The sequence below is a fragment of the Heptranchias perlo genome, chromosome 8, assembly GCF_035084215.1.
Source record: "Heptranchias perlo isolate sHepPer1 chromosome 8, sHepPer1.hap1, whole genome shotgun sequence".
NCBI classification, from domain to species: Eukaryota; Metazoa; Chordata; class Chondrichthyes; order Hexanchiformes; family Hexanchidae; genus Heptranchias; species Heptranchias perlo.
The window spans coordinates 90,006,307-90,277,357 of NC_090332.1; the positions used below are offsets into that span (position 1 = coordinate 90,006,307).

The window sequence follows — 271,051 nt, forward strand, 5'->3', positions numbered from 1 at the left end:
AAGGAGCCGGCATAGGCACGATGGGCCGAATGGCCTCCTTCTGTGCCGGATCGTTCTACGATTCAATGATTTCATATTCCACGGCCGCCCCCACCCAGCAACAGAAACTATTGGGAGTCAAACCTGGTGAAAAAATGACTTCTAAAAATGACTTTCTCACCTGTTTCAAAATGACTGCAGGTTAATGAAATCCACCTGAAAGGATAGTCTGAACCTCGGTGTCACTTCATAGGCAGGTGGAGTTTGTCTGGTTTACACTGGCGGTCAGACTCCAGAACTGACGGCTTAGTGACCCCCCCACCCCACACTGTCGCATCCCACACTTCCTAGCAATACTCGGGTATTATGATGGAGACCCTGCAGCGACAGTGATGTGTGTTTGGTAGAGGCAGACACACCAGGAGAGTGGGCAGAACAATCTCACGTGGTTTGCCAGTGACATCCACCATAACAATGGACCAGACTTTGCTGTAGCAGGGCATCTAATGGCGTCTGCCGTTAGTTAGACTTGCCCCTGGCACCCTTCAGATCAAAACATTTTTGCCCACTAGGTTGCTGAAAGTGTGAGCTGATAACGGGGCAGTGAGGGAAACAGGGCATCCGGGACCTGAGTGAACAGGACAAGCGACTGGGTATCTCCTTAACCAATCAGATTGAAGGATTGTGAAATTAACAGCGCAAGGACTGAGAAGGAGGGTGAATTAGAGTGGGTGAATTCAATGTCAAATCAGGTACTGAAAGAGAAATAAAGAGAGGGAAAGAAAGATTGGATTAAGAGAGAGAAAAGAGACAGAAAGGAAAAGTAAGAAAAAAAATTTAAAATTTGACATTTTTAAAATCTCCTGAACAATTTGTAAGTGTGAAGGAATGAGAGACTACACTTGTAATAGTTAATTTTCAGTGCCAGAGAGTTTGGTTAGCAGTAATTAACAATGACCATGTCATTAAAAGGGGACTTACACTACTAATAACTAGTATAACTTTCTGTGGTGAGTTTAGTTTGTATCTACCAGGCAAATACAGCAACTTCACACCATTCAATGCATTTCAACGGTGAGTCGGACGGCAAGATGCCGTTTTCGCAAAGCTAATGGCGGAACAGCACATCTCGGACAGCAACTTCTGGATATTTGAATTTAGCCGCACATCTGCCCCTCGCCTGGAGTTGCTGTACCATTTACCCATAAATAACGGAGAGCACCATTATCTCCACTGTTATTTTGACAGCGAATTCTGACCCAATATAAACACATCTCTTCGGGGCGATGGAGGGGCAGAAATCACACGCTCGTGTTCACTGCATTGTAACAGGAAAGGGTGTTGAGCAACACATGTGTATGGTGTGTATAAGGTGCCTGAAAGGAAGGGGCACAGAGAAGGGGGGGATTCCATCTTTACCACAGCACTTGTGTATGAAAGACGAACATAAAGAAAGATGGCACAGTGTCAAAACTGCAAGAACATCCTGAGACCAAAAAAACCCCCTCTACAGTTGGTCTGAACTGAGGAAAGAGATTGTTCTGCGATACACCCGGGGAACCACTAAATTCTGTGTATAAAATAAAGGCAGAAACATCTACACACAGAAAGAGGCAAATGACCAGAAAGATTCATGAGTGATCGTTCCCACAAGTAATGCAAGGGGCCTTTGGCTGAAACCAGTGTTTTGTGCTCAGGTGAATTCTGTCTCCACCGAGACATCAGTGATTTTTATTTTCTAACTATTGGGGCAAAAGTCTCTGTAAATCATCCAGCCCTGGCCTGTGTCCTGTTTATTTTCATGTGGTTACGACACTGCCTGTTATCACAGGATTTTGCCGCTGAGCAGGAATGATTGAAGGTTCAAATCCAGCTGCACACTCATTCTGCGGTCTGAGCCGTGACAAGTAGGGGGCTGATGCCCAGAGAATTAGAAGGAGGTGGGTCAAGTCTCAGTGATCTCTGGCACCTCACAACATCTGGCTATAGGGTGTGTATTGATAGACATCTGGAGGCGAGGTGTGCACCCAACGACTCACCGTCCGGGGGCTGCACCGTCCGCAGTCCGAAAAGGGGATCGATATAAAAGATTTTTCAAAAATCGATTTGAGCTCTAAAGGGGTGAGGATCACAGAAATGACTGGGGTTGGGGCCACTATAACTGAGTCGTACCTGTGACGCTCCTAAATCAAGCAATTACCATCATTCGGTGAATAGCTACAATTGATAGTTTTGCTACTTGTGTACAATTTACTTTGAACACTGCAAAAAAAACATCAGGGTCGATCTTCCTCCCCTCCGCCAGTTCACGTGAGGCACAGAGGCCGAAATGTTCGCCTGATGTGCCCAAGCAGAGGGGACGGAGGGAGGGAGAGGTCCCCCTTGGCCAGGACTTGTGCCTGGAAATGGGGGAGGAAAGCTGCAGGCCTAAGAGGCTGGTGGCTTTGGGAACTCCTGGCTGCTGTCTGGAAATAGCACCCGGAGGCCTCCTGCTCCTGATCCTCGTCCTGCCGCCTCTGGCTGGCTCCACATCTGTGCAGCGGCCCCTCCTGAGATCCTCTGTTCTGAGCAGACTGGGCTCACAGAGTAAGGCCCACTCCCCTCTCAGTGATTGAGCAGACTGGGCTCACAGAGTAAGGCCCACTCCCCTCTCAGTGATTGAGCAGACTGGGCTCACAGAGTAAGGCCCGCTCCCCTCTCAGTGATTGAGCAGACTGGGCTCACAGAGTAAGGCCCACTCCCGCCTCAGTGATCTCCGGGGCAGTGGGATCAGGTAGACAGAGACTCGGATTGAAGAGTCTCTGCCCGTTTAATGCTGCTCTGGGGCGCAGAAGATGAGCAGGAAAGAAAGAAAGACTTGCATTTATATCGCGACTTTCACAACCTCAGGATGTCCCGAAGTGCTTCACAGCCAATTAAGTATTTTTGAAGTGTAGTCACTGTTGTGATGTAGGAAACGCAGCAGCCAATTTGCTCACAGCAAGATCCCACAAACAGTAATGAAATAAATGACCAGATAATCTGTTTTTGGTGTTGGTTGAGGGATAAATATTGGCCCCAGGACACCTGAAGGCCCCCATACTTTTCTTCGAAATAGTGGCCGTGGGATCTTTTATGTCCATTCAACAGGGCCTCGGTTTAATGTCTCATCCGAAAGATGGCACCTCTGACAGTGCAGCACTCCCTCAGTACTGCCCCTCCGAAAGTGCAGCACTCCCTCAGTACTGACCCTCCGACAGTGCAGCACTCCCTCAGTACTGACCCTCCGACAGTGCAGCGCTCCCTCAGTACCGACCCTCCAACAGTGCAGCGCTCCCTCAGTACCGACCCTCCGACAGTGCGGCCCTCCCTCAGTACTGACCCTCCAACAGTGCAGCGCTCCCTCAGTACTGACCCTCCGACAGTGCGGCCCTCCCTCAGTACTGACCCTCCAACAGTGCAGCGCTCCCTCAGTACTGACCCTCCGACAGTGCAGCGCTCCCTCAGTACTGACCCTCCGACAATGCAGCGCTCCCTCAGTACTGACCCTCCGACAGTGCGGCGCTCCCTCAGTACTAACCCTCCGACAATGCAGCGCTCCCTCAGTACTGACCCTCCGACAGTGCGGCGCTCCCTCAGTACTAACCCTCCGACAATGCGGCGCTCCCTCAGTACTGACCCTCCGACAGTGCGGCGCTCCCTCAGTACTAACCCTCCGACAATGCAGCGCTCCCTCAGTACTGACCCTCCGACAATGCGGCGCTCCCTCAGTACTAACCCTCCAACATTGCAGCGCTCCCTCAGTACTGACCCTCTGACAGTGCGGCCCTCCCTCAGTACTGACCCTCTGACAGTGCGGCCCTCCCTCAGTACTGACCCTCCGACAGTGCAGCGCTCCCTCAGTACTGACCCTCCGACAGTGCAGCGCTCCCTCAGTACTGACCCTCCGACAGTGCGGCCCTCCCTCAGTACTGACCCTCCGACAGTGCGGCGCTCCCTCAGTACTGACCCTCCGACAGTGCAGCGCTCCCTCAGTACTGCACTGAATTGTCGGCCTGGATTGTGTGCTGAAGTCCCACGAAGCCACAGTAAAACCTGATGCTACGGCCCTGATTATTGTCATTCTTTCATGTAAGAAAAGAAAATGATCTTCCTTTTTATTTCTTCATTCCTTCCTTTTTTCTCACATGATTTCATTGTTTTTTAATCCATTTCTATCTATTTATTTATCATCTTTATTCTTGTTTCTCTTTTTTATCGTCACTTTCTTTCTGCTTCACACTTTCTGTTCTTTCTCATTTCACTTCCATTTTATTGCTTGTTCTATAATCTCCCCGCTGTGTCTATGATCATCTTCCATGTTTAAGGGCCTTTGACACTTTTTGTCCAGTCGGAAACTAACAGGGCAGGATGAAGAGGTGAGGTATTTCAAAAATCACAGCCTACGCACGGATTGGGTCCCATTGTGTCGACGAGCAGCAGGAAAGGCGTCAGTTTCCCCTTCCTTGTTTACGTGTTGCTCGTTGTTGTCAGATTGCCCGTCCAATAACACGTGGTGGATGAGTTACACTTCCTCCAATTGAACACTTGGACCACCAAAGACATTGTTTTCAGTTCCTGTTCAGAGTTGAACACTGATTGGATGAAATGCGTAAAACCCACACCTATTATGTCATATCCTGTGGTTGCCAAAGCAAAATAATACTACTACTACAACAACTTGCATTTATATAGCGCCTTTAACGTGGTAAAACGTCCCAAGGCGCTTCACAGGAACGATTATCAAACAAAATTTGACATGGAGCCACATAAAGAGATATTAAGACGGGGCTTGGTCAAAGAGGTAGGTTTTAAGGAGGGTCTTAAAGGAAGAGAGAGAGGCGGAGATGGAGAGGTTTAGGGAGGGAACTTCAGAGCTAAGGACCCAGGCAGCTGAAGGCACGGCCGCCAATTGTGGAGCGAAGGAAATTGGGGATGCGCAAGAGGCCAGAATTGGAGGAGCGCAGAGATCTCGGAGGGTTGTAGGGCTGGAGGAGGTTACAGAGCTAGGGAGGGGGGAGGCCATGGAGAGAACTTGCAATCAAGGATGAGAATTTTAAAATCGAGGTGTTCCCGAACTGGGAACCAATGTAGGTCAGTGAGCACAGGGGCTGATGGGTGAACGGGACTTGGTGCGAGTTAGGATACGGGGCAGCAGAGTTTTGGATGAGCTCAGGTTTATGGAGGGTGGAAGGTGGGACGAGCATTGGAACGGTCGAGTCTGGAGGTAAGAAAGACACAGATCAACACACGAGATTAAACGAGTTCTTTCCCACACGGCAAGTTACGAATCAGTTTTACTCTATTGAGGCTGGAGTGTGGACACCAGCTATTTGTTAGTTTTGTTTACTTTTGACACAAAACCTGCATATCAAATAGTTTGGTTTCTAGAACAATCCTGGAGTGTCCAAGAGTCAGTTGCAAGTTTTGCATATATTTAAACATTTGAAAGGCATGAGGAATTGCTGATGGAATTCTGCTTTCATGACAGTAACTGGTGATGTAATGATTGTGTCTGCCACTAAATCCCAATTAACCTATTCGAAAAATCCTTCAAAATAAAGCAATAATTCAGATGTTTGCATTATGACGGGTATAGTGGTTTTTGTGATCAAAATAGCAAGGTTTCCAAGTACACTTGGTCAGGAACTGAGTTTACCTGAAAGTCCCCATTAGGTAAAAATTCCCTGGGAGCACTTCACAATGACATGTGGGACACGTATACATTAATATTCATATATTGATATATATTAATGACTTGGACTTGGACGTACAGGGCACAATTTCAAAATTTGCAGATGAGACAAAACTTGGAAGTGTAGTGAACAGTGAGGAGGATAGTGATAGACTTCAAGAGGATATAGACAGGCTGGTGGAATGGGCGGACACGTGGCAGATGAAATTTAACGCAGAAAAATACAAAGTGATACATTTCGGTAGGAAGAACGAGGAGAGGCAATATAAACTGGAGGGCACAACTCTAAAAGGGGTACAGGAACAGAAAGATCTGGGGGTATATGTGCACAAATCGTTAAAGATGGCAGGGCAGGTTGAGAAAGCGATTAAAAAAGCATACGGGATCCTGGGCTTTAAAAATAGAGGCACAGAGTACAAAAGTATGGAAGCCATGATGAATCTTTATAAAACACTGGTTCGGCCACAACTGGAGTATTGTGTCCAGTTCTGGGCACCGCACTTCAGGAAAGATGTGAAGGCCTTAGAGAGGGTGCAGAGGAGATTTACTAGAATGATTCCAGGGATGAGGAGCTTTAGTTACATGGATAGACTGGAGAAGCTGGGGTTGTTCTCCTTGGAACAGAGAAGGTTGAGAGGAGATTTGATCGAGGTATTCAAAATCATGAAGGGTCTAGGCAGAGTAGATAGAGAGAAACCATTCCCATTGGCGGAAGGGTCAAGGACCAGAGGACACAGATTTAAGGTGATTGGCAAAAGAACCAAAGGTGACATGAGGAAAAACTTTTTTACACAGCGAGTGGTTAGGATCTGGAATGCACTGCCCGAGGGGGTGGTGGAGGCAGATTCAATCATGGCCTTCAAAAGGGAACTGGATAAGTACTTGAAAGGAAAAAATTTGCAGGGCTATTGGGATAAGGCGGGGGAGTGGGACCAGCTGGATTGCTCTTGCATAGAGCCAGCACGGACTCGATGGGCCGAATGGCCTCCTTCCATGCTGTAACCTCTCTATGATTCTATGTATCATCAATTACTGGTGAAAACTGGAGGCCTTATATGAACTAGGAAAATGGAACAATAAAATCAAATCAGAGCTACTCACATGGACACTGTCCATATAATGTTCTGGGTCCTAATGATTTATGTAATAATTGCTTCTCCAACCCAAATGGCTAGCAAAGCTTGACTGACAGCTCCACTAGATTGGAAAGGTCTTTCATTTCCAGCAATGATATCTCTTGTAGTGCAACCAGAGAAATAGTCAGCAAAAAAACACATTAAAAGTCTTTGTAGTGATGCTGTGCAGGTGCCAATGGAGCCACAATAAAATAACGCAGCTTCCAAGGTGGCGTTGTAAAACACACCTGCCGATCTGCAAAGGAAACAGGACAGTATTATGAGAATATCAAAAGTGCAGTCTATTCGAGCCCTGGTGAAACTGTACGCAGACAGGAGGCTGGGCAACAAGCATCAGTAAGCTTTCAAGCAATAATTACTAATACTAGCTGGGACATTTAACAAAGAACACCCGAATCACACTTCCTTAACCAAGAAGAGAAACATAAATGAACATTTTTCGCTCCATCAGAACTCCCACACGAGAAATTAGCCATCGTTCCATCATTCGCTTTCACACACTGACCAGCCTGCTGTGGGCTCCCATCATTCTCGGCTTGTACTTCAGATTTCCGTCATTTGCGATTTTCTTTTACTTTTTACATCTGTACCCTGGTTTTATCAAACCATGATAATTAGTAAGAAAAGAGATAGTTATACTCACCCAACTGCCAGGCTTGTGGGTCTCAGAAGTGTTTGGAGAGGCAATTAACAAAACAGGATAACAATACTGTAAATCTATTGACAGAGCATGGGTTCCCAGACTGGGTTCAGGAACGGATTGCAATCTAACAACATACCGCTGCAGTCAATTACTCCCAAGGGATTCAGCAATAATATGAAAATCCAGCAAAATCTTTTGCTCCCAATCCATGCACCTGGAGAGAAATAACAATTGTGATCACTCACCCTAATCTGGTACAGTTACATGAATTACATAGAATTTACAGCACAGAAACAGGCCATTCGGCCCAACTGGTCTGTGCCGGTGTTTATGCTCCACACGAGCCTCCTCCCTCCCTACTTCATCTCACCCTATCAGCATATCCTTCTATTCCTTTCTCCCTCATGTGTTTATCCAGCTTCCCCCTAAATGCATCGATGCTATTCACCTCAACCACTCCTTGTGGTAGTGAGTCCCACATTCTCACCACTCTCTGGGTAAAGAGGTTTGCTCCCTAATTCCTTATTGGATGAGGGTCCGGAGTGACCGGAGAAGCTGTGAAGCTCGCTCACACTCAGGTCGCAGATTGATGAATCATCTCGGAGGTCGGTGTCTATGGGGTAAATGTGTCTGTTCAGTCACCAAATGTTCAGTGGGACCATTGGAGGACGATATTGTGTTTAATCTCCTCCCAGACCCTCTTTCTGTTTTTGTATTCGTCAATAGTAGTACATGATTTTCTGATCAGTAACTCTCTGTATCTAAGGATATAACCTGTGGATGATATATTGCCAGCCCATCCAATACAGTCCAGTAGTTTTTATATATCACTTCACACATCATTTCCTTCTGCTCCGCACAAATGAACAACAACCACAACTTTCATTTATATAGCGTCTTTAACACAGTAAAACGTCCCAAGGCGCTTCATAGGTGCGTCATCGAACAAAGTTTGACACCAAGCCATGTAAGGAGATATTAGGACAGGTGACCAAAAGCTTGGTTAAAGAGGTAGGTTTTAATGTGGTTCAATTCTACACGGTTTAAGATCGGGACAGAGCGGACGTTTGCTTTGCTGTTTGTTGGATTTTCGAACCCCTCCCCCATACGCCATACACAAGCCACTGACTGTCCACCAGTTCCTCCCTGTACACAGCCTGCAGCAAGTTGCATCAGTGCTGCCTCAAGTGTATTCCAGTCCTGGCTACTGAGGCAGCACTGCACCAAGAATGAAGCTGTGTACATGGATCTAGAGGCTGATTATGTGGTTAATCCCTTCTTCTTGCCACAAAGCACCACCAGCAGCAAAGACAAATGTCTATTGCAGGCGCCACTTACCACTAGGCCTGCAATTTTATTCTGAATCGCAGTCTGTCGGGACAAGCCAGCGAGGCCCGTGGGCAGGAATGCTAAAGTCACAATGTGATTTTTTTTTTCCCCAGCAAGTCCCTTGTTCGTGCAATTGTTCCATTGTTGCCCGTCAGTCTCCAAATCTGTGCAGAGAAAATTCATAACATGGGAAAGGGCTCCAGCAGCAGCCACAGCCATCTGGTACCAATGGGCTGTAATTTTCACTCACTCCCTGTAGGGAGCCACCTTGTCTATCTTTCTGACTCAGAGTGTGAGGAGTAACAGGTAGAAACCCATTCCCTGCCATTCCACTCAAGCAACATGTTCAAACATGGCGCTGCTCAGTTTAGGTGATTTTTTAACAATTCTTCAGCAATTTGCTTGAAAAGATAAAAAACAGCAGATGAAATTTAACGCAGAGAAGTGTGAAGTGATGTATTTTGGCAGGAAGAATGAGGAGAGGCAATGTAAACTAAATGGTACAATTTTAAAGGGGGTTCAGGAACAGAGAGATCTGGGGGTGTATGTACACAAATCTGTGAAGGTGGCAAGTTGAGAAGGCTGTTTAAAAAAGCATACAGGATCCTGGGCTTATAAACACAGGCATAGATTCCAAAAGCAAGGAAGTTATGGTTTTATAAATCACAGGTTAGGCCTAAGCTGGAGTATTGTGTCCAATTCTGGGCACCGCACTTTAGGAAGGATGTCAAGGCCTTGGAGAGGGTGCAGAGGAGATTTACTAGAATGGTGCCAGAGACGAGGGACTTCAATTACTTGGAGAGACTGGAGAAACTGGGGTTGTTCTCTTTAGACCAGAGAAGGTTAAGAGGAGATTTAATCGAGGTGTTCAAAATTTTAAGGGGTTTTGATAGAGTACACGGGGCAAAACTGTTTCCACTGGCAGGAGGGTCGGTAACCAGAGGACACAGATTTAAGATAATTGGCAAAAGAAGTAGAGGGGAGATGAGGAGAATTTTTTTACGCAGTGAGTTGTTATGATCTGGAATGCGCTGCCTGAAAAGGCGGTGGAAGCAGATTCAATAATAACTTTCAAAAGGGAATTGGATAAATACTTGAAAAGGTAACATTTGCAGGGCTATGGGGAAAGAGCAGGGGAGTGGGGCTAATTGGATAGGTTTTTCAAAGAGCCGGCACAGGCACGATGGGCTGAATGGCCTCCTTCTGTGCTGTATCATTCTATGATTACACACTTCACTGTTCTTTTTTCCAATGGTGTTACCTGGTTGTAGCAGTAATTACCAAAAAAACCAATTAGAACTGTACTATCACCTGTATAGGTGAAATTGAATAATCAGTGTGTTACTGGCAGAATTTCCTGCCTAATTTAAATTGTACAAGTCTTGGAATGAGTGACAGAAATAATATAATTACACATCAAATTTTAAAAAGTCTTTTTCCATGGAGTTATGTCTTCAGTGGAACAGAATTTAATTGATGCATTTACATCCTCATGAATCTATGCTGCAACTTTCCACTGTTTTTATATTCTTCCTATAATGGAGTGCCCAAAACTGCACATAATACTCGAACTGCAGCCTACGGTCTTGTACATCTTCAATATCAGCTCCTTGCTTTTGTACTCTGTGCCACTAGATACAAAGCTAAGGATTCAATGTGCCTTTTTATGGCCTTGTCAACTTGCGCAGCCACCTTTAATCGACCTGCGTCGTCCCCACACCAAGATCTCTCTGCTCCTCTGCTCCATTTAATATCTTGTCATTTAAAGTCTATTTCTTTTCTCTAGTCTTACCTCCCACTTCTCTACATTGAACGTTCCTCCCATCCTGCTAACCTATCTCTGTCCTCCGGCAGTCTTCACAATCCTCATCAGTATTTGTCACAGTTCACAGTTTATTTCAGTTGTTAAAGTGCCTTTAATTTTCATCTGTATGCACTCGTTCTGACAATTATCAATGTGTCCTCAGTACAACACCAGCAAGGCATCTCCCTTATTCGCACTGAAGGCACAAATCACCTACAAAATAAAAACAGGAAAAACGTTAAATTAACTTTAGCAACAAATGACTCAAAACGAGGAGTTATTCTTGTGTTTGTTTGTAGTAAATAGCTGTTGCAGACAGCTTCACTATTTTTTGACCACAGTAAACTCATCTATCTGTCCACTGCCATTTGTTGGCCTTAGAAGTTAGATGGTTCATTAGTTAATTGCACCTCCTGGTTACAAACTAAGTCAAACAGAGCCTTGGGGTCCGAGGAGGGAGCCCCTGATTTGTGCTGAGTTAGTGACTGTTCCTCATTGTTGGGGGTGTGGAGTTGGGGGCTACATCTTCAGTGCCCAGGCTCAGGAAAGGAGAAATCGCTCCAGGATCGTGCTGAAGATTGTTGGTCAGTGACCCCTGCTGGAAGGTGTGGATGGATTAGGGTGATCTTTAATGGTCGAATGTTGTAGCAGTGCTCACGGCCTGGGCGTCTAGAATGGCCAGAGAGTTGGTGGGTGCTCGTGGAAGCTGATCTCAGAAGAAACCAATACTTTGAGGGAAGGAAAGCGAGAGAAAAGATTTAAATTAAAATTTTAATCCACATGACATGCCACTATCCTACATTTCACAACCTAGCTACAAAAACAGAAGAAGCTGTTGATAAATCCTCGTCAGGTAGTAAACACACAGATCACATCCATCACTAGCCATTGGCACAAGTAACTCAAACTGAATTCTAGTCAACGGACGAGAAACAGCGTTAGGCTTTTAACTAACCACCATCAGTACATGCTTGTGTAATTGTAAGATACATTTACAGTGATCCACTCCTCTTTGATCTCCATTTGGTGTGGGGACAGTTACAATTAAAATCAGACAGCCTCACCCTGTCCCACCCAGCTCCTGGCTCCAGCTGTCTCTGTGCCTGCAGAGACCCTGCCTTTAATTCTCATTTGTATACGTTCATGGAGACAGTTGTCAACATACCAGCCAGTCATTTCCTTTATTAAACCAAAGAGCACAGATCACTTGCAAAATACAGACAGCGATGATATTAATTTAACTTCAGCAACAAACTGCAAGTAAACTACATTTACATTCACTATTGTGGAATCATGTAGAAATACATGAGTGTTACCATTAACGTCCAAAATCTCCCTCCGAGTGGGTAAAATTGTAATTCAAAAAGGGATTAGCACACGGCAACAGAAAAATAAAATTAAAATATTGGACCAGAACAATGTTCGGTGGCTGGGACAGATTAGTTGACAAATTTCCGTACAGTGGTTAAACCACAACACTCCCGATCTCTCTCCGAGAAATGCACACAGTCTGCACACAATTGTAAATAAAACTAAAAGTGGGAGAATTATTACAATCCTATGTCAGGGTGCACAGTGATTTAAGCGCAGGATTGCTTAATATTTATTGAAGAATTAAATTTGAGGTTCCTCTGACAGTTTTGTAGGGTGAGTGCAGCATTGGCCCCGGGCTCCGGAATTCCCTCCCTAAACCTCTCCACCTCTCCGCCTCTCTCCTCCTTTAAGACGCTCCTTAAAACCTCCCTCTTTGACCAAGCTTTTGGTCACCTGTCCTAATATCTCCTTATGTGGCTCGGTGTCAAATTTTGTCTGATAACGATCCTGTGAAACGCCTTGTATCGTTTTACTAGTTACAGGCACTATATAAATGCAAGTTATTATTGTTGGTGTGTTAATAAGCCATACAGACCAGGAGGAGCCCAGATTTATTCTTTGGTCTGTGCTGATCACTGACAGAGCTGCATTTGAGGGTGCTGCAATTAAGCTCAGTTACCCTGGGCTAGAGACAGAGCTCCCTTTCCCTGATTGTTGCCTAGTGACCCCCTGCTGTATGACAGCTGAGGATAACATCAACCTCAACTGTGATACCTTCCACAGTCAAATAGTCTGCTGACACTCGTGGGTGAATGCCTCCGTCAAAATAACAGGAACAGCACTTTGATACAAATGCATTTTTCCAATTGTGCACTGATATTCAAAGAGCCTAACTTCAAGGCGACTTGAACGAGGTGCCTGTGAACTGCACCCTGGTGAGAGAGACAGTGCTTTCAGGAGAGGAGGGGAGAAAAATGTGAGGCAAAAATAGGAAACAATGGAACAGGGGGAGGCCATTCAGCCCCTCGAGCCTGTTCCGCCATTCAATTAGATCATGCCTGATCTGTATCTTAACTCCATCCATTCGCCTTGGTTGCGTAGCCCTTAATAGAATGAAACTGCAGAATAGTTGGTCTCATGTAGAGTAACACTGGTAACAAATAGAGAGAGAGAGAGAGAGAGGCACCGATAGGGGAAATAAAGTCTTTCAACTATTCAAAACCTGTAGTCTCAGTTTTAACCACATTTGCCTGGGTGAAAGGGGACTAACACCTTTGAGTAACCAGTCTCTGTCCAGCAATTTAATTCCCTGCCTGGGCAGAATCCTCAGTGGATGAAGAGTGTCGCAATATTGGCACTGTTTATTTTATCAAGTTAAAGTGAACTAATCCTTTGAGATGATGGCTCAGATATTCAGCAAAAACGTACAATTATATAATACTTTTCACATAATAAACCAACCCAAGCACTTCACAGAGGCGGAATAGACACCATGCACAAAAAAGGAGTTCATAGAATCATAGGATCGTAGAATGATACAATACAGAAGGAGGCCATTTGGCCCATCGTGCCTGTGTCGGATCTTTGCAATTAGTCCCATTCCCCTGCAAATTTTTCCCTTCAATTATTTATCCAATTCCCTTTTGAAAGTTATTATTGAGTCTGCTTCCACTTCCGGGGATGAGGGGGCGGACATATGAGGAGAGGTTGAGTAGATTGGGACTCTACTCATTGGAGTTCAGAAGAATGAGAGGCGATCTTATTGAAACATATAAGATTGTGAAGGGGCTTGATCGGGTGGATGCGGTAAGGATGTTCCCAAGGATGGGTGAAACTAGAACTAGGGGGCATAATCTTAGAATAAGGGGCTGCTCCTTCAAAACTGAGATGAGGAGAAACTTCTTCACTCAGAGGGTAGTAGGTCTGTGGAATTTGCTGCCCCAGGAAGCTGTGGAAGCTCCATCATTAAATAAATTTAAAACAGAAATAGACAGTTTCCTTGAAGTAAAGGGAATTAGGGGTTACGGGGAGCGGGCAGGAAATTGGACATGAATTTAGATTTGAGGTTAGGATCAGATCAGCCATGATCTTATTGAATGGCGGAGCAGGCTCGAGGGGCCGATTGGCCTACTCCTGCTCCTATTTCTTATGTTCTTATGTTCTATGTTCACCGCCCTTTCAGGCAGCGCATTCCAGATCATAACAACTCGCTGCGTAAAAAAATGTCTTCTCATCTCCCCTCTGGTTCTTTTGCCAGTTACCTTAAATCTGTGTCCTCTGGTTACCGACCGTTCTGCCACAGGAAACAGTTTCTCCTTATTTACTCTATCAAAACCGTTCACGATTTTGAACACCTCGATCAAATCTCCCCTTAACCTTCTCTGTTCTAAGGAGAACAACCCCAGATTCTCCAGTCTCTCCACATAACTGAAGTCCCTCATCCCTGGAATCATTCTAGTAAATCTCCTCTGCATCCTCTCGAAGGCCTTGACATCCTTCCTAAAATGCGGTGCCCAGAATTGAACACAATACTCTGGCTGAGGCCTAACCAGTGTTTTATAAAGGTTTAGCATAAATTCCGTGCTTTTGTACTCCGTGCCTCTATTAATAAAGCCCAGGGTCCCGATTTAGATGAGATAATTGATGCATGGTTGACAAGATAGGTTTTTGAGGAGGCTTTTAACGACACAGGGAGCAGTGGCAGTGTGGAGGGGTTTGGGGAGGGAGCTGCAGAGTGTAGGGCTGAGATCTGCCACCAATGGTGGAATGAAGGGAGAATGCATTACACAGTAGGCCTCAGTCAGGGAATCGAGGGGCACAGATGGGAGTAAGGTTGGAGGAGGTTGAGGAGATAGGGAGGGGGCAAGACCTTGGAATAATTTCTAAACGAGGAAGAGTATTTCAATCAACATACAAAACATAAAAGGTTTATAAGAAAACATTCCCAGTTCTTTTCCTGTTCTGCAGCATTGTTTGCAAACCTGAAAGGCCATTTCTGCCCTGGTACAACCTCAACTCCAGCAAGACCATCACCCGTCCTCACAGTAGGCAGTAATGTGAAGCCAAAGTGAAGCTCCTAATATAGAACGTCAACAAAGGGAATTCCCATGTCCAACTAAATGACTAACAATCATTATATGGTCCAAAATTGACGTTAAAGACTCTCTTTTCTGCACAATGAAATAATGAAAAGACCGAATGATATGTTAACATTGAATTCATTTTATTCAGCGTTGCCGTGCTTTTGGTATACATGTTTTGCTGCTGTGTTTGCCCCTTACATCTCATGAGCGTCTCTGTGTTAACTACCCATGTGTTACTGATAAGTGCTCCCCTGGGTGAGGGAGTAGCACTGGTGAGCAGCTGTGTCACCAACTGACGAGCTGCAGGGGGTACAAAAGCCCACTACCTTCCTCTAACTCACTACAATAGACCTGCATCGGTGCTGAGATTTCCCTTTGCTGGAGTGGCTGTGGACCCATTGGGGGAGATTTTCATGGCCACCCACCAGGTGGGAACAGGGCGGTAATGCCCCAGAAATGGTGAGTGTGATTCGCTGCTCCGTTCCCACTGATGGTTTGGCCAACACAAGCTTCCCAAAGGCCTAGCGCTGGGCAGCAGGAGCACCGGCCTGAGTCAGGCATTGGCCCTTTTAATATGTGAATCGGGGTCCAAAGACGCACACAGGAACCCATTTCCCATTTTCGGGCAGAATGTGCACCATGGACACTCTCCGCCCACTCTCAGACAGCAGTCCAGACACAGCGGACACTCCGCCCACTCTCAGTCGGCAGTCTAGACACAGTGGACGCTCCGCCCACTCTCAGTCGGCAGTCCAGACACAGTGGACACTCTCCGCCCACTCTCAGACGGCAGTCCAGACACAGTGGACACTCTCCGCCTGCTCTCAGTCGGCAGTCCAGACACAGCGGACACTCCGCCCACTCTCAGTCGGCAGTCTAGACACAGTGGACGCTCCGCCCACTCTCAGTCGGCAGTCCAGACACAGTGGACACTCTCCGCCCGCTCTCAGTCGGCAGTCTAGACACAGTGGACACTCTCCGCCCACTCTCAGACAGCAGTCCAGACACAGTGGATGCGCCGCCCACTCTCAGACGGCAGTCCAGACACAGTGGAGCCCTGAAGGTAAGTTTTAATGTTTTTTGTGGGACCCGGGAGGTGCAGGACTGCACGGCCGGAGGCTCCAGCAAAACACCCTGGGCCACTGCCACACCAACCTCTACCGATGCTACTCCTCCTCTTCACTAGCACTCAGTACCAAACCTTGTTCTTCTTCATCAACTGCGCTGTGATCTTCTTCCTTGGTATATGCATCTGTTCTCATTCAATGGGGTGGTGAAGATTAAACATAGAAACATAGGAACACAAGTAGGCTATTCAGCCCCTCGAACCTGTTCTGCCATTCAATTATCTGTACCTCGACTCCATTTCCCCGCCTCTGTTCCATATCACTTGATGATAGAAACAGAGGCCTAGGATTGGTTCGCGCTGGCCTGCCGGCACGAGCTGGGTGTAGGGAGCAATCCCCGTGCCGGGACGGGTAGGCTGAAGGGCCCCCTGATATTGGGCCTCGTGCTGCAGATCCCTGCTGGCTGTCCCCAGGCAGCTCGTTGGTAGAGGTGACTTGAATTATGTGTCACCAGCACCTGGCCCCGGCTCGGTCTTGGGAGAAGGAGGGGAAAGGATCGGCAGAGTCATGGCATGTGTCATGTGATTTTGCATTCTCCCTTAACAACTTCGACTTTCTTTCATGTCCATTTATGTCCCGCTCTGCTCCTTTACAGGAATATTTATGTCTTGCTTTAAGTTGTGCAACATCTGCCAGACCCCCAGTTAGGTGTTCTCTCAGTCATTGACATCACTTTCACCTTTTACTCTGATGAAATCCCATCCTCGTTGCTCCCTTACATTTGAGAGTGAACCTCCCTCACCAAAAATCTGCTCTTTTTCTCCATTACAGAGATTGGCAATGGATCCAAGAGCTGATCGATACACTAACATACTTACCAACATGCGAATTAGGGCAGGAGTAGGCCATTCGGCCCCTCGAGCTTGCTCCGCCATTTGATAAGATCATGGCTGATCTGATTGTGACCTCAACCCTACTTTCCTGTCTACCTACTATAACCTTTGACTCCCTCGTTAATCAGGAATCTATCTAACTCAGCCTTAAAAATATTCAATGACCCTGCCTCCCCCGCTCTCTGGGGAAGGGAGTTCCACAGACTCACGACCCTCTGAGAGAAAAAATTCTCCACATCTCCGTCTTAAATGAGAGACCCCTTATTTTTAAACTGTGGCCCCGAGTTCTAGTCTCTCCCACAAGGGGAAACACCCTCTCAGCATCTACCCCTTCAAGTCCCCTCAGGATATTATATGTTTCAATAAGATCACCTCTCATTTTTCTAAACTCCAGTGTATACAGGCCCAACTTGTCCAACCTTTCTTCATAAGAAAACCCCCTCATCCCAGGAATCAGTCGAGTGAACCTTCTCTGAACCACCTCCAAAGCAATTATGTCCTTTCTTAAATAAGGAGACCAAAACTGCACACAGTATTCTAGATGTGGTCTCACCAATGCCCTGTACAACTGTAGCAAAACATCTCGACTTTTATATTCCATTCCCCTTGCAATAAATGACAACATTCCATTTGCTTTCCTCATCACTTGCTGTACCTTCATCCTAACTTTTTGTGATTCATGTACTAGGACACCCAGATCCCTCTGTACCTCAGAGTTCTGTAATCTCTCTCCATTTAAATAATATGCTGCTTTTCTATTCCTCCTGCCAAAGTGGACAAGTTCACATTTTCCTACATTGTACTCCATCTGCCAAATTTTTGCCCACTTACTTAACCTGTCTATTTCCCTTTGCAGACTCCCTGTGTCCTCTTCACAACTCACACTGTGCTTTCTCAATCTTTATTGATGATGTGGAGATGCCGGTGATGGACTGGGGTTGACAATTGTAAACAATTTTACAACACCAAGTTATAGTCCAGCAATTTTATTTTAAATTCACAAGCTTTCGGAGGCTACCTCCTTCCTCAGGTGAACGTTCACCTGAGGAAGGAGGTAGCCTCCGAAAGCTTGTGAATTTAAAATAAAATTGCTGGACTATAACTTGGTGTTGTAAAATTGTTTACAATCTTTATTGAGCCATTCTATACAAAGAAAGAAGAGTTTGTATTTACATAGCGCTTTTCACAAGCTCAGGACATCCCAAAGCGCTTTATAGCCAATGAAATACTTTGTGAAGTGTAGTCACGTGTTGTAATGTAGGAAACGCAGCAGCCAATTTGCGCACAGCAAGATCCCACAAACAGCGATGCAATAATTACCAGATAATCTGTTTTTTAGTGATGTTGGTTGAGAGATATATATTGGCCAGGACACCGGGGAAAACTCCCCCGCTCTTCTTCGAATAGTGGCCGTGGGATCTATTACGTCCACCAGAGAGGTCAGATGGGGCCTCATCCCAGAGACGGCACCTCCGACAGTGTAGCACTCCCTCAGAACTTCAGTGGAGAGTCAGCCTAGATTTTGTGCTTAAGTCTCTGGAGTGGGACTTGAACCCACAATCTTTTGACTCAGAGGCGAGAGAATTACCCACCGAGACACAGCTGGACTGACAAGGGTGCATTCTACAGCTGGACTGACAAGGGTGCATTCTACAGCTGGACTGACAAAGGTGCATTCTACAGCTGGACTGACAAAGGTACATTCTACAGCTGGACTGACAAAGGTGCATTCTGCAGCTGGACTGACAAACATTTTTGCATTGATACTGGAGTACATGATTTTTTAGTTGATTGAGAAGTGGGATATTTTACTATATTAAAGGCGCTATATAAATGCATGTTGTTGTTGCTGTTAAGAGTCACATTATTGCATTTATTGGCTGTTAAAATGAAATCACACCCTTTACTCATCATGGCATAATTTTGCATTCAGTTTTAATAACTATAACTTTCTTTCATGTCCATTTATGTCCTGCACTTTTCAAAACCACAAGTCCCTCTAATTCTATTAGGGGGTTCATTAATTACAGTGCAAACAAGCATTTCTCCCATATTTTGAAAAAAATAGAACAAGATATAATCGCCTGTCTTTTGTCGGGCATCTGAAGACTAGTTAGTGGGTCATTGAATCTCACTTAACTAATGAAATCTTAAAGGTGACAACTTCAAAGATGACGGATGACATCAACGACTTAATGAAAGGAGGCAACATGTTCGTGCACCTGAGTTGGGAAGATGTCACATTGCACTCCCTTCAGGCAAAACATCTGTTCGAGGCAGAGAAGCTGCGTAAAGAAACCATCTGTAGCACACTCCACTTGCGATAGGTAAGTAACAATCCTGTTTCAGAAATCCTCCCAATTTGCATTGATTCTTCTTATAGTAATTGGGACGGTAGGTTGCTGACAACAGGTCTAAATGTGGAGCGCGTGTGCTGATGTTGATAACATATGCCATTTAAGCACTAATACTTAACTATTCTTAGCGGAGGTGAGATGACCTCAGTTCTGTTACAGCGTAATGAAGAATCCTCCCAGTTCCCAGTGGGCATAATGCTGCAGTCTAAATCAACAATAACTGGCACAGAATTGGCAGTCTCACTCAGAGCAGCCAAAGACAATAACCGGTGTAAGGAACGGGAAAACTCCATATTTGTGCAGTATGAACGCAGTTCTGAGGCTGGGGTTAGGGATATTGTTGGGATAGAGTAGAATCATGAGAGCTTTACTCTGCATCAGCCATGTGCTGTACCTGATATACAAGCCTTTGATGCTGATAATAGATGTGGGGGTGTATGCACAGTCCTGCATGTACCTTTCACTCCCAGAGACCCCCCTCTGCACGACAAGACCATTCCCATTACCAGCTGCAGATGGTGACACCACTATTCCCGGTCAGAATGGAGATGATTGGGTAATTCCCCCCCTCAATCACGCCTGGAGACCGCACTGCTGTAAGTGACTGGGATTGATTTTATGCACATAATTTGTGTTATGTAACTATCCTCCACTCACTGCAATTTGCTGGAGAAATCACCCTGCTTTTATCAAGAGAAGTTGCTGTAGTTTCGGTCATGAGTTCTGTTTGCACTGGGTTTTTTTTATTCGTTCATGGGCTGTGGGTGTCGCTGGCAAGGCCAGCATTTATTGCCCATCCCTAATTGCCCTTGAGAAGGTGGCGGTGAGAACCTTCACCGCACGGACTGCAGCGGTTCAAGAAGGTGGCTCACCACCACCTTCTCAAGGGCAATTAGGAAAAAGGTAGATGCCAGTGTTGTAGCTGTACTGGAACAGCTTGGCTAGAGGCACGTTCTGGAGCACAAGTCTTCAGCACTACAGCTGGGATGTTGTCGGGGCCCATAGCCTTTGCTGTATCCAATGCACTCAGCCATTTCTTGATATCACGTGGAGTGAATCAAATTGGCTGAAGACTGGCTTCTGTGATGGTGGGGATATCGGGAGGAGGCCGAGATGGATCATCCACTCAGCACTTCTGGCTGAAGATGGTTGCAAACGCTTCAGCCTTGTCTTTTGCACTCACGTGCTGGACTCCGCCATCATTGAGGATGGGGATGTTTACAGAGCCTCCTCCTCCTGTTAGTTGTTTAATTGTCCACCACCATTCACGACTGGATGTGGCAGGACTGCAGAGCTTTGATCTGATCCGTTGGTTGTGGAATCACTTAGCTCTGTCTATAGCATGTTGCTTCCACTGTTTAGCATGCATGTAGTCCTGAGTTGTCCACGTTGGAACCTCATTTTTAGGTATGCCTGGTGCTGCTCCTGGCATGCTCTTCTACACTCCTCATTGAACCAGGGTTGATCCCCTGGCTTGTTGGTAATGGTAGAGTGAGGAATATGCCGGGCCATGAGGTTACAGATTGTGCTGGAATACAATTCTACTGCTGCTGATGGCCCACAGCGCCTCATGGATGCCCAGTTTTGAGCTGCTAGATCTGTTCTGAATCTATCCCATTTAGCACGGTGGTAGTGCCACACAACACGTTGGATGGTGTCCTCAGTGCAAAGATGGGACTTCATCTCCACGAGGACTGTGCGGTGGTCACTCCTACCAATACGGTCATGGACAGATGCATTTGCGACAGGTATATTGGTGAGGACGAGGTCAAGTAAGTTTTTCCCTCGTGTTGGTTCGCTCACCACCTGCCGCAGGCCCAGTCTGGCAGCTATGTCCTTCAGGACTCGGCCAGCTCGATCAGTAGTGGTGCTACCGAGCCACTCTTGGTGATGGACATTGAAGTCCCCTACCCAGAGTACATTCTGTGCCCTTGCTACCCTCAGTGCTTCCTCCAAGTGGTGCTCAACATGGAGGAGGACTGATTCATCAGCTGAGGGAGGGCGGTAGGTGGTAATCAGGAGGAGGTTTCCTTGCCCATGTTTGACCTGATGCCATGAGATTTCATGGGGTCCGGAGTCAATGTTGAGGACTCCCAGGGACACTCCCTCCTGACTGTATATCACTGTACCGCCACCTCTGGTGGGTCTGTCCTGCCGGTGGGACTGGACAGGACATACCCAGGGATGGTGATGGAAGAGTCTGGAATGTTGGACTGCCGCTAATAACAGTCTCACATCCACAAAGTTGCTATTCCCTGCTTGCCACAGGGCAAGTGTTCAGCTGGAGCTCAATCAAAAGATCGAGAGCCAGGTTTTGCTGGCTTGGGACATCTCGCGGCGGGCCCTGTTAGTTAGACTTGTTTGTGCACGTTTAGGTTTTAACATTTTTGCCCACGAGGTTGCTGGAAGTGCGAGCTGATAACGGCACGGCGAGGGAAACAGGACATCCGGGGACCTTAGTGAACGACGGGACAAACTGGGTATCTCCTTAATCGATGAGATGAAAGGATTGTAGCCCTGACTCTGAAACCGGCAGCACTCCCCAGAGCAATTCCTGAAGTCTTGAGCAATGTGGAAGGAGAAAAGCCCCTTAACCAATGAGGAAGAAACAAACTAAGATTGAAGGGAGAAAACCTACAGACACAGACACTGCAGGCACAGACTGGAGTTCTATTCCACCCCAGTGCCAAGATGAAATGGTGTGAAACCAACTCCTGGAGGCATTGAAAACCTCTTAGCTTCAATGCATTCTCCGGAGTCAGACTCCCAGATTATTTCAGAGTTATAGGAGGCACTCTGTGCTCACGAGCACCCAAAACTGCTTTGCTTCAACGCACAGTATAAGTGCAGCCTTGTATTCACCTTCCAGGTTTACTGCTCACTGCTCTTACTGTTTCTTGATGCTTTTAGTTCCCATTTCTTTCCTATTCTGTTGATTTTGGCTCTGGATTCTCAGTACTTTGTTTCTCACTTGTCTTTTCTTTCCCTCTTGCCTTCGCGATGACATAGGGAAAGGGACGAGTCAGGACCTCTGGGAAAAATATACAATCGAAGGGAATAGGAGGTGTCCACGCAGGTCAGGGATTAGCATGTCCACAGCAGAAGTCCCTAAAATATCAGGAGAGGAGAATTTTAATTCAGGAGAAAGAACAACTAGGGCTGTTTCAAATCTTCACTGCTCTGTAAAATTACTGTTTTCTTTTCTAAACACCAGCCACACGTGGATTGGTTCAATGTTACAGCACGGAGACAGGCCATTCAGCCCATCAAGACCAGGCTGATGTTTCTGTCTGCATGCACCACCTAGTCCAATTCCACACCCTTTAATATCCCTCTTTCTCAAGCCGCTATCTAATTCCCATTCAAAAGAATTTTCAGGGAGGGATTGTCCTCCCATGGGGCAGGACATCCATTCGCCCCCTCCTCATCCAACCCCAGCCCCGACCCATTTTTCTGGGCCAAAGCTCATTACATGTCCAGAGAGGGATTCCTGTAGCACCGGAAGAACTGGCCAGTGGAGCAATTGATCACTACTTGTCTTCTCATAAATGTTGTCAGCCTTGGCTCAAAGAAGCAGAATGGCCTCGAAGATCGCGTTCAAGAGCTCGAGCGGGTAAGTCTCTGGGTCCCACAGGAGGCAGAGGAGGTTGCTAAACTACTGGGAGAACACTAGGCCCTTATTGCCCCTTCCTGGAGCCCATCACCACTTTCCACACGGTGATCCCTGGAAGTGACCATAACTGGGGCAGAAAGGAGGGAAATCCACTGAGGACCTGGACCTCAAAACCCCACTGTGTGACAGGCCGGAAAGGAACTACCAGTGATGGTTTAAGGCAGGATTATGGGGGAGACTCAGCTTCAGCAATAGCTTGATGCTCAACATCCCATAATCTAACCACCCTCTGGTACAGATTTGTTTTCTATTATCCCCATTATTTTATTTTTATGATTATCTGAAATCTATGCCTCCTCGTTACCATCTCACTGGCCAGTGGAGCAATTGATCACTACTTGTCTTCTCATAAATGTTGTCAGCCTTGGCTCAGTAGTGTCACTGTGATAACACTCTCACCTCTGGGTCAGAAGGTCATGCGTTCAAACCCCTCTCCAGAGACTTCAGCACATAATCTAGGCTGACACTGCAGTGCAGTACTGAGGGAGAGCTGCACTGTCGGAGAGTCAGTACTGAGGGAGAGCTGTACTGTCGGAGGGTCAGTACTGAGGGAGAGCTGTACTGTCGGAGGGTCAGTACTGAGGGAGAGCTGCACTGTCGGAGGGTCAGTACTGAGGGAGAGCTGCACTGTCGGAGGGTCAGTACTGAGGGAGCGCCGCACTGTCGGAGGGTCAGTACTGGGGGAGAGCTGCACTGTCGGAGGGTCAGTACTGAGGGAGAGCTGCACTGTCGGAGGGTCAGTACTGAGGGAGAGCTGCACTGTCGGAGGGTCAGTACTGAGGGAGTGCTGCCCTGTTGGAGGGTCAGTACTGAGGGAGAGCTGCACTGTCGGAGGGTCAGTACTGAGGGAGTGCTGCCCTGTCGGAGGGTCAGTACTGAGGGAGCGCTGCACTGATGGAGGGTCAGTACTGAGGGAGCGCCGCACTGTCGGAGGGTCAGTACGGAGAGAGTGCTGCACTGTTGGGGGGTCAGTACTGAGGGAGTGCTGCACTGTCGGAGGGTCAGTACTGAGGGAGCGCTGCACTGTCGGAGGGTCGGTACTGAGGGAGCGCTGCACTGTCGGAGGGTCAGTACTGAGGGAGCGCCGCACTGTTGGAGGGTCAGTACTGAGGGAGCGCTGCACTGTCGGGGGGTCAGTACTGAGGGAGCGCTGCACTGTCGGGGGGTCAGTACTGAGGGAGCGCCGCACTGTCGGAGGGTCAGTACTGAGGGAGCGCCGCACTGTTGGAGGTGCTGTCTTTTGGATGAGACTTTAAATGTCTGCTCTCTCAGGTGGATGTAAAAGATCCCTTGGTATTATTTGAAGAAAAGCAGGGGAGTGTTTTCCAGTGTCATGACTAACAATTATACCTGAACCACTGTCATTAAAAAACAGATTATCTAGTAATTTATCTTGTTGCTGTTTGTGGGATCTTGCTGGGTGCAAATTAGCTGCTAGGTTTCCCTACATTACAATGGTGATTGGACTACAAAAGTATTTCATTGGCTGTAAAGCGCTTTGAGACATCCTGATGTGAAAGACGCTATAAAAATGCAACTTCTTTCTAATATCTTTCGTGTTTTTGAAGTCCTCTCTCAGGCCACCCATTAACCTCATCAGCTCCACTGAAAAAGCCCTAATTTCTGCAGTCTTTCCTCATTACTGTAAACCCTGATCCCTTGAGACGTCTTGAAGACAAGATCAGAAGATAGGTTTGACTGAAGAGGGCCCTTTAGCCCATCTGATCTCATCCTTCAAGAATACTAGCCCCGCCCATTATAGCCTCTAGCTGTTTCTTAAATGACTCCAGTGTCCTTGGCTTGTTCATTTTGCATTTGTGTCCTCTAAATTCTGAGTTTACAGTCCAAGTTAAATAGTTTGCATAAATTTACATTACCTATGCCTTTTTCAACATTTTTAGAGTTGGATTATGTTCACCGTTCTGCAAGTCCGTCGCATAACTTAGATCTTTAAATCTCAGAATCATCCCTGTTGCTCATTTCTAAACCCTCTTGAGCACATCAATGTCCTTGAGAAGGAAGGGTGCCCAGAACTTCAGAGAAGGTCTCAAATGTCTCACCAATGATCCATGTACAGTTAGCAAAAAATTGCTTTGGTTATTTGTCCTCAAGTTGCATCCAAATAGTCTGATTGGATATCAGCTCCTCGTTGACTGAAACTGTCAGTTAAACAAAAAAAGCACAACCTTAAAAAAGATCAATTGTCCCTGAAAATGACAGGGGGAAAATCTCACTGGAAAGGCATCAATGAGATGGAGAAACTGAAAGGAGAAGCAAAAAGCAAAATAGAGGCAGACATAAATTTTAAAAACACACGCGCAAAACCCAAACAGCATAAAGACAAGAAATGAGCGAATACTGAAAACTGCAAATAAACAGCCAACAAGAGAGAAAAGCTGGAGAGTTTCTTAAATGTAAGACACGCAGAACAGAAAAAAAAGGAATCTGATTAAATCTCAGGCCCTCGTGAAACACTGAAACAGATAACGATACAAGGGGAAGGTTACAACAACAGCAAGCAGCATTTATATAGCACCTTTAATGTAGTAAAACGTCCCAAGGTGCTTCACAGGAGTGATTATCAGACAAGATTTGACACTGAGCCACATAAGGAGATATTAGGACAGGTGATCAAAAGCTTGGTCAAAGAGGTAGGTTTTAAGGAGCATCTTAAAGGAGGAGAGAGAGGTGGAGAGGTTTAGGGAGGGAATTCCAGAGCTTAGGAACCAGGCAGCTGAAGGCACGGCCGCCAATGGTGGAGCGATTAAAATCGGGGACGTGCAAGAGGCCAGAATTGGAGGAGCGCAGAGATCTCGGAGGGTTGTAGGGCTGGAGGAGGTTACAGAGATAGGGAGAGAAAAAAAAATTGGGAGAAATGATTTACAAATAAAAGGAGCAGCAGGTGTAAAAAATCATTTACCCTTTCCCTGTCGCTCCAAAATCTTTCAGATTTCACTGTGCGCTGAAAGAGTTTTATGTACATTCTGGGTCTGCTTATCTCGTCCACTCACTGCATTCACAACAGTCCACTCCCCAACTCAAAACACCAACCCAATAAACAATTCAGACTTTTTTTTCTTTCACGTAATGAATTTATTTTTTAAAACATAATTTTCCACCTCTATTTCTCTTGGCCAGTGTGGGGGTGGCGGGACAGGGTGGGGGCAGGAGTGGGGGCAGGAGTAGGGGCTACCTATTGACAGGCCTCAGCTATTATTTAACTCAGATTAGATGTTAAACTGAGGCCCCCGTCTGCCCTGTCAGGTGGACGTAAAAGATCCCACGGTCACTATTTCGAAGAAGAGCAGGGGGAGTTCTCCCCGGTGTCCTGGCCAATATTTATTCCTCAATTATGTCATTATAAACAGATTATCTGGTTATTATCACATTGCTGTTTGTGGGATCTTGCTGTGCCCACATTGTCTGCCGTGTTTCCTACATTACAACAGTGACTGTACTTCAAAAAGTACTTAATTGGCTCTAAAGTGCTTTGGGACGTCCTGAGGTTGTGAAAGGCGAATTATAAATGCAAGTTCTTTCTTTCTTTCTAACTGACCACTGAGAAGGATACAAGAGTGATCCTGGATGATTACCTCCAATTATATTTCTCCTCTGCTCTGCTCTCTCAATCACTCAGTGAACATTTGCAATACGTGATGTGGTACACTGCCATAAAAACTGTTACGATCCCAGGCTCAGTCCTTGGTTTGTGCTTAGTCAAGTAATCTCAGCCAAGGCAAGATCAGGCATGTTGCAATTTGCCTCAATGTCTCTGGATTAGGGTGGGCAGAAAATGCCCAGAGTCCTGCTCCTGATCACCATCCAGTGATCCATGCAGGAAAGTGCACAGGTACAGACATCGGGCAAAGACAGGACCTGGCTTGGCCGTGATCCATACCCACCCCCTCCCCCGCCCACATCTGTCCAGACTGCCGACACTTATAGTCTAGGCTCACACATGACAAACAGCCATTTAGGCAAAGATCCTGGCGGGCAGCCAGGAACCGTACTTAGTGTGAGTCACTGCTTTCAGGAGAGGGGAAAAACTGAAAAAAAAGAAATTCTCAAATCACCTACACACTACATAAATCTAACAAGATGTGTCATAATAATGCGGAAAAGAGCCACGGTGCAGGTTTTAAACCTCGAGCAAACTGTAGAAAGACTGCAGCTGCCATCAGCCCTCATGCTCACTGCCCCAAACCATTTCTTGCTGAATAACCTGTGCCTCCTGTAACTATACGATAGATAATATGCTTACAAGCAAGAGGGTAAGATTACGTTTCAGTTTTCAGCGAGCATTTTTCTCCAAAAAAAAAATGTAACTTTCCAGTGGAAAGATTAAAATGCTCCACTTCCTGTTATGTTACAGGGCTGTAGCTTTTAACCAATGATTCTGCAGAGCACCAGGAGGGCTGGTTGCCAAGAACAATAGATCTATCTACCCAGGTGCCCCATGTAACATACACTCCAAACCACACTTTTAAAAGTCAGTAACTGTAATGTTGTACGTTCGAGTAGAAAACAGAGATAAATAGACAATTCATTTGAGTTTTGCATCAGAAAATGTTTTGTGAGTTTCCGAATCTGAATGTGAAAAGCTGAATTTCTTCATAAACTTTCCAAAGCACACATTCAGGATCGGCGTGGCTTTCTTCTTTAATTTTCTTTTGTAACTTTTTTTCTCCCTTTCTCTCCCCCCTTCCCAAAGGGAGGTGAGTTACATCGGGATAAAAAACATAATGCTGCAAATCGGAAGTAAAAAAACAGGAAATGCTGAATCAGTCAGGATCAGACAGAATATCGAGCTATGTACCCCAGGTGAGCCTCTGGCTGGGGTATAATTCTACAGCTGTTGGCAGCCCTCAGGTACCACTCCCAAGTGATCAATCTTCATACACGAGTCTAGGCAGCGAGTATCGGCAGCAAATTCAGCAGTGAGGAGCATTAAAGTTGTACCTGATGCTGCCCTTTGTCAGATACTCACATCGCGCGAGCATTCTTGCCTCTCAGTCAGAAGGTTGCGGATTTAAGTCCCACTCCAGCGACATGAGCAGGCTGAGGGAGTGCTGCACTTTGGGAGGTGCTGTCTTTTGGATGAGATGTTAAACCGAGGCTCCATCTGCCCCCTCAGGTGGGGATGTAAAAGATCCCATGGCACTATTCGAAGAAGAGCAGGGGAATTCTCCTGGTGTTCTATAAGCTCCCCCTCGGCGACATCATCCGAAAACACAATGTCAGGTTTCATGTGTACACGGACGATACCCGGCCCTACCTCCCGATCACCTCTCTCGACCCCACCACTGCCTCCATGTTGTCACACTGCTTGTCTGACATCCAGACCTGGACGAACCGAAATTTCCTCCGATTAAATATTGGGAAGACCGAAGGCGTTGCCTTTGGTCCCCGCAGCAAACTCCATTCCCTGACCACCGACTCCATCCCTCTCCCCGGCCACAGTCTGAGGCTGAACCAGACCGTTCACAATCTTGGCGTCCTATTTGACCCTGAGATGAGCTTCTGACCCCATATCCACTCCATCACCAAGACCGCCTACTCCCACCTCCATAACATCGCCCATCTCTGCCCCTGCCTCAGCTCATCTGCTGCTGAAACCCTCATCCATGCCTTTGTTACCTCCAGTCTTGACCAGTTCAGTGCTCTCCTGGCCGGCCTCCCATCTTCCATCCTCCATAAGTGTAAGCTCATCTTGCTGACCCGGCAAAACCTCCATTTTAAAATTCTGATCTTCAATTTCAAATCCTTCCATGGCCTCGCCCCTCCCTATCTCTGTAACCTCCTCCAGCCCCTACAACTCTCCGAGATCTCTGCGCTCCTCCAACTCTGGCCTCTTGTGCATCCGCCACTCCTTCCGCTTCACCATTGGCGGCCGTGCATTCAGCCATCTAGGCCCTAAGCTCTGGAATTCCTTCCCTAAACCTCTCTGCTTCTCTATCTCGCCCTCCTCCTTTACGATGCTCCTTAAAACCTACCTCTTTGACCAAGCTTTCGGTCACTCGTCCTAAAGTCGCCTTCTTTAGCTTAGTGTCAATTTCTGTCTGATTACGCATCTGTGAAGTGCCTTGGGTCGTTTTACTACGTTAAAGGTGCTACATAAATATAAATTGTTGTTGTTGGTGTCCTGGCCATTAGTTATCCCTCAACCAACATTACAAAAACAGATTATCTGGTCATGTATCTCACTGTTGTTTGTGGGATCTTGCTGTGCGCAAATTGGCTGCTGTGTTTCCCTACATTACAACAGTGACTATATTTCAAAAGTATTTAATTGGTTCTAAATCACTCTGGGACGTCCTGAGGTGGTGAAAGACCCTCTATAAATGCAAATTCTTTTATTCTTTCTTTCACACATGCTCACTTTCTGCCAAGGGTCACTGGATAGTGACGAGGAGCAGGAATGTTGGTAATTTCACCCTTCCTGGCCAAAGGATGCTGAGGCCAATTACACCACCAGGGACCGGGCTTGAGATCCTCCTGGGTTGTATCGTTCTGTACCACACTAGGCGTTGCTTTTACTCATGTCAGAATATGGTTTTCTCACTCCTTATTTTACTTTCTTTCGTCTAGTTAAAGAATATTATGGTGAATGGCAAGTGAAACTAATGTTATTTGGCCATAACAGTAATAGTCCCATATTATAATATTTAACAGTCTCATTTCTTTACCGTGTGTTCTGCTTGTTCAATATTCCAAATGTGAATTAGGCACTGTAGTGTTGCACTGTGAATCACCAACCCACAACACTAGGACCTGGGGGGGGGGGAACACATCATCACAGGTGTGCTGTTTGGGAGATATCCAGCAATAGGATTGGCATCTCCCTGCAATTGGGAGGGAAGGTCAGAGGGAATGTCTCTCCTGGGCCGCTCTCTCATGGCCACATGTGCGTCACTTGGATGGCATATTTGGGGGCCTGGGATTAGGGAGAGGGCTGTGAAAGCTGGTGGGGGGAGTCCAGAACAAAGGGGCATAGCCTTAAAATTAGAGCTAGGCCGTTCAGGGGTGATGTCAAGAAGCACTTCTTCACACAAAGGGTAGTGGAAATCTGGAACTCTCCCCCCACCAAAAAGCTGTTGAGGTTGAGATTGATAGATTTTTGTTGGGTAAGGGTATTAAAGGTCATGGAACCAAGGCGGGTAGATGGAGATAAGATACAGATCAGCCATAATCTAATTGAATGGCGGAACAGGCTCGAGGGGCTGAATGGCCTCCTCCCATTCCTTTGTTCCTATGTTGTAATTGAATGGCGGAACAGGGTTGAGGGGCTGAATGGCCTCCTCCTGTTCCTATGTTCCTAAACAGAAATGAGGGGAGAGGAAAGTGAGTGAAGTTGAAGGTAATGGACTTTCTCAAAAACAGAAGTGAATTCAAAGCTCTGGAATAAACAGTTGGGTACAAACTAGCTTTGTATTGAGACGATACCGTTAATTCTATGATTCTGTGATCCCAGCAGAGAATGGCACTCACAGGAAGCACAGGTCAATGAAACTAGGCTAGAGTGTTAGAGCCATATCTCAAACCCATGATCCCTTTGACCTGGGCTTCTGCTCGGGGTGTGAGGGATCGCAAAATTAACCTCCATATTTGGACCTGGAATAAGAACTGCAACAGGAAATGATATCACTCCTTGCCTTATTTACCTTTGTTTTTCTTGTATTTTCTCCAGTTGGTCAACAGGAAAAGCCTAAATTTGAAGAAAATAAAGAAAACAGGGAAAATAAGAGGGTGAAAGTTAAAGGAAGTTTCAAACTAGAAAAGGCCAGAACGGTTAATCAGAAGGCTACTGTAACAAACAGGTAGCAGGCTGTGGCACTCACTGCAGGTACAGGTGAGGGGTGGAGGGGAAGAAGCCAAAGAAAAGAGGAGAGAGAAGAGAAATGGGCATGAGGGAGATAATGGCCTTTGGGGATTCGTTGCTTAAGACAAGCAGGTGGTCATGTAGATGAAAAGTAAAAAACCATAGGACATGGAGCTGGAGATGTACGTATTAAGGAAAGGATAGAAGGACCACTGAAGGGAATCAGAACAGCAGTGGTGGTCTATGTGGGGTTTAACGTTATAGGGAGTAATCACACTGGGTACCCAATGACACATGTGAGGATCGCCTTGCAATTTAACAATGGAGAATGCAAAATGATGCTCTTAGGCACAGCTCTGGTGTTTGGGAAATGTTTGAACAAATGGTTTAACAATAATGGTGCCGTTTTCATAAGTAATTGGGGGGGTTTTTTCAGGATAAAAGGGAATGATTGACAAAAGATGGGCTGCACTGTAATAAAGTGCAAACCGTGCTCGCAATGAATGTAGAAGCAGATATCATAACCCATTTAAATTAGATGGGAAGTGAAGGCACGGAGGTAACTGGAAAAGAATAGGAATTCACTAACTCAGGGAGCGATATTGGATATAACTTTCAACAACAGTCAAACAGGAGGAAAATCTTTATTTGTTTATAAATGAATGCTAGAAGCATCCATAAAAAAATGTCCAAACAAGAGACTCGAGGAGCAGAGGTGAGCTATGATGTGACAGAAATAATCAAAACATGGCTTACCCACGAGTATAACATAGAAGGGTGCAGGATGTCCAGGAAGGATGAAATAGATAGGAAAGGAGGGGTGTAGCTGTCCATGTCAGAGAGGGCCCGGAGGTACAGGAAGTAGAGCCTGTGGGACGGGAACGATGACTGAATAACACATTCTGGTTGGAGGCTTGTGAGGCAAAGAAAACTAAAATAACACTGGGGTTTGTTACAGACCACCAGCTCAGATTAGATGGTAGATGTGAAAAGATGAAGGTTATAATAATGGAGACTTGCAGCTAACCAAATAAAAACTAACACCCTGGATTTTAACTCTAGGCAGGAGTCGTGTGGGCACGGACCGATCGGCAGAGAATATCGCGTCAGGGTCCTAATTGCATCATGGATCCCCGACGTTTGCATATTAATGAGGCCCCTGTCTGCCTGCGTTGGGATGCCCCGACGCTACTGGAAACCCAGCAGTTACACCAATAGCCTGCTCACCGATGCTCAGTTTGGGTTCCGCCAGGACCACTCGGCGCCAGACCTCATTACAGCCTTGGTCCAAACATGGACAAAAGAGCTGAATTCCAGAGGTGAGTTGAGAGTGACTGCCCTTGACATCAAGGCAGCATTTGACCGAGTGTGGCACCAAGGAGTCCTAGTAAAATTGAAGTCAATGGGAATCAGGGGGAAAACTCTCCAGTGGCTGGAGTCATACCTAGCACAAAGGAAGATGGTAGTGGTTGTTGGAGGCCAATCATCTCAGCCCCAGGGCATTGCTGCAGGAGTTCCTCAAGGCAGTGTCCTAGGCCCAACCATCTTCAGCTGTTTCATCAATGACCTTCCCTCCATCATAAGGTCAGAAATGGGGATGTTCGCTGATGATTGCACAGTGTTCAGTTCCATTCGCAACCCCTCAAATAATGAAGCAGTCCGAGCCCGCATGCAGCAAGACCTGGACAACATCCAGGCTTGGGCTGATAAGTGGCAAGTAACATTCGCGCCAGAAAAGTGCCAGGCAATGACCATCTCCAACAAGAGAGAGTCTAACCACCTCCCCTTGACATTCAACGGCATTACCATCGCCAAATCCCCCACCATCAACATCCTGGGGGTCACCATTGACCAGGAACTTAACTGGACCAGCCATATAAATACTATGGCTACGAGAGCAGGTCAGAGGCTGGGTATTCTGCAGCGAGTGACTCACCTCCTGACTCCCCAAAGCCTTTCCACCATCTACAAGGCACAAGTCAGGAGTGTGATGGAATACTCTCCACTTGCTTGGATGAGTGCAGCTCCAACAACACTCAAGAAGCTCGACACCATCCTCCATAAGTGGCACCCCATCCACCACCCTAAACATTCACTCCCTTCACCACTGGCGCACTGTGGCTGCAGTGTGTACCATCCACAGGATGCACTGCAGCAACTCGCCAAGGCTTCTTCGACAGCACCTCCCAAACCTGCGACCTCTACCACCTAGAAGGACAAGAGCAGCAGGCACATGGGAACAACACCACCTGCACATTCCCCTCCAAGTCACACACCATCCCTACTTGGAAATATATCGCCGTTCCTTCATCGTCGCTGGGTCAAAATCCTGGAACTCCCTTCCTAACAGCACTGTGGGAGAACCTTCACCACACGGACTGCAGCGGTTCAAGAAGGCGGCTCACCACCACCTTCTCGAGGGCAATTAGGGATGGGCAATAAATGCCGGCCTCGCCAGCGACGCCCACATCCCATGAACGAATTTTTTAAAAAGTTAAAATGGCAGCTGGCGAGGATGCATTGGGAACAGAGAGGGAATCGCGCAGATAATCTGTTTCTCAGTGCTGTTGGCTGAGGGATAAATATTGGCCAGGACAACAATCCTGCTCCTCTTCAAACAGTTCCATTGGATCATTTACGTCCACTGAGAGGGCATACGGGGCCTCAGTTTAACGTCTCATCCAAAAGAAGGCACCTCCGGCAGTGCAGCACTCCCTCAGTACTGCACTGGGAGTGTCAGCCTGGATTATGGGCTCAAGTCTCTGGAGTGGGACTTGAACCTATGGGGCTAGCTTACGATACAGGTGGAGGAAGGGGAAGCTCTGCTGTAGCTTTGTTGGCCAGGGGTGCTGGCCAAAGATATAATAAAATGATAAAAAAGATCCATCTCCCCTGGTGCTGGTGTATCTGGCCTCTTCCTGGTGGGACTCTCATCATTGTCCCTCCAGCATTATTGAAATTAGCTGACCCCAAGGTTTCTGATGGGGCTGGCCTCCTCCGATTTTGGTAGGCATAAGTCTGGCCCAATTTACACTGCCACATCAGGGACTTAGGAATCCTAGGCCAATGTATTTTTCCAAGGCCAATGTATAATTTAATGTTCTACGACAATAAATAGGACAGACTTCTGCTTTGTCATGAAAGATTACACATGGTCGGAGTGAAGTCCCACTTTTTAATAAATTTCAATTTAACCGTTAGTTGTCTCACTTGAAGTATAACTGGATCATTCTAAATTTCTCAAGTTCTGTAGTGTCTCCACTGGTGACCCATTAGCCCGATGAGGGAATTACAGAATTTCTCACACTAATCACACAATAGGACAGTCTACTTGGAGGTAGACGATTGCTGCAACTGTTATGTGGGTTTGGCGGTTCTCCTGCTTTCTCTTGTGTTCTTTTTTTTGGCAATGAAAATGAAAACTACAACAACTTGCATTTATACAGCGCCTTTAATGTAGCAAAATGCTCCAAGACGCTTCACAGGAACGTAAATCAGACATAAAATTGACACCAGATGAGGGAGTCGAGAAGGAGCACAGAGTGCAGAGGAGCTGCTCTAACATCCTGAAGGGTACGTTCTGTGAGAATTTGGTTGGAGGCAGGAGCTTCTGTGTTCTGTGGGTTTACCAGACAGATGTCAATAGTTAGGGCAGCAAGGGGCATCCCTGGCTTCCCAGCAACCGTTCTTCCTCTTCCTTCAAGGAGTTGTGGCACCATTGACTGTCGCAAGATAAAAGCATCGGGTCAGGTGTATTATAATATGCAAATGAGGGAAATAGGTCCACGTTTACTCCCTGGTGTCCAGTGTTGCGAACGGACTGAGGGGAATTCAAAATATAATGCATTAGGTCCCGTTAGCAGAACTGCTTGCCTCTGTCCCATCTACAATTGTCACTTCCTTCAGAAGCATACAGACCATTATGCTGAACTTGCAAACAGGCAGCCGTGCAACTATAAATAGCGGGGTCAGCTCATTTAAATGCAATGGTATGCAAGATGTGAAAATCCAATGCCTCAGATAGGCACCTACCCCCTCACCCACCCACATTGCATGACTTCTGCACCAAAAAGGTAGGAATTTTGGGGCTATTATCTCTGTCTGCACAGGAAATCAAGACGAGGAGACTTGGCCCCACACCAGCAATGGGGCCAAGCTCCAATTACACTCCATGGTGCACATCATGCCAGGCATTTTGGTTGCATATATTTATTTCTTTAATAAACAGGCTGAAAACTGCACTGACCTGTGTGCTGTTCCCCTGTCCTCCACTGTCACCAACTTCAACCACAGGGCCTGTTTCCTTATTGGACGGATTCCAGGTCTGAACTTGATCATTTCATGTATACTCTAAACCCACTAACACAAACGGGTTCACATCCAAATCCCAACCGTCCGTGGTTAGTGTCCAGGATATGTGATTGTTTGCAGTGATGAAAGTGATGACATTTTGATGATTTGAACCCACGGAGGTCTGAAAAAGAGACTGAAGATTTGGAATCGGACTGAGGGCCGTCATTCACATACATCAGCTCAAAGGTAAACTGTTTGTGTGTTTATTTACTGAGGCTTGACGTTTGTTACTGTGCATTAAAAATAAACATGCTCTTCTCATCACTTTAAAAAAAGTAAAACTTCAGTAACACACTTCCCTTTGGTCTCCTTTTCCCCATTTGCTCCCATGATGAGATTATATGTAACCAGTCACCTGAAGACATGCTTTAAGTGACTGTTTGATGTCCAGCACAACCCACTGATGATGTGTTCTAATGGGGGTGTCCACTGACCGAGGCTCTGCCTGTGTCACAGCATTGAAAATGAATGGGATTTTATTGCTGCAGCATGGCTCACAACATTTCTTTTCATTTTAAAGCACAGACAGTAAACTTCTGCCATAGTTGCAGGAAATACTTACGATTCATGCTTTGCAATGAAAATACCTCTGATTGAACCGGAAAAATCATAACCTACCAGCTTTAATGCTGACAGAGGGACACAATCTCTGTCCCATGTATCATGAAAGCACTCTGCTGTATATTAAATTGCTGTTACCAAGTGACCCTCAGGTCACTGAATTCCTTCTCTCCCTCAATTTTTTTTCCTTTCTCTCCCTTAAAGCAGGTTTAGTTCCGCAGGCACTGCCAGCTCTCTGATACCATGCCCAGACACTCATTCTTCACCTGTCACCCTAGACACTACTAGCAGTGTTAGGGTGTTAAACTGTGGTGCTATTACAGATGAGCTTGATTCTGTTCTTTCTCAATGTCCGCACTCGTCCACTTCCAGCAGAGCTCACTGGAGCCTGGCTGATTTTCCTCCTCACTAATCCAAAGGCAATGAGACCGATCGTACCACTTCGACTATTGCCCTGGTTGAGATCAGCAAACACAACGTAGTCCAGCGGTGAAACTTGGGCACACAGTAAGGTACCGTTCCATGCAGTGAATTTATCCATTGAATCATTGGCAAAATGGTGCCCTTAGAAGTTAGTTTCTTTCTTGAATAAAATATTGTTCCACAAAAATAACAATTTAGTTTAAAAATCTGCACTTTCATTTTTGGATTGCCTTCCTTTTCTCTGTTTAAATTATTTGTTAAGGAGAGACTTAATCAGGTTACTTTCTTTAGGAGGGCAGGAGGCAAATTTAATAAGAAGGAAGAGCTTGGATTTAATGCTTGTTAAGGTGCAGAAACTGTGACAATTCCTCTCTCTGTAATTGGTTCAGATCTGTTTGCTGCATGTGACAAATGGTGGCTGGTGTTGTATTACTGAGGGGCGATGCCAGCATCCCCACATGTTCATCTGACAAGTGTCCATTCAAGGCCCAAATTTCCGATACCGAATTTAACCTCATGTTTTTGGCTTAGAAATTAGATTGGATATCTTACAAGGGACATTGTAGTCATTTTCTAAATGCTTTTATGGAACTCCGATGTAATGTTTTGAATTGTTAAAAAAAAAATCACTTTATTTTTTCACACAGAATTTTTGTTATTACATAGAATGTACAGCACAGAAACAGGCCATTCGGCCCAACAGGTCTATGCCAGTGCTTATTCTCCACACGAGCCTCCTCCCTCCCTACTTCATCTCACCCTATCAGCATATCCTTCTATTCCTTTGTCCCTCATGTGTTTATCCAGCTTCCCCTTAAATGCATCGATTCTATTCGCCTCAACCACTCCTTGTGGTAGTGAGTTCCACATTCTCACCACTCTCTGGGTAAAGAAGTTTCTCCTGAATTCCCTCTTGGATTTATTAGTGTGGCCCCCAGCATTGCACTCCCCCGCAGGTGGAAACATCTTCTCTACATCTAAGTAATACAAGTAATTTTTGTTGCCCTTGTGTTTCAAAGCTTGGAATTAAGAATTGGGCATGACAAAAAACTGTTAAAATATTTCCATTCCAAAGGAATTGCAACATTAATAATCTCTTCATCTCTTCATTGCCTCCAGCAATGCCGAGATCTCTGCGCTCCTCCAAATTTGGTCTCTTGCACATCCCCGATTTTCATTGCTCCACCATTGGCGGCCGTGCCTTCAGCTGCCTGGGCCCTAAGCTCTGGAATTCCCTCCCTAAACCTCTCCTCCTCTCTCCTCCTTTAAGAAGCTCCTTAAAACCCCCTTCTTTGACCAAGCTTTTGGTCACCTGTCCTGATATCTCTTTATGTGGCTTGGTGTCAAATTTTTGTTTGATAATCGCTCCTGTGTAGCTCCCTGGGATGTTTTACTACGTTAAAGGTGCTTTATAAATGCAAGTTGTAGTAGTTGCATGTAGTAGTGGGGAGTTCTAGGACTTGGCCATTGCTGACAGTGGGGTGATGGTAGTGTCGAGGCGCTGCTCTGTGTAATGAGCGAGCTCTCAGCTCCTGTCGTCGCCTTTACTTGTCGGAAGCCCGAAAGATCAGTGAGGTTTGATTTACTCGGACCGAGCGGAAATCCCGCCTCTCAGCTCTCCGATCCGTAACATGACGCACCCTATTGGCATCTCCCTACTTCATCTTCTATTTATACATGCAAAATATCGGCCGAATCCGACTGGCTGTACAAAACCTACTCTCCATATCGTCTTTCAGCAAGTGTAGCTGCAGTTATTATTCACTCGCACTCTGCATTGGCCAGCAGCTTTTACACAGGTCTGTGAACAAACCCGAAATCTTACAGCAAGACTTTCCCCTGTAAGCAATTTATCCTTTATTATTTTACATTATTCAGAGTTTCCCCCCTCCCTCCCTTTTAATCCGGCAAACGACCCCACTTGTGTGTGTGTGTGTGGATGGTGGGTGCAGATAGGACAGACTGAGGGAGCACAGAGTGCCAGCGGGTCATGGGGGAGATGGGGGGTGAGGGTGAGGGATGGGGAGGGGGTGAGGGATGGGGTGAGGAGGGGGTGAGGGATGAGGAGGGGGTGAGGGATGAGGAGGGGGTGAGGGTGAGGGATGGGGTGAGGGATAGGGATGGGGTGAGGGTGAGGGAGGGGGTGAGGGATGGGGTGAGGGTGAGGGATGGGGAGGGGGTGAGGGTGAGGGAGGGGGTGAGGGTGAGGGATGGGGTCATACTGACCCTCTGATGGGGACGGTGTGGGGGATGGGGATGGTGTGGGGGATGGGGGTCACACTGACCCTCTGATGGGGACGGTGTGAGGGATGGGGGTCACACTGACCCTCTGATGGGGATGGTCTGGGGGATGGGGGTCACACTGACCCTCTGATGGGGATGGTGTGGGGGGATGGGGGTCACACTGACCCTCTGATGGGGATGGTCTGGGGGATGGGGGTCACACTGACCCTCTGATGGGGATGGTCTGGGGGATGGGGGTCACACTGACCCTCTGATGGGGATGGTGTGGGGGGATGGGGGTCACACTGACCCTCTGATGGGGATGGTCTGGGGGTCACACTGACCCTCTGATGGGGATGGTCTGGGGGGACGGGGGTCACACTGACCCTCTCCCTCTTGTAGCAATTTGTGCACCGCCACTGGGAGGGGGCGGGGGTCAGAGCGAATCATTTGCATATCCCGCCGCCATTGGTTGACAGGGCTGTCCGTTAAGCGGGCGGGAGGTGCGGATAGGCTGGGAGCGGGTGTGGGGCGGGACCTGGGCGCTGAGTCATGGCGCAGCCCATCAATCACAGGCGGCGGCCGCCGGGTGTCTGGGTGTCTAGTCTGTCTGTCTGGCTCCGTCTCGACTTGTTTCATTGTAACAATATGAAGAAGTTGGTCTGAAGCGGGACCCTGATAGTTTGCGGAGCGATGGCAGAGCGCGGCGCCGGCTCCGCTCCCTCTCCCTCTCCCAGCGGCTTATAGGAAGCGGGGACCGGATTTTGTTAAAATATTTTTTTTTATATTTATGTAGATTTTTTTTTTACAAAACCCCCCCCCCAAAAAAAAAAAATCAGCGTCTTTCGTTCGTTTGGCTTCCTTCTGGGACCGGACCGGGAGTTGGCAGTCAGGGTGAGTGCTGTGAATGTGGGGTCGGGGGTCCGGGAGATCAGCCGGTTGCTTGGGCCAGTTTGGGGAGAGTGGAGAAGGACAGGCAGCTGCTCGCTGAGGAGGGAGGGAGGGAGAGAGTGAGGGGGGGGAGGGAGAGGGGGAGGGAGTGAGGGGGGGGGGGAGGGAGAGAGAGGGGGAGGGAGTGAGGGGGGGAGAGAGGAGGAGGGGGGAGGGAGGGAGTGAGTGAGGGAGGGAGGGAGAGGAGGAGGGAGAGAGTGAGTGAGTGAGGGAGAGGAGGAGAGAGGGGGAGGGAGTGAGTGAGGGAGGGAGAGGAGGAGGGAGAGAGTGAGTGAGTGAGTGAGTGAGGAGGGGGAGAGACTGTCGGCGGCTACACACAGACACACATGTATTATTATTTTAAAGGTACCAGTAATTATTAATCCGGTGCTCTGGTTAATTGGGTGTTGAGAGGAGGTAAGTTTGGAAATGTATGGCGGGTTACAGAGTGCGAATGCCGCCGAGCCCTGGCGCCGGTCCCATTGAGTGATTGCGGGTCTGGTGTTGCAGGAGGGTCCGAGGCTCTGAATCCACATTTGCTGCACTTGTCGCACTTCCACCGGACCGGGATTGTTTGTGTTTCCAGAAAGCAAACTGTTCCCCTCAAACCGGCTAACTGCAGGGTATGACTGTGAGTGACTGATCTGGGGAGAGATTCTATTCTAATGTTTAACGTTTGCAGAAGCTGCTGGTTTGGCTGCTTTAAAAAAAAATACAACTTTCACGATTGTATAAACAGGCCAGTGAGCGGTGTGTTTTTATATTTATTGGGCAAATGTGTCTTTGCAAATCGTTGGGGGAAAGTTCAACGAGATTTGCACCGAATTGAAAGGGAAGCCTGTTTTATTCGGTAATAGTGAGGAGACTGAAGTGTAGTTGGATGTTTGGTGTTTGAAAAAGTCAGAGACTGGTCCAATGGCTGCGAACATTGGATCAGACAAGGTATGGTCACTCGAGAGATCAACTGTGATACGCTTATAAACTGAAGCCTCAAACAGTGATCTTAAAACAACTTCCAGTGGTTGTTCGTATATCTCCACCGTGTATCTCCACCGTGTATCGTGTATCTCCACCGTGTATCTCCACCGTGTATCTCCACCGTGTATCTCCACCGTGTATCTCCACCGTGTATCTCCACCGTGTATCGTGTATCTCCACCGTGTATCTACACCATGTATCGTGTATCTCCACCGTGTATCGTGTATCTCTATCGTGTATCTCCATCGTGTATCTCTATCGTGTATCTCTATCGTGTATCTCCACCGTGTATCTACACCGCGACATGTTGATTCGAGCACCAGGGCAGTGCAAACTAACATTTCCTAATGATTCACAATATCTGTGGATACACTTCCTGTGGATATGAGCCCTTAGCATCTTGCGTGCTAACACGTCATGTAGAATATGCACCAGTTTATTTTGAAGAACATTTTCACCCAAATTGAAATTCAAATAATAATTCAATAATAATAAACTCGACAAATTTAAATAATAAACTCGACGAAGAATTATTACTGCAGTAAAGTTACCAATCCTCTGTAAAAACAGCGTCTGAGTAGCAGAGATCAAGCATGGCCCTCAGTATTTTGTATACGGTAGTTTCAACAGTCCAGTGAGGTATGAGGTAACTTTCGTCTCATCACCATTTAGGATAATTGTTCACATCCAGTCTACTCCCTCTCTACTGTACTCAGACTATGTCCAACACTTGCTGCCTCTTTCCAGTTCCCATCCTATGCGAGTCCTCAGACTGATTCCTCTGCTCAAACAGCCATTGTGCATTTGAGGAGAAATGTAATCTTTTCTGATAAATAGATTGGAGATTCTGTACTTCATGGTGGGTGCCCCATTCGGCTGAGAAGGAGCTGCCTCACTGGCACTCCTGAGCCCTAGACGGTAAAAGAGCTCTTTAAATGTTTGCAGCAGTGGGCCCCGCGGGGGAGGTGAGTGCTATCTGCAGAGCAGCTCGTCCCAACTGGGAGATCCAGTGTGGAATTTCTCCTTCCGGATAGTAGAAATTGTAAACACTTTTTTTGACTCCATTAATCCCATCCCTCCAGTATATTGTCTGAAACATTGTGATCCAGTTAGTTGTGGGAATGAGTGTAACATTTACACAACTGGGTGTAATGCATCATGTGGTTCAAATGAATTTTGAAAATCATTTGCGCTACAGTTGTCATCTGAACCAAATCCCCTGTAATGCAGCTTTTTAATTCACTTTTAATATTGGACATCTACCACCTAGAATCAAGCGGCTTGATAATCTGATTACTTCTGTATTAAATGTTCTGTTGAACATTTTAAGGTGTGCGTGGATCATCACTCGATAAATGTGCAACAATCACAGCACAGTTGTCAGTCTTTTCCGTTGGGTACCATCGCACATGAATGGAAATGTGCTCTTGGTGTCTGTGTGACAATCGCCCCTATCAAAAAAAGGACCTGACATAGTTTGAAGCTGTGCTTTAAACTCTACATATTAATAGAATAATGGGTGCAGAGAAGTGAGTGGAAAGCAGCAATCTCATCTCGTGAGTTTAGAAGATGGTTAGACCCTCTTTGTTGTTTGATCTTCACTATTTTTGTTCTCTATGAAATCCCTCAATCAGATTACTGCCTTTTGATCATTGCTGGGTACCCATTATTCTTTAATTTATCACAACCATGCAGTGTTTTAACTTTTTCCACTAAAAAGGCGGTTCTATAAATATTACATTTTATTGATCTTTTTAGTTTTATGGTAGAGTTCAGATAAGCAAAAGCTTAAAGCAACAAATGCTCAGACCAAACGGCTGAAATTTGCAGTTGTTTATGGACCCGTTTTTAAAAAAAAATAACATTTCAGAATTCAGTTTTTTTGAGTATTGTCAAATATTATTTATAACTGATTTTTTTATTGCTTTTAAATTGCTCCAGGCAGGTTAATGCAGGTGATATTGTCTCTTTACAGCAATTGTACATAAAATATTTGTGCTTCACTAATGAATTTCTGTGATGTGTCTGTTTTCAGCCACAGAATGAGTAGGCTTTTAATATTCTATCAGATGTAAGGACTGGGTAGTTCATAGTCTGCCACTGTTGCCTTTTTATAAATTTAATTAACCCATTCGCTGTAAATTACATTTCAGTATTACCTTTTAGTGTTACTTTTTTCTGAGATTCATAAATGAAAAGTTGAATTTGACCGTTAATGTCCGATCTTCAGTCTGAATTATTTCCATACGGCCTGGAGATTGCATTCTGATCAGTACATGCTAATCCACGGTAACTTAAGAATGACCTATTTCAGCTAAATCCATTTTTTTTTGTGTTTGATTTGGTGTTGCTGCTTTTTTTCAATGCCTCTGTCTCCCTTCCCCCCCACTCAGCCTAAAAGAAAAAAAATCTACAGGTATTTGTGCCAGTAAGGTAGCAGTATATTTAAACTTTGATTATACTCCTCTACATTAATGTAGTTTGGAAGAATTTCTTGTGTTCTAGACGTCCCAGTCTTTTCAAATCATGTCACGTGCAAAGTTTTTGGCTTTTTGGCAACTAAGATTAAATATTTATTTGCACTTTTCCTTTTGAAATGCTTTGACAGAATGGGATTTCACAGCAAATCCATCAGTAGGTAAGCCAACATTTATGTAAAAGTATGTTCAGCTTTTGCCAGTGCTAATGGCGGATAAGGGGAGTACTGCATCTGAAATAGGAATCGGCACAGTTGAATTTAGTATTTTCTGTGCAGTGCCTTAGATACATTGAACAAAATTAATTCTGTTTTGCGGGGGTGGGTGGGGGGAGACATTTTAGTCCAATTTTTAACAAGAAGATATCAAAACTGTTTCTGTAATTAATCTAATTAAGTCTAGAAACATCTCGTTGCACACTATTAAGAGCTGGTTGAGCAAAGTTCTGGCTATTTCTTCGCTATATCGTCCAAACTTGAGAAGTGATATAACCCTTAAATGTTTTGACTGTGTACTTGAGGCGAATAATTGGTCTCATATGTAGGCTTTTTTCCACTGCGATCATGTTTTTTTTAAACAATGACCTTTTTGCAATGCTGCTAATGTATGTACTTGATAAATGATCTCAATTCTGCGATTTGACTTGTGCCTAGTGTACAGCACACAGATGATTAAAATAAATGTTTTAAATTTTTACACGTGGCGTAAGTGGTTGTTATAGGGTTCCAAAGAAAAAGTTTTTAAAATAAAATTTTAACTCTAGTTTGCCATGTGTTAAACTTTAGATATAGGGCTAGAAAATGATTTGGAAAGATAGCTGCCCTAACTTTTTCGGAAGTGTTTGCTTTCTGCTGCTAGTGACAACTGATGATTTTAATTGTGCCTATTCTTGTGTCGTAAAGTACATCTGATTTAGTGATCGTATCGTTACATTTTATCTGAGAGGACAAATAGCAGCAGAGAAAATTGTTGCTTGAGCAAGTGGATGCAATCATTTTTTAAATTAATGAATGGTTAGGTGTGTATAACATGTTTGGCAGTCTAATATTAGACATTCGAGAGGTTGAAAAGGGTAGAAGAGAAAATGATGAGTAAAGAAGCTTATGTTTTTTAAACAACGACAGTGTGCATTTATATAGCGCCTTTTAATATAGTAAAATGTCCCAAGGGGCTTCACAGGAGCGATTATCAAACAAAATTTGACACGGAACCACATAAGGAGATATTAGGACAGGTGACCAAAAGCTTGGTCAAAGAGGTAGGTTGTAAGGAGCGCCTTGGAGGAGAGAGAGGCGGAGAGGTTTAGGGAGGGAATTCCAGAGCTTAGGGCCCAGGCAGCTGAAGGCACGGCCGCCAATGGTGGAGCGATTTAAAAACGGGGATGCGCAAGAGGCAAGAATTGGAGGAGCGCAGAGATCTCGGAGGGTTGTGGGGCTGGTGGAGGTTAGAGATAATGAGGGGTGAGGCCATGATGGGATTTGAACACAATGATGAGAATTTTAAAATCGAGGTGTTCCCGGACCGGGAGCTAATGTAGGTCAGCGAGCACAGGGGCGATGGGTGAACGGGACTTGGTGCGAGTTAGGATACGGGCAGCAGAGTTTTGGATGAGCTCAAGTTTACAGAGGGTGGAAGATGGGAGGCCGGCCAAGAGAGCATTGGAATAGTCAAGTCTGGAGGTAACAAAGGCATGGATGAGGGTTTCAGCAGCAGATGTGCTGAGGTAGGGGCGGAAACAGGCGATGCTAAGGAGGTGGAAGTAGGTGGTCTTGGTGATGGAGCAGATATGTGGTCGGAAGCTCATCTTTGGGTCGAATAGGACGCCAAGGTTGCGAACGGTCTGGTGCAGCCTCAGACAGAGAGAGGGATGGAGTCGGTGGCTAGGGAACGGAGTTTGTGGCGGGGACTGAAGACAATGGCTTCAGTCTTCTCAATATTTAGTTGGAGGAAATTTTTGCTCATCCAGCACTGTCTGTCGGACATGCAGTGTGACAAATGAGAGACAGTCGTAAAATCAAGCAGAACAAATCCAAATGGGATAACAGTCAAACCTAAACATCTGAGTTCTGACGAAAGGTCTTCGACCTGAAACGTTAACTCTGTTTCTTTCTCCACAGATGCTGCCTGACTTGCTGAGCTTCTCCAGCATTTTCTGTGATTAAAGAAAATTGTAAGAGGAAAAATGGCACAGTGCATTATATGTGTAGTCATCGTACTTTTTCTTGACATGCTATTTACAGGAGGGTACATTGATGATATAGCTATGCATTTTTGTACGGTAGTTTCACAAGCTGTCAGACGTAGACAGCCATGGGGAGACAGGAGATGGTGTTGATATAGGGGTTCACGGGCGATCGCACCTTTACTTTAACTTGATTTTTGAACGTCTTTAGTAGCAAGAGGAGGTTGTGGGAAGTAAGCAGTTCCCTAGTTTTGAGAGCCTCGGAATGAACATGTTGAGTTCGTCATTTTCCACACCAATCAATCTCAGTGAGATTGCAAATCAGGGACAGTGTTGTGTTGTGAGCCCATGTCCACTAGGAACTGAAGGATTGAGACCACTCAAACTGTAATTAATGTAGAACTTTTGGAGCCATCAGACTAAGGAGACTAATCATGTCATCAGACTCGGTACGATTTGAACCTAGATTTCAGAAGTGGAAGGCCATTGTCCAATCCACCCACTGCCAGTAAGATTTCTAAAAGCAAAGTAAATTTTTTTAAGGTACAGTAAATTTGCTTTATATTGGATGCCTAAAAGACCTACATATTATATAAGCACATAAAAAGAACACTTGGAAACATAGAAGGACAGTTAACCCAAAGGTGAAATTTCTATTTTTCAAATTTCTGCTTGTTTCTTTGTATTCTAAGAGAGACTTAGGAGGCAGGTCGGAAGAGAGAGAGAGAGAGAGAGAGAGAGAAACATACACCAGACAAAACTCTCGAGGAAAAAGCAATTTTTGTATTTTTTTGAAAAAAATTGCAGTATAGCCTGCGTTAATGTAATGCCAGTGTGCACACATTAGCTGCAGTTTTCTTGTCAGGTTGTTTATATTGTGGCAGAAAGGAAACTGATTTATCTATGATTCGGTCAAAAGGGAATTGGATAAATACTTGAAGGGGAAACATTTTCAGGGCTATGGGGAAAGAGCAGGGGAGTGGGACTAATTGGTTAGCTCTTTCAAAGAGCCAGCACAGGCACAATGGGCTGATTGGCCTCCTTTTGCGCTGCATCATTCTATGATTTGTAGGTATTCATGTAGATGGTAGCAGCAGTGAGAATAAGTGCCAAAGGTCTTCAGTTAGATATAAATTCCTAGGTTCTATATGTTCATACACATATTTTGAGGTTTATGCACCACTTCTTCACTAAATAATTTGAGCATTAAGATTTGAGCCATCCCTGAAATTTTTATTTTTGAAAAGCAAATTTATTTAATCTTTTCTGTTGCTGCTCAAAAGTGATGCAGTCGTCAGATTCTGAAGATCTTGCGTTTCACTGGGAGGGAAATCTATGAAATTTAGTGTCAGGGTAACTGGCTGACAATTGAAGGGAAGTTGCTGAAAGATGAGAGCTTAAAGGATAGTTGATGAGAGTCCCGGCTATAAAGACGTTTAATGGTGAGCTGATTGCAGCAGCACATTGCAGTGCCAATGCCAAGTGTGTATTTGACTTGTGATCGACTGTCTGAGGAACCAGCTAAACTCCAGCCTTCAGCTATACTGTGTCCATCTTCTCCACTTTAGTATTCAGGACTCATTGGTGGGAGTAAAACAGTGTTTTCTTTATTATTTTAATGATTCTGAATTACACCATCTCTTCCCATTATTCACTATAGTATATGCAGTAGAGCCTTTGTTATCTGGGCTCATTGGGACTGGACAGGTGACCATAACTTTAAAATGTCTGTAACTTTGAATTGTCAGTATACTGCATTAAAAAAATGGTAAGAAGTGTGCCTTCAGTAAATGTCTAAACTTGTCAAAGAAACAAAAATGAACTACAACAAGTGCTAGAAATACATAATTGTACATTACTGTGAAAACATATGAAGAGGTTTCTTTTATATTTAAAAAAAAGCATGGTCTCTCTGAAACAATTGTCTCGTCCATTGTAACAGTTGCTGTATCTCTCTGGTTGTACTTGTAAGTATCCAAAGGGAGTTCAGTACCTTACAGTGTAAGCCAAAACGTGCGTATGTGTGTTTGGAGAGAAAGGGGTTTAACCTTTATACATTTAATAAACCAGCTCAGAATATCTTAAGAGCCTATTCACTTCTTGGCTGATGACTAACTTTATACTACAGCTGAATATTTTTGCCACATGGTGATCAAAGATAACAATTACTAGAAGAGTCATATCCATATATGAATATAAAGTATCCTCCTGGGCTTTTAACTGGTAGCACCCAAACAGTACACTGAAAGGCAGGGGCTCATTTCAATCCCTGAAAAGGATGTCCCTCATTTGAACCAGTGGTCAATTGTGACCTGAAGCTTCCTTTTGTGGAATATAATTTTGCTGAGGCATGGTTTAGGAAGGATTAGTAAAATCTAAACTTTGCTGCGTGACCTCCACAGTTAGTTATTTAAGAATGGAGTACACTTCAGGATACACCCAATGTTACCCCACTAAAGTCATCTTCAGGCATCAACCAGTTCTTTCCTTATCTGATATCTGAAGTAAAGTGTAGATTCACAATGTAGGCATATATTCATTTAGAGCTTTCTGTCAGTCAAAGATAGCAGCCCAAACATACTGTGTGAAATTTAGGATGCTTCTCTCCCTGTTCCCCCCTCAAAATCAGGCTTCATCAATTGTATCAAAATTAAACATCATGTGTGAAAGAGCAGTTAGCTTGTAGATCTGATAAGTCTTTGAATTTTAGTTTGATACTAAATTTCTCATCTAGCCCATCTGCCAGTAATCCTCATGTTTAGTTTGTCAGTTTAACTGGTGCTGTGACACTAAACTTTCTCACCCATTCATCACTGGCACCTTGAATCTAACACATTGACCGGCGTGTGTTTTGGACAATGAGTATTATGGGACTGCAGAAGTAAATTCTGTTTGAGGCTGCGTTACCGTGCTGTGTGAGAGAATCCAGTGTGGTGCAGTCCTCTTAGTGAGGGAGTGATCTAACAAACAAAGACACCTTCCTTTATGGACAGGATCTGAATAATTGACTCGAATAATGCTTATAGTTTTATAGTAAAAGGAAAATCTTAATTTCTTTGGCTGTTCAAGGTTTTAATTTAAACTCTTCCCATTCTGGCATGGGAGGGAAAATTTTATACTTGGGGACTTGTTTAAAAAAAATGACAGGAAAAAATACTTGATTCGACCTCCGGAATGAAATGGCTGCAGGTCTTTTTCTTGTTGGGTCGGTAATTTATGCTGCCCTTTTTATTTTTACTGCCTTTAAAGTGCACATGTTGTGATGGATGCTGTTCTTCTAAGCAGAAAGCACCCAAGTTGTTACACGAGTACATCAAGTGGTATCGGCACTTACCAGATATTCTCCTGTTTGTGTCTGTTGCAAACAGCACTGTAAGATCAGGTTTTAGATTTATTATATGCTAGATCTAAATCAGTATTGTCGCTAGATTTTAGCAAAGTGTAATGAGTATGTGACTTTGTTTAATATGTCCATATCAACTGTGAAACACCCACCGGTTTGTCTGGCGACAGTTTTTTGAGTGTAATATCAGCATGAAATACTGGTGTCTGGAAGGTTATTTTTAACTGGTGGTAGAAGTGGGAGCAATTTTAGCTGATGAATTTCAAGTATGTTACACAAAGCGTATTGGCACAACATTAAAGAGTATTTTTCCTACAGTGTATTATCAATATAACAAATAAGCTCAGTGACAACATTGCGAATGATTTGAATATGGAAGATTTATGAACAATTCCTACTTTGTAAATTCCGGATTAGTCGTCTTTAGAGAATGTTTTTATTTAGTATTACATGAACTTGCTGTATTAGTATAAAAGTATATGTTGTAGCAAGGAAAGTTATAGAACTAACCAGCATTATTTCTTCCTCATTTCTGCATGTATACTACCCTTAAAAAAAAAAATGGCTTAAATCCTGGTTAGGTTCCTGACATATGTTGAGTATTTCCTGCCTCTTCACTTTTAGTTTTTGTGTGTTGCTTTTTTGCTGCTATTTCAAGTACAACTCACTTTCTCTTCAATTGAATCACAAGAATATAATCACCCTTTTCCTATGTTAGAAGTTTGAAAGCTCCTGCACTTTACTACTCGACAAAAAGGCATTGGGGTTGATAAATCTTTTCCTTTTCGATGGGTCTTGCAGCGCTATTGCAGTTTTGGAAAGCAGAGTTGAGGAAACTGCAGTGACGACCCTTTTGTTCCGCAGTGTCCGTACTTAAATGGAAACTTAGAGTTTATATAAAGAATACATTAATGACCCTGTTTTGCAAATTAAGGCAATGTAATTGCAGAACTCCAATTGGTAGGGACTTGCCTTTGTGGAATCCTGCTCTGTGGTCTGTGATAGTTACTGTGTTCTGATCCGGGTGATGGCGCGGACACGATGGGCCGAAGGGCCTCTATCCGTGCTCTATGACTCTATGAGTTAGGCTCCTGGGCACATTATGAAACAGTAGGAAATAATAGCTGAAGTTTTTTTTTTGGTCATTCTGCACTAACTTTGTGACATATTGAAAATGTCAATCTGTGAGTTGGCACACCGTCCACTGTGAACCCTACAAATCAGGAAAGCCACTCGATGTGTGCTGAGTTAGTTGATCTTGGTCAGACTGGGGCTGGAGGTACTACAGTTCACCTTGGTGCCTTTAAGGCTAGAGAGGTGAAAAATATGCTAGGATTCCCACACCTGATAGCTCCGCAGTGACTCCTGCTGGAACGTGCATGGTTAAAATAACCTCCAGTAGCGACAGCTTTGGGCTATTATGACTGGCTTTGTTGAATCACATGCTAGTGGTCACAGTCTAGACTCAGAAATGCAGAATGACCATTTAAGTAAAGTATTGGAAGGCTGGTCGAGGGGATAGAAACTGAAACAAAGGCCCAGAATTTCCTGAAACGGTGTAACTGGCCAGTTATGCTGAAATTTCCACTGTGCGAGATACACCAAAATTCCCTGAGAATCTCAATAGAATGTAAAAACTGGCATAAAGCAAGTGGAAATCAGATTGAATATTCGGGGCCCGAGGAAAGCATCAAACTTACACTATATTCCTTCTTTAAGTCGCTCTTTTTGCATGAAAATTAAAGTTTAAAGCCACCACACCATAATTATGCACATTAGTCACAGAATGTTTAAGAAAATGCAACTGTGAAAGATTTTCAATTTTAGTGCAACTCATTCTGATGCCATAAAACATTCATTCAACAATACTGAAAATACATTTTAATTCTCTGTGTGGGGGAGATATAAAACACCCGAAATATGACCTTGGGTCATGTGCCTAAAATTTTAGGCGTAAATTTATAGCCTATTCGGGGGTACGTTTAGGAAATTCATGTGAGCTGTACTTTTCCACGGGCGCGGTGCAATGTTAATAAACGGCTGGAGATTTTGCCCAATCGGCTTAAAAGATCAAGAAAATTCGGGCATAGTGTAAAAATGAGCCTGTGACGTAGGCCTGAATTTCCTTGATCCTTTACGCCAAAAATTAGCATCACGCCATTGTTTCAGTGCAAGTTTTCAAGAAATTCCGAGTCAGATATTTTGCTCAGAAAGAGCTTCAGCCATGGGTCTGTAGGTAAATGCACATCATGGTATGGTATTGTGTCATACAGAGCAGGGAGGCCTCGATTTGATCCTTGGTCTGTGCCGTGTTAGCACCAATGTCAGCGAGGAGGCTGGTAGGAGGCACATCATTAGTCTCTCTCGCTAGATTAGAGAGGGGAAATATCGGACCGGGCTCTGCTCTGATCGCTATCTGGTGATCTCTTTCACAAAGTGTGTGCGCGTGGCGGCCGCATGAGGCCAGGAATGGGTTCGGCTTGAATTCCCTCTCCCACCACAGTCACAAAGTCTGCCAACACCCGCTCTCTATTGGCTCATGTAGAGGATCATCATTTGGACAAAGTCTACTAATGCCTGTAGAACATAGCGGAGTGGGGGGGGGTGAAAATATGGAATATAGTGCAGTGGGGGGGGTAGAAATATGGAATATAGTGCAGTGGGGGGGGTAGAAATATGGAATATAGTGCAGTGGGGGGGGTGAAAATATGGAATATAGTGCAGTGGGGGGGGTGAAAATATGGGATATAGTGCAGTGGGGGGGGTGAAAATATGGGATATAGTGCAGTGGGGGGGGTAGAAATATGGAATATAGTGCAGTGGGGGGGGTGAAAATATGGGATATAGTGCAGTGGGGGGGGGTGAAAATATGGGATATAGTGCAGTGGGGGGGGGGTAGAAATATGGAATATAGTGCAGTGGGGGGGGTGAAAATATGGAATATAGTGCAGTGGGGGGGTGAAAATATGGGATATAGTGCAGTGGGGGGGTGAAAATATGGAATATAGTGCAGTGGGGGGGTGAAAATATGGAATATAGTGCAGTGGGGGGGTGAAAATATGGGATATAGTGCAGTGGGGGGGGGTGAAAATATGGAATATAGTGCAGTGGGGGGGTGAAAATATGGAATATAGTGCAGTGGGGGGGGTGAAAATATGGGATATAGTGCAGTGGGGGGGGGTGAAAATATGGGATATAGTGCAGTGGGGGGGGTGAAAATATGGAATATAGTGCAGTGGGGGGGGTGAAAATGGTCTTTGGCGCTGGCGTTAATCGGCAGCTCGTTTTACGTTGAAGCCAACGGAAAAGAATAATCGCGCCGGTATAAATCGAGCTGCCGATTGATCACTGTCTGTTTTGTTCTCGACGGGGAATAATTCCAGCCCATAAACAGTCATTGGGGCCGACTTTTAATTTCTCACCGTGGGTGTAAAACCAGGGACGGTGATTGGCTGTTCATTATAGAAACCCACTGATTATCATTTCCATTGAAACCGGGAGGATTTTTTTTTAAGTACATTCTTTGAAATTGTTCTTGTTTCTGGGAGTTAGGCTTAAAACACATTTAGTTTAAGTTGGGACTTTTTGCGTTTTATTATGAGGCACGATTTTAAAAGTGAAAAACGGGTGGGTTGGGGACGGGGCTTTCAAAATCGCAACCGTTTCAGACGCTCCCCCAGCCCGCCCATTTCTGATTTTCACCGGGGCAGACGACCAACCCGCTCCCAGGAGGCAGGTCGGGCATTAAAATCTTTCAAAGAGGCGGCGGGCCTCCTTCCTCCCACAGTTTCCGATTTCAGCCCCGGGGGGGGGGGCCGGGATTCCTGGGCCTTCTCTCTCACGCCTCGTGAAAGGAGGCAAGAAGGCCCGAGGCTAACAGCGAGGTGCATTTCTAGCACGGCTTGTGGGCCCCGGAGGAGCAGGACTGCTGCCCCCAGGCCCAACAAGCCCACCTGCAGCGACCCCTCCCCCAATCATCGTGGACCCCCCATCTCCCCCCCCCCCCCCCAATGATTGCGGACCCCCGACCCCGATTCTGCCCCTCCCAATGATCACGGACCCCCACGATGCCCCCCCCCCCCATGACTGACCCCCCAATCCCTCCCCCTGTGCTTACCTGAAGACGTCCTCTCCCTGGCTGCTCTCCCGTTTGACAGGCTGGTCTCAGTCAATCAGGTCGGTCGGACGGCAAACCGACAAAAAAAATAAAAGATGTCCTTACGTCAAAATCGTAAACACGTCTGGGAAACCCGTACCTCCGGGTTTTCCGTCCGCAATTTGACCCCCCTCCTCTTCCCGGCTCGGAGTCAAAATCATGCCCATGGTGTCTGTAAAACCTGTTTGTGTTTTTATATCTCATTTACATTTAAATATGCCTTTTAGTTTTATTTTTCTTATGCTGGTAATATCGCAACAATTTTTTTTCTCTTTTTCTGACATTCAATCAAATATTCCAAATATTATTTAATATTTTCATCTGTTTTTGGTTGGACATATCCCCACTTCTTCGTGCCAGAATGCAACACAGTGTAAAGCTACCACATTTTCCTCTCTCCGCTGTGGACACCTGCATTTTTTTGAAAATCTGCTGTCTGTTGACATCGAATATGTGTAATTTTGGTGTTTTAAAATATCTGTCGTTGCTTTGTATTATTCCAGTTAGCAGAGAATATTCATGTTCAAAATAATCTTCCTGTCACGGGAGGTATGAAGAACGTTATTGAGGTAGAATCTATTCTGCAGGTTTAGAATTACCCGGCTGCTCGGCTGGAACTTGTAGGAATGGTGTCTGTTGCCCTTTTTATTTTCTTTGGGTTATTTTTAATGTCATCTGTTAAGTATTTGGATCATTGTTGGTGGTGGCACACCCCTCAAGTCCTCGGCCAGTTGCCTTGTATTTGTTGTGATTGTGTCAAGTTCTGTATCAGCGAGGTTGTTTGGTAGGGTTTGCTGGTTTTCAGCGCCCCATAGGATTTGTTGTGTGGTTTGAGTTGTACTCCCTGTTCTGAGCCTTGTCCGTCTGGAATTTGTAATTCACCAATGGCCTGCAGTTCTTGCTGTTTAAGAACTTTTTTTCTGTTCCTGCGAATAATATTTGTGCCGAGTCTTCTAATGACTTCCAAAGCGAACTCGATCACTGTCCAGGAGATCGCCAGTTAAGTACTGGGAATAATATACATTTCAGTAGTCTGCTTGCTGTTGTGTGAATTTCTGATGCACTTAGTTTTGCATTTTCTGTCTTCAGTGGTGGTTTCTGTCTTTTGGTTGTGCGGAGATTTGAAGTATTAAACTGTTTTTTGGTTAACGCTGGGTGCATCTCGTGACACTGGGAAGTTTGAGTGGTGTGATGCAGTGTATATTTTCAGCAAGGGATGGTAGTTTACGAGCCACTTTGCTTTACAGCGCTACCAGCAACAGTACTACAAGGTAAATGAGACAGTAGCAACCCGAGCGACCAAGATAAATATTGCCACAGTCTGACCATGCAGACAAGCAGTATTTCTCCCATCACTGGCCTGGGTGTCTTTTCCCCAGCCATTGGGCAAGCATCAGTGACCTAGAAATAAGCACAATTTGCTGCATATGTTGAGTGTGTTTGAAAGATGCGTCATGTAATTTTGAGAGTGTGTACTGAGTTTAAAAATCTGTGGGTGATAAACCACTGGTGTGATTTCAGTGAAATGGATTTTCCTCTTTTCCATTTTAATTTTACTTCACTTTGTGCACGGACAGGTGACTGACAACTGCATATGCATAGGTAGCCAGTTGGCAAACGTAATTGGTGGCACATTAACTTTAAAGGGCCGTACTTTAAAGGGTCTTTCTGAAATCGTAGGCATGAGTGAAAAGTTGACCAAAAGCGGTGACACATTGTTTAATGCTGCTGTGAGCATCTGTATCCCATCAAAAGTGAACTAATGGATCTTTAACAAAAAGGGAGGGAATGGACATTAATAATGAGCTCGGGCAGCATTCCATTGGTGCACAGTCACATTGAGAAATACCCAGGCCAGATTCGGAGCTCGTAGGCCTGAAATGTCTGGGGCAGGCGGGTGGGCCAGAATTTGAGGCGGCTCTTGGTTCCACCAGGTCTCCGCACCCTTTTTGTTTTAAACATTTCACTGGAAGTGGGGCTGGATGCTTTTTACTGCAACAACAACAACTTGCATTTATATAGCGCCTTTAACATAGTAAAACGTACCAAGGCGCTTCACAGGGACGATTATCAGGCAAAATTTGACAACAAGCCACGTAAGGTATTAGGACAGGTGACCAAAAGCTTGGTCAAAGAGGGAGGTTTTAAGGAGCATCTTAAAGGAGGAGAGAGAGGCGGAGAGGTTTAGGGAGGGAATTCCAGAGCTCAGGGCCCAGGCAGCTGAAGGCACGGCCGCCAAAGGTGGAGCGATGGAAATCAGGGATGCGCAAGAGGCCAGAATTGGAGGAGCGCAGAGATCTCGGAGGGTTGTAGGGCTGGAGGAGGTTACAGAGATAGGGAGGGGGGCGAGGCCATGGAGGGATTTGAAAACAAGGATGGAGAATTTTAAAATCGAGGAGTTGCAGGACCGGGAGCCAATGTAGGTCAGTGAGCACCGGGGTTATGGGTGAACGGGACTAGGTTACTGGACTGACTGGATGAGGCTACCTGTCAGAAATCCCACCAGTTCTGCCTTTAGTTCCCCCCCCACCCACCCAGGTGCACTTGCATGCCAGAACCAGATCGTATCAGAGGTTGCCCCGTAAAGCATTACGTGCCGTTACCTAACACAGTGATTAATTGTCACTGGGAAAGTAACAACTTAAAATTCTGATTTTTTTTTTTACAAATTTTAAGTCTCGATGGCCGGCACCAAAATGTAGAGGAAAGGTGGTGTCCTGAAATTCCTGACCTCCCTCAATCAGGCCAGAGGCCTCAGTAAGGCCGGAAATGGAGCACATCCCATTTCCCTTATGCCGATGACCTCAGCCCTGGGGCAGGGTCAGACCAGAAGTGCTGCCTTGCTGCACATCTGATGGTAGAATGGAGCCCCAGAAATTTTGGGTCCAGTGGGTTCAAGAAAGCAGATGTCATTCGTGTCGTTGGACAGTGCAAAATATGAATAAAGTAACACGCAAGTCTTCCACCCAAGGAGGTGGCAGGCACGGGTCCGATGGGCAGAATGGGCTCCTTCAGTGCTGCGTTATTCTGTGATTCTATATCGCAATGGAGCAGTAGAAGCGGAATGAAGAGGGGACAATGAGCCGGCATAAAGGTGCACAACATGCCTCCGGTACCAGTGAGGTTAGCGAGAGTGCAGCAACAGAATCGGCTACCTGGACAGGGCAACGGTTCAGTGAGTAAAGAAGCTGAGGCACCCCAGGGAGACTGCGACTGACGTGTGCCTCCTGGGTCATGAAGATCTGCAGGGAACAACCAACCATCTGCCAGACGCTTTGAGTGGTGATGAAATCACCAATGTTTATGCTACAGGGGGTGTTCCATTCATCCACGGACTTCATCGCACGATTCGGCCACTTTCTATCTTTGGCTTTTGGACATTTGATACTTTTCTGGGCAATGAAAGAATGACTGACTGACTGCAAGATATATTAACGGTGTATTAATTTAATTAGCTGTTTTAATGCTTGTGGTGTACCTGCTTAATGTGTTTTGCCTTTGCTTAATAAAACCATAGGGAGACACCGGGCTGCCCCAGTGTCATCTAACAAAAAAACTAATAAAAGTGCCCCCTTTTTAGAGGGGCAACACTAATGGAGAACTAAACCGTAAAACAAAGGAAACTTATAAAATTGAATAATGTTACATCTAGTTATCCAGTCTGCCCACCAGTGCCGGAGGTGCCCACCAGCCACAGAAGGCCTCAAGTCCTTAACGTGTTTTGCTGATTCACTCACCATTTGTGTCATGAATTTCTTTGTGTTGCTTGTGGATATTCACTATTCGTAATACTTCCCAACTGGCTGTAGCGCTGGTGAGTAGCTGCCAGCAGTAGGACACCTGTTTGAATCTGACTAATGGCGATGGATCTGCATCAGAGCAAGAAGTTTCCTTTGCTGGAGTCACTGTGGGCTTTTTGCTTTTCAAAGGCTCCATGCCAACAAACTGCTTGTGTGCTACTCCCTGCAGCCACTAGTGGAGACCAGCATGTTGCATCGAAACTACAGCACAGAAACAGGCCATTCGGCCCAACTGGTCTATGCCGGTGTTTATGCTCCACAGGAGCCTCCTCCCACTCTACTTCATCTAATCCTATCAGCATATCCTTCTATTCCTTTCTCCTTCATGTGTTTATCTAGCTTCCCCTTAAATGCGTCTATGCTATTTACCTCAACTACTCCTTGTGGGAGCAAGTTCCACATTCTAACCACTCTCTGGGTAAAGAAGTTTCTCCTGAATTCCCTGTTGGGATTTATTAGTAACTATCTTTTATATTTATGGCCCCTAGTTTTGGATTTCCCACAAGTTGAAACATTTTCTCTACATCTACCCTATTAAACCCCTTCATAATCTTAAAGACCTCTATCAGGTCACCCCACAGCCTTCTCTTTTCTAGGGAAAAGAGTCCCAGCCTGTTCAGCCTTTCCTGATAAGGATATCCTCTCAGTTCTAGTATCATCCTTATGAATCTTTTTTGCACCTTCTCCAATGCCTCTATATCCTTTCTATAATATGGAGACCAGAACTGTGCCCAGTGCTCCAAGTGCGGTCTAACCAAGGTTCTACATAAGTTTAACATAACTTCTTTGCTTTTCAATTCTATCCCTCTAGAAATGAACCCTCTTGCTTGCTTTGCCTTTTTTATGGCCTTATTAACCTGCATTGCTACTTTTAGTGATTTGTGTATCTGTGCCCCTAGATCCCTCTGCACCTTTATCTGTTTAGACTCTTATTATCCAAGTAGTAGGTGGCCTCATTATTCTTTCTACCAAAATGCACCACCTGACACTTATCGATATTGAAATCAATTTGCCAATTCTGTAAGTTTATTAATGTCTTCTTTATGTGAGCGTATAACAGTGGGTATCTGAGGCCCCCTGCATCTGCCTCGTATGTTGTCCGAGCGAGTTGAAATCAGACATGAGTGCATCGTAGTGTTGGGACCCAAAAGCCTCTCTGGCAGCAGTGGGAGCTCCTAATGTGCCGACGGCCTGTGCAGTTAAGATCACCACTGCTATGGTCACATGCTCAATGGCAGACTGAAGAGCAGAAGATAGTTGGTCCAAACTATCCATAGCATCTTCCAATGTTGTGTGTACAGAGGCAAGTGCTTTCTCAACATAGGCCTAGTGCTCTACCAGCCCCCACTGAAAAGCAAGCCCATTATGGCAGTGCCATCTTACAACTCGACAGGTTGGGCCACCTCGTACCAACTGATCCCTCATCAGCCCCACTTTATCACCAAGGTTCAGTGCCTCACCAAGAGCCCTCCCCAGAACTGCCTCCCTCTGCTCCCTCCCCGTCCACCACATGATGGGGGGCCACAGGAGGGTGAGACGTTTCTCCAGAGAAAACCTAGCCCCGAGTGCCAGCTTTAGAATTTGCAACATGTTTTGTATATGCTCTCTCGGTAAGAGATTTTAACCAAAAGAAAATGAGGAGGTTCTGTGCCATGTACTCGCACTGATAATACAGGAATGTGAGCACATGGGGAGGGCTTTTGACTGCCGCAAAACTTTGAGAGATGTTTATATATAGTAGCCGTAGTACTGTAGAGTAGGAGCCCGAATGGTCAGGCATGCATCCTGGCAGGCCAATCGATAAAGCAGCATTGATAGCATCTCTCAGAAATGTTTGTATTCTGGCTTGTACTATCTGCAGAGGGGGAACGAGTGAGTGTGCGGTAGTGTTATGAACTAGCGAGTGTGTGTGTGTGTGTGTGTGTTTTCTAACTGTTGCCATGTTTGTTTTAACAAAATGGTACTAATCCTAAAAATGAATAGAATGCACCTTTATTTGGTAACTGGAGGTGTTGGGAATTAATGGGACGATTCAGCAGAAAGCTGTTCAGCGGGGGAGGGGCAGAAGAGGATGGAGGTTAAAGAGGATCCATTATTCTACCCGTCCGTACACAAACTGTGCTCGAGTCACGTACTTGAATTTAACGGACAAGCTGCCTCACTACTGATCAGCTCGGTGACTATCTCTCGCCCAGTGCTGTGGATCTGACGACCCACCAGTCATTAATCACACTCGTGAAGGGTCCTATTAACCAGCTCCCATTGGCGTCCGTGTTGAGAATAACAGAAGAGGCTGCACCATCAAAATCTTGTACCAATCAATTACTACTTTGGCTGTGTTAATGAAAGCTGTAAATACGGGTGATTTATGGCGGGGAATGTTTGTGTTTCTAAGTGAATTGTCTGTGTGTTTGGGTGATGGGCTCACCTACGCACTTCAACTCCTTAAAGACTGGCGATTCCAGCTCTTTTAATCAAGCTCGATCCACTATGTGGTGATAATAATTATATTTTGAATGCAATATCTGCGTACAGAATGACCCAGAATTATTATTTTTTTTAGGTGGATGCACTGATTGATTTTTAAATCCCACCCCTACGTTTACTTTGATGAGCAGAGTATAGATCTGAATAGTATCTCCCACCATATGGCAATATATGTATTGCATTATTAGCCATTAACAGTGCAAAAATAATCAGTTTCTGATTTAAGTGCTTATAGAAGAAGCTGTACCCGTGTTCTGCTAATTATTCTGCTTGTTCTCCATTAAATAGATATAAGCTGTATACCTGAAGACAGAGGCAGGTGTCAGTCAATGACAAATGCCACTGGCCCACAGCAAAGGTCCAAGACTTGATTCATACCATCGCTGGTTGAAGGCAGTTTGCAAAATTTCTGCACAGGAAGCTTTCGGCATATGTGATCGCAGTGCAGTGAGTATGTGTGAACGTCTGGATATGTTCAATCCGAGGGGCTCGTTTCACTCTCGCTCTTTCCGTTTATTGCAAAATCCAGTGGCCTCGGTGCAGCGATTGACTTTAATTTTGAGCCTGTCGTGTTAACAATTACCTGTCCGCGGTCATGTGTGAAATGAGAGCCCCGATCATATTAATTATGCTCCTCTAATAAGACATTGTAAACTGCTAATTGCTAATTACCAGTTTGAGACAGCTGGGTTAGTAAGAAAAGCTAATCCACACTTTGGAGAGTATTGGGGACGTTGTGATGTGGAGGGGGGGGTAGGATATTGGAGAGAAGGGGTGGGGCAGGGAGGAGAAATCAAATGATGGAAAAACGGGCATTTCTGCTGTTTTGTCAAAATTGGTGACCTGTCAGGAAATTTCCTAATGCACCCACTGTTTACATTAGTACCTGGAGTAACTCTCATAGACTCTGTAAAATGATGAAATCTGCAGCATTCCAACTGTATGCGGACTTTGAATTCTTTTTCCTGTACTGAAACAGATTGGGAGTGAGGGGGGACGGTGAGCGGCCGAGTTACCGCGGTAACGTCCTTGCTTTCCTGGGGGAGGCTGACGCTTGTGACAGAGTAGGGTTGAGATGATCCTTCCATAATATTGCGATTATAAAACCTACAGACATGTTTTAAAACTGATACACTGCTAAGTTTGCCGTGGAATGGAATACAGAATTTACCGGTTTTAACAGACTTGGCAACGGTGTGCGATTCCGTTGCTCAATGATGAAAATGCAGTGGTTTGAAAAGCCTTGGTGTAAGTACAGTTGGTTATTTGGAAGTCAAAGTTAACCTCTTGCAGAGAAGGTAGCTCTTTTTTTAAAAGCTGTTTTTAGTGCTGCGAACTTTTTTTTTCTCTCCTTATCTTTGAGCAGCAGCAGCTGGACCGAGTCTTAACTTCCTTTCGCTGAACAACCCTCAGAGGCAGTAAGTAGCCTGCTGAGAGAGGGGGAAACCGAACGCACTGTGTGCTAGTTCGGCCAAGAACTTTAGCACAAGGGTCCGCGTTACTGCAGGGAAAGCAAACACTACGCACCTGCAGAACTCTCAAACTCTAGAGTTTTGGAAATCTCATCAACAAAAAGCATCTGGAGGGCATGGTCTCAGGATAAGGGGTCGGCCATTCAAGACTGAGATGAGGAGGAATTTCTTCACTCAGAGAGTTGTGAATCTTTGGAATTCTCTACCCCAGAGGGCTGTGGATGCTGAGTCGTTGAGTATATTCAAGGCTGAGATCGATAGATTTTTGGACTCCAGGCGAATGAAGGGATACGGGGGATCGGGCAGGAAAGTGGAGTTGAGGTTGAAGATCAGCAATGAACTGATTGAATGGCGGAGCAGACTCGATGGCCTACTCCTGCTCCTATTTCTTGTGTTCATCAGGGCACAGGGTGCTGATAAACAATTTTTGTCATAAAATGAATCATAAAAATAATACAGCACAGAAGAGGCCATTCGGTCCATTGTGCCTGTGCCGGCTCATTGAAAGAACTGTCCAATCAGTCCCACTCCCCTGTCCTTTCGCCATAGCCCCCTTCAAGTATTTATCCAATTCCCTTTTGAAAGTTATTATTGAATCTGCTTCCACTGCCCTTTCAGGCAGCGCATTCCAGATCAGAACAACTCGCTGTGTAAAAAACTTCTAAAAAATTGTCCTCGAGTTGCCTCTGGTTCTTTTGCCAATTACCTTAAATCTGTGTCCTCTGGTTACCGACCCTCCTGCCACTGGAAACAGTTTCTCTTTATTTACTCTACCAAAATCCTTCATGATTTTGAACACCTCGATTAAATCTCCCCTTAACCTTCTCTGCTCTAAGGAGAACAACCCCAGCTTCTCCAGTCTCTCATCTAATGATTGAGAGTCCTTTTCAAAAAGTATTTGACTTTTTGATATTATAATCTTGACTCTATCGTTTTTTCTGAAAGGTTTAAGTAGTTTTACTTTTTTTAATAGCTAACATTTGTCTGCACGGTGCTGCTGTGGTTAAATGATGGACCCAGAGAGATGCCAGCCGTCCTCACATTCTCCGCAGTGTTGTGAAATTACCTAGAAACAATTGAAGAAAAACTGTAACCAATAGCTTTATAAATGTGAGTGGGAGGAAGGGAAAGGCAAGTTAGAATGCCTTTGTTTTAGAAAAAAGTGTTTCTAAAGATTCTGCTGATGAACCAATTTAAATTATATGAAACATTTACAAAATCTTTGGAATTATAACTACAGTGAAAATGTCAGACTGAATCCATTCTCTGTGAACCTGCTTGCAACCACATTCACTCACCATTTTAGTATTGAACCCTGTCAGAACTGTTTCTGCTTTTGCCATCAACAACTAGTCCGTCCCCTTCACTAGCTAGTTGGCCAATGTTTCACCTGGTAGTGAATTACCACATTTATTGTCTGCCCGTGGCTCAGTGGGTAACTCTCTCGCCTCTGAGACAGAAGGTTGTGGGGTCCAGTCCCACTCCAGAGACTGGACACAGACTCTAGACTGACACTCCCAGTGCAGTACTGAGGGAGTGCTGCACTGTCAGAGGTGCTGTCTTTCAGATGAGACGTTAAACCCAGGCCCCCGTCTGCCCTCTCGGGTGGACGTAAAAGATCCCATGGCACTATTTTGAAGAAGAGCAGGGGAGTTCTCACTGGTGTCCTGGCCAATATTTATCTCTCAACCAGTGTCACTAAAACAGATGATCTGGTCATTATCACATTGTTTGTGGGGTCTTGCTGTGCGCAAAATTGGCTGCCTTGTTTTCTACATTACAACAGTGACTGCACTTCAAAAGTACGTCATTGGCTGTAAAGCGCTTTGGGGTGTCCTGAGGTTGTGAAAGGTGCCATATAAATAAAATCCTTCTTTCTTGGTAAAAGAGGTGAGTGAGTGAACTTGGAGCATAGTTTTGAATGAGCTGAAGTTTTCGGAGGGGGGAGGTTAGGAGGCCTGGCGAGCACTGGAATAGTCAAGTCTGGAGACTTTGGGGTGCCCCAGAGTAGGGTTAGTTTAAAATCAGCCGGGCTGTGTTGAGGGAATTCCACCATTAAACAGTTTGCTATGATTGTTTGTCAAAGTTTGATCAGCTCTTAACCTATTGATGTTGGTGCTCTCATTGTGGAGCAAGCTGGTTTAGTGAGATAGCTGAGCCCATTACTGTAGGCGGTTACAATAGAGACAGTGGTAGGCTGGCTTAATATCTACATTTCTCTTTGATTATTCAACTCTGATATTTTTAGCCATTCTAATTCCATTTATTTGAAATACATAAAAGTTTTAATACACATTCCAGGAAAATAAACCGTGTACAAAGTAACAGAACAAAACAAACAAGAGCCGAGATAATTGAACTGAAGGGCTTGTAGTTAATTGCATACCTCCATGACTGAACAAGCACTGAGTAAGCAAGTGATTCCTAGTAATGAGCATCACCACCAGCTCCTGAACAGTGTGTCGACTGACTGATACAAAACTGTGCAGTCGGGCTAAAATTTCAGATATTCAGAAAAAGAATGATAGAAAAGTTGGGAGTAAAGTGTGTGTGAGTGAGTGTGACAATCGAAATCTCTCTTAATAAGCTTTGATTGTTCACAATATATATAATTTGCATCTTTCACAAAGATAGTAGAGAGCTCCTAAAATCCAGTGCACTAGATTGAGAAATAACTTTTAAAAACATTTTGAAATGTGAATTTTTGGGTTCGGCTTTTCTGTATTTGCCTGACTGCCTGACTGGGTGGGTGGGGTTGGTTAATTATGTTAGTCCTTGCAAGGAGGGGAGGGGAATGGGGGGTGCGAGAGGAGAGGTATGGATGTGGGGGAGGTGTGCGGGAGTACACTGGTTAAAGGGGACATGCGAGGGGGAGGGGAGGGGTGCAGGTGGGAAGGGAGGGTGAGGGGGAGCGGAGTGTGGAGGGATGTGGGGGGGGGGGAAGAGAGGAGTGTGGAGGTGGGAGAGGGTGTGGGGGTGGGGAGTGAGGATGAGGGTGGGGAGGGGAGGGGAAGGTGTGGGGGTGGAGTGATGTGGAGGGGTGGGGAGGGGATTGTGCGGGTGAGGGGTGAGGAGGGGTGCGTGGGAGGGGTGAGGAGGGGAGCGGGGGAGGAGTGAGGAGGGGAGCGAGGGGGGAGGAGTGAGGAGGGGAGCGGGGGAGGGTGAGGAGGGGAGCAGGGGGAGGGGTGAGGAGGGGAGCGGGGAGGGGTGAGGAGGGGAGCGGGGGAGGGGTGAGGAGGGGAGCGGGGGAGGGGTGAGGAGGGGAGCGGGGGAGGGGTGAGGAGGGGAGCGGGGAGGGGTGAGGAGGGAGCGGGGGAGGAGTGAGGAGGGGAGCGGGGGAGGAGTGAGGAGGGGAGCGGGGAGGAGTGAGGAGGGGAGCGGGGGAGGGGAGCGGGTGCGGGGGGAGGGGTGCGGGGGAGGAGTGAGGAGGGGAGGGGAGCGGGGGAGGAGTGAGGAGGGGAGGGGAGCGGGGGAGGAGTGAGGAGTGAGGAGGGGAGCGGGGGAGGAGTGAGGAGGGGAGCGGGGGAGGAGTGAGGAGGGGAGCGGGGGAGGAGTGAGGAGGGGAGCGGGGGAGGAGTGAGGAGGGGAGCGGGGGAGGGGTGAGGAGGGGAGCGGGGGAGGGGTGAGGAGGGGAGCGGGGGAGGGGTGAGGAGGGGAGCGGGGGAGGAGTGAGGAGGGGAGCGGGGGAGGGGTGAGGAGGGGAGCGGGGGAGGGGTGAGGAGTGAGGAGGGGAGCGGGGGAGGGGTGAGGAGGGGAGCGGGGGAGGGGTGAGGAGGGGAGCGGGGGAGGGGTGAGGAGTGGAGCGGGGGAGGGGTGAGGAGTGGAGCGGGGAGGGGTGAGGAGGGGTGCGTGGGAGGAGTGAGGAGGGGTGCGTGGGAGGAGTGGGGAGGGGTGCGGGGGAGGAGGAGGAGGGCGCGGGGGAGGAGGGCGCGGGGGAGGCTGATGAACCTGGCGAGACTGGGAATACATAATCTTTTGAGAAGCAAAATCTCAATATTTGTGAAGACTCTTTTAGTCATCGAGTCTGTTTGTGGTTTTTCAGTCCAGTTTGAGCAGATTCCTACAGAGCAGCCCATTGAGCAGCAACAGGCCGTTAGTTACAAACCCTTATTATCTAAGTCCCACCCAGTGACCTTTTCTGACTAAAGATGAGCTGCACTTGTTGTCTGTTTTTCTGGCTAGTGTTTTTTGGAGGAGGGAGTGGGATTTTTCCCTTGCATCTGATTCACGAATATTTAACAATGTTTCTGTTGGGGAATTTCTTGTTCCAGGTTATGTATCATTTGAAGTATATTTTGATGGTACACTTTGTACTGTTAAAGTTGCTGCTAAATCGAAGATGGTGTTGCCCATGGGCCTACGGCTCATGTGAAAGCTGTAGGTGTTCACTCCCCTCGCCCAGATGCTTCAAATTTAGGCACTGTTTATAAATGCGGCATTAATTTCCTGCTTTACACAAGCATGATCTAGGTCATTGCTGAGATTTTTTTGTTAGTTATTTCAAATATATTCCATAAAATTGCAGTACATCTACTTATGGGGTGATCCAATTGAGGTGTTTAAGATATTTAAAGGAGTTGATAGGGTGGATAGAGAGAAACTATTTCCTCTGGTGGGGGGGACTAGCAGAGAGTCCAGATCAAGGGGGGCATAACCTTAAATTTAGAGCTCGGCCGTTCAGGGGTGATGTCAGGAAACATTTCGTCACACAAAGGGGAGTGGGAATCTGGAACTCTCTTCCCCTCCCACCCCCTGCAAATAGCTGTTGAGGCTGGGGGGGTCAATTGATAATTTCACAGCTGAGATTGACAGGTTTTTGTTGGGTGAGGGGATTAAGGGTTACGGAACCAAGACGGGTTTTCGGAGTTAAGGTACAGATCAGCCATGATCCATTGGAATGGCGGAACAGGCTCGAGGGGCTGAATGGCCTCCTCAGCTGTATTTAAATGTTATCAAAAACACCTATATAAATTTTGCCACTCCGTAATCTTCTGTGCAAGTTAATTTTGAGGATTTTTTCCCCCCCCCACCATTCCATGAAAATATAATTTTTAAGATCACCCAAATTTTCTTCAGCCACTTTGTCAGTCGTACGGTTGTAGCTTGCTAGGTGCAGTGTGCAATGTACAGCGCTGTAGAACATGCTAGGTGGTTGTCTAGAGGGGATTCAGCACTCATTGCTAATGATGGATACCGTTGGGGGGGCCTGACTGCTGATATTTGAGGGAACAAATCCGACTCGTCCTGAATAACGACCTCCGTCTGGGCACAGGAGATTTTATGAAGAGGGAAAATGTTGTAAAGTAACATCAACAGTGAGCAGACATTGGCCGTTGTCTTTTGTATTAAGAGAAAATAGACAGGACTGATATCACTGACCCACCCCCCATGTCCCATGTGCCCCCCCCCAGAGGGTCCCTAGTGGAAAGCCCTCTGCACCCACAACAGCTGAAGGCAATACAATGTTTTAAATGGTCTACTGATGGGGAAGGGGTGATTTAGAGAGTGGGCGGGGGTGGTGTAGGAGAGTTTTTCTGTCTAACATTCCCCCCCCCCTCCCGCCCCAATAATGCCGCCACTGTATGACATTGGACAAATTATAAAATAAATTGCTTCAGATTTCTGAACTGACTTGATTAGACAAAGGCTGGTGTGTTTCAGTAGTTGCTGAGAGCTGGGCGCTTGCTTTTGTACATTTGGAGGTAAATGTAGATGGCTGAAAGATAGATGAGTGCCAGATGCAGTTTGGCTGAGGTTCAAGCAGCTGGTGTGCTGCGTTTCATTAGCTGGGAGTTTAGCTGTTGACCAGCAGCGAGAAACTGCCACGCAGCTTTAGAAACTGTGCTGTGAGAGCATGAAATCTGCAACAATGTACAGTCGCCTCTTTCTGTGGAGGGACATTTTGCATTTGAAAAGGGCTGGACGTCAAAAACAATCTCCATTTCTCCTTTGTTTTCTCTTTTTCCCCCCCCCCCCCCCCCCCCCTTTCCCCTTTCCTCCTCCTCCTCCCTCCCCCCCCCCCCCCCCCTCCCGGGGGAGGACGGCTTAATAGCCACAAAGCAATGGAGGTTTTCATTCCACAATGAGAGCAGGGTTCACATTCCAGCCTTGACTGACATTTTGCTCCTCGGATTACCATTTGCTATCACTAGAATGGTACAGCACAGAAGGAGGCCATTCGGCCCATCGTGCCTGTGCTGGCTCTTTGAAAGAGCTATCCAATTAGTCCCACTCCCCCCCTGCTCTTTCCCCATAGCCCTGTAAATTTTTCCCCTTCAAGTATTTATCCAATTCTCCTTTTGAAAGTTATTATTGAATCTGCTTCCACCGCCCTTTCAGGCAGTGAATTCCAGATCGGAACAACTCGCTGGGTTAAAAAAAAAATGTCTCCTCATCTCCCCTCTGGTTCTTTTGCCAATCACCTTAAATCTGTGTCCTCTGGTCACCGACCCTCCTGCCACTGGAAACGGTTTCTCCTTATTCACTCTGCCAAAACCCCTCATGATTTTGAACACCTCGATCAAATCTCCCCTTAACCTTCTCTGCTTTGTTCTTAATGTTGCATCAGCTTTGCTTTTATAAACAGTCGGCCAATAAAACACACAAGCCGCAGAAATAGGATTACAGGTTATAAGAAATCTGCATAAATGTGTGACCTACACAACAGATTTTATACTAATTTTATTCCATGTTGCAGAAGGCCCCATAAAGAAAACATTTTCCCTCCTCTTCTCTCCCCCCCCCAATACAAGAAACTAGTGACATACTGAAGATTAAATGGATTTGAAATGTTTGTGAAAGTCCTCTTTTTACATTTGAGATTTTCTGTGGGACTCTGTGTGATACTCTGCTCTGACACTTTTTAAATACATGTTCAAGGATTTATTTTTATCCTGAATTCTGTCATTTGAAATACGAAATAAATGGTGAGTCTTTCTGGATGGTGCAGTGAATAAAGGCACTGCCTGGAGTGACATTGAGCCAGGCAGCAGGAAGATCCCAGCCCCAATCCTTACCCTGGACTGAGCTGATCTCAGAAGTTATGTTAAACTTGTATAGAACCTTGGTTAGACCACACTTGGAGCACTGTACACAGTTCTGGCCTCCATATTCTAAATAGGATATAGAGGCACTGGAGAAGGTGCAAAAAAGATTCACAAGGATGATACCCGAACTGAGAGATTATAACTATCAGGAAAGATTGAACAGGCTGGGGCTCTTTGCTCTAGAAAAGAGAAGACTGAGGGGTGACCCAATAGAGGTCTGTAAGATTATGAAGGGGTTTGATCGGAGATCAGAATAGGGGCCATAAATATAAGATAGTCACTAATAAATCCAATAGGGAATTCAGGAGAAACTTCTTTACCCAGAGAGTGGTGAGAATGTGGAACTCACTACCACAAGGAGTGGTTGAGGCGAATAGTGTAGATACATTTAAGGGGAAGCTGGATAAACACATGAGGGAGAAAGGAATAGAAGGATATGCTGATAGGGTGAGATGAAGTAGGGAGGGAGGAGGCTCGTGTGGAGCATAAACACTGGCATGGACCTGTTGGGCCGAATGGCCTGTCTCTCTGCAGTACGTAGTATAATTGGTAACTGCCTCCCGGAATCTCCGCTCGGAATCATTCAGTAACCGATTAGACTAAACTTTGGAATCTCCCTCCCCTCGGTCAAAGCCCACAGATGACGAATGCCCACTTCAGTGCTTGTGGAACTGTACTGCAACAAGAGTTAGCATCTTCAGGAGGGGGGGAAATAAAAAGTGAATCAGTTATCCACCAATAAATGTCATCAAAAGGACTATATGAATATTTGTCCAGGCCCTCACTACAGGAGTCGATGCTCACCAGCCTTTGCAGCTTTGGTAGGAGTTCACTCAGCTGCCACACAGACTCTCGGCTCAAACCGGCGCTCCCCCCGGAGAGGCTGCTCCCTCCTCCTTGGACAGATTGTTGGAGCAAATGGAGAGGGGCTTTCAAAGCATCACTCACTCTCCCGCAGAGTAGTGAAAGTGCTAAGTAGGGGAGGGGCAGTGAATGTCAGCACCTTAACCGATGCCAACCACAGGGAACGAGCTGGGCCTGAGTTTGTGCTGGAGTTTGAAACATAGAAAATAGGAGCAAGAGTCGGCCATTCGGCCCTTCGGGCCTGCTCCAACATTCAAAATGATCATGGCTGATCGTTTTTTCCCCATATCCCTTGATCCCTTTACCATTAAGAAATACATCTATTTCCTTCTTGAATACATCTAATGACTTGGCCTCCACTGCCTTCTGTGGTAGAGAATTCCACAGGTTCACCACCCTCTGAGTGAAGTAATTTCTCCTCATCTCGGTTCTAAATGGCATACCCCGTATCCTGAGACTGTGACCCCTGGTTCTGGACTCCCCAGCCATCGGGAACATCCTCCCTGTGTCTAGTCCTGTTAGAATTTTATATTTTTCAATGAGATCACCTCTCATTCTTCTAAACTGGAGTGAATATAGGCCTAGTCGACCCAATCTCTCCTCATACGTCAGTCCTGCCATCCCATTTGCAGCTGGCCCCCTCGGGCTCGAGATCCCAGCAGTCGCCGGCCGCCAGCATCTCCGTGGTCCCCCAGGTGAGCAACCACTGGGGAAGCACCAGGTCAGAGGGATCGAGCTAGTAGACCTTTTAAGGAAAGCACTGTGACTCGATCACTTGGGTTTCAGAAGAATTCACTACAATATCGTGTTTGGAATCAAATCAACACCTTTATTACATTTGCAACTTTGGTGCATAGTTTCTTTAAATTACACCTTCTTAGTCTGCGTTGTCAGAGCGACACTGATGTAGAGGTTGGCTGAATAGTTTCAATATTCTTCAATACAGAATTAAGGGAGTGGTGGAGGGGGGAACGAGGAGCTGTTTCCATCACTGGGAAAAGATTACCCAACTGGGACAGATGCCTTCACTCGCTCTGCAAACGGGAAGGCTTTCTACCAAGCAAATTGTGATCAAGTTTATTCATAAGCAAGTTTCTGTTACAAGTGCTTCTATGTCCAGGCTTATGGTCAAGTGAAGGCCTGAATTTAACCTAAGCTGCCTGGCAGGAGGGACAGGGCGGGGTTTGGGTCTGATACCTGTTGTCCACTCTGTCCAGTTTTACTCTCCCTCTCCATTGCTTTCAGTATAATTGACAGCCGAAGATAGCATGGCCAAAGATCATTCTAGCACATCTACAAAATATACTGCTTCCTTTTTCATCGGGGCTAAAAGGGTTAAATTACGAGGCGAGGTTGCAAAGACTGGGCTTGTATTCCCTCGAGTATAGAAGATTAAGGGGTGAACAAATTGACGGGTTTAAGATGATTAAAGGATTTGATCGGGTCGATAGAGAGAAACTATTTCCTCTGGTGGGGGGAGTCCAGAACAAGGGGGCATAACCCTAAAATTAGAGCCAGGCCGTTCAGGGGTGATGTCAGGAAGCACTTCTTCACACAAAGGGGAGTGGGAATCTGGAACTCTCTTCCCCCAAAAAGCTGTTGAGGCGGGGGGTCAATTGAAAATTTCAAAACTGAGATTGATAGATTTTTGTTAGTCGAGGGGATTAAGGGTTACAGAAACAAGGCGGGTAAATGGAGTTAAGATACAGATCAGCCATGATCTCATTGAATGACAGAACAGGCTCGAGGGGTTGAATGGCCTCCTCCTGTTCCTATATTCATCATGTCCTTCCGGAAACCAATCTACTGCAGTGGAAATGCCTATATTGGACATGCTCAGCAGCAATTGGTTCCAGCCACACACACGGACTGTCCATCATGAATTGGCTCAGACTGTGCCTGGACTCATTATCGAGACGCACTGCAATATCTGTGTAGAATATGCCTACTTTGTACGAGTTAAATTGCCATCAGTATCGAGTGTGTCGTTTCAGTGACCCGGCAATCTTACTGTGGGGCAGTGACAACCTCAGAGTGTAGCTTTCACACATTGGCCAAACGGTGGTGGTTTGTAGCTGCATCAGCCCTTCATACAGGGTAGCAGCGTCCTTCCAGAAAAGGCCGTACACCAGACTGGCAAAGTCACTTTACACGAGAGAGACAGACAGACACACACACACACACACACACACACACACACCACTGTAAGCTCCATTTGTAACTAAGGAGAAACTTCGCCTGTGAATATCGTGCATGTGTGATTCTGCATTGTAAAACCTGGCACACGGTCTAAATGGGATATCTGCATCAACAGAAACTGCCGCAATATAGAAGGGGTGTAAGATGTGACCTCTGTTTTACTGGCTGAAGAAAACTTGGTCCTTGGATCTCCCAGTTCTGATCGTCAGGTCTTCCTGGGTAATTCCCACATGGGTGTCTATTGAATTTGATGGATCAGATGCAACACTCAATTTGCAGGCATCTGTTTGGCTCTTTAAAGTGGGAGCTTTGCCAAACAGCATTTTCCCTCCTGCAGCAGTGGAAAGTATCCCAGGATTGTGTCCGGTGTCTACTCTGAGGACAGTGCTCCAGTCTGGCCTGCAGCCGCGAGAAGCTTGGAATCCCACTTCCAGATTCTGCCCTACTTTGACGTGCTTGGTTTCTACGGGCTGTTGAACAAATGAAGACAAGTGTTAGATGATCTCCCACTACCGTGGTAGAATCTGCCTCGTTCTACGATGGTAGTGCAGAGTTTTCACCTTTCCTGCCCTCTGTAGCTCGATGTTGTTTCTTAAACCAGATAAGCCCACGTAAATCTGTCTCTCCTGCCCCTGCTAGGGGAGCCGTCTCTGCCCCTGCCGGAGAAGAACAGAGGATGTAACTGGTTTTGGGGATTATACGGCAGCTGCACATCCCGCTGGTGAAGAGGCGGTTGGGGTTTTAAGCTGTTGTCCTCATTTACATCCAACAGGTGAGTTAGAGGGTGTAGTGTGCAATTCGCTGGATTAAGGCTGGCCAATATGGAGCCACCCCCAGCTGTCAGCGAGGGGTAAGTGAGGGGTTCCCCGGGGCAGCAATGCGGGGCCTGGAGGAGCTCTCCTGTACTTCCTGGTCCCATAAAAATCATTTCAAATAAACCTTGGTTTGACTCTCTCTTGCTTCAGCAGTTGAATGGAGAATGCACAACATGTAATCCTGACCAGTTCTTTGCTAAAATGGCAATCAGGGTCTTACTTACGTCATTGGACTCGGATTACTAAGGCTACGACCCAAACTTTACGCCCTTACTGCCCCGTTAATATCAATTTCCCCAAGTGAAAATCGTCCCCATTGAGGCCTTGACATATGGGGACAGAATAGCCCACCTTTTAATCTCACCAGCCGTGCTTTGAAGTCACTCGAGATCGAGCATTGTTGATCGTGGTGGTGCTGAATTCTGTTTTGATCTCAAACCTCATGAGAGTTGGGTTTTGCTGCGTGGGGAGGGGGCAGAGAGGGGTGGGGGTGGGGGAGGCAGGATGGGGGGTTGCAGAGGGCAGCGGGTCGGGGGGAGGGACTGGGGAGGAGGGAGGGAGGCAGCGGGGGGACACAGCGGGGGGAGGTTGGGTTGAAAGTCGGCAATGAAATGTGTATTTGCAAAAGTCTCTCTCGTTCCCGTCTCTCCTTTTTTGAATTTGGGGCAATGTTTCCTATTTAAAGCCAGTGTTAGACCCTATCCTGGAGTCCGTGTTCCTTTTAATCTTTCTCTGATCATCATTAGTGCCTCAGTCGTTACATTTAGTGATATCTGCCATTAGCATTTGAAAGAATTCATAAACAGAGATGGTCTGGATTATTGGTGCCTAGATTACCAACTTGAGATTTATTTGATTTATTGCTGCAGCTGAAATGGGTTTGAATGTTCGAGGAACAGTTCTGATCATCTAAACATGTAGTTTGGTAAATGTGTTTTAAATTCTAATTCAGTCACCATAATTATAGTTTACAAAATAGTTAGCATCTTATGAAAATGGCAGCGGGCTGCTCATATATCAGGAGAGTATCAATCTGTATGTTCTTTAACGAGTTAAAAATTTACACGGTGCCTGAAAAACTGCCAGGTTTTTTACTTTTGTAAACCTGTAAATAGTAAGTGAAAATAGTTTACCTTCTGGTTGCAAAGCACTTACAAAAATGGCTTTTATGAAAAATATCAAATGTCTGCAGGCTGTTCCAGTAATGAAGTTAACAGTGGTCGGCCATGCCTCAGTGGGTCCTACTCTCGACTTTTGAGTCAGAAGGTCATGGGCTCGAGCCCTAGTCCAGAGATTTGAGCCCTTAATCCAGGCCGACACTCCCAGTGCAGTCCTGAGGGAGCGCCGCGCTGTCGGAGGGTCAGTCCTGAGGGAGCGCCGCGCTGTCGGAGGGTCAGTCCTGAGGGAGCGCCGCGCTGTCGGAGGGTCAGTCCTGAGGGAGCGCCGCGCTGTCGGAGGGTCAGTCCTGAGGGAGCGCCGCGCTGTCGGAGGGTCAGTCCTGAGGGAGCGCCGCGCTGTCGGAGGGTCAGTCCTGAGGGAGCGCCGCGCTGTCGGAGGGTCAGTCCTGAGGGAGCGCCGCGCTGTCGGAGGGTCAGTCCTGAGGGAGCGCCGCGCTGTCGGAGGGTCAGTCCTGAGGGAGCGCTGCGCTGTCGGAGGGTCAGTCCTGAGGGAGCGCCACGCTGTCGGAGGGTCAGTCCTGAGGGAGCGCCGCACTTTCGGAGATGTCAAGCCCCCTCAGAATCTTATGTTTCAATGAGATCACCTCTCATTCTTCTAAACTCCAGAGAGTATAGGCCCATTCTACTCAACATCTCCTCATAGAACAACCCTCTCATCCCAGGAATTAATCTAGTGAACCTTCGTTGCACTGCCTCTAAGGCAAGTATATCCTTCCTTAGATAAGGAGACCAAAACTGTACGCAGTACTCCAGGTGAGGTCTCACCAAAGCTCTGTACAATTGCAGCAAGACTTCCTTACTCTTGTACTCCAACCCCTTGCATTAAAGGCCAACATGCCATTTGCCTCCCTGCTTGCTGTACCTGCATGCTAACTTTTTCTGTTTGTGCGAGGACACCCAAGTCTTTCTAAACACCAACATTTAATAGTTTTTCACCATTTAAAAAATATTCTGTTTTTCTATTCTTTCTACCAAAGTGAATAACCTCACATTTCCCCACATTATACTCCATCTGCCACCTTCTTGCCCACTCACTTAACCTGTCTATATCCCTTTCCAGACTCTTTGTGTCCTCCTCACAGCTTACTTTCCCACCTAGCTTTGTATCATCAGCAAACTTGGATACATTACACTCAGTCCCTTCATCTAAGTCATTATTATAGATTGTAAATAGCTGAGGCCCGAGCACCGATCCTTGCGGCCCCCACTCATTACATCTCTCCCCAATTTGACCTCAACGTAAAACGAGCTACTGATTCACAATCACCTGCTTTTCAACATCGTACAAAGTTAAGATCTACCCCAATGAGAGCAAAACACTCCAAACTTTCTTACTCTCAAGTGTACACTGAAATTATCACTTCATCTTAGTCTTGTTTTGAGCACTAACCTTCTTGCTTATGTTTCTACTGCTTGTTTATTTAGAAAACACTCTATTTAATCTTGAACTTGAATGCATGTAATTGGCTTATTTAAAGCTGGAAGGGGTACTGTATAGCGTCTGTAAAATGGATTTCAAGTTAGTTAAATCTGGAAACTCGGGACACATTGCACTTGCCAAGTAATCAGGATTTTGGTTCGAAGTAGGTATGGAACCAGCTTTAATCAGTCTGTTGGTTAGCAAGTTGCACTTTTTCTAAGCAGCTTTAAATATTTTTTAAAAGAGGAACCTATGGGAGAGGCAGTCTGAAAAGTGTTTGGAGCAAGATTGTTGTCAGCACTTTGAGAGATCGGCGAGTTTGCACAGTGCTCTTTTCGGTGTGGGAGTTATTTCCTGTTGTTGACTCGAGTTTTTATTTAGAGCCACCTAGTAATTGGGAGACTGTAGGTTTCATTTCTTATGGGAATCTTCCTCCCCCCTTCTCTCTTTCAATTCCCTTGTTTCTCTTCCCAAAGGAAACTTCAGAAGACCAGCATAAGAATGCTACCCCACCCCCACAAGGACAGCTTTTAGTCAACAAAGTTTCTTAGTTAAGAACCAAACACGGCAATGTTTCAGCTAACGGACTGCTCCAAAACCCCTAGAGAGGGGGAAATCTTTAAGTGAGCCTCTATGTTTGTGCTTGCTTCCCCCCTTTAATGGAGGATTACAGAGCCTTGTTGACAGACTTAAGGCTTGGGAAAGAAATGGGGACCCAAAGAAAGCTGATGTTTAGTTCTCTCCTCTTTGGAACCCGGCACATTAGACAAGCTGAGAAGAGAGCTAGCAACTCGGACTATCTCCAGCCTCCACCCGTTCTCCAGAGAAACGTATAGTCTAGGGAAAGAAGCCCAAGTTGGGCCTCCCAGTCTGTGCCTGGCCACCCAGTGACAAAATGTTGCATTGGACCATTCCAATGTTCCCTAACAAACACTTAATTTTCAAAGTTATAAGGATTGGTTACTACCCAACACCTTTTTGGGGGACTAAAGAGAGAAGCATCTATTTCACCAAGTAAAAATTGAGAACGCTAAGTGCCTCGGGACATTTTACTACGTTAAAGGTGCTATAGAAAAGCAAGTTGTTATTGCTTGGGAAGAAAAGCTAGGACTTTCGACTGTTTCGAAGTCCTCAAAGGGTTAAATAAGCGCAGTGTTCACACGCACAGCAATGCCATGCACTAAGTACTGATGTTACATCGACTGTTATCAGTTTTTCACCAGTAAAAGATGATGGTCTTGCAGAGCTTCAGATGGCTGTGATATAATTCCTTCTCGTTGTAATGTTTGAGTATTCCTATATCAATGTGCTTTAGTAGAAGTTGTTGAACGGTTTGAAGTTGTGTCCACTTTTTTTCTTAAATATCTGAAATTCTTTGCATGGTTTCTGTCTCTCCGCTCAGCTCCGTTTTCTGCTCTCTTTTTGAATTGGTTCCATATCGCCTTTTCTTGGCTACTTTCTGATTGTCCATTATTCCTTTCCCTTTTGCTGGGACATGATGCAGCAGCAGATTTACAATATATTAGCCCATGTTCTCCCCTGAGACATAAAGGCACATGGATCAGACATGAGAGACTGGAGCCCAGTAAGCATCCTACCTCTGATTGGACAGCGAGGCTGAGCCAGGGCATGTACGAGCTCACTCTTTGCTGCTTCCAAGGGATTGGAAAAGGGGCGGGATCTTTGTCGTCAGGAAAGCAGTACGAGTACTGTGTGGCTGTGTTTACGTCAGCTTTAGTGGGCTGTGCTTATGAATTAAGGCTGCTGTGTAAATCACTACGGGATTTACCCTTGCATAATACTTGGAGCTCCTCGGTGGTGAGGCTACAAACTTTGTGTAGAGCTTTGTCGACAGACTGGGCCACTGACAACATATGGAGCTGAAGTGATTTTGCGTGTGGCACTGATGCTTTACCTGACCTTGGGTGGTAGTTTATGTGGTAAGCTCAGGACTGCTTCAATACCAGAAGGTTTCTCGCTGATTGTTGTTAGTTAGGACAGGTTCTTTATTATAATCTTTCAAAAAGCAAAGATTATAATGTAGCTAATAAAGGAACACATTAAACTGAGAGTGGATCTAACATTTGTGAAAGTGCGGTGAAGAACGTATGTGTGCTTTAAGATTCTAGTAAGAAAGCCAACAGAACGTACTAGTACAGTGTGGTATAACCACCAGTGTCAAGAGACAGTTGTTGTACATTAAATGCTTGCAAGCAAGCAACTTTTTCCGGATTGAAGGTGCCGAGGTCTGTAGCTCCTTATCTTTCAAAGCCCACGTGTTGGGGGCTTTAAGTAATGTTCACAGCAGCAGATTTCTAGTATTGCACAAATGGACAAACTCCCAGCCCCGGGAGTGGAGGGCAGCTCTCCGGTTTCGTTTGGAGGCCCGGGGGCTGCGTCCCCCTCCCTTTGTCTTTTATATAACTTGTAATTTTTGGAGTGGTGTAAAAATGTGATTCATTTGAACGCTGTGGGTTTTTTTACTGCTGACTGGTGACATTGCTTTGCCAGGAAAATTTAAAATCACCGAGCCATTAGCTTGTCTGATCTTGAACCTGTGTTTTTTTTTAAAATGTTGGTGTTTTGGTTACTGTTGGTGGATAAATGGGCAACGTTAGTTAAATGTAACTTGCTAAGTAACATTTGTCACTGTTTCCATGTACAGTATACACAAAAGGGAGCAGTGTCTTGCCAAAAGAGTGATGTTACTCTCCGTTCAGGAGACTTTTTGGAGAGTGATAAATTTGGCACTCCGGAGTCATTCGGCTTCTACATCATGCATGAAAATATTATTAATAATTCCACTTAAAGGGGCACACTTTCATGGAAGTGTTTGGCAAACCTTACATTTGCAGTCAATACATGTAATGTCAGGATCGAAATGATTCTCTTCTCTCTCCAAAAACAAAAGTTTGACAAACACTTGTTCATGAAGATCGTGCTGCTTTGAAGATTTTAATGTTTTAGCTGTTCTTGGAGTTGGGGTGTTTTGCACTGTGATATAGTTCTGGAACAGCAATCTCAATAGTGGGTCTTGGTTACTGAATAAGGAGGACCTGGAATGAGGATTGAGTACAGCTGGGGGAAAATTGAAAGGCTGATTTGGAAAAAGTGGAATTCCTCTGGCAGAAAGGAAGGGGATTAAAGGAGAGTTTCCGACCGAGTGTGACTTGTAAGAGAATTACTGTATTGTTATCTACAAATGGACGTCATTACCCCCTCGGTGAGTTTTATATTAGGGTCAGTTCCTGGAATAACCTGCTTCAAACGCATCCGTGTGGATCTGGAGCAATTTGTACTGTAATGTGTGAGCTGCCTCAGTGTAAACCTTTGTGTATGACAATACTAATTTTTTTAAGTATATTTAAAACTGTACTTTCACAATTTTCAGTGATGCGAATGAGATGAATGTATTTTGGATGAAAAGATTCAAATCACAGAGACCAGAATCCCCGAAGAGCTTCGGAAGCATCACTTTTACATTGCAACAGTGTCCTTTTTATTGATTTATTGGTGAGACACTGGAATAGATGGATGACTCTGGTGTTCAGTAGCTGCGGGCTGAGAGGGAACGAAAGAGAGGTAGACGTACAAAACGGCCTGGATTTTGCTCTGAGCAAAATCCGGGCGAACGAACGGTGCCAGCCGCTCATTAGATTTTAAATTCGCCCACAAACTATCCAAGGGCTTTTGGGCACCAACCTGCTGTAATGGGGAGCGGAAAAAAACGTTGCAGCGTCCTCTCCTGGGCATCTGTGGGCTGTGTGAGCGGGGCAAGGAGCTGTTTATCCCCATAACCAATCAGATTGAAGAGTGAGAACCAGGCAGCGCAAACTCCAACAGTGAATTCAATATAAAATCAGTTAGAGAAAGCGAAATACAGACTGGGTAAGGAATATTGAATTAAAAGACTGATAAAAGAATCAAAGAAAAAGTAAAAAAACTAGAAATTGTAAAGTTTTTTTTAATGTCCAACAACAATAAAAATTGGAAAGAATGAAATTCCACATTTTTAAAAGTTAATTTTCAGTGTCAGAGAGGTTGATTGGCAGTCATTAAGACTTAACCAGGCCGTTAAAAAGTTAGCTTAGACCTAAAAAACCCAACCTGCCTTTTCCTGTGTAGATTAGTTGGTTTCCAGCTGGGCAGGAGAGCAACTTTGCGCTGGTCCATTCATTCCACCGGGGATCCAGCCGGTGAGCAGTCCTTCCCACGCAGCTTTAGGAGGAACCGAACATCTGGCAGAGCAACTTCTGGATTTGCGTGATTGACTGCGCAAGTGTGCTCGCTGGAAGCCGCTCTTCCGTTTGCCCTGGAATATCGGTGAGACCTGTTAGCTTCATCATTATTTAAAGAGCAAATTCTGGGCCATTAAATATAACGACTGTCTAGTGTGAGAACCACAACAAAAAGCACCCATTGAAAGATGCTGCAATCTCCATACATTTGGTATGAGCGACCTTACCAGGATACTAAACTTTGCACATGGTTGTCATGGTTTTTGATAAGATAAACCTTCAGGCATTTTTTTTTTAAAGTCTGCATCTTTTTCCCTATTTTTTTTGTTGGCCTCTCTATTGGAAAACATGGTTTCCTGCAGGAATTAATTTTCAGCATTATTGTCCAGTATTGAATTAGCCGGGAAATAATGTTCATGATAGCAGATGCAGGAAATGTAACCATTTTGACATAACATAATGATTTTATATTACAGCTCTGCAAATTTTTCATGGACTGACTTGTATGAAGTAATACACGGTGACTTTTGAGGCATATATTTGGTACCATTTTACTTAATTTTGACATGAGGGAGAAGTGAAGAATTGGATCCAATTTCTTAAAACAATGTTTAGTTGCTTTTCTTTTTGAGAATGTATGTCTGAGTGTATTTATAACATGTAGGTAAGTATATAATGTATATCTAGTCTGAGCTCGAGGCGATGGCTTGATTCGCAACATTGTTTTTTGGGAGAGAATGTAAGTCAGAAGCAGTAACTATGCTTTGAGTCTAAAGAGCAGTTGGTATGGAGGGGTTCGGAAGGAGCAATTCGACAGAGGAAGGAGCAAGGTCCAGTTTAAATACTGAGTAAGCCGGGGGTAGCTGTGAGTGCAGAGAAACATTCATCAAACAAGGTAAGCTACAGAGTGAAGGGTGGGGTACTTGGGATTGGCGGTCGGTGTACATTCTGTTTTAGGACTGTGTACGCGCTAGGGAGCAGGTTTGACCAGTTTTAGTTGCTATCGAGCAGTTGTCTTACAGGAATTGTCATGGTTGAAATTAGGCAGAGAGCAAGATGATCTTTCAAATAACAGTAATGCGAGGTTCACCTGTGAGATTGCTTGTACTGCCTTCTGTTCTGATTTGGGTTGTGTAGCAGTCAATATTAAACTCCCATGGCCCCCCTCTCTTTCTCCGCCCCCCCCCCCCCACCATGGCCCCCCTCTCTTTCTCCGCCCACCCCCCCACCACCATGGCCCCTCTCTTTCTTTCTCCTCCCCCCCCCCCCCATGCCCCCCCTCTCTTTCCCCTCCCTATGGCCCCCCTCTCTTTCTCCCCCCCCCCCCCCCCCCCCATGGCCCCCTCTCTTTCTTTTTCCCCCCACTACGGCCCCCCTCTCTTTCTTTCTCTCTCCCCCCCCCCCCCCCCCCCCAATGGCCCCCCTCTCTTCCCGCCCCCCCCCCCCCATGGCCCCCCTCTCTTCCCGCCCCCCCCCCCCCCCCCCCATGGCCCCCCTCTCATTCTTTGCTTCAAACTATCCATATGTTTATTATAGTGGTTACCAGAGTTACACAGAGTGTGGGATTATTTAAAGGGTCTTGTCTTCGGCTTTTTTTAAAGTTGCTTAAAAACCTCAGCAGTTTCTGCTGCCATCTTGGTTACATCCCTCGGCAACTTCTGCTTACAATTGAAAATGGGGGATGCGCCTGTAGCTTTAAATCCACCTCCTGGAGATTTTTAGAGCACTGTTTTATATTAGCACTTTTGGTGAGACTTAGCAGCAATGAATATGAAATTGCAGTTGTAGTGTAAATAGGACTTATGCTTATGTAATTAAAACAATTTTGTTCCTTTTTCGTTTTTTAATTTAAAGTTAAACATGACCCATTTAAAAACAGCAAAACCCTTTCGCAATGAAAAATCAAATTTTAGTTTTGATTTTATGATCTGAATTTGATTTCTCTCTCTCTCTCTCTCTCTCTCTTTATTTTATTTATTTATTTATACACACACTAGTTCTCCCTCCGGAGTTTGGGATATATTAAACTCCCCCTTTCCCCAGCCACAATCCACTCCATCGAACAGACTTGAATTCAGCTTTTATTGGCATGGGACAGTGTGTGCTGTAACTCCATGCGGTGGTGAGACACCGATTTAATCACCTACTCTGCTAAATTCAAGTTGTCAGTAACACCTCTGCTAATTGATACCAAGTAGAAGTGCCCCTTCTCAAGGGGAAGGGGAGATGAAGCTAGTTAAAAGAGAAATTGGGAGTGAGCCACTTGGTTACATAAGGTGGCTTGGCCCATGGAAGAGTCCAATATATTGGTGTCAGTTGGCACATTGAAGTTTGTGTGTAGTTTGATTTGGATTGAGGGACTCGGTGGCACTCTGAGAGGTCCTTTTGGCTTCCAGGACTTGGACTTGGATCTAACCCAGACAGATGAAATAAAATTGTCCAAACTCTGGTTTCATGGCTCCTACGTTAAATGAGCTAGGCTACACTCAACCCAGTCCCAGCTCAGTCTGGTCCAACCACACAAAGCAGTTCAGCGCAGTCTCAGTCGAGAGGTTCTAAGCATGACTGGTGTACGAAACAACAGTTCACGTTGGCGGAATAAAAAGTGAGGTTGAAGTTGAGGCATATTTTGGATATTTACTTCCATCCTGTGTCACACTTGCTCGATGTTGCGATTGGGTGCTTAAAGTAAAAAAGTGGCCCGTTCTTCCTCATTTATCCAACTCGCACGTATATAAATGAATTTTTATCCTGGAGATGCTTTCTATAAGACGTTCATACCAGACAGGATTGTCTTGGACTTCCTTTACGTGGCATAATCTGGTGTTAGTTTCCTTGACTAATGTTCAAAGGGGTCTTTGATATTATATCAGATTGGTTAGTTGCTTTGCATTACTGGAGATCTCTTTGATTTAAATAGCAGGGGTTTCCTATGGTTGAAAGTGCTGATGTGTTCCATTGTTTAAAAAAAATGATGTTGACTGCAGATGTGTGAAGTGTTCATATCTCCCTGTCAACCTCCTGTAAATGTATTTCATCTAATCTGTCCCGTCCTGATTAATTGAATTTATACACTAAGCATTTAATTTGGTGTAGCAATCTCCTACACTAGAAAGTTATGAGATGCTGTTTATTTAATCCAGGATTTCCCACAAGTGTTGGTTTTACAGTTAAAAGCAGGATCTTTGTGACAGCAAAGAAGTTGTCTGAAAGTTGGCAGTCTGGCGAGGTCGTGCATTACTGCTGTGCAAGAAGTTTGTGCTGCAGTGGAAACTGGTAAAAATTCAGCAAAATATCCAGAATCTTATTCATCAGATGGACAGAGATGTTCAAACTAAGTAGAACCACCTTTACTGAGGGCGATTAACCTGTTGGACATTATTCTCATTCTGTTTGTTATACACATATTGTACTTATAGTATCTGCTGTTTACTGTATACACAATAGTAAAATGAAGCACAGTTATTAGTGGGTTTAGTCTGTAAACCTTTATGTGGTAATATCTGCACTTTTTAAAAGAGAATTTTGGTAGTGTGGTGTGTCGCTACATTAAATGGAGCAGATTACTGCAAGTAATTGTTAACCCTGGGATCTATCTCTAAGAGTAGAATACGGAAAGGGGGATAAAGATTTGCTTATGGGAGCAGCTGTTCGATCCTGAGCAAGAAGATGTTATCGACAGCCTTAAAACTATAACATCTTGTGTATGTGGCCTTAATTCTGAGCCCCTCTTTAGTCTGACTGACAATGGCGCAGGCCCTTTTTCCCTGTCAGAATAAGTTTTTAGCTAATACTCTTGTTTCTGCAAAAGAAGTTTTTGTTTGCACAACTTCCGGTTTTCAGAAATTATTTTATCATCTAAGTAATTAACACTGCAATGCCAATATTTAATGTTTCATATTTTTTGTCAGTTGTTCAGTTCTGGTCAATGCTGGAACCAATTGAATGTTATATGTTCTCTGTCTAGATCCTTTTGTTGTTTAAATAGACTTCAGAAGGCACTTTGATAAAGTGCCACGGAGGAGAATCGTTAAAAAATCAAAGCACCTGGTATTAAAGGGAATCTCGCTAAGTGGTTATGGAACTGGGTGGAGTACAAGGAGCAAAAGAGTAGGGGTAAATGGATGTCTTTCTGGATTGATGGGATGTGGGTAGTGGTATAAATAATTTGGGCATTGGCAGAAGAGGAATGAGATTGAAGGAGTGGGATAGCCTCTTGATTTTATCTGTCCTGCTTTGATATAATCAAAAATTACCACTGTCCGACCAGATAATTTTCTTTGTTCATTTGAGATTAGTAAATTGGGTTGAATATCTTTTGTTACTGTCATGGATACTCTAGGGCAAATTAGGGCCTATTCTGCTCGTCTTGTTGTCTCCCCATGGGCCAATATACAGAGCAATTCACTATCTGCGTTGCAACAATTTGGAGTAACTTGCATTTGAAGACGACCAACATTTTGGTCCAGCTGTCATCCAAACTAGCCTTAACAATTAGGATGTAGAGTTGTCTGCAGTCTTGCAGTATTTTGGTACAATTCATATGTAGAGGATGAGTGGACGAGTGGAATTAATTGCACAATACTGGAGTGACAAAATGCTGGATGTGTTACAGTCACAAGTTGTATTAATGTGTCACACTGGAACTTGGGTGGTTTTCTATTTATACAGTAGATAACTTCAGTTCTTATAGTTTGTAAATAAAGTTTAAAGAATAGTTGGACTTTCTTTGTAGTTATGTGTGACATTTCAGAGGAATGCCGATTAGTTTTGGCTGGTGATTTGGTTGTTAAAAGGAACAGCAGCGAGTTTCCCCGCCAATATTTATCCCTCACCCAACACCTAAAAACATAATTATCTGGTCACTATCTCATTGCTGTTAGTGGGATCTTGCTGTGCGCAAATTGGCTGCCGTATTTCCTACATTACAACAGTGCCTACACTTCTAAAGTACTTCATGGGCTGTAAAATGCCATGGGATGTCCTGAGGTCATGAAAGGTGTTACAGAAATGTAAGATTTTCTTTCTTTAATGGCAGTTAAGATTGGGACTTTCTGATGGACCAGACCCAATCAGAGGCTGCAGTTCTTCTTCCTGCCAGATGTTTAACTCTATTGGCTGTTTCCTCGTTGGGATGTTGTATTTTGTACTTTTCTTCCCTCACTTTTTTTTTAGTAAAATTAGACTTGAGACCAGTGTGATTGCAGCAGTCTGAAACTTGATCACACAGATCACCATTGTATAATACCACATGAATTTGCATCCAGAACTCACTGCCACTTGCATCCAATCCTCTACAATATCCTGCTCACCTCTCCTCCTTTTAAGACGCTCCTTAAACTTTGTCATCTTTCCTAATGTCTCCTTCTTTGGCTCGGTGTCAGTTTTTGTCTGATTTACGCTCCTGTGAAGCATCTTGGGACATTTTCCTATGTTAAAGGCCTGGTATCAATACATGTTGTTGTTGTTGTTTTTGTAGCTTGAACTAGTTTGAAAAGAAAAGCCCATTCCTAAGTGAGGCATTCTAATAATCCCCTGAACTGGTATCAGTTCCCTGTTAAATACAAACAAATGAGCTGCTGTCAGCACTGCCCTAACCTCCTTCGCTTGTAGAGGGTCTTCAGTGAATGCAGAATCCCGTCCCAAGTAATCCATCCTTTGATTTTATTTTTGCCAGAATATAGTGAATACAATACTTGAAATGCTCTGTATTTTCTACTTCATTCCAATGCTCTGTCGGCACATTTATACAAGAATCCCTGGCACACTTAAACATCCTTTATTGTTTTCTACAAATATTTAACTTTCCTGGCTCTGAAATAAAATTAGTTCTTTATGGTGGACTCTTAAAATTGTACTCCTTTTTTAGAAAGGAGTTAAAATGACTTTCACTGGATCTAGTAAAAGTGTACAATGTTGGAACAGTGTCGTGACTCTGTGTTTGCCAGTGATGAAGGCATGTAAATGCGAACTGATACAAAGCAGCATGGTCCGAACATCATCTATTGCTCCAAGGATCATGTGTGTGTGTGTGTGTGTGTATCTGTCTGTCTGTTTGCGAGTTCTTCAAGGAATGATGCCATATTCTGTGTATTGTGCCAGAGAAGGATCATGAAATAAGAGCATTGTCTTCCCTTGTCACTCCCCTTCCAGTCAAGATTCACTCTTTTTAAAAATAAATTAGATCTTATCTTGGATTCCTGCCACAAGATTTTTTTTAAATAAAAAAAACACTCGACTATTCCAATGCTCCCTTGGCCGGCCTCCCATATTCCACTCTCCGTAAATTTCAGCTCATCCAAAACTCCATTGGCCTGATTCTATTCTGCACCAAGTCCTGCTTGCTCAACACCTCTGTCCACATTGACCTACTGTGGCTCCTGGTCCCTCAATGCCTCAAGTTTAAAATTTACATCCTCGTGTTTAAATCCCTTCATGGCCTCACCCCTTCCTATCTCTGTAGCCTCTTGCATGCCCCAAACACTCTCTTCCTCCAACTCTGGCCTCTTATGCACCCCCTCCCTTCACACCCCACCATTATCAGCCATACCTTCAGCCTCCCTAAACCTCTTCACCTCACTACCTCTCTCTCCTCCTTTAAGACCCACCTCTTTGACCAAGCTTTTGGTTGCCCCTCCTAATATATCTCCTTCTCTGGCTCAGCAGGCGTTTTTTGATTACACTTTCTATGAAGTGCTTTTGGTATTTTTTTACATTAAAGATACTGTATAAATATAATTAATAATAATTATATAAATACCTTTACACGGACCTGTGACCTTTACCACCTAGAAGGTCAAGGGCAGCGGACACATGGGAACAACACCACCTGCACGTTCCCCTCCAAGTCACACACCATCCCGACTTGGAAATATATCGCCGTTCCTTCATCGTCACTGGGTCAAAATCCTGGAACTCCCTTCCTAACAGCACTGTGGGAGAACCTTCACCACACGGCTCACCACCACCTTCTCGAGGGCAATTAGGGATGGGCAATAAATGCCAGCCTCGCCAGCGATGCCCACATCCCGTGAACGAATAAAAAAATAACTGCAAATCGTTGTTTTAAAAAAAACATTGCAACAAAAATATCTGCTAAACAACAACAACTTGCATTTATACAGCGCCTTAAACATAGTAAAACGTCCCAAGGCGCTTCACAGGAGCGATTATCAAACAAAGTTTGACACTGAGCTACGTAGAGATATTAGGACAAGTAACAAAAAGCTCGGTCAAAGAGATAGGAGGAGAGAGAGAGGTGGAGAGGTTTAGGGAGGGAATTCCAGAGCTCAGGGCCGAGGCAGCTGAAGGCACGGCCGCCAATGGTGGAGCGATAAAAATCGGGGATGTGCAAGAGGCCAGAATTGGAGGAGTGCAGAGATCTCGGAGGGTTATCTCTGGAGGAGGTTACAGAGACCGGGAAGGGCAAGGACATGGAGGGATTTGAAAACAATTCCAGATGCCTGACAAATAATAACTTCATGAAAAAAATGGAATCTATAGTGTGTATGTTCTTGTGGGTGTTACCTTCCAAACAAATCTGAATTTATTGGGTCTACAAACTTCAAAGTTCATAATCGGGACTGGGAACCAGAAACCTTGGCTGTTGTCACGTGTGAAACCTCTGACCTGTCACTTTAATAACCTTTGTTGACCTTAAAGGTTCGTTAATATTTACATTTTGTTGAAAGTTTCCCTGTGACATCGTTGATTTACTTTTCAGCAGAGGTCAGAAGCTTTACTGTTAGCAGGGAATTGGCTGTGAGGAAATACAATGTATGCACTTCTGTCAGGCTTTTAAAAATAGGAAAGGGCAAGCTAATCACATACTGTCCAGGAGAAAGCATCGTGCCATAAAGATATCATTCATTTGAACACAAGTCATCTGACATCAAAACTGTGTGTAGATTCTGGTATTGTTATAACACAATATACACAAATCACTAAAAGTAGAGAGGTTAATAAGGCCATAGAAAAAGCAAACCAAACACCGGGGTTCGTTTCTAGAGGGATAGAATTGAAAAGCAGAGAAGTTATGCTAAACTTGTATAGAACCTTGGTTAGACCACACTTGGAGCATTGTGCACAGTTCTGGTCTCCATATTATAAAAAGGATATAGAGGCACCGGAGAAGATTTACAAGGGTGATACCAGAACTGAGAGGTTATAACTATCAAGGAAGACTGAACAGGCTGGGGCTCTTTTCTCTAGAAAAGAGAAGGCTGAGGAGTGACCTGATAGAGGTCTTTAAGATTATGGAAGGGTTTGATAGGGTAGATGTAGAGAAGGTGTTTCCACTTGTGGGGGAGACCAGAACTAGGGGTCATAAATATAAGATAGACACTAATAAACCCAATAGGGAATTCAGGAGAAACTTCTTTACCCAGAGAGTGGTGAGAATGTGGAACTCGCTCCCACAAGGAGTAGTTGAGGCAAATAGAATAGATGCATTTAAGGGGAAGCTGGATAAACACATGAGGGAGAAAGGAATAGAAGGATATGCTGATAGGGTGAGATGAAGTAGGGAGGGAGGAGGCTCGTGTGGAGCATAAGCACTGGCATAGACCTGTTGGGCCGAATGGCCTGTTTCTGTGCTGTACATTCTATGTAATGTTCCGTCTCCCCTTCCAGAGTATGGTCTTAGTAACTGGAATGGTGTCTTTTCCTATTGAAGCTGCTTCAAATTTATACTTTGCAGAAATCCTGATGGCCTGATGTGTGGAAAATGTTTTCTATATCTTGATGATTATATTATAGAATCATAGAAAGGTTACAGCACGGAAGGAGGCCATTCGGCCCATCGAGTCCGTGCCGGCTCTCTAAGAGCAATCCAGCTAGTCCCACTCCCCCGCCCTATCCCCATAGCCCTGCAACTGTTTTCCTTTCAAGTACTTATCCAGTTCCCTTTTGAAGGCCATGATTGAATCTGCCTCCACCACCCCCTCGGGCAGTGCATTCCAGATCCTAACCACTCGCTGTGTAAAAAAGTTTTTCCTCATGTCACCTTTGGTTCTTTTGTCAATCACTGTAAATCTATGTCCTCTGGTCCTTGACCCTTCCGCCAATGGGAACAGTTTCTCTCTATCTACTCTGTCTAGACCCTTCATGATTTTGAATACCTCGATCAAATCTCCTCGCAACCTTCTCTGTTCCAGGGAGAACAACCCCAGCTTCTCCAGTCTATCCACCTAACTAAAGCCCCTCATCCCTGGAATCATTCTAGTAAATCTCTCTACACCCTCTCTAAGGCCTTCACATCTTTCCTAAAGTGCGGTGCCCAGAACTGGACACAATACTCCAGTTGTGGCCGAACCAATGTTTTATAATGGTTCATCAGGACTTCCTTGCTTTTGTACTCTGTGCCTCTATTTATAAAGCCCAGGATCCCGTATGCTTTTTTAACCACTTTCTCAACCTGCCCTGCCACCTTCAACGATTTGTGCGCATAAACCCCCAGATCTCTCTGTTCCTGTACCCCTTTTTGAGTTATGCCCTCCAGTTTATATTGCCTCTCCTCGTTCTTCCTACCGAAATGTATTACTTGGCATTTTTCTGCATTAAATTTCATCTGCCATGTGTCCGCCCATTCCACCAGCCTGTTTATATCCTCTTGAAGTTTATCACTATCCTCCTCACTGTTTACTACCCTTCCAAGTTTTGTGTCATCTGCATATTTTGAAATTGTGCCCTGTACACCCAAGTATAAGTCATTAATATATATCAAGAAAAGCAGTGGTCCCAGCACTGACCCCTGGGGAACACCACTGTACACCTCCCTCCAGTCCGTAAAACAACCGTTCATCACTACTCGCTGTTTCCTGTCCCTTAGCCATTTCTGTATCCATGTTGCTACTGCCCCCTTTATTACGTGAGCCGCAATCTTGATGATAAGCCTACTGTGCGGCACTTTATCAAACGCCTTTTGAAAGTCCACATACACCACATCAACTGCATTGCCCTCATCGACCCTCTCTGTTACCTCATCGGGTTAGTTAAACCCGATTTGCCTTTAACAAATCCGTGCTGGCTTTTCCTGATCAATCCACACTCGTCCGAGAGACTGTTAATTCTGTCCCGGATTATTGTTTCTAAAAGTTTCCCCACCACCTAGGCTAAACTGACTGGCCTGTAGTTGCTGGGTTTATCCTTTTTTTTAAACAAGGGTGTAACCTTTGCAATTCTCCAGTCCTCTGGCACTACCCCCGTATCTAAGGATGTTTGGGAGATTATGGCTGGTACTGCCGCAATTTCCACCCTTACTTCCCTCAACAACCTAGGATGCATCACATCTGGACCGGGTGACATATCTACTTTAAGTACAACTAGCCTTTCTAGTACCTCCTTTTTCTCAATTTTTAGCCCCTCCAATATCTCATCTAATATCTTCCTTTACTGAGACTCTGGCAGCATCTTCTTCCTTGGTAAAGACAGATGCAAAGTATTCATTTAGTACCTCAGCCATGCCCTCTGCCTCCTTGAGTAGCTCTCCTTTATGGTCCCTAATCGCCTCACCCCTCCTCTTACTACCTGTTTACTGTTTATATGCCAGTAGAAGACTTTTGGATTCCCTTTTGTTGGCCGCCAGTCTATTCTCGTACTCTCTCTTTGTCCCTCTTATTTCCTTTTTCACTTCCCCTCTGAACTTTCTATATTCAGCCTGGTTCTCACTTGTGTTATCAACTTGACATCTGTCATGTGCCCCTTTTTTCTGCTTCATCTTTTGTCATCCAGGGAGCTCTGGCTTTAGTTGCCCTCCTTTCCCCCTCGTGGGAATGTACCTAGACTGTACCCGAACCATCTCTTTAAAGGCTGCCCATTATTCAGTTACACTTTTGCCTGCCAATCTTTGATTCCAATTTACCCGGGCCAGATCTGTTCTCATCCCATTGAAATTGGCCCTCCTCCAATTGAGTATTTTTACTTTAGAGTGGTCAGAGTCCTTTTCCATAGCTATTCTAAACCTTACGATACTGTGATTGCATAGGTCATATGGGCATGAAAAACTCAACTTTTCATTAGAAAAAAGACAACTGAGAGGGGAAATGATCCAATTCTCTGAGCAGTCGTAGTTCTGCCCTGATAGTATGGTCCAGGCGGCCAGTGGCACCCATTAATACAAAGGCTATTCATTCTACATCTCCATTGGCCATCCAGGATCTGAATTAACAATCCGTAAGGGAGTCTAGGGATTGGAATTTTTTATTTTGTTTTCCGTACAGAATTGTAGCTTTGTGGGATAGACTTCCAGTAAAAGCAGTAGCTCCCTTTTTAAAAAAAAAACCAAAAACTGCCCGATAACTATCTGGTTAAAATATTTGGTCAGAATGGGATTGAAGGTTATAAGGACACGTACAGATATAAATGCTCTTCAGAACAAGATGGTTCTTGTGCTGCTGCAGTGGCGGATGAATTATCTGAATAATGCATGTTGTAAAACAGGATTAATATCTTGGAGATTCACTTGATTGTTATCGAGACAATTGCAGGTTTTTTTCTTGGTTCTACCTGTGCGTTGGATAAATTCCATGATGAGAAAAATGATGCCTTGTGGAGAGAATGGGCTTGAGGGATAAATTGCCTTGACCTCATTGCCTTTATGTTGCTAACTTTGAAATTTATCTTATTTGTAAGCTGAAATTTAACACGGTGTTGCTGGTTTGTAATGAAAATTTACATCATTTGAGCTATGGAAGAAAGTATATTTTGTAATCTTATGTAAATGAGATCTAATTTGTATAATTCATGCATCCTTCTAACAGGCTAAGTGTCATAAATGAAGTAATCAATTTTGTGCGTTAAACCATTTCACTTTTATGTCAATATTTAAAAACTGCACAAAGTTTATTGCTGTCTATTTAATTTCACAGGATTATGAGGGAAGTGTTTTTAACATTGTCGCCCATGTTTTAAACCCCCCTCCTCCATTACTTCCGTAACAGGAAATGTGTCCTCACTTTGAAAGCTGTAAAGAGAGAACCATAATCAGTCTGACTTCAGAATCTGACTAGTGAAGTAAACTTTCAGAAGTGAAACTGCTTAACAGTGTGTTTACATGCAACAGATGCATCAACCTACATTATCTTTTACAACACCGTAAATACTAATTTTTCTCCGATTTGGCTGCACGTAATACATTGCAACTCTCTCATTGTATGTACACCGATCACTTTACTATGCTGCAATGTTTAAAACCTCAAAGTGTATTTTGGAGGAGACCGTTCAAAGTTAGTTTTTGTTTCCTTCTTTCCACCCAACAAATAGGAAGAACTCGAGCTGATTTTTTTTTCTCCTTTTATTATTTATTTGTCAGCCTGGTCCAATTGGTAGCACGGTCACCTCTGAGTCAGGAGGCTGTGGGGTCCGTTCCTGCTATGGACCTGAGCACATAATCCAGGAAAGCACTTAACTTGCAGCACCGAGGGAGTGCTGCATTGTCAAGAGGTGCCATCCTTCAGATGAGGTGGATATAAAAGATCCCACATCACGATTTGAAGTAATGCAGGGAGTTCCCCAGGTGTCCTGGGATCACCCCCTTCCCCCACCAACAGATTATCTGGTTAATTATTTGCTTGTTGTTTGTAGGACATTGGTTTGTGCAAATTGGCTGCTGGCCTTTCCCTACATAAAAATCGGGACCGCCTGCAAAAAGTAATTCATTCATTGCAAAGCACTTGGAGATGGCGCAAGGATATGATACGGTGATATATAATTGTAATCTATCTTCCTTTTTCTTTCTTCAGAGCAACATAGAGGTCCACATAATGTGGACGGTTGGTAAAGGGTGGAGGCACACTGTCTCTGGAATATGTAATGAATTAGGTTTGTTTGTAATTTGAGGGTCACTGTGAAATTGTGAACTTGAATTCAGTTTAGCAATCTAAATTTGGAGATGTCGTTTCAATAAAGAATGTTGATTCAGATTTGAGGCAATTGGGATCCCCTTCTTGACCCCATGTTTTACAATTGTAAACAATTTTACAACACCAAGTTATAGTCCAGCAATTTTCTTTTAAATTCATATAACTTGGTGTTGTAAAATTGTTTACAATTGTCAACCCCAATCCATCACCGGCATCTCCACACCATGTTTTACAGTTTATCCTGTGGGGAGGGGGGGTTGTTAAAATACCCCCTCCCTCCCCACCTTGTTTCTTGTCAATGAGATTGATGACTGATGTGATATCTGGAACAGAGGAGATTTAATGGAGATTTTTCTAATTACAAAGGGTTTGATAAAGTGAAGAGATAAAAGATTAGGAGAAACTTCTTTACGTAGAGGCTTGTTGGAGCAGGGAATTCTTTGCCACAGGGTGTGGTTGAGGCAGAGGCCATTGTATCTTTTAAGAGAAAATTGGATAAATATTTGGAACAGAGGAAGATGCAGAGCTATGGGGCGAGTGCAAGGCAGGGGTTATTTTTAGATTGCTCCAGCAAAGAGCTAGGGCAGGCACAATGGGCTGTATAGCCTCCTTCTGTGCTTTTATGATCCTGTCTCACCCACATGAAAGACATTTAGTAAAATATGTTTGCTTACGCAGCATTTTGAATAACCTATTTCCTTTATTAACCCTGAAATAATCATACAAATGTGGTCACGCAGATACTGGTCTGTTGGTGTTTGTGTGAGCAGATATTTGTGTAAAATGGTGACATGAACGGGGATTTCCAGTAGGGAAAACTTCCTTCACAAAATGTCTGTGTACTGACCGGGAGCGACAGAATTGTCTTGCTGGATAGTACAAAACATGAGAATGAGGAGGACTGACAGATTGGGTGAAACCAATTTGATTTGCCTGTCCTGTTGCCTTGGGACTGTTGTTCAGCCTTTGTTGTTTCACTCTTGTATTCAGGGGTAGCAGGTGCAGAACTTAAAAAATGTAAACACACCTGAACCTGTTAATGGGGGGATTGCAACCTGTAATGAGCTATCTAAACACACCGTGTCTTACAAGACAGTTCACTGGATTGGTAAACAAGCTCGTCCTGGTACCAGTTTGATATTGCGTCCACTTTTAGAATTACAATTAAAAGGATTTTTTTTTAAAAAACTGCTTGGACAAATTCAGTTGCTGCCTGAAACTGCTTTGGTGGTCACGGCAACAGAATTTTCAGAACATGTTCCAGAAACCGTGTCTGCCCGAAAACTGGACTTCTAAGACTTCATTTAGCAGGCTGTAGGTTTTCTAGATTGAAAATCTTGAAGCAAAAGCTTAAGTTAAACTTTAACATTGAGAAATGTTCGGGAAATTCTGATCAACTTCTCCTTTTTAATAAAAACTGAGATTGTGCTTTGAATGTATTTAGTTTGTTCAGTTGTCAGAATTAATATAAATTGGGAGTTATTACGATATTGGTAACTTAACAAGAATTACTAACCTATTCTGGCTTTTGGAGTTCAGTCCACTCTATGGACTCCATTTAATACATCTGTAAGGATTGCTCTCTGAAGGCTGATATAAAGCTGCTACATACTTATTCCCACATCACCTACAGCTTTCAGCTCCTTGCCGAAAGTAAAATCCAACCAGCCCTGCTATTATTTGTTTATGTAAGACCAGTGTCTAACGCACTGCACCACCACCTAATCACCAAATCAGCCTTCCCCAGATGTGACTTGTTCAATGTGCAGCCATCTGGTTTTTTTTTTTGGAAACTGCAGCAGAGTGTCAAGTAAATTTTAATGTTCGCTACATTTTCACAAATTCAATCATTTAGCAGCAACTTAAAATCAAAATTTGAATTTCAGCACTTCGACAGGTTTGCAAATTATTGTTTTACACCACTTCCAAATAGAAACTGGTGAATCTTTGAGATAATCCCACCTTTGCTTGTTTTCATCTGAAAAAACCTATGGGCCTTGAAATTCTGTGGCCATCTTATGCCATTTTTCTGGGAGTTGCCAGAGTTACGACTGGACATCAGTAGAATCCCTGTGGAATTCCCCCCCCCTGCTGCCAACAGTATCCAATTGTCTCTTAAATGACTGGTTAGGCCTCAGCTGGAGTATTATGGCCAATTCTGGGCACCACACTTTAGGAAGGATGTCAAGGCCTTAGAGAGGGTGCAGAGGAGATTTACTAGAATGGTGCCAGGGATGAGGGACTTCAGTTATGCGGAGAGACTTAGAACAAAGAAAGTTTAAAGGGAGATTTGATCGAGGTGTTCAAAATCATGCTAGGGTTTGATAGAGTAAATAAGGAGAAATTGTTTCCAGTGGCAGACGGGTCGGTGACCAGAGGACACAGATTTAAGGTGATCGGCAAAAGAACCAGAGGTGAGATGAGGAAACATTTTTTTACGCAGCGAGTTATTATAATCTGGAATGCACTGCCGGAAAGGGCGGTGGAAGCAGATTCAATAGTAACTTTCAAAAGGGGAATTGGTCAAATACTAAGGGAGGAAATTTTCAGGGCTATGGGGAAAGAGCAGGGGAGTGGGACTAACTGGGCCAAATGGCCTCTTTCTGTGCTGTATCATTCCATGGATCCAGATTTTTGCCTCCTTGTATAAAACCTCTAGCTCAAAGTCTGATATTGTTTTGGATCATTGGAGTAAATTTTACCAGCTATGGTCCGCCCCTCGCCCCTCGCCCAAAGCCCAAAGCCCATTGCCCATTGCCCCTCGCCGAATTCATTGCCTGCACAATTTTCAAATGCTCAAATTCCCAGCATGCTCTCCCATCACGCAGAGCTCTACACTGGGAGGAGTCATTTTTTAAAAAGGAAATTTACATCACACACTTCAAGAAACTGACATTACATCCATGAACGATGGTATAAAAACAGTTTTACTCCACCTTCTGAATGCAAGGCGGTGTCTTCCCAACATGTCGTCTAACATGATAAATCTCGGCAAATTCTGACAGTATTGCAGTGAGCTAATAAAAATTCTGAACGTTTGCAATGTTGAATGATTAAATTTCTTTCCCTGTGTGGAATCGATGACTCGTTCAAGTGTTTTTTTTTCCTTTCCCTTTCACTAGTCTTAGAACAGCACACATGACGGTCAGACTCTCCCACCTCCGGATGATTGGGCTATTAAGGGTCCATATAATGTTTTTTTAAGGGTCTATATAATGTTTTTTTAAAATTTGTGTCCATTTTGATAACATTGCTGAGTGGCCTTGTGTGGATATCCTGCTGCAAGAACGTAGAGTGTAGCGACAGCTGTTACTGGATGGCACATACTCAGGCAGCTATCTAATGTGAGAGAGCTGCAAGGCTGAGGTCAGTTCAGATAACTGCGACAGACAACTTGATTTTGGTTTGCAATGGACTGAGCCCCTCAATTGGATTAGTCTTGTTACTTAACAACAACTTGCATTTATATAGTGCCTTTAACGTAGTAAAACGTCCCAAGGCGCCTCACAGGAGCGATTATCAAACAAAATTTGACACCAAGCCACGTAAGGAGATATTAGGACAGGTGACCAAAAGCTTGGTCAAAGAGGTAGGTTTTAAGGAGCGTCTTAAAGGAGGAGAGAGAGGTGGAGAGGTTTAGGGAGGGAATTCAAGAGCTTAGGGCCCAGGCAGCTGAAGGCATGGCCGCCAATGGTGGAGTGAATAAAATCGGGGATGCGCAAGAGGCCAGAATTGGAGGAGCGCAGAGATCTGAGAGGGTTGTAGGGCTGGAGGAGGTTACAGTGATAGGGAGGGGCGAGGCCATGGAAGGATTTGAAAACAAGGATGAGAATTTTAAAATCGAGGTGTTGCTGGACCAGGAGCCGATGTAGGTCAGCGAGCACAGGGGCGAAGAGAGAACGGGACTTGGTGCGAGTTGGGATACGGGCAGCAGAGTACTAGGGTACTAATTATTTCTTTCCTCAAATCAATTAACCAGTGCTAAATGAAGTGAGGTACAAAATGGGGAGGGAGGGGGAATAAATGACTAATTTTACATATGAATGATCCAATCTGACAGTTGATTTTGTGGCATCCACTGTTTACTGAAGCTTGTCTCTTCCAGCTAAGCTCAGTATTGGTGAAAGTATCTATCATGCAAGACACAAGGGGGTACTTCAATACCTGAGAGCTTCAGTTTGCTATTTTAATTGATATCTAATCACATGATCCTATATTAATTAGGCCTGTGGAGTAAATCTGCATCATTATTCCTTCAAATACTGATATTTGACTCCGTTGTTTACAGTAACGCGATAGTTGATTGTTTCTTTGTTAAAGTTTTTGTGTTTCCATATTGTTCAGTTCCTGACACTGACATGACAATGAGGCTCCTCCCAAATGATGTTTTCCTGGAAGACGCACTTAATAAGCTCTAGACACGACACCACAGCTAGTGAAACGCACAATTAAACTCTGTTTATCAGTGTAACTGGAATGTAATTGTTGGTGAATATCTTAAAAGGTTACACTGCGGTAATCCTGCACTATTATAGAATCATAGAAAGTTACGGCACAGAAGGAGGCCATTCGGCCCATCATGTCCGTGCCTATTTCACGGATACAAACCATGGAACATAAAAACTAAACTTGATTTAAAGCCTCCACCTGTAGCTACTTATCCACAGGTCCAGGATGCGTGGGATCCGTGGAGGGGGTCACTCCGACTGTCCGCCTCTTCCACAGTCCTGTGTGTATCCGGGTGGTTCTGGTGAGGGATCACAGGGTGTATCGGGATGGTCCGAGAGAGAGAGGGGGATCACAGGGTGTATCGGGATGGTCAGAGAGAGAGAGAGAGAGGAGATCACAGGGTGTATCGGGATGGTCAGAGAGAGAGAGAGAGAGGAGATCACAGGGTGTATCGGGATGGTCAGAGAGAGAGAGAGAGAGGAGATCACAGGGTGTATCGGGATGGTGAGAGAGAGAGAGAGAGGAGATCACAGGGTGTATCGGGATGGTCAGAGAGAGAGAGAGAGGAGATCACAGGGTGTATTGGGATGGTGAGAGAGAGAGAGAGAGGAGATCACAGGGTGTATCGGGATGGTCAGAGAGAGAGAGGAGATCACAGGGTGTATCGGGATGGTCAGAGAGAGAGAGGAGATCACAGGGTGTATCGGGATGGTCAGAGAGAGAGAGAGAGAGAGAGAGAGAGAGGAGATCACAGGGTGTATCGGGATGGTCAGAGAGAGAGAGAGAGGAGATCACAGGGTGTATCGGGATGGTCAGAGAGAGAGAGAGAGAGGAGATCACAGGGTGTATCGGGATGGTCAGAGAGAGAGAGAAGATCACAGGGTGTATCGGGATGGTCAGAGAGAGAGAGAGAGAGAGAGGAGATCACGGTGTATCGGGATGGTCAGAGAGAGAGAGAGAGGAGATCACAGGGTGTATCGGGATGGTCTCAGAGAGAGAGAGAGTGGGATCGCACTGTGCCCACTGATCCGCTCAGAACTCCAGTCACCACTGTAGGACAGACTGGCTGTTCATTGTATAATTGACTAGGCAAACCTCATGATTTAGCTTTACTTTTTATTCGTATACATCTCAGTTTGAGTAGACTTGATGTGAGAGTATGATATTGGTGGTGTCGCCATCTTAGTGTTATTTAGAAGGTGCTGGAAGTTCATCCTCAAAATAATCCTGCAGCATCCTCACTGGTGCAAATCTAGAGTGAAGCTCCTCGGGCTCTATTGATTTCATGGAAGAAATACCAGTCCCCTCTTTCCCCTTATCTCTCCCCTCCCCTGTAACAACATTTACTGTAGACACTGCTCAGATTGACATGGACTGACCACATTAGTTTGGACATTGGGCGGCCCTGTTGTCACCATCACTGCACCTTCTAAAATAACACGGCTTTGATTTGCAAAGTTATTGTAGCTGAAGCTGCGAAAGAAACGTCTGTATCCTGAACATTTATTGGTTGTTTGGTTACTTTTGGGAGAATCATTGTTAGTCAGACTTTTAAACTCTTTGAAAACTAAGTAGGCCCTTAAACCATTGTGCAATAAATCTAGTACAGAGAAACAAACAATTAATTTTAATACAAGCAGTTTCCACAGAAAATGTTAATGAGCCACACAAACATGTTTGCTGGGGGTAGTTTCAGTCCGTCTCAGGGAAGAATTGAACCGATATCTCTCATTTCAGAAAAACACATTCTGTTTGAAATGGGAGCTGCTGCAGTTTCCAGAATATGGTCTAAATGGGACACTAGTTTCTGGAAATCTTTCTTCTGCATTGAATTAAGAACGGCCCTGCTGCCTGATGTTTAGTGAATCAGACTCAGCACAGATTCTGCGACAGCCTGTACACTACCCCTCTCTCTCTCTCTCTCTCTCTGCTGTACAGCTGTGATGCATTTAATGGAACTGAGTGGCCGTGATGTAACTCTCCCCCATCGCGATAACTACCAGGCACTAGGCTCTGTCAATCAGGCCTTCTGGAGCAGTATTATTTTTGGGACAGTGATAATTTTCTGTTGAATGAACTGTGCAGGACAGATAGTGAGATGAATATAAGATATTGAAAGTTACTTCCTCTGTTGTTCTTTAGTTCTACATTTTGCAATAAATGTGAAATAATTGTAACTTTCTGTTCCTTTTGGGATTCACTCTTGTCTGTCAGTGTTGGAGATTTTACTGCCTATATTCACTGGTACAGACACCCTTCCATCTTTCCCCACATTCCTGCTTCCCATTTCAAGCACAGTTTGCTTCTCTCAAATACGACACAAATGATTCCCCGATGCAGTTTGAACAGATTTCTAGCAAATCTGTTTGGTTTTAGTCGTCTGCTGCCAGTTTCTGTGGAGATTGTATTGAAATTAATGGCTGGTTTCGCAATACTGCCTTTCACCAAACCATAGTGTAAGAGCCCAGGTACTTTTCAAAGAGTTTAGAAGTTTGATTAACAATGATTTTCACACACACACAATCACACACTCACACTCACTCAATCACACACACACACACACACAATCACACACTCACACTCACTCAATCACACACACACACACACACACACACACACTCACACTCACTCAATCACACACACACACACACACACACACACACACTCAATCACGCACTCAATCACACACACACACACTCAATCACACACATACACTCTCACACACACACACACACACACACACACACACACACACACACACACACACAGAGTTTGTATCACAAGGCCTGTACAATTTCAAACTGAGTTTATTTGGCTTTATTTTAAGTCTCCTCCTTTGCTACTCCTTGTATTTTTCCTCCACAGTAAACCCCCAGTGCGCAGGTGCCCCCTCCTTCTCTTCCCCCCCCCCAGTGTGTTGACCTGACTGCCGATAAACACTTTGAACTCTGTGTCTTTAGAGCCTGGGGGCAGCCCGGGAGCTTTAATGTGACGGTGACGATGACGATGGACTGAGCCGCGCTGGATTAGAGAATCGGGGGATGGGGCATGACAGCTCCATTCTGTCCAATTAAATGTACAGCTCGTTTGTGTATTTAAAGATTTTGTTTTGGTGTCTTGGTCCTTACTTAAAATGAAGGCAGTTGTTTGTCTTTCCAATCAGCTCACTTGTACAAAGAAAAGTCGTTTCTTTCAAACTCCTTGTTGAGGTTTGTGATTTAAGCAAAATATTAATTTGAAACCCACCTGTGAGGAGACGTGGGTAAGAAAGAGTTAACATTACACTGACTTCACACTGAGAATTCAGCACACAGACACATAGTTACAGGCGGAACAGATCTCTCTCTCTACCGAAGCACTGTAGCCCGAGAGAAACAGCCCTTCCTTGAAATAACTCCTGCATTTTTATCACCGTTTGAACATTGAGAGAACTGCAATGATAACACCTGGCACCGTCTTCGTTAAAATAGACCGGTGACCTGGGGAAGGAGAGAGAGAAGGTGCCTGAGAAAGTGGAAAGCAAGACGGTGGGAGTAATCTTCACCCTCGTCAATTAGTAGCAGTGTCGTAAAATTATCCATTATTCATGTATCCGTAGTTTAGAGAAGCAAAAGATGCACGTGATCAATTCGTGCTGAGACTGCTATATAAGGACATAGTTACACAGGAACAGGAGGAGGCCATTCAGCCCCTCGAGCCTGTTACACAGGAACAGGAGGAGGGCCATTCAGCCCCTCGAGCCTGTTCCAATGTTCAGTTAATTCATAACTGATCTGTACCTCAACTCCATTTCCCCTCCTTTGCTCCATAACCCTTGATCCCCCTCACCCAACAAATTCTATCAATCTCAGTCTTGAAAATTTCAACTGACCCCCAACATCCGTAGCCTTTTGTGGGAGAGAGTTCCTGATTTCCACTCCCCTTTGTTTGTAAAAATGCTTTGTAATTTCACTTCTAAACGGCCTGGCTCTAATTTTAAAATTGTGCCCCCTTGTTCTGGATTCCCCCACCAGGAGAAATAGTTTTTCTGTACTTACTTTATTGAATCCATTTAAACTCCGCTATCAGATCACCCCTCAACCTTCCAAACTCAACGGAATACGAGCCAAGTTTATGCAACCTGTCCTCATAATTTAACCCTTTTACTCCTGATCTCAATCTGATGAATCTGTGCTGTATCCCTTCCAAGTATCTTTCCTAGGATGGGGTTCCCAGAACTGCGTGCAATACTCCAGATGGGGTCTGACCAAGGCATTGTACGACTGATGCATCACTCCCTCCTCTTTGTGTTCCAACCCCCTCGAGATAAAGGCCAACATTCCATTAGCCTTTTTGATTAAAAGATACTGCACAGGTACATAAAGTAGTGATTTGTGTACATGACACCTCCGCTCCTCCACAGCTCCTAGTCTCTCACCATTAAGAAATTGTTCTGATTTGTGTTTCTTGGATTCAAAGTGGATGACCTCACACTTCCCCAAATTGAACTCTATCTGCCGTAGTTTTGTCCACTCACTTAGTCTGCCTGTGTCCCTTTGTAACTTCCTGCTCCCATCTACACAACTTACTGTGCCTCCTAACTTAGTATTATCTGCAAATTTGGATATAAAATTCTCTCTTCCTTCATCTAAGTCACTTATATATAAATATGGTGAAAAGCTGAGATCCCAGTACGGATCCCTGGAGAACACCACTTGCAACATCCCATCAATCAGAGAACGTTCCCGTTAACCCTACTCTCCGTCTCCTGCTCCCGGCCAATTGCCACCCCGTGTCACAAGGAATGTTTACAAAACACGGTGCTAAAGACGACCATTTGTGCTCATCTTTGGAGGACCGACATTTTGGGACTTTTGAGCTAATTAGTGTGTTTGTGTAAAACGAACCGTGGGTTTCATTGTAGGTAAATGTACTTAAGGTTAGACTGTGTGTCGTCCATTGCCAGCATGAGGCTTGATCCTTCCACATTGGGGTGTGGAGATCTTGTTGGAGTGTCTGCCAGTGCAGGGTAATCCGTGGCAGCTAACTACATCACCGTGTAAAGAGAGTTTGTTTGTGTGTTTCGGTCCCTTTTCAGAACAGGCTGACCAAGATGAAACTGCAACTTTCAGATCAACGACAAAACAACTACTTTTTCAACAGGTTAATGAATTGAGATTCTTGGATAAAACCACTTGTTGCTTTTTGGAATAGAATCCTTGGCCTAAATTTTAACCCCACGAACGGATGGGTTGCGGGCCGGTGGGAAGGTAAAAATTGTAAAAAAAAAAATAAACTAAAACCCGACCCCAACTTCCCTCCAACCTGCTCACTTGCGGTTTTAACGGAGTTGGGACGAGGGGCAGGCGACCAATCCGCTCTCAGGAGGCGGGTCGGTCACCACCCTCTTGAGTTCAGTAATTTCAAAAAATGTCCTTGCTCCATGGAGAGGCGAGCAGTGTGGAATTTCTGGCTTGTGAGGTAAGACTGTTTTTGTCTGGAGACGGCAGCTGTAAAGTCATAAGGTTTTCACTTGTTGGCCTCAGCCACTCTGCCGTGGGAATGTGTAAAGATATTTCCCCCACAGGGAGGAGAGGGGGTGGAATGGGGGTGAGTCACTTCCAGCTGCCATGGTGGCGGACTCCAGGGGGGGGCCTGCCAGCAGGTTGGTTGCAGTTAACACATAGTCTGTGAGACATGAATCCAGATGTTTGTGTTTGTTTGAGCACCAGGGTTGCTAACTTTGGGTGTATGTATTCCAGGAGATTTCACTGTGTGACCTCTGGCCTCTGACCGCTCCAACCCCACGCTCCCACCATTGGTCGCCTGACACATCTGTCCTCACCATGCCCCGCCCATGCACTCCCACCATTGGTCGCCTGACACATCTGTCCTCACCATGCCCCGCCCATGCACTCCCACCATTGGTCGCCTGACACATCTGTCCTCACCATGCCCCGCCCATGCACTCCCAACATTGGTCGCCTGACACATCTGTCCTCACCATGCCCCGCCCATGCACTCCCATCATTGGTCGCCTGACACATCTGTCCTCACCATGCCCCGCCCCCACACCAATTGGAAAGTAAAAACACTCTGTTCCTCAATTGGATGATTCTTGACTGTCAAACAGCCTGTTTTCCCATCACCAATATTTTTATAACTAATAAACAAATAAGTGTACAAAGAAAATGAAAAAAAACACTTTTATTGCCTCTATGATTTTACATAGAATGTACAGCACATAAACAGGCCATTCGGCCCAACAGGTCCATGCCGGTATTTATGCTCCACATGAGCCTCCTCCCTCCCTCATCTCACCCTATCTGCATATCCTTCTATTCCTTTCTCCCTCATGTGTTTACCGAGCTTCCCCTTAAATGTATCTACACTATTCCCCTCAACTACTCCTTGTGGGAGCGAGTTCCACATTCTCACCACTCTCTGGGTAAAGAAGTTTCTCCTGAATTCCCTATTGGGTTTATTAGTGACTATTTTATATTTATGACCTCTAGTTCTGGTCTCCCCCACAAGTGGAAACACCTTCTCTACATCTACCCTATCAAACCCTTCCATAATCTTAAATCTGGGTTGTTTGCAGCAGAGTCTGGGAGATTAATCTTCAATTCCTGGAGGCTCTACAGCAGTCCTGGAGTGTGTGTGACTGACTGAGAGTGTGTGTGTGTGACTGAGAGTGTGTGTGTGTGTGACTGAGAGTGTGTGTGTGTGTGACTGGGAGTGTGTGTGTGTGACTGGGAGTGTGTGTGTGTGTGACTGGGAGTGTGTGTGTGTGTGACTGGGAGTGTGTGTGTGTGTGACTGGGAGTGTGTGTGTGTGTGACTGGGAGTGTGTGTGTGTGTGACTGGGAGTGTGTGTGTGTGTGACTGGGAGTGTGTGTGTGTGTGACTGGGAGTGTGTGTGTGTGTGACTGGGAGTGTGTGTGTGTGTGACTGGGAGTGTGTGTGTGTGTGACTGGGAGTGTGTGTGTGTGTGACTGGGAGTGTGTGTGTGTGTGACTGGGAGTGTGTGTGTGTGTGACTGGGAGTGTGTGTGTGAGACTGGGAGTGTGTGTGTGAGACTGGGAGTGTGTGTGTGACTGACTGGGAGTGTGTGTGTGACTGACTGGGAGTGTGTGTGTGACTGACTGGGAGTGTGTGTGTGACTGACTGGGAGTGTGTGTGTGACTGACTGGGAGTGTGTGTGTGTGTGACTGGGAGTGTGTGTGTGTGTGACTGGGAGTGTGTGTGTGTGTGACTGGGAGTGTGTGTGTGTGACTGGGAGTGTGTGTGTGTGACTGGGAGTGTGTGTGTGTGACTGGGAGTGTGTGTGTGTGACTGGGAGTGTGTGTGTGTGACTGGGAGTGTGTGTGTGTGACTGGGAGTGTGTGTGTGTGACTGGGAGTGTGTGTGTGTGACTGGGAGTGTGTGTGTGTGACTGGGAGTGTGTGTGTGTGTGTGACTGGGAGTGTGTGTGTGTGTGTGACTGGGAGTGTGTGTGTGTGTGTGACTGGGAGTGCGTGTGTGTGTGTGACTGAGAGTGTGTGTGACTGACTGACTGACTGACTGAGAGTGTGTGTGTGTGTGACTGGGAGTGTGTGTGTGTGACTGGGAGTGTGTGTGTGTGACTGACTGGGAGTGTGTGTGTGTGTGTGACTGACTGGGAGTGTGTGTGTGTGTGTGTGACTGACTGGGAGTGTGTGTGTGTGTGTGACTGACTGGGAGTGTGTGTGTGTGTGTGACTGACTGGGAGTGTGTGTGTGTGTGTGTGACTGACTGGGAGTGTGTGTGTGTGTGTGACTGACTGGGAGTGTGTGTGTGTGTGTGACTGACTGGGAGTGTGTGTGTGTGTGTGACTGACTGGGAGTGTGTGTGTGTGTGTGACTGACTGGGAGTGTGTGTGTGTGTGTGACTGACTGGGAGTGTGTGTGTGTGTGTGACTGACTGGGAGTGTGTGTGTGTGTGTGTGACTGACTGACTGACTGGGAGTGTGTGTGTGTGTGTGACTGACTGACTGACTGGGAGTGTGTGTGTTTGTGTGTGACTGACTGACTGGGAGTGTGTGTGTGACTGTCACTGATATTGAGAGGCTGCTCTCTGTATCTGGGAGTTTCCCTTTAATGTGCTCTGGTGAGCAGATTTAGTCATCGAGGGCTGGGCCAGAAAGTGCAGTTCACGCTGTTGTATAGTAGTCGCACAGGATGTTGGCCAGGAGAGGTTCATAAAACAAAATGCTGCCCTGCTGCTCCACGACAGATTTGTAGCAGCCCCTCCTTAAATTCGTACAACCTTTGAACCTCAACAACCAATCATTGAGCTGTAGTTGCAACATGTGTGTGAATAACTTCTAAAAAATGCACAGCATGTGCCTACAGGGAGTGGTGGCAGAGTGTTTCTGCTACTGTACTGTATGACCAGTAGTAACCGGGGCAATTTAACTATGGGCTGAGCTTTACTTTAACGAGTTCTTGTAAAGGACAAGTTGAACTAAGAAGTTGGCTTTTGGCACAGTGAGTAGATATAGTTCTAGTTTTGTAACCACGTATTCTATCCGTTCTCTTGCTGCAGTAGGTGAATTCTCATATTGTTGGTAACGAAACCAGACCAACAGTTGCTTCTGAGCCAGTTAAAGTTTATGATGAAAAGTCCTTACTTAGAATTGTCTTTGTATTTCACTTTTTGAATGGATAGAGGCACAGGGTGTCAGTGAAACACTGCAAACATTGGCCCCAAATCTCCCCAGAGCCATTCCCACTGTAAATCCATCGGACGTATGGCAGAAACCCAATTAACCACATACACCGGGCTCCCAGGGAAGCTGCAGATCAGCGGCTCCAAGGAAATGTAGTTATTGTAGAAGGGGTTTGTCCTCGGAGCTGCTCCCTCTCCGCCAGCGTTACTTTCCCGGAAGTGCGGTGGGAATTCCACGTACGTGTGTAGCCGGGGTTTCTGCCGAAATAACGCCGGAGAAGCGGGAGCTCCCCGAGGAATCTCCCGGCCTTTATCAATTGTTTGAAAAGTTGTGCATTGACTTTTATAACGAGATGGCTGTAATCGGAGCTCAAAGTGTAAAATTGTGACTCCGCCATCTGTACTTGAATTTGCTGAGTCCTTCGGTTTTAATTCTATGCTCACCCTTCCGTTCTAGTAAGTAGTCACTAGATCTTGACAAAAGAGGCGGCAGTTAATTTATACACCGGAAATCTTACCTCACATTTAAATTGCAAGCAGCAACTTAAAATGTCCAGGAAACTGCTGTCAACTCCTTCACTAGCTGTGTCACGTTATGGGCCATGTTAACTTGTGTTCAGAGAGCTGATGTGTTTTTTTAAAAGAAAACATTTTCTGTCTGGTAATCGTTGGCTGCTTTACTGCCTTGCCTTGTGAAGATCAATTTGAAAATAGTCGACAATTTTGAGAAGTGTTACTGCATTGGAATGTGATCAGTCATTCACTGGTTTTTGGTTTGTTTAAAACTTGTATCATCGTCTACCTGTATAACTTAAATGAACATTTATTTAAAGGAGTAACGTGTTTTAATTGGTGTTAGCTGTAGAATTGCTGCGTTAATGATTGAACTTCTAATAAGCATTGTTTAGATTTATTTATTGATTCCCCAGTTGCTCCCAGGGATGGAAGGGAGAACTGGCTGGTTTCGGGATTGCTGGGACACCTGCTTTCACTTAAACGTTTTGGGGTTGAGTTTCCGCTTTGGATGCAGTCGGGAAATTGTGTCCAAAATGTGCTTGAAATTGTGCTATTGAGGTTCGGCTTCAAGTTTCCACTAAAATTCGTTCACATAATCGCAAACGTAAAATCTCCCGTGAACCGGTGCAATCGAGCAGTGTGTTAGAATGTAATCGTTACTTTCTGCTTTCCATTGAAAAGTATTCTTTGACGTATTTAAGAGTAATGACCTGGGGCAGTTTTATTAATACAACAGAAAATGGGTTTATCTGCAAAAATAAGCATTTTTAATAAGGTGTCCTGTCCTCCACCTGTGAGTAACCTGATTTAAAATCACTGTAAATGACTTAAATAAACTATACTGAACCATTTAAGAGTTTCATTGGTGTACACTGGTCAGTTTCGTAGTAAATTAAATGTTTTTTGATCTGAAAACTGCCGACTAGCGCCTGTGCCCCTAAGAGAATGAGCCCAGTTTGAAAAGCCTTCCCGAACCAGCGCAATCGGGGAAATCTCGCAATATCGACCTGGGGGGGGGGAGGGAGGGGGCGTGGCCAGTTCTGTGGGCGGGGCCTGATCCGGGGGCATTGAATCTTAAACCAGCGTAAAAGATCGCGGAAAACACGAACGTAAGTGATTTTGGACGTAACTCACCTACGTTTAAAATTCCCCCGATCTTTTGCACTGGTTCAGCTGATTCTGCTCAGATTGTGCCGATATTACTGGCAGAAACTCAACACTTTACTTTTTTTGTGAATAAATGATTTGTTTAAATATATTGGAAACTTCACCAAATAAATTGGGCGTGAGGATACACCGTTCCCCTCCACTGATCATAATCGTCACATACTTACGACATCTATAATCACGTTTACATCATCTCCAAAGAGAGATTGGGGTTACAAGTACTCTTGCACTGCAGTGCCCCCCCCAGTGCCCCCCCACTCCATCCCCTTTCCTTTTTGTTTAATAACTTCCTGCTTTTGGATCCCAAAAATCTTTGGTCTGTTGTAAATCTGATCAGCTTTAGCCTGGCCCACACTTCCAAATGTGAACTGCTGCAATTTGAGATTCTGGAAAACATTTTCTCACGATTGTGGTTCCCTCAATTTCACAATTGTCCTGGATGTTGCATTGCCCGTTGGGAGGAGAATCAGAACTGTTCTCCCTGAAGAAAGCGATTTACCGTAAATGACCCGGTATCATATGAAAGTGTCTTTCCCCCCCCCCCAAAAAAACAACATTTAGACATTTGTATTTAACAGATACTACAATGGAAACCCTTCGGCAGAGACCCTTGCAATGCTGAAACCAATCTTGGACTATTTAAAGTGCAACATCTGAATTAAATCAGCACGCCTACAATAAACAAAAAATAAACATTTTAAAAATTGAAAGTTAACAGTAATGCTGAAAGAGGTTTACAGAAACCCACAAATCCAGACTCCTCGGATCCATTGAACAGAGCAGGTGAGTTGGGATCGTCTCGTGCTCTGTGTCCACAATATAACTTTAGCTGGAGAGGCAGAGTCTGATTCCCTCTTCTGCAGAACATTCTCCAGAACAGTCCATGACATTGGAGATGCAGCATTCATTGATGCCGTTCACAATAATCAGTGGATCCACATGTCTACTATCCATTGGGCGGTTTCTTCCCGAGACTGAGCTCCCGTACGCCCTCCAGGAGTGACGGTGAGAGTCCCATTGATTCTCCAACTACTGGACTTGAATCACTCCATCAGTTTGCTCACTGATCGATTCAGTGGCTGCAACATGCACATCATTCCCTTAATAATCATCGCTAATTGAGTCTTTTATTTAACTCTTTCTTGAACAGAAAACATTTGGTGGCATCTGAATGAATTCCAGGATGAGTAAAGTATAGTTCTGTGCCCACACAGTCCTGATCCATTCTGGCATCAGCGTCTTTCTCCTCCGTCCCTTACAATACACTCTGGCTGGAGAACCCCTTGGGAATTTTATTTTTCAAATTCTGGAATCAGTTTGGTGCCTTTTGAGACCGTGATACATTTGTACAACACACAAACGTCAGCGGAGACTTTCAGCGTTACCTGATGAAGGTTCAAAACCACGTTTTATGAGGGGATGAGGAGGAATTTCTTCACTGAGTGTTGTGATTCTTTGGAATTCTCCAACCCAGAGGGCTGTGGATGCTGAGTCATTGAGTATATTCAAGGCTGAGATGGATAGATTTTTGGACTCCAGGGGAATCAAGGGATGTGGGGATCGGGCGGGAAAGTGGAGTTGAGGTCGAAGATCAGCCATGATTTGATTGAATGGCGGAGCAGGCTCGAGGGGCCATATGGCCGACTCCTGCTCCTATTTCCTCTGTTCTTATGTGCTGCTTTAAGTGCTGAAACTGGACACGTTTCTCTCTGAACAATCTCATAGATTCGCTGTATTGCTGCAAGAATCTCTTTCCTCCCATCTCTCCCCTCTCCCATCCCCTGGTGCCCTAAAGGGCCTGGCCTGTGCTTTCAGACACATATAGGTGTGATTCTGTAGTAGATTATGCTAATGCCAACTCCTTGCCGCTCTCTAACTCATGCCAGCAACTGCTGGCCATTCACGTTCACACACTCCTTTTGCAGAATGCTCTCCAGTGACTGTATCCATGAGCCTCAAACACTGTCTTAGGCTTCACAGTGCTGCTAATTCAGGTTACTATTTCAAAAGCCGGAAGTAGTGGTGTGTGATTTATATCCAGATGTACATTTGCTAAAATTTGTGGCCAGTAGTCGAGAGTGACAGTACATGCTGGGGTGTACAGAATTTGTTCAATGCCCTGATCTGTGTTGGACGTCCCACAATGAAGTGATATGTTCCTCGTGCCTGTGTGTGGGACCACATGAGCATTGCAGAAAGTGGATCCGGCCAGCTCTGATGAGACTCTGTTAAGGGTCATTCTTAATATCATTATTGAATAGAATCTGGCTAAATTTAGATATTCGTTAGGGTTGGGAGTCGAAGTGATGGGACATATTTAAGGGAGGAAGGAATGTTCTTTCCTCATTCCAGCCGGACACCAGGATTTTTGTTGTCTAGAAAACCATTTTATCAACTTCTGAGAAATGTTAAAACACAACTTTCAAATTAGATTTTTTTTAAAAAAAGACGCTTTCTGGAAAACTTAAATTATAAAAGCTCACTGCTCCTTTTCAAATAACAGATGCAAACTGCGACAGTGTTGTACAGTATTTACCAACAGAGGCATTTAAAAAAAAAAAAAATTCCAGTTTAAAAAGTAGATGTTGGACCTGTGTCTGGGCTGGATACTCTTCATTGTCAATAGACCAGCAGCTTTCTGTATAAAATTACATGTTTGGGAGGATTTCTCTCAACCATATCGAGTTACATCGAGTCTACAGCACAGAAACAGGCCATTCGGCCCAACTGGTCTATCCCGGTGTTTATGCTCCACACGAGCCTCCCCCCTCTCTACTCCATCTCACCCTATCACCATATCCTTCTATTCCTTTCTCCCGCATGTGGACATTTATATAAATTTACAGTGTTCAGAAGCAGCAACATCTTGTTTTTTAATTCTAGCACTAATTTTGGTTGAACATTCGGTTCTGGTTATTATTTGCCCGTCCATGAAATACACCAGATTATTAGCCACATGATTATCTAGTTCAGCAAGTATACTGTGTATATAAAGAGCAGGGACCCACTTCAAAAATTGTTAATTGAATGTGAAATGCTTTGGGACATAGTGAGGGGACCTGATAAGGTGCTTTGTTAATACAACTTTTTCTTCCTATGTTCAGTAATGATAAGTAGACATGTGTTTTACTGAGGATATTGTGTTTTGGTACAAGTAATTTAAATTAGTACTGATGGGTCTAAATAACCAGTATGATGAATGGGACAGTTGATTTCCACAAGGAAGAATCAATTAATGATTTTCAACCATATAAACCAGCAATGTTCATCGACACCTTGGTGGCTGTGATTATACTTCTTAGTTTTTCCTTTATAGTTGTATAAATTGATACCACTTTCATGCAATTGACGACAGATTTTCTGGGGTTGTAATTAGCAATCTCTCAACATGAATGTAATTAGGCATTAGTGACTTGGAACAGACTAGCTGTCAGTTCACACACCATCAGCAGAAACAGAAACAGAATTAAAAACCACCCTATAAAATTCTCTCTGCTTGTGAAATGATTTCAAGGTAATTCTCTAATCCTAAGTTTCAGATGACTCCTAAGCTTCAGCTTTGTGTTGTTTGATGCCATCTGACTCACTGTATAATATTGCAGCCTTATATCAATTTACTTCCAGATATCTATTATTCTGGAGTGACATAAAGAGATGTTTGAATCTTGATTCTGCCTGGACAATGATAGACTGGCATCAATATCTACTGGTTTTAAACAATTAATAATCCATTACCCTGCATCATAACTCAGCCTGTTTCTGGTCTCATCTGATGTGTGTGTGTGTGTGTGTGTGTGTGTGAGAGAGATATATTTATATAATATAAAATATCAGTAGGAAAGTCACTGGATCAGGAGTGGAAACCTGACTGATTCTCCCCTTCCCCCTCGTCCCCGGGCACTCCAGCTGTTGCTCCAGCTGTGATCAGATTGGGATTCAATCTTGGGACCTTCTGGTCTGCACTAGGCAGTCGGTACCCACTGGGAATTGGGGATTTGTTTATTTACCATTGGATCCACATGTAAACTTTTGGATGCTAACCATTGTATGAATTGAAGTATTTTGTTACATGTCTATCAAGAGCGATTCACTTTAAATCTATCTTCCCAGTATGCGTTTGAGTTTGAAATTCTTAAACTGATTCATTGCAAAATATATTCTTTTAATGCCTATTCTGTTCTTTCAGATATATGTTGGGTAAAGGAGCAAAGCGAAAGTTTAGTGAGCATGAAGATGGGGTGGAGGGCAACGTGTCCTCTGCTGGGCATTTTCCATCTAAGGTGTCCTACACCTTACAGCGTCAAACTATCTTCAACATTTCCCTCATGAAACTTTACAATCAACAGCCTTTAACGGAGCCCAGTTTGCAGAAGACAGTATTAATCAACAATATGCTGAGAAGAATTCAAGAGGAGCTGAAGCACGAAGGCAGTTTGAGACCCGTGTTCCTTGCCCCTTCTCAGCCCAGTGACACTCTCAACGATAATTACAGAGAAGTCCAGCCTGCATTCAGCCACCTTCCTGCTCCTCCAATCCAATCTACTAGTTTGGCAAGCACTACATCACCAGACTCCTGCCTCACACCAGCCTCAGTGCTGGAGGAAGACACCTTGTGCAGCTCACAGACTATTGAACCGGATGCAAACAAACCACCGACCCACTCGCTGAAAGATAGTTTCTCCTCTGCCTTGGATGAAATTGAGGAGCTGTGCCCATCTTCTGCCACCGCTGACACAAAAAACTGCAAAGGTGACTCGAGCGAGTTCAGCAGTCAAAAACCCGAGGAGATACAGGAGAGCAAGCTACCTGAAACCAAGTTCACAGACTCATTACCAGGCAACTTTGAGATCACTACCACGGGCTTTTTAACAGATTTGACACTGGATGACATCCTGTTTGCAGATATTGACACCTCCATGTATGACTTTGATCAATGCACATCTACCATAGGACCTAGCTCAAAAATGACGGCAGTCACAGCTGATGATATTTTGAAAACCTTCTCTCCATACAGTAACCACAGTAACCAATCAGTGACTCCAAGTCAGCCTTTCAAAATGGACCTTGCAGAACTGGACCATATAATGGAAGTACTTGTTGGGTCTTGATATGACAAAAAAAAAGAAATTAGATTTTTTTTTATACAGTTTATTTACAGATAATATTCATGCATTATTGTTTTTAAATGTGATGGAGTCACTGCAAATTTTACAACATTGTGCATGCATTTTTGCTTGCCTATATAAAATAGCAATTACACTAGTTATTGCTTGCAGTAGAGTTGGGAGTATCTTCATCGATGTATGTCCACTTGTAGGGTTTTTAAATGTTATTTTATTAATCACAGCTTTGTTATTGAAAGAGCTATGAATACTTGGTACAGGCAAAGGATTGTCTTCACAGACTGTGACATGCATCAGTTCTGAAGCATTGTGCAATGTACATGCTGAGCACAAAGGTTATGTCAGAAATATTATGAAATGTGTACATATGTTTTTTTTTAAGGTAAGCCATGCTGTGCGAGTCTCAACATTCTTCCTGTGGTCTTCAATTCAATCGTTCATTACTAACTGACCATTGCTGTTTTAAACCTGCTCTCTGGGTTTATTTTATATTTTTGTACAGGTTCTGCAGTTGATCATATTGTTTTCTAAAGTGCTGTTTTTATACACCGGAGATAGCTATTTTGATAGGACGCGCTGTCACAAAACTCTACTAAATTCAGATGAACAAGGATAACTTGTACTTTTATACAAAAAGAAAAACTGAATGTTCATTATCGGGTGCAAGGGAAATTCAGACAAATGGGTCCAGAACAGATGGATCCATGAGAGTACACATGCAATAAAAAAAGGATTGGGGGGCGGAGGTGATGTACGTACAGTGACTACATTCTAAAGAATGGACCTTGTTAGGAATGATTTTGATCCCTTTTCCACCCAGCATATTTACCAGACCTGAAATACATCCATTTATAGCATCCCAATATGTTCCATCAAGGTGTGGCTGAGTATTTTGGGACTTAGTTCAAAACTAATGTAACTGACATACTGGGCCAGCTTCTGCTGGTGTGAGACCTCGTTAATTAGACTTGCTCGGGCACATTTAGGTTTTAAAAAAAGAAAAAAGTTTGCCTACAGAGTTGGTGGGAGTGCGAACTGATAAGAGCACGGTGAGAGACGGGGCACCTGGGACCTTAGTGAATGACAGGACAAACAGTCTATCTCCTTAATCGATGAGATTTAAAGATTGGGAAATAAATAGAGGAAGGACTGAGAAAGGGGGTGAATTAGAGGGGGTGAGTTCAATGTCAAATCGGGTACAGAAAGAGAAATACAGAGAAAGAAAGGTTGGATAGAGAGAGAGAAAAAAAAGACAGAAAGGAAAAGTAAGAATTTTTTTTTAAATTTTAAATTTGACATTTTTAAAATCTTCAACAATAATTCACAGCCTGAAGGAATGAGACTCCACACTTTAATTGTTCACTTTCTGGGTCAGAGCGGTTGATTGGCCGTCATTAACAATTATCATTTCATTAAAAGGGTACTTACGCTGTTAATTACTAGACTTCACTTTTTGTGGCGAGTTTAATGGGCAATTAATGGGCAAATGCAACAACGTGATGAAAATCACGGGGAGGTGCGAGATGCATGAGGCTAACGGCAGAGTGGTGCAAATCGTCCGACAACTTGTGGCGATTCGCAACTCACGGAGTAAATCTTCCTCGCCACAAGTCGCTGGCCGATTTGCACATTAATAACGGCGTGTGTTGTTCACACACTGTTACTGTCTCAGCAGAATCTGGGCCTTAATCTTGATACCCCCCATCTATCACCCACCCTCTCCTTAATCCATTTATCCGGAAACAAAATGTGTCCCACTGCTACCCACTCTGTACCGTATACAGTTTACATCTTTGTGGCATTCTATAACTAAAGTGCACAGGAAACCTATGCAAGTGAATAAAACAAAAGATATCGGATATCTCGAGTTTTGTCAGGAAATGTAAACACAACAACTCTGTGCTACACTGAAAGTTTTCATATCTGTGAACCAGGGAAAGCATTTCAAGTTTTAAGATCTGACCAAATGGAATTCTAGTTCCACAGGTGGATCAGGGAGACGTAAATCTAGCCGTGCTTTTTACTTCTAATATATCGTTACTTGTTAAAATCACACAGGATGTGAACTTGTATGCCTTTTTTTTTTAAATATGAAAGGGGATTTCAAAGCATCTCAAAACTGCAGCTGCATTGGCCCAATCTGTAAAATGCAGCAGAATGCTGAAACTGGTTTTGAGTTCTGTGCCAAAAATGGTCGTTTTAAACCAGGTCCAAGGAACCAGCAATAAATTTAGATTTTTTTTCATGTATTTTGAAGAAAACGCTTGGTGATATTCTACCGTGTTGGAAGGAAAGTACCTGATTATTCTCCAGCCCAACCTTTTTAAAAAGCATGTGTACGATATCAATACTTAGCTGCTGCAAGGAGTGCTTTCTGTGAGAATGTACACTTCAGTATTACTGTGATGAAGTACATGCCTTTTGCTACAGACTGAGGAGAGTTTGGGAATTAAACCTTTTTCAAGCTTCGGAAACTGAAGCCAATCACATAACACCACTTCGCATTTCCAATACGACTGGCTTTTTATTTCAACTTATTCATCCCTTTAGGTAGGTTTTGGAGGGGGGGTTCCCCCTCTCTTTCCCCCCCTCTCTTCCCCCCCCTCTCTTTCCCCCCCTCTCTTTCCCCCCCTCTCTTTCCCCCCCTCTCTTTCCCCCCCTCTCTTTCCCCCTCTCTCTTTCCCCCTCTCTCTTCCCCCCCTCTCTTTCCCCCCCTCTCTTTCCCCCTCTCTCTTTCTCCCCCTCCCCTTTTTACAGTCAAATTTCAGGCAAAAGCAGATCTCTATGCATGACTTTACACAGTGTAATTATGCTTTCTAAAGCTTATGTTTATGCACAGACAAGCATATTCAGTAATTGTCTTGTAAATTGCTTTGAAATGATTGGAATGCATCACTGCTTACAGCCAAACTGTAATAACATTCTAGGTTTTCCTTGTTTTGTTTTTTCAATGGTACTATAGCAGTTTTGTGCAGATTACAACCTATATTGTTGCAATGCATATGGCTAATTTAGGAGTAACTTTTTTAATTAATTTATTTAAGAATTTTAAATTATGTTTTATGTTCTCCCACATTATTATCTGTTTAAATTCTGCTCTTGTAATGGGAATGATTACTTGCAGTAACTGTGACTATATTTGGGTTTTCGTGTTGCAAATTTAAAACCTTTTATAAACAAAATGAAGGAACAGCCAGTGATTACTTTACTTGGCACAGTTTCCGTTAATTGGAAGTGAGAAGACTCTTTGTGTTTACAAATCACGTTTTCCCCTCAAAACCAAGGCTAATGTGTGGATTACAACCAAAAGTGGCCACATTTCAATACTGGTGTCACCTTATAGGAAATGTATAAAGAGTTGGACATTATCCAGTTTGATGCATATTGGTATATTATTGAGCTTTGATTTGATCAGGAAACAAACATTAAAAATAATTCCTTCAGATAAATTCACTATGCAGTTATATCATGTCTGATTTTTGGAATATTTGAAGTTCCAAATTAACCTTCTGGTTTAATCCGCGATGTTAAATGGGACATTTTTGAAGCACTGGGAAGTGGCCATTTTAGAATCTGTGCGTGTATATAAGATATGTCTTTGTAAAATGTCTAGTGTTTGGACAGAACTGGTAGATACAGTCTAAACTAGAACGTAAGGACCAGAGCACGCATTCTCATTGGTTGTTGGAAAATAACAAAATGACAAGAAAAGAGCAGAAAAAACTTTGGGTGTGGAGTGATATTTTCCCCTCACCTTATTTATTCTTTGTGTAAATATATTTATTTTAATGTGAAGCTAACAGAATCTGCTAAATGGATTGTAATGTGTACAGAATGTAAGTATAGTGGGAATGTATTCAGCTTTTGGAATGTACATTTGTGTGGACGGGTGGGAGCCATGTTCAAAGGATTGAAACAGCCTGACTTTCGGGAGAATCCTTAGAGATGTTGCTTCTGTCGAGGCAGAAACGCTGTAATTTTCCACAGATCTCTGAGCTGTGCCTTTTTCTATGCAATATTTCAAACATATACATCTGAAAGCGAGGTTACTGTATTCACATATAATTACAGACTGTAATTAATTAAATGCAATTGGACAAATGTAAGTGGAATTGAGCAGTCTTACTTTTGTAGTTTTATATTCAACAATAAACTGTAAAATAAAATGCTATTCTTTTCCCAATCTCTCTTATTTAAAACGACTACACTCTTTAAACAAATCTGCGTCCTGGAAGATCCAGATTCAAACATGTATCCTAGAATTTTAAAGCACAAAAGGAGTCCATTTGGCCCATTGGGATGGGAGCCATACTACCCCCCTCGCCGCCCCGACTGGAATTTTCCTCCTTGTTCTTGCAGGACCACTGTAGGCCTCTCTTTCCCCTGCCAACTTCAGGCAAATGGCAGTGGGGGGAGCGGGCTCTGTATCCCTGTTTCCCAGGGCCACCATGTTGAACAGCAGGGTAGGTGCTGGGAAACGGTGGAAAAGGCCCAGTATTCCCCCCCCCCCCCCCGGATGGAATGGCCCCCTCTCCCTCCATTAGGCCCCAGAGATTTACCTGCTGAAGTCCTCGGTCCTGGCCGCGGCCTCCCGTGGGAGCATTCCTCCCGATCGTCTGTGCGCTTCTGCCCCTTTTAAGGTCCTTCACCTCTTGTGACCTCTGCTGGACTTCCCCCTTTCATGACTGGCTACCCCCTTGATGATAGGAATGGCAATGAAAGCCTGCTGTGCATCTCCAACGAGTCCAGACCCAGGAAAATGGGCCGGGAGTGGGGCAGATACAGAAGGACAGGTGGAACTCTGCCCAGAAGCGTAGAATCCCCTCCCTTGATGCTAGGTTTTTGCCTTCTGCAATCAGTCAATCCAGTCTTACAAGTAGTGACCTTTGACCTCTGGCTGATAGAAACTTTGTTGTCCTGTATAGAGCCATGGAGTTCCCCCTGTCCTCCCCCCCGCCACTTGCTACTCGCTAAGGGTTGCCAACTCTGTCTGGGTGTATTCCTGGAGGTTTCATCACGTGACCACCCGTCGCGAACCGACCAGCCCCCACTCCTCCCGCCATTGGTCCATCCTCCAGGCACACGGCCGTCCCACAGCCAATTGGAAAGTGAACAGACTCTTTGTTACCCAATTGGATTAATCCTGACTCTCCGTGAAACAGCCTTGTTTTTCCCCCCCTATCCAATATTTTTATAATCAATAAATGATAAGAGTTCAAAGAAAATGGGGGAAAAAAACCACAATTTTGTTAAAGCCCCAATGATTTTTCTCCCGACTGTTTCCGGCAGCAGTGACCTGGAAATCAGTCTTCAATCCCTGGAGACTCCTGGAGGATTGGTAACACTCGCTGCACAGCTTCAGCACACAATTGGTGAATTTACCCCCATAAATGGCACCGGGAACTTGTGGCAGGGAGAGAGGAACAATCTGAACACCTTCCTGCTCACCACGTTACAGCAGGTTCCAGCGCGGAGAGCACTGGTCGTTATATAATACAAACTGACACAAGAACCTTGAAGATAAGAATTTTTTTTTGAAACAGTCTCCTCCTTCCTCCCATTTTTAATTATTTAATTTTTTTCCCTTCATTCCCCTCGGACCCCATAAACCACTCCCTAAATTAATGGGTAGATTAGTGGCATTATTCCCAAGTCCTTACTTATCCTGTTTACTAACTAATTACTAAGAAGCTCGTGAGAATGACCGAGATAATCCATCTTCTCATTTTCCTTCTCTCTCTCTGTCTTTTTCTCCCCCTCCCTTCGATAACTCCACCTTTTGTATGTTGCTGCATCAATTGTTGTGCCTTGTGTCACCTATGCAAATAAAGCAGTTTATTCTACTTGCAATAAAGAATAAAGCAGCCAAATTAAAGGGTTCCAGCTCTTAACAACAGTTTTATTAATCATAACTCTCATTATTTTCTTTGGAGTGAATGTTTTTTCATTATTTGTATTGGCATTGTATTTTTTGCCATAATACATGCATCCAATAACTGTGTAAATGTTTATACATTCAGTATAAACTGATTTATCCAGATTAATGTCTAATGTGGTTGAAAATGTTGGGTCCAAACCTGGCTGCCAGACTTTACCAGACTGATTCCTGGGATGGCAGGACTGACGTATGAGGAGAGATTGGGATTGGGTCGACTAGGCCTATATTCACTAGAGTTTAGAAGAATGAGAGGTGATCTCATCGAAACATATAAAATTCTAACAGGACTCGACAGACTAGATGCAGGGAGGATGTTCCCGATGGCTGGGGAGTCCAGAACCAGGGGTCACAGTCTCAGGATACGGGGTCTGCCATTTAGAATCAAGATGAGGAGAAATTTCTTCATTCAGAGGGTGGTGAACCTGTGGAATTCTCTACCACAGAAGGCAGTGGAGGCCAAGTCATTAGATGTATTCAAGAAGGAGATAGATATATTTCTTAATGCTAAAGGGATCAAGGGATATGGGGAAAAAGCGGGAACAGGGTACTGAGTTAGATGATCAGCCATGATCATTTTGAATGGCGGAGCAGGCCCGAAGGGCCGAATGGCCTACTCTTGCTCCTATTTTCTATGTTTCTGCCATTTTACAAGGTCAAGTAACTGAACTTTCCTCTAGTATCGAAGGTGATCAGTGCCCATTAACAGCTGTTTTACTGTCGTGTATTGGCTTTAAATGGTTCTGGGCAGAACAAGATACAAATTGTCTGTGACAGAGTGACCGGGAGTTTGGATGTTCTCTGAAACTAAACGTACAAAACAGCTGCATGTCTGTCCCACATAAATCTGGTAACAAATATCATTGAGATGTGAATGGCAACATGAAGTTAATCTTCCCAATTTAGCTGGGATTTTATTTCCTTAGAGAGGGGAATGAGAGAAAGGCAGGATTATTTTCAGTGGCCAAGATGAGTTCCATTATCAGCAATCAGATGCTTTTCACCTATTCTAATTTACAAGTTGAGACCAGAAATCCCTGTTTTTAAATCTCCCGTTAAAGATACACTGCAGACAACCATCCCGAATGTCCTGAAGGGAGAAATCTGCCAGCGTTCCCACTACTCAGGGCTTTTATGAGCGTATAAAACAATAGTTAAAGAGAGAATAGGGCCACTGAAGGATAATGGAGGGCGTCTAACTGTGGAAATATTTTACATCAGCTTTTATAAATGATGGTGGAAGTGAGAATGAGTTGTATTGGAGAAGGACGTGGAAATCACAGATGGCTGTAAAAAAGGAAAAAAAAATTAGCAGAACTCAAAATGGATAATTCACCAGAGTTGGATGACTTCACCCTGGACGACTGAAGGGAGTCGGAGAAGAGGCTCTGAAAACAATTTTTCAATCCTTCATAAGTTATGCAGATGGTTTCAGGGGACTGGAAAGTATCATGTCTGTTGAAGAAAGAAGGGAAGAATAAATTGAGTCAAGTGTACACATAGTCTTGGAATCCATAATAATTCAAGAACAAAATAGCAAGTATTTAGGAATTCAAGGGTTAATCAAGCGTAACCAGCACTGATTTGGTAAAAGCAAGTTTCTTTGATGAGTTTAATAGAATTTTTGAAGAAGTGGCCGATTGGATAGATAACGAGGATGCAGTAAATATAGTGCCGATGGATTGTCGATAAGATCTCTCACAGGAGGCTTGTTACAAAACTTCTGCCGTATAGTATGAGGAAAAAATAGCCGCATGAACAGAAGGCTGGTCGATGGACAGGGACCAAAGGAATGGTTAACAAAGTGACAAGGGGTGTTGTTCGGACTGGAGGAGATTCCATTGCGGGGTCAGGGTGCAGGCTCTAATATTGTTCTTGATAAATCAATAAACGATTTTGACTTGAGCATAAATAATACAATATTGTAATTTACTGATGGCACAAAAATAGGGGGTTTGACGAACAGAAAGGTAGACTTCAGGTTAGAAGAACCGGCCGACAGGCGGAAGATGCAATTTAATGTGGAGAAGTGTGAGCCACTGCAAACCAAGGAAGGGCAGAATACAGTGAGTCAATGGAAAGATACTGATGGGTTTGGATAAACAGACATCAAGAAGTTCAAATATATCTTCCCACAAAAGTGTGAGTGCAGCAATTAAAAAAGAGCCAATAGCATTTTGGGTTTTTTAAAAAGGTGATGGTAAATTTGTGCCGGGCAATGATTTGGCGACAGTCAGAGTTCAGACATTATCGGTGCCTGTGGAGTATTTATCCGTCCTCGTCATCTTTGACCTGTCTGCAGTCTTTGACACAGTCGACCACAACCATCGCCATCCTCCTCCAACACCTCTCCCCCGTGGGCCGGCCCTCCCCTGGTCCCACTCTCACCTGGTCCCACTCTCACCTGGTCCCACTCTCACCTGGTCCCACTCTCACCTCTCCCCCGTGGGCCGGCCCTCCCCTGGTCCCACTCTCACCTGGTCCCACTCTCACCTCTCCGATTGAGGCACAGCATCTCTGGAAATGGCTTCTCTTCCCACCTCTGCTCTGTCACCTCGGGAATAAGCCAGGGATCCGTGCGCGGACAATCATCTCCTTCCATCTACATCTGCGCCTTGACCACCTCAGCCACCTCTCCTTCTTTAAGATCCTTCTTAAAACCCACCTCTTTGACCAGTTTTTGGCCCACCCTTCCAAATATCTCCTGCTGTGGCTCAGCCTCCGGTTTCTCCTAAAGTTTCTGTGAAGTACTTTGGGATGTTTTTCGATGTTAAAGGTGATTTATAAAGCAAGTTATTGTCATTGTCACCTGTGACCCGATTATAGAAAGGATGTTAAAACCACAGAGAGCGAACTCTGCAGATTCAACAGGACACTGGCAAGGATGGGAAATTATACTTACAAGGAGAGACTTGAGGTACCAGAATTATTAGAAAATGCTGAGGAGATTTAATAGAGGTTTTTAAAATTCCAAAGGGGTTTGAGAGGGTGAATAAATCAGTGAAGCGAGGCCATCAATTAAAAATTCTCAGAGAGAGGTGAGGTGAGAGTTCCTTCTGCCAATAGTTCTTTGAGCCTGGGATATTTGTGAAGTGTTTCCCCAGTGAGCAGCACCGTCACCTCTGAAAGTGGCGGCTTCAGGCTCCACTCCAGAGTCTTGAGCGTATAATCCAGGCTTCAGAGCAGTACAGAGGGAGTGCTGCACTGTCAGAGGTGCTGTCTCTCAGATGAGAGATTAAACCGTTTAGGTGGATGTGAAAGATCCCACAGCATTATGAAGAAAAGCAGAGGTGTCCTCACAATGAACACCCACAAAAACAGATTATCAGGCCATTTATCTCACTGATGTTTGTGGGATCTTGCTGTGTGATATTGCTGTGTGATAATTGGCTGCAGTGTTTGGCTACAAAGCTCCATGACTACATTTCGAAAGTAATTCATCGGCTGTGTAGTGTCCTGAGGGTGTGAAAGGTCCAAGTTCCTTCTTTCATTACAGGGAGTAGTTGAGGCAGAGACCATTGTATCCTTTAAGGGAAAATAGATAAATATTTAAAGCAGAGAAAGATACAGAGCTGTGGGGAGGCAGTGGGATTAGTTTCCAGTTGCTCCAGCAAAGAGTCAGTAGAGATGATGGGCTAAATAGTCGTGTTCTGTGCTGTGTGGTTCTACGGTCACTATCCAGAGACTGCCGCTGGAATATGCAGTTTGCTGAGAACAGGATCAGGATAAACTGTGATGTCCCCTACAGTTGAATAGCTGGCCAACACCCACCCGCTCTCACACAAAGAATGACCAGTTGGTGACGTACTGGAGAGTTGATTTGAGATACTTCACCTACAGGGAGAGATGAACGAACAAGCCACAAGATGATTACTGGCGAGGATGCCCATGTGGCCCATAATTCATCCATCCAGAAAGTTCCCTCATTGTAGCTGAATTCCTTGGAATTTTACCCCAGTGAAACTGGACACCTTCAGAAAAGGGAAAGGAGAAACTTGGAAAGGAAATTTAAAATAAATATATATTTCAGAATCCACTCTGCATTAATATAGCAACTACATGGAATTTTTCCTGAACATTGAGAGATTTATACACACGTAATAAATACAGTCAGATTATTTCTACTCACACAACAAACTGTATCACAGCAGTAGATCTAGAAGTAGAGTGCTGCGATTTCTGATCTTAAATCAGTTATTTGATGCTTGCTGGCAAGTTAAAACTCCACCGTGTGTAGCACAGAGGTAGTACATGAGAAATCACTGAGTTAATTCAAGATATTTCACCTATAGGGAGAGAGGAACGAACAAGCCACACGATGATCACAGGTGAGGCTGCCCATTTGGCCGATCTTAATTCATCCATCCAAGAAAGTCCCTCGTTCTGGCTTCCAATTGTTTCTTGAATAATTCCAGGGTTTTCACCTCCACTGCCCTCTCTGGAAATCCATTCCGATGAAGGCTTCACACCTGAAATGTTCACTTGCCTCTTTCTCTCTCCACAACTGCTGACCGACCCGCCCAGCGTTTCCAGCATTTTCCGGTTTTGTTTCTGATCCTCATGCGGTTCACACTGTGTGCAGAGTTAACCCTCGCGGTTCCTGATTATCACTAAATATGGTGCATGGCGTCCATGTGTGTGTGTTTGTCCCTCTCCTGCATCATCCTGTCACGGATAACCTTATATATTTTCACCCCACTGTAAGTGTCGCATTACTTGGTGCCTATATCTCACCCCCATTATCACCGCCCATTGTGGTCCCATTGAAATGTATAAAATTCTGACAGGGCTGGACAGACTGGATGCAGGGAGGATGTTTCCCCTGGCTGGGGGGAGTCCAGAACGAGGGGTCACAGTCTCAGGATACGGGGTTAGGACATTTAGGTCTGAGATGAGGAGAAATTTCTTCGATCAGAGGGTGGTGAACCTGTGGAATTCTCTACCACAGAAGACTGTGGAGGCCAAGTCACTGAATATATTTAAGAAGGAGCTCAATAGATTTCTAGACACAAAAAGCATCAAGGGACATGGGGAGAGAGTGGGAATATGGTATTGAGATAGACGATCAGCCATGATCATATTGAATGGTGGAGCAGGCTCGAAGGGCCGAATGGCCTACTCCTGCTCCTATGTTCTATGTTTCTAGTCTGCAGGCTGTGTCCTGGATTGGACTGCATTTCATGGCAGCCGGAGGCCATTAGCACATTTTGTATTTTTTTAAAGCAGAAGGCAGCCCATAATGCCAGAGCATTGGCTACAGGTGGCGTTCCTGAACCTGTGGCCTTTTTTTTTTATTCGTTCACGGGATGTGGGCGTCGCTGGCAAGGCCGGCATTTATTGCCCATCCCTAAGAGGGCAAATTAAGAATCAACCACATTGCTGTGGGTCTGGAGTCACATATAGGCCAGACCGGGTAAGGACGGCAGGTTTCCTTCCCTAAAGGACATTAGTGAACCAGATGGGTTTTTACAACAATCCGGTAGTTTCATGGCCATCATTACTGATACTAGTATTTTAATTCCAGATTTTTATTTTAATTAATTGAATTTAAATTCGCCAGCCGCCGTGGCAGGATTTGAACTCGTGACTCTGGATTTTAGTCCAGGCCTCTGGATTACTAGCCCAGTAACATAACCACTACGCTACTGTACCCTCTTACAGATAGGAAACTTAGGAGCCTCTGGAGAGCGAGGCATGAGAGGAATCGAGAGGCAGGTGCCAGTTGTCGTTAGTCAGGATGTTATTTGCTTCTCTTCCATTTCACCGATTCCACCCTCCATTACCTCCCGACCCAAGAAGCTCAGGAAACCTTCGTTTCGCTCCTCCTGCAAGTGACAAATGAAATCAGCTCCTCAGTGACCCGTTTTACCTCCTCAAGATGTGTCTCACGAACCACCAGAAACGGAGGAGAAACAAGCAACAGGTCCGTCTGCCTCCAACCCTGCCAAGACATCATAGCCCACACCATCACTCACTGCTTCCCTCTCAAGCACCAGCCCAGAGACATCCATCCATGGGGAATTAAAGAGTGAGGCAGAAGGGAACACACAAGGGTGACACAGAGAGCACGAGTGGACAGGAGGAGCCTGTGGGTGGAAGATGAGAAGGAAGATGTTGCTGACTGGAGGGTCCGGAGAAATGAAGAGCCTGGGGATTGAGATCACACAAGTCCTGTTTTTTAAGAGTGCTTGCAGAACATCAAAGGTATGTGCAGGTAACAGGGATGGTCCCCAAGAATGTGCAGGAAATGGAGGACCAACTGAAGGGATCAACTATCTACATGATGGATGGTTTCATGCTACGTATTGCAGTTCACCCTGGAGCATGTCGCAGCTTCAGGCCGATCTGCAGCAGAGGCCCTAAGGACAGTCTTAGCTACTGCCATTGATGCTCAGACTGCTCCCAGAGGCCTTGGATGGCTGTCTCTTCTGGCTTCAACAGGCTTGGTGAGCAGGTTACAGACAATGATCTCTCAGGGCTACATGGGTGGAACCTCTGTCCCATTCACAGACTGGTAATCGAGTCTGGGATCTTCCTGTACGGCTTCGCTACTCTCTGTCCCAACTAGTTGGGTTATCGGAGGAGCCCATGGGACGATGAGTGCAGCCTATAGTGAGCTTCCTTGACACCAGGTGATTGTAGATCTGCTCCCTGAAATACTTTGAAGGGATCGTTTTCGAGATGCTCCCCATTGGGACTGTTACCATAGCAGCGACAGTGGGGAGACCTGAGGTTAAAATTGGTCAGAAAATTGACCTTTTTTCAAAAAAACTCTTTAAAAAAAACAGGAGTATTACCGTCGCATCTTTTTTATTATAAAAGGGGGAACTCGTCCTCAATTTTCTTTCCCCTTTAATAAAATGTGTTTTGGGAATCCAATACTGGCTTCCCATTTCAACGAAAGACTTGAAGATTTCTGCAATATATCGATTGGAGACACTGGGTTAATGGATTGTTGGATTTAATCTTGGTGAAAGTGGCATAAACCAGGCAACAGACGGCATCGCCCCCCTAGAAGCAACGAGAATGGTTTATTTTATTTTTTACAGTGGTTGGAAGTTTGGGGCTTGAGTAGATTTCATGAAATCCAACAAATAGAGAATTCAGCAGGATTTTGCTCTTTTCTTTACAAATATGTTGGGTCTTTGCAAAGACCTGATTCTTCCCCAAGTATCAGAATAGAGGAAATGGCCTCTAATATTTTTAGCTTCAAGACAATGGGGGCAAAATTAGCCTTTGGTGGGGGGGAATAGTGCAAAATGGGTGATAACCAATCAGCCACCTATCCTACACCCCTCTCGATTTTTATTCCCATTGAAGTGAACAAAGCAGATTTCTCTGGCACTGCCTCCAGACTGGAATGTGAGCAGCCTTTCGGTGTTGTGTCTGTCTATTGTCCACTGTCGTCATCTCCACACCGGGACCTATTCAGGAGAACTCTCCAATTTGGAAACAACACGCTGATCTTGGGAGACTTTCATGCAGAACATCCCACAGACAACACTGCAGGCAAAGAGGTACTGGATATAACGGAGGACATGGGCGACATTATCTCAAAGTCCCCAGAGTTCACTTATCACAGGGACGTGCTCAGACTTAAAGGTCGGGGCAGATGTGGGGAGTAACCATCTGCTAGTTCTTTTCTGCCTGACTCCAATCACCCAGAACACGAGGGCTGGGACAACAAAGGGGTTGAGAAAGGACTTCATTAAAACCCGGCTCAGGGAATCTAAAACATCAGTCAACCATCTGCAAACTAAAATCTGACAACTCCTCTAAACCACTGAGGAGAGCAGTGGGCTTCTTTCTGCAAAAAGATTGAATGAGAGCGAGATCTGCAGGCTATGATGCTGCACGACCTCGGCTACAGTACAGAGACAAGACTCGGAGAAAGCCGCCTTCTTTTTCTGCACTTTCCTCACCAAAAAAGAACGAGCTAACTTGCCTTTCCACAGCACCTTTCACAACCTCAGGATGTCCCAAAGTGCTTTACAGCCAATGAAGTACTTTAGAAGCATAGTCTCTGTTTTAATGTAGGAAATGTGCTCATCCATTTTTGCACAGCAATGAAATAAATGACCAGATCACCTGTTTTAGGTGTTGGTTGAGGGATAAATATCGGCCAGGACACCAGGGAGAACTCACTTACTCTTCCCCAAACAATTCCGAGGGATCTTCTACGTCCCCAAGAGGGCAGACTTGGTTTAACGTCTCACCCAAAATAAGGCACGTCGAACTGTGGAGCACTGGGAGTGTCGGCCTGGATTTTGTGCTCGAGTCTCTGGAGTGGGGCTGAACCCACGACCTTCTGACTCAGAGGCGAGAGTGCGACCCACTGAATCAAATCACAACGAAAATGACAGGGAGATGGATCATTACATCCATACACAGTCAGAACTGTTCCAAACTGTGAGCACAGCCTTTGCAAGTAACGGAGGAGACAATGCAGCTGAGTTGCAATATATTTTTTAAAAAGCTTTTGTGTACAAACCTGCAGGGCAGAAGCTGCACAGTAGAGGGTGGTGTTGCTTCATAGAATTCCCTCAACATTTGATGAAAAATCCTTCCTTAGAGTCAGGACATTTCAACATCTTTCAATTTAGACATAACGAATGATTTAATGGCGAAACCGGATCCCTTGGTGACTTGGTGTCGGCCGTTTATTATCTTACCTACTTGGTGGATCGACACTAACGCTGGCAGTGCTGCAGAACCAGACTTGAAGACACCACATTGCGAGGATGATGTGCGTGGAATTGGATGAAGAAGGGCACAAAATTTGGAATCAAGAGATGAAAAGTGGAGTTCCTGTTATGAAAGGGTACAGGAATTTAATGATTTTGGCGCTAGACTCTGAACCCAGAGGTTGTGAATTGAGATCCCACCATTGAAAATTGAATTCAATAAATCTGGTAATTTATGGGCGAGCACCAGAAAATGACCCTGAAATAAGAACATAATAGGAGCAGGAGTGGACCATATTTTGATTAAATTGATGATTTGTACATAAATAGGTAATAATGTGGCTTTGTAGATGATTTTTATTCATAACATTATGCCTGTTTTTTCATATTTATCTGTCTGTTTATTACCTATTTGACTAATTTCTGCAGATAAAGAAACAAAATGACTTTTCCTGATAGGCTGAGGTGCGGGGCAGAGATAATCTCTCATCCATTTTGTAGAAGAAGAAAATTAACGGGTGTTCAGGTTCTGTAGCCCCTTTAATCTGTCTGGTTGTGTGCCTCACTATAGATCAATTATTTTGGACAGAAGGAACACTTTTGCAAGGATTTATCTAACGGTCTGTTACGAGAACATTCACTGGAGAAGAGCAGAGCACCTTTAATGTAGAAAAATATCCCAAGACGTTTCACATAGAGGTACAAGGCAAAAAAATAGATGGCAATACAAAGGAGGGGCAACCAAAAGCTCGGTCAAAGAGATAGGGGTCAGCCTGGGCTCAGTTGGCAGCAGTCTCGTCTCAGGCAGAAGGTCGTGGGTTCAAGACCCAAGCCAGAGACATGGCACAAACTCTAGGCTGACACTCGGGGCAGCACCGAGGGAGCGCCGCACTGTCGGAGGGGCAGCACCGAGGGAGCGCCGCACTGTCGGAGGGGCAGCACCGAGGGGGCGCCGCACTGTCGGAGGGGCAGCACCGAGGGGGCGCCGCACTGTCGGAGGGGCAGCACCGAGGGAGCGCCGCACTGTCGGAGGGGCAGCACCGAGGGAGCGCCGCACTGTCGGAGGGGCAGCACCGAGGGAGCGCCGCACTGTCGGAGGGGCAGCACCGAGGGAGCGCCGCACTGTCGGAGGGGCAGCACCGAGGGGGCGCCGCACTGTCGGAGGGGCAGCACCGAGGGGGCGCCGCACTGTCGGAGGGGCAGCACCGAGGGGGCGCCGCACTGTCGGAGGGGCAGCACCGAGGGAGCGCCGCACTGTCGGAGGGGCAGCACCGAGGGAGCGCCGCACTGTCGGAGGGGCAGCACCGAGGGGGCGCCGCACTGTCGGAGGGGCAGCACCGAGGGAGCGCCGCACTGTCGGAGGGGCAGCACCGAGGGGGCGCCGCACTGTCGGAGGTGCTGTCTTTGAGATGACAAGTTAAACTGAAGCCGTCTGCCCCCTCAGGTGGATGTAAAAGATCCCACGGCTCTTATTCGAAGAGCTGTGGAGTTTTTCCCAGTGTCCAGACCAATATTTATCCCTCAACCAACATCACTAAAACGTTATCTGGTCATATCACATCGCTGTTTGTGGGACATTGCTCTGTGCAAGTTGCCTGCCGTGTTTCCTACATTGCAACAGTACCTCATTGGCTGTGAAGTACTTTGGGACGTCCTGAGGTTGTGAAAGACGCTACAGAAATGCAAGTCTTTCTTGGTAAAAGAGGTGAGGGAGGGAACTTGGTGCGGGTTAGGTTACGGGCAGCATAGTTTTGGACACGGAGGTTAGGAGGCCTGGAGAGCACTGGAATGGTCAAGTCCGGAGGAGAGAGAAGTTTCAGTGCCAGGTGGGCTGTGCGGCTCCGGGCGGGCAGCGTTATGGAGGAAGGTGTAGTCAGTCTTTGAGTCGAATAGGATGCCAAGTTTGCGAACAGTCTGGTTGAGCCTGAAACAGTGGCTGGGGAGGGGGAATAGAGTCGCCGGTGAGATAATGGAGTTTGTGGAGTGGGCCAAAGACGACGGACTCAGTTCCGCTAACGATCAGCTGGAGGAAATTGCAACTCATCCAAGGACATTTGAATCAACATACTGAGCCAGAGGATGGATCAACTGCCTCTAGTTTCCAAAAGGCATGAGATGCCCGACACTCACATCTAATCTACGAGAGTCTACAGTTTTTATCTGTGAGCTCCTTCGAGGCCTCATGGGCCACATGAAGTTTCAATTAATTTTGCATTTATTTCAAGCTACTGACAGAACTTGACATGATTCAGGATTTATTTGCTGATGAGGAAACAGCATTAAGAACAATCCTTTGAATTTCACAGCCCTGGAGATTTGCAAACAGGGCAAACCACAGAGTAAGAAATGTAAGTGCAAATAGAACAGAGTTGTCAGGGCTTGTGGGCTGCACATGACCCATTGGCATTAGTTTGGACACCTTGCTCTAATCTGTCTACACATTAAAGGGATTATCTGCTAAAACTGGGAAACAATGTTGATAGCTGCACACTTGGCCACTGCACTATGCAGATCATAGAGGTTTGATTCTGCCATGTAATGTCGATCTGTTCTAGTACAATACTGCAACTCTGTTTAATGTTATGTTTATGGGATTAAAGGGGCAGTGGCAGCATGGATACAAAATTGGCTAAGGGACAGAAAGCAGAGAGTAGTGGTGAACGGTAGTTTTTTCAGATTGGAGGCAAGTGTACAGTGGTGCTCCCCATAGGTCAGTATTAGGATCACTGCTCTTTTTGATATATTAATGACCTGGACTTAGTATACAGGGTATAATTTCAAAATTTGCAGATGACGTGAAATTAGGGAATGCATGAAAGGGCAGTGGAAGCAGAGCTTTCAAAAGGGAATTGGATAAATACTTGGAAGGGGAAAAATTTGCAGGGCTCTGGGAAAAGAGCTGGGGAGTGGGACTAATTGGACAGCTTTCAAAGAGCCAGCACAGGCACGATGGGCCAAACAGCCTCCTTCTATGATAATCATTCTATGATAATCATTAACTGTATTTCAGACAGTGTCTATTATGCACAGGACTGGCCACTCTGCAGAACTCAAATGTAATCTATAGGTAGAATAATACGTACAGGGTGAGTTGTGCAGCTGATCATTCTGCTATGGACATGTTTCATTGACTTCTACTAGAAGTTATTCAAGGCTGCAATAAATGTGGTCACAAAGAACAGGTGGTCGTGCTAAAGAGGTGGTCAGAAGTAAAGTCTACACAGTGCATGATTAAAGAAAAAACAACTTTGTTTAGTAGTGCATTGTGTGATGGGTCAAATCTTTTGATGTCTCCCAAGTAAACCAAAGGATTAAAGTGATGAGTCTTTTTGTACAACAATGTACTTTGAAAAACTGTTGGCAGAAACGATGAGCCATTTTGTGTAAAAACAGCCTAGAAAAATGGACCTAATCAGTATAAAACGAACAGCTATAGACAACCCCCAAATGAACCTTTCTTGCACTTGTGTGAAGCATTAATACTTTCACAGCAGCATGGCGATCTTCAGCACTGACTCTCAGAGCAACTCAAGACACAGATGGAAGAACTGAGCAGGTACCGAGGAGCACAGAAAATAAGTTTTGTAAATTGAGTCAATGAGTGTAGATTCTATCCCCCCTATCCTGCATTAGGGTGAGGGTTAATGAAAAATTGGTGGATATTTGATGAAACTTGTGAAGCACTTGATGTACAGGTACAGCAATTTTATGGAAATATTTCAATCTGAAAATGTCAATCTCTTCATAGGCGACCAAAACAAATTAAATATAAATTCCGTCCCAATGACAAGCATTCTTGATCTACTCAGGGTAAGTGTAACTGTAGTCTCAATTCTCACCCACAAGAATCATCACCCCGCAAGAGAAAAAGTGGACAATATTTGCCTTCTATGCTGCATTTACACGGTCAGCTGGCAGGTCTGTCATTAGCAGGAAGCTGGCAATGTAAATCAGATAGTATTGGTGTTGCTGAAGATGGTATGTACCACCAGAAGGGGGGCCTTAATTGGTGTCGCCGATAACAGCGACACAAATAGAAAAGGACTCGCTTTTGGTGGTGGAAATGCTTCTTGCCAGTGGCAGTTAAGAGTGACTGACACACTCCCATTCATCCTGTACAGGCCAGTGAATCATTACTGCAATTTCTAGGCTGTAGGAATGCTCCCAGCCATTGGGAAAGGTACCATCACCAGCTAAATAGTCACACACATCGACTTTAAAACTCCTTTGTATGTACACATAAGCAGAGCAGTTCCTTTTTATATGTATAAAATTTTATGCTTAATGTGAGTGTCAGTGCTGGGAATGGAACACTTCTTACTTTGAGCGACCAGAGTCAGCATCAAGCAATTCCAAGTTATAGCAGTTAGATGGAGAGTAAAGTCCTTCTACTTTGCACCAACAAGCATCAGTCCAACTTCCATTTTATGCATTCGGAGGATGTCTTGCTGTCACGCTTAAACTGTAGTGTGGTCAGGCTACAGCTCAAGTACTGTGTCCAGTGATGGTCACCAAGAGACAAGAGAAACATCCAAGTTATAGAGGTGGTGAGGGAAGAGGCACCACGAAGATACCTAGCACCAGAGAATTGAGTTATGAAAATAGTTAAGAAAAAAGACAGAAAAATATCTGGCAGTATTGCAATCAATTAATTCAGCAGCATTTAAGAAATAGATTGCCTGATAAGCCAGGGATGACTGACAATTGTCTGTCTGTGACAATCATGGGGAGGGGTGCTTGAAATTGTTTTGGTGGCATTCGATAAGGTGCCACATAAAAGGATGTTACGCAAGATAAGGGCTCATGGGATTGGGGATAATATATTAGCATGGATAGAGGGTTGGTCAATGGACAGAAAACAGAGAGTAGGGATAAACGGGTCATTCTCAGGTTGGCAGGCTGTAACTAGTGGGGTGCTGCAAGGATCGGTGCTTGGGCCTCAGCTATTTACAATCTATATTAATGACTTAGATGAAGGGACCTAGTGTAATGTGTCCAAGTTTGCTGACGATACAAAGCTAAGTGGGAAAGTAAGCTGTGAAGAGGACACAAAAAGTCTGCAAAGGGATATAGACAGGTTAAGTGAGTGGGCAAGAAGGTGGCAGATGGAGTAAAATGTGGGGAAATGTGAGTTTATTCACTTTGGTAGGAAGAGTTGAAAAACAGAATTTAAAAAAAATGGTGAGAAACTATTAAATGTTGGTGCTCAGAGAGACTTGGGTGTCCTCGTACAAGAAACGCAAAATGTTAGTACGCAGGTACAGAGGCAATCAGGAAAGCAAATGGTATGTTGGCCTTCATTGCAAGGGAGTTGGAGTACAAGAGTAAGGAAGTCTTACGACAATTGTATAGGGCTTTGGTGAAACCACACCTGGAGTACTGCGTGCAGTTTTGATCTCCTTATCTAAGGAAGGATATCCTTGCCTTAGAGGCAGTGCAACGAAGGTTCACTAGATTAATTCCTGGGATGAGAGGGTTGTCCTATGAGGTGAGGTTGAGTAGAATGGGCCTATAGTCTCTGGAGTTTAGAAGAATGAGAGGTGATCTCATTGAAACATATAAGATTCTCTGAGGGGGCTTGACAGGGTAGATGCTGAGAGTTATTTGCCCTGGCTGGAGAGTCCAGAATTAGAGGGTCGGCCATTTTAGACTGAGATGAGGAGGAATTTCTTCACTCAGGAGGGTTGTGAATCTTTGGAATTCTCTACCCTAGAGGGCTGTGAATGATGAGTCATTGAGTATATTCAAAGCTGGGATAGATAGATTTTTGGACTCTGGGGGAAATCAAGGGATATGGGGATCGGGCAGGAAAGTGGAGTTGAGGTTGAAGGTCAGCCATGATCTGATTGAATGGCGGAGCAGGCTCGAGGGGCCGCATGGCCTGCTCCTGCTCCTATTTCTTATGTTCTTATGTTCTTAGGACTTGTACTAAATGTCAGTTAAATCATATGGGTATTGCACAGATATACCAGATTATGAACACATATTCTGGTATATCGGTATATTATAATATCCATATGACCTATCTGATATTGTGGTTGAGGATAAGGAACTTCAGCAGCTTTAAACTTTTAACCATACACAGTAACTGGATTTTGAGAGATGTCTATGAAACTGATGTCTAACTTGTGTCTAATTATACAAGCTGTCAAGATTGTTGGGTAATGGCAAATGGGACTTGGTGCGAGATAGAATAGGGGCAGCAGAGTTTTGGATGAGCTGAAATTTACGGAGAGTGAAGGATGGGAGGCCGGCCGGGAGAGCATTGGAATAATCTAGCCTGGAGGAGACAAAAGCAAGAATCTGGGTTTCAGCAAGCAGATGGGCTCCACCATCAAAATGTCTGAGACACATGGAAATAGTCTGGATAATCAAGTGTGCAGCAAATTAAAGTAAGTTAGCATGCAATGGAAGAATTAGTTGTGCTGTTATATATTCAAAATTCAATCGCTCAGCATATACATCTAAATAATAAATCATTTTCAAAAACAGATCAATTCCTTATTTCACAAGCCTACCGTGCACGTCTGTGTCTCAAGAGACACATGGGATTTTAAATAAAAAGTCTTGAGCTTCCTGGCAGTTTTGAACAGTGGAGAATTTGATAAAAGGCATGCTGTTTTCTCCCCAGAATTGTTATTTCTGGATATAGTTCACAATAAAACTGTAATGCTACCCAAAGATACCATTTTTTAAACCACAACAAAAAGCACAGAACAAGATCTTTTCAAATCATCTCTTTATTTCTGTGTATTCTAAAAGTAAATTTACATACTACAGTTATAAAAGAACCTGGGCATGCAAATCAACCTAATCAGGTTCTTCTTTGTATCAGAGGTTTTCCATAGGAATTTCACCAACATTTACAATCCATAGTTATTACTGTACATACAGCCCAAATCACAGCAAACTATGATTATGTCCACCTTGTCTTTACACTGTGCAAAATCCTCAATAAACATATAGGTATTAGTGGCAAAATAAAGCAGAAATAATCAGTGAAAGATCAAGTTCACCTTAAGGATCTGTATAGACATCTAGAGATTGGTCCCTCATTCCCCAAATTAGCTCAGGCTTGTGAAATACTGCATCTTATTCACAAACGTGCTCAGCTGACGCCTGTACTGTTATTAGATAGTGGTTTCCTAAATAAAGAAGATTTTGTCTCAGTAATGGCTTTAATGGTATTTGCCTCTGTTCTACGTTGAGCCAATGCTACACTAGATAGACACCACCTTGATGAAATGTGGCAAATAGCAGTACCAGAAAGGCCAAAAGCTGATTACTTTTTATCAAATGGGCTTTGAAATACCCAAAAGAATTTTCTTGTTTGTATCAGAACAAAATGAACAAGTAACAAAACATAACATTAAATGATTTACCAGGATTTCGCAGTTAGAGAGAATCTGATTATGGTTACTCCAGTTTTCAAGTTTTCTCTGGTCACTGCCAGATTAAACTGCCTGACAAAACAGAAATTTATACAACCCAGCACAGCAAAAGAGAGAAAGAAAAATAATCTGCAAAAAAACTTCCACCTGATATTTACAGATTTTTCTAATATAAACATACTTAAATGACTTTAGTATAAATAAATATACAACACTATCATATGATCTGTACTAGAACTCTCCAGAACTGCTTACCAACAAATCATCTGAATGACTGATTAGTTTTATTTTATTTTGAGAAAGGCAAAATAAGTTTTATTTTAAAACATTCATAAAATAAAACTACGATCCATTGCTCAATCTGCCTTGTCGTGAGAGCTTACCAGAGGTGTTAATGTGGCTGGAAACATCAACACCTTGGCGTGCATGAATGATAGGTCTGGAAGGCTGGCAATCACCATGGCAGCTTCCTCACTAAGAACTTCCTCCTTTTTTGGTTTCCTATGAAGGAAAGAATGATGTAAATAATTACTATTTTCTACTTTAAATCTGTAGCATTAATGCACCAATTACCATGAAAATGTGCATTACATATTTGATCTGATTTTTTAAATAAATCCTCCAAAAGTCAAATTATTCCTAAATTTTTACTGAAGTTACCATGGTTCAAAAAAGACAAAATAAGATGTTAACTCTGTCCAAAAGCCTAGAGGATAAAGGCATTGCCAAACCTAGCCACACAGCCCGGAAGGTCGCAGGGTCAATTGTTGTTCTCTGCTGTTAGTTGATCTTATCCAAGGTAGCAATTTAAGCCCCGTCATTGGCCTCAGTATTCCTAACCTAAAAAGAGTGTAAAAAAAAAGCCAGGGCTTCCTCTCGAATACTATCCCATAATGTCTACCAGAAAGTGCATGGGTGTGGACGTCAGGTGAAGACTAGGCTACGCTATGCAGTCCTCCACGGTTACAGAGTCTTCTGACACATATCTCCCCCATCTCTTCTAAAGGTAATAATTCATGTTGCAGCACACTTCAATAAGAACCTTCTGTGATCTCCCCCAGGTGACCATCCCTCTGTGATGACGTCAGGTTAAGGGCAGGATCAGACTTGCCTCTGATGCCTTGCATCGTCAAAAAACCTGCCTGTACCACGGTGAAGGCTGAATCAAAGAATGGAGAACTGGGTAGAGCAGTGGTACTGCCCCTACACTTTTAGGACCAGCGTTCAAATCCAGCCTGGACTGGTGGTTACAAAGTCTCCTAGTTGTAAATGAGAGAATGTGCTGGGGTAGTCTCACTCCAGTGCCTGATAGGCATACAATACAAAACTGCCCCAAATTCAGCAATAATTGGTAATGTCACTCAGACAGGAGTAAGAATGGCTAGTGTGGGAGACTGAAAAAGATATCCCACTGTATCAGGAGGTGTGCTCTCGGGGCTTGAAGCTGAGGCCCAATATTGGGTAAGAGTGGATGGAGTTTTAATCTGTATCTAGCTGTGTTATATCTGACCTACAATAAAAACAAAATCTCTTACCTTGTTGAAAGACAACATTTTTAAATAGTCATCAAATGTTTGAGGCAGGCAAGCATTGGGGCGAAAGGTGAATGGGATTTTATGCAAGGTAGCGTGTGGGCTATGAGCTTCCGAAGCCAGCAAGAGGAACATTGGAAAAGTCACACATGGATGTGGCAACGGTGGGGATGAAAACTTCAGCAGCAGTTGGGCTGAGATAGAGATGGAGACAAGTGATATATTGGAGGTGGGAGCAGGCAGCATTGTTGGTGGACTGTGTGGTCAATTGTGTTAAAGGTCAGAGAGAGAACTCAAGGACAAGGAGAAAGGATAGTGCACCATGGTGACAGTCACACGGAATATTATTGGTGACCTTTGATCGTGGTGTTGGTGGGGGGGCAAAGAAAGAGGGGGAGGAATGAAGAAAAGAAACAGAAACCTGATTGAAGGGATTCAAACAGGAAGTGGCAAGAGAGGTGGGCATAGAGTTGGGTGGAGACAATGCTGTTCCAGAATCTTACAAAGAAAAAGGAAGTTGAAGACAGGGCTGTGGCTAGAAAAGACAGAGGGGAATAATACTGGCACCGTCGTCAGCGCAGCCAGAAATACTGGCACCACCGTCAGTGCAGCTACTAACACTGGCACCATCGTCGGCGCAGCTACTAACACTGGCACCACCGTCGGCGCAGCTACTAACACTGGCACCGTCGTCGGCGCAGCTACTAACACTGGCACCATCGTCGGCGCAGCTACTAACACTGGCACCATCGTCGGCGCAGCTACTAACACTGGCACCGTCGTCGGCGCAGCTACTAACACTGGCACCGTCGTCGGCGCAGCTACTAACACTGGCACCGTCGTCGGCGCAGCTACTAACACTGACACCGTCGTCAGCGCAGCTACTAACACTGGCACCGTCGTCAGCGCAGCTACTAACACTGGCACCGTCGTCAGCGCAGCTACTAACACTGGCACCGTCGTCAGCACAGCTACTAACACTGGCACCGTCGTCGGCGCAGCTACTAACACTGGCACCGTCGTTGGCGCAGCTACAAACACTGGCACCGTCGTCGGCGCAGCTACAAACACTGGCACCGTCGTCGGCGCAGCTACTAACACTGGCACCGTCGTCGGCGCAGCTACTAACACTGGCACCGTCGTCGGCGCAGCTACTAATACTGGAAATTCATTTGTCTCAGAATTGGATTTCAGTGAGATCACCTTTCACCCAATATCTGTCTGCCAAGATGGCCTTCCACTGTATCAACATGAAAACCACGTTGAAATAAAAGAATTACATTTTCACATCAATCCTCATTTCAATATTCACATACAAGACAATCTTCAGACATAAGAAAATAAACAGAAGTACACTCAAGACACACTTTACAGTAGCAATTCACTCTTAAGATTCTATTAAGTAACGTCATAGATTTGTACGTTAAACATTAATGTGAAAGCACATTTAATTTTTCATTAGATACCCAACAGATACTCAGGTGTACAAACTACCTTTCAAGGTCAACCAACTTGCTATATAGGATTTCAAAGGATTGGATTTCTTACCTGGTGGATGTGCTCGTCTTCTCTGCTGTTGACATGAGGCGAGCAAATGCATCAGTCATTCGATTGACTGTACCCGAGCCTTCCACTTTAGAAGTAGTCAACTCATACAGTTCTGGGTCAACACCTAAAGAGATGTGAGGGAAGAGAATCAGTGCACTCCTCTAATGGCTACACCGAGTACAGCTACATAGATACACATACAGCTGGAAGTCCAAAGCTCTGATTTCTGTAAACATCTGAAATATTTATTTCAAACCACGGAGTTGAGGGCAAATTTCAATCCATATTGCATAGGCTGTAACATAATCTAGCTGAAGTTTCCTATAGCGCGAGCCAACGTTTTAAGGTGATGACATTTTGCTGTGCATTACATAAAACAGATTCTCTGTAAAAGTGGCATATTTTTGGACTATGAATGTTGAAATTGTTGTAAGTTTAGAAGGAATCTCTTACAAAAATCAAGTTGTGCTTTTGCCTCTCTTCCCCATAAGACTATAAACACTCCAGTTTTTAAAATAGTTGTCACCGTAACATGGCTGGACAAAAACTTTAAATTCTATTATATCAGACGTATATTCTGAGAAGGAATTTACCAAATGTTTTAAAATTGATGAATTATTCAAATTTTCCCATTTTCTCAATGCTGGGAATAACAGAAAAATGCAAACACTGGATAAACTTTATTTCTAGCTTTGTTATGTGACTAAACAACAAAACTACAGAAAGTTAAAACTATTGCTGTCAGTGTGAGCAAAATTATAATCTCTCATCAGAAAATGGGTCATCTAAGCTTAGAATAGTGAATCAGAAAGAATGTAAGGTGGTAAATTGTACAGGTTTGTCAAGGAAAATTAATATTAAAGAAGCCAGGATTGCACTCAGACTAATATGAAGGAAAGCCCAACAATTGCACAAACAGCAATGCTACAGACTATAAATTCTCACACAAAGTGTGCCAAATCTCAGCCCGTATTATTGGCTAGGAAAGGACAATGACCCAAAAACAAAATTTAAAACAAATGAAAACTAAGATGAGAGTTGAGGAAGCAGCGATACTAAAAATGTTCAGATTCACTAATGACAATGAACAAGAAATCATCTGGCATTTGCAAATTTGACAAACAGGTCAAAGTGTGCCCATTGTACGGCCATGTTTTGTGCTTATGTATAGAAAATTAAGCAGTCCTGTTTTAAACCTACAGAACTGCTAAGGTTCAAGATATTTCAAAGCATTTATCAAGATACTGCAAAATTTATTTGGCAAATGTATTAAACCACAGAATGCTTTCATTAATCATATTCTTGAATATCTAAAAATCTGCAACTTTCATGGGTGCAAATAATTTCATTATAAATCTCAGTGCATAAATAAGGTTTCAACCTCATTAAATCATCAAAGTAGATAGCACGGGCTTTACTAGATAAAAATGTGAATCTGACAAAAAAAATAATTTAGACTAAACTCTAAACTAGAAACATAAGCAACAAGGAAGCTTGTTCATTGGCAAAGTTGCAGAAATGCTTTTTAAAAGCAGTCAAAATGTTATTGGAAGAAAATACTCATGACATGGACATGTCTATCATTTAAAAGGCTGCAAACCTGCAGAGATTTTGTGCAAGTAGCTTTTATTAAAAAAAAATTGTGCAATATGTTTCAGCAGACTCCTCGAATTCCTCAGTGAGTGCAGGCATCATTTGGTATCGTACCAAGTCGTACAGATCTGAACCATCCCAGGTTTTATCCACATTCTACAGCGAGCCAGCTGATCTAAGCCAGGGTGCTGCTGGAAAGGCCCGTGTGCCCCTTGGGCTAAGTAGGAGGTGCAATAACAATATGTTTGAACTTGTACATTGGTAGCACACTGCTTCCAATTGTGTATTTTGCCTTTGCGCCATACACTTGCAAGTATTTGGGGTTATGTATAGGAGGCCATATTAGGATCTGTGCAATTTAAAAGCTTCCCTCTTTCCTGATTTCATGATTTATCACCCTCCAAACAGTTCGCCTGCCACACACAAACATTTCCTGCAGAAAAGAGCAAAAGTACATTTTTATATATTTAAAAAAAACACTACCTAATTATAACCCAGTTTATTTCTTCATGAGCTAGTTAACATAAGACCTAAAATTAACACCATGTTCAAAATGGTTGATAACAACCAAACCCACATTATTAAATCTAGTGGGGTGTATGTCCAATAAGGAGATTGTAAACAGTGACCGGTGCCACATTCAAATTGACCCGTGGCCCACCTCATGGCAGTGGGCATTTCATTTTTAAATCAATTAAAGTTGCCACTCTCAAAAGGCCAAACATTAATCTATTGAGATGATAATGTGTTGCTTATATGCAAACAGTGCACAGTGCTATAACACAACCTAGATAAACATTAGTTGATACCTTGAAAGAAATAACTGCAAGGTTTGGCTAGACGGCAGAGCTAAATGGTCAAGCTGAATGCTGCAATCTCCTATTGGTGTCTCATCTACCAGTCAAGAGATCCAGAATTCAGATCAAGCAAATTATGTGGCTCTGTAAAGCACCACAGCTGTTCAAGCAGATAAAATTGGGCATTAATTCTCAGCTGTGGTTTAATGAAAGCTGTGCTGCAGGATTAGCCAAAAAAAAGGTGCATGGACAGATGGGAGCAGCAGAGGAAATCAGGCCATGAAAGTCAGGGAAGCTCAAGACCCAAAATCAGTAAGGCAGAAGTGGAACTTCAAAATCAACTCCAAACGGCAGAATTTCTAGATCACAGCAAAGACTGGCAGAAGATGGATAAACGGGTTTAAACATCCGAAAACCAAGGACAGATTCCAACGATTGTATTGAATTGCAGCAACCTAATACACCAAGTCAAGTTCAGGCAGAAAAAAGTTAAAACATTTACTTCAAAAGCTTGCAGGTGCTTCTAATTAGCTACAATTTCACTGAGTTCGACACAACTGCAGCATGTCCATTGGCAGTGGAATACTAGTCTGTAGTTACTACAGATGGGATGCATCCTAGGTTAGAGGGAAGTAAGGGTGGAAATTGCGGAGGCTCTGGCCACAATCTTCCAATCCTCCTTAGATACGGGGATGGTACTGGAGGACTGTAAATGTTACACCCCTGAACAAAAAAGGGGAGTTTGATAAACCCGGCAATTGTAGGCCAGTCATCCTAACTTTGGTGGTGGGGAAACTTTGAGAGACACAATAATCTGGGACAAAATTAATTGGCACTTGGAAAAGTATGGACTAATAAATGAAATTCAGCAAGGATTTGTTGAAGGAAAATAGTGTTTGACTAACTTAATTGAGTTCTTTGATGGAAGTAATAGAGGGTTGATGAGGGTAGTGTGGTTGATGTTGTGTATATGGACTTCCAAAAGGCATTGATAGCCTTGTTAGCAAAATTCAAGCCCATGGGATTAAAGGGGCAGTGGCAGCGTGGATACAAAATTGGCTGAGGGACAGAAAGCAGAGAGTAGTGGTGAACGGTTGTTTTTCAAACTGGAGGGAAGTGCACAGTGGTGTTCCCCAGGGGTCAGTATTAGGACCACTGCTCTTTTTGATATATTTTAACGACCTGGACTTGAGTATAGAGGGTATAATTTCAAAGTTTGACACAAAACTCGGAAATGTAGTAAACAATGTGGAGGACATAGACAGACTGGTGAAATGGGCAGACACATGGCAGATGAAATTTAACGCAGAGAAATGTGAAGTGATGTATTTTTGTAGGAAGAATGAAGAGAGGCAATATGAACTAAATGGTACAATTTTAAAGGGAGTGCAGCAACAGAGACCTGAAGGTGGCAGGACAAGCTGAGAAGGCTGTTAAAAAAAGCATATGGGATCCTAGGCTTTATTAATAGAGGCATACAATACAAAAGCCAGGAAGTTATTCTAAACCTTTATAAAACACTGGATAGGCCCCAGCTGGAGTGTTGTGTTCAATTCTGGGCACCACACTGTGGAAAAATGTCACGGCCTTTGAGAGGGTGCAGAAGAGATTTACTAGAATGGTACCAGGGATGAGACTCTTCAGTTATGTGGATAGACTGGAGAAGCTGGGGTTGTTCTCCTTAGAGCAGAGAAGGAGAAGGGGAGATTTGATAGAGGTGTTCACAATCATGAAGGGCTTTGATAGAGTAAATAAAGAGAAACTGTTCCCATTGGCAGAAGGGTCGAGAACCTGAGGACACAGATTTAAAGTGCTTGGCAAAAGAACCAAAGTCGACATGAGGAAAAACTTTAACACAGCGAGTAGTTATGATCTGGAATGTGCTGCCTGAAAGGATGGTGAAAGTAGATTCAATCATGGCTTTCAAAAACGAATTGGATAAATACTTGAAGGGGAAAAAATTGCAGGGCTATGGGAAAAGAGCGGGGGAATGGGACTAACTGGATTGTTCTTACAAAGAGCCGGCATGGGCTTGATGGGCCAAAGGGCCTCCTTCTGTGCTGTAAAAAAATTCTATAATTAATCATCAATGTGTCTGAAATCAAGTTTAAAAAAAAAATCAAAGTTAAAAAATTAGAATCAAGTTTGAAATTCTTTTTCTTAGTTTTATTTTAGTGTGAGTAGTGCTTTACTTCTGCAATCAGGGATTAAATAACCTTAATGATGGTGTGAATCAATGTTATTTTAACTCATTTGCAGGGGTCAAAAATCAGTAAATTCTCTAATGTGCTATCCTTACAGGAATTCACTATTTAAACATTATTCAAGAGAAAAGATACAGGAAATAAAGCGAAAAAAAAAGACAGCATAAAACAATTTTTTGCGACAGTTTGATTTTAAAAGTGAGGGCTTAATAGTTAGATTGTTCCTTTGAATTGTTAACGTTTCTTTTGCGATAGGAAAATCATCTAGCAATATTTTAATGACGAGTTTTACCTCACTGCCACCTTTAATCATCTCTTTCAGTGAAAATCGGCAAAGTAAAATCCAAAATGCTTCAAAAAACCACGAGAAAGACTGAATTTATAGCCTCAATAAAATGTTATTGGACTTTCTCCCACTATAAAATCTCCTTACCTGGACAGTAACCAAACTAGACAATTCTAGTAGAATTCTTATGTTTTTTTAAACTGCTGGTACAGATCCAGAATGAATGAGGAACTGTTAGTAGGACTGCTGGCAGCTCTTACAATGCCCGGGAGTAAGATCTTTAACACTAGGAATCAGCACAAGGAAGATACTCAAACTCTGGCCTGCAATACTGTACAGTCGGCCTATGACTGATATGGATTTACAATTGATACACAGTACCACTAGAAATTATTAATTACAGATTTGTCTACTGAAGTTTGAAAACAATCACATTTTAAGATTAATAGTGATTGTACTAAACTTGTTTTATGTTGGAATACGGAACAGGGAACTGACTAAAGCACAACAGAGTGCTTTAAAATCAGTCTGAGGTCCCTCATCCAGCACAACACACAATAGTTTTAGGAATGTTGGCTTTTGCCATCCATTAATACCCATAAAGAGAAAAATCTACGGTCACAACCAACTTTTAAAGTAGATATCTAGTTTCAGTCACTAGATATTCTGCAATTTTATCAACATAGTGAAGAAAAAAGTTTTAATGTTGAGTGGAGGCTTTCCATTCACCTGATTGCAGCCGTTAGTTCCTTTGGAGAGATAACTTAGAGCCTGCAGGCACTATGTGTTGAGAAGCCAGTTGACTAAAAAACATAGGGAGCTAGAAATAAACTTTTGATAGTTTTATAATTGATAATTGCTTTGGCTGAACAGAAAAGGAGAAGAGGTTTCTAAGTGTCAATCAGTATGTTCCATTCTGGTTTTACAAAGAACAGTTGGTGATACAGTACATAAGGGGATAGAGTCTTCCCCGCCCATATTTAATGGTAAATATTACAACAATCTCCTTAAAGCATTTAACGGCAGAGTCCCCTGAAGTATCCGTGCATAAATGCATTAGGCTATATGGCAATCAGCAACATAGTGCAGGCAGGTCCTAGGTTCAATCCAGGTCACTGCTGAGTTAGTAGATTTCAACTGAGGGTGGTGGGTTTGTTACAATTTATCTCCATACCCATGAATTGGGTGTGGGTGGGCGGTGTGCACAAGCAAATCTGGCTTGGCTCTAATGCTCCTCATCTGTGTATAATCTGCCAGCAATCACTGTCTATGTTCACACAAGGAGAATGGCAGAGTAATAGTGACAGTGAGCTGATTTAGTGAAATTACACAAACTTCTAGTTTACTATTTATATAACGTTTCCTTAAACCAAGCACTTCAAAGAAACCAGAAATAAAAATGAACATTTAATTTCAAAAAATATTCGGTACTGAAGACCAATTCATGATTCTGCCATTTTGTACTAAGCGATTATATTGAGATTTGTTTCCCCAAACACTATGATAGCAACTTCAGAGACTGTGTGCACCTATTTACAAAGGAAAATTCCTTTAAAATAAATGGTTGATTTTTTAAAAATGTGTAAATATTATGTGCTGACATCATTGCCCATTACTTAGAAGCATCTGAATGCACTTCATTTTAACACTTATTTTATTACAGAACTCAAAACTCCCTCATACAGATGTTTACAGAATATTATGACCACCAACTAGAGCTGTAACAAAGCTTTAAGACTTGTTTCATTCTGCAGGACTTCAAAGCTAAAAGCTCAGTTTCTAAACCCCATCCCAGCTTACTCTGGATCATCACTGACCTGATATCTTCCAGCCCCAGGATTACTTCCCTCAACACACATGACCATCCTCCCCCCACCTCTTCCAAGTATGCATCTGGATTAAAAATGGTAATCTGAAGCTTGAAGACTTCACTGTTGTGTAGCAATTAAGCAACTTCAAGACCCTGCTTTGTTACAGCCCTAAAGAAGTGATGATAAACCACCACTGTTATGCAAGCTGTTGGACTAAATGCTGCAAGCCAAGCTCTGCAATAAAGAAAGCTCTTTGTTCTACAGTCCCCACCACTTGAAATGTCCATGTTTACAATGGGCAGTCGCTTATATCGGCCAAAAAGCAATAACCATTAACCATCTGCATTAATTTCAAAGGCAAAGTTGACGATTATAGTGTCTTGAACGCTCTGTTCATTTCAGGCAGAAACAGCTGTTTACACTCACTAGTTCACGCCTGGTTAAGGTGCACTGAATGTAATAAAAGAGCCTTATTGAGGCAGACTTCACTTTCCTTAGGCTTCTGAAATAGTCCGGATATGAGCCCGCAACTAAGCAAATTCACTGTGTGAAGCACTTTGAGACATTCTGATAATGTGACAAGGTGCTATATAAATGCAGGGATTTCTCTTCTTTCTTTAGATGTATTTCAGCAAAAACAAAATTGGGTTCAAATGAAGTGAAGTTGAAACACCAACTACAGAAACTTCAGTGCTGCAGCCCTAGAAAATACCAACTCACTTTCTTCTAGTCATCGACAGTCCCAAGGAAGTTAAGAATTGACATTAAGAAATGCCTTACAAAACAGTACTAGAATTTAACCCTCGTAAGTAACCTTAATTCAAAGGGAATGTACTAGGCAAAATTTTTCTTTAAACGATTTAAAAAAATTTTTTAAATGTTACTAATTATACTTAATTATACCGACCATCGCGTATGGCGGGCAAATCGCATTCGGATGAACGCGCCCGCTATAAGCAGTGAGGACTGTATATTTAAAGACAAAGCCACCAGTGCAGAAGTTTTTAAAAAAAGAAAATAATTACATGCAAGCAGAACCACACTGAACAAATCTGTAAATTGTGGCAAACAAAGATGCGTCACATGACTTCCCATGAACCTACTGTGTATTGAAATTCCAAGATGCCAAAGTAGAATGAAAGATTAGTTGTGTGCTATCAGTTTTCTTTATAAAGCACATGGATACAACATTGCTACACTCTGTCTCAAAAAGGGAATGTGGAAGAGAGAGCAAAAAACATGTCAAAATTACAAAACACATTAAGAATTAAAGGGACTGGATGTGCCCCAAAGGGAGTGTGGGTGGCCTCACATCAGGCAAAAAGAAAGTTTGATGTGGACTTCTCAGCAGTTGTGAGTGGAGAGGGATACAAGAAAGTGATCAGAGATAGTCTTAGCTGGGATTGAAGCGATGGGAGTAGAGAGGCCACGTGTTCAAGGCAAAGTGTAAAAGAGTCTGCCAGGAGCAAGACCTTGAATCAGCTATGAACTTAATGAAGCTATTACAAAGGACTACCTGCATGCTAAACACCAAAAGCAGCAGGCTATAGACAGAGCTATGTGCTCCACAACCAACAGATCAGAGGAATGCTCTGTCGCCCAGCCACAAATAGCGAAGGACAACCAGACAACTAACAGTAGGAGGCTCCACGAACACCCCCATCCTCAATTCAGCGCGTGAGTACAAGAGTTAAGGCTGAAGTGTTTGCAAGCACCCAGCTAAAAGGGCCATGGGTGGTCCTATTTGGCCTCCTCCTGTGTTTAGCCATTTCGCATCACTCCATGTGACAATAAGCAGCGAAGGTTATGGGCCCTGACAAATTCCCGGCTGTGGTGCTGAAGACTTGTGCACCAGAGCTAGCTGCTCCCCTTGCCAAGCTATTGCAGTACAGCTGTGAAACTGGCATCTGACAATATGGAACATTGCCTGTATACGTCCTATCCACAAAAACACGATAAATCTATCCTGGCTGATTATCGCCCTATCCGTCCCCTCCCAATCAGCAGTCAAGTGATGGAAGGAGTCATTAATATTGCCATCAAGCGACACCTATTCCCCAATAACCACTCACCAATGCTCATTACAGGTTCTGCCAGAACCACTTGGCTGCAGACCCTGTCACAGCTTTGATCCAGACAGATGACAGAGTCGCTGCCCTCAACATCAAGGCAGCAGTTGACTCAGTATGACACCAAGGAGACCTGGCAAAGCTCAAGTCAATGGGGAATAAAGGGAAACCCCTCCAGTTGCTGAGTCATACTTGACACAAAGGAAGATGTTTGTGGTTGTCAGAGACCAGTTATCACAGTCCCAAGACATCACTGAAGGAGTTCCTCGGGAAGACATCCTCAGATCAACCATCTTCAGCTGCTTCATCAGTGACCTTCCCACTGTCATAGGGTTAGGAGGTAGGGCTGTTTGCTGACAATTCCTGTGTTTGGCTCCATTCACAATTCCTCCGATAATGAAGCAACTCATACCAGCCTACAGCTGGACCTGAACATCCAGGCTTGGACTAATAAATGGCAGATTACATTTGCACCACATAGTTGCTGGATAATGACCATAAAAGAAAGCCCAGCTATCTCCCCATGACTTTCAGCAGCACCGTCATCAACATCTTGGCAGGTCACCAGTGACCAGAACCTGAAGTGAACCAGCCATATCAACGCCGTGATTAAAAGAGCAGGCAAAGATTGGGTACTTTGCAATGAGTGGCTCACCTCCTGACCCCTCAAAGCCTCTCCACCATCTACAAGGCTCAAGTCAGGAGTGTGATGAAATACTCACCACTCACCTGGATAGGTACAGCCACAACACTCTAAGCTAGTCAACATCCAGGACAGAGCAGTTGGCTTGATCGGTGTCGCTGCCACTGGATTTAATATTCACCCCCTCCACCACCGCTGCACTGTAGCTGCAGGATGTACGGTCTACAGGATGCACTGCAGCCATTCATCAGTGTTATTTTGACAGCACCTGCCTCCCCAGTGACCTCTACTACCAAGAAAGACAAGGGCAGCAATGTCATGGGACCATCATCTCCCATATTCCCCTCCAAGTGACTTACACATATATCCTCAATCCTTCACAGTCAATTGATCAGTATCCTGGAATTCCTTGCCGAACACCACTGTGGGAGCACAACCACAAGAATTGCAGCAATTCAAGGAGAAAGACAACCATCATCTTCTGAGGGCAACTAAGGATCGGCAATAAACGTGACCTAGCCAGCATCATCCGCACCCCTTACATGAAATACATTTCCAGTGATTGGACTTTAGCTGCACGAAAATATTGGCACACACACAAACATACAAAGAGTTAAACATCCTTCTACATAAAATGGCTGAAGAAAATATGGTGTAGGTTTCAATTTGAAAACCAGCAGCACTTTAAAACATTTTACTTTTTAAGTTGGAAGAAAGATATTGTTGCCTTAAATGAGAAGGTTCTGATGCCAATCGGACGAACGTGGTTTTGTTCATGGGAAAAAAGTCATGTGACCACAATGTTAGACGTATAACAGGCTGCAGTTAAGAGATTCTGCTGACCTGGGATTGTGGTACTGTTGCTAGAGCTAGTGTCATCCACCGGCCCAAAGAAATCGAGGTTCAGAACAGCGGAACCTCCGTTAGCTTGAGATTCAGTAACCATGTTGGTAGGCAGTCATACAGAGGGGAAGCCAGGGGAAAGGGTTGATGTGTGAAAAGGGGGCAAGACACAAACTTCAACATGCAGGTTATCATTACTACATACTATAAACATAAGCATCCAAAGTAGTTTTAGGATTAATAAGCCAATATCTAAATAAGTTAACAAGTCAACCAGCTTTACAATCAATATTAATTTACAATACATATGTAATACAGCGCACTTAATTTTGTTGTTAAAAAGAATGAAGGAATGCACTTGTTCCAATGATATAGTTGACAGTAGAAGAATTTTCATTTTAAAAAAGAAAATTACTTTCTACTTTATACTTAGAGAGACTGACAAACAAGTTACAAGCACAAAGACTCAATTGTAAAAGTAAGCAGGAAGATTTGACTGGAGTAGTTAATGGACACCAAAATAATAGAGGGGCTCATCCAGGCTTTCCTTCTATGTTTAGACAAGGCATTTGTGGGGAGGGGCTTTGATCTGACGCACATCATTAACCCTTGGAGTACTGCAGGAAGACTAATAAAATAATTATTTTGACTTTACTGTAGGACTATATTAATTTAAGATTTCACAGGTCTACATAATACTTAGAAGCATAAAATGGCAATTGTCATATAGTTGGCAACCTATGAAATTCTGTATTCAAAGGGTTAAAAGCCTATGCATGATGTAGTATTGCTAATTTCAGATGAACTTCATGTTTAAGGTCAAGCCAAATGTTAGCATGCTTTTTATATTATAAAATACTTAAAATATACGCGCACACACACACACACACACACACACAGAAAGCTCAACTCAGTTTCTTAAGTGCGCTAGATACTATAACTGATGTGTCAAGTATGATTCAACATTCAAAAGCAATTAACATTTTTAGCAAATTGGTTAGCGGTCTTATTCCATTTGTTACAGTAAATTTAACAAATATTTGCTTGGGCAGCTGTGCAATTAAAAAATGTATTTCATAAAATAGGGATAAGAGTGTATCCCAGGGAGGTAAGACAGATTCTGTGACATGTTAATTTCAATGATTTGATAGCTTAATGCTGCACTTCCTGCAATTAGAATCAATTTAATATAGTATAAATTGAAATTTAGCACAAATATAGACATGTATCATTGTACTTGCCTCTGTTCAATTAAGTAATTGAGTGTGTATACATATTATATATATATATATATATCTCTCTTAAAAATGTACTGCCTTTGGTGTAGGCAGAAATTATTTTTAAAAATTTAATATTGCAGCTCCCCACATTAAGAATTCAAATATTTTTCGTGAGGCTGTTAACAGGAAATATCACTTCAAAACTTAAGAAAATTGTTTGATTGTTAATGCAATTACAAAATCAGCTTTTTTAGGTAATATAATTTAGCATATCAATATTGCATAGTTTTGTACAGTTATTGTAATAGAGGGAAAAAGTTAATAAATTGTGAAAGCCAGCCAGCAGACTTAGAGGTGCACTATTAGCCTTCGAATGCTCACCTATTGTCATTTATATTTGTGTAGATGTGCTTATGTAATTAGACTAGCACAGATCAGCAAAGCAAGGCTAAAAGAAAGCCTGGATTTCCACAGTGAGAAAGAAATGGAAAAAAAAAATCAGCAGAGAGAAGTCTGTCTGAACTTGGTAGGTTTCTTAACTCTAGCTCTGGTGCTAGAGGCTCTACGCAGAGACGTACCATCAAATGGATTAGTAAGGCCACTGCTACTCCAGTCAAACTGGACCGGCGGGACGTGTTCCTAGGGAGAGAAAAAAAATTACATCACACTGAAACTGTTAAGTGTAAACATTGTGTGCTAACAGGAGAAAAATGTCTTCAGCTGCAAAATGAATATCAAGAGTTGTGTTGAGTTTTTCTTAACTCTACTGCAATTACACAGCATTTTTGACTCTCAAAGAATTTTACATTATGTTAATCTAAGACTCTGTTCTCTAAAGCAGTGACAAAGGAGACATCTAAGTAAACACCTCCAACAGCTTGGAGGTGAAGTCACTGTCTCTATGAACCATACAGACCATAAAAGGTACCAGGTTCCACTCTTGGTTTGTAGTGAGTTAACTGATTTCAATCCAGGCAACGGTACCTCTGTGCTAAGAAAGGGAAAATCATCTAGGTTCCAGTTCCTCATCACTATGCAGTAACCTTGTCGGCGTGTGCGCCTGTGCAGGGATTGGGTTCAGTTCTGATGCCCTTTATAATTGAATAACCCCATGGCGCTCAAATGTCAAGACTAATACTTCAATAATGGTCACTCAGCTGAGGTGCCAGAACTGTGCTCCAGCAAGAGAGTCAATGTCTTTGAGAGCAGGAGCAGAGAAAAGGGGGATTAAGAAAACTGATGGGGTTGTGAAGAACTTTTTCTATCTCAAAATACCTTGGAGCATACCAAATAACATTTTGGAAGGAGAATGCATCGTTAAGAAAATCCCTTTGTGAACCTTTTATGAACAGGCTCTGCAAATCTATTAACTCCTGACTTTTAAAACAAAACAGAAAATGCTGGAAACAGGCTGCAGGTCAGTCAGCATCTGTGGAGAGAACAGACAAGTCAATATTTCAGGTGCAGATCCTTCTTCAAAACTGAAAAATAAGAGCTGGATAGATATATTACAAACATTTCAGATGCAGAGTCTTTGCAGATGGATCCACAGTCAAAACGTTTGCTTGTCTGCTCTCTCCACAGATGCCGAGTGACCTGCTGTGTGTTTCCAGCATTTTCTGCTATTGTTTCACAATTTCCAGCATTTGCAGTAGTTTTTAAACTCCTGACTTCTCCCAGCTAGACCTTCAATACATGTTACATCCCTACTGCTCCCCATTGCTCACGCATACCAGAAGCAGAAAATTACTATCCTCATCAGCAACTGAAAGCCAGAGAGATTTCAAAAAAATGTAGTGGAAGATGCAACAGTAGAACTTTATCTCCCTCAATTACATCTCCATTCAGAAGCAGTAAAATATGGAGATCATAAAACATCAGTAATGAAAATCAATCTCAAGGTTTTATCTCCTGGTCTTACAACTTCCACTAAGTGCATCAAGCATCAAAATAAAATAACTTCTTGCCTGTGGCAAATGTGATTACTGTAATATGTTGAAGTAGCCAGAAAAACAGCTAGGTGAGGTAGCTCGGTGAGTACACTCGTCAACGTGCTGGTGGAATGGTGCACAACTCTAATTATAGAATCATAGAAGTTACAACATGGAAACAGGCCCTTCGGCCCAACATGTCCATGTCGCCCAGTTTATACCACTAAGCTAGTCCCAATTGCCTGCACTTGGCCCATATCCCTCGATACCCATCTTCCCCATGTAACTGTCCAAATGCTTTTTAAAAGACAAAATTGTACCCGCCTCTACTACTGCCTCTGGCAGCTCGTTCCAGACACTCACCACCCTTTGAGTGAAAAAATTGCCCCTCTGGATCCTTTTGTATCTCTCCCCTCTCACCTTAAATCCCAACAAAAATAAGGAATGGGGAGAAGGGAAAGCAAGTCAATTTGGGATTTCTCATGCACCTGTCAGTCGCAGAAGTGTGGATGAGGCTGTTTCTTTGTGCACAGTTGGGTATAGACAGATTAGTTACCTTGGTAGGGTCTTTATTCACAGAATGCAAGCATTCTTGATACACCGCAAGAGCTCTATTGGTCCTGGAGAGCCACATATTAGACAAACCATTGTCTTGACACCCGACTGCCTTTCATAGAAGGCAGCAATGGGCATGATATGGGATCAATGGAGCATGCATGCATTCAACCATCCATTTAGCTATACTTTAGAATCATTGAATCTTACAGTACAGGAGACGGCCATTCGGCCCACCATGCATGTGCCGGCCCTTTGAAAAAGCTGTCAATTTAGTCCCACACCCCAGCTTTTTCCCCATTACCCTGCAAATTAGTCCTCTTCAAGTATTTGTCCAATTGCCTTTTGAAAGTTCCTGTGGAATCTGCTTCCACCGCCCTTTCAGGTAGTGCATTCCAGATCTTAACAACCCTCTGAAAAAATTTCTCCATTTCCCCTCTAGTTCTTTTGCCAATTATTTTAAATCTGTGACCTCTGGTTACCGATCCACTTGCCAGAGGAAACAGTTTCGCCCTATTTGCTCTATCAAAATTCTTCATAACTTTGAATACCTTTATTAGGTCTCCCCTTAACCTTCTCTGTTCTGAGAACAATCCCAGCTTCTCCAGTCTCTCCACGAAACTGAAGTCCTTCATCCCTGGTATCATCCTGGTAAACCTCCTCTGTACCCTCTCCAAGGCCTTGACATCCTTCCTAAATGTGGTGCCCAGAATTGTACACAAAGTACAACTCTAATTTGTTCAAAGTCTTACCAAAGGTCTTTGTTCCATAGTAAAGGAATAACAGTCTGGTTTTATGGTAGTGTTCGATGTGCTTGACAAAGCTTTAGAGCTCTGTGAGCATCTAGGCAGTCTGATAATCCAATTGCTAAAAATTATGGAGCAATGATCTCGTTCTAAGAACTATCCGGAGAATTACAGATTATGGGGTTGGTCTATAATGAAGAGACACATTCACTTGCATGCTGATGCAACCAATAATAGTCTTCCAAGAAAGGAATTTTAAGTCATTTGAACTCATTGGTTTAAACAGATGGTTCAACGATTTTTGTAAATCTAGATTACAGTCCCAATTTGGGATTAACAGAGGTCCAGCTAGGTATAATTTCCTTAAAACAGGATACCAATGGGGATCCCCTCTAATGAGCCTGTGAATAAAGGTTTGTAGGAGGCTAAGATGGTTGCAATGTACACTCCAGTAGAACTGGCTTCAGCCCAATTTTAAACAAATATTGTAACATAAACTGAAGTTAGTGCACAAAATAGGATTAAAAGATTTAATGGAACTTAATACAAATCATTTTGGTACTATATTGATAGTCAATGTCCTTTGAGAACTCACTAGAATATTACTACTCAGGGGGGCATTGTCTCTTAATAACCAAGCATTAAGTGGAACATTCCTGGATTTGGGTAAAAGATTCTAGCTGAAACATCAGATCCCCTCCGTCAAGCAGTGGAAGAGAATCATTACTTTCATGGTCTATATGGGGTATTATCATGATTTCTGAATCAACATGGGATCAGGGGAAAGGCATTGAATAACCTCATTATCCATGAAACTGAAAGACCATCCAACTTCTATGCTCATGTTGCTTTTATTCTGGAACAAATACATGGAAACTGATTGTTGCCCAGAGAGGTAAACATGTCTATGTCCAAGTATCCCTATATCACAATTATTTACTGAACATTCTCCGGATGAATTTGTCACTGTCGAAGGTGCATCTTTAAACAGCTGAGAGCAGCTGCAGTTTTGTTGTCTAACTATCAAATATTGGGCAGAAAGTGATATTTTCTGATTGAGACACCAAAAAGCCAAATGAACTTCACCAGGCATGGAGTCCAAGAGTAAGTATTTCTCTGTTTGTTCAAATAAAGAACGACAGCAGTATTGTCCATCCAGACACACACTGACCTTTCCCAAACTAAAGGCTGGAAATGAGCTATAGTCAAATCTACAAACCTCAGTTCAAGGAAATGGATATGCCATCTGGATTGCCACCGAGGCCCTCTGCCCTGGACCAGTTTCTCATGGAGGAGGGCTCTCCAACCCACTAGGGAAGCATCAAAAATAAAGAGGATGCTGTTTTCTTGCATCCACCAGAAGTGATTACGAACCAATACTCCAATAGTCCTTACTTGAAAGGACTAAGATATTGACTGGGGGATACTGAAGAATATTTAACTGAAGGGCTCTTATACAACCAGGAATTTCCTATGTTCCTCATTTCCTCAACTCTTGTTGCCTTCAACCCAAATATGCATAAACAAAGGGAGGCTAAATGACAGCGGTACCTTTGGAGATATACCTAATCTCTGAGCATTTTGAATTGGTCCATGCAGAGAAAAACATTTTGAAGAGAAAATGCATAACAAAGTTCAAAATCTAATCCTGAGAGGCAACCAACTGGGATTTTTCACAATTAACCTGACACAGTCAACCACAACATCCTCCTCCAAAGCCTCTCTTTTGTCATCCAGCTCAGTGGGACTGCCCTGGCTTGGTTCCATTCCTACCTATCCAATTGTAGTTACAGCATCTCCAGCGATGGCCTCTCTTCCCAGCCAAAGGATCTATATACTTGACCCCCTCCTCTTCCTCATCTACAGACCTGGTGTTGAGCTTCCACAAGTGCTGCCCACACCCAACTTTACATCTCCACTACCCCATTTCAACCCCTCCCCTGCCTGTGTTGTTAGATACCTTATTGGACATCCAGTCTTGGAAAAGCCACAATTTCATCCAGTTATTGTCTTTAGCCTGCGCCTCAAATTCTGTACCCTTGGTACTCGCCTCCATATCTCTAACTTCCTCCAGCCCCATAAACCCTCCTCCACCCCAAACTCTCCATCCACGACTCTGCTCTCTTGTGCTTGCCCCCTCCCTTTGCCTCAGCATTGGCCTGTAGAATTCCAGGCACTAAACCATCACTATTCAAGTTCCCTCTCCTCCTTTAAGATCCTCCTTAAAACCCACATGATTGACCAGCGGTTTGTTATCCTCCTGGTATCTCCTCCTTTGGTTCAGCATCCATGTGTTTGATCACTCCTCTGTGAAGCTGAGTTTTCTACATTAAAGATGCTATATAAATACAAGTTGTAGTTCCGATAAAATTAAGAAATTATTCTATAACAGTGCTAAAGCAATTGTGTTTATAATTACATCATTTTTATAATGATCCCATATAGACTATATAATATACTTCAGAAACAGTGCAGAATAATAGATTTATGCTAAATCTTGGACAAGTAGAATTACCAGTTCTTTGCTCATCAATAGAATAAACTCATACACCATCCTCATTGCCCTTAATTTATAATGCAAATTAATTTTCGTTCAAAATTGGTATGCATTAAAAATAGTGGGGCAGTTACTTTTTATTTACATTCATCTTAATTTGTTTGTTGGGTGGCAAATTGTGTAACTGAAATTTTGAATATATTACACAAGTTGCATCCATAATTCTCCACGTTAAGTTTTCCAACCTCTGCCTCATTACTGTGGAGAGTTCTTAAATGAGCAAGGTATTTCCCCACAAGGGGACAGAGAGTTAGATGATCAGTCACCCAAATCATTCTAGCAGTCAGCTACAAAAATCAGTGTTCAGGCCTGGGAACAGGTCGCCAATCCACCTTCTTGCCAGGGGAAGTTTGTGACGCAATGAGACTTCAGAAAAATGTTGAGATGGAAAGAACAGGAAGAGAAAGTTATATTATAAAAAAAAAGCTCGGCAACATACAAGCATTAGGACAAAATTATCCTCCTCCTCTATCCCCTTAACCAGCTTACTGGTAAATACAAGCAAGAGGCTATAAATAGATATGTATCATTTAATAGTGAAAACAGAAAGGTAGTTTATCATTACCTGGGTTTGATGAGATGTGGAAGTACTCATCTCTGAGGGTGAAATGCTTGCAGTTGGTGTTTGACCTATTGAAGCTATCTTCTCTGCAGCCGATATTGGTTTTACTGGTTCTTTGGTGGGTTCTAACATGCCCTGAAACAAACAAAAAATTAAGGTACAGAAACAAAGTATACTCTAAATGGCAGATTTTGTGATTATATGCTCCTGGCATGCAGCCTTGCCTACAGGAAATAACAATCGGGAAATTGCACATGCACAGCCCATGAGTTCTGTCCAGCAAAATAGAGACAAAGTGGCTGCACCTCACAATTTCCCAATTATGTGCTCCCAAGCAGGTGAGAATCTATGTTAGCAGCGTGCAGTTGCAAAATTTACCTTTTAAGCTCTTACCAAATGAATAAAATAAGAATCATTAGTAACAAATAAAAGATATACTGGGTTATCTGTAACACCTATCTAAATGGTCTTCAATTTCTACCAATGACTGAATATTAAGGTTACCAGAAAAGCTGCAGAGCACTGTACTCTTGATTGTAATAATGCCTGCCAAAACACATTATTCATAAATTGAAACAATAACAGACTTAAAGTTAAAACAATTTTAGCAGGCATCGTGTAGACCCATTTGTTGCTGGTTAACTGTGGTGATGGAGAGTGGTCCAAGGAGTGGAACACCATCACTGCAGACTGCAATACTGCCTATAGAAGCAGAGGTGATTGATAGCTGATAGGCCAATTTTATTTTCACTTTTTATGTTGATGAGTTGGATGATCTTTCTTGGAATAACATGACACCCATTTTAGTTTACTGACACGAGCAGAGCAAATGACAATTGTCAAAAATCTGCGAACATTTAAGAATTGCAAACTAAATTTAAACACAGAATTCATACAGCAAGCCCAATTTCTTTGCTTTTCAAATATTAAGAATTTGGGAATCAAGAAATTCCAGAGCAAGAACGACAATCAATTTCCATCAATGCTTTTCTATCAACTCTGTGTAAAGCTAAGTAAACCACAATCTGTTATAGTTACCACATAATCCATTCTACAGGTATTGGCTGCAATAGCATAAAGTTATATCTGTGGGTTTTTTTAATATATAAAGAGCACTGTGCAATACTTCTAGACTGTACTAGTGCAAAAGGGTTTCCAGTTCATTAAAACATTCATGACCTGTAGAATGGATTTTACAGAAACTGAATTAAGAATGTGTCCACGGTTCAGGAGAAGCAGAATTTACAATCTAGCTTTGGTTGCAATTTTTGAATATATCAATTCATGTATAAAAACAAATGATAAAAATATACTTGTGTACATAGAATATCATTAAAAGTGTATCTATTCTGTGCAGAGATAATTTTTTAAACAAGAGTTCAGAAGATGCATGCACTGAAAGTCTTTTACACAAAATATTTGCCAGATAAACTAATAAAACAGTATCCCCTTCTCCCTATCCCCATGTCCAACACCACAGGATATCAACTAGCTGTTTCATGTCACCCCACTACATTAGTGAATCTGTAAACATAGTAACTTCTAAAAGTAATTGAATGTTAACATTCAATCTCTAAATTCGCATATTAGAATGGCCATAACCCAATGGAACTCAAAAAGTACCCACCCTTAAGATTATTTTGGTTCCATCATTTTCTTGAGTGAGGGGGAGGGGTGTAAAACTACCTCTGTTAGTCATGCCATATAACAGAATACCTCAATTTAAACTAATTATGAAACATTACTGAATGTTGAGAACACATTTAGTTCCATCAAATCATTGCAAAATTACATTTGAAGTGCCAATTTATAAATAGTTGATCACCTGTTGTGTTGCAGACAAAAATAAAAGTTGTGTCTCTTGCTACACTGCGATCTCTACTTGTCTTCCATTTCTAATTGTTCATCTGTGTGTCTTTCATTCTTTGTCACCCTTCTCTCGCTCACTCTGTACGTAGCACACTTTCATGGTCATTTCTGTATCACTTGGTTTGAATCCCATCACATTGTTTAGTGATTCAGAACATTCTAATAAATTGAACTCTTTTGCACTTTATATCTGAGAGCATATACCCATTTCTTAGGTACAAAAGTATTGCAGCTGAAGTATTTACCATAATTTTCTCAGCCATCAATATTTTGGCGATAAGCATAATGCAGCAGCAAATTTTCTGTAATAACTACAATTTTCGTATAAAATGACCAGCAACAGAGCCTACCAAAACACAAGCAGCCTCAGTCTTGGACTACAATTTTTCCATTCAAAAGAGACCAAGAACTAAACAAGCACAGGCCATGCAACAATTGGAAAAAAAAAATCAAAGCCAAATCAAACCTCTCATAGGATATAGAGGCACTTGGAGAGGGGGCAAAAAATATTCACATGGATGACACCAGAACTGAAGATATCATCAGGAAAGGCTGAACAGGTTCGGAAAAAAGACTGAGGAGTGACCTGATAGAGGACTTTAAGATAATGAAAGGGTAGATGTAGAGAAAATGTTTCCACTTGTAGGGGAACCCAAAACTAGAGGCCATAAATATAAAATAGTCACTAATAAATCCAATAGGGAATTCAGGAGAAACTTCTTTACCCAGAGAGTGGTGAGAATGTGGAACTCGCTACCACAAGGAGTAGTTGAGGCAAATAACAGATGCATTTAAGGGGAAGCTAGATAAGCACATGAGGAAGAAAGGAAGAGAAGGATATACTGATAGAGTGAGATGAAGTAGGGAGGGAGGAGGCGCGTGTGGAGCATAAATGCCGGCAAAGACCAGTAAGGCCGAATGGCCTGTTTCTGTGCTGTAGTTTCAATGTAATTCGATGTAATTCCTTTGGGAAAGGGGAAGTAAGTAAAGTTTTCTTTTTGGAGTCGAGGTGGTTCCTTGCTGACACCAGTTGATTGATGTTCAAAACCAAGCCTATCCTGTGTAGCAGACTAGGCAATCTGACAGTTGAACCAGGGCACGTTAAAGTCCATCTCACTATTGGAACCTGGATGGGTAGTCCTGTCAATCGGCAACTGGGCACCTTCCCATTTGGCTCCAGATAACCCTGGAAACCAATGCCCCAACAGATAGGGCATTCTATACTGGTAAGCTGTACTGTATTAGCCAGTTAAAATCCAGCAGTATTCCTGCTCACACTGGAGGGTCCCTAAGCTTAGGATCTGCCAACCTGCACCTAAACACGGAAGTTAAGTAGTAAGCTATCTCCATCAGGAGAGTGTACGCACATTACATTGGGCAAACAAAAATTCTACAGTTGCAGATTTCTCAGTAGCCTGGTTCAGAGACTCTTGAACATGGTGATAGGGTTCCGATTGTGTCAAATGGATAACCAAAATAAAAACACAATACCAAGATATTGCTAGTGTTCAGTTAGTTAACAAGCAAAAGGGCAATTATCATGAATATTCTGGAAATAAGCTGGTGTTAAATTGAAATCCACCATAAAGAATGGATAGCTTTACATAAACACAGTAAGCAAATCTACTTTACACCAAGAAGCAATTTACACAAGGTGATATTGCCACTTACTGTATTGTTTGATAGTCATTTTCTTTGTCTACAACAAATCTACCTTAATGTTAGATTGTTAAGAGGGTTTCTGCATTTGATTTATTTTAACATTTGAAACACCATTCAGATGAAATTTGTTGCATGCACTATAATATATTTACCAACATTTTGCATTGTTTTAATATTCAGGAAATCAAAATTACCCAAGCGTACAAAGCTGAAATAAAAGGTGACTAAAATGTCATAGTGAAGCAATTGTACAACTTCAAGTTAAACTTACCAGACCAGATGCATATGCAGGAACTATGACAGGCTGTTTCCTCTGCCCTGTAAACAACTTTTGAAACAGAAACAATTACAATCATACTTGTCACTTTATTAACTATCGTATGCAGTGAAAATATCAAATCAACAACATTTAGGAAATAAAGTATATTTAATGATCTTGAATCTCATCAAGCTGATGCATAAACAGCTTTCTAATTCCATTTAATTGATGGTCAGCTACTTAAAAGTTTCAGTTTTCTTTTTAAAAAAGAACCTAAGTTCACCTATAAATTGATAACTTGCATTTACTGAAAGTTCTGTCTCATCTTGGCTCAGTTGATGGCAGCATTTCCACTCGATTGTGGGTTTGAGCTCATAATCTAAGCTGAAACTTCAGTGCAGTACTGATGAATGACTGCACTGTCAAAAGTGTCATCCTTCAGAAAGGACATTAAACCTATGCCATAACTGCCTGTTCTTGTGGTTAATGTAGACATTAAAGATTACATGGCAGTTTTCAAAGATAAGGGAGCTCTCCTCTCCAATACTCCTCTTAACCAACATAACCAAAAAAAATTAACTGATTGTTCTTCTCATTGCTGTTTGTGAGACATTGTTGCTGCAGAATGACTGTCACATTTGCCCAAAGAACAGTCAGTGCACTTCAGAAAGGAATGAATGTGAAATACAGTCGTTTCAACATGAAAAGGAGCTGCATAAACACAAGCCTCATTTTTCTTTACATTTATGTATGCTAATTTTAAAACTGTTTACTTCAAATAGAGAGAATAGGTTCCATTTGTCACACTGTGGTTTACTGCACAAGAAATAAATGAAATGCAATTTCCCCTTTTTCCCCAAACCCCATAACTTACTATGTTTCTGGTATCAATTCCCAGGGAAATCAGAAGCTTTTTGTTGCTGTGGGAACCACCCCACTGGTACCTCAGGCCATGAGCATCATCCACGTCTTGCAGCTCAGTCCACACAGACAACAACTCCCTGTACAACCCACAAGAAATCACAAGGCTATTGAGCACAACACATGACTCAGCAGCTTAAGCATTGCTTCTCGAAGTATTTCATTTACAGTAACTCACATACTGTTGTTATAGATTCTATTTTAATTTCTATTCATTTTAGCATACAGACTGTATTGCATTATTCAAAGCAGAGTACTGCTTGCTACAGTACACAAAGAACATTTTGGTTGTCACATACAGTATGTGAAATTTATCAGCTCAATTTATATTGAGCCCTTATCAGTACCAAGATTCATCAGTACCAATGCATTTAATTAAGTTTATCCTAATTTATTTTAACTGAATCCACCTCCGTAACATCGCTCGTCTGCAACCCTGCCTCAGCTCATCTGCTGCTGAAACCCTCATCCATGCCTTTGTTACCTCTAGATTCAACTATTCCAATGCTTTCCTGGCTGGCCTCCTACCTTCCACCCTCCATAAACTTGAGCTCATCCAAAACGCAGCTGCCCGTATTCTAACTCGCACCAAGTCCCGTTCACTCATCACCCCCTGTGAGCGCTGACCTACAATGGCAACCGATCCGGCAATACATCAATTTTAAAATTCTCATCCTCGTTTTCAAATCCCTCCATGGCCTCACCCCTCCCTATCTCTGTAACCTCCTCCAGCCCTACAACCCTCCGAGATCCCTGTGCTCCTCCAATTCTGGCCTCGTGCCCATCCCTGATTTTCTTCGCTCCACCATTAGTGGCCGCGCCTTCAGCTCCCAGAATTCTCTCCCTAAACCCCTCTGCATCTCTACCGCTCTCTCCTCCTTTAAGGCTCTTCTTAAAACCTATCTCTTTGACCATGCTTTTGGTCACCTGTCCTAATATCTCTATGTGGCTCGGTATCAAATTTTGTTTTATAAGTGCTCCTGTGAAGCACCTCGGGACGTTTTGCTACGTTAAAGGTGCTGTATAAATGCAAGTTGTTGTTATGCTGTCTGCAGTCTTACCCATTGTTGACCAGCTCTCCCTTCCCAAATCCAGACTGCAGCAGCTGTCTCAGAGAGATTTCTTCTTCTGTTACTTTGATCACTGGTACTGGAGGAAAACATGTTTGAAAAACTCGCTCCAGATGATTTAGCAGAGACACCTACATTAAACAGGCAACAGCAGGCGTTAATTTTAATTTTTCCTCAGTTTTAACTACTACAACACAATACATCTAAATCAAATGAGAACACTGGCTATTTGCCATAGACTACCTACAGGTCCTCCCAAGGCTACACATCTGTGAGACCAAGAGGGTACGATGGGTCATCATTAGTGCAACCCTTTTGGTTATTTATTTTCCTCCTTTTCTTCCATTCCAAGTTAAAAACCTAGCCTCCACCCAGTATTCCTTCAGTTCAGCAGGGAGAGAGCACAATTCCGAAAGGTTAGCAGTGGAGGAACTACAATTTGTCTCACCATCTCTGGCTTACAACCAATTCGTATTAAAGAGGACAAAAAAAAAATCAGCCACAATTCATGTTCTTGATTGCTGTGCAAATTATATTTTCTGGAAGTATGTGAGGAAGGATGGGCTACAAGTGAGTGACAAAGACGGCTATCAAACACTCCAGGCTCACACATGAAGAATGGTTACTAGGGCAAGGGACCAAATGACTGCTGCCACCTGTAGCACTTTGCTCCAGCATGTGTCACCAACGCCAGGGTGATGGTGTGGGACCCTACCCCAACATAAGCTTCCAATATGAGGGTGTGGGACCCTACCCCAACATATGCCGCCATTATGGGGGTGTGGGACCCTACCCCAACATATGCCGCCATTATGGGGGTGTGGGACCCTACCCCAACATATGCCGCCATTATGGGGGTGTGGGACCCTACCCCAACATAAGCCTCCACTTCTAGGTGGGTTTGTAGAACTATACACCAGCATACGTTATCACCTACCCCAGCAGTCACCACCATTTTCATGGTGTGTGTGTGGAACCATACCCCAAGGAAACATCACCTCCAGCATGGGGTGGGAAAGGGGGGGAATTGGAGTTTAACAAACATAATCAGGCTCCACAATTCTCGTGCACCATTAGTTTCCCTTCCTCCCACTACATCCTGAGCAAACATTATCATTTAAAAAAACACAATAGAGGGCAGGCATTATACTGCGATGATGAGGATCTAATAACATACACAAGGGCGACACTTAGTAGTAAAACACTGAATGAACACAAGACATGCATCATGAAGTAAGCAAATAAACCATAGGCCAACGCTGCAGTGAGTCAACATCTTCTACACAATGTCTACATTTTTACAATGATCTGCAGTACTTCAAATTGTACAAATTGCACTATGTGGTGTGACTAATACAATACATCGAATGCAGCAATTTGGCAGAACTACAGAAGCACTACTGATAACAGGTGTCAGTTTACCCATGATTATGATCCTCCACCGATTCAACAAGTTAATTATGGATGAGAGAGCTCATTTGCCTACCATAATTCATCCATCCAGAAGCACTGCACAATAACCCCATCCCACCCCCCGCCCATTGCAGCATCTGTTTCTTAAACGATTCCAGAGTTTTTGGCTCCACTACTCCAGCAGGGTGTCCATTCCACTTGCTGATCACTGATTTTTGTTAGGTGAGGGTATTAAGGGTTATGGAACCAAGGCATGTAGATGGAATTAAGATACAGATAAGCCATGATCTAACTGAATGGCAGAACAGGCTTGAGGGGCTGAATGGCCTCCTCCTGTTACTATGTGAAAAATTTTCTGCTAAATTTGCTTTTTTTTTTAAAACTAGTTCCAACCGTGTAAGCCATGTCATACTCTCAATTCAAATATATCTAAACTTGAATTGTAATGAAAACAAATACATTATATATATATTTACACCTCTTTTGTAAACTGTAACCAAGAGTAATATAGTAGCAAAATGTGCAAACTATCTACTTCACATTTTTTTTAAGCAAAAGTGAGCAACTTCACTCACAGGTGCTTCCTAGTTTGACGTAGGAATCAGGAGCACCCACTTAGAAAAATTCCTGGATGGAGTCTAGACACTGTTTTCCTTTAAACTTTTCATTAATATTAGCAGATCACCTGTGGATTTGCTTCAGGAAGTTGGAGGATATGTTGTTTTACATAAGAACATAAGAAATAGGAGCAGGAGTAGGCCATGTGGCCCCTCGAGCCTGCTCCGCCATTCAATCAGATCATAGCTGATCTTCAATCTCAACTCCACTTTCCTGCCCGATCCCCGTATCCCCTAGAGTCCAAAAATCCACCTCTCTCAGCCTTGAATATACTCAACGACTCAGCATCCACAGGCCTCCGGAGTGGAGAATTCCAAAGATTCACAACCCTCCTGAGTGAAGAAATTCATCTTCATCTCAGTCATAATTGGCCAACCCCTTATCCTGCAACTATGCCCCCTGGTTCTAGACTCTCCAGCCAGGGGAAACAACCTCTCAGCATCTACCCTGTCAAACCCCCTCAATCTTTTATGTTTCAATGAGATCACCTCTCATTCTTCTAAACTCCAGAGAGTATAGGCCCATTCTACTCAATTTCTCCTGATGGGACAACCCTAGTCAAGCAACAGCCTTAGATGGGTATGATTCTGTAAGTGTGACTATCAGCTAATGTCCCAGATTCCTCCATCACCATCCCAGGATGAGCCTGCAGCTCATCAGCAGTTTCCCACCAGCAGGACACACAAAGAAGAATGCAGTTTTAAAATAAATGACAGTAGGTGTAGTTAACAAATTAAACTAGCCTCGTCTGTGAGACAGCTCTCAAAGTTGGCACCAGTCCCCAGATGTTAGTGAGAGGGACTTTGCAGGGTCTGCCTCTGTCCTGTTCTGATTCGATTCCCAGGTTGCAGTCGAGTGGACCGTCTGTGTTACATGGTATAACACTTCAGTAATTGTAGATGTCTAGTCGTTCACTAGATTAATTCCTGGGATGAGAGGGTTGTCCCATCAGGAGAAATTGAGTAGAATGGGCCTATACTCCGAGATTGCTCACATTGAATCAGAACATACACAATTTTATAACAGGAGTGTCTAAACAGCAACATGTGGGTCACATACAGCCAAGCCCCCTCAATCCTAATCTCAAAGCCCCATACCAACAGCCTCCATCCCTCCCCCACCCATTTCTGCCAGTTCCTGCCATCCTGAAGTCCTTCCAGGCTCCAGACTGCAATGCCACCAAGTGTTTACAGATCCCAGCACTCCATCATTTTATACTCCACAATTACTCTTGAATCCAGTCCTCTTTTTCCCATTTCTGCCACTTCTTCCAAAGCTACAAGCTCCTTTGCATGTTTATCCTAAAACCTTTGCTTCCTCCTGGCTTTAGGCCCCTCACAGTAACTTCTGTCCTAATTCTCAGCCCTGCCTTCCCTCTCAGTCAACCTTCTGCATCATCTCTCTAATGGCCTCTCCCCATCCCCACATATTTAAATGTTGCTTCACATCTTCTAGTTTACTGTAAGCTGCAAAAAAGCTAAAAGATATTGAGCACATCAGTACAGATCTTGAGTCTCACAGACATTGGAGACATACAAAAGGGTGGGATGAGGATAGGATAGGATAGGAGAGACTTAAGGAAGTGTGTGACAGCCTAGAGAGAAAAAATGGCAGACGGCAAAGACTGAGAGTGAGAAAGAAATAGTAAGAAACAGGCAACTGCGTAAACGCATCTCCCATCCCTCATGAAGAGCACTCATGCATTCCCTCCCCACTGTTGATGCTTTCCGGAGAAAATACCAGTCACCACATTGTCAGCAGCAAACCCGCAACTTCCATCCTAGTACTCCCATGCCCAGGAACCCCTCTCCAATGTTCCCACACCCCACCACTGGCCTTCCAGTGCTGATACTCTCCAAGTTCACCCTTCCAGCACTGTCACACCCACAACCTCCTCCCAGTACTCCCACATCTTGGAACAACTCTCTTCTTCCTCCCATGTTCCAGGCCCCCCCAATGTTGCCTTACCTTGACACCCCTCTCCCACTTCTACCAGACTCTGGTACCCCATTACAGTGTTGCCCAATACCACGGACACCTCTCCCATGCCCCACATCCCACCCTCCGGTTCTTCCAAGCCCCTGCTCCCCTCAATGCTCCTGCATCCATGATCCTGGTTGTTCATCCCCAAAATGGCCCATCAACACTACCAATTCAAATGAGCCTTCTCACAACTTCCCACTACTGCTGCATACAGTTTTTACAACCTATTTCCTAGATATTCCTTACCACCTTCCACTGTATCAAGGGATATGGGGAAAAAGAGGGAACAGGGTACTGAGTTAGACGATCAGCCATGATCATTTTGAATGGCAGAGCAGGCCCAAAGGGCCGAATGGCCTACACTTGCTCCTATTTTCTATGTTTCTATGTATCCTGAGCTTCAAACAAATTGAGATAAAATTAACTACACAGTGAAACTAACTTTTAATAGCAATCAAGTTTCTACACAAATATGCACCAGAGCATAGAATTCAAGCCCAAAAAAATCACTCACACTTCTACAATACTTCGTAAAAAGAAATGAAAATTAACTTATTCAAATCATAAGTTGTTGTTCTAATATATTGTACATTACATTGCACTCAAAATGTATCCTCCGACTCACTGTGAGCTACCAAATGAATACTAGTACATGTAGAAACCTGTACTATTTAAAACAAATATTGGCAAGTAAGTAATATAAACTAGTCGATCTAATATGACACTGCACACAGGGTCAAGATCAAGATCAGTCTTCAGCTCTTATCATCTAACCGTGCTTCACCTGAAGACAAAACTGAGAATTTTCTCCATAGTCCCACCCAGAGTATGCAACTGCAGTCAGAAAACATTCGAGACCATCAGGTAACATTGGAAAATATTAGGACAACATTACCTACGTCATAAACAAACGGGTTACATAGGACTTTGATGGAAAGTTACAGGACTATTGATTTATTTCCCCACTCCTAGGGAAGCACTTTCAACAAAAACCCTCCTTCACTGTAGCAACTGGACACCCCCATCAATACTGGATCGCGCCCCATCCCAATCAAATCTAGAGACTCATCTCCCTGCCTCACCCAACCAAATCGCCCGCACTTCAAAAAGCCATGTTCCCAACCGTTGCTAAGAACAGGCTTAGTCACTATTATTTTCACAAGTGCTGAAAATACACTTTGGGCATTTTAAGCTGCTTTCCAGCAATGGCTGGGAACATGACTTCTGGATGTACAGGTTGCGATCTCAGGCCTCGCAACAGAAGGATGGGGCCCGGTTACAGCAGGAGACAGGGTGGCAGACAGTTGTGGTTTGGGGATACCAGGGAGGGGCTGGGGAAACAACAGCAAGAAGGGAACAGCTACCAACAACTCACAGGCCAGAATTTAGCTGCTCCATGGGTGGCAATGTGGACAGATATCTTGGAATCACAGATGGAATACCTTAAGAAAGCAACAGTCTACCTACTTGAGATGAAGCCTAAACACTCGATCAGAGGTAACTAGGCAAGTTTACTTGTGCAGTAAAGCATGGCAGAAATAGGCATGACAGGAAATTGTTGCAGGAAGTGTGACGTACCGAAAGTACATACATACACAAGACTTTTAATGTATTACCAGTGGATCTCGTATCACATTGCTGACAAGTTTGAGAAAATAGTGCTTTGTAAAGGTGGACATGGCAGAGACCGTGAGTGAGAGAATATGGTGCTTGGGGAGAGGTGTTGGTTATGTGGTTACTTGGAAGGTGGCTCAAGAGTAGTTTAGGGAATTGGAGAAGTGAGGTGTAATGCGAGGTAACGAGTACTTTGGAGAGAGTAGTGAGTAGTTGGTGGAAGAATTGAGGATTTTGGGAGAGTACGGAATAGTGATGGTAGAGAGGAAGAGTGAGTAGTTCAAGGGGTAGGGAATACTTTGGGGATTGGGGCAGTCTGTGGTGCTAGGTAGTAAGAATTAAGTTGGGGAAGTGAGTAACTGGGGATGGTGTAGTTTGTATGCTGGGAAAAGGTAGTGGGTTTGAGTGTAATGAACAGTTGAGGGAACCCGTTCACCGTATAATTCACCAAGAGCCTTTGCACTCAGATGACAGCTGATGATTGGTTGAAAGATGCGATGGAAACTGTTGTAAAAATTGTCAATTTTATCCAATCCAATGCACTAAATCACCGGCAGTTTGTCGAGCTACTGAAAAAGACTGATGCCCTTATTCAGAAATTGTGTACTTTACAAATGTGTGCTGGAGTCGGGGAAAAGCGTTGGAAAAGTTTATTAAACTGCTGCAACCAGAGACTTTGACAAGAAATCAAATTGGACAATTTGTTGCAAATTGAAAATGAAGCTTGGAAGTGTGATTTGTTCTTTCTCACTGATAGTCAACTGAATGAACTGAACATGAATGTGCAGGGACAATGAAAGACGGCTCGTGCCCGTGTGTGCCATATATCGGAATTTCAGACAACAGTGAAACTGCTCATTCGCCGAATACAACAGTAAGACTTTACTCACTTGCCAAACTTACAGCTGACCATGATTTTGACAGATCACTATGCTGCCTGACTTCAAAATTGGCTAGGAAAAAAAAGAGAAGAGATTTGCTAATTTCGACAGTTTTAGTCTGGTCTTTCAGTTCATGAAAGATCCATTCTATGTTGGCATTGAGAACTTATGGAAACCAGTGGAACTGCTCTCTGGACAGATGTGGACTAGAGATGGATCCGCTGATGCTGCAGAGTGAACAAATGACCGAGACCACCTCCATGCTGAAAATGTGGCAAACCGTCCAGAGGATGAAAATCCGATTTGAGAACTGCCGCCACCAAGCAGTGTTCCACGTTCAGCTTAACTTGGTTGCGGGGGTCAACATTTTCAATCACTCTAATGAAGCCAGCTCGCAACTGCCGAACATAAATCTAGAAGCTGCTCTAAGATATGCTGTGTGATAATGAATGCCAGAATTCCATACTTTGAAAAAAAGAGAAAGACAGCAAAGTTTTGCACTGCGTGGTGGTAGAGATTTGTTAAGTAAATATACACGTGAAGTACATTTATCTGTATTTTGAGAGTATGGTGTTTTCCACTAAGATTAGCACATGTGGCTAGTCAATGATTCCTGCTAGGTAACACTGGTCTAGGTAGCATCACAAGCTTCTGTAATCTGTGTAAGTAAGGCATAAGGTATTATGATGATAGGCCTAGGCCCACATGGGATGTAGAGAAGTAGAAACAAGCTGCTGCAAGGGATTAGTGACTTTGTGCAATTTAGGATTAAACATTTGTATTTAATTGCATCAGTGGCGTGGTTTAAATTTTGCAAAGCTAAAATTACGTTACATGTAGTGGGTCTGACATCTGTTAATAATTCACTAATAATGGAAAACTAACAGCGTTGTACAACAGTAAGTGAATAGGTAGGTCAACTAAAGGACGAAGCTGCAATGTACCTTATACCAGCAACATATAGTCAAAAATCCTTTAACCAGCCAACTATCCTCAATCCTTGATATAGCCCAGTCTCCATTACTATTCAATCACAGTTTCAACCAATGACACAAACACAATGGTCTCTTATTGTATGCAGTCTTTAATATATATATATTTAAAAATTAATCATAGATTATGGTTTCTGGATCACCACTATAAGCGTAAACCTATTAAGCTTCTCCCATTGTTGACATCATCTGAACATATCAACTGGCTTATTGACTTGTACCACACTGACATATAGCAAGTCTCTTCAATTTATTTAAAAGGACTGTATTAATTTGGTCAGATGTTCTTTTATTACTTACATCAAAGGGGTATTGCTCGAATTAGAAATAATCTTCAGAAATTATTAATGCAAGTTTCAAAGTTCACAATTTGCTAGATTTTAGCACCACTTGCTGCTGGAGGCAAAACAAGCTTCAATAAGTGCAGAGGAAGTAGAGGCAACTACATTAAAATTCCCAAAATAAAAGCAGAAAAGGGAATTTGTAGAGAGATTGTAACCCGAGAGAGTAAAGAAGGATTACATTCAAAGCAATAACCTAGCTTTCTCATTCAGGTGTTGCGGGCATTTCCAGCATTTTCTATTTTTATTTTGGATTTATACCATTGGTATTTTTTTTTTAAAACTTCTATATTAAGATTTCTGCTACCACATTGTAATATAACTGTAGTACATGCAGTGAAACATTAAGCCCATAGCTTGACTGTTACTGTTGATGGATGAGGCAGGTCAAGACCCTATACAACCAAACGCAGGATGCGGGCAAGAGGCTACAATTTCCACCACCTCACCTGGGTTTCAAAAGTCATTTCAAGAAAGTAGAAAAGGCAGATTTGTTTTACTAAGAGAGAGAGCGCTTATAACCCGGGTTACTCTCACACATACCCTAGCAGTCATTTCCCGTGAAATCACATGGCTGCCAGCTCAGCCTGGCTCAGTGTTAGCATGCTCACCTTTGAGTCAAGAGATCATGGATTCAAGACCTGCTCCAGGACTGGAACACATAATCTAGGTCAGGGCTTTCAAACTCATTTTATATGAGCCTGATCCGATATCCTGGCAGTTGGTGTGGGTCACATTCAGCAAGATATAGATAAAGATAAACCATATTGGTACTCACTTACATTTAGATTTTATTTCCTACATTGCAGTAACTACACTTTAAAAGTACTTCATTGCCTGTAAAGTGCTCTGGAGCGTCCTAAGATTGTGAAAGGTGCTTTATATAAATGGCAAGTTCTATTTACTGTCGCCCAACAAGTGACCACACACTAAATGTGAATGAGAATCCAAGCATGCCCTCACTATAAAAAGGCACCAATCATTTAAAGCTTTCAATGGCTGAGCAAACCTTCTAGCCAGAACTGGAGACTGGGAAAATAATGAAGAAAAAGTTGATGAAATAGGCATTTTAAAAAAAAAATGTGACTGGTCCTTGGAATCTCCAGTAAGGTGCTTGGGCCAACAATCAGTTATCTCACAATGAACAGAATTAGAAAATTCCTCATTCACAGACATCCCACTCCTAAAGGGACTGTGGTGATCCAGGGGAAAAGTCACAGTCAGTTGCCTCCATGCACCAAGCAGCCAGTGGTTTCTGTCAAAGTTACTGCCAAGAAACAGGCCACCTGTCTTATTCATTTATAAAAAAGTGAGTTTTAGAAATATTTTATAAATTATGTGCACATTATAAATAACTCCTAAAGATAAAGCTGCAAGACCAATAAATTAGTTACATTCATAGCTGTATCTGCCCCCAAAATGGTGAAGTACTTTCCAAAGTAGTCTTTAAAAACTAATCTATGATGCACTCACCTAGCTTGCAATCAGCCTATGCAACAACAGCGAGAAGCCAGACTACAAATGACCACATGCTCCAGGTGAATGACAAATTGACAATCCATGCGCCTCATTTAAGAGGCACCTGGTTTCCAACGGCTGGAAGGTATAGGACAGCCAATCAGTGCTTCCTGTCCGAATTCAAATTCCACCAGCAAGGTCAGCCAGTAGGTTCAGAAGTCTGCAGGCCAGTTGAAAGTGGGCTATATGTTTGACCCCCCTTGACCTAGGTTAATCTAGTACTGAGGAAGGATTGTACGGTCAGAGATGCCAACTTTCAGATGAGACATTAAATCAAGTCCCCGAATGCCTGTTCAGTTGGATGTAAAAGATCCCGCAGCACTATTCAAAAAATAGCAGGTGAGTTCTCCTGATGTCCTGGACAACAATTATTCCCTCAAATAACACTAGCAGAAATAAATTAACTGGTCATTTATCTCATTACTGTTTGTGGGACCTTGCTATGCGTATATTGGCTGCAGCGTTTCCCTACAAAACAGTGACTACACTTCAAAAGTAATTCATTGGCTGTAGAGCGCCCTGACAATGTGAAAGACACTATATAAATGCAAGCTTTTTCATTCTATGAAAAGGAGGCCTGTTCAAAACAAGAGGAAATTTTTTTAAAATTATTGGAGCTAATGGATCTTTTGTGATTTTGCTCACATTAAGTCAGAAGATATTATGTCTTAGAAGGGTAGAAAATCTAATGCATACTGTATTATTTTTCTGTTAAAGAGCTGGTGTGCGCAACAAGGTCTGTTCCTTTATGACCAGTCATTTTCTGACATGTTTAGGTATTTTCTCTGAAACCAAGTAATTGACAATGTATTACTGTGCTACGGTGAACCTGAGTACCCTTAAAGGTCAAAAAGTCTAAATGTTTAGGTCAGCATTTCATTCTTGTCTGACGAGGGAGGTTTGAAGATTGGAAAGTTCTTGTAAATTTCAGGCACCAGATCGGAAAAAAAAAGGATAAAATGCCTGTTTTTTTTTTTAAAAAGTTATGTACTTGTAAGAAAGTGTGACATCTGGAGTGAAACAAACCTATGCTGGGCCCAAGACTTTTAGAATGGACTAGCAGATCCAAAAAGTATTTTGCATTTTTAGTTGTTAAAGTAATAAAAGCAAACTGGTGTAACCGTTTAGAATATATTGTAAAATATAAAGACCTGCTCCAAGTAATTTTTGCCCAACTTATTTCCCACTCATCTCATCAGCTGTATCAGTGTTCAGCTGCCTTACTGTACTTGATGATTTATAGTTGCAGGTTAATTTGTATATTGTATATATAATTTTTGCTTTTAAAATTACCTCAAAAAAGTTAAAGTCATGCTTAACCTTCATTTTGGTCTTTTCATAATAAGAAATTCCAATTACTTTTGCTGCTCCTGCAAAAATCATTTGAATGTTTTGATCTGCAGTAATTTTCCATCCATACAGGATGCACAAGGGGTTGAGGTGTACAAACATGCTCTGGCACACTGAATGACCAGTGTTGCTCTCAACCATCTGAAATATTCTGGAAGTTGAAGGCATAAATGCACGCTGGGATCTGCATCCTGTAACCTTGTTGAGTTTCTGCAGCTGAGATTGATGGTGCCAAGAACCACCATGAACTCAACACTCAGGCTTCTCAGACAAATACAGATTCTCAGATAGAAAACCTAACTGGAGGCATTTTAAACACACAATATGCTGTTGGTTAGGTATTATCATCTTTTAAAAAAAAACTTTGTCTTTATTATGTTACAAACCTCATTTCCGGTACGAAGTACTCAGCTTGGAGGACAAACTAAGATAGCAGGCAAAGGGATTTTTCAAACAATATTTAAGGTGATTTGATTGCGTTCTCCTTTCCGTTAACTGTAGATATGTTCGACTGCTCATACTTAAATTATTATATATCATTTTAGGTCCTAACTGATAGTTTTTTTGTTTTGCTTTGTGTTTGATTGGTACATTCCATACCTCTTCCTTTGTTACTATTTTGTGACTATGAAATTTGAGCCAAACAGCTGTAAGAAACCTGCGCATGTACTGGTCATATCAAAATGTGACACAGGAAGTGTGATGTGGCGTTCAGATCGCATGCTAAGTAAAACATTTGTATATACTAGCAGATCTCTTGGGCATTACTCACAATGAGCCAAAGGATACATTCTCTCTTACCTGTCTGTCACCTTTGTGTTGCTTCACTCTCCCTCCCTCCCTCCCCACTTCCTTCTTTCAGCTGGGAGGTGGTGGGTAGCATGGGGAAGGGAGCCGTTGAGGGCAGCAGGCCAGATTTCCCAGTGGCAGGTGCAGGGCACTGACTGAGCAAACGATCAGAACAGCGCTATAGACTGGTGAGTCGAGGTTATCTCATAAGCTGCAGGCAGCTGGGGGAGGGAGAAGAGTCAAGTATGAAAGCCCCATTTTATTTAACGCTGTTTAGTAACACAGGGCTTTGTAAAGCAGGATTATCTGCTAAAGCGCCCCCTTACCACAGCCAGGATTCTGCACCCCTCCCTGCCAGGACCCCAAGCTCACATCTACTGCTCCAATCTGCACTACGCTGGTTGCTAATGCCTTCAGGCCACAAAAGGAACCCCGCACTTTCCATGACCCAAGTCCCAGTCCAGGTTCCTACACTTACGCCGCTAAAAGCGAGTTACTGTTGTGAGCAACAACTTTACATTTGTTAAGTGCTTTAAGCAATTTAAATATTGATAATTTTGATTTCCCCTCCATGATTTTCCCTACTCTCCATCCCATCCCTCTTTACTTTCCCGACCTCACTAACTCAATCCACCATTTAACTTTTACTGGTTTCCCAGCTTAGAGCCAGGAAATTAATGAACACAAGACAAATGGGGAGGCACCATGGGTGATGACAAAATCACTAATGGGAGAGGGTATGGGCAAGGCCTAATTACCACTTGGAGGGAAGGATTAGCCAGGTTTAGGGGCAGAGAAAGGTTTAGGTTCAGAAAGAGCAGAAAGGAGGTTAAGAACTTGTGGGGTCAAGGGAAAACCTATTAACGGGCTGCAAATGACTGCAGCAGCAGGGGAGACTGGAAAAAGTGAGGGAGAGGCTTGAAAATGGGCAGAAAACAGCAAGGGGATCACAGCAGATAGGAGAAACCAGTGGTGATGAAACAACACAGGAACCCCACTGGAAATAACATTTATTTTTATTTTGTTTTTAAACTCACACGAAGGCTGCAATGGCCTGACGCTGGTCACCCTAGTGCCACCTACAATGCAGACGACCATAGGTCTCAAAGTACAAAACAGCACCACTTAACTTGGAGACCAAGTAATGCAGGACTCAATAAGTAAGTAAAATCAACAGAAAAACATGACAGAACATTACAAGGCATAAGTGTAGACTTCTAATATACAATGGATGTATAATTAGTGGATTTCCCATTACATTACTCGTGAGTTGAAGGATATGCTATTTTATAATAGGTCAATTAGATTTAGTACAGGTCTATTGATATACAATGACTGAATAAGTCAAACAGCATTATTACTTGGCATTCTGGAATTTTTACTGGTGTTTTAATGACAGAATTCTGCAATTCTGCTCATTTTTCCATAATAACTATAAACCAGTGGCCTTGACAACTGTTGTACATTCCATCACCTATCTACTCAAGTTTTATCTCTTTTATAAAGCCCCTGATGCACAGCAAGATGGTAGGAAAGATGTAACATATACATAGCCTTTAGATCAAGATGGGGGCAGTACTGTGAGGGGTAAGGTCCTGCATGGATTGAGATATCTTGGGGTTTAACATCATCGGAGGGGTCCTGGGTCTAGCAGCACTTGTAGATGATTGTTCCGAGGCTTTACAGCACTGAGGGGGAGGAATACAAAGGAATGCTGAGATTTTGCAGTACAGGAGGAGGAGTCCTGGAGATGGATAGCGCTAGCAATGGCACTTGGATTTGGAAGGACGGGTTTTGGAAGCAGAGGGACCTGGGGTTAGCCAAACAGAGGTGTAATGTATAGTTTGACTCACAGGACAATATAACAACATCGTAGGGAGTTTCAAAGCCTGTCAGCTCTGGCTTTAAATTTGTAAAAGGTTTCCCCAGAGACAGTGAATGAAGTGTTTTCCTTAATACAAATTAATTTCCTTAAAAACTACCCACTGCAAAAATTATTTTAGCTTGCAAACAGGAAAATTCTGTCAGCAATTTCTGCATTGTTTGGAAAAGTTGAGTGAGGGGGCTTGTAAATAGCATCCTGTATGAGTGACCAGTATCAAACATTTCCAGAATTTACCTCAAAATATTTACCTCACATCATAAAGTAGGTTTTAATCCCAAAAACCTAACAAAATGGTTTATGCTACCAGGCTTTTATTTATGCATTAAAAATTACATTATCTCACACTGTTACAGATCTCCCCACTTGACTACAAGGGGGCAGAACTTACAAACTGCAAGTATATGAGTTCAAATCCCACCATGGCAAATTAGAAATTGAATCCAATAAATCTGGCACCAGAAAATAAAGTGACAATAAAGCTGCCAGTTTGTCATAAAAAACCTATCTGGTTCACTAATGTCCTTCAGGGAAGGGACGGGCTATTCCTACCCAGTCTGGCCTACAAATGACTTCAGTCCCACACTATGCCTTCAGGGCAATAAATACTGCATTGCCAGTATTGCCCGCATCCTAAGAACAGATTTTTTAAAAATCCTCTGCCAATGGCCAGCCTTGCACTCAGTCATATAATTATCTAACATTAAGATTTTACAGAACTAAGAGGTGATTTGGCAGAAGTGGACTGGACACAACTACGAGGAGAAATCAGTGGCAAGCCAGTGGGAGGCACTAAAAAGTGAAATTCTACAGGTACAATGCAGACATGTCCCCTCAAAGAAAAAGGGTGGCACTGCCAAATTTAGAGCCCCTGGTTGTCTAGAAGTATATGGGGCAAGATAAAGCAGAAAAAGAAAGCTTATGACTGTCACAGAAAATTAAATACTGCAGAAAGCCTAGAGGAGTATAGAAAGTACAAGGATGACGTAAAAAAGGAAATAAGGAAAGGAAAGAGAGGGCATGAAAAAATACTAGCTAGTAAGATTAAAGAAAACCCAAAGGTGTTTTATCAGTACTTTAAGAACAAGAGGATAGCTAAGGAAAAGGTGGGACCTATCAGGGATGATAAGGGTAACTTCTGTGTAGAAGCAGAGGATGTGGGTAGGGTTTTAAATGAATATTTTGTCTCCGTATTCACAAAGGAAAGGGATGATCTGGACGTAGTAGTTAAAGAGGAGAGGTGTAAAATATTGGATAAGGTAAACATAAGAGAGGAAGCACTAGAGGGACAGGAATCCTTGAAAGTTGGTAAGTCACCAGGGCCAGATGGATTGTTTCCTAGGCTATTGAAGGAAGCCAAGGAAGAAATAACGGATGCTCTGAGGATCATTTTCCAATCCTCACGAGATACAGGGGAGGTACCGGAGGACTGGAAGACTGCAAATGTAGTACCATTGCTTAAAAAGGGTACGAGGGAAAGGCTGAACAATTATAGGCCGGTCAGTCTTACCTCGGTGGTGGGCAAACTATTAGAATCAATACTGAGAGATAGGATAAACTGTCACTTGGAAAGGCATGGTTTAATCAGGGATAGTCAGCATGGATTTGTTCAGGGAAGGTCATGCCATACAAATCTGATTGAATTCTTTGAGGAAGTGACAAGGAGGATTGATGAGGGTAATGCAGAGGATGTTGTCGACATGGATTTTAGTAAGGCATTTGTCAAGGTCCCACATGGCAGACTGGTCAGAAAGGTAAAAGCGAAAGGAATGGAAATGTGGCGAATTGGATCCAAAATTGGCTCAGTAACAGGAAACAAAGGGTAAAAGTCAATGGATGTCTTTGCGAATGGAAATCTGTTTCCAGTGGTGTGTCACAGGGCTCAGTGTTGGGTCCCTTGCTGTTTGTGGTATATATTAATGATTTGGACTTGAATGTAGGGGGCATGATTGGCAAATTTGCAGACGACACAAAAACTGACTGTGTAGTTGATAGTGAAGAGGATAGCTGTAGACTCCAAGAAGATATCAATGGGTTGGTGGAGTGGATGGAAAAGTGGCAAATGGAGTTCAACCCGGAGAAGCGTGAGGTAATGCACTTAGGGAGGGCAAACAGTAAAAGGGAATACGCAGTAAACGGGAATATATTGAGGGGCAGAGGAAGCGAGAGACCTTGGAGTGGATGTGCACAGGTCCCTGAAGGTGGCAGTACAGGTAGATAAGGTTGTGAAGAAGGCAAACGGAATGCTCTCCGTTATTAGCAGAGGCGTAGAATACAAAAGCAGGGATGTAATGATGGAACTGTATAAAACACTGGTAAGGCCACAGCTGGAGTATTGTGCGCAGTTCTGGTCACCACATTACAGGAAGGACATAATTGCTCTGGAGAGAGTGCAGAGAAGATTTACAAGAATGTTGCCAGGGCTTGAAAATTGCAGCTCGGCGGAGAGATTGGATAGGCTGGGGTTGTTTTCCTTGGAGCAGAGGAGGCTGAGGGGAGACTTGATTGAGGTGTACAAAATTATGAGGGGCCCAGACAGAGTAGACAGGAAGTACCTGTTTCCCCTAGCGGAGAGTTCAAGAACTAGAGGACAAAGATTTAAGCTGATTGGCGGAAGGATTAGAGGGGACATGAGGAAAAACTTTTTTACCCAGAGGGTGGTGGGTGTATGGAATTCGCTGCCTGAATTGGTGGTGGAGGCCGGGACCCTCAACTCTTTTAAAAAGTACCTGGACCTGCACCTAAAGTGCTGTAAGCTGCAGGGCTACAGACCGGGTGCTGAAAGGTGGGATTGAAAGGGCACCTGGTTGTTCTTCGAGCCAGCGCAGACACGATGGGCCGAATTGCTCCCTTCTGTGCTGTATCTTTTCTATGGTTCTAAAAAAGATCACTTATCTCAGATGAAAGTCCCAAAACTCATGGTTTGCCTAGTTTTCAGGCTTTTAATCCAAAAAAATTCTACACATTTCTGGGTTTCCCCAAAGGAGTTGAATTTACAAAGTGCTGGCTCTGTAAACATTCACAATTCAAAACAGAAAGACCCTCATTACAGTCAAAGCCAAATGAAGAGAGAAGAAGCTTGTCTTGACAGACACGGGCAGCCATTCATCATGAGCTATCAAGGCATGTATAGAAAATTTAGGCAGCAGAGCCCAAAATGGCCCAGATTTTGCTGAAAAAGTAAGAGTGTGTGAATGACACAGTTATTAATGTGCAAATCAGCCAGCAAACTTGTGGCAAGAAAGAGGTACCCCGAGAATTGCGAATCACCACAAGTTGCTGGCCGATTTGCACCACTCCGCCGTTAGCGTTGCAAAAACAGCATCTCACCCTTAACCTCCCTGTGATTTTCATGAAGTTGCTGCATTTGCACATTAATTGCCCATTAAACTCACTACTTGCAGTAAACCAATGACCTTCCCTTTTATGCTTCTAGTGCTAATACAAAATTTATGCCCCCTTGTTACCAATTCGCCAACCAGGAGAAATAACCTTTCAACTTGTACTCACAAACCCTTTCATAATTTTGAGCTCTTCATCAAGATCCCCGTAACCTTTTCTGCTCCAGTGAACACAGCCCAACATTTAAGTCACTCATCACAACAATATCCCCTCATCCCTGGTATCATTCCAATGAAACGACATTGCACCTTTGCATGGCTTAAATATCCTTTCCACAATAGGGTGCCCAACAATAATCCAACTGCAGCCTAACTAATATTTTTGAGATTCATCAAATCATCATCCTTAACCTTTCTATTCACTGTCCCTATACATCAACTGCAGAATCCCATTTGCCCTTTTTCACCTGAAATCTCACTTTTTATAGTGTATTTAGACTGCAATTGTCATGTTGATGCAAAGTGATTTTGCTTCGCATTGGCTCAACAGTTGTAGTGTATATGGAGCCTAAAATCTGGTGTTAGGGCCCAGACACTTTAGCAAAGCGAAACAAAACTCCCTGAAGCAAGCACTTCAATTCACACAGGTGAAGTCTTAACTCAGGATTTACACTACACAAGATCAACACTAGTGCAAAGCTGAAACCACTTTGCAATGATAAACTAAAATTAATCCTTAAAGATTGACATATTTCTGCTCCAATGAGAATATGCAGGTCGACTGGGCAGGTATGGTCTGCGAGACTGATGATAGTACAAAAAATGTTGTCGTTTCAGCATCATTTCCCTCAGTACACAGCCACTAATTTGTAACATTTCAGAATATCTGACGTGCAGACAACATTACAAAGCACCATGTACCATGTTCTCAAAAATCAAGAGATTTCTTTTGGCTCAAATCTATATCACAACAAGTTGAGTATTCTCTGTACAAGGAGTAACTTACCATTCACAATTCAAAAGCTTAAATAACTTAGATTAATAAAGCTTAGCAATGCAATTTATAGACATAGCATGTTGGTGCTCCAATGTAGCATCCTACTCAGTAGCAGGATGAGCTATGCACCCACAACTCCCAGAAGGTGATTTCCCAATCACAGCTGTCAAGCAGAAGCCAAGCACTTTCCTCACAGGAAGATAAGATAAAACTGAAGGTTGAAATGTTCTAGGCTACTGACAAACACTACCTCACAGCCAGTTACAAAGCAAAGCTTGCAGAGGCCATGGGCTTGCCTAGCCTCTCAGCCCTGGCATTTACATTCAAAAGCTGAAAAAAAATAAAGGGAGATGGTGCAAAATAGAAATTTTAAACTTTTAAAACCTACGGCTATAATATTTTGAAACAAAAATTCAATGGGTAATTGATTAATTTGCCAATTATGTACCAACATACAAGATCAGCAACACTTACTTGTGACACCATTTCTTCAAAAGGACTTTTGTTCTTAATTCTGGTTGTTTCTTCATTGGGTTGAATGGGAGTAGTGTTTGCCCAGCCAGTCAACTGTGCGTTACTGGAAGAGGCAGGTTCTGTCCTGCTGCACTGACTAATTTCTTCTTTACAGGCACCAATACACTGCTCTTCTCCAAAAGCTGCCCATGATGTACTTTCAGCCACTGCATCCCCAAAAGCATTCCACTCAGTGTCTTGTCCATCAGCTGAAAACTCTTCATCACTTTTGAATCCTGCAAACTCAGCCCCATTTTTAGCTTGCTGAATGGAGCCAAATTCTCCAAAATCCTCATCATCAGTCTTTGCAGCTGTGGTGCCAGTTCCATGCTCACCAAACCTCATGTCACCTTCATGAACAAGCAGTTCCGGTACCACTTCCTTCACTGCGAGAGATTCAGAAAAATTAGCAAATGTTTGTGGAGAGTCAGCACTCACGTTACTAAAGTCACCAAACTCGTCTTTGACGCCAGGTTCCTGAAATGTAGCAAATACTTCTGTAGTCAACTTTGAGGCAGTCTTGCTGTCAGAGTCTATAGGATGCACATCAACTGTGCCAAAATCATCTGTAGCATTGGAATACAACACTGGACTAAAAGTAGAAAAATCACTATCTGGTGAACAGTTGCTCCTTGAAATTCCAAAATGATCAGAATCATTCTCCTCTGTCCTTTTCATATCAGTTGCTGGAAGTTCTTCAATTACTGCATGTTCTTGTTCAACCGTAGACTCTCTACATACAACACTGTCTGTAAAAACACCAAGCCCTTCCTCATCACTGATACACGTTTCCAAATCTGGTTCTAGTATTTCTTGTTTTTTACTTTCTGATAGATCTGTATCTAATCGGATCGCTGTACTTTCTGTGGTACTGATTTCTTTCACTATGTCCAAAGATTCATGAACTGATTGCTGAGCATTTTGATCCTTAGTTTCAATGTGCTCCATTGATTCTGATGAGTTCCAGTCACTATTAGGAATGCTTGTGTCAACTGCAGTACTAAATTCAGAGTGGGTATGGTCTACATCTGCATGTGTATGTGTATCATTCCCGTTTTTACAATTTGAAGCAGCAAATTTACCTTCTGTTGGTTCTCGTACAGCTGTCAGTTTATCACTATCCACTATAACTTTCGAACTGACCTGAATATCTGGCAGTTTCCCTAAAGCTGAATGATTGCCAGCATTACGCTCTGCTTTTAGTGGAACTTCACTGATAGTAGGCAGAGACCTAATTGTTTTTTCTTCTGTTAAATTGGCAGACACTTCAACATTTGAAAACGCAGAAAACTCAGCAAAGTCCTCAATTGGACTAGGCATGGAGTCTGAACAGAGTTCAGAAATGTGAGCATTTGTAGCTTTTTGTCCCTTCTGATCGCTTGTGTTGTCCATAGTTTCTATTCCCTGAGAGTGTGTTGAATCTATTGTTGGGTACCCATTTGTTAGAATCTCTGGGTTGGTCTTGCTACCATTGCACTGCTCTTCTGGTTCTAAGTCTATTGTACTAACATCCTTGGTCAGACTATCAAGTGTACCAGTTACTTCAGTTTGTTTTATGGATTCCGTTGTACAATCAAAAACACTCTTCGAAGATTTGGATCGAGTTACATCCTTATCGATACTTATAGGCATGTCATTTGACATTCCCTCTGCAGGTCTCGAGAAGTCTGAAAGAAAGTCTTTGCCCTCACTGGCACCTGCTGAATGAAAGTCAGCAAACCCATCTGTATCACTGGAGTATTCATGGCCAGGCACAAAATGATTCTGGGGCATAAAGTTCTCACGGTGATCTTCTAAATCAAAGTCAGTATAACCAAGGGTTGAAGCACCAACTCCTGAAAAACCACCAAATTCACCAAACTCATCATCTTCATCAATTTCAGTCCCATCATCCAGCGGTGGTGGTGAAGAAGAATACAATCTAATAACATCTGGTTCCATGATGTTTCCCCTTAGTCAGTTCGTCACACCTAGAGAAAACAGGAGCGGTTAACTTAATACAAGAAACCTAGAACTTCACATTTCAGGTAAAATTATTCAATAATCATTGCTAACCAAACCAGTATCAAACCTCATGTAAGCAGTCTGACAATTAATTGTACATCATACTAATCTTCTGGAATACATTTCCCATTTGAAATTGGAGACCGCAAACGTAAATGTAAACTAAAACATTTACAACTTTCCATTTAAATAAACTGGGACACAACAGACTGCATAAGAAATAATATGACCATTGTACTATAAGCTTTTTATATTAATGCTGGTTGATCTCCTGTGGAATTGCACATAGGGAATCAAGACCAACTCTAGTCTTCAGGTGAAGCAGGATTAAAGGGCAGCAGATAACAGGACAAGGGAGTGCAAACACAATTTAGTCACCATTTGAAGACGTTATTTTATGTAATAATTTGATTTATATTATTTTTTAATAGTAAACATATAATATGGGTAACAGAAGCAGAGTTGGCTTATCCTGATATAATTACATCATAAATTGAGAAAGACCAATAGAAAATGTAGACTAATTCTGTTTAAAATATGGCAAGCTGCAGATTATAGTTAACTGAACCAAACAAAATCTTCAGAGTGTGTCACAACAGCACAAAGTATAAAAGGTGCGACGATAGAACTTTAACACCCCTGCATGCATAGATTTTTAGTCCCAGAGCTGTCCCAGAGCTGCCTGCCCAGTCAAGGTTGTTAGGTGGAGAGCCCTGTAAAAGTGAAGTATCTTGCCTTAGGGAACAAGTTCCAACATTATCAATCTTGCTGCACAAGCACACTTACAGTTAGCTATATGCAGAACAATACTGGCAACAGAGTTCATGGAAACCACCACCAACAACTAATTGCAAACAATGGAAATGAAATAAAAACTTGACAATACCGAACAAATAATTTTACAAATAATCAGAGGCACACTTTTTTTTAAAAAAAAGTTACAGGCATACTGGGTTCTTCGTTGCAGAAAGATAACTGTTAACAAGGACTGGAGCAATGGTTAAATGAAACGATAATGCTTGTAAATGAATTTCATGTGTTCTGAAGCATTTAGAGTATTACCAATTAACTAAAACAAAATTAGGATTAGCAACAGATTATTTTTTTAAAATTTGTGCAAAAATTATCTAATTTGAGTTTACAGGCAACAACTAAAATGCAACCAGTTAGCACAACATTGGCCAATTGCTCAATTAACATAAAATATGTTGAGTATCTTAAATTGCTCTGCCCACACTATTTGATATGAAGTTCTTTGATTTCTGCTATGTTGATTGTGTTGCTATGTAGGTGGGAGACAATTTTACAAAGCTGTACAAAAAAAAGTTCTAACAATTCTGCAAACTAAAATATCGATCAGTAAGTAAACAGTGCAAATTGAGCACTTCATGGAAGTCCAAACACCAGAACAGTTTAATAGCTCTGCCTAATGCGGCAAGCTTGGCATTTCAACTTGTTCAGTACTGAAAATCATTTTCAGCAACAAAGTTAGAAGGGGATATAAAAGCTAAAATAGTTAACTCCAGGACTTATTTGCTAAGTATAGCACACGTGAAATCCATGACACTGTACTCCCTTTTAACTGGACAATATACTGAAATGTTATCTAAAACTGCAAAACCCAGTCTTAGAAGATCAAAACTCAAATGTTAACAGAAATGCATTCCATAATTTTAGCATTATTAATCTAGACTAGTACACATACTATGGGTACGGTAGCATAGTGGTTATGTTACTGGACTAGTAATCCAGAGGCCTGGACTAATAATCGGGAGTCATGAGTTCAAATCCCGCCACGGCAGCTGGGGAATTTAAATTCAATTAATTAAATAAATATCTGGAATTAAAATACTAGAATCAGTAATGGTGGCCATGAATCTACCGGATTGTCATAAAAACCCATCTGGTTCACTAATGCCCTTTAGGGAAGGAAACCTGCCGTCCTTACCTGGTCTGGCCAAAATGTGACTCCAGACCCACGGCAATGTGGTTGATTCTTAATTGCCCTCTGAAATGGCCGAGCAAGCCACTCAGTTGTAAAATCTCGCTTAAAAAAGTCACAATAAGAATAAAACCGGACGGACCACCCGGCATTAGACCTCCAGGCGCCGGACACGACAAAGGCAAACCAAGCCCAGTCGACCCTGCAAAGTCCTCCTCACTAACATCTGGGGACTTGTGCCAAAATTGGGAGAGCTGTCCCACAGACGAGTCAAGCAACAGCCTGACATAGCCATACTCACAGAATCATACCTTTCAGCCAACATCCCAGACTCTTCCATCACCATCCCTGGGTATGTCCTGTCCCACCGGCAGGACAGACCCACCAGAGGTGGCGGTACAGTGATATACAGTCAGGAGGGAGTGGCCCTGGGAGTCCTCAACATTGACGCCGGACCCCATGAAATCTCATGGCATCAGGTCAAACATGGGCAAGGAAACCTCCTCCTGATTACCACCTACCGCCCTCCCTCAGCTGATGAATCTGTCCTCCTCCATGTTGAACAACATTTGGAGGAAGCACTGAGGGTAGCAAGGGCACAGAATGTACTCTGGGTGGGGGACTTCAATGTCCATCACCAAGAGTGGCTCGGTAGCACCACTACTGACCGAGCTGGCCGAGTCCTGTACGACATAGCTGACAGACTGGGCCTGCGGCAGGTGGTGAGCGAACCAACACAAGGGAAAAACCTACTTGACCTTGACCTCACCAATCCACCTGTCGCAAATGCATCTGTCCATGACAGGATTGGTAGGAGTGACCACTGCACAGTCCTCGTGGAGACGAAGTCCCGTCTTCGCACTGAGGACACCATCCAACGTGTTGTGTGGCACTACCACCGTGCTAAACGGGATAGATTCAGAACAGATCGAGTAGCTGAAAACTGTATTCGAGCACAATCTGTAACCTCATGGCCTGGCATATTCCTCACTCTACCATTATCAACAAGCCAGGGGATCAACCCTGGTTCAATGAGGAGCGTGGAAGAGCATGCCAGGAGCAGCACAAGGCGTACCGAAAAACGAGGTGCCAACCTGGTGAAGCTACAACTCAGGACTACATGCATGCTAAACAGCGGAAGCAACATGCTATAGACAGAGGTAAGCGATTCCACAACCAACGGATCAGATCAAAGCTCTGCAATCCTGCCACATCCAGTCATGAATGGTGGTGGACAATTAAACAACTAACAGGAGGAGGAGGCTCTGCAAACATCCCCAACCTCAATGATGGCAGAGTCCAACACGTGAGTGCAAAAGACAAGGCTGAGGCGTTTGCAACCATCCTCAGCCAGAAGTGCCGAGTGGATGATCCATCTCGGCCTCCTCCCGATATCCCCACCATCGCAGAAGCCAGTCTTCAGCCAATTTGATTCACTCCACGTTATATCAAGAAACGGCTGAGTGCACTGGATACAGCAAAGGCTATGGGCCCCGACAACATCCCGGCTATAGTGCTGAAGTCTTGTGCACCAGAACTAGCTGCGCCTCTAGCTAAGCTGTTCCAGTACAGCTACAACACTGGCATCTACCCGGCAATGTGGAAAATTGCCCAGGTATGTCCTGTCCACAAAAAGCAGGACAAATCCAATCCGGCCAATTACCACCCCATCAGTCTATTCTCAATCATCAGCAAAGTGATGGAAGGTGCCGTCGACAGTGCAATCAAGCAGCACTTACTCACTGATGCTCAGTTTGGGTTCCGCCAGGACCACTCGGCTCCAGACCTCATTACAGCCTTGGTCCAAACATGGACAAAGGAGATGAATTCCAGAGGTGAGGTGAGAGTGACTGCCCTTGACATCAAGGCAGCATTTGACCAAGTGTGGCACCAAGGAGCCCTAGTAAAATTGAAGTCAATGGGAATCAGGGGAAAATCTCTCCAGTGGCTGGAGTCATACCTAGCACAAAGGAAGATGGTAGTGGTTGTTGGAGGCCAATCATCTCAGCCCCAGGGCATTGCTGCCGGAGTTCCTCAGGGCAGTGTCCTAGGCCCAACCATCTTCAGCTGCTTCATCAATGTCCTTCCCTCCATCATAAGGTCAGAAATGGGGATGTTCACTGATGATTGCACATTGTTCAGTTCCATTCGCAACCCCTCAAATAATGAAGCAGTCCGAGCCCGCATGCAGCAAGACCTGGACAACATCCAGGCTTGGGCTGATAAGTGGCAAGTAACATTCGTGCCAGACAAGTGCCAGGCAATGACCATCGCCAACAAGAGAGTCTAACCACCTCCCCTTGACATTCAACGGCATTACCATTGCCGAATCCCCCACCGTCAACATCCTGGGGGTCACCATTAACCAGAAACTTAACTGGACCAGCCGTATAAACACTGTGGCTACAAAAGCAGGTCAGAGGCTGGGTGTTCTGCGGCGAGTGACTCACCTCCTGACTCCCCAAAGCCTTTCCACCATCTACAAGGTACAAGTCAGGAGTGTGATGGAATACTCTCCACTTGCCTGGATGAGTGCAGCTCCACCAACACTCAAGAAGCTCGACACCATCCAGGACAAAGCAGCCCGCTTGATTGGCACCCCATCCACCACCCTAAACATTCAATCCCTTCACCACCGGCACACAGTGGCTTCAGTGTGTACCATCCATAGGATGCACTGCGGCAACTTGCCAAGGCTTCTTCGACAGCACCTCCAAAACCCGCGACCTCTACCACCTAGAAGGACAAGAGCAGCAGGTACATGGGAACACTACCAGCTGCACATTCCCCTCCAAGTCACACACCATCCCAACATGGAAATATATCACCGTTCCTTCATCGCCGCTGGTTCAAAATCCTGGAACACCCTTCCTAACAGCACTGTGGGAGAACCTTCACCACACGGACTGCAGTGGTTCAAGAAGGCGGCTCACCACCACTTTCTCGAAGGGCAATTAGGGATGGGCAATAAATGCCGGCCTCGCCAGCGACGCCCACATCCCATGAATGAATAAAAAAAAATAGAATTCTACTATAAATTCTAGTTCCTTTTCTACAGTTATTACAAGATGGTTTAAGATGTGAACAGGATTCCTCTGTTGGCTCAGATGATTAAGGCAGTGAGCAACTAGAAACAAGAAGAATCCCTGGTTCAGTGTTGGGCTTGTACTGAGTTAGCTGGTCTCAGCCAGGACGATAGAGATGGTACAATTTGCCTCAATACCCCTGAATTGGGGTCGGGGAGGAGGATAAAAAAGACAACCAAAATTCCCATCCTGATCGCTATCCAGCAACCCGTTAGAGGTGTGCATGGCTGCACAGTGGCAAGAGCGGGATCAGGCTCAGCTGCAATACCCCTATTGGCTGCATATCCTACTTATTTCTAAGTTCCCACGTGAAAAATAGTGCCCATGGAGCTATACCCTAGCAAGAATGCCTCCCACTGCTGACACTGATTTACCTTCAAGTAGCTGTTTCCAGTCCATTTTTGCTAAATCACTTCTCAGTTTAGTAAAATTGTCCTTTCCCCAATTTAGAACTTTTACTCCTGTTCTATATCTTTGTCCTTTTCCATAACTATGCTAAATCTAAATGAATTATGATCACTACCACCAAAATGCTCTCCCACTGATACTCCTTCCACCTGCCCAGCTTCATTCCCTAAAACTAAATCCCGAACTGCCCCCTCTCTTTTTGGGCTTCCTACTTACTGGCTAAAAAAGTTCTAGAATCAAAGAATCGTAGAAAGGTTATAGCACGGAAGGAGGCCGTTCAGCCCATCAAGTCCGCGCTGGATCTATGCAAGAGCAACCCAGCTAGTCCCACACCCCCGCCCGATCCCCGTTGCCCTGCAAATTTTTTCCTTTCAAGTATTTATCCAGTTCCCTTTTGAAGGCCATGATTGAATCTGTCTCCACCACCACCTCGGGCAGTGCATTCCAGATCCTAACCACTCGCTGTGTAAAAAAGTTTTTCCTCATGTCACCTTTGGCTCTTTTGCCAATCACCTTAAAACTATGTCCTCTGGTTCCGCCAATGGAAACAGTTTCTCTCTCTCTACTCTGTCTAGGCCCTTCATGATTTTGAATACCTCTATCAAATCTCCTCGCAACCATCTTTGTTCCAAGGAGAACAACCCCAGCTTCTCCAGTGTATCCACATAACTAAAGTCCCTTATCCCTGGAATCATTCTAGTAAATCTCTTCTGCACCCTCCCTAAGGCCTTCACATCTTTCCTGAATGCAATTTAAGAATTCTGCACCCTCTATACCTTTTACACAGATTAATATTAGGGTAGCTGAAATCGCCTATTACTGCCCAATTGTTTTTGCACTTCAGAAATTTGCCTACATATTACAAAAATATTTACAAGTACCATATTACTGTGAATGAGGAAGAACTACTAACCCAAGACATAAGGATCATTTTCAGGGCTCAATACAAACTTAGGTTATCAGCTAAGATTTTCTAGCAACTGCACCAAGTAAAAAGCTGATGGGATTATGCTGTCTATCTGGCAAATAACATGGAAAACCCACAGATGCACCAAGTTCTGTAATCTTGCTCTGGTTCCCTTATACATTATTGATGTGTTAGATGTCCCTTTCCAAGTGCAGCACTTTTTAAACAAGACAAGTTTTAACATTTGTTTTTTTTTATATTAAAAGAGTACAAAATTACTATTTTCTTCCAAGTCCCATACATTGAATGTTGTTGAGGGTGTAGGCGGATCAGATCGGATCAAAGCTCTGCAGTCCTGCCACATCCAGTCGTGAATGGTGGTGGACAGTTAAACAACGAACGGGAGGAGGAGGCTCTGTAAACATCCCCATCCTCAATGATGGCAGAGTCCAGCATGTGAGTGCAAAAGAAAAGGCTGAAGCGTTTGCAACCATCTTCAGCCAGAAGTGCCGAGTGGATGATCCATCTTGGCCTCCTCCCGATATCCCCACCATCACAGAAGCCAGTCCTCAGCCAATTCGATTCATTCCACATGATATCAAGAAACTGCTGAGTGCACTGGATACAGCAAAGGATATGGGCCCCAACAACATCCCGGCTGTAGTGCTGAAGACTTGAGCTCCAGAACTGTCCGCGCCTCAAGCCAAACCGTTCGAGTACAGCTACAACACTGACATCTACCCGATATTGTGGGAAAATCGCCCAGGTATGTCCTGTCCACAAAAAGGACAAATCCAATCCGGCCAATTACCGCCCCATCAGTCTATTCTCAATCAGCAAATTGATGGAAGGTGTCGTCGACAGTGCTATCGAACGGCACTTATTCACCAATAACCTGCTCACCGATGCTCAGTTTGGGTTCTGCCAGGACCACTCGGCTCCAGACCTCATTACAGCCTTGGTCCAAACATGGACAAAAGAGCTGAATTCCAGGAGAAGTGAGTGTAATTGCCCTTGACATCAACGCAACATTTGACCGAGTGTGGCACCAAGGAGTCCTAACAAAATTGAAGTCAATGGAAATCAGGGGGAAAACTCTCCAGTGGCTGGAGTCATACCTAGCACAAAGGAAGATGGTAGTGGTCGTTGGAGGCCAATCATATCAGCCCAAGGACATTGCTGCAGGAGTTCCTCAGGGCAGTGTCCTAGGCCCAACCATCTTCAGCTGCTTCATCAATGACCTTCCCTCCATCATAAGGTCAGAAATGGGGATGTTCGCTGATGATTGCACAGTGTTCAGTTCCATTCGCAACCCCTCAAATAATGAAGCAGTCCGTGCCCACATGCAGCAAGACCTGGACAACAGCCAGGCTTGGGCTGATAAGTGGCAAGTAACATTCGCGCCAGAAAAGTGCCAAGTAATGACCATCTCCAACAAGATAGAATCTAACCACCTCCCCATGACATTCAATGGCATTACCATCGCCGAATCCCCCACCATCAACATCCTGGGGGTCACCATTGACCAGAAACTTAACTGGACCAGCCACATAAATACTGTGGCTGCAAGAGCAGGTCAGAGGCTGGGTATTCTGTGGCGAGTGACTCACCTCCTGACTTCCCAAAGCCTTTCCACCATCTACAAGGCACAAGTCAGGAGTGTGATGGAATACTCTCCACTTGCCTGGATGAGTGCAGCTCCACGAACACTCAAGAAGCTCGACACCATCCAGGGCAAAGCAGCCCGCTTGATTGGCACCCCATCCACAACACTAAACATTCACTCCCTTCACCACCGGTGCACAGTAGCTGCAGTGTGTGCCATCCACAGGATGCACTGCAGCAACTCGCCAAGGCTTCTTCGACTGCACCTCACAAACCCACGACCTCTACCACCTAGAAGGACAAGGGCAGCAAGCACATAGGAACACCACCACCTGCACGTTCCCCTCCAAGTCACACACCATCCCGACTTGGAAATATATCGCCGTTCTTTCATCGTCACTGGGTTAAAATCCTGGAACTCCCTACCTAACAGCACTGTGGGAGAACCTTCACCATACAGACTGCAGCGGTTCAAAAAGGCAGCTCACCACCACCTTCTCAAGGGCAATTAGGGATGGGCAATAAATGCTGGCCTAGCCAGCGACGCCCACATCCCATGAACGAATTTAAAAAAGGCAGTTTTGGCAGAGGATAGCGCTTGATGTGGTCCAGCCAGGTCTGGTGATGGATGGCTAAACCAACTGTGCATCAGATACGCTGAAGTCTACACCCCTTGAACTTGTGGGATTGAAGATGGGGGCATCCTGGGGATCAGGGATGGAGAGAATAAAGGTTTTGCTGGGGACAAGAGCATCAAAGGTGGACATCAGGGAGTGGTCAATGCCTGCAGAAATGTTGTGATGAATGGAGACCCAAAGGCTAGGCAAAAGAAACTAAATATGCAGCCAGTGATGGATAGGTTCTTACTCATTTTTTCCCCCAATTGCGCCAACGCACATCCACAAGTTACACTTCCTCCTTGACAGTTACATTGCTTGTCACCTGACAAATACAGCAAATCATAACAGGTAGACAGACTGCAGATAGACAATGGAAATCTTGCTGCACAAAGACCAATGTGCTGTGTAATTAATGCACAAAGATATCCACACTAAGGATTACAAATAATGTAGTGATTGCAAATTTATTGAATGACGACCTACAATTAACTGACAACGTATGTCATCAAGATATTGTGCAGGTTGCATGTATCATTGTAGAAGGTGGTGTAACTGAACGGAATCATACACAACTTGCCATATTTAGCATAGAATTGGGGTCGAAAATTCAAAGGGAAAAAATTGTTTTTCATAAACCATACAACTTTATGCACACAGACACCTGATGAATTACTGGATTCCTCCTCAGGAGGAGGCAATTGCTACCTTCAACGTATCATACAAAAGGAGGGGTGAGAAAGGACCACTGGGCCCACCAATACTCACCCTGTCAGTCAGACGGTGCATCCAATCACTAGTAGTGCTAACCCCTAGCAAACAAAGGAGGAAGAAAACATGGCCAATTTTAGGAAAGACTGAAATTTCTCTCCAACTCCAAGCAAGCTCCAGGAAACCATTGTTACCCCATGTCACACCACTAGCCACTCTCCCCATCAACCCCAATATATCTCAAAATCCTACAGGCCATTTAACCCACTGAAGATTGCAACATTATTTAAACTATGTCACAAGCAATAACTATCATAGTTCCTGCTTGGGCTTAAAAAATTTGCAAGTCCTCTGGCCTAAAATATAATGCCCAATTTTAAATTTCTACACAGACAGTTGAGAGCAACTGTACCAGTAATAATTATTTACCATTAAATGGAGGATAGGAGACATATACTGTTGTGTCACCAAATTTCTACAACTGAAAATCCAACTGTATAATGAATGAATAATAAAGTTGACTGTGGGTTACAACAGTCAGGTCAGCAGTTTTGACAACACAAGAACACACCAGTGCCTTTTTGCACCACTGGCTATATTAAGAAAGAAAATATTTGTCATCAGTTTTCCGGTTATTTCTCAATCCATTTTTGTAAAAAATTAATTTGACTATGTTCTTGCTTCTACAGAGGAAGAGTGTTACCCAACAATCTCATGATGCATTGAGATGGTCACTGTTGGGATGGCATATTGCTTCGATTGTGGCCTCAAAATACAATGTACTATATCACTTACAGGAACACTTTCATTGTCTCAGCAGAAATAAACAAGCAGTTACACGCAAAAATTAATTTCACTCAAAAATTCCAAAGATACCATTTGCAATACCTGAAAACATGCCTATGCAATGCTTACCATAGTTTTAACTTCAGGTATCGTATTTAAATTGGGAAATTTTGCATAATGATGCGCAAAGACTGTGCAAATTTGTTTTGTGGATAACTATTAAACTATGTAATTAGTTTGCACATTTTTTTTTTAAAAACTGTGGCATCTGACAAAAAGAAACTGGACAGCCTTTAACTCTTACCACATATACCAATTTGCCTTTTTTAAAAAAAAATCTTTCCTTCTCAGTTTGCCTTTTTATACCTTCGCTAAAATTTCTGTTCGCGTCACTTTTTTTCTGTATAACCTTCTTCTCAAGCCCCTTTCCACTTTATTTCTTCAATTTTTTTGCCTTGGTTAGTTCTGCCCACTGTTTATTCCTGTTCGTCACACTGGAGAACTACAAAGATAATGGGGAAGGTGGGGGGGTCACTAGACATTTCAGCTAAGATTAAGATATCACAAAGTGACAAACTGAAAGAGGTATTCTGCTTAGTTGGCCATAAGCCCAATACACCACAGGTGCCCTTACATCATGGTGAACAGTGATAGCCCTAGTTGACAGGGCAACAATTTTGAGCGAGGGAGGAAGACGCAGCTCAACGCCTTCAACAATCACCTGGAAAATATATTTCAAATATGAAGCTGTGAATCATGCATATATTAACGGTAGTTGCTGTAGCAAATGTTGATTTCTACAATTCCAATTGCACACGAAAGCTTTAAGGTCTCGACATACAACACAATCAGTAAAGTTGCTCAGGTTTTATGCAGATTTCCACAATAACAGAAATCAAACAGCTGTAATCAAACAACTAAATGAGACAAGCCCACTTCTTTTCTGACATGATATTTTTCTAGTTAACCAGTTGAATCAACTGACCATACAAGTTACTGCAAAATTTAGTATAGACAAACAGAAGTGCTGCTCCTACAACTGCAAAAGGAACATACTCCCCTGTAATACCGTGGTCTCCATAAACCTGCATCTGATATAAACTGATATTAGGGCAAGTGACTCATCACTCAAACCATTATTCTCAGTGCCACCAGGACTCATGATGCAAAACTATGACATTTGCACAGCAAATCACACTACATGTGGTAAATGTGGAAATTTGCAGAATTTTTTTAATTCATTCATGGGATGTGGGCATCGCTGGCAAGGCCAGCATTTATTGCCCATCCCTAATTGCCTTTGAGAAGGTGGCGGCGAGACGCCTTCGTGAACTGCTGCAGTCCGTGTGGTGAAGGTTCTCCCACAGTGCTGTTAGGAAGGGAGTTCCAGGATTTTGACCCAGCGACGATGAAGGAACGGCGATATATTTCCAAGTCAGGATGGTGGTGAGACTTGGAGGGGAACATGCAGGTGGTGTTGTTCCCATGCACCTGCTGCCCTTGTCCTTTTTGGTGGTAGAGGTCGCGGGTTTGGGAGACGCTGTTGAAGAAGCCTTGGTGTGTTGCTGCAGTGCATCTTGTAGATGGTACACACTACAGCCACAGTGCGCCAGTGATGGAGGGAGTGAATGTTTAGGGTGGTGGATGGGGTGCCAATCAAGCGGGCTGCTTTGTCCTGGATGGTGTCGAGCTTCTTGAGTGTTGTTGGAGCTGCACTCATCCAGGCAAGTGGAGAGTATTCCATCACACTCCTGACTTGTGCCTTGTAGATGGTGGAAAGGCTTTGGGGAGTCATTCACCGCAGAATAACCAGCCTCCGATCTGCTCTTGTGGACACAGTATTTATGTGGCTGGTCCAATTAAGTTTCTGGTCAATGGTGACCCCTCCCCAGGATGCTGATGGTGGGGGATTCGGTGATGGTAATGTCATTGAATGTCAAGTGGAGGTAGTTAGACTCTCTCTTGTTGGAGATGGTCATTACATGGCACTTAAGTGGCAAGTAACATTCGTGCCAGACATCAGCCCAAGCCTGGATGTTGTCCAGGTCTTGCTGCATGCGGGCACAGACTGCTTCATCATCCGAGGGGTTGCAAACGGAACTGAACACTGTGCAATCATCAGTGAACATCCCCACTTCTGACCTTATGATGGAGGGAAGGTCATTGATGAAGCAGCTGAAGATGGTTGGGCCTACAGTAGTTCCTGGGGCTGAGATGATTGGCCTCCAACAACCACTACCATCTTCCTTTCTGCTAGGAATGACTCCAGCCAATGGAGCATTTCCCCCTGATTCCCAATGACTTCAATTTTACTAGGGCTCCTTGGTGCCACACTCGGTCAAATGCTGCCTTGATATCAAGGGCAGTCACTCTCACCTCACCTCTGGAATTCAGCTCTTTTGTCCATGTTTGGACCATGGCTGTAATGAGGTCTGGAGCCGAGTGGTCCTGGCAGAACCCAAACTGAGCATTGGTGAGCAGGTTATTGGTGAGTAAGTGCCGCTTGATAGCACTGTCGACGACACCTTCTGTCACTTTGCTGATGATTGTCATGGGATGTCACAACTTGCCAACCACTTGTCCTACTGATAAATATGTCAGTTAGAAATCAGAGATTTCACTGGCAGTCTTTGCTGGTTTTATCGCAACATCCAGAAATTCTTCGACTTGTGTTTGCTTAATCAGCTGAGAGGACCCTGCTTACAAACACCTCAAATCTGCACATTGCAGGATTATACAATAAAAAAGCTTGCAGAATTACCAGCATCACTGCCACACTCTTTCCTCCCCACCCTCAGAAAAGCTTACAAATGCCTGGAATTTCCCCAACATTTACCAGTGATCACCACCCACTGCTTATTTAAATCACAGTAACCCAACACCATACTGAAGTCAAACCGCTGAAGGAGGACAGGAAAAATAACAGTGCCCTCCATAGCTCCAAGCACCATACCAGCTGATTAATCCTCACAGAAGATGTAGTTTGCACCCTTTCATACAATTCTAATTAGAACAGGATGGCACAGAGGAATCAAAAAATGAGAACTTGCAAGGACTCCTTTTGTTTGAGGGGGAAAGAGAAGGAAGCACTCTGTATTTACCCTTAGAAACCTTCAGATCACTTAAAAAAATATGCAAAGGAACAAAGTTTGGATTATTTCTACAGCAAGTATATTCTTCACATCATGTAAAATTCCCCCAGACACTAAAAAAAGCATCCACTATGGAAATTGGTGCTTTATGTACCATGGCCAAAAACTGGTGACCTAGTGCCTATACTGCCAACTTTCACAGTAAATTATTAACTAAATAAGGAACTCACAAGCTTGTGGTTACTGTACTGTGTACAGACATATTGCTGTTCTTCAAAAGCTTAATTCTAAAAGGCTTCACGCTTCAGTAAAAACTTAAAAATTATAATTAAAAATGAATATGAGCTGCCATCGTTATAATCAAACTGAACAGAAAATGCAACTATCCCCACCAAAAGAAACTTGGTTTAATGAAATGAAAGTAGTATTTTAAGGTTAGTTTGACTTTGTTGTTCCTTATTTGTGCAGAAGCAGAAGGCTATAAAAGTATAAATAAGACATTACAGGTGCATTGATCAGTGTGTACTTCAAAAATATTTATCCTATTTTCAATTAAGGCTCTTGATTAAGGTTACAATTTTTTTTCCCCTGAAGCCAATATTTAAAACATTTCCGCCAACTAAAAATCTAATCAGAAAAAAATGTTCATCATTGAATACCAACACTGAGATTTTTTTTTTCAAATCGATCACTAAGCTTTGGAACCCTGCAATACACCTTTGACAAGTAAGATCACTGACAAAAACCTTGAAAATAATTCATTTTCAAGGTTATTTTCCTTCTCTCACTCACTACCTGGTGCTTCAGTTTTGGGGGGTTATACAATTTAAACTGCTGAATTGCTGATAACTTAAAAGTACCTTCAGTGTTATGTTAGTAATTTTTCCAGTTATTAAATAGTACGTTTCAGATTAAATATTACAGCCGACACCTTTAACTGGCAGCCAGGTACAACTAAAAGGTCAAGTCTTCGAAGTCACGATCCTATTTATAGGAAAGGTGCTTTAAAACATTATTTCGACCCATCGAGGTGCCATAAACTCTGGAGCCGGCGTGGATGAGGGGGATGAGAGTCAGGGGCTGGGGATACGAGGGTAGGGGGTTAGGAGTGACTGGAGGGGCCGGGGCCGGGGCCGGGGCCGGGGCCACTCCGGCCCAACATCTGCCAGCTCCAGTCTGCTCGTGGTGTGTAGGCCTTTGATAAGCGTCCATTTAATGAGTGAATAATAATCAGGTGGAACCGCTGCACTCCCGGCCGCCGACTGCAAGGGGTTGACTGTCGGACAGCGGCTCCGAAAAGCGGGGGCTTTAAAATAGACCAGGCGGAAGCGAGAGGGAGGCGGGAGCTAGGCCCGAGGAGTTAGACTCACAACCGTCGCACTTCAATCTGGGCCTCACACAGCGGCAGGACGGGGTCCGGGGAGGGAGGGAGGGAGGAGGGATAGGACAGGCCGCACTCACTCACTCACTCACAGCCCGGGCTCCAGCCCAAGCCGAGCCGCGGGGGCGGGGGGGGGGGACAGGGCTCCTCCCCACCCATTCCAGTCAACTTCAAGCCGGGGTTCGAGGCGCAGCCCTCGCACCGAACACCCTCCTCAGGTAGGCCTTACCTCAGGATCGAGGAGCACCGCCGCCTCACATCGCTCTCGGTTGCCCGGGGACGGAGGGAGGGGGAGGGGGGGGGAAGGTTATCCCGGCAACCGAGCGCCCATCTTCCGCCTCTAATCCTAACAGAAACCGTCCAGTTCCCTCGGCCTCGTCACCCGGACACAGCTCCGCCCCTCCGCCGCCGGCCCGGCAACCCCGCCCGCCCGTGACGTCGCCGGCCCCGGCCCCGCCCCGCCCGTGACGTCACCCGGCCCGTCCGCCCCGCCCTCCGGTGACGTCACCCGGCCCGCCAGACCCCGCCCAGAAGTTGAGGTCAAAACAAAGCCCAAAGTGAAGTTTGAAAAAGTAAAAAGTTTGTGCGGATGCTGGAAATCTGAAATCAAGTGAAGAAATGCTGGGAACGCTGAGCGGGTCAGGCAGAGTGTGCAGAGGGAGAGAAACAGGGTTCACGTTTCAGCTCCATGGCCCTCGGGCAGAACTGGGAGAAGTTGAAGATTAAACAGTTTTTATTCAAAGACTTGCACAACACCAGGTTATAGTCCAACAGCTTTATTTGAAATCACGAGCTTTCGGAGCTTCCCTCCTTCGTCAGGTGAGTGAAGGGTTCTAAAAACGCATAGCATATAGAGTCAGAGAACAATGCCTGGTGATTACAGATAATCTTTCCAACTGCCCCCTATCACACCTCGGCTGGGAGACGATCACAGCAATCAAAGGAGTCGTTGGTGTTCAGACAGGTTAGCCCTGGATGTAATGTTTTCCGTGGCTAACCTGTCTGAACACCAACGACTCCTTTGATTGCTGTGATCGTCTCCCAGCCGAGGTGTGATAGGGGGCAGTTGGAAAGATTATCTGTAATCACCAGGCATTGTTCTCTGACTCTATATGCTATGCGTTTTTAGAACCCTTCACTCACCTGACGAAGGAGGAAAGCTCCGAAAGCTTGTGATTTCAAATAAAGCTGTTGGACTATAACCTGGTGTTGTGCAAGTCCTTACATTTATCCACCCCAGTCCATCACCGGCATCTCCACATCACAGTTTTTATTCAAGTGCAGAGGGGAGGGGAGAAAAGAACACATGGGCAGGTCTGTGATAGGGGGGAGGGCGGGAGTGATTCAATGACAAAAGGGATGATGGTGCAAGGCAAAGACGGAATGGGGCAAAAGATGGGTCTAGAGGAGCCGTAAATGGCAACAACAGAACCATTACCAGCACCTGCTGTCCGAAAAAATGGGAGCAGTGGTTATGATACATGAACTTCCAACATGTTATTCCAATCAGGAAGTTCACAGGGAGGGGGTGGGGGTCGCCAACCCTTCCAGGATTGTCCTGGAGTCTCCAGGGATGAAAGATTAATCTCCAGGACCCTGCTGCAAGAAACCCAGGAAGAAAAAATCATTGAAAAAAACATTTTTTTTCATTTTCTTTGAACATTTTTGTTTATTAGTTATAAAAATATCAGAGATGGTTTAAAAAAATGTCTGTTTGACTGACAGTCAAGAATCGTCCAATCGGGTAACGAAGATTCTATTCGCTTTCCAATTGGTGGTGGGAAGGCAAGTCTCCATGAGGATGGACATGTCGGGCAACCAATGGCAGGAGTGTGGGGGGGGGGGTTAGTTGGAGGCAGACTGTCATGTGATGAAACCTCCTGGAATACATCCAACCAGAGTTGGCAACCCTATCAGGAGGGCGAAACAAACTAATGCAGAACAAAATGTTAGCAGCTCTAAAAAAATCATGAAGTAGGCACCAGAAAAAAAGTGTATATATCTTTACAATTCTCTGCTGTTGCAAACAAAGAAAACAAAGACATCATCGAAGCAATCATGTTCCTGCATCAGATATAACAGTTTTTCCTCTTTTTAATATTTAATATGTGTTACCTGTTGGAGCTGCAGCTGGCATGTTAATTGCCTTCTGCCGCTGTCCTTACTGCAGTCTAAGGTATGTGTTGACAATGTGTAGTTTTCTGTATCAACAACTGTTGTTGAATCAAAAATAAAATATCATCACGCGCCCTCATTCAATGTGTCCTCAATGGAAACAAAGAAGAAAGTTTGTTGCCCTAAATTAAACTGGTAAGTAATAATAGAGCACTGAGTAACAACAGAAGCAGAGTATTCCTGGGGGAGTATAGTGGTAGATTCACGACCAGTGGAAATCCTGCTACAGTACCCACCACCCAAACGTTTGCATTTCCGCTTAGAGGCATATCACGATTTCCATTTCCAAACACGTAGTGTGGAATCGGTTATTCTCAGCAGCTGATGTAATCCATGCCTTCGATGTATCGTTTGATTTATATCCAGAATTGTCTAAAATGCACAGCTCCAAAATGCACAGCTGCAATTCTAGATCTAGATTCTAGCACTCTTACCCACAGGCACTCCTGGAGCTGGTATTACCTCAGCCAGTACTATTACCATCACAATAAGTAGGAACTCATATAGTGAGTTGGTATTAGAACTGACATCATCTTCTCTTCCCTTGAAGCAGTCAGTAGTTCATTCACGCTGCCTCTGGAAGACAGTGGAACATCAAAAATAAAAACAGAAAATGCTGGAGCAGCTCAGCAAGTCAGGTAGCATCCGTGGAGAAAGAAACAGAGTTAACGTTTCAGGTCTTTCGTCAGAACTAGAAGATGTTAAAGTTTTTAAGCAAGTACAGAGCCAGGGAAAGGGGGGTGAAGAGGAACGGACAAAAGGGAAGGCCTGTGATAGGGTAGAGGGCAAGAGTGATTAAGAAACAAAAGATGGGTCTAGAGGAACTGTAAATGGCAACAGCAGACCCATAACCAGCACCTGCTATCTGAAAAAATGGGAGCAGTGGTTATGATCTGTAGTTATTGAATCAATGTTGAGTCTGAAGGTTGTAAAGTGGAACAACTGATAACTGCTTTTCCAACAAATTAGTCCTGATTGATATTAACAGCGGCACCACTCATGGGGAAAATACCATCCAATGTTAAAATCTGCAGGATGTTATTGGAACTTGCATCAATTGAGTGAGTTTCATAAGTTCTTGACCGGTCTGACATATGGAGCACAAGACAAAAAATTATGCTGTGCATAACACTTAAATGCAATAGCTCTCAAAATAATATTTCATCTCAAAGGAAAGGAAAAACTATTATCTAATTTGCTTGCACTCAAAATTCTCCTTTTTTATGTCAGTCACAAAATTTAATTGGCATTGGTTATGGGGAATTCTGCAGCTCACACCGTCATAGAGTCATAGAGTCATAGAGTTATACAGCACGGATAGAGGCCCTTCGGCCCATCGTGTCCGCGCCGGCCATCAGCCCTGTCTACTCTAATCCCATATTCCAGCATTTGGTCCGTAGCCTTGTATGCTATGGCATTTCAAGTGCTCATCCAAATGCTTCTTGAATGTTGTGAGGGTTCCTGCCTCCACAACCCTTTCAGACAGTGAGTTCCAGACTCCAACCACCCTCTGGGTGAAAAAGTTCTTTCTCAAATCCCCTCTAAACCTCCCGCCTTTTACCTTGAATCTATGTCCCCTTGTTATAGAACCCTCAACGAAGGGAAAAAGCTCCTTAGTATCCATCCTATCTGTGCCCCTCATAATTTTGTACACCTCAATCATGTCCCCCCTCAGCCCCCTCTGCTCCTTTCTGATGGAGAGAGCATTCAGTCTGAAAGGAAAAGTTGCTTATTGCCTCCACCCCCACATAATTTGAAGGCCAAAGTAGGTCATTTATTCTTCCACTTGCAAGACAAATTGCACAATTCCTTAAGTCAGTGGCAGTTTCTCCAGACCTGCTGTCTCAAAGCCAGAAAGGAACCTGTCCATTAATGTGTGACACAAGGCAAGAGAACAGAGGACAGAAAACTAATGAGGAGTTGTCATGCCTGAGAGCCTGAGCCAATGGAAACCTCCCACAACAATAGATGGATCAGTCCCAAGCAGTAGGTCGTGAGCATAAAGGTACACAAGAAGGGACACACTAAAGCCACTGTGCACTTAGTGAGTCAGCGTGAACTGAAATCAAAATAATATCCTTTAATGTGAAGAAATGCAATCACCCAGTCAAAAGGAAAGAAAAAATGAGAATGAAGACATGGTATTTCTGTAGGAGATCCATCTCGTTCCCACAGGACATGCCAAACTCACCAGAGGATTTGTAAAACAAACAATAACAACCTCCTGTTCGTCAAAAAGTAGAAGAATATCAATTCTGATCAGGAAGCAAATCATCTTCACCCAGAAGACAGCCATCCGAGGAAAAGATGACCATTTTGTGATAAAAGAATAAATTATTTTAAATGGACAAATCAAGGTGAATGGCCAAGCCCTTAGTCTGGGACACTACCAAAATTAAAAAGAGTAGAAAAGAAGATGAGGTAATTCCGAAAGTAGGGACTAGGTGACAAGAAGAAACAGCAGGACAGCTCACAATGCTAAATGCCTATATCCCAAATTTAAACTACCTCACGTTGCCCACAGCATCATTGCTAGCATTTGGACACAGTTATAGTGTGAGGGGACTATCTACCCAAATGATGCTGCTCCTTCCGGAGGGAGAGGGCCCATAAACCTAACTTTTTTAGGTCTCGGCTCAGCCCACAGATGCTCAGGGCTCTTCTGCCCCTTTAGGTCACCTCCTCTTCCTTCTGGTACTGCAGCAGTCAATGGGCCCTGAACACTGGAAACTGGGTTAGTGTCATGGTGAGGTCAGGGCAGCAGGCAGACATCAAAATTGTGACAATAGAAATTAAGGTTTATGGACAGGAAGTCTGTACCATATGAAGGATTTTTAATAATATATAGATTGATACAACTGCAGATAAGTATTGTTTATGAAGATACTATTAAAACTATCACTTAAAACACTGGTTGCAGCATTTGAGGTACTAGTCATACAGCATTAATCATTATTCAACAGAATAATGATGAGGGTCAAACCTTTATGTTTGATATAACTGTAACAGGAATTTAAACATTTTAAAAACACTGGTATCAAATGATTGTGAAAGTGGTGGGTTGATACGTGTTTCATTTACAAGGAAATTCCAGAAATTTTCATTATATCTCAATGGAGCTTAAAGATTAATTCTTGCTCCCATTAAAATAAGAGCTTTTAATTTCCTGCCTATCTAATCATCCGATGATACTGGCCAGTATATTCCTGGAGCTCTACTCCACAGGCATAAGTGCGGCAGATCAGAACCTGCACCCACCTTCGCCCACAAACGCCCACCAACACCCACCCTCGCCCACCCACACCCACACCCACACTCGCACACCCACACCCACCCATGCCCACCCTCATCAAGCCACAGCCACCCTCGCCCACCCTCGCCCACCCACACCCACACCCACCCTCGCCCACCATCGTCCACTCACACCCACCCACGCCCACCCTCACCAAGCCACAGCCACCCTCGCCCACCATCGTCCACTCACACCCACCCTCACCTACTCACACCTATCCACACTGAACGCACTCCTGCAGAGGCTCAAATAGCCCAAAAGAAACAACATTTTTTTACTTCTTTGGCTCCCACCAGAACCACTTTGACTGGAGAATAAATGTCCCCCCCTGGATCAATTATCTTACTCTAGTGAAGGTTTGGGAAGGCCCCAAAGGCTCTTCCACTGAGGTCTTTCAAGCTTGGAAACTCTCCCAACGTGCCTCTTTTGATATGTGGTGGGCAATTTTCCGTTCTGCAATGGTACTGCTACGTCCTCTGTGCCAGGCTGATGCAATCATGTAACAATGGATTATAGCACTGCATGTACCATCGGCTCTGCACTGGTGATTTCCAGAGCTGTAGCTGTGATTTGTGAGAATATTTGTGTTTCCATTCCAGATGGTGCTGACTCACCTGTTGAGATGTATCAGACTGGGAGGAGAACCTTCATAATCACATCAGCAATAAAGACAGGAAGTTAAGACTAAATAAGAAATCTCATGTTTTGTACTATATTTTATATTGCTAGGTCCCAGCAATAAGACACTGACATTTATTTTTTATTCATTCATGGGATGTGGGCGTCGCTGGCGAGGCCGGCATTTATTGCCCATCCCTAATTGCCCTTGAGAAGGTGGTGGTGAGCCGCCTTCTTGAACCACTGCAGTCCGTGTGGTGAAGGTTCTCCCACAGTGCTGTTAGGAAGGGAGTTCCAGGATTTTGACCCAGCGACGATGAAGGAACGGCGATATATTTCCAAGTCGGGATGGGTGACTTGGAGGGGAACGTGCAGGTGGTGTTGTTCCCATGTGCCTGCTGCTCTTGTCCTTCTAGGTGGTAGAGGTCGCGGGTTTGGGAGGTGCTGAGGAAGAAGCCTTGGCGAGTTGCTGCAGTGCATCCTGTGGATGGTACACACTGCAGCCACTGTGTGCCGGTGGTGAAGGGAGTGAATGTTTAGGGTGGTGGATGGGGTGCCAATCAAGCGGGCAGCTCTGTCCTGGATGGTGTTGAGCTTCTTGAGTGTTGTTGGAGCTGCACTCATCCAGGCAAGTGGAGAGTATTCCATCACACTTGAGATCTTTATCAGAAGTGGAGCCTTGCACTTCAACTTAATCAATATCCCTGCTCACATTCCAGTGCAATCCACCGACTGTCCAGCCCCGATATATCTTTCCAGTCACTCTTTTAGGTTGGTAGTTAAATATAATCTTATAGACATCTTTGAATCTTTTTTTCGTCTTTTTGTCAGGTTCACTTGTTCTTCAAGATGGTATTCAACCTCAGGGCAATCTCTTCTCAGACCTCTCTCCTGGGACATGGTTTGGGAGAATCATTCTCTTTCCAAATATTGCAGATTTCCTGCCCATTGACTACATCTACCCACTGTCTACATCTACCCACTGTCTACATCTACCCATTGTCTACATCTACCCATTGTCTACATCTACCCCTGTCTACATCTACCCACTGTCTACATCTACCCATTGTCTACATCTACCCATTGTCCACATCTACCCCTGTCTACATCTACCCACTGTCTACATCTACCCATTGTCTACATCTACCCCTGTCTACATCTACCCCTGTCTACATCTACCCACTGTCTACATCTACCCATTGTCTACATCTACCCCTGTCTACATCTACCCACTGTCTACATCTACCCATTGTCTACATCTACCCCTGTCTACATCTACCCACTGTCTACATCTACCCACTGTCTACATCTACCCCTGTCTACATCTACCCACTGTCTACATCTACCCATTGTCTACATCTACCCCTGTCTACATCTACCCACTGTCTACATCTACCCACTGTCTACATCTACCCCTGTCTACATCTACCCATTGTCTACATCTACCCACTGTCTACATCTACCCCTGTCTACATCTACCCACTGTCTACATCTACCCCTGTCTACATCTACCCACTGTCTACATCTACCCATTGTCTACATCTACCCCTGTCTACATCTACCCATTGTCTACATCTACCCCTGTCTACATCTACCCCTGTCTACATCTACCCCTGTCTACATCTACCCATTGTCTACATTTACCCACTGTCTACATCTACCCCTGTCTACATCTACCCCTGTCTACATCTACCCACTGTCTACATCTACCCATTGTCTACATCTACCCACTGTCTACATCTACCCCTGTCTACATCTACCCCTGTCTACATCTACATCTACCCCTGTCTACATCTACCCCTGTCTACATCTACCCACTGTCTACATCTACCCCTGTCTACATCTACCCACTGTCTACATCTACCCATTGTCTACATCTACCCCTGTCTACATCTACCCATTGTCTACATCTACCCCTGTCTACATCTACTCCTGTCTACATCTACCCCTGTCTACATCTACCCACTGTCTACATCTACCCCTGTCTACATCTACCCACTGTCTACATCTACCCACTGTCTACATCTACCCCTGTCTACATCTACCCACTGTCTACATCGACCCACTGTCCACATCTACCCACTGTCTACATCTACCCACTGTCTACATCTACCCACTGTCTACATCTACCCACTGTCTACATCGACCCACTGTCTACATCTACCCCTGTCTACATCTACCCACTGTCTACATCTACCCACTGTCTACATCTACCCACTGTCTACATCTACCCACTGTCTACATCGACCCACTGTCTACATCTACCCCTGTCTACATCTACCCATTGTCTACATCTACCCACTGTCTACATCTACCCATTGTCTACATCTACCCATTGTCTACATCTACCCCTGTCTACATCTACCCATTGTCTACATCTACCCACTGTCTACATCTACCCACTGTCTACATCTACCCCTGTCTACATCTACCCACTGTCTACATCTACCCCTGTCTACATCTACCCACTGTCTACATCTACCCATTGTCTACATCTACCCCTGTCTACATCGACCCATTGTCTACATCTACCCCTGTCTACATCGATCCACTGTCTACATCTACCCCTGTCTACATCTACCCACTGTCTACATCTACCCATTGTCTACATCTACCCCTGTCTACATCGACCCACTGTCTACATCTACCCCTGTCTACATCGACCCACTGTCTACATCTACCCCTGTCTACATCTACCCCTGTCTACATCTACCCATTGTCTACATCTACCCCTGTCTACATCTACCCCTGTCTACATCGACCCACTGTCTACATCTACCCCTGTCTACATCTACCCACTGTCTACATCTACCCACTGTCTACATCTACCCCTGTCTACATCTACCCATTGTCTACATCTACCCCTGTCTACATCTACCCCTGTCTACATCTACCCCTGTCTACATCTACCCACTGTCTACATCTACCCCTGTCTACATCTACCCACTGTCTACATCTACCCCTGTCTACATCTACCCACTGTCTACATCTACCCACTGTCTACATCTACCCACTGTCTACATCTACCCCTGTCTACATCTACCCCTGTCTACATCTACCCCTGTCTACATCTACCCATTGTCTACATCTACCCACTGTCTACATCTACCCACTGTCTACATCTACCCACTGTCTACATCTACCCATTGTCTACATCTACCCACTGTCTACATCTACCCCTGTCTACATCTACCCACTGTCTACATCTACCCATTGTCTACATCTACCCATTGTCTACATCGACCCACTGTCGACATCAACCCCTGTCTACATCTACCCACTGTCTACATCTACCCACTGTCTACATCTACCCCTGTCTACATCTACCCACTGTCTACATCTACCCCTGTCTACATCTACCCACGGTCTACATCTACCCCTGTCTACATCTACCCACTGTCTACATCTACCCATTGTCTACATCTACCCATTGTCTACATCTACCCACGTCTACATCTACCCATTGTCTACATCTATCCACTGTCTACATCTACCCATTGTCTACATCTACCCACTGTCTACATCTACCCACTGTCTACATCTACCCCTGTCTACATCTACCCCTGTCTACATCTACCCCTGTCTACATCCACCCATTGTCTACATCTACCCATTGTCTACATCTACCCACTGTCTACATCTACCCCTGTCTACATCTACCCACTGTCTACATCTACCCCTGTCTACATCTACCCATTGTCTACATCTACCCATTGTCTACATCTACCCACTGTCTACATCTACCCCTGTCTACATCAACCCATTGTCTACATCTACCACTGTCTACATCTACCCCTGTCTACATCTACCCACTGTCTACATCTACCCCTGTCTACATCTACCCACTGTCTACATCTACCCATTGTCTACATCTACCCCTGTCTACATCTACCCCTGTCTACATCTACCCCTGTCTACATCTACCCCTGTCTACATCTACCCACTGTCTACATCTACCCATTGTCTACATCTACCCATTGTCTACATCTACCCCTGTCTACATCTACCCACTGTCTACATCTACCCACTGTCTACATCTACCACTGTCTACATCTACCCACTGTCTACATCTACCCATTGTCTACATCTACCCACTGTCTACATCTACCCCTGTCTACATCTACCCACTGTCTACATCTACCCCTGTCTACATCTACCCACTGTCTACATCTACCCATTGTCTACATCTACCCCTGTCTACATCTACCCATTGTCTACATCTACCCCTGTCTACATCTACCCACTGTCTACATCTACCCATTGTCTACATCTACCCACTGTCTACATCTACCCCTGTCTACATCTACCCCTGTCTACATCTACCCACTGTCTACATCTACCCATTGTCTACATCTACCCACTGTCTACATCTACCCCTGTCTACATCTACATCTACCCACTGTCTACATCTACCCCTGTCTACATCTACCCCTGTCTACATCTACCCACTGTCTACATCTACCCCTGTCTACATCTACCCACTGTCTACATCTACCCATTGTCTACATCGACCCCTGTCTACATCTACCCATTGTCTACATCTACCCCTGTCTACATCTACCCCTGTCTATATCTACCCACTGTCTACATCTACCCATTGTCTACATCTACCCACTGTCTACATCTACCCCTGTCTACATCTACCCACTGTCTACATCTACCCACTGTCTACATCTACCCCTGTCTACATCTACCCACTGTCTACATCGACCCACTGTCTACATCTACCCATTGTCTACATCTACCCACTGTCTACATCTACCCACTGTCTACATCTACCCACTGTCTACATCGACCCACTGTCTACATCTACCCCTGTCTACATCTACCCACTGTCTACATCTACCCACTGTCTACATCTACCCACTGTCTACATCTACCCCTGTCTACATCTACCCATTGTCTACATCTACCCATTGTCTACATCTACCACTGTCTACATCTACCCACTGTCTACATCTACCCACTGTCTACATCTACCCACTGTCCACATCTACCCCTGTCTACATCTACCCACTGTCTACATCTACCCCTGTCTACATCTACCCACTGTCTACATCTACCCATTGTCTACATCTACCCCTGTCTACATCTACCCACTGTCTACATCTACCCATTGTCTACATCTACCCCTGTCTACATCTACCCATTGTCTACATCTACCCCTGTCTACATCGACCCACTGTCTACATCTACCCCTGTCTACATCTACCCACTGTCTACATCTACCCATTGTCTACATCTACCCCTGTCTACATCTACCCATTGTCTACATCTACCCCTGTCTACATCTACCCCTGTCTACATCTACCCACTGTCTACATCTACCCACTGTCTACATCTACCCCTGTCTACATCTACCCCTGTCTACATCTACCCCTGTCTACATCTACCCACTGTCTACATCTACCCACTGTCTACATCGCCCCACTGTCTACATCTACCCACTGTCTACATCTACCCCTGTCTACATCTACCCCTGTCTACATCTACCCATTGTCTACATCTACCCACTGTCTACATCTACCCACTGTCTACATCTACCCACTGTCTACATCTACCCATTGTCTACATCTACCCCTGTCTACATCTACCCACTGTCTACATCTACCCATTGTCTACATCTACCCCTGTCTACATCTACCCACTGTCTACATCTACCCACTGTCTACATCTACCCCTGTCTACATCTACCCACTGTCTACATCTACCCATTGTCTACATCTACCCCTGTCTACATCTACCCACTGTCTACATCTACCCACTGTCTACATCTACCCCTGTCTACATCTACCCATTGTCTACATCTACCCACTGTCTACATCTACCCCTGTCTACATCTACCCACTGTCTACATCTACCCCTGTCTACATCTACCCACTGTCTACATCTACCCATTGTCTACATCTACCCCTGTCTACATCTACCCATTGTCTACATCTACCCCTGTCTACATCTACCCCTGTCTACATCTACCCCTGTCTACATCTACCCATTGTCTACATTTACCCACTGTCTACATCTACCCCTGTCTACATCTACCCCTGTCTACATCTACCCACTGTCTACATCTACCCATTGTCTACATCTACCCACTGTCTACATCTACCCCTGTCTACATCTACCCCTGTCTACATCTACATCTACCCCTGTCTACATCTACCCCTGTCTACATCTACCCACTGTCTACATCTACCCCTGTCTACATCTACCCACTGTCTACATCTACCCATTGTCTACATCTACCCCTGTCTACATCTACCCATTGTCTACATCTACCCCTGTCTACATCTACTCCTGTCTACATCTACCCCTGTCTACATCTACCCACTGTCTACATCTACCCCTGTCTACATCTACCCACTGTCTACATCTACCCACTGTCTACATCTACCCCTGTCTACATCTACCCACTGTCTACATCGACCCACTGTCTACATCTACCCACTGTCTACATCTACCCACTGTCTACATCTACCCACTGTCTACATCTACCCACTGTCTACATCGACCCACTGTCTACATCTACCCCTGTCTACATCTACCCACTGTCTACATCTACCCACTGTCTACATCTACCCACTGTCTACATCTACCCACTGTCTACATCGACCCACTGTCTACATCTACCCCTGTCTACATCTACCCATTGTCTACATCTACCCACTGTCTACATCTACCCATTGTCTACATCTACCCATTGTCTACATCTACCCCTGTCTACATCTACCCATTGTCTACATCTACCCACTGTCTACATCTACCCACTGTCTACATCTACCCCTGTCTACATCTACCCACTGTCTACATCTACCCCTGTCTACATCTACCCACTGTCTACATCTACCCATTGTCTACATCTACCCCTGTCTACATCGACCCATTGTCTACATCTACCCCTGTCTACATCGATCCACTGTCTACATCTACCCCTGTCTACATCTACCCACTGTCTACATCTACCCATTGTCTACATCTACCCCTGTCTACATCGACCCACTGTCTACATCTACCCCTGTCTACATCGACCCACTGTCTACATCTACCCCTGTCTACATCTACCCCTGTCTACATCTACCCATTGTCTACATCTACCCCTGTCTACATCTACCCCTGTCTACATCGACCCACTGTCTACATCTACCCCTGTCTACATCTACCCACTGTCTACATCTACCCACTGTCTACATCTACCCCTGTCTACATCTACCCATTGTCTACATCTACCCCTGTCTACATCTACCCCTGTCTACATCTACCCCTGTCTACATCTACCCACTGTCTACATCTACCCCTGTCTACATCTACCCACTGTCTACATCTACCCACTGTCTACATCTACCCACTGTCTACATCTACCCACTGTCTACATCTACCCCTGTCTACATCTACCCCTGTCTACATCTACCCCTGTCTACATCTACCCATTGTCTACATCTACCCACTGTCTACATCTACCCACTGTCTACATCTACCCATTGTCTACATCTACCCACTGTCTACATCTACCCCTGTCTACATCTACCCACTGTCTACATCTACCCATTGTCTACATCTACCCATTGTCTACATCGACCCACTGTCGACATCAACCCCTGTCTACATCTACCCACTGTCTACATCTACCCACTGTCTACATCTACCCCTGTCTACATCTACCCACTGTCTACATCTACCCCTGTCTACATCTACCCACGGTCTACATCTACCCCTGTCTACATCTACCCACTGTCTACATCTACCCATTGTCTACATCTACCCATTGTCTACATCTACCCACGTCTACATCTACCCATTGTCTACATCTATCCACTGTCTACATCTACCCATTGTCTACATCTACCCACTGTCTACATCTACCCACTGTCTACATCTACCCCTGTCTACATCTACCCCTGTCTACATCTACCCCTGTCTACATCCACCCATTGTCTACATCTACCCATTGTCTACATCTACCCACTGTCTACATCTACCCCTGTCTACATCTACCCACTGTCTACATCTACCCCTGTCTACATCTACCCATTGTCTACATCTACCCATTGTCTACATCTACCCACTGTCTACATCTACCCCTGTCTACATCAACCCATTGTCTACATCTACCACTGTCTACATCTACCCCTGTCTACATCTACCCACTGTCTACATCTACCCCTGTCTACATCTACCCACTGTCTACATCTACCCATTGTCTACATCTACCCCTGTCTACATCTACCCCTGTCTACATCTACCCCTGTCTACATCTACCCCTGTCTACATCTACCCACTGTCTACATCTACCCATTGTCTACATCTACCCATTGTCTACATCTACCCCTGTCTACATCTACCCACTGTCTACATCTACCCACTGTCTACATCTACCACTGTCTACATCTACCCACTGTCTACATCTACCCATTGTCTACATCTACCCACTGTCTACATCTACCCCTGTCTACATCTACCCACTGTCTACATCTACCCCTGTCTACATCTACCCACTGTCTACATCTACCCATTGTCTACATCTACCCCTGTCTACATCTACCCATTGTCTACATCTACCCCTGTCTACATCTACCCACTGTCTACATCTACCCATTGTCTACATCTACCCACTGTCTACATCTACCCCTGTCTACATCTACCCCTGTCTACATCTACCCACTGTCTACATCTACCCATTGTCTACATCTACCCACTGTCTACATCTACCCCTGTCTACATCTACATCTACCCACTGTCTACATCTACCCCTGTCTACATCTACCCCTGTCTACATCTACCCACTGTCTACATCTACCCCTGTCTACATCTACCCACTGTCTACATCTACCCATTGTCTACATCGACCCCTGTCTACATCTACCCATTGTCTACATCTACCCCTGTCTACATCTACCCCTGTCTATATCTACCCACTGTCTACATCTACCCATTGTCCACATCTACCCACTGTCTACATCTACCCCTGTCTACATCTACCCACTGTCTACATCTACCCACTGTCTACATCTACCCCTGTCTACATCTACCCACTGTCTACATCGACCCACTGTCTACATCTACCCATTGTCTACATCTACCCACTGTCTACATCTACCCACTGTCTACATCTACCCACTGTCTACATCGACCCACTGTCTACATCTACCCCTGTCTACATCTACCCACTGTCTACATCTACCCACTGTCTACATCTACCCACTGTCTACATCTACCCCTGTCTACATCTACCCATTGTCTACATCTACCCATTGTCTACATCTACCACTGTCTACATCTACCCACTGTCTACATCTACCCACTGTCTACATCTACCCACTGTCCACATCTACCCCTGTCTACATCTACCCACTGTCTACATCTACCCCTGTCTACATCTACCCACTGTCTACATCTACCCATTGTCTACATCTACCCCTGTCTACATCTACCCACTGTCTACATCTACCCATTGTCTACATCTACCCCTGTCTACATCTACCCATTGTCTACATCTACCCCTGTCTACATCGACCCACTGTCTACATCTACCCCTGTCTACATCTACCCACTGTCTACATCTACCCATTGTCTACATCTACCCCTGTCTACATCTACCCATTGTCTACATCTACCCCTGTCTACATCTACCCCTGTCTACATCTACCCACTGTCTACATCTACCCACTGTCTACATCTACCCCTGTCTACATCTACCCCTGTCTACATCTACCCACTGTCTACATCTACCCACTGTCTACATCGCCCCACTGTCTACATCTACCCACTGTCTACATCTACCCCTGTCTACATCTACCCCTGTCTACATCTACCCATTGTCTACATCTACCCACTGTCTACATCTACCCACTGTCTACATCTACCCCTGTCTACATCTACCCATTGTCTACATCTACCCACTGTCTACATCTACCCACTGTCTACATCTACCCCTGTCTACATCTACCCACTGTCTACATCTACCCATTGTCTACATCTACCCATTGTCTACATCTACCCCTGTCTACATCTACCCACGGTCTACATCTACCCCTGTCTACATCTACCCATTGTCTACATCTACCCACTGTCTACATCTACCCATTGTCTACATCTACCCACTGTCTACATCTACCCACTGTCTACATCTACCCACTGTCTACATCTACCACTGTCTACATCTACCCATTGTCTACATCTACCCACTGTCTACATCTACCCACTGTCTACATCTACCCATTGTCTACATCTACCCATTGTCTACATCTACCCACTGTCTACATCTACCCCTGTCTACATCTACCCACTGTCTACATCTACCCACTGTCTACATCTACCCACTGTCTACATCTACCCATTGTCTACATCTACCCCTGTCTACATCTACCCATTGTCTACATCTACCCACTGTCAACATCTACCCCTGTCTACATCTACCCATTGTCTACAACTACCCATTGTCTACATCTACCCCTGTCTACAACTACCCATTGTCTACAACTACCCATTGTCTACATCTACCCACTGTCTGCATCTACCCATTGTCTACAACTACCCATTGTCTACATCTACCCATTGTCTACATCTACCCATTGTCTACATCTACCCATTGTCTACATCTACCCACTGTCTACATCTACCCATTGTCTACAACTACCCATTGTCTACATCTACCCATTGTCTACATCTACCCATTGTCTTCATCTACCCATTGTCTTCATCTACCCATTGTCTACAACTACCCATTGTCTACATCTACCCATTGTCTTCATCTACCCATTGTCTTCATCTACCCACTGTCTACAACTACCCATTGTCTACAACTACCCATTGTCTACATCTACCCACTGTCTACATCTACCCATTGTCTACATCTACCCATTGTCTACATCTACCCATTGTCGACATCTACCCACTGTCTACATCTACCCATTGTCTACATCTACCCATTGTCTACATCTACCCATTGTCTTCATCTACCCACTGTCTACATCTACCCATTGTCTTCATCTACCCATTTCCTTCTCCACAATTACACGGAGACATACAGTGATCAAGAGCTTAATTTTCAGTTAATTTAGGCTTAACTAGAGTCATAGAGTCATAAAAGTTTACAACATGGAAACAGGCCCTTCGGCCCAACATGTCCATGTCGCCCAGTTTATACCACTAAGCTAGTCCCAATTGCCTGCACTTGGCCCATATCCCTCTATACCCATCTTACCCATATAACTGTCCAAATGCTTTTTAAAAGACAAAATTGTACCCGCCTCTACTACTGCCTCTGGCAGCTCGTTCCAGACACTCACCACCCTTTGAGTGAAAAAATTGCCCCTCTGGACCCTTTTGTATCTCTCCCCTCTCACCTTAAATCTATGTCCCCTCGTTATAGACTCCCCTACCTTTGGGAAAAGATTTTGACTATCTACCTTATCTATGCCCCTCATTATTTTATAGACTTGTCTAAGATCACCCCTCAACCTCCTACTCTCCAGGGAAAAAAGTCCCAGTCTATCCAACCTCTCCCTATAAGTCAAACCATCAAGTCCCGGCAGCATCCTAGTAAATCTTTTCTGCACTCTTTCTAGTTTAATAATATCCTTTCTATAATAGGGTGACCAGAACTGTACACAGTACTCCAAGTGTGGCCTAACTAGTGTCTTGTACAACTTCAACAAGACATCCCAACTCCTGTATTCAATGTTCTGACCAATGAAACCAAGCATGCTGAATGCCTTCTTCACCACCCTATCCACCTGTGACTCCACTTTCAAGGAGCTATGAACCTGTACTCCTAGATCTTTTTGTTCTATAACTCTCCCCAACGCCCTACCATTAACGGAGTAGGTCCTGGCCCGATTCGATCTCCCAAAATGCATCACCTCACATTTATCTAAATTAAACTCCATCTGTCATTCATCGGCCCACTGGCCCAATTTATCAAGATCCCGTTGCAATCCTAGATAACCTTCTTCACTGTCCACGATGCCACCAATCTTGGTGTCATCTGCAAACTTACTAACCATGCCTCCTAAATTCTCATCCAAATCATTAATATAAATAACAAATAACAGCGGACCCAGCACCGATCCCTGAGGCACACCGCTGGTCACAGGCCTCCAATTTGAAAAACAACCCTCTACAACCACCCTCTGTCTTCTGTCGTCAAGCCAATGTTGTATCCAATTGGCTACCTCACCTTGGATCCCGTGAGATTTAACCTTATGTAACAACCTACCATGCGGTACCTTGTCAAAGGCTTTGCTAAAGTCCATGTAGACCACGTCTACTGCACAGCCCTCATCTGTCTTCTTGGTTACCCCTTCAAAAAACTCAATCAAATTCGTGAGACATGATTTTCCTCTCACAAAACCATGCTGACTGTTCCTAATCAGTCCCTGCCTCTCCAAATGCCTGTAGATCCTGTCTCTCAGAATACCATCTAACAACTTACCCACTACAGATGTCAGGCTCACCGGTCTGTAGTTCCCAGGCTTTTCCCTGCCGCCCTTCTTAAACAAAGGCACAACATTTGCTACCCTCCAATCTTCAGGCACCTCACCTGTAGCGGTGGATGATTCAAATATCTCTGCTAGGGGACCCGCAATTTCCTCCCTAACCTCCCATAACGTCCTGGGATACATTTCATCAGGTCCCGGAGATTTATCTACCTTGATGCGCGTTAAGACTTCCAGCACCTCCCTCTCTGTAATATGTACACTCCTCAAGACATCACTATTTATTTCCCCAAGTTCCCTAACATCCATGCCTTTCTCAACCGTAAATACCGATGCGAAATATTCATTTAGGATCTCACCCATCTCTTGTGGTTCCGCACATAGATGACCTTGTTGATCCTTCAGAGGCCCTACTTTCTCCCTAGTTACTCTTTTGCCCTTTATGTATTTGTAGAAGCTCTTTGGATTCACCTTTGCCTTATCTGCCAAAGCAATCTCATGTCCCCTTTTTGCCCTCCTGATTTCTCTCTTAACTCTACTCCGGCAATCTCTATACTCTTCAAGGGATCCACTTGATCCCAGCTGCCTATGCATGTCAAATGCCTTCTTCTTCTTTCTGACTAGGGCCTCAATCTCCCGAGTCATCCAAGGTTCCCTACTTCTACCAGCCTTGCCCTTTACTTTATAAGGAATGTGCTTACCCTGAACCCTGGTTAACACACTTTTGAAAGCCTCCCACTTACCAGACGTCCCTTTGCCTGCCAACAGACTCTCCCAATCAACTTCTGAAAGTTCCTGTCTAATACCATCAAAATTGGCCTTTCCCCAATTTAGAATTTTAACTTTTGGGCCAGACCTATCCTTCTCCATAGCTATCTTAAAACTAATGGAATTATGATCACTGGTCCCAAAGTGATCCCTCACTAACACTTCTGTCACCTGCCCTTCCTTATTTCCCAAGAGGAGGTCAAGTTTTGCCCCCTCTCTAGTCGGGCCATCCACATACTGAATGAGAAATTCCTCCTGAATACACTCAACAAATTTCTCTCCATCCAAGCCCCTAATGCTATGGCTGTCCCAGTCAATGTTGGGAAAGTTAAAGTCCCCTACTATTACCACCCTATTTTTCTTGCAGCTGTCTGTAATCTCCTTACATATTTGCTCCTCAATTTCCCGTTGACTATTTGGGGGTCTGTCGTACAATCCTATCAACGTGATCTCTCCCTTCTTATTTTTCAGTTCTACCCATATCGACTCCGTGGGCGAACCCTCGGATATATCCTCTCTCACTACTGCCATGATGTTCTCCCTAATCAAGAACGCAACTCCCCCTCCTCTCTTACCTCCTGCTCTATCTTTCCTATAGCATCTGTACCCTGGAATATTTAGCTGCCAGTCCTGCCCCTCCCTTAGCCATGTTTCAGTAATAGCTATAACATCCCAGTCCCATGTACCCATCCATGCCCTGAGTTCATCTGCCTTGCCCATCAGACTTCTTGCATTGAAATAAATGCAGTTTAATCTAGACTTCCCTTGGTCTTTGCCCTGCTTTCTCAGACCATTTGTCCGGTCATGTTTTGTACACTCTCCCTTACTGCCTTTTGTTTCTGTCACCACTTTACTTCCCACCGACTTCCTGCATCGATTCCCATCCCCCTGCCACTTTAGTTTAAACCCTCCCCAACAGCACTAGCAAACACTCCCCCTAGGACATTGGTTCCAGTCCTGCCCAGATGCAGACCGTCCAATATGTACTGGTCCCACCTCCCCCAGAACCGGTTCCAATGTCCCAGGAATTTGAATCCCTCCCTCTTGCACCATCTCTCAAGCCACGTATTCATCCTAGCTATCCTGTCATTCCTACTCTGACTAGCCCGTGGCACTGGTAGCAATCCTGAGATTACTACCTTTGAGGTCCTACTTTTTAGTTTAACTCCTAACTCCCGAAATTCAGCTTGTAGGACCTCATCCCGTTTTTTACCTATATCGTTGGTACCTATATGCACTACAACAACTGGCTGTTCACCCTCCCCCTCCAAAATGTTCTGCAGCCGCTCCGAGACATCCCTGACCCTTGCACCAGGGAGGCAACATACCATCCTGGAGTCTCGGTTGCGTCCGCAGAAACGCATGTCTATTCCCCTTACAATCGAGTCCCCTATCACTATAGCTCTGCCACTCTTTTTCCTGCCCTCCTGTGCAGCAGAGCCAGCCATGGTGCCATGAACCTGGCCGCTGCCACCTTCCCCTGGTGAGCCATCTCCCACAACAGTATCCAAAACGGTATACCTGTTTGAGAGGGGGATGGCCACAGGGGACCCCTGCACTACCTGCCTGCACCTCTTACTCTGCCTGGTGGTCACCCATTCTCTTCCTGCCTGTACTGCCTTTACCTGCGGTGTGACCAACTCGCTAAACGTGCTATCCACGAGTTTCTCTGCATCGCGGATGCTCCTCAGTGAGTCCACCCGCAGCTCCAGCTCCGAGATACGATCGGTCAGTAGCTGCAGGTGGACACACTTCCTGCACACACGGTCGGCAGGGACACTGGTAGTGTCCATTACTTCCCACATCTTGCAGGAGGGGCATATCACGGGTGCGAGGTCTGCTGCCATGATTTGCCTTAGCTTAGTTACCCCTTTTAAATTACGTTGAAATTTGAAAATGTTAACTATACCAGGGACCTAGGTTCACTAAAAAAAAACTACCTGCTATAAAAGCTGCTTAGTTTCCCAGCTCTTAGTTTAAACCAATGCCCTAATTTAGAGAAGAAAATAAAACAGTAATACTCACCAACCAATCACTTACCTGCTGTCCTGTGACGTCACTCCTTGGTTTTCTGTTGTTGTTTTTGATCCGATCAGGTCCCCCACCGCTCTGGTCTCGGGCCTCGGTCCCCCACCGCTCTGGTCTCGGGCCTCGGTCCCCCACCGCTCTGGTCTCGGGCCTCGGTCCCCCACCGCTCTGGTCTCGGGCCTCGGTCCCCCACCGCTCTGGTCTCGGGCCTCGGTCCCCCACCGCTCTGGTCTCGGGCCTCGGTCCCCCACCGCTCTGGTCTCGGGCCTCGGTCCCCCACCGCTCTGGTCTCGGGCCTCGGTCCCCCACCGCTCTGGTCTCGGGCCTCGGTCCCCCACCGCTCTGGTCTCGGGCCTGGGGCCGCCGCTCTTTATATCCCCGCTCTCGGTCTCTCTCCTCTGCTCCCGATCAGGTCCCCCACCGCTCTGGTCTCGGGCCTGGGGCCGCCGCTCTTTTATCCCCGCTCTCGGTCTCTCTCCTCTGCTCCCGATCAGGTCCCCCACCGCTCTGGTCTCGGGCCTGGGGCCACCGCTCTTTTATCCCCGCTCTCGGTCTCTCTCCTCTGCTCCCGATCAGGTCCGCCGCTGCTCTGATTATTGCTACTGTCAAGTAAAATTAATTCTTAGCTCTCCATAAAGACTTGAAAGACTTACATTTATATAGCACCTTTCATCATCCCAAAGCACTTCAGGGCCAATTAATTACTTTGGAAGTGTCATCATTATTGTTATGTAGGCAAATGCAGTGTCCAATTTGCGCACAACAAGTTTCACGAGCAGGAATGAAACGAACAACTAGTAAATCTGTTTCGGTGATGTTGGTTCAGGATTAAATGTTAGCCAGTTGAACTCCCAGCTCTGCTTCACAAAAGTTTTACATCCACCTACACAGGTAGATGGGGCCTCGGTTTAATATCACATTCAAAAGGTGGAACTTATGGCAATGCAGCACTCCCCCAGTCATGCACCGCTTAGTTGTGGTGTAAAAGTATTCAGTTGATGCTCATTCTTTTGGGACAGGATGAGGCCTTCCAATAAAAACATTAATGAAGTCATTAAAAGACTCAAAAGACAATTCAATGGATACATTCAATCATGTTACTGCGAAATATATATAGATGAGATTTTTTTTGTTTTGTTTCAACCCTTATTTAGGACATGAAAAATTTCCGTTTTTGAGTAAAAAATGGCAAATAAAAGCAATTTAAGGGAGTATTGTGAGCAATTTTTGGCCAGATTGTGCAATCACAGGATGATATACTCCCACGATAAAATGGCAGCTATTCTGTGTCACACCTTTAACATTGAAAGAACCTATCACAGCACTTCCTACAGGAATAACTTCTACAACAAGTACTTAAAACGAGGTTTCAATTAAATGCATCCCCCACGTACCGAGTTTAACACACAATAATTGTTTATATTTGCTCATGTGTATGATCTGTTCTGGTAAATATTTGTGTTTTTAAGTTTCTCCTCCAATTTCCCCCCTTCCTCTCCTTAAGGTGCTGATCTATCTTAAGATACTGTTCCAACAGTGCCAGCACCTTCCAATGCTCAGCCATGTTTCCACCAGCTGGGGGATCAAAAACAAGGGGCGGAGATATGAAATTAAATGTAAGTGATTTAGGATAGAGGGGAGGAGAAACCTCTTTGCACAGTGGACCGTGAGGTGGTAAATTCACTTCCAGGGTTGGTGGTTGAGGCAGAAACTGTAGCCCCGATTTTAACTCAAGGGCCAGTAAGAAACCTGGTTAAATTTAGTTTATTGAAGGTAAAATCTCTTCATAGATTATGATCAGAACATTGGGCCAATCTTCATTAATTGCGAAGGCTCTCATTGCACACCACTCTATATGTGTTGTGTAAAAATTACATTACTTTTTTACTTTTTCTCTTCAAAGATATGAAAAAACTTTTCAACATGAAAAAGTTAAATGGTTTTGAGTCAGTGGAGGCGTGTCTTATATACTGCTTTTGATTCACACAATAAGTATGTGACTCAGTTGGAGTTTTTGGGAAGCTTCACATGACATTCTCCTCACACTCAGTCTATTAGATCTCAATGTACTGTATTGTGTCAGTGCTGTTGCTTAAATACCAAACTTAAATATTTCAGATAATTGACTTTTTCATTATTCATGCATTTAAGTATTGGTTGCAATTGATCAATATTTGCTGAGTTCTCAAGAATTTATTAACAAAGGGCGTCTAAGCACGGGTTAGCTAATGTGTCAATGTTTAAACGTTGCTTAGTCACTGTGTTTGTTAAACAGTAATTCTCCGAGCAAAAGGCAAAAAACTGCAGATATTGAAACAAAAATAGACAATGCTGGAAACAGTGAGCGGGTCAGTCAGTGTGTATGGAGAGAACAGACATGTTAACATTTCAGGTGTTGTCCCTTTGTCAGAATTTTAAAATATAACAGATTTAAAAACAAAACTGTTTCCACTGGCAGGAGGGTCGATAACCAGAGGACACAGATTTAAGGTAATTGCCAAAATAATCCAGGTGGGAAATGTGGAGAAAATCTTTTTACACGGCGAGTTGTTATAATCTGGAATGCGCTGCCTGAAAGGGCAGAGGAAGCAGATTCAATAATAACTTTCAAAAGGGAATTGGATAAATACTTGAAAAGAAGAAATTTGCAGGGCTATGGGGAAAGAGCAGGGGAGCGGGACTAATTGGATTGTTCTTTCTAAGAGCCAGCACAGACATGATGGCCCGAATGGCCTCCTTCTGCACTGTATGTTCTATGATTCTATGAACAGTGCGTCGCTGCTTGATTTAGATGTGATGTAGAGATGCCGGTGATGGACTGGGGTTGACAATTGTAAACAATTTTACAACACCAAGTTATAGTCCAGCAATTTTATTTTAAATTCACAAGCTTTCGGAGGCTTCCCCCTTCGTCAGGTGAACGATCACATCGTTCACCTGACGAAGGGGGAAGCCTCCGAAAGCTTGTGAATTTAAAATAAAATTGCTGGACTATAACTTGGTGTTGTAAAATTGTTTACAATTGATTTAGATGAAACTGACATCAGCGCCATCTATAGATGAACGCTGACATACAACTGATCCCTGATACTGTCATAAATCTGCTGCTTGAACAGTCTTTCTTCTTCCACTGAGGTTAAAGTGTAACTTCTTTTGCATAATATCTTGATTTCATCCAGATTATGTAAATATTTTTGATGCCACAGTTGTGTAACATACATATGATAGTTTCCTGTGTTACAAATGAAATGTTGGATTTGATTTTATTCCTCGCTGACAGTAGCACAAACCTGGAGCCAACTCACCCCCCCACCCCCCCAACTTAAAAATAAAATTTGAGTCCACACGAGCGTACAAACAATGACAGACAGGAAAAGACCCTCTGGTCCACCCAGCCTGTCCCTTTGATGTCTCAGAGGGTAAATGCAATGTGTGTTTTGATATTGCACCTCGCAGGTCAGAAAGCTCCCGGGTTCAATCTCTGGTTTGTAGATGGGTGAACAGGACAGAGATGGGAGGGTCACCATTGACATTGGTGTCCCTGCCTAGCTTGGGTATAACCGGGGATGCCGTACCTGACTGCTACAGTGACCCTAGTAGACAGTCATGTGTATGGATGCTGGGTGAAGACATAATTGGGAATGGCTGTGATGCCCTCACAAAAACACCAGCACTGTGGGAGAACCTTCACCACACGGACTGCAGAGGTTCAAGAAGGCGGCTCACCACCACCTCCTCAAGGGCAATTAGAGATGAGCAATAAATGCTGGCCTCGCCAGCGACGCCCACATCCCATGGATGAATAAAAAAAAGACTGCCAGCATCGATGGTTCTGCTCCCTGGCATCTATCACTGCCTTCAGGAAAAAGGAGGAATTGGGAACGGGGAATAATTTGAATGCTGGGTTTTGCTGTGACCCATTAACCTGAGCAGCTCCCAGGCAGGCTGGGTTTTTGTTTCCCTACTTTTTCTAATTAATACTTCTCCCTTCTCAGTGCCTTTCCCATGTAATAATTCTCTGACTGATAAGACAGGCACATTTACATGTAGACCCTACTTATGCTTTTTTTCCCAAATAACTTTATTTTGTTGTTATTAAACGTCTCCGCCTCTCCACCTCTCTCTCCTTTAAGACGCTCCTTAAACCTACCTCTTTGACCAAACTTTTGGTCACCTGTCCTAATATCTCCTTATGTGGCTCTGATTACACACCTGTGAAGCACCTTGGGACGTTTTACTATGTTAAAGGTGCTGTATAAAGGCAAGTTGCTGTTGTTATGATTTTACAGGAGTTTACACACTTTCTCAGGTTCATGAATTGAAGGGAGTGTACTCTGCTTTACTCTGAACATGCAGATACTTACCCTGTGGAACCTGCACAATTACACAATTGGAAGAGTTCCTATTTGTCAGGGTCATGGTCTCTCCTTGCCAGGGGACTCAAGTCACATGAGAGGGGGAGTGAGGAGTCATGCTGAGTACCAGGTTGGCATGATGCCTGGCGAAGAGGAAGGTGAGGGGTTTGGTGTAGGTGCTTGGTGTGGCTGGGAGGGGTGGCCTTGCAGGGTGGGTTCTCATATCTCCTGGTATTTTCACGGCTCCATGCTCAGTCCGTGAATCATCTGCTGCACTAGACCAATGTTTCAGAAGTTTGTTAGACAGATGTTTGCTGTGGCAGGTGTTAGCTTGCTCCAAGGCTTAAGGATGCACTTTATTGTTGTTTGGTGTGGAAATTGGGAGAAGCTGCCATGCTGGCCACATGTCTAACCGTTCTACGGTCAGGTCTTGGGTGGTGGCATTGGTGACCTCCATGACCCTGCTCAGAGGGGTTGGAGATGGGGGACAAACCAGAACAGGTGCCCCTTTTGGACACAGTGATGACAGCATTGATCTAGCTCGATTGGGTCGGATTTATGGAGCCTGTGCAGGAAGAAGTGAAAGTGATGGAGAGTTTTGAGTTGGCCTGCTATACATGGGCAATAAAACAATGTCCGAGCAGATGTTAATTCACATACAATTGGAATACAGAATGTATTCCATATGTAGAATAACAACCCAATTGTATTTCTTTGCAAAAACAATTCAAATAGCCCTGAGACTTGACAACTGCTGGCCACCTCTCTGTACCATTCATGACAGAAACAAAACACTTTTGCACTAAATAATTGACACGGTGTAACAATGGAGGACTTTCTTTGGGTGTCTCACCTATCACCACGGTAATCATATTCTTATTTCATGGCGCTCAGGTAGTGGAAAATAAAAACATCATATTGAACCAAAACTCCACCATAGCACTAAAAAAGTACTCTCGATTTTTAACCGCACACCATGAAACCAGAAGACATTTGCTGGTTGTATACAATATTACACAGGAAGTTGTTTGGTATGAGTGCATTATACAAATCTATCACAAATAGAATACGCATCATATTGAACAACTTCTCAGACACAATCCTCATGTCCTTGAATGTCCATGTCAGCAACTTACTGTCCAAATCCTGCAGTTGTTCAGCTTTGCTGATTCAGTGGAACCACAGGTGAAACAAGTATATTTACCAGCTGAGCCTCCGAAGAATCCCTATAACCATGGAATGATACATACAGAAGGAGGCCATTCAGCCCATCGTGCCTGTGCCGGATCTTTGCTACTGTTAAGATCTTGAGGCCTCGATTTTGCTCTTCTTGTTCTCCCAAAATTCATGACTTAATATGAATGCTGGTGGCGGAGTCCTGGCAGCATCTCCTGGGCCCCCAGGACCCATGCCTTGGGTTGTGGGAGTGTGGGGGGGGGGGCGGTGGTGCAGGGAAATCTGAAGAAATATCTGTGGCGCCTACTACATAGTAATGGGCCTTGGGGTGGGCGGGGTCCCAGCTGAAGAAAAGCATTTTTAAAAATTTATTTTAAATCTCTGTATTATTGCACTAGGCAAGGAGGCCCTTTTCTGACCCCCTCCCCCCTCCTTCCGCCTCTTCAGCAACATTGAATGCCAGGAACACAACAGTATTTCAAAGATGTTAATGGCAAGAAATTCACCGCATGACATTCTCCCATCATTTCCCTAGAATTTGCACACCCTCGCCCAAATTCTGGAAGCCTGGGCAGAAATCGGAGAGCCAGCGGAATGGCTCCTCACCACAATTCCCACTCCTGTCCACCCAAAACCCCCCACAAACGGCCAGTGGGATAAAGTGAAAATCTGGGTCTGAATACTGAATGGAGGGAAAATAGATTTAACTAAAATGTTTGGAAGATTGGGTATTGATTGGGTGTAGATTGGGTGTAGATTGGGTGTTGATTGGGTGTAGATTGGGTGTAGATCAGGTGTTGATTGGGTGTAGATCGGGTGTTGATTGGGTGTAGATTGGGTGTTGATTGGGTGTAGATTGGGTGTTGATTGAGTGTAGATTGAGTATTGATTGGGTGTTGATTGGGTGTTGATTGAGTGTAAATTGAGTATTGATTGAGTATTGATTGGGTGTAGATTGGGTGTTGATTGGGTGTAAATTGAGTATTGATTGAGTATTGATTGGGTGTTGATTGGGTGTTGATTGGGTGTAGATTGGGTGTTGATTGGGTGTTGATTGGGTGTTGATTGGGTGTAGATTGGGTGTTGATTGGGTGTTGATTGGGTGTAGATTGGGTGTTGATTGGGTGTAGATTGGGTATTGATTGGGTGTAGATTGGGTATTGATTGGGTGTAGATTGGGTGTTGATTGGGTGTTGATTGGGTGTTGATTGGGTGTAGATTGGGTGTTGATTGGGTGTTGATTGGGTGTAGATTGGGTGTTGATTGGGTGTTGATTGGGTGTAGATTGGGTATTGATTGGGTGTAGATTGGGTGTTGATTGGGTGTAGATTGGGTGTTGATTGGGTGTTGATTGGGTGTAGATTGGGTGTTGATTGGGTGTAGCTGACGTCATCACTTCTGCACAATGTTCTCATTATTCTCAGAAAATGTATCCCAGGCAAACATGAAAAATTAATGTAATTTTACTTCGTCACATTCAGCAATCTGAATTCAAATAGTAGCAAAAGGAATTGAGGGCAATAGTGTGCTATAACTGTGCCCTGTAATGCAACTTTCCAAGGAAATTGTTTCTGTAATGGTGCCGAGTACAATCCAGTGTCATGGGGCCTGATCTTCACTAACACCTGCCTGTCATTGTGGTCAATGGCGTGTCTGTTTACTTACGTTCAATATAAAGAGCTGTTGTAGCTGATCTATTTATTTATTGTCTGTTCATACAGGGCAAATTCAACTGTGATGAAGCATCTTTTGTACTGTGGAGCCTTGGTATTAATAGAATAATTTGCTTTGTTTCGAGTTTCAAGTTTTAAAAAAATTCCTAAAACGAAAGCATTGTGGGTGTGAGCCAAATGGTTGCAAAATCAACCTTGTCATAATTGGCGGCTTTCTGTTTTTAATTATTCTTGCTTGAAATCTGAAAAATGTCAGTTTCTGCTCTTGCTGACAGAGCAGTTTACAGGGGAACATTCAAACAACCCACTCGTACCGCAATAAAAATGTTTGAGTAACATTTAAAAATGCATCTTACAATTTTTAAAATTATGCTGTCACTTATTAAGTTTGAGGATAAAGTAAATGAATCTTGAGGCGGAAAAAGTGCCTGTGATCCGATGGATGGGGGTCTAAGGAGTTACATATTATACAAAGCATCAAACTTTACAGACTACTTCCTGCAAAAAGTTCCATTCATTTATAAAAGTCATAGACCGTTACAGAGTAACAAAATACACATAGTCCTGTGATATAACATAATAAATATTGCTGTGAAAATATATGCTATATCTAAGTTGAAATGCTTAACTTAAGGTTACACCTGATTGCCTTTGGACACTTCTGTGTGTTTGGATACAGTAGGATAGAATTCTAGGTCACCTGCACCAGTTGGGCTCATTTAAATGGACCCAGTGAACTACGGACATCACTAGGCAACTTTTCCGATTCAGGCCGGCCCAATATCGAGCGGCCCGGCAGCTGCCTGGTAGGGGTAGAGGGGGGTCCCTATTGTGGGTAGAAGTCTGGGGCAGTAGTGGCCCAGATTATTTTTGTGGGGCCCGCTCCTGCTCCTCGAGGCCTCACAAAAAATAATTTAAAACTTACTTTTCCAGGGCTTCTTTGGTTCCATTGCCAGTCGAACTGGTCAGAGAGGAATGGTTCAATCCTAAAATAGCAATCAGAGTCCTGTGTACATCGTAGGACCCCCTATTTGCATAATAAAAGGGGCCTACCACCTGAAGCAGGCGGGTACTTCAGCCGGCCAGCGATAGGCCCTTGTGAAAGTGGCTGCAGACCGTCCATTGTGAGACTATTACCACTGCGCTAACGCTGATTTTGGCAAGTTAAAATCGACCCAGTACTGTGTGTTATGGGAGATTTTAATTACCCAGTTATTCAGTGGTCTGATGAGGGGTCGGCCAAGTCTTGAGAGAAGCAGGGCTGAAATATTTCTCATTGGAGTTAGTCCTTAGTAGTGACTGCAATGGTGTCTGACTATGTCCAGGGACACCTGGGCAACAATGATCACAGCATCATCAGATTTCAATTGGTTGGACAAATTACAGCCGCAGATAATTTAATGATAGTGTCAGATTTCAGGAGGGTGAAATTTTCAAGAATGAGAGAGGATTTGGAAAGACTTGATTGGGGGATGCTGCTAGGTAGGAAGGAATAAATGTAGTTCAGAGACATCTCTACTGACGGACCGGGATGCCGTGGATTAAAAATAGGTGTATGGTTAATGAAACTCAAATGACTTAATCAAGACCTTCATACACAAATTAACCTTAAAAAGAGGATTTTTTTTACCAGATATAAAGAAAATAGTTCTCAAGAGAATGGGGACAGGTCTAACATGCAGTGGAGCTGAAGTGCCCGCCTGCTTCAGGTGGTAGGCCCCTTTTATTATGCAAATAGGGGGTCCTACGATGTACACAGGACTCTGATTGCTATTTTAGGATTGAACCATTCCTCTCTGACCAGTTCCACTGGCAATGGAACCAAAGAAGCCCTAGAAAAGTAAGTTTTAAATTATTTTTTGTGAGGCCTCGAGGAGCAGGAGCGGGCCCCACAAAAATAATCTGGGCCACTACTGCCCCAGACTTCTACCCACAATAGGGACCCCCCTCTACCCCTCCCAGGCAGCTGCCGGGCCGCTCGATATTGGGCCGGCCTGAATCGGAAAAGTTGCCTAGTGATGTCCGTAGCTCACTGGGTCCATTTAAATGAGCCCAACTGGTGCAGGTGACCTAGAATTCTATCCTACTGTATCCAAACACACAGAAGTGTCCAAAGGTAATCAGGTGTAACCTGATGCTACGTTGTCAGTGGTGATAGAGGTGCTACTAAAATTGAATCTATATCGACCTACATGGGATGTACAGCTCAGAAACAGGCCACTCAGCCCAACTTGTCCATGTCGGTGTTTTTAGGAAATTACATCCCAGATGGATAAAGTTAAAGTTTCTCATGAAGGGTTACTGAAACTGAAAGGAGCTAGGATAAAATCTGCAATTCAGCAAATCGATGGCAGATGAAATTCAATATAGATAAAAGCAAAGTGAAGTGTTAGGGGTTCTGGATATGATAGTAGTTTTGGCACTTAACTTGTCAAATGTCTGTGGAGCAGTAATCAACAACAGTAAACAGAATGCTAATCTATATTGTTAGGTCAATTATTTAGGTGTCTGAAGATGTCAAGATAAAAGTGTTATGTGTCATGGCCAGGACTGTGGTCAGTTTTGGTCACCAAGATATAAGAGAAACACTCAAGCCATTGAGGTGATGCAGAGATGAACCATGAAGCTGATTTGTAGCATCAAATGAGCGACTTATGAAGAATGACTTGGAAAACAGAGCTCTTTATCTTTGAAAGGAAGCCACAGAGAGGGGATCTTACTAAAATATACAACATATTAATTGGTATACTTAATCTGGAGCACGATTTCAAGATACCAGTATATTAGAACAAGGGGATATTAGGTTCAAATGGTGTCAGGAAAGTTATATGACAGATGTCAGCAACAATTTGTTCACACAACGACTGATCGACAACAGACTAGTTTTCCGGGTAGATTAGTGGAAGAGAAAACCTTCAAGAGTTAGTTAGTTCTTGGCAATGCAGTTCTTTTATTCTGGATAGATTAGCTAAAATGGCTTCCCTCATCTGTATCTGTCTTGTGATCTTGTAGAGAGAAAATATTACCAATTTAATTTAAAAATTGTCTGTGGTTCTGTATACTTCTCTAAATCAATATTAGAAGATTTAATATTCCAAGAACACTTGCTGACGTACAGTAACAAGATAATTACTGAATCACTGCCTCATCTGGACAATCAGGAGTGACGATATTGTTCCTCCTCTCCTGTTTGCTTCCCATACTCTTTAATATTCCTCTATTTCAAGCAACTATCTAATTCCATTTTAAAAGAACTTAAGAACTCTTCTTCAACAATGTTGTGAGAAAAATATTTTGTCAAAAAATAAAGCATTTTTATTTTGTTTCGGTTTGATAGTTATTTAAAATCCAGGCGCAGTGTGTAAGCAGTTTAAAAATTGTTAGCAAGTCACCCCTTAACCTTCTCAGTCCTTGTGAAAAAAGCCTTAGCTTTAACTCTTATCCTGTTCGCATTTTAGTCCATCTACACTGCACTTTTTCTATTAGCTTTTATATCTTCCTATAATGGGATGCCTAAAACTGCACATAATATTCACCTGTGGCCTAACTAAATAAAAAGAATTAATAAAAAATAAAACTGATAGTAACAGACTTCAGGAGGACATAGGCAGACTGGTCAAATGGGCAGACACATGGCAGATGAAATTTAATGCAGAGAAGTGTGAAGTGATGCATTTTGGTAGGAAGAATGAGGAGAAGCAATATAAACCAAATGGTACAATTTTAAAGGGGATGCAGGAACAAAGAGACCTGGGGGTGCACATAGACAAATCTTTGTAGGTGGCAGGACAAGTTGAGAAGGCTGTTAAAAAAGCATATGGTGCCCTGGGCTTTATTTATAGAGGCATAGTGTACAAAAGCAAGGAAGTTATGCTAAACTTTTATAAAAACACTGGTTAGGCCTCAGCTGGAGTATTGTGTTCAATTCTGGGCACCACACTTTAGGAAGGATGTCAAGGCCTTAGAGAGGGTGCAGAGGAGATTTACTAGAATGGTACCAGGGATGAGGGACTTCAGTTATGAAGAAACTGGACTGGCGAAGCTGGGATTGTTCTCCTTAGGACAGAGAAGGTTAAGAGGAGATTTGATAGAGGTGTTCAAAATCATGAACGGTTTTGATCGAGTAAATAAGGAGAAACTGCTTCCAGTGGCAGAAGGGTCGGTAACCAGATTTAAGGTGATCGGAGGAAACATTGTTTTTACGCAGCGAGTTGTGATGATCTGGAATGCGCTGCCTGAAAGGGCAGTGGAAGCAGATTCAATAATAACTTTCAAAAGAGAATTGGATAAATACTTGAAGTGAAAAAATTTACAGGGCTATGGGGAAAGAGCAGGGGGAATGGGACTAATTGGATAGATCTTTCAAAGAGCCGGCACAGGCACAATGGGCCAAATGGCCTCCATAGTAGGCTGTACCTACTATGATACGAATCCTTCCTAAAACTGCAGGGTGTGGTCTTCAAGATTCACACATCAATGGTGCATTGACTCCGTTAAGTCTTGTGGGAGCTACAATATTTATATACTTTTCTCACAGGGAATTAGAAGGAAACATGGGATAAGAACATAAGAACATAAGAAATTGGAGCAGGAGTAGGCCAATCGGCCCCTCGAGCCTGCTCCGCCATTCAATAAGATCATGGCTGATCTGATCCCAACCACAAATCTAAAGAACACAAGAAGTAGGAGCAGGACCCGGCCACACAGCCCCTGGGCCCTCTCCGCCACCCACAGGGCATTGACCGATCCGAACTCAGCTTCATGTCCAATTTCCTGCCCGCTCCCCATAACCCCTAATTCCCTTTACTTCTAGATAACTGTCTATTTCTGTTTTAAATTTATCTAATGATGTAGCTTCCACAGCTTCCTGGGGCAGCAAATTCCACAGACCTACCACCCTCTGAGTGAAGAAGTTTCTCCTCATCTCAGTTTTGAAAGAGCAGCCCCTTATTCTAAGATTATGCCCCCTAGTTCTAGTTTCACCCATCTTTGGGAACATCCTTACTGCATCCACCCGATCAAGCCCCTTCACAATCTTATATGTTTCAATAAGATCGCCTCTCATTCTTCTGAACTCCAATGAGTAGAGTCCCAATCTACTCAACCTCTCCTCATATATCCGCCCCCTCATCCCCGGGATTAACTGAGTGAACCTTCTTTGTACTGCCTCGAGAGCAAGTATGTCTTTTCTTAAGTATGGACACCAAAACTGTATGCAGTATTCCAGGTGCGGTCTCACCAATACCCTGTATAACTGCAGCAATACCTCCCTGTTTTTATATTCTATCCCCCTAGCAATAAAAGCCAACATTCCGTTGGCCTTCTTGATCACCTGCTGCACCTGCATACCAACTTTTTGATTTTCTTGCACTAGGACCCCCAGATCCCTTTGTACTGCAGTACTTTCCAGTCTCTCGCCATTAAGAAAATAACTTGCTCTCTGATTTTTCCTGCCAAAGTGCATAACCTCACATTTTCCAATATTATATTGCATCTGCCAAATCTCCGCCCACTCACCCAGCCTGTCTATATCCCCTTGTAGGTTTTTTATGTCCCCCTCACTCTCTACTTTCCCTCCCATCTTTGTATCATCTGCAAATTTTGATATGTTGCACTCGGTCCCCTCCTCCAAATCGTTAATATAGATTGTAAAGAGTTGGGGACCCAGCACCGACCCCTGTGGAACACCACTGGTTACTGGTTGCCAGTCCGAAAATGAACCATTTATCCCAACTCTCTGCTTCCTGTTCGATAACCAATCCTCCACCCATGCCAGAATGTTACCCCCAATCCCGTGATTTTTTTATCTTAAGTAATAATCTTTTATGTGGCACCTTGTCGAATGCCTTCTGGAAGTCTAAATACACTACGTCCACTGGTTCCCCTTTATCCACCCTATACGTTATATCCTCAAAGAACTCAAGCAAATTTGTCAGACATGACTTCCCCGATATGCAATGGGAACTATGAAATATAATTTTTATCCCATTAGTAAGAAAGACCCTATCAGAATCTTCTGATGACACAACCCCATTAATTATCTTGTGAGTTTATTTTTCATACCTTAAAACATTCAATAGAGTGAGGAGCTGAGTCATCTTTTGGATTTAGTTTAGATGAGCAACAATGATTTGTATGTACTTGTCTTTCTCTAAAACAATGCACACAGCTCCTTCACCTGCAGGGGTGGAATGTATAATTCCCAGTAAATTGAACATTGAATAGATGATGAGTTGAGAAATGCTGAGTGATGTGCAGTGCTGATTTTCACCCCTGCGGAGGATCACCGAGACGCTGCTAATTTTCTTTCACTGAAGCATGACAAAGATCCGAAATGTGCCAGTGTAAATTGTTGTCATGAATCATATCCCATCAAAGTGGTAACGTGGGTTCGAGCATCTGTGTACTGTACCTTTCAGGGTCTTTTTTTTAAAAATGGATGTGAACATCTTTCTCAGTTTCATCTTTCCGTTTCTTTGTGATTCCTTCCCCTTGTTTTTCCTCTCAGTCTTTCTGTTCTTTTTTCTGCCTCATCTCTCTGGGTTTATTTTTTCTCTCTCCTTATGCCCTCTTAGTTCTTGGTAAGTACTTTCATTACAGCGAAATTATTGCAGGTATGATGACAGAAATCCTTGCCCATTTTGTGTTGCACCACACAAAATAGCTCTGTTCAAAAACCACAGTTCTTGGATTAAGGAGTTTAGCAGAGATTTGCTCAAGAGCTACACACCCACGTGTAGACAAGAGCTTCTGAAACTAACAGAAACCGCACTTGGAAAACACCCTATCGCGCAAAGGAGCCAGTCAAGCTGGTATTACTAAAATTTGGGAGTGTCTCGATGGATTGTTAAGCAAACCTGATCACGAGTCAGTGCCCTAACATATACAGACTCTAAACCTGTGATTTATAGTATCAATGAATACTTTGAAGATACAATAACATTGCTGGATGAAGTGCAAAAATACCATTTCTCATCCTGATTAAATAGGCATCAGTTTGTAAGGTACTTTCAAGTGTCAGTTTGGCTCAGTTGGAGCACTCTTTACCGAGTCATTAGTTTGTGGTTTCGAGCTTCACTCTAGAACAGTGCAGCACTGAGGGAGGCTGCATTGTGGGAGGTACTATCTTTCAGACAAGGCATTAACACAATGCCATGTCTGCCTGTCCAATTAGATGTAAAAGATTCCATGACACTGTATAAGAGCAGGGGAGTTCTCCTGGTGTCCTGGCCAATATTCCACCTGCAGCCACCAATAAAAAGCAGATTAACTAGTCATCCATCTCATTTGCTGTTTGGTGACATAGCTGTCTGCAAATTAACTATTGAATTTGCCTACTTAACAAAGTGACTACACTTCAGAAGTATTTCATTGATATGAAGTGCTGAGGATTGCCCCACAGTTGGGATAAGGTACTATATGAATTGGTAACGACACTAATCAGTGTGGGATATTAAGCAATATAGACCAGGTAATACCCAAGTTTTAGACCTGTCTGCTGAAACAGCTAATCCTAGCCAGGATGGGGGATAATGCATTGCAAATGGCCTAAACAGCCTTGGGCTAGGGGAACTCAGCCAGCATTCCCGCCTGGCTGCTGTCGAGTGATGCCTGCTGGAAAGCAGCGTATGGTGAGGGCTGGATCAGGCATGGTTTTCATCCCCCTGCCTGCTGATTGTCAAATATCCTGACATTATCTAGACTTACATGTGAAGATCGATGGTGACCAGTATCCATGAAACCTTCAAAGGGGAGGGAAGAAAGCAGAGTGCAGTACAAACCACATTTCCACCCCAGAGTAAAAGATCAAGGTCTTCTATACATCTGATGAACTTTAAAAAAAATCATATACTCCCCAGAGTGTTTTCCAGCATGGTGATCGTTAACAAACCATTAACAAAACACAACAAGTGTTGCCTCAGATGATATATTATTATCGCCTGATTCCTCCTTCATGATACAATGGAAATTAAATGTATCACAGGAGGGGAAACATCATGCAGAAGTGCAGTGTTGACACAACTTGTTTGTGGTGCACAAAGCAAAAAAGAATTGAGAAAACACCATTTGATAGACTTGGGCCACTGATAGTGATTTTGTTAATGAAAAATGTTTTCTTGTTCAAAACACACTATGCACCACTGTGGTGGTGAAAGTATAGAGGCAATACCCAAGTAAAGAGCATTGGCTTAAACCGATACTAACTTGTACAGTCATGGTAAAAGACAGGGGATGTGACTTATACTCAGACACAACTTTGCATGTCGTGTTCTTACCATATTTAGTCATGTTCAGGAATTGAAGGATATGTTGATAGGGTTAGAGGAAGAAGCTCGTGTGGAGCATAAACACCAGCATGGACCTATAGGGCCGAATGGCCTGTTTCTGTGCTGTACATTCTATGTAATAGTCAGCTTTTTTTAAAAAACAATTGATATCAATTTAGAAAACATTTTTAATAAAAGACATAAAAATGTTAAAAAGATACCTTCAGTCTTCAAATTATTAAACAAATATATTTTTGGAGCAGACAGGCAGCTATAAGTTTACAAAACACGAGCATCCCCTAGGGCTATGGTATTCACAATATTGTCCAGGAGTCCTCTGCAGCCAACCTCCACATCTCCTCTGGGCCTCAGCACACTTGCTGCTCCAGGTACCTCTGGCCCTCTGTTCCTAGGCTCTGCCGCAAGGAGCTGTTGTTCAAGCCGGGATTCTCTCTCATTTCTTGCTCTCCAACAAAATGCAAATAAAAGAACCTTATTAAAAAAAGTATTGCTCCTAAAGTGTATTTTTTCTTTCCCTTTCTGTCGGGAAGTTCCTGGCCATTTTTTAAAGCAAATGCCCAACAATGTCATGATTGAAATCAAGAATTTAGTGTGGGGAATTTCAGACTCAAACCTGTGTCCCGTCACTCTGAGACGCTGTGTGTTGAGCATTTCAGGAAGTAATCCTCAAGAAATATATTGATCTGGAGCCCTCAATTAGGGTAGTTACCTAGCCTGATGTGAACTGGACCGTACAATTTTGGGGTTAGCTGTCCAATAATTTTTGTAATTGAAATAAGACAGTAGAAGTCCAGCTTCCAGTCTTCGAAAGTTTAAAACATGCTTCATGTACGTGCGACATGAGTCTGCCCACAGCTCCAGGTAAGTGTATATTTGCCCACAGCTCCGCCAGGTCCCAGTGTTAGCTGAGGAAAAGGCAAGGAATCTTACAACACCAGGTTATAGTCCAACTGTTTTATTTGAAAATCACAAGCTTTCGGAGGCTTTCTCCTTCGTCAGGTGAGCGAGTGTGGGATTCCATGGAAGGTTACTGCATTTATAGTCAGAGAACAATACCTGGTGATTACAGATAATCTTTCCAACTGCCCGTTGTCAAGGCAATCAAAGTGTTCAGACAGAGTGATGTTACCTACAGGACCACCGAATACACAAACGGCCAGAACACAAAACAGAGAGAGAGAGAAACATCCAAGAGGAAGAGAAAGACAGAGAATGACCCATTGTGTTAAAAACAGATAACTTTTTTTTCGCTGGTGGGGTTACGTGTAGCGTGACATGAACCCAAGATCCCGGTTGAGGCCGTCCTCATGGATGCGGAACTTGGCTATCAATTTCTGTTCGACGATTTTGCGTTGTCGTGTGTCTCGATGGCCGCCTTGGAGAACACTTACCCGAAGATCGGTGGCTGAATGTCCTTGACTGCTGAAGTGTTCCCCGACTGGGAGGGAACCCTCCTGTCTGGCGATTGTTGCGCGGTGTCCGTTCATCCGTTATCGCAGCGTCTGCATGGTCTCGCCAATGTACCATGCTCCGGGGCATCCTTTCCTGCAACGTATGAGGTAGACAACGTTGGCCGAGTCACAGGAGTATGAACCATGTACCTGGTGGGTGGTGTCCTCTCGTGTGATGGTGGTATCTGTGTCGATGATCTGGCATGTCTTGCAGAGGTTGTCGTGGCAGGGTTGTGTGGTGTCGTGGACGCTGTTCTCCGGAGCGGAGAAACTACGCCATGTTCTCCGCAGCCTTCAACGTCATCGATGACGACGAGCACCTCGCTAAGGCCATCCCCACACCTCCACTACTCGCCTTCAAACTGCCACCCAACCTCAAACAGACCATCGTTCGCAGCAAATTACCCAGCTTTCAGGAGAACAGTGTCCACAACACCACACAACCCTGCCACGGCAACCTCTGCAAGACATGCCAGATCATCGACACAGATACCACCATCACACGAGAGGACACCACCCACCAGGTACATGGTTCATACTCCTGTGACTCGGCCAACGTTGTCTACCTCATACGTTGCAGGAAAGGATGCCCCGGAGCATGGTACATTGGCGAGACCATGCAGACACTGCGACAACGGATGAACGGACACCGCGCAACAATCGCCAGACAGGAGGGTTCCCTCCCAGTCGGGGAACACTTCAGCAGTCAAGGACATTCAGCCACCGATCTTCGGGTAAGCATTCTCCAAGGCGGCCTTCGAGACACACGACAACGCAAAATCGTTGAACAGAAATTGATAGCCAAGTTCCACACCCATAAGGACGGCCTCAACCGGGATCTTGGGTTCATGTCATGCTACACGTAACCCCACCAGCGAAAAAAAGTTATCTGTTTTTAACACAACGGGTCATTCTCTGTCTTTCTCTTCCTCTCGGATGTTTCTCTCCCTCTCTCTCTCTGTTTTGTGTTCTGGCCGTTTGTGTATTCGGTGGTCCTGTAGGTAACATCACTCTGTCTGAACACTTTGATTGCCTTGACAATGGGCAGTTGGAAAGATTATCTGTAATCACCAGGTATTGTTCTCTGACTATAAATGCGGTAACCTTCATGGAATCCCACACTCGCTCACCTGACGAAGAAGAAAGCCTCCGAAAGCTTGTGATTTTCAAATAAAACAGTTGGACTATAACCTGGCGTTGTAAGATTCCTTACATTTGTCAACCCCAGTCCATCACCGGCATCTCCACATGAGGAAAAGGGCAGCCCCTACCCTTGACAAAAGATTAGTGATAACACTGCCCTGGGGGTTCTACTTTTAATCAAGCCATTTGGAGGAGAGGTATCTGATTCGGTAGGGATTCCACTCCCACATCAGATCAACCATGGGTAGTTTGCATTCCATCCGTAGTTTACCCAGGGAGGACTCAATGGAAAAAGGGGACTATAATGATAGGGGGAGGGAGAGAGGGGGAGGGAGAGAGAGAGAAAGTATGGGGAAATTACAATTTTAAAAAAAAATTCTGCTATAGATTGATCTCAAAATTAAGAGCACAATATTCATAACAGCATTACATTTTGAAAGGCATCTTTGCTTGATAAATTACATTGTATGGAGACATGTAAATCCTCATTGATGCATTTGTCAAAGTATCTGCCGTGTACATTAATTGCAGTATTGGAGAAGTAGAAAAAAGATATTGAATAATGTAATAATTAAGCTGCATACTTTGCTGTTATTCCAATGAACATATCATGAGGAGGTCATTTTTAGCCAGGATTTCCATGATATTGATATTTCCTATATGGGGCACCAATGTCAGTTTCATCAAAATCAAACCAAATTCACCAAACATCAGACCACTTTACCACAGTAGCAAAACTTATAGACATATATGTGTACACAGGTTATACAGAAGAATTTGTGGAAAATGCAGTTTTGACAAATGCAACAACACATAAACATGAAAAATGAGCAGATAATGCCAAAATATTTGTTCCCAATACATTGTCATACAAATACCTTGAATGCAATGTTCATGAAATTAACTTGCCATCTTCTGCCACAATATCTATAATATGTCAATACTCTGATCTGAAGTTATTTTGTCATAAAACATACCACTAATCTCTGATTACATCGGTCAGTTCTCTGAGTCTGTTTTATTTGTCTGGTCTTTACATTGTCAAATAATAACAGCTGAAAACAAACTTTAGGCCATTGTATATCTCTGGGTTTACTGATATGGTCAATGAAATCCAGCAAAATATCAGATAATGTAGTTTCCTTTTGAATTAGTTTTTTTTTACATTTAGAAAATGCTACCTTGTGAAATATTATGTTAGTTATAATATAACTGATGGCAGTATTAGTAAAAGCAGTTCCTTCTATATCGAGTGCACTAAATTACAGTTTAATTCAGCAGGATAAATCTAAAGCATATTGAAGCATAAATTGCAATATATTTTCTAGGAATAAGAATTCTATGAAGAGCATTATGGATTATATTATTTGCTTTTTTAAGTGATTACTTAATTTATTTATAGAAACACCTACAATTTTATTGCTTCAATCTATAAAATTATTAATAAACTATGAGTTTCAAGAAATATACTTTAAATTTACAGAAACAATCTAAACATCTGATACATTCATTTTCTAACATTCTCTATAGGAGATGGTTAATAATTCATTAGACTAAAAGGCATGATAGAGATAAATAGGTATGTAGTGTCAAATAGCACAAACCAACGCCATCCATTTTACAGTGTGCAAAAAGTATACAATTTACAATCTGGACAATACCCTGACTATTTGTCTTTTTTTAAATATATATTTTTTCATTACTTGTGCTGTCATTTAAGTGCAGAATCACATCATGAAGAGCATGGTGCAAACAACACAGAAATTATTCAATTCAATTCACTGCCCCCTTCATCCCCCTTCCCATCCCCCACCCTTTCTGTGTGACCACTCCAGACGTGTAGTTGCCAGAATGAATCATTCTTGCAGTGTCAGGACTGTCGCTAACTGGATTTTATTTGTCGCCGCAAGCATTTCCCCAAAATGACCAATTACCCGGATCAATTACAATGCCAATGTCAAACAATGGTTCAATTCTTCCTTTTACACAACAGACAATGGAGACTGAAACTATAGCAGCTCAGACCCTGCTGGGACTGCCACACATGTGTGATGGCGAGTCTTTGACCTAAAGCAGGAAAGGTCACAGTTCCTCCTAATAATCACAATAACATTTAACCAAGTTTGGTCAGCTGCAAATCACCGATAATTTTTATCATGTTAATCGCCGAAAAATTTTCAACACGGTGGCAAAAATCAAACAGCTGATGTCCATCGATGAATATGCGGAATCGCTGGTATTCACAGTGCATCTCAAGCTGTAAATCATGGAAATAAATAAATAGCCTTTGGTAAAGTGTGATTATCAAAACAACTTTAAGATACGGCACATTTATCCAGATTTTAAACACATAAAATATTAGCTCCTACACCGTGCTATTTTAATCCAGTATAGTATCTATACCTATAAAAAATGTAAGTTCCCTCAACAACAGTGGATAAAAGCACTAACTAGTGTTGTACTAAGTCATACAGACTAGGAACATGCCAGGTCTGATTTGCCGAGCCCACTTATGGTCCCTACTCCTGATTGCTATCTAGTGACCTATGTTGGAAAGTGCAGGTGTGTGGATATTGAGTGAGAGCCACATCAATCATAGCTATGATGCTTTCCATGGTTGAATGGCCGACCAAAACTGACTGTCTGGGCTCACATGAGAAATGGCCACTTAGGTCAGTATCAGGGCTGACAATGCCTTTAAGGAGTGCAGGCAAGAAAGGGGGGAAAAAATAACTTAAGAACTGCACCAAATTCAATAAGTTGTCATGAATTTTAAACTTTATTTTAAAATATTTCCCCTGTCCTGAATACCATGGTATTCTGTATTTCCTGCCCAGCTTCCTGTCCGTATCACTCAGTAACCACCTGCCATTTTTAACAGTCTTGTATAATTGTATAGAAAAAAAGAACGAGTTACACTTATTTGAGATAAGCTATTATTTTCAAAATTAATATTTATTTTTAATTTAAACTATTTCAAAGACTGATAAACCATCATGGATAAATCACTATATCAGCATCTGGGCAGATGCCATTGTGGTGTCACAGTATATGTTAGGGAGTGTGTGTGTGATGTTACACCAGTCCTCCAGTGTTAATTGACTCTCAAGGTTTTTGCATCTTAGCATCACGTGAGCTATGTAAATACTCGGCTGGGAACTGTCTTTCTGTAAAGTCAATTCCTCTACAAGCAGTTATGTAGCCCATATGTTAATAAGTTATTCAGTAACTCAATTTTTAGAGTATTAGCGAAGTTTAATACTTGGAACCTGTGTCTCACGACTTTACAAGACTCATTTGGCTGATAATGAATAACATAAGGATGTACAAAATGTATTCAAATTTTGATCTGAAATGGTTCCAGTATTTTAGCAGGAGGCGCCTTTGAAGAATATAACTTCAAAGCTAAGTAATGTCACTTATGGTTAACAATCCACGGTATTTCTGGTAGTTATGTAAATATTTTCTAGTTTTAGTAATCTTCCATTACAAGGCTCCTCTTAAATGGTAATTCACTTTAGAATTTTTTTCTCCCTGCAATATATGTTGCTTCATCACTCCTGTTCCTTCTCACACAATACACCACCGTAGTTGCACTCCCAGCTCTCCACCACTTTTCAGTCTTTTGCCACCTTGGTCCAAAGTGGGCTCTCACTCAAACACATGTGCCCCTTTTCACTTTTTGGTTGTCTAAACGTATTTCACCTGAACAATAATTTAAAAATAAGTTTTGCTTTTTAATCATATTTTTGTACGCTGTCACACAACGTGGGACTTCACCATGAAGTGATGGGCATAAAAACCACATCCTACCACCCTCCAAATGTTGAGTTAGGGATCTTTACGACGCTGTCACGGGGAGGGGGGCCACAGGAAACGAGAGGACCTCTGAATGGGACAGTCCAGTTTTGGAGATAACTACTTGATAATTTTGATAGATGGAATCCGAACAGCAAAGGTCTGGTGTTCAAAACATTGCACGTGTGCAAGAAATTCAGTTTTGTACATGTATATGTACAGTGACTTAAAAATACAGCCTCATCGCTAGCTCATTTTTGGTTGGGCACACCTTGCCATCATTAGTTATGACACAGTCGACAGTTTTTGGGTGCTTTGAGAGAATACAAAAAGACATTTTACCAGGGATGAGAGACTTTATTTATCAGGAGAGACTAGAAAAACTGGGGTTATTTTTTTTTTAAAAACTAGAACAGGACATTTGATAGAGATGTTCAAAATTGAGGAGTTTTGATTAGAGAAAAACTATTTCCGCTGGTCGTTAAGTCAGTGATGGAGCATAAATTTAAAATGATCAAAAGAATGAAGATTAGAAGAAAAGTTTTTATACAGCGGGTTGTCAAGAAATGGGATGTCTCACCAGAAAATGTGGTGAAAGCAGAATCTATAATAGCTTTTCAAAGGGAAGCAGGTAAATATTTGAAAAAGATTTAAAAGCGACTGAAAAAGAGCAGGGGACTGGGCTAAATGGACAGCGCTTTCAGAGAGTCTGTGTAGGCGCAATAGGCCAAATAGCCTCCTTCTGTACTACGAAATTCTATGAATTTACACATACATCCTCACATCCACTTTCAAAGTGGCATCGTCAGGGGTGCTTCAGAATGTATTGCCTGCTAGTTCCCTTGGCTGAGAGTTCTACGTTGGCTAAAGGAGAACCAAGAAAGAGAAAGGGAAAAGATACCACAAAAAGTGGGAATCTCAGCCCCACAGACAATTCTATGAATGTTAAAAGGAACTGTTATAAGCAGTCATGTGAAGCAGCCTTGCCTCTCTCCAGTGGTGTTTGACAAATCCCCTTAGCAATGATTACATTCATAGAATCACAGAATGATACAGCACGGATGGAGACCATTCGGCCCATCCTGCCTGTGCCAGCTCTTTGAAATAGATATGCAATTAATCCCGCGCCCCTGCTCTTTTCCCATAGCCCTGCGTATTTTTACCCTTCAAGTATTTATCCAATTCCTTTTTGAAAGTTATTATTGAATCTGCTTCCACCGCCCTTTCAGGCAGCGCGTTCCAGATCAGAACAACTCGCCGCGTAATTTTTTTTTCCTCATGTCACTTCTGGTTCTTTTACCAATTACTCTAAATTACATCCTTGTATTATCCACTGCAAATGGGGAGTATGTGTCTCCACTAATCTACCTCCAGACTTTTTAAACACCCAACACATCACAGAAATATTTTGGTCAGTAGCAGCAAAGGCGGTTGTAAAATTAGCACGGGAGTATCAGTACACAAGTGAGCACTTGCTCTCAAAATGTGCGGGTGACATTTTATCATTATTTGATACCAGCAAAAGGCAAACTTAAGACTGCTATCAGCAAGTTCTCATTCACAGAAAGAGTTATCAATCCATGGAATCGACTTCCAGATAGAGCAGTGGAGGTGAAAACCTTGGACTCATTTGAGAACCAACTGGATTCGGCAATGGGGAGACTTTAGGGTTTTTCTGAACTAAGATGGCTTCCATCATCCAGAATTATCTTGTGTTCTAAGGATTAATTACAACTGCAATGGATAAGTGTCAAAATCTGACAGTCCAAGGTAATATAATTCACATCTTAAAAAATGAAACCTATTACAAATTATTAACTTAAATGCACTAAATGAAACAATAGATTAACCATGCCATCCAAGTTATATCTTGAAATTTATACAGTTAATACATGTTCTTTAATCCTCTCAGAAAACACGTAGCCCACCTCTCTCATCTCCCCTTCTTACTCCTCCCAAGCTGAGCATTAACTTTTGATTACATCGAATGTACAGCACAGAAACAGGCCATTCGGCCCAACAGGTCCATGCCAGTGTTTATGCTCCACACGAGCCTTCTCCCTCTCTACTTCATCTCACCCTGTCAGCCTATCCTTCTATTCCTTTCTCCCTCATGTGTTTATCCAGCTTCCCCTTAAATGCATCTATGCTATTCGCCTTGTGGGAGCGAGTTCCACATTCTAACCACTCTCTGGGTAAAGAAGTTTCTCGAATTATATTTATGGCTTCTAGTTTTGGTCTCCTCCATAAGTGGAATTATTTTCTCTACATCTATCCTATCAAACCCTTTCATAATCTTAAAGTCGTCTATCAGGTCACCCCTCAGCCTTCTCTTTTCTAGAGATAACAGCCCCAGCCTGTTCAGCTTTTCCTGATAGTTATAACCTCTCAGTTCTGGTATCATCCTTGTAAATCTTTTTTGCACCTTCTCCACTGCCTCTATATCCTTTTTATAAGATGGAGATCAGAACGGTGCACAGTGCTCCAAGTGTATTTAAAATATCTACTCACCCTAAACGGTTGGTCTGGGATGAAGGGGAAGTATGGAATGGGCGTTTCCTCTTCTCCCCATTCTCCAGACACGAAAGCATTTCTGACGAACTGGTGATCAGGAAATCTCGCCTGCAGTTCAACAGCGACATCAGCTGGGGGCACGTCTGAGTCTCCGCAGCAGAGACTGATTTCAAAGCTTCAACAGAGATGTCAAGAAAACAAACTTCAGTCAGAAAAAACCTTCTCTAACCTACAAAAGCCTCGAAATGAAGTGAACTGTTTATCTCAACAACAACAACAACAATTTGCATTTATATAGCACCTTTAACGTAGTAAAATGTCCCAAGGTGCTTCACAGATTATCAAATCAACTTGATTATCAAATAAAATGTGACACCGAGTCACATAAGGAGATATTAGGACAGGTGACCAAAAGCTTGGTCAAAGAGGTAGGTTTTAAGGAGCATCTTAAAGGAGGAGAGAGAGGCGGAGAGGTTTAGGGAGGGAATTCAAGAGCTTAGGGCCCAGGCAGCTGAAGGCACGGCCGCCAATGGTGGAGCGAATAAAATCGGGGATGTGCATGAAGCCAGAATTGGAGGAGCGCAGAGATCTCGGAGGGTTGTAGGGGCTGGAGGAGGTTACAGAGATAGGGAGGGGCGAGGCCGTGGAGGGATTTGAAAACAAGGATGAGAATTTTAAAATTGAGGTGTTGCCGTCCCATATGTAAAGTGCAGCATACAGTGATGTTTTAATCTACGATGAACAAAAGTGTGTTTAAATAAACACACTGAGGCAACAAGTCAATGTAACCCACAACCCAACCATATTACTGATACGGCACAGTATTGTAGCAAATATATTAATAGCACTTACCATGAGTCTTAAAGGTCAGGTGGCAAAACTTGAATATTTCCCACCTACGTGCTGTTCTGCATTTTTGTTTACTTACATAACGCGGCCTGAACAGAATAATTTCTGTCGATAATTCCTTTGCTGACTGCATATTTAAGATATTTCGCAAATATATATGAGATCAGTCCCAAAAGGTTTTAAATTCACACAGTTAAATCAAATTGTTGGTAATGGTTTCTTGTAGAAAACAACAGTCTAAAACAAATTAGCACTTATTCAAAAGAAAGGGAAACAGAACAATTTGCACTTGTTTGTGGCATTGTGCTGAAATCTGTTTTGTCTCGTGACCTGTAACAGCCTCCGTTAGACACCAGAAGCATTTCGAATGAGAATTATGATAAACATTCCACCATCATTTCTCCAGTATTAGGCCTGCTAACTGCTCTTTGAATAACTCACAGTTTGAGAGCTAGTCTTCTCCAAAAGATCCTAAGTCACTTAATTTTAAACCCCTAAATTATGCATTATTCCGTTCGCCACCTTGTTAAAATCTTTCTTTTTCTACTTTACATATTGAAAGTTATATGAAATTCTCTCATTCCACTGCAGATAATCCAGTAAAAGTCATGACGTATGATTTGAGATGCAGGGAAAAAAATGGTGTTGGGGATTATTCCAATTTTGCTTCAATTATTTTTTGGAATTTGGCACTCCTGAATATTAAATGTAAGTATTTAGTGATCGGTACCTTTTCGGGTTGGGATCCACTATCCCCATCACAACAATCTTCTTTCCGGGTCTCATTCCTCCTTTTATAGTACCACAAAAAGGAACAGTCTTAAAGAAAGTAAGGGATTGGTCCTTGTAAGTCTCACAGCAGAGCAGAATTGTACAGTAACATTTAGTAAATGGCATACAACAAGAAAATCTTCGATAAAATGTTAAAAAAGTGTTTTATTTTACCAAGCGTGGTATGCCTTCAGAGTGATGGGGAGTTAGTGAGTTGTTCAGCTGTGCTCCATCCACTGCCTAAAACAAGAGGGGAATGGAAAATTATCACATCTGTACTTTACAATCGGTGACATTCTCTTTAAATACACGTTAATATTCACTGTTACATTGGGTGAATGTTCTGTAATTTACACAGAGAATTGTAAACAATTTTACAACACCAAGTTATAGTCCAGCAATTTTATTTTAAATTCACAAGCTTTCGGAGGCTTCCTCCTTCGTCAGGTAAATGTTCAGGAGCTCCTGAAGCTTGTGAATTTAAAATAAAATTGCTGGACTATAACTTGGTGTTGTAAAATTGTTTACAATTGTCAACCCCAGTCCATCACCGGCATCTCCACATCATTACACAGAGAAAGAATGGGGAGCTGAGTGATGGGAAATAATCATGGATTCTCCACATAATCTCTGCATTTATCACCAGCAGGTCGCAATGAACAATATTTGCCTTTGATAAATATATTTTCTTCATCACAGGCTGAACTCCCGGGAAATTAATCAAATTTGATATTAAACAGAGGAACATTTCCCACTCAGCGGGGCCGGGGCGGAATAACCCGGGAATAACCCGGGACCTTTGGGTTTAAAGGGCCGGATTGTTTCTCTCCCAGTCCCAGAGGGAAATCGTGAACTCAGAGCGGGAGGAGGCAGCGACACACCCGGACTCGGTCCCTCACACCCGGATCCCGGAGTCCGGATTCAGTCCCTCACACCCGGGTTCCCGGAGTCCGGATTCGGTCCCTCACACCCGGATCCCGGAGTCGGTCCCTCACACCCGGATCCCGGAGTCCGGATTCAGTCCCTCACACCCGGATCCCGGAGTCCGGATTCGGTCCCTCACACCCGGATCCCGGAGTCCGGATTCAGTCCCTCACACCCGGATCCCGGAGTCGGTCCCTCACACCCGGATCCCGGAGTCCGGATTCAGTCCCTTACACCCGGATCCCGGAGTCCCTCAGACCCGGATCCCGGATTCGGTCCCGGATCCCGGAGTCAGTCCCTCAGACCCGGAGTCGGTCCCGGATCCCCTCAGACCCGGATCCCGGAGTCGGTCCCGGATCCCGGGGATATTCCGCATCCCGGTAGAGTTGGGCTCGCGGGGCCGCCGCTTTGTGTTTCCGCAGCGTTGAATTTAAAGCAGCAGCAACAACAACAATAATAATAATAATTATAATAATAACTCGGATAATTTCCCCGCCCATTGCCGCGCACTTACGGTGCGGTCTCTGGCCGCCGCCGGTCCCGCCATCTTGTCGAGAGCCCGAGTGAGCTGCGGGGGGGAAAAAAAAAGTGTCCGAGCCGGCGGGAGGATCCGCTCCGAGCGCCCGGAACAAGCCGCCGCCTCCCGTGCCCCGGTACCGGGCCGAGCCTGATCCCGGCGCCTGCACCGCCCGGGACAATCGGCGCAAAGAGCAGCGAGCACAATGGAGAGTGAGAGCGGCCGCTCCCCGCTCCCCGCACCGTCTCAGTGATCTCCCCCCGGCACTAAACACTAATCGCAATGGCCTCGCACGATGGAACAGCACCTTCCCACTAATCCTCTTAACCTTCCTCAGGAATTTTTTTTACACACACACAACTGGAGCACAAATCTCAAACCAGACAATTTTATATCAAACTCAAAACGCGGAGAATCTGGGGATTGTTCTCCTTGGAACAGAGCAGGCAAAGGGGGAGATTGAACAGAAATCTTCAAAAATCCTGAAGGGTTTCGATAGAGTGAATGAGCAGAAACTGTTCCGGGTGGCAGGAGGGTCGGGAACCGGAGGACGCGGATTTAAGGTAATCGGTAAAAGAACCAGAGAGGGGGAGATGAGAATTTATTTTTACGCAGCGAGTTGTGATGATCTGGAATGCGCTGCCTGAAAGGGCGGAGGAAGCAGATTCAATAATAACTTTCAAAAGGGGATTGGATAAATATTTGACGAGGAAAGATTTGCATGACTGTGGGGAAAGGGCAGGTGAGTGGAACTAATTGGACAGCTCTTTCAAAGAGCCGGCACAGGCAAGATGGGCCGAATGGCCTCCTTCTTTGCTGTATCATTCTATGATTCTACGGCGACAAGATATAATAGCACTTTCCCACTAATCCGTGTAACCTTCCTAAGTGTGTCAGCCGTGGCTCAGTGGGCAGCACTCTTGCCTCTGACTCAGAAGGTTGTGGGTTTAAGCCCCACTCCAGAGACTTGAATATAAAATCTAGGTTGACCCTCACTGTTCAGGGCTGAGGGAGTGCTGCACTGTCAGAGGTGCTGTCTTTCGGATGAGACAGTAAGCCCCGTCTGCCCTTTCAGGTGGACGTAAAAGATCCTTCAGCACTATTGGAAGAAGAGCAGGGGAGTTCTCCCTGGTGACCTGGGCCAATATTTATCCCTCAACTATCAGATAATCCAAAACAGATTATCTGGTTAGTTACCTCAATGCTGTTTGGGGGATCTTGCTGTGCGCAAAATGGCTGCCGTGTTTCTTACATTACAACAGTGACTACACTTCAAAAGTATGTCATTGGCTGTAAAACGCTTTGGGACGTCCTGAGGTCATGAAAGGTGCTATATAAATGCAAGTTCTTTAGGACTTTGTATAACTGGAGTACAAATGTCAAACTAGGAATTACAGGAGGCAATATATCAAACTCAAATATTCACCAATATACTCGATAACCACCTGGGTAAATTCAGTATGGAGGTTTTTGTTTATAATATGCATATTCATTATTTTGATGCTATTAGTGATTTAAATGTGATTTTTCTTTTAGGAATGTCCCATGGGAAATTAAAACATGATAGATCTATTTTTAACTACATCATTACAATCACTGGTGGGGGCTGCTTTAATCAGGATTGTTGGTCACACTGATTGCTGACATGAACAAACTGGTCAGCACATCGTAGGGCACAGTGTTAAACTGGTCAGCACCGTCGTAGGGCACAGTGTTAAACTGGTCAGCACATCGTAGGGCTCAGTGTTAAACTGGTCAGCACATCGTAGGGCACAGTGTTAAACTGGTCAGCACCGTCGTAGGGCACAGTGTTAAACTGGTCAGCACCGTCGTAGGACACAGTGTTAAACTGGTCAGCACATCGTAGGGCACAGTGTTAAACTGGTCAGCGCATCGTAGGGCACAGTGTTAAACTGGTCAGCACATCGTAGGGCACAGTGTTAAACTGGTCAGCACATCGTAGGGCACAGTGTTAAACTGGTCAGCGCATCGTAGGGCACAGTGTTAAACTGGTCAGCACATCGTAGAGCACAGTGTTAAACTGGTCAGCGCATCGTAGGGCACAGTGTTAAACTGGTCCGCACATCGTAGAGTACAGTGTTAAACTGGTCAGCGCATCGTAGGACACAGTGTTAAACTGGTCAGCGCATCGTAGGACACAGTGTTAAACTGGTCAGCACATCGTAGGGCACAGTGTTAAACTGGTCAGCACATCGTAGGGCACAGTGTTAAACTGGTCAGCACATCGTAGGGCACAGTGTTAAACTGGTCCGCACATCGTAGGGCACAGTGTTAAACTGGTCAGCACATCGTAGGGCTCAGTATTAAACTGGTCAGCACCATCGTAGGACACAGTGTTAAACTGGTCCGCACATCGTAGGGCACAGTGTTAAACTGGTCAGCACATCGTAGGGCACAGTGTTAAACTGGTCAGCGCATCGTAGGGCACAGTGTTAAACTGGTCAGCACATCGTAGAGCACAGTGTTAAACTGGTCAGCGCATCGTAGGGCACAGTGTTAAACTGGTCAGCACATCGTAGGGCACAGTGTTAAACTGGTCAGCACATCATAGAGCACAGTGTTAAACTGGTCAGCACCATCGTGGGGCACAGTGTTAAACTGGTCAGCACCATCGTAGGGCAAACCAAGAGCAGGAAGCTTGAGAAACTCGGCATCACCACCAGCAACGACCAAGCTTCCCCTGGTACCACGGTTGCAACCACAGGGAAGTCTATTGTCAATTTATCCGACCACACCCTTCAACCAGACGAAATCGAAGTTCTCAGCCGAGGGCTCAATTTCTGCCCCACTACCAAAATGGACCCCACTAGTCTCGCGGCGGACACAGAGGAATTCATCAGGAGAATGAGGCTCCGGGAATTCTACCACAAACCCCAAGATTTCAGCAGCGAACCCAATGAGACAATCGACGATCCGGAACAGCAGACAGAGGGATCCGCGGTACAGCAACCGAAGAGGAAAGAGTCAAACTGGACTCCTCCGGAGGGTCGCTGCCCTCAGCTGGACATGTATGCTCAAGCTGTCAGGAAATGCGTCAATGCCAGATTCATCAGCCGCACTCAGAAGACAGTCCAGAATGTCACCCGAGCACAACGCAACGCCATCAACGCTCTCAAGACCAACCGCAACATCGTCATCAAACCAGCGGACAAAGGAGGAGCCATAGTCATACAGAACAGAACAGACTATTGCAAAGAAGCATACCGACAACTGGACAACCAGGAACACTACAGACGGTTACCCGCAGATCCGACCAAAGAACACACCCACCAGCTCAACAAACTGATCAAGACCTTCGATCCAGACCTTCAAAGCATCCTACGCATTCTCATCCCACGTAATCCCCGCGTGGGAGACTTCTACTGCCTCCCAAAGATACACAAAGCCAACACACCCGGACGTCCCATCGTATCAGGCAACGGAACCCTGTGTGAGAACCTCTCTGGATACATTGAGGGCATCCTGAAACCCATCGTACAGGGAACCCCCAGCTTCTGTCGTGACACTACAGACTTCCTACAAAAACTCAGTACCCACGGACCAGTTGAACCAGGAACACTTCTCACCACGATGGACGTCTCGGCACTATACACCAGTATCCCCCACGATGACGGCATCGCTGCGACAGCATCAATACTCAACACCAACAACAGCCAATCTCCGGAAGCCATCCTACAACTCATCCGCTTCATCCTGGATCACAATGTCTTCACCTTCGATAACCAGTTCTTTACCCAAACACACGGAACAGCCATGGGGACCAAATTCGCACCCCAATACGCCAACATTTTCATGCACAAGTTCGAGCAGGACTTCTTCACTGCACAAGACCTCCAACCAACACTATACACCAGATACATCGACGACATTTTCTTTCTATGGACCCACGGCAAGGAATCACTAAAGAGACTACACGATAACATCAACAAGTTCCATCCCACCATCAAGCTCACCATGGACTACTCCTCAGAATCAGTTTCTTTCTTGGACACACGAATCTCCATCAAAGACGGGCACCTCAGCACCTCACTCTACCGCAAGCCCACGGACAACCTCACGATGCTCCACTTTTCCAGCTTCCACCCTAACCACGTCAAAGAGGCCATCCCCTATGGACAGGCCCTGCGAATACACAGGGTCTGCTCAGACGAGGAGGAACGCGATGGACACCTACAGACGCTGAAAGACGCCCTAGTAAGAACGGGATATGACGCTCGACTCATCGATCGACAGTTCCGACGGGCCACAGCAAAAAATCGCATAGACCTCCTCAGGAGACTAACACGGGACGCAACCAACAGAGTACCCTTTGTCGTCCAGTACTTCCCCGGAGCGGAGAAACTACGCCATGTTCTCCGCAGCCTTCAACATGTCATCAATGAGGACAAACACCTCGCTATGGCCATCCCCACACCTCCACTACTCGCCTTTAAACAGCCACCCAACCTCAAACAGACCATCGTTCGCAGCAAACTACCTAGCTTTCAAGAGAACAGCGTCCACGACGCCACACAACCCTGCCACGGTAACCTCTGCAAGACATGCCAGATCATCGACACAGATACCACCATCACACGAGATGACACCACCCACCAGGTGCATGGTTCATACTCCTGTGACTCAGCCAACGTTGTCTACCTCATACGTTGCAGGAAAGGATGCCCCAGAGCATGGTACATTGGCGAGACCATGCAGACGCTGCGACAACGGATGAACGGACACCGCGCAACAATCGCCAAACAGGAGGGTTCCCTCCCAGTCGGGGAACACTTCAGCAGTCATGGACATTCATCCACCGACCTTCGGGTAAGCGTACTCCAAGGCGGCCTTCGAGACACACGACAACGCAAAATCGTCGAGCAGAAATTGATAGCCAAGTTCCGCACCCATGAGGACGGCCTCAACCGGGATCTTGGGTTCATGTCACGCTACACGTTACCCCACCAGCGAACAAATGTTATCTGTTTTTAATATAATGGGTCATTTGCTGGCTCTCTCTGCCTTCCGGATGTTTCTGCCTCTCTCTGTGTTTTTTTTTCTCTGTTTTTTTTTCCCTGTTTGTTTTTTTATTGAATGTGTATTCGGAGGTTCTGCAGGTAACACCTCTCTGTCTGAACACGGTGATTGCCTTGGCAACGGGCAGTTGCAGGGGCAGTCTGTAAACACCATTTATTATTGTTCAATATGTATAAATGCGTAGGCTTCAAGGAGATCTTGAAACATTTGCCTGAGGAAGGAGAAAATCTCCGAAAGCTTGTGAATTTAAAATAAAATTGCTGGACTATAACTTGGTGTTGTAAAATTGTTTACAACAGTGTTAAACTGGTCAGCACCGTCGTAGGGCACAGTGTTAAACTGGTCCGCACATCGTAGGGCTCAGTGTTAAACTGGTCAGCACCATCGTAGGGCACAGTGTTAAACTGGTCAGCACCATTGTAGGGCACAGTGTTAAACTGGTCAGCACCATCGTAGGGCACAGTGTTAAACTGGTCAGCACCATTGTAGGGCACAGTGTTAAACTGGTCAGCACATCGTAGGACACAGTGTTAAACTGGTCAGCACATCGTAGGGCACAGTGTTAAACTGGTCAGCACATCGTAGGACACAGTGTTAAACTGGTCAGCACATCGTAGGACACAGTGTTAAACTGGTCAGCACATCGTAGGGCACAGTGTTAAACTGGTCAGCACATCGTAGGACACAGTGTTAAACTGGTCAGCACCATCGTAGGGCACAGTGTTAAACTGGTCCGCACATCGTAGGGCTCAGTGTTAAACTGGTCAGCGCATCGTAGGGCACAGTGTTAAACTGGTCATCACCGTCGTAGGACACAGTGTTAAACTGGTCCGCACATCGTAGGGCTCAGTGTTAAACTGGTCAGCACCATCGTAGGGCACAGTGTTAAACTGGTCCGCACATCGTAGGGCTCAGTGTTAAACTGGTCCGCACATCGTAGGGCACAGTGTTAAACTGGTCAGCGCATCGTAGGGCTCAGTGTTAAACTGGTCATCACCGTCGTAGGACACAGTGTTAAACTGGTCAGCACATCGTAGGACACAGTGTTAAACTGGTCAGCACATCGTAGGGCACAGTGTTAAACTGGTCAGCACATCGTAGGACACAGTGTTAAACTGGTCAGCACCATCGTAGGGCACAGTGTTAAACTGGTCCGCACATCGTAGGGCTCAGTGTTAAACTGGTCAGCACCATCGTAGGGCACAGTGTTAAACTGGTCAGCACCATTGTAGGGCACAGTGTTAAACTGGTCAGCACCATCGTAGGACACAGTGTTAAACTGGTCCGCACATCGTAGGACACAGTGTTAAACTGGTCATCACCGTCGTAGGACACAGTGTTAAACTGCCAACGCACATTTGATTTAAGAAACAAACTGGTGAATTGATTTAATCTGCATAACTAGGTGATTAATCTGATTGGCTGTACAGATATAAACTACCCATCTGTCTAAATTTAACAGTCCATAAAACAAGAGATAATGATGTGTGTTGCTATTTCTTTGCATAATATGAATGCTGGCTTACTGATCTTATGGCTAAAAATAGTGAAGCATGTGCAATATTTAACTGTAGTCAAAGACTGACTAGTGGTACCCAAAATTAAAATTCCTTGGTCTTTAAAACACTCAGATGTTTTTATATCCTACAATTTTACATAAAGCCGCATCGCTTCATCAAAACCTTTCTTTCATATATAATAAGAACCATACACCGCATATAGTCAGAATTGGTTCCAGAAAGTATATATGTAATATCCTAAATTAAGAGTGGCTTGGACAGGGAGATGCAGTGTGACATAAGCCAGACAGGGTGGCCCTAGGAAGGGGTAAGAAGTCACGTTTCAGTCAGGGTCACTGAAATGTTCTTTCAGGATGAGGGAGTGATGGGAAGGACCATTCTTACAGTTTTGGTCTACAATAGATATTCTCCAAACTGCAGCATCACCATCTCTCCTGTAAGTGAACCTCACATACCCTACAATCTGGAGAGTCCCTTTACAGGCCAATATCTGGTTACACCCTAGCCTGACCTGGGCTATAATAATAAGGCTCTTCATTGTGCCTGTGTTTTCTGTGCTCTCACACATGTCCCAAATGCTTTTCTCCAATCTTAAGGAAGATGGAGTGATAAGCACTGAATGAGACGCGACCAACTGCAAATCAAGAAACTGGTTTATTTTATACGAAACACTTAACTGAATAGAACATTACTTTGTGAAATGCAATCAATTCATATCGCTGCTTTTAACATGAAAAATAATAAGTTACACAAACTTAGTCCTTGGCATGGGTTCAGCTTCACTTTACAAGTCATTATACACACTGAACTGACCGGCACTAACTTTAGAAACAGATAGTTCTCCCCCTCTCTCGCTGTTTCAAACCTCTTTACCCAGAGAGTGGTGAGAATGTGGAACTCGCTCCCACAAGGAGTGGTCGAGGTGAATAGCATTGATATATTTTGTGGATGGATATTGTTTATATGGACTTCCGGAAGGCATTCGATAAACTCCCTCATAAGAGACCGTTAGCTGAAGTTGAAGCTCATGGAATTCAGGGCAAATTATTGACCTGGTTAGGAAATTAGCTGAGCGACAGGAGACAGAGAGTGGGGATAATGGGCAGGTACTCAAATTGGCAGGATGTGACTCGTGGTGTCCCACAGGGATCTGTGTTGGGGCCTCAACTATTCACTGCATTTATTAACGACTTAGATGACGGGATAGAGAGCCACATATCCAAGTTTGCTGATGACACAAAGATAGCATAAAATTACAGAGAGTTTATAGATTAAGTGAATGGGCAAAACTGTGGCAAATGGAATTCAATGTAGGCAAGTGTGAGGTCATCCACTTTGGACCTAAAAAGGATAGACTTTCTAAATGGTGAAACAGTGAAGGTCCAAAGACACTTAGGGGTCCATGTACAGAGATTATTAAAATGTCATGGACAGGTACAGAAAATAATTAAAAAGGCTAATGGAATGCTGGCCTTTATATCTGGAGGAGTAGAATACAAGAGGGTAGAAGTTATGTTACAGCTACACAAAGCCCTGGTTAGACCACACCTGGAGTACTGTGTTCAGTTCTGGGCACCTTACCTTAGGAAGGATATATTGGCCTGGGAGGGAGTGCAGTGTAGATTTACTAGAATGATACCTGGACTCCAAGGGTTAAATTACGAGGAGAGATTACACAAAGTAGGGTTGTATTAGAAGATTAAGGGGTAATTTGATCGAAGTTTTCAAGATATTAAGGGGAACTGATAGGGTAGATAGAGAGAAACTATTTCCGCTGGTTGGGGAGTCTAGGACTAGGGGACATAGCCTAAAAATTAGAGCCAGGACTTTCAGGAGTGAAGTTAAGAAATGCTTCTACACGCAAAGGGTGTCAGAAGTTTGGAACTCTCTTTTGCAAACAGCATTTGATGCTAGCTCAATTGTTATTTTAAACCCGAGATTGGTAGATTTTTGTTAACCAAAGGTATTAAGGGAAATGGGGCTAAGGCGGGTATATGGAGTTAGGGCACAGATCAGCCATGATCTCATGGGGCTCAAGGGGCTAAAGGGGCCTCTCCTGTTCCTATGTTAATGGGAAGCTAGATAATCACATGAGGGAGAAAGGAATAGAAGGATATGCTGATAGGGTGAGATGAAGTAGGGAGGGAGGAGGCTCGTGTGGAGCATAAACGCTGACATAGACCAGTTGGGCCGAATGGCCTGTTTCTGAGCTGTAAATTCTATGTAATTTTGTGTAATTTAAGGCATTTTCCAAACCCCAGGAGGGTGAATAAACCACAGCTTAATCTCTGCCCTTCCCCCAGATCTCAGTGTTGAGGACTGATGCACCAAGACACCAATCAAAACTACCACTTCCCTTCCCTAGGTGTATTGTCTTGCCATACTCAATAAATGAAAGCCATTCTCATACTTAGTCCTTTCTACACCCAAGGCCCAGGCTCCAACAGGCTTGCTCGGAGCCAGTAGATGTCCAGTTCCTACCAGATCCCCAGCACTAAAACCTCTTTTTTCTTCTTTCCAAACTGAGCCCCCATCCCTGTTCCCTCTCAGTCCCGGCCCCCTCTCAGTCCCAGTCCCCTCTCAGTCCCGGCCACCTCTCAGTCCCGGCCCCCTCTCAGTCCCAGTCCCCTCTCAGTCCCGGCCACCTCTCAGTCCCGGCCCCCTCTCAGTCCCGGCCCTCTCTCAGTCCCGGCCCCCTCTCAGTCCCGGCCCTCTCTCAGTCCCGGTCCCCTCTCAGTCCCGGCCACCTCTCAGTCCCGGCCCCCTCTCAGTCCCGGCCCTCTCTCAGTCCCGGCCCCCTCTCAGTCCCGGTCCCCTCTCAGTCCCGGCCCCCTCTCAGTCCCAGTCCCCTCTCAGTCCCGGCCCCCTCTCAGTCCCAGTCCCCTCTCAGTCCCGGCCCTCTCTCAGTCCCAGACTTACTCTCAGCCTGAAGCCATGAATTTCACATTCATCCACAATGTTGCAGTGGATGCATATAGATGTCAGCTGTAACTTGCTTTTAATCTGTTTGCCATGGTGAACTTTCTCGGAGTGTTTCAGTGAAGGGGGTATCAGGACCAGGATCAGGTCGACCCTGCTACTTGTAAACCTGTGAACCAACTTTTCAGGAGATATTTTAAAACTCCAGGCAGCTGGTATTGGAGATGAGATCAGGAGTTACCACCTGGGACAGGTGTACAGCTGGAAAAATATTACTGTACAGGCATTGTCCTGTTAGTGCCCCTGCTTCCAATATTGCCATCGCCACCCTGCAGCAAGATTACGGTTAATGATTTGAGTACACGAATAATACATATTAACCCTCAATTAGCTGAACAGGATGGATCCTCCACTCTAAATAGACCGAAATTTTTCCATTCTGTTACGAATGGTAGATTTGTACAAATCCCTTTAATTATCCACTGATGACCACAAGCAGACTGCTGACAAATAACCAATCAGCACCTGTATAGATTGTCTTATCAGTTTCATGTTTCAGCACAAAAACAGCATTCTGTTTATCAAATCAGGAGGGTTTTGTTTGCAGACAGACACGAATTATGAGCGAGCAAGAAACTGCCGCAACACATCTGGATCTGCCGGTAGTGCTGCCTCTAGGAACATGAGGAGGCCATTCAGCCTCTTGAACCTGTTCCGTCATTCAGTGAGATCACGGTTGATCTGTACCTCAACTCCATTCACCCTCCTTTGCTCCATATCCCTTAATACCCTTACCCAACAAAAATCTATCGATCTCAATCCTGAAAATTTCAATTGACCCCCAGCATCCACAGCCTTTTGGGGGAGACAGTTCCAGATTTTCACTATCCATTGTGTGAAGAAGTGCTTCCTGATTTCACCTCTGAACGCCCGAGCTCTAACTTTAAGGTTCTGCCCCCTTGATCCGGATTTCCCCACCAGAGGAAATAGTTTCTCTCTATCGACCCTATCAAATCCCTTTGTCATTTTAAAGACGTTGATTAGATCACCCCTCAACCTTCTAAACTCAATGGAACACAAACCAAGTTAATGCAACCTGTCCTCATAATTTAACCCTTTAAGCCCTGGTATCATTCGGGTAAATCTGCACTGTACCCCCTCCAAAACTAATATATCTTGAGGTGCGGTGCCCAAAGCTGAACACAGTGCTCCAGATGGGGTCTGACCAAGGCTCTGTACAACTGAAGCATCGTTTCCTCACTCTTGTATTCCAACCCCCTTGAGATAAAGGCCAACATTCCATTAGTCTTTTTGATTACTTTTTATACCTGAGCTTTTAGCGATTTGTGTACATAGACACCCAAACCACCTTTTTTTCTTCCTTCTCCTAATCTCTCACAGTTAAGAAAATGTTCTGATTTGTCTTTCTCAGATCCAAAGTGGATGACCTCACACTTCCCCACAGTTTTGCCCACCCACTTAGTCTGTCTGTGTCTCTTTGTAACTCCCTGCTCCTATCTACACAACTTACTGTGCTTCCTAACTTAGTGTCATCTGAAAACTTGGATATAAAATTCTCTATTCCTTCATCTAGGTCAGTTATATATAAATATGGTGAAAAGCTGATGTCCCAGTATAGATCCCTGGGGAACACCACTTGTCACATCCCATCAAGCAGAGAATGTTCCCATTATCCCCACTCCCTGTCTCCTGCCTCCCAACCAATTACCACCCCATGTCATAAGATTGCCTCGAATTCCATGCGCTTTCATTTTTGCTAATAATCTCTTGTGCAGAACCTTATCGAATGCCTTCTAAAAGTCCATATAAACAATATCCATAGACACTCCCCCATCCACCAAGTTAGTGACCTACTCTAAAAATCCAACTAGACTAGTCAGACATGACCTACCATTACAAATCCACGCTGACTCTCTTTGATCAGCTCATGTTTGCTCAGTCACTCAGTCTCTGATAATAGATTTCAGTAACTTCCCCACAACTGATGTTAAACTGACAGGTCTATAGTTACCTGGTTTCTCCTTCCCTTCCTTCTTAAATAATGGAGTGACATTTGTAATTTTCCAATCCAAAGGCACAATTCCTGAATCTAGAGAGTTTTCAAAAATTGTGACGAGTGGGTCTACAGTTTCTTCACTTGTTCCTTTTAATACTCTGGGGTGGAAACCGTCAGGTCCTTTAGATTTATTTATCTATTGGACAGTCCCATTATTTTCTCCATTGCCATTTTCTTATTTATATTAAATCCAATAAGTTCCCCCGCTTGCTTGATTTATTTTTAGGTTCCTTCGTACTGCTGGTATTTTCTCCTCTTCCTCCACTCTGAAAATGGATACAACGTGTTCATTCAACAAGTCTACCATTTCCTTATTGTCCATTATAGTCTCGCCTGCATCTGCCTTTAATGGGCCCATATTCTCCTTCTCCACTCTTTCTCTTAATATATTTATAAAAACTTTTATTGTTAGCTTTGATATCCCTTGCAAGTTTTTTTCATCCTCCCCTTTTGCACCTCTTATTACTCTCTGTATCCCTTTGTTGCTTTTTATAGCTTTCCCAGTCCACTGGATTTCTATTTTCCCTTGCATTCCTGTAAGCCTTTTCTTTAAGTTTGATACTGTCTCTTATCTCAATTGCTGATCTTGATTGCTGAACTTTGCCTTTCAGGGAAATGTACTGATTTTGTAACATACCAAATATATTTTTGAATACTTCTCACTGCTTGTCTGTTTATCTGTTAACAGTTCAGGCCAGTTTACTGTGGTCAGTTCAGGCCTGTTTACTGTGGTCAGTTCAGGCCAGTTTACTGTGGTCAGTTCAGGCCTGTTTACTGTGGTCAGTTCAGGCCAGTTTACTGTGGTCAGTTCAGGCCAGTTTACTGTGGTCAGTTCAGGCCAGTTTACTGTGGTCAGTTCAGGCCAGTTTACTGTGGTCAGTTCAGGCCAGTTTACTGTGGTCAGTTCAGGCCTGTTTACTGTGGTCAGTTCAGGCCTGTTTACTGTGGTCAGTTCAGGCCTGTTTACTGTGGTCAGTTCAGTTCTTATCCCTTTGAAGTTTGTCGTACTTAAATTTAAAACCTTGGTTTGTGACTCTCCCTCTCAAACCTAATATCAAACTCAATCATATTATGGTCACTATTTGCAAGATGCTCCCCTGCCACCAGATTGTTAACTAATTCTGGTTCGTTACTCATCACTAAATCTAGTATAGGGCGAGTTCCTTTGTCGGTTCTAAAACATATTGTTCTCGAAAACTGTCCCGAATACATTCTAGAAATTCATTGCATTCACTACTTGAGCTTTCTGCTTCTCCCAGTCTGTGTAAAAATTAAAATCTCCCATCATAACCACACTGCTTTTGCTGCATGTTTCCCTGATCTCTGTAGTTATACATCACCTCACTATATCACGACTATCAGGAGGTCTGTAGACAATTCTGACCAGATTGTTAACTAATTCTGAACACCCTTACTGAAATCCCTTTCTTTCTACTCCTACAGTTGTGTCTTTTATCAATATTGCTACTCCTCCTTTCCCAATTTCCCTGTCTTTTCTAAAGATCCCATAGATTGGAATATTTAGCTCCTAATCATGCCCAGCTTGTAGCCAGGTCTCTGTAATGGCCACCACATCATACCCATTAACTGAATTTGTGCTTCTAACTCGCTTGTTTTATTCCTTACGATATGAGCCTTTGTGTACAGTATCAATCTCACCCCCGCCCATATATCCTGCTGGTCTTTTTCTTATACTTTTTGACACTCTATGTGGGTTTTTCTATCCCACTCCTCTAACTAGTGCTGACCTCTCTGGATGTGGGGGGGGGGGGGGGTGGGGGGATGCTGTGGTTGGCATTGGGATATGGTGTGCATATTATGGTATGTCTGCCACTGCCCTTGACCTGGGATGGTGATGAGTGTGATCTCCAGGTCTATAATTTGTCTGGACTGTTTCTGTGGTGGGTGACTGTTGAAAAAGGTGAGACATTTCCCCAGCTCACTATGTTAATGAGGAAGTTAAACCGTTTCTTATTAAATTGGTGACTGCCTCAGTTAAAATAGCAGAGAAAGGAATGTCATACAAACACGTTACATGTTTGTCTGCTAATATCATAAACAGTAATTTCTAGGCTATTGTAACTTAGGTGCATGTTTAACATGTTGTATCAGCCTCTTGAAGGGAGTCTGACAAAAGGTACATAAATATTTCGACCTTTAAATATGCAGCAAATCTAAACGTGGCTAAAAATCTACCCATTAGGATTGTTGAACAGTCCTACACACTGCAATGTTTTGTAGGAGTAATTCAGAATTTCCATAACTCAGCATTTTACAGATATGCACTCGTTGGCTTTTCACTAACAATGTGATGTTGTAGTATGTGATTTCCGTTATGCAAATTCATGCTGTTAATCCTGTTTTGATTTGAACTGATTGCATTATTACTACTTTGAACCGTCGCTAGTTGTTTGCCCACAGTGACATGGCTGAGATTACAAACCTGGAATTGTAGGTAATCGTGTGCAATGTGTCCAACTCACACCAGTCCGTGGCATTGCACGTTGGTGCCCTGGTGCAATGTGTCCAACTCACACCAGTCTGTGGCATTGCACGTTGGTGCTCTAGTGCAATGTGTCCAAGAAACACCACTCCATGGCATTGCACATTGGAGCCCAAGTGCAATGTGTCCAACTCACACCACTCCATGGCATTGCACGTTGGTGCTCTAGTGCAATGTGTCAAAACATTGCCACCATTGAAACTAGAATGTTTCTCTACCTATAGAAAGAAAGAACAAACTTGCATTTATATAACACCTTTCATGCCCTCAGGATGTCCCAAAGTGCTTCACAGTCAATAACTGTTTAAGTGTGGTCACTGGTGCTTTGTAGGCAAATGTGATGTCCAATTTGCACACAGCAAGATCCCACAAACAGCAATGAGATGACTGACTAGTTGATCTGTTTTGGTGGTTTTGGTTGATGTTGCTGACCACATAGCCTGAGATTGAATCTGTGTGACTGCCAATTCGATGGCAGATTGTTAGGAGGTGTATTTTTGTAATATTACAGACAAAGGCTACAGTCCCGTTCCTGTATGCCAAGAATGAGTTCACACGCAGTCAAACACCTGGTTAAATTAATGGTTAAATTAACCTGAACATACCCATGACCAACACCGAGACCACATCAGTCTCGAAAGATACACGCACATTACAGCTCAACCCTCCAGATGCCTTCCTTCTTCATCTCCCAGCCAATGGGTATGATCTCATTTCATTTATACCATTTCTAAGACAGGCATCTGCATTCCATAACCCTTGACCCACTCTCAATCTCCGTTCTGATGTCTTATGGTCTCGAGTTGTACAGAAAGACATTGGTGTTTTAGGGTCAGTGTGACACAAGAGAAGCCACGCCACCAAAACCACGATATTAAGTCTCCAGTTTAGAGTGATAAAATGAATCTAAATGTAAAAATGTGTGACCCGGCCCAGGTTGGACATGACCTTTTTACAGTCTTTCATTTTAGGTTTAACTGCAGAACTTAATATAAATGAAATATAGTATAGAATATAAGTAATTATTTTGCATAAAATGGATTTCTTAACTATTTCTCAATCTTAATCTCTAACAGTCCCCCACTTTGTGGGATCCTGGGGGTTTTATCCAAGGTCCACTCCTCAGCTTATTAGCATCACCTGTCTATCTCCAGCCACTTGCTCTTCTAGTCTAAGTTTCATTTGGTTAATACACAACAGTCAAAGAAAATCATAATACATTGTACAGAAAGCACAGTGAAAACAAAGCTCTCCCCAAATCAAGAAATCATCCCCTGTCCTTAAAAGATCCTCCAGCACTCCTTTTACCATTTTCCATCATGGATAATTCTGACTAAGTGTTATTTCTCCCTGCCTCTCAATTGTCCCAATCTCAGTGTTAACTCAGGGGAACCTGACCCTGAATTTTGGAATTCCCTCCCAAAGTTTTGTGCAGGTCGTATTGTCAGATCTGAACAACCATTGTGTTCTTGCCCACTCGACTGTATATTCCTGGTTTGAACAAGCAATGTCCAGGTTGTGTTGATTGATAGCAGAGGCAGGAGTGCTTGTAGTTGTCTTTGGAACTAACAGTCATGGAATGGTTCCCCTATTTGAGCAATTAATGTTGGAAGCTATGTGATCGCTGCTGGAAAATGCATATTTGTCAATGTTGGATGAGGACAAGATTTGACTCAGATCTGATACCCCCCCCCCCTCCTAAGGCCAAATAACCTGCAGCGCTCAAAAGCTGAGAGAAAGTGAATTCAATAGAAGGCCTAAATGAACAGTTTTTTAGGAGGAAAAGGACTTCTCAATGCATCATCTTGCTAATGGTAGGCCAGCAGGCATGTTCACACTTGAAGAATCACCGGTTGGACAAGATATCAGTGGGATGTCAGTGTACACGGAATCTTAACCCCAGCAAGAGTCAACGTCTTCACCAAAGGACCAGGAAAAGGGGAGGAAACGGAGGGAAAGACATTTTTATTCACCCTCCAACTCCACAGGGAGTTTACTTCCTACTTTCCTGGCAGTAACTTATTCTGAACTAATTTGGCTTTCGCTGTTATTTTCTTTGCTGTTAGTGATGATGCCTCTTCCGATCCAGCAACTCACAGCTATCATGGTGCACTGATTGCTGATGTCATCATAATTGCATCTACACAATGCCGTGCCTTTCTCAAGATACTCCACCCAAAATATAATAAACAAGTAAATTATCCCCAGCCCTTCCTGAAAGTTCAGCAGTTGATCCAGTAAATAGCTGATCCCGGGAAGCCCGGGTTCCATCTGCTGTCTGTGCTGAGTGTTGGCTGCAGTGAATCACTAGTTTGTATCAGTACTTGTGGCAGGGAAGGGAAATTGGAACAGATTCTTGTTTCCAACGATTCTATGATTCTATGATTCTATGACTCTCTGGTGACCCCATCTGAAAGAAGATGTCAAGTTAGGCTCAGCTATGTTTCCCCCTCTTCTTCCATAGTCAAATAGCCGGCCAAAACTCACTGCCAATGGATGAGGAACCAGAGGAGAAACTGCCATTCTTGGAAACGGGAAAATAAAGAGAAAGAAAAATTAAGGGCGGAAAAAACAAATTAATTTCCATTAATATTTTTTGTTGCCATGAATTAAAAACAGATAAATTTTTCCCCTCCTCTTTACTTGATGGCTACACTTCATCAGTGAATTGATATTTTGCTTTGTCCTGCCAACATTCCTTACTCAACCAGTACCACCAAAAACAGACTAACTGGTCATTTATCCTGAATGCTGTTTGTGGGAACCTGGTGTGCACAAATTGGCTACTGTGTTTTCCTTACATAACGACACTCATTGCACGTTAAAGAAGTAATTCATTGACCATGAAGTGCTTTGAGATATCCTGAGGATGTGACAAGGTGCTATATAAATGTAAGTTCTTTCTTTCCAATTAACGGTCAGGACCGTTAAGGTTTAGAAGAGGGATCCCCTTTCTGATCTCCTCACATTTCCATGTGAAAATCCAGCGTACACTGTTTGAACCGGTCAATAATTAATTGAATTGACCTCCTCACTTTCTTCTTTCGAAATGAATAAAATACCAACTCCATTGCCATTTGCTTTAGCTTCCTGCAGAGTGCACGCATATCTTTTCAACGCACTCCTTCTAATAGATTCTGACTCTAAAATTATTTGTCTCACAACTCCAACTGTTAGTCATGTGGGACCAGCTGATTTCTTATTGGCAACCGTTCAGCCTCTTCCTGACTAATAAATTATTCAATGACCAGTTTCCCTTGGATTGCGTTTCCTTTAATAGTTTTCGTTGCCATTAAATTAACTACAAATTAATTGTCTCCACCACCCTCTCCCCATTGGTTTTTGCCATTTGAATTTCACCGAATAAACTATTTATTAAACATGGTTACTCTTTCCTATCTTAAGCAAATCATCTATTCAAGTGATTACTTCCATGCTAATCTCTGCTTCAATCAAATTACGGATTTAATTCCTAGAATCATAGAATGATACAGCATAGAATGAGGCCATTCTGCCCATCATGTCTGTGCCTCTTAGTTTCCTGAACTAGTTTCGATCGCCTAAGGAGGTCGAAGAGGAAATTTCCAGTTCTTTTTCCCTATTTGGCCCTGAGTTTTCATTTGATATTTTGCCTCTCCCCGGAGGGGAGGGTCTTCAGGCATCACCATGGTATGGGGCAGGCTTGATGGACCAGATGGTCTTTTCCTGCCCGTATAGTTTTTCTTATTTAACTTATATAAGTTCATTCCCCCTTTGATCCAGCTATCAAATATCCAATCCAGCTGAGCCATCAGGGAGCTTTATGTATCATTCATTTCTTCCATCTCTAATTTTCTTCCCTCCTGCCCTGGGGGTACTCGGTGATGCTGAGGTTTGGGTCTAGGGGTAGCAACCCTCCACAAGTGGTCATTTTCTCATGTATGAACTTATGCAGCACAGTATTTATCAGCAACTGAATCCGTTGGGAGGGTGATGGAGCCAGACCTGATCCTCCCCTCACCCATGTCCACTGACACATACTTACCCTGCCTCAGGAATCCAGCAAACACCTCAAGTCCATTGTGTTGGGTTGTCCCTGGTCCCACGTGCTCAGCAGAGATTGTCTGATAGGCCGTCCCTTCTGGCTGTGAAGAACAAAGGGAGGTAAAAACAGAAACAGAGACACAGGTAGGCAAACAGATTTTTAACAACAGAAAGCTGTGAGGGAAAGTTCAAAGGTTTAGCATGCAGGAGGGTAGTTAGAAGTTATTTTGTTTAAGTCAAGTAAGACAACCCACTGATGTGGGTAGGGTGGTATGTTCACTATTTTGTATTGTTCACCCATCACCCCTGTGCTCGCTGACTGACACTGGCTCCCAGTCCGAAAACGCCTCCATTTTAAAATTCTCATCCTTGTTTTCAAATCCCTCCATGTTCTTGCCCCTCCCTATCTCTGTAACCTCCTCCAGCCCTACAACCCTCCGAGATCTCTGCGCTCCTCCAATTCTGGCCTCTTGCGCATCCCCGATTTTCTTCGCTCCACCACTGGCGGCCGTGCCTTCAGCTGCCTGGGCCCTAAGCTCTGGAATTCCCTCCCTAAACCTCTCCGCCTCTCTCTCCTCCTTTAAGACGCTCCTTAAAACCTCCCTCTTTGACCAAACTTTTGGTCACCTGTCCTGATATCTCCTTAGGTGGCTCCCTGTCAATTTTTTTTGATAATTGCTCCTGTGAAGCTCCTTGGGATGTTTTACTACATTAAAGGTGCTATATAAATGCAAGTTGTTGTTGTTATTATGGAAAGACAAATTGTACTGATTAAATGAAGTGAGCCTGATCATATCTGTTTCCTGTTTGTTCACATGCTGTGGGATGAAGCAGCTTAAATATTTTTATCTTGTTTTACCAGGTGTTGTCTCAGTCCACTTTTGAGATGATTGGAGAGGGACATTGGGCCATGTACAATATTCATGAGTAGCCGGCTCAGACCACAAGAGGGAACTATTGTTACACCTCCACATTATACTATTGCAGAGTTAGACATTGGGCAGTGCGGAAACACCACTAAATGTAAGACATTCAGGCCACCTTTGGGCGTGACTGGCACCCTTGTAAGCTCTCTGACCTTTTCGAGTGTGTGTTCTTGCTCTAACTTATTCTTGCCAGGTGTAGACTATATCATGAAGTCAACAACGGAAAAAAAGTGCGTGTGGGACCACCCTAGGCAGTGACTATATGGACAGATCTGGAACTTGCCGATGACATAGTGGCCTTAGCTGAAAATGTGGAGACCCTCACCAAAGCTCTATGAATTTTTGATCATGAGGCATCTAACGTTGGTCTCCAGGTCAACTGGAACAAGACAAAACAGCAATCGCTGGGACGCGATATCATTCCATCTTCCATCATAATAGATACCAATCCATCCCAGATATTGGAATCAGTCACACAATAAAACTACTGAGGTGGTGTGATTTCCTCCAACACGGATTGTTTTCCTGACTGCTGTAGGCTCGTTGCACTTGTGTGCTTCACAATAAACTCTCTGCCCCAAAAATGGAGATCAAACATCAATCTGAAAGTACGGCTGTACAACACATTAGTAATATCAATATTTACATTTGGCTTCAAAACTTGGGTGCGCACCAAAGTGATGAACAGGTGAATCAATGGATTTCCTTATCTAAGGAAGGATATACTTGCCTTGGAGGCGGTGTGACGAAGGTTCACTAGATTAATTCCTGGGATGAGAGGGTTGTCCTATGAGGAGAGGTTGAGTACAATGGGCCTATACTCTCTGGAGTTTAGAAGAATGAGAGGTGATCTCATTGAAACATATAAGATTATGAGGGGGCTTGACAGGGTCGATGCTGAGAGGCTGTTTCCCCTGGCTGGAGAATCTAGAACTAGGAGGCATAGTCTCAGGATAAGGGGTCAGCCATTCAAGACTGAGATGAGGAGGAATTTCTTCACTCAGAGGGTTGTGAATCTTTGGAATTCTCTACCCCAGAGGGCTGTGGATGCTCAGTCGTTGAATATATTCGAGGCTGAGATCGATAGATTTTTGGACTCTCGAGGGATCAAGGGATATGGGGATCGGGCGGGAAATTGGAGTTGAGGTCGAAGATCAGCCATGATCTTATTGAATGGTGGAGCAGGCTCGAGGAGCCAGACGGCCTACTCCTGCTCCTATTTCTTATGTTCTAATGGATTTGATTCCTAATCACTCCACACACTTCTAAAGCTTAAGTCTCAGGACAAAATCTTTAATGAGACCGTTTGCAACCTGACCAATCAACCAGTGCTGTCCCAGTTAGTTGATCTCTGGTGTGGACAACTCAAGCGCCGAATCTGACCCTGCCAGAGAATTCACCACCAAACCACCACCAACATAGAAGAGGACATGAGACTGATCCAGAACAAGGTGGGACGACAACATAAAAGTGTTCCCTAACAGCCTGAGCATGACTACCGATAAGGCACAAGTGAACCGCAACGGTTGGAAGAAGTCGGTCGTGGCAATGTCCTCTTATGGATAAGCCCCAAGATGACCAGCACGCTGTACCCCGTTTAGGACAACAGTCTGTACATATAAAGTCAACAACCTGCATTTATATAGAACCTTTAACATAGAAAAACATCCCAAGGCGCTTCAGAGAGGTGTAAGAAACGACAGACGCTGAGCCAAAGAAGGAAAGATTAGGGGGGCTGACCAAAAGTTGGTTGAAAAGGTAAGTTTTAAGGAGGAGAGGGAGGAGAAGAGGAGGATGGTGTCATTGACTGTGTCAAAGGCTGCAATGGGGTCGACGGGCATGCGGGCGGTGAGCGGTTGTCAGTGGGCGGGGGGGTAATGCACCAGAATTACAGTCAGGTAATGTTGTTTGTGACTTTGGTTACGGGTATTTTAATGCTGTCATGTCATAAAGCATAATACAGTTGAGGAAGATAATTCTAGGTAGTGTTTATAGTTACACGTTTCGTTTCTACATAAACATTGAACAGATAAGAACAGATGTGACAATTACTTCAGGTATTAGATGCAGAAATATGTTTTCCAAACACTATCAGAAAGGCCTTAGGCAAAACCTGTTCTCCATTTTGCCTTTGTGGCTGCTGCACCATGATTCATTGCCTCTCTTTGCACACAGTTCCACCCTTTGGTATTTACAATACTCGGTCTGAGACTTATCATCACACTGGAAACCAGCAAGTTTCGAGAGTACCCAACAGTGCCTTTCACAGAGACAAAAACAAAATCAAAATACTGCGGAAGCTGGCAATCAGAAATAAAAAGAAAAAGTGCTGGAAACACTCAGCAGGTCGGGCAGAATCTGTGGAGAGAGAAACAGAGGTGACCTTTCAAGTCGGTGACCTTTCATCGGAACTGGTTTCTGATGAAAGGTCATCGACCTGAAACATTAACTCTGTTTCTCTGCCTGACCAGCATTTTCTGTTATTATTTTAGTGTCTTTCACAGAACTGATGGTCATCCAACAGCTGTCAATGTTTGTCTCTGTGAGTATCCTTGGGGAACAAGCTAAAGAGCAGAGTTAATCGGATAAACCTTGATAAAAAAAAAACAGACTTTGTAAATGTCATCCCAGGAGGATGTGGGCTGCAGTCACTTCACCCATCTTGAGAACATGTTGTGTTCACGTGGCTCTGTCTGTTAATTAAGGATCCCACAGGGAGGGCCCTTCTCACCAGTAGTCAAGCAATATCTTGGTGCTTATTTGATCGAGTTGGTGATGTGATGTTTTGCCAAATGACTTTGGCTGTCTGCTCAGGGAATCTTCCAATGGAATCTATCAAGCTCATCTTTCAAAGGGCCTTTTGGATGTTCTGCATGGACCGCTCTCTGGTGGATTTGCGGTCAAAGGGACTATTTTCCAAAAGTTTCTCCACAAAGGATGGGTGGTATAGAGTGCTCCAATTGAATGGACCATTTCATGGCAATGTGACCAGACCTACCTTTCTCAACACCAGGAGCAGATGAGACCTCAGCGACACCTGGTGTTCATGTACTGAGGGTTGTCATTAGGATCAGGGCAACATTTAGTGCACTTCCCCCCTCCCCCCTCCCCCTTCACCCCTTTATCTAGAGATTTAAGTACAGTATAAGTCTGGACATGGTCCAAGAAATTCAATGGTGCTGTGCCTGGATTTCATGCGCAAAACAGATGCCCAAGAATCCAATATGGCGGTCGGGGCGCACGCATATTACGCATCAGAAGTGCGCCAACTGCCATATTGGATTGGGCTGCTCTGTGGGCGTCCAGTGCGCAGGCCAGAACTATTTAAATTGCTGATTATCATATTTAAATAAGGGTCCGACGCTTTTTGAAGGGCCCTTCTGTGATATTGGGCTGCCCATTGCCTGACTCGCCAGGTGATAAACTCACCCAGCAACTCGTGGCGCCAACAGGCAGCAAGGACCCTTCAGCAGCGCTGTTTAAAGGGATCATCCGCTACATACAGGTTAGTTCCTGGTTTGCCCTTTTAGGCTGCTGGTGTTTTTGGGCCTGTTTTCTGACTGCGAAAACGTAATTCTGATTGCTGAGAAGGTGAGTTTGCTGGTGCTGCATTGCTTTTGGCTGCCTTCTGAACAGTTGTACTGCAGTCATGGGTGGTGTGCTTGGGCTGCCTTTGAGGCTGGAGGACGAGGGGGAGCAGAAACAGCTGGGACAAGAGGGAGGAGGATCGTTCATGTCACTCACCATCCTGACTCGGACATATGTCGTTCTTTCACTAACCTGGTGTTCCCGACTGAACCGCACTGTGGGAGCACAATCACCACACGGACTGCAGCGGTTCAAGGTAAGCAGTCACTTACTGCGTGATAATAGAATCGGATCATAGAATGATACAGCACAGAAAGAGGCCATTCAGCCCCTCGTGCCTGTGCCGGCTCTTTGAAAGAGCAATCCCATTAGTCCCACTCCCATTATAGTGAGAGATCACTAATTAAGGGAAAGGTTAAAACATAAGAGTGTCAGGCTGCAATTTTGAAAGAGAAACTTTAAATAAATTAATTTGACAACTGAGGACGTAAGTAAAATGTCAGAGATTTCTATCAGTGATCTACAAAGTAAAAAAAAAAGGTCAGACTTGAAAACCCACTTCCCATTTTGTCCAAATTTAGTTGCAAAGAGCTGTGTACTGGAAGTATGAGGGAGGCACGTCGCCTGTTTCTACTGCAGCAAGGAGTGGGATTTTTCATTTCTTCAAAGATTATAAACGATACCAATATTTTCAAAGCCACAATTCCCCCTTTATAAGCAGCACAAGCTGAATTAGACATCAGCCTCATGTCCAAAACCTGCTCCAAGTCCTCTCACCAACCTCAGCAGGTAAAGATTGACATCAACTGCTAAATGCAAAACCTTAGCACAAAGTGCAATATCAATTTAGTACAAGTTACACATCCAAAACACTGCTATACTCCCCAAACTACCCTGCTATCGCAGGTCATTTAGTTTTAAATAAAAGAAGATATTTATAATTGCCTCACAGTCATTTGGTGCAATTATATGTAAAAGTAACTACAGATAACACGAGTATGTAAACATGAAATTAAACAGAAACCGTGGTGATTGGAGTCATTGGTAATCCAATATCGCCTCGACTGGAGGGAGTTGCAGTCTGCTCTTTATCGGTGTTTGCTCATTCCCTCCAGGTGCAGATTTCTGATCTGCTCATTAATAGTCTGAGCCCAGTCCATTCACCACTAAACTCAATGTGGATACTCAATAAATTGTGAAGCTGTGCAGAATATTATAAAGCATTTACTAACTTTAAATGACTCGTCATATTGCCTAGCAAAGTACCACCAAAATTGCTGTGGAAAACGTGTATTGTCTTTGTGCGCCTTTTAAAGTGGACTTTCTGGATACACAAGTTACTCTGTGATTGGAGCAGTGTTTCCTGTCTAAAATTGTATCTCCTTTGGCTGTGATGTATTTGAAAAGCTGTAGCACTGGGCCATTAATGATGAATGAAACACTTTTTTATAAATTATCTGTGACCTAAAACCCAGTGTATGTAAAACACCCAATACCAGAGCGCTATCTGTTCCATGCATTTTCCAATCTCAGTGGGTTACGGCCAATCTCAGTCGGTTACGGCCAATCTCAGTGGGTTACGGCCAATCTCAGTCGGTTACGGCCAATCTCAGTGGGTTACGGCCAATCTCAGTGGGATACGGCCAATCTCAGTGGGTTACGGCCAATCTCAGTGGGTTACGGCCAATCTCAGTGGGTTACGGCCAATCTCAGTGAGTTACGGCCAGGTTCTGTCCCGCCCCGTTTGATGACCGTGTGGATCCAGGGCTGCTTTCACAGTGTTAGAGGCGACTGGATCAAACCTCTCACTCTAAAGCTGCTCCACAGGAACCTGGTTGGAGTTCGGGTGGCCACAGATCTTCACTATCCCGGCATTTAAAGTCCAAAGTCCCTGCTGTGCAAAGGTTGGTTTGCATAAGGTGCGAACTCCGGAATAAATCCGTGTCAAGTGAATTCCTTCACCTGCAGGTATCATACAGAACCAATAATATTTATTAACGGCTGATGTATTTATTGTATTGCTAAACTAACAAATTGTTACATAGAATGTACAGCACAGAAACAGGCCATTCGGCCCAACTGGGTCCATGCTGGTGTTTATGCTCCACACGAGCCTCCTCCCTCCCTACTTTATCTCACCCTATCAGCATATCCTTCTATTCCTTTCTCCCTCATGTGTTTATCGAGCTTCCCCTTAAATGTATCCACGCTATTCGCCTCAACTACCCCTTGTGGTAGCGCATTCCACTATCTTAACACTCTCTGGGTAAAGAAGTTTCTCCTGAATTCCCTATTGGATTTATTAGTGACTATCTTATATTTATGACCTCTAGTTTTGTTCTCCCCCACAAGTGGAAATATCTTCTCTACGTCTACCCTGTCAAACCCTTTCATAATCTTACAGACCTCTATTAGGTCACCCCTCAGCCTTCTCTTTTCTAGAGAAAAGCCTGTCCAGCCTTTCCTGATAGGTCTAATCTCTCAGTTCTGGTATCACCCTTGTTGCTAAATGATTAAAAAGGAAAGGAAGAGCGTTAAAGAATGTAGGCAAGATAATCTGATGAGCATTTACCAAGTGCTGTATCACGTACAGCGACTAATCAGATTTAAGCTGAAATACTTCTGCAGAGTAAAAGGAAACCACTGTTGAGAGAATCGGAACAAGTGTCCTGCTCATAAGGCCAGGAGCAGCCAGAAGGCTGTGGGTTACTGCGGTAACAATAGTAAAATCTTTTTTATTTATGTCAGGAGTCGGAGGCGAACGTAGGACCACACAGGGTTATTGAAGGATTCCCCAGGGCAGGTTCAGGTAGAATCTCTGGACATGGTGGAGATTTTAAATGGCTACTTTGCATCAGCCTTTACTCCTGTCGCCAGCACTCAGTCGCCATTAATGCAGTGTAGTGGACACGGAATGTGCAAATATGAAAGTAGATGCAGATCTAATCTTGACGAGAATAAAGGACTTCAAATCAGATTGTACAGCTGGTCCAGACAGCGTCTACCTGAGATTGCTGAAAGAGATGGGAGCTGAGCTAAGTGAGCCCATTGCTCAGATCTTCATCAATTGGCTGGAGTCCGGCATTGTTCCTGGTGACTGAAGGGAGGCTCATGTTATATAGGAACAGGAGGAGGCCATTCAGCCCCTCGAGCCTATTGCCTGGGAACAGGAGGAGGCTATTCAGCCCCTCGAGCCTGTTCTGCCATTCATGGCCGATCTGTATCTTAACTCCATCTATCAGCCTTGGTTCCATAACCCCTAAAATCCTTACCCAACAAAAATCTATCAATCTCAGTTTTGACATTTTCAATTGACCCCCAGCCTCATCAGCTTTTTGGGAGAGAGTTTTCCAGATTTCCATTATCTGATATTCAAAAAGGGCAACAAGTTTAGAGCCAGGAAATTAGAGGCCGATTAGCTTGACATCAGTTGTAGGAAAGTTGCTAGAGGGATCAGTAGGGGTGCTGTGTAAGACCACCTCGACAGAGAAGGAGTTATTAGGGACACGCCATAGGTCTGGACAAGAAGGGCAAGTCTTATAAACCTGTTGAATATTTTGGCGAGGTTACGAAGTTGATGGACGCTGGTTGGCTGGTACATGTTGTTTATTTGGACTTTTCTAAAGCTTTTGGCAAGTTGCCTCACGAGGTTACGATATAAATGTCACGGAGTATGTACAAAAAGCATGACTCTTAATATAGATATAAAAAATAATTTTCAAAAGCTTGTGATTTGAATCTTGGTGTTAAAAACTATGGAGGAACTTGGGGAATGTTCAGTTAAAGTCTGTGGTTGGTGTATTCTGACTGTAGTGCCGTTTAAAAAGGGAAGTATTGTTTTATACAGTGTCCTGTGGGTGAGTAGATGGTCTGCTGAGAATGCCAAGGGGTGATATGGACAGAACTCGCAGTTCTGAAGACAGATACAAACCCAACTACCTGTTCTCTCCACAGATGGTGACTGACCTGCTGTGTCTCCACCTCCAGTGTTTCTGCTCTTCTAGTTTGTAATGTGCTTGACTGACGTGTCATACTGTTGGACTATAACCTGGTGTTGTAAGATTCCTTACATTTGTCCACCCCAGTCCATCACCGGCAGCTCCACATCGTGTCATACTGGTGTGGACAGTCTCCAGTGGAGCTGTATCTGTAATAATCAAAATCAAGAGCTTTCCAGTTTGTCACCTTTCTACTGCAGAATATGGTCGCTAAGTGTTTAAGCTTTAAAGGACGTGTATAAAACATTCCTGCATGTGTTACCTGTGACTAATAGCAAAGGGAGCACTGAAGTACATCATTGTCTGAGTGCAGCAATGGTCTGTTTTCAGACTCCCCGCAACTTACCTTCCAGAGGAATAGTTCTATTTGCTTTTTACAAGTAATACATTAATTCCTTGACAATATTCTCTCTTTCTCAAAAATTATACCACAGATCATCTTTAAATTATTATGTTGTACAGTGAAGTATCTATTCTTAGTACTATAAGAATGAAAAAATTAGATAATTGTTTATGAAGTGAGGCATAGTTATTGACAATTTGAAAATGATCTTCATAAAGGTTTGAGAAGTAACTGTGAAACAGGGCAATGTTAGTAAAGACAGTGTGGGGCTGAGTCATATAAACTGCAATGCTTGATCACTGGCCTTTGGCCAGCTGAGATAGTCCCAACACCACCATTGGGCCTCAGCACCTCCAGGGTTAGAGAGGGGGAAGAAAACAGCCAGATTCCTCACTTCTGATGGTTGTTGACTGGGGTGAAAGAATTGGGCTCAGTTCTGATAGCCCAACAGTCAAATATCTGACCAACGCTCACTGGACAGGCCTATACGTGAGGAATGGCCACTTGAGCAATGTAATCAGCATCTTCAAACTGTACCCAGGGATGGACAGTGAAAATTGGGGCTAATTTATAAAAGCGCTGATTGCAAGTAAATGAATATGTAACAACTTGGGAATCTTTATGATTCAGAGCCCAAGAAGAAGGAAGTGTAAACTGAAGGTTTCTGGTACTAAAAATAAAGCAGTTTCAATAAGGAAGTAGATGCAAAAAATTTTTTTCAGAGGAAGGTGAGTGTTTCATTGTACATTAAAATGTTCTTTAATGAAAATGCAATGGTTTTCTTGGACACCTTTTACAATAATTTATAATGTTTTTGATGTAGAATAATATCCCAAAGTGCTTCAGAGTTGGAGGAGGGAAATTGGTGGGGAGGCTGAAAGTTGCACAGTAGGTTTCAAGGAGGCTTTTTAAGGTGGAGAGAGATATTACATAACGACAAAGCGGTTTAGAAAGTGAATTCCAGAGTGTGGGGACAACAGTGTTGAAGGTTTCTGCCACCAATGGGAGAATGTGCAGGAGACCAGAGTTGGAAGAATGTAGGTTGTGAGCAGCTTGTAGAGCAGAAGAAAGTTGCGGAGATAGGCAGGATCCAGACCGTGAACGGATTTGTAAATAAGGACCATGATTTTGAAGTTGATGGCAGGGCA

The 271,051-nt window shown here is 43.9% G+C and overlaps 3 protein-coding genes across 8 annotated transcripts; 1 reads left to right on the forward strand and 2 right to left on the reverse strand.

Annotated features, from left to right (window-relative positions):
- The first annotated feature begins 39,000 nt into the window (after positions 1-39,000).
- On the forward strand, positions 39,001-114,907 carry sertad2b (SERTA domain containing 2b). Of its 3 annotated transcripts, XM_067989509.1 has the most exons (3): positions 39,001-39,264; positions 59,012-59,170; positions 109,800-114,907. In XM_067989509.1, the coding sequence occupies exon 3, from the start codon at positions 109,804-109,806 to the stop codon at positions 110,719-110,721; it is 918 nt and encodes a 305-aa protein (XP_067845610.1). In that variant the 5' UTR covers positions 39,001-39,264; positions 59,012-59,170; positions 109,800-109,803; the 3' UTR covers positions 110,722-114,907. The 3 variants fall into 3 exon arrangements, with proteins under 3 accessions (XP_067845610.1, XP_067845611.1, XP_067845612.1); XM_067989510.1 differs by lacking the exon at positions 59,012-59,170; XM_067989511.1 differs by lacking the exons at positions 39,001-39,264; positions 59,012-59,170 and adding an exon at positions 75,530-75,657.
- A 1,753-nt stretch (positions 114,908-116,660) lies between these two features.
- Positions 116,661-194,612, reverse strand: LOC137324802 (aftiphilin-like). Of its 4 annotated transcripts, XM_067989514.1 has the most exons (11): positions 194,425-194,612; positions 177,618-179,626; positions 159,416-159,555; positions 158,308-158,434; positions 157,446-157,502; positions 153,647-153,778; positions 147,871-147,931; positions 146,073-146,156; positions 135,827-135,950; positions 133,130-133,247; positions 116,661-118,126 (listed from the first exon to the last, which is right to left on the reverse strand). In XM_067989514.1, exons 2-11 carry the CDS (start codon positions 179,595-179,597, stop codon positions 118,121-118,123), a joined length of 2,829 nt encoding a protein of 942 aa, XP_067845615.1. In that variant the 5' UTR covers positions 179,598-179,626; positions 194,425-194,612; the 3' UTR covers positions 116,661-118,120. The 4 variants fall into 4 exon arrangements, with proteins under 4 accessions (XP_067845615.1, XP_067845613.1, XP_067845614.1 ...); XM_067989512.1 differs by lacking the exon at positions 116,661-118,126 and having other exon boundaries at positions 132,080-133,247; XM_067989513.1 differs by lacking the exons at positions 116,661-118,126; positions 194,425-194,612 and adding an exon at positions 193,675-194,059 and having other exon boundaries at positions 132,080-133,247.
- Positions 194,613-234,595: 39,983 nt separating this feature from the next.
- Positions 234,596-243,276, reverse strand: LOC137324803 (galectin-related protein-like). Its single transcript, XM_067989516.1, has 5 exons — positions 242,967-243,276; positions 241,703-241,768; positions 241,488-241,576; positions 239,906-240,083; positions 234,596-235,853 (listed from the first exon to the last, which is right to left on the reverse strand). The coding sequence occupies exons 1-5, from the start codon at positions 242,997-242,999 to the stop codon at positions 235,710-235,712; spliced, it is 510 nt and encodes a 169-aa protein (XP_067845617.1). The 5' UTR covers positions 243,000-243,276; the 3' UTR covers positions 234,596-235,709.
- Positions 243,277-271,051: the final 27,775 nt, after the last annotated feature.

Coding starts and splice junctions, on each gene's coding strand:
- sertad2b (XM_067989509.1), top strand. CDS start 109,804: ATGTTGGGTAAAGGAGCAAAGCGAAAGTTTAGTGAGCATGAAGATGGG.
- LOC137324802 (XM_067989512.1), bottom strand. CDS start 179,597: ATGGAACCAGATGTTATTAGATTGTATTCTTCTTCACCACCACCGCTG. Junction 159,556..177,617: donor TTGAAGAAATGGTGTCACAA/GTAAGTGTTGCT, acceptor TGTTTAATGTAG/GTGTCTCTGCTAAATCATCT. Junction 135,951..146,072: donor CAACAGTACCACAATCCCAG/GTCAGCAGAATC, acceptor ACATCTCTTTAG/GTGTTGACCCAGAACTGTAT.
- LOC137324803 (XM_067989516.1), bottom strand. CDS start 242,999: ATGGCGGGACCGGCGGCGGCCAGAGACCGCACC. Junction 241,769..242,966: donor CGGCGGCCAGAGACCGCACC/GTAAGTGCGCGG, acceptor CTCTTGTTTTAG/GCAGTGGATGGAGCACAGCT. Junction 241,577..241,702: donor CTGAAGGCATACCACGCTTG/GTAAAATAAAAC, acceptor ACTTTCTTTAAG/ACTGTTCCTTTTTGTGGTAC.